The 264,412-nt window shown below is 41.6% G+C and overlaps 2 protein-coding genes across 2 annotated transcripts; both read right to left on the bottom strand.

The window, feature by feature from the left end:
* Window positions 1-21,255: 21,255 nt before the first annotated feature.
* LOC134351209 (deleted in malignant brain tumors 1 protein-like) lies at window positions 21,256-199,374 on the bottom strand. Its single transcript, XM_063057318.1, has 22 exons — window positions 199,002-199,374; window positions 197,225-197,539; window positions 195,088-195,213; window positions 194,631-194,705; window positions 187,923-188,234; window positions 187,773-187,808; window positions 186,070-186,186; window positions 183,591-183,701; window positions 108,105-108,137; window positions 107,174-107,473; window positions 101,065-101,364; window positions 77,206-77,520; window positions 75,717-76,031; window positions 56,147-56,464; window positions 54,329-54,646; window positions 54,175-54,240; window positions 53,766-54,077; window positions 53,611-53,646; window positions 48,268-48,375; window positions 33,321-33,428; window positions 32,769-32,888; window positions 21,256-21,293 (listed from the first exon to the last, which is right to left on the bottom strand). The coding sequence occupies exons 1-22, from the start codon at window positions 199,372-199,374 to the stop codon at window positions 21,256-21,258; spliced, it is 4,152 nt and encodes a 1,383-aa protein (XP_062913388.1).
* A 4,116-nt stretch (window positions 199,375-203,490) lies between these two features.
* On the bottom strand, window positions 203,491-232,650 carry LOC134351208 (scavenger receptor cysteine-rich type 1 protein M130-like). The gene is made up of 6 exons (XM_063057317.1): window positions 232,523-232,650; window positions 230,042-230,166; window positions 217,726-217,758; window positions 216,585-216,899; window positions 208,552-208,863; window positions 203,491-203,831 (listed from the first exon to the last, which is right to left on the bottom strand). The coding sequence occupies exons 1-6, from the start codon at window positions 232,648-232,650 to the stop codon at window positions 203,491-203,493; spliced, it is 1,254 nt and encodes a 417-aa protein (XP_062913387.1).
* Between the last annotated feature and the right edge of the window lie 31,762 nt (window positions 232,651-264,412).

Here is a 264,412-nt window from a genome sequence, read left to right as displayed (position 1 = left end):
ATGACCCTTGGTCTGGATAAATGCCGAATATTAACATTTATTTAGGAGCAATAGAGCTAATAGAACACAATGCAGAGCAGCAGAATACAGTACAACTGAGAGATGAATTTGAAACATATGATATCCGAGATATCAAGAAGCAATGAAAATAAATCAGAGTCTGATAAAGGAAAAGACTTTGACAATTTATTTCAGGACTTAATGAAATCAGCTAAGCAGAGCTCAACAGTAATGATATTACAAAGACAATAAATACTTCCCCTATACCTACTCTATATTAACATATTTTTTGGGTATAATATCTTGGTCTGAAACGAAAAATACGAACTGAAATGATGAATTTCAGGAAACATTATGTACACTCGAATGTTCATAGATTAACACTACCGAGGAGAGGAAGAGGAATAGTAGAAATTAAAAATCTACACAACAGTCATATTAAACCTCTAAGGCTATTTTAATCAACGGAAACTGGATTCTGCACTCCATGTGAGCAAATGCAATTCTGATAAGTGTATAGTTCTAAAGTTAAATGAGAACACTACCCAGAAAAATGAAGAAACTATCACTATTGAAGGAAACATTCAGCAATGGAAGAGCATGACACTCCACGAAGACACCCCACAATTTGAGCAGACTGGATGTTGACAAGGAAGCATAGAATGCCTGGCTCAGAGTTGGAGACCTCTTCCCAGGGACAGAAGGTTCCTTGTGGTACTACAGGACCAGGTAGCACAAAAAATTCAAAAATGCAGAATAAAGACCAACAAATTCAAGATGATCAATGCAGAAAATTGCCTTATGCCCGATTGATTATTACAGATAGGACAAATCATAAAAAGCATCTGGAAATAATAAATTAGGATAAACTAGCAAAGCAATTTATTTACTAGATATACCCACTGCAAGCATCCATTACTTATAGAAATCAGTAAGTGAAAAGCACGAGAAATATGCTGAAGTAAAAGATGAATTTGAAAGCCTTTGGAACATGAGCAGGGTATGCATTGTCAAAATGTAATACTACAACTGCTATCATCCCAAAAGCAGTACACAACAGTATTAAGCAATTAGGGTGACACAGGAATCCTCTGTAAATCTTCAGAAACCACAATCCTAAACATCGATAGAATACTGCAAAATGTACCTGCAATTAAAAAATGAGTGTGCTTGGTTATCTCTGCAATTCAGGTTTTTATCAGATTAAGCTGAGAAAAATATGTAACAATAATAGTTGTTAATAATATCAGATATCAACAGGGAAGCACTGAACACCTGTTGGATACTTCCTCCCAGAAACAAGAGTAGTTCAGTGTGGCAATACAGGACTAGGTAGTTAACACAAAAAATATCAAAAATACATACTAAAAGTAGAACAAATTCAAGATGATAAATGCAGAAAATACCAAGAGAAAACAGGAACAATCCAACACATTACAGGATCCTGCAACAGCTACATGGGGACAATCAAGAGGTAAAAATCATTTACCAGAATCTTGTTTTAAAATACTAACTCAGAAAAGGCACCCTACCTTACGATAAATACAAACTCAGGAAACGACAACCTATCTTATTGTAAATACAAACTTGACCCAGTTTTAGAGGCAGAGTCCTACAAATTATATTACGAACAATCCATTATTGCAGATTAAATAATAACCATCCAGATAAACTGTCACAAGATAAACAAGTAAAAGCAACTTACTTAATAGATATAGCCATTCCAAATTTACAACATATAGAAAGCAACAGGTGAAAAACACCAGAAATAGGCTGAATTATAAGAGAAAATTGAAGGATTTTGGAACATGAACAGGGTAAACATTGTCCCGATAGTATTATATAGAACTGGCATCATCGCAAAGGCACTGCACAATAGCATTAAACAATTAAGGCTATACAGCAATATTTATATAAACGTTTAGAAAGCCACAAACCTAAACACCACTACAATAGACCAGAAGTTCCACACAATTGGGAAATTAGTGCTTTTCACTCTGCCCGTACCTCAGGTTTTACCAGCTTGAGCAGAAAGTAAAGAAAACGAAAAATAAATAAAAATAAATATGTAAATAAATAATTTAGCAATACATATTGAGAACATGAGATGAAGAGATGAAGAGACATCAAATGTAACTCCACAGGTTTTGGAAACTATTCAGTGACTTGGTGAGTGAACTTGAATGAAGTTATCCCCTCTGGTTCAAGAGCCTTATGGCTGAGGGGTAATAACTATTCCTGAACCTGGTCTTTCAGGTTCTGAGGCTCCTGTACCTTCTTCCTGGTGGCATCAGTGTGAAGGCTGCAGGGCCTAGATGGTGGCAGTCCTTGATGATGGATGCTGCTTTCCTGCGATGGTGATACATACAGATATGTTGAATGGTGATGAGGGCTTTACCCTTGATGGAAAGGGCCATACCGACTACAGTTCATAGGTTTTTTAATATGTGCATTGATGTTTCCATACCAGACCATGATGATACCCGTCACTGTACTCTCTGCCTCCGAGACTCCATCCACTGAGTCATTCAGGGCTCTGTGAGTTCATGAAAGTGCCTCCATTTCTGATGGACAAAGCAAGCATAGCAGGTATTAAGTTCATCTAGGAGCGCAGCCTTGCTGTCACCCACAGTGTGTCACTTGGTTTCACTTTGTCGGAAGGGACAGCATTCAGGCCCTGTCAGAAATTCCATGGCAGTCTCTAATAGATGCACAGCAGAAAGTTAATCCCACTCGTCTCCATTTCCTCTCACCCTACAGTGAATCATGTACATGCAGCTTGTGTAAGAGGAAAGATACTTTGTTAATGTTTTGAGGATATTCCGAAATTCTTGGTGTTGTTGAAATTGAAAGTCTAATCTTTTCTTATAGAATGGTATGAGTTACCTGGTAATATTGGCATAAGAATTGTTCGGATTGACTGATACATTTTGTGAGGTTCAATGACATTGAAACACATTAATTGTCAGGAAATAGGAACTATGGAGGTACAAAGGGATCTTGGTTTGAATTTCCAATGTCTTGAAATTCGCAGTAGAGCTGGAAGTTTGTTTACAGTCTGGTACCACACAGTGGGAAGAATATAAATGCACTGGAGGGAATGAAGATGAGCCTCACCATGATGTTACATGGGTTGGAGTATTTCTGTTGTAACAGAGGGTATACAGGCGGTACTTGTTTTGCTTGCAGCACAGCTTTGTCAGAGGGAACATGAGGGAATTGTCATTAATATGAGTCTTATTGATGAGATCTTCTATCCATGGCAACCGGAGCTTCCGCAAATTCTGTTAACACTCTGCAACCATGGAACGTACGATCAATGTGATAGGTCCTGAGGAACAGTTGTATCATCTGGAACGCATGTATTGAACTAGTACAATGTGGGGCTGGGAAGGCTGTGCCATCACAGCACATATTTTAGTTTAATATAACATCTTCTGGAAGAATAAATCTTTGCTTCAGACCATGTTATCAGCACTGTATTCACGGCTCACATCTGCCCTCCAGTTGTCAGCATTGGAATAGCAGTTGGATCCCAAAGGTATGATTTTCAAGAAATTACTATCAATTTTTCCAAATGAGCAAATTGGGATAGTGATTTGAATGAATTTCTAAATGCCTGTACAAGTGAAAAAAAAGTAAAATGAGCAGTACTGTTTACATCCATTGAGATGTCTCAATTTGTCATCCCAAGAAATTTTTGTGAGTTGTAGAATGTGATTAAATCATTTCCCCTGATTTTCTTCATGAGGATTGCATTGAGGATGAATCAGAACATTGTCAGGAACAACAGTAGTATTGAATTGTGGAGCTGAAACTACTTTATAATTTGATTGGTTAATAGTTCATAAAAGACATGCCCAGTTACATGAAATCTCAAGGGAGATATATTTTTCAATCTGTTACAGATTTGCACATACTAATCTTTAGTCCCTGTCTTCTGCTTACTCAATCTGTTGCAGTAGAGATCATTGCTTCTAGTTTTCCCATGAAATATAACAGGTGATCTCCTCCTTGCTTCCCGCACTCTTACCAGAACAACATGTCTTGTCTCTCAATTATTCCTGTAGTATTTTGTTGAATCTGCTCTGCATTCTGTCAAAGGCCTACCCATAATAACATATAAATAAAATGACAGCTGTTGTATTTCATAAATAGATAACAGTTTTTAAAAAAATTAATGACACTACCTTGTACACGTTGCTTATCCCTTGAATTCATCTACATCACAAATGTCACAGATATTTTCTGCACATTTTGTATCTCCTAAAATGACAGATTCACAATGTAATGCAAACTCCATCATGTCATCTTCAAAGCGCATCAACAGAATGCTCAATGATTTAAAATACAACTTTCCATTTTACCCAGATTGCCAACTATGCCGTTACTTATAAGAGGACAAGAGACCACTGTTTCCATGGAGGAACCCTTTGGGACCAGTGACCATTGTTCTCTTAATTCTAAATTAGTTCTGGATATTGAAAGAACTGGTCCACACTCAGAAGTTCTATGCTGTGGCAAAGCAAATTTAGGCAGTACGAGAGTGAAAAGTAGAAAGCCTGGTTGGGATATGCTGTTTGCAGGCAGCAGGACATCTGGCAAATTGGAAGATTTTAAGAATAATATATCAAGGGTTCCGCATCAAGGTGTCCTGCTAGAGTGAAATAAAGAATAGTGAATGTACGAAACATTGAATGATGAGAGGGATTGAGACTCTTTTCAGGAACAACAAGGAGAAGCGGGCAAAACGTGTCTAGGAAATATATCGGATCATAAGACATCAGAACAGAATTAGGCCATTTGGCAATTCAGTTCTGTTCCATCATTCCTTCATGGTTAATTTATTATCCCCATCATCCCCATCATCCCCATTCTCCTGCCTTTCCCCATAACCTTTGACTTCCCTTCTAATCAAGAATCTATCAACCTCTGAATAATGGGCTTGCAGGAGTATACTCAGGAAGAAAATTGGATAGGCAATAAGATTGCATGAGGTAGATTTGGCAGAGAAGATTTTGCATAATTAGGAGAGATTTTAGAACTATTTCAATGTTAAAAATAGCAATAAGGGAGAGTGTAATGTCACTCAGAGACCAAAGTGTATATACTCGTGCAGACTCACAGAGATGGGCAACATCCTCAGTGCATCTTCCTCCTTTGATTTTACCAAAAAGAAAAAAAAGAACACATCCAATCCAGACAAAGTTACCGGGGCAGTTTTGCAGATTGTCCACATTAAGGGAGAGGAGGTATTAAATGTCTTAAAGTATACAAAGGTCGATAACTCAGCTGAATTCAAAATCATTTGGGGAAGCTGGAGAAAAATTGAAGGAGTTCAGGCTCTTCGATATAACTCATCATTATGATGGCTGAAATTCTGGAAGACTGCAGTCTGGCTAATGCGGTGGCTTCATTTAAAACATGTTGTCATGGAAACACTAACCAAGAACACCGAGAGTGGCTTCGAGTTTTGTTTTAAGAGTTTATTAACATGATATCATGGACAGAATGCAGCAGTCTCCACCGCCACCAGAATTTGATTTTTAGGTTATACCGAACTCATATTTATACAACTTCACATAACTTTGTTTGGCATCTCATGATCAGTAGATGATCAACTGTTTAAAAGACTGAACAATTATCTCTCAGCGCAAGTCTAACACTTCTTCCTGCTTCCTGCTATCAGAATTCATAATTTACCCCCCGACGCATCCACCCTCCAGGTTCCTGCAGCCAAGTATCTTATTTATTGGAGTTTCTGGTACTGCCCTTATCAGTCAAGGTTATTCTTGACACACATCAGCCATCATAAGCCCAGCTGTTCCAGAATGGTCAACTACCCCATCATACACTCGTTTTAACCATTTCTACCACACACTTAGAAAAGAAAACCCTGAGAATTATACATCAAAATGCCTATTATGCTTGGCAGATAAGTTACTAGAATGACTCTAAGGCAAAAGATATGCAAGCATTTCACAACAGAGAAGTTGATTACAGATAGGCAGCAACGCTTTGTTTTTGTGGAGGATCATGTCTCATGATTTTGACTGAGTTTTTTCTTGAAGTAGCAGTGAACAAAATGGCACAAGGCAGGACAGTAGATAGGATTCCACATGGTAGACTGCTATTGAAATCTAGACTGCAGGGAGTCAGGAAGAGCTACCTAATCGGATAGAGAATTAGCTTGATGGTAGGAAGCAAAGGTTGCTTGTGGAAGTTTGCACTTTGGACTGGAGCTCCATGTAAACTGTTATTCACTGGGGCTTGGTGCTGAGTTTATTGCTATTTGTCATCAATATCAAATATTTGGATGAGAATGTGCAAGGCATCTTTCGTAAATCTGCAGATGACACTAAAATGGTTAATGATAAGCCAGTGATTTGGTACAAATGTAGACAGAGCAAAGAGGTAAATTGTACCACAGAGACAATCTTCAAAAGGATGAAGAATGCAGGATTGAAGGTGCTGTATTTAAATGCACAGAGCATTCAGAATAAGGTGGAGAAACTGGTGGTGCAATTAGGGATTGGTCAGTATGATGTTGTGGGCTGAAAGAAGGATATAGTTTGGAGCTTTAACTTCAAAGGATATACTTTGTTTCAAAAGGAAAGGCAGAAAGGCGTAGGCTGTGGCGTGGCTCTGTCAGTAAGAGATGAAAGGCGGGAGGAGAGAGAACAGCGCGCTGCGCGTGCGCAGCCCTCCAGTGAAAAATGATATCGTATCCATTAAATAGGGGCCGTGGACAATTCTGATTTGATGGAGACAGACGTGAAAGCACAGAGGAGCATCTGGAGAAATTTCTGAAACACTCGTTCGCTGATGTCGTTACTGCGCGGTCGGGAATCTTCCGGAGGGAAGGCCTCAAAATCCCCGGCTTTGTCTGCTGTTGGCGAACAAGATTGAGGTCCAATCATTCGGACAGAGATGGCGCTCAGTACTCGATGTCGGAAAGCTGATTCAGAGGCTCAAAGTATTCGGATGACTCAGAGACGGATTGTGGTCGGGAACGGCAGGGAGAGCTTTTCTTCCTTCTCCCGTCTGCGTGAGATGTGGGACATTTGAGAGACTTTGAACTTTTTACTGTGCTCATGGACTTCTTCATCAAGTTATGGTATTGTTGCACTGTTGTAACTATATGTTATAATTATGTGGTTGTGACAGTTTTTTCAGTCTTGGTCTGTCCTGTGTTTTGTGACATCACACCGGAGGAAATATTATATCATTTCTTAATGCATGCATTACTAAATGACAATAAAAGAGGACTGCGTGTCTTCATAATCTACCTAATTAAATTTTCATAAAGAGATGACAAAGGGTCAGAGAATGTTGAATCATTGTGGGTGGAGTTGGGAAATTGTAAGTGTTTATAAAAAATCATTCTGGAAACATATATTGGCCAAGATGTGCAGTTGAGATTGCAAAGGAATCTGGAAAAGGCATTTATTAAGGGGAATGTCACAATTATAATTCCGACTTCAATATCGTAGGGTATTGGAAAAATCAGGTTGCTGTTGGATCCCAAGAGAGGGAATTCATTGAATGCCTTCAAGACGGCTTTTCAGATCAGCTTGTGATTGAGCCTACTCGGAGAAAGGCTGCCATACATTAGTCCATAAGACCGTAAGATACAGGAGCAGAAGTAGGCCATTCGGCCTATCAAGTCTGTTCCGCCATTCAATCATGGGCTGTTCCAGTTCTTCCAGTCATCCTCACTCCCGTGCTTTCACTCCATACCCTATCATGCCCTGGCTAATCAAGAACCTATCTAACTCTGCCTTAAATACATCCAATGACTTGGCCCCCACAGCTGCTCTTAGCAACAAATTCCACAGATTTACTACCCTCTGACGAAAGTAATTTCTCCACATCCAGTTTGAAAAGGATGTCCTTCAAGCCTGAAGTCGTGCCCTTTTGTCTTAGGGTTTCCTAACATGGGAAATAACTTTGCAATATCACATTTGTTCAGGCCTTTAACATTCCGAATGTTTCTACGATATCCCCACCCCACCCCCATTCTGCTGAAATCCAGGGAATGCAGTCCAGGAGCTGCCAGACGTTCCTCATATGGTAAGCTTTTCATTCCTGGATTCATTCTCACGAAACTTCTCTGAAACCTCTCCAGTGTCAGTATATCCTTCCTTACATAAGGAGCCTAAAATTGCAAAAAATACTCCAAGGGTGGTCTCACGAGTGCCTTTACAGCCTCAAAATCACATCCCTGCTCTTATATTCTGTACCTTTTGAAATGAATGCCAACATTGCATTCACCTTCTTCACAACCAGCTCAAGCTGGAGGTTAACATTTTGGGTGTCTTGCACAAGGACTCCCAAGCGCATCTCTGCATTTGGAATTTTCTCCCCATCTAAATAATAGTCTGTCTGTTTATTTCTTCCACCTCAGTGCATGACCACACATTTTCCCACATTGTATTTCATTTGCCAATTCTTTGCTCATTCCCCTGAACTATCTTACTTTCTCTGCTGGCTCTGCGTTTCCTCAACACTACCCACTCCTCCACCTATCTTTATATCGTCGGCAATTTTAGCCATAAAACCAATAATACCGTAGTCCAAATCATTGACATACATCGTGAAAAGCAGCAGTCCCAACTCCAACCCATATAAAATACACTGGTAACCATCAGTTAGTCAGAATAGGATCCCATTATTCCCACTATCTGCTTTCTGCCAACCAGCCAATGCTCCACCCAAGCAAGTAACTTCCCTGTAATTCCATGGGTTCTTATTTAGCTAAGCAGCCTCATGTGTGGCAGCTTGTCAAATCATCATCATCATCATCAGGTGCCATGCCCAGTTTGAGCTTTGACTGCCATGGCCTGTTTTGGGTCAAGTGGATCAATTCATTAGTATTCATTTCCAGTTCTCTGGCTGCTGTCTCCATCATCATTTGTCTGTCTTCCTCTTGCTTTTTTTTCCCTTCAATCTTTCCCATAATTACCGTACATTCTAACTCCTCTTTCCAAATCACGTCTAATGAAGTTACTTTGCCTTTTCCTGATCTCATGCATTGTTTCTCTTTCTGTGTTTGCTCTATTCATGACATCCTCGTTAGATATTTCTTTTGTCTATGATATTCTTTGCTTCATCCTCAAAAACTACATCTCTGCTGCTGCAATTTGTTTCCTCATGTTACTTATTATTGTCCAACATTCTAAGCCATATAACATAACTGGATAAACATAACATTTCAGTACTGAGGCAGGTTATCATGCCTAGTTTAGTATTGGTCAGAAAACTCTTCATTCTCGTAAAGTAGTCTCTTGCTTTCCCTATTCTTCTTTTGATGTCAATGTCGCACCTGCCATCTGATGTCACCCAGCTTCTTAAGTAGCAAAAGTTCTGCACTTGTTTTGTGTCTTCCCCGTTTACTCTCAGCCTGCAGATAGGATTCTCCTTCTTTTTGGACATCACCATACATTCTGACTTTTTGCAATTGATAGATAGACTAATTTTTGTATTTTCTTCAACAATTATATCAATTACGTTTTGTAGTTCTTGCTGGGTACTTGCAATTAACACAATCTGCATATCTGAAATTATTGATGTTTTCACCGCCAAATTTGATTCCCAAGATTTCTCTTATTTTTTGTAATATTTTTGCACTGTACACACTAAATAAATCAGGGGAGAAAACACACCCTTGTCTAATGCCTTTCTTGATCTTCATAAACTGACTCACTTCTCCATCTATTCTTACAGCGGCAGATTGTTCCCAGTACAGAGGCCTTCTGAAAATCCAAGTACTCAGAATTGCTCTGATGAATAAAGGCCAGCATACCAAATGCTTTCTTCACCACCCTATCCACATGAGATTCCACCTGCAGGGAACTGTTCACCATTATTCCTAGATCCCTCTGTTCCACTGCATTCTTCAATGCCCTACGATTTACTATATATGTCCTATTTTGATTAGTCCGACCAAAATGCAGCACCTCACATTTATCAGCATTAAACTTCCTCTGCTATCTTTCAGCCCACTCTTCTCAGTGGTCTAAATCTGTCTGCAAGCTTTGAAAACCTACTTCATTATCCACAACTCCACCTATCTTAGTATCATCTGCATATTTACGAATCCAATTTACCAGCCTGTCATCGAGATCATTAATATATATGACAAACAACATTGGACCCAGTACAGATCCCTGAGGCACACCAGTAGACACTGTCCTCCAATCTGACACACAGTTATCCACCACAACTCTCTGGCATCTCCCATCCAGCCACTGCTGAATCCATTTTACTACTTCGATATTAAAACCTAATGATTGAACCTTCCAAATTAACCTTCCGTGTGGAACCTTGTCAAAGGCCTTACTGAAGTCCATAAAGACAACATCCACTACTTCACCCTCGTCAACTTTCCCAGTAACCTCATCAAAAAATACAATAACATTTGTCAAACATGGCCTTCCACGCACAAATTCATGTTGATTGTTCCTAATCACACCCTGTCTATACAGATAATTATATATACCACCTCTAAGAATACTTTCCATCAATTTACCCACCACTGACATCAAACTCACAGGCCGATAATTGCTAGGTTTACTCTTAGAACCCTTTTTCAAGTGGTGTAGTGTAGTGGAGAGATTATTGTCTGGATGGTACCTTTGCCTGGTATGGAAACACCATTGCCTTTGAATGCAAAACACCACAAGAGGATATGGATTCAGCCCAGTACATCATGGGTAAAAATCATCCATCCATTTGCACATGTACACAAAATGTTGTCAGAAGAATGCAGCATCTATCATCCGAGATCCCCAGAACTCATATCATGGTCTATTGTCACTGCTGCAATCAGGTAGAAGGGGTACCTACCTCAGTTTCAACAACCGTTTCCACACCTCAACCATCAGGCTCTTGAACTAAAGGGGAATACTACACTCACTTGCCCCATCACTTCAATGTCCCTACCACCAAAGATCTCACTTTCAGGCTGTTTATCTCATTATATCATGTTCTTTTTCCCTCCACTACATTGACGACTGCATTCGCACAACCTCATGCACCCATGCTGAGCTTGTCAATCTGAACAACTTTGCCTCCAACTTCAATCCTGTCATTAAATTCAATTGGTGCACCTGTCTAAATTTTTCTTAAATGTTAAAAGTGAGCCCGCATTCACCACTACTTCTGGCAGCTCATTCCACACTCCCACCACTCTCTGTGTGAAGAAGCCCCCACCTAATGTTCCCTTAAACTTTTCCCACTTAACCCTTAACCCATGTCCTCTGTCTTTTTTTCTCCCCCAGCCTCAGTGGAAAAAGCCTGCTTGCATTCACTCTATCTATACCCATCATAATTTTATATACCTCTATCAAATCTCCCCTCATTCTCCTAAGCTCCAGCCAATAAACTCCTAACCTATTCAACGTTTCTCTGTAACTCAGTTTCTCAAGTCCCGGTAACATCATTGTGAACCTTCTCTGTGCTCTTTAAACCTTATTAATATCCTTCTTGTAATTTGTTGACTAAAACCACACACAATACCCCAAATTCGGCCTCACCAATGTCTTATACAACCTCATCATATCGTTCCAACTCTTATACTCAATACTTCGATTTCTGAAGGCCAATGTACCAAAAGCTCTCTTTACAACCCTATCTACCTGTGATGCCACTTTTAGGGAATTTTGTATCTGTATTCCCAGATCCCTCTGTTCTACTGCATTCCTCAGTGCCCTACCATTTACCTTCTATGTTCCACATTGGTTTGTCCTTCCAAAGTGCAATACCTCACAGTTGTCTGGATGGAATTCCATCTACCATTTTTAGCCCATTTTCCCAACTGGTCCAAATCCCTCTGCAACTTTTGAAAACATTCCTCACTGTCCACTACACCTACAATCTTTGTATCATCAGCAAATTTGCTGATCCAATTTGGATGATTTGAATTCATATGCTCCACAGTAAAGTTAATGCAATTAATTCAAATACTGGAACTACTTTCGAAAGAGAAAGATGAACTTTGGACAGGATAAATGCAGAACATTCAACATAAAGAAAGATGCAATAAAGCTAATAGAATCAAAGTAAAACTGAACAGCACGATACAATGGAACTGTTGGATGAATATGAAACATAAGTATCTGGGATATAAAGAAGAAATTAGATCATAGAATAGTGTGATAAAGGAAAATCTTCTGAAAGAATTCACTTCAAGGTAAGAAAATCTGCCAAGCAGAGCTCATCAATAAAATTACAGCAAAGGCAATAAACACTTTCACTGTAAGTATATTAATGTATCATCTCCGTGGATTGTCACCTTGTCGTGGTGGAGAAGCTTTTGTGGTCCTACGATCCCGAGAGCAATGCAGGCTGCAGCTGTGCTCCTGGGAGGGTCACCTGTGGCGGTAAGGTCGAGGGTGAGGTCCCTGACAAAGAACAATCCAACCAAGACCTTAACTTTGGAAGAGGCGGACGAAGTTACTTCGAACTCAATGGCTGTGAAGGCAGATGAAGGCAGCAACAAATCCATCAGCTCCAATCATCGTGGTTTCCATGCTACCAGAATCAGTTGGTTGATTTGTAAAGTATTGTGTGCTTCTTGTAGTGCAAAATCAAGTACACGTTAAACAAATACATGCACAGGCGTCTTCACTCTGTGGGCCACTTCTTCAAAATGAAAACCATCATTCTCAACCTCGAGGGATAGCCAGAACAACGATAACCAGTTGGCGGAAATGGTTCTCACACTTGATAACTTCTCTTTTGCCTATTCCCACTTTCTTCAGACTAAAGGTGTAGCTATGGCAACTCGCATGGGCCCCAGCTATGCCTGCCTCTTCGTTGGTAATGTGGAACAATCTGTGCTCCAAACCTATTCTTGTACTGCTCACCAACTTTTCCTTTTGTACATTGACAACTACATTGGTGCTGCCTTCTGCACCCATGCTGAGCTCGTCAATTTCATCGATTTTACTTCAAACATCCACCCAGCCCTCAAATTCACTTGGTCTATCTCAGACTCTTCTCTCCCCTTTCTCGATCACTCGGTCTCCATCTCTGGAGACAGACTGTCCACTGACATTTTCTACAAGCCCACTGACTCTCATAACTACCTCAACTATACCTCTTCCCACCCCGCCACATGGAAAAATGCCATTCCCTATTCCTAGTTCCTAAGTCTCTGCAGCATCTGCTCCCAGGATGAGGTTTTCTGTTCCAGGACGTCTCAAATGTTCTCTTTCTTTAAGGACCGTGGTTTCCCTTCTGCCATCATCAATGATGCCATCTCCCGCATCTCCTCCATTTCCCGCTCTTTGGCCCTCACCCCATACCCACGCCACCACAACAGGGACAGAATTCCCTTTGTCCTCACCTACCACCCCACCAGCTTCCGGAACCAGCACATTATCCTCCACAACTTCCACCACCTTCAACAGGATCCCACCATTAAGCACATCTTTCCCTCTCCAGCCCTCTCCACTTTCCACAGGGAATGGTCCCTCCGCGACTCCCTGATCCACACATCCCTCCCCACGGATCTCCCACTCCACAGTTATCCCTGTAAGTGTAAGTGCTACACCTGTCCCTACACCTGCTCTCTTGCTTCCATTCAGGGCCTCAAACAATTGCTGCAGGTGAGGCAACACTTCAGTTGCGAGTCTATTGGGGTCATCGACTGCATCCAGTGCTCCCGTTGTGGCCTCCCCTACATCGATGAAACTCGACGCAGATTGGGGGACCGCTTTGTCGAACACCTCCGCTCCGTCCGCCACAACAGACAGGATCTGCCAGTTGCCATCCACTTCAACTCTGCTTCCCATTCCCATTCAGACATGTCCATACATGGCCTCCTCTACTGCCATGATGAGGCTAAACTCAGGTTGGAGGAGCAACACCTCATATACCATCTAGGTTGTCTCCAGCCCGTTGGTATTAATATAGAATTCTCCAACTTCCGGTAATTCCCTCCCCCCCCACCCCCCGCCTTGCTCTATCCCTATTTCACTCAGTCCCCTCCCCCAGCTGCCTATCACCTCCCTCATGGTTCCACCTCCTTCTACTACCCATTGTGTTTTCCCCTATTCCTTTTTCACCTTTCCTGCCTATCCCATCCCCCACCCCTTTATCTTTCCCCTCACTGGTTTTTCACCTGGAACCTCCCAGCCTTCTCCTTCCCACCCTCCCCCCACCTTCTTTATAGGGCCTCTGCCCCTTCCCTCTTCAGTCCTGATGAAAGGTTCTGGCCTGAAACGTCGACTCATCGTTCCGACGGATGCTGCCTGACCTGCTGAGTTCCTCCAACGTGTTGCAGAGGAACCCAGCATCCGCAGAGTATTTTGTGTTTACGATCTTTAGGCGACACCGTGGCTTTGAGGCCCAGTCCACTCCCCGACGCCCGCCAGATAAATGCGTGGCTTTGAGGCCCAGTCCTCGCATACATTAGCACATACAGAATTTTAGTAAAAACACAATCAGACAACAGTCCAGTCCCTTCAGTCCATTTTAAACCTTCAGTCGCTTCAACCGCGTCCCACCCCTCCCTGACGCCTCACCTTCGGTAGCTGAAAGCAAGCGACATCGCAGCTTGAGGCCCGTTTCGATTGAATGCCTCTAAATTACCTGCAGTTGGCCACAACAGAGATTGCCTTCTGCCAAACGAAACCTGAGGACCGCAACGGCACTTCCATCCGGCCCCGCTCGCATCCAATAAATCAGCGAATCGAACTTGCGGCGGACCAGATAAATAATGTTCAAATGGTTCTTGCGATCACAAGAAAAGCGAACGAGTCGGCCACTCGCTGTTCGACTGTAAGCCTCCATCGACTGAGGCGACAGCACGTTGCGCAGCCCCTTCATGATCTCCGGCAGCGAACAACTCGCTGATGGTGGAGACCTGCAGTCCTTTGTGTTCTTCATGTACAGCAGGATCTTACCATCGTTACATGTATTGTTTTTAAGTACTACAGCAGCACTTCTTCTGACCCCATAGAAGCTGCTGCGACGAGTTGCGCCGCCATCAAATCAGAAGGAAGAAGAAGAAAATGCCGAAAAAACACAGAAACAAACCAACTTATTTCAGGATATTTACACGGGCGCAATCAAGTGTCAAATATTATTCATCAAATCTTGCTTCAAAATACTAATTTATGAAGGAAATCACAGCTTACTACAAATACAAGCCAGATACAGTTTTAGAGTCAGAATATCACATTATATTATGACTGTTCAGTTATTACGGGTAGGACAATCCTTAATGACCGAGCGAATATAATGACACCGGATAAACAAGCGAGAGCATCTTAGTTGATAGATATAACCATTCCAAACGCACATAACCGAGATATAAATCAATGAAAAGCACGAAAAATGTGCTGAATTAAAGAGGAAATTGATATACTTTGGAACTTGAACAAGATATACGTTGGCCTGATAGTAATATCTGCGACTGGTGTCACACCAAAGGCTCTCCACAACAGCATTAAATAATTAGGGCAACACAGCGATATCCGTGTCAATGTTCTGAAAGCTACAATACTAAACACCAATTGAATAGTCAAAAGTTCCTACCAATTGACAAATGAGCGTGCTTGGCTATACCCGTCACTCAGGTTTTACCAGCCTGAACTGAGAAAAAAAAAACGAGAGAAACCAGACGCAATCCAACGCATTGCAGGAACCTGGAGCAGTTTAACACAATGTGATTACCTGAACTTACACAGACACCATCAAGTGGCAAACATCAGTCAACAAAATCTTGCTTTAAAATACAAATTCATAAATGGACCCACACCTTACTCGAAATACAAAGGATAATAAAACATGGACAATTTATTTAATAGGTATCACCATTCCAAACACACACAACTTTCAGAAATCAATAAATGAGAATACTGCAGGAATATGCTGAATTAAAAGAGGGAAATGATGCACTTTGTAACATGAACAATGTATATATTGTCTATGTAGTAATAACTACAGCTGTTGTCATCCCAAAGGCACTACACAATTGCATTAAATAATCTGGGCTATAACTAATATCTTTGTAAATCTACATAAAGCCACAATACTATACACGACTGGAATAATCCGAAAATTCCTAGCAATAGACAAACGTGTCTGCTTGGTTATGCTTGTACCTCAGGTTTTATCAGCTTAAGCGGAGAGAGAGAAAAAAATAAAGTTAACCAAAAGAAACGAGTATGCCCTCCATGAAAGATATCCCCACAATCTGAGCAGACCAGATATTGACATGGAAGTGTCGTTCACCTGGGTCGGAGTTGGAGACTTATTCCCAAAGATGGAAGGGTTCCTTGTGGCAATACAGGACCAGGAGGTTAACACAAAAATAACAAAAATCATAATAAAATTCCAACAAATTCAAGATGATAAATATAGAAAATGTCAAGGGACATGATACACGATCCAACAGATTGCAGTTACTGCATACTGCTATTGCAGTTTAACGCAATCTGGTCACTTACATGGGCACAATCAACTGGAAAACACCATTCACCTAAATCTTGCTTCAAAATACAAACTCATAAAATAAATCATCTGGTCCTAGAAATACAAGTCTGATCCAGTTTTAGAGTCAGAACACCACAGATTATATTTCCTCAAATACAATATAACAGATATTACAACATAAAACAAACATCCGGAGATAATAACATGGGATAAGCAAACAAGAAAAACTTACTTAATGGATTTAGCCATTCCAAACACACATAACTTACAAAATCAATAAGTGAAAAACATCACCAATATGCTGAATTTAAAAAAAAAGAAATTGAAAGGCTTTGGAACATGAACAGGCAATACATTTTCCTGAAAGTACAGCTAGTCACATTTCAAGTCAAAGCACTGAACATTAGAGCTACACAACAATGTCTATGAACTTGTTTTAGAAAACTGCAATAATAATCACCACTACAATAGTCTGAAGATTTCCAGAAGCTGGGAAATCAGTGTGTTTGGCGATGCACATTCTTCAGGTTTCACAAGCTTGGGCTGAGAACAAAACTAAATTGCAATAATCGTAAAGTAACAATGGAAAAATACCGAGAACATGAGATAAAGTGTTCTTGAAACCCTTCTGCTCCAATATGAAGACATGGAAAATACTGCAGAGAAGATTCAGCAGAATGACACAAACCAGAAAACCCGCAGATGCTGGAAATCCAAGCAACATACACAAGATGCTGGAGGAACTTAGCAGGCCAGGCAGCATCTATGAAAAGAGTACAGTCGACGGTTTGGGCCCTGGCAGTTCAGCAGGACTAGAGAGAAAAGATGGGGAGTCAGGGTTAGAAGGTGGGTAGAGGGGAGCAAGAAACACAAGATGATTTGTGAATTCGGGAAGGGGGTATAATCGTGAAGTCATGAGTTGGGAATTTGTTTGGTGAAAGAGCAAATGGCTGGAGAAGGGGGATTCTAATATGAGAAGAAAGAAGGAAGAAAGAAAAGTGGGAGGAGCACCAGAGGAGGCGCAGGCAAGGAGATCGGGTGAGAGAGGAAAGGGATATGGGAAATTGTGAAAGAAGGACACGAGCAGATTTCGAGAAACCAGTGTTCATGTTATCAGCTTGGAGGTTACCCAGACAGAATATAAGATGTTGCACCTCCAATCTGAGTGTGACCTCATTGCAACAGTAGAGGACCACTGGATGGATATGTCAGAATAGGAACTGTTCTGTTTTGAGTACCATAATCCAGGGTATAATTAACCCTCCAAGATCATTCGTGGAATGAAAATGGGACGTTATTCCCACTGCAGAAGATCATTTAGTGTCGGATGGAGACTAAAATAATTAGCAGAAAAACAATAAGGGGGTGAGATCATGTGTACACTTTGAAAGATGCGGTGATGGAGTGAGTGATTTGGAAAGGAGTCGATCCGGGAGAGTTACGATACCCGGACACTGAACCCGGGTGGGTGGGTGGGTGGATCGCTCCAAGCGCAAAGCCGATCTGGTGGGATGCAGAACGTCTCCCGGCTGCGCGGCCTGAACGTACCGGGAAACCGGGATCCATGTCCTCCAACGTGGCACTACTCGGACTTTGGACAATTGAAACACGCACAACACGCAATAGGAACTCAACAGGTCAGGTAGCATCCGTGGATACGAACATTCAACGTTTCGGGCTGAGATTCTTCGTCGGGACTGAAGAGGGAAGGGGCAGTGTCCCTAAAAAGTAGGGTATACAGTATCAATAAAGTATACTGTATCACCCCGCCCCCCCCCCTTTGAAAGTTTTCAGGTCTTGTAGTTTTACAACATTGAATCATAATCGACTTAATTTGGCTTTTTTTTTGACGCGGATCAATAAGAAAAGTCTCTTTCGTGTCAGTGTGAAAACATATCTCTACAAAATGATCTATAATAGTTACAAATAGAAAACACAAAATAATTGTTTGCAGAAGTATTCACTGCTGTCAAGTCAGTATTTAGTAGAAACACTTTTCACAATTATAGCCTTGAATCTGTGTGGATGGGTCTCTATCAGCTTTGCATATCTGGATATTGCATTTTCCCTTTACTTCTTTCCAAAACTGCTCAAGCTGTCGGATTGTATGGAGACCGTGAGTAACAAGCCCTTTTCAAGTCCAGCGGCAAATTCTCAATTGGATTGAGGTCTGGACTTTGGCTTGGCCACTGTACGACATTAACTTTATTGTTTTTAAACCACTGCTGTGTAGCTTTGGCTTTATGCTTCGGGTCATTATCTTGCTGGAAAACAAAACCTCTCCGGAGTCACAGTTCTTTTGACGCAGACCATAGCACCTTCTTTCCGCTGAGTTCAAACTTCTGGCAGACACTAGCCATTTTTTTTTAACATTGGCTTTCTCTTTAACACTCTCCCCATAAAATCTCCCCACTAGTTAAGAACACGTGCAACAGTTGTTGGATGAGCAGCCACTGAAGCTTGTAACTCATCCTAAGTTGTCGTAGGTCTCTTGGTGGTCTCCCTCACTAGACTGCTTCTTGCACAGTCACTCAGGTGTTCAGGCTGGCCTGCTCTATGCTGTTTTACAGCTGTGCCATATTCTTTCCATTACTTGAGGATTGACTTAATTGTTCTCCAAGGGGGATTCAGTGACTTGGAAATGTACTTGTATCCATCTCGTGATTGCGCTTTTCAATACCTTTTCACTGAGTTCCTTGGAATGATCTTTTGTTTCCATAGTGTAATTTTTGCCGGGATACTGATTCACCAGCATCGGGGCTTTCCAGGTACAGGTGCACTTTTACGACACTCAATTGAAACACGTTAACTGCAGACACGTCTCCGAAAGCAGATCTCCCTTTAATTAATTATTTGACTTCTTAAAGCAATTGACTGCTTCACTAATCGGTGTGTCAGTTTAAAGTTTGGGGCGGGGAGAGGGAAGGTGAATACTTCTGCAATCAATTATTTTGTGTATTATATTTGTAATTAATTTGGATTCACTTTGTAGAGATCGGTTTCACTTTCATACAAAAGGGATTTTTATTTTGGTTGACCAGTGTTAGAAAAGACAAATTAATTCTACTGCGATTCAATGTTGTAAAACAAAAAAAAACATGAGAACTTCCAAGGGTTTGGTGGTGGTGGTGGTGGGGGAGGGGGAGTGAATACTTTTATAGGCACTGTGGGTAACCAGTTTCAGGAAATGTGTAAATATAATAGAGTTGTTAGTATCTGGGATTTTAACTTGCCTAAGGGCCTCGACAAGTCTTTGGCAAGTTGGTTTAAGGTGAATCCCAAGGTTTTCTATCCATGAGAGCAAGAGCATAACTGCAGAGAGGTAGGGCAGTTCGATGAAGACGGGATAGTAGAATTTGATGCGGTGAATGTGAGTGCGGGCAATGCTGAGTAGATTACTTCAGTATTTAGTGTGGAGATGTCTATTATCCTAAGCTGCAGTCGTCGGGAAAACACAAAGACAGTCCAGAGTCGAGAGGACGGTGGCCGTAGCTGCCACTGCTCCCAACACTGTGAATTCTGGTGTCACGCTGAAGGCGAAGATTTCCTGGAGTTCGAACTGACGAGAGGTGAATGCTCATCTGTACTTTGAGGCAGTAGGGAATTTTCTGGACATGGGAACTGTCTGGCGACTCAACATACCTCAGCAGAATTGAGCCAGTCCTTGCCCGCAGCAGCTCTGTATGGTCGGGCAGATTCTGCAGCAGACATCAGTTTTGTGAATTAAGATTGAGAATCTGCAGAGGACCTTTGTTTCAGAATCATCAAATCTCCTCACATGCCTCTGATCCAAGGGTACACTTGGCTGACCCAGCACTACCTCTCTGTGAACTAGAAGGAAGGAAGGATCATTGCAAGTTCACGTCTTTGCAAGAGGCGATGTTTTCAACTTGGTGTTCCCACCCCAGACTTTCCCGAGACCAGCAGCCAACGGGGAGACAGCTTGTTAGTTCGTGTGTAACTCAAAGCCTTCGAAAAATGAAAGCTGCTTCCAACGGAAGACAAGCCGAATCTGATATTTGATGTGACGGCTGAAGATTTAGAGTCGATTTGCCCTCTTGTTTCAATTAAAGACTCGTCTGAACCAATAGGGTTCTGACTCTGAGGTGTGCCGAAACACCCCCACGACGGAAGGAGCCCAGGGAGTCATCCTCAGCGAAAGGTCGGGCCTAGTTGCAACACCCAAGCTGGTCGAAATTCTTTCCATCCACGAAGATTTGGAAGTTGGCTTTAATAAGCGAAATGTCTCAATTCTTCCTCCACACCGACACTATGACTGTGCTATACTGGGACTTCTCCTCTGCCGGACAATTAACGTGCGCCCGGGCCCAGAGAGAAGTTTTGTGGAGGAGTGTATCAAGGAAGCTCTTACCATGGGATTCATTCGGTCCTCTACCTTAACAACCGGTGCAAACTCGTACATCTAAAGGGTAGGAGCCTGAGGCCGTGCATTGATTGTAGAAGGCTACTTTGCATAAGGGCTAGAATTCGTTCCACGCATTAACACCGCCTTCGATTTACTTCAAGAGCAGGAGTTTTCCTAGAGCTAGGTTTGCGTAAAATGTGGTCCACATAAAGGAGCGTGACGTGTGGAAAACTGTATTCAACACACTGATAGGGTTCATGGAGGATCTGGTCATGCTCGTCAGCCTTGCGAATGCTCTAGCAGTTTTCCAAACGATATCCTATATATTTCTCGGTCCGCGGAGCAGCACGGTGCTCACTTTGGGTTATCTCAGAGGCTTGCAGACGATGGACTTAAAGTCATGCTGGAGTAATCCAATTGTAACGCAACCAACATTTTTTTTTTTAAATTTTCTTTTCTAATGACAATCTCTCGCTGGACCCTATTAAGAAAAAGGCAATAAGAGATTGGGTACAATCATCCAACATGAAACAAGTCCGACGATTCTTGGGATATGCCGACTTTTCCAAGAAACTTCTTGGGAACTTTAACTCATGGACAGCTCCACTGACATTATTAACGAAGAGATCCACGGGCCATTTTGTTTGGATTACTGAAGCAGGGACTTCTTTTGCAGAGCTCGAAGAGCGGTTCACGAGAGCTCCCATTTTTGTTTCACCTAAACCAATCCTCCCTTCATGGTGAACGTGGATGCCTCGGACATCGGACTGTGTGCAGTGATGTCTCAACACCTTCGAACACAAACTACACCCCTGTGTGTCGTCCTTCAGGCGACTGTACCCGGCAAGGTGAACTACATCATCGAAAATAGTGAGCTGCTCTCGGTGAAGTTCACTTTGGAGGAATGGCATCACTGGTTTAAGACGGCCAATACCCCTTTTAAGGTAAGTTCCGGGCACAGGAACCCAGCTTATATTCAGGAGGCTAAAATTCCGGACAGTTCAGGTGTTATGTTTTCTTTAAACATTTCAATTTTTCCAGCCCTATCGTCCAGGGTTGAAGAATCAAAAAAAAAAAGCCTTGTCTCTTCAGTTCGACGAACCTCAGTAAGGAGGCAGCTTACTACCATTTTGCTCAAAGTTATGGCGATGGCGGCCATTCGTTCGGGAAGATAGACAATTATTCTCAAGCCCTAAGCGCAGAATTCACCCAAATCGCTCTGTGCCATTGTGCGCACGGACCTCCAGTTCGAATGCCAATTTGGGCATTCTCCACCAAACTTCTCTGCGCAGGAGGTAGAAGTTGGGGCCGGAAGTTTAGCTCAACGTTACAAAGAGAAATGAACTAAAGGGAGGGAGTTTTGTTGCCCTCTACCCAGAAGGTTTAAATAAAGCCGATCCGCAAGAGGAGGCAGGGACCAGCATTGCAGCCTCCGCAACAGGTTGATTGTTTAATCAGGATTTTTTCTGTCCGGTCGGAATCTAGAAAGTTGGCGGCCAATTCCATTGGACAGCCTCACAGCTCTCCAGGACACCCAAGATCAACCCCACCTTCCAAATTTCTGAATTAAAACCTGCAAACACCAGTCCTTTACTCCCACTACCGTCTGGCTTGCCGCCACCAAGCTTTGTTCATAGGGAACAGCTGTGCACCGTTAAAAGAGTTCTGTTCTTACCAATAGTTCATGGTGTTCGGTGGTCTTTCGTGGGTTAGGAAGGATTGGAATCGAAGTAACGCTGCGGAAAGAGACATCTTGAATCCGGCTCTCATCCATGACTATCATCATCATCTCTCAGTTTAACCAGAGCCGTCAGGAGTCGGCCGGAGGGAGGCGGATCCTCGGCTGACACTCCGTCGACCGCGCTGGCCTCCGGGGTTTAGACGCTCTAACTCCTTGAATATGGATAGCTTTGAATATGGAGAGCTGGCGAATCCCCTCTCAAGATTCAGGGCCACACTGCCAAGTTGCGCCATGATATGGTGACAGAATTTTAATGATTGAAGAGCATTTGAAGTGAGGTTTGGTGCTCAATCGTCAGCTCATCGTTGCATTCTCTTCTAGCATCTAGTTTAGAGGTTTGTCTTCATTTCAGTCTCGTGTCGCGTCTCTATTCTTTCTCGGATACTACAGCACTTAGGCCCTAACCATCCTTGTCTCGATCTTTCATCACAAATATCTTTTCAAGTTTATCAGTCCGCCTGATATGACAAGGTTATGTAACTGTGTTTTGCGTTAATTCATGCACAACTAAAAATTAATTGTTCTTAATGTGTTCAGGAGTTCATTACGTCGTCTGTCAGCCTGACGGAAGCTGATTGCACAGTAATTTTATGAATCGAATTGTCATCCTCATACATGGTGATTTACTGCAAGAAACGTTTGGATCAGCACTGAGAATTATTGGATTAACCTGCATCTGAAAATGGGGCATAGGCCTATGTTGATACGTCCAGAACGGAGTCAGCAACACTTGACAGCGACGTCTGTCTTCTTGATACAGTTTGATGCGTTGAACGGTGTGTCAGCGAGGAAGGCCGCACTCCCCCACCCCACCCCCATCGCGAAGCGGACACTCTGTTTGGCCACGGCTGATGTTAGAAAGACCTTAGTCATTGTCAACACAGGTAAAGCTGACGGGCCTGTCAACGTCCCTTATCGGATGTTGAGGGACTGTGCGGCCCAGCTGGCAGATGTCCTGACTACAGCTTTCACATCTCTCTGAAACAGTCCACTATACCTGCACACTTAAAGGCCCAACTATAATCCCAGATGCCGCCAGAAAGCTGTTTTACCGACTATCATCCAGTTGCACTGAACTAAATATTAATGAAGTGCTATAAGCAGCTGGTCACGAGCTGCATGAAATCCTGTCTTCTCACTGTATTGGACATCTACGGGTTTACATATCGCCCGAATCAGGACAGCAATGATACAACAGCCTCTGACCTCGACTATCTCCTGTCCCACCTGGAGAACAGGGCCTCATGCGTCAGAGTGCTGTTGACCGAATTCCGTTCAGTAATCAATCGATCAATCCGAAAACACTGCTGGGGGAACTTTCGCCATTTGGTCTCCTAAGCTCCTCCTGTGACAGATTTATCGCATCCAGGCATTTTACTGTCTACAAGTCTTAGACGAGAGGAGGAAGATAAAATTACCTACTATCACCACCTTGCTTTTCTTGCAACTGTCTGCTATTTCTCTACAAATACGCCGCTCTAAATCTCACTGACATCTGGAAAATCGAGAAAATAATCACACTAACCCGGTCATACCTTTTTAAAATTATTTCTCAGTTGCACACATATACCCTTCGTTGACGAGCCCTCCCAGCACTGCTGTGTGAACGCTACCATGGTATTTTCCCAGTCGAATGATGCCGAACCTCCCCCTTTAATACGTCACCTTTCGTCATATCTAAAACAACGGAACAACAGAATACCTAACGTCGACTTTTCCCACAACAACAGCACCAACTGTCCCAGCGCTGTCTCGCCCAACATACTGCAATTCTAATTTGAATCTCCCGGGGCATCACCAGCAAAAAATTTCAGTAATATTATTGGTCCCGCACCAGTTTAGTTGCAAACTGTACCGTTTCCATAAATCCCACCACCCCTAGAAGAAAGTGAAATGGGCTTGACTGGCTTAGGGAGATACAGATGTCAGTCACACAGAAATTTCCAGACTTAACAGTCGATTTGTAACAAGGTGGATGAATTAAAAATGCAGATTGTTATTAATGAATATGATACAGTTGGGATCACAGAGACATGGCTCCAGGGTGACCAAGGATGGGAGCTGAACATTCAGGGATATTCAATATTCAGGAGGGATAGACATGAAAGAGAAGGAGGTGGGGTGGCGTTGCTGGTTAGAGAGGAGATTAACACAATAAAAAGGAAGGACATAAGCCATGAGGATGTGGAATCGATATGGGTAGAGCTGCATAACACAAAGGGGCAGAAAACGCTGGTGGGAGTTGAGTACAGGCCACCTAACAGTAGTAGTGAGGTTGGGGATGGGTTTAAACAGGAAATTAGAAATGTGTGCAAGAAAAGAACAGCAGTTATAATGGGTGACTTCAATCTACATGTGGATTGGTTGACCAAATTGGTAAGGCTGCTGAGGAAGAGGATTTCTTGGAATGTATGCAGGATGGTTTTTTGAACCAACATGTCGAGGGACCAACTAGACAGCAGGCTATTCCAGACTGGATATTGAGCAATGAGGATGGGTTAATTAGCAATCATGTCGTGAGAGGCCCCTTGGGTAAGAGTGACCATAATATGGTGGAATTCTTCATTAACATGGAGAGTGACATAGTTAATTCAGAAACAAAGGTTCTGAACTTAAAGAAGAGTAACTTTGAAGGTATGAGACGTGAATTAGCTAAGATAGACTGGCAAATGACACGTAAAGGGTTGACGGTGGATATGCAATGGCAAGCATTTAAAGATTGCATGGATGAACTACACCAATTGTTCATCCCAGTTTTGCAAAAGAATAAATCAAGGAAGGTAGTGCACCCGTGGCTGACAAGTGAAATTAGGGATAGTATCAATTCCAAAGAAGAAGCATACAAATTAGCCAGAAAAAGTGGCTCAGCTGAGGACTGGGAGAAATTCAGAGTTCAGCAGAGGAGGACAAAGAGCTTAATTAGGAAGGGGAAAAAAGATTATGAGAGAAAACTGGCAGGGAACGTAAAAACTGACTGTAAAAGCTTTTATAGATATGTGAAAAGAAAAAGATTGGTTAAGACAAATGTTAGTCCCCTACAAATAGAAACAGGTGAATTGATTATGGGGAGCAAATACATGGCAGACCAATTGAATAATTACTTTGGTCCTGTCTTCACTAAGGAGGACATAAATAATCTTCCAGAAATAGTAGGGGACAGAGGGTCCAGTGAGTTGGAGGAACTGAGGGAAATACATGTTAGGGAAGTGGTGTTAGGGAAGTGGTGTGATGTAAATTCAAGGGATTAAAGACGGATAAATCCCCAGGGCCAGATGGTCTGCATCCCAGAGTGCTTAAGGAAGTAACCCAAGAAATAGTGGATGCATTAGTGATAATTTTTCAAAACTCTTTAGATTCTGGACTAGTTCCTGAGGATTGGAGGGTGGCTAATGTAACCCCTCTTTTTAAATTAAGGAGGGAAAGAGAAACCAGGGAATTATAGACAGGATAGCCTAACATTGGTGGTGGGGAAACTGAAGAGTCAGTTATCAAAGATGTCGTAACAGCACATTTGGAAAACGGTGAAATCACTGGACAAAGTCAGCATGGATTTATGAAAGGAAAATCATGTCTGGCCAATCTCATAGAATTTTTTGAGGATGCAACTAGTAGAGTGGATAGGGGAGAACCAGTGGATGTGGTATATTTGGATTTTCAAAAGGCTTTTGACAAGGTCCCACACAGGAGATTAGTGTGCAAACTTAAAGCACACGGTATTGGGGGTAAGGTATTGATGTGGGTAGAGAATTGGTTAGCAGACAGGAAGCAAAGAGTGGGAATGAACGTGACCTTTTCAGAATGGCAGGCAGTGACTAGTGGGGTACCGCAAGGCTCAGTGCTGGGACCCCAGTTGTTTACAATATATATTAATGACTTGGATGAGGGAATTAAATGCAGCGTCTCCAAGTTTGCGGATGACACAAAGCTGGGCGGCAGTGTTAGCTGTGAGGAGGATGCTAAGAGGATGCACGGTGACTTGGATCGGTTAGGTGAGTGGGCAAATTCATGGCAGATGCAATTTAATGTGGATAAATGTGAAGTTATCCACACTGGTGGCAAAAACAGGAAAACAGATTATTATCTGAATGGTGACTGATTAGGAAAAGGGGAGCTGCAACGAGACCTGGGTGTCATTATACACCAGTTATTGAAAGTGGGCATGCAGGTACAGCAGGCGGTGAAAAAGGCGAATGGTATGCTGGCATTTATAGCGAGAGGATTCGAGTACAGGAGCAGGGAGGTACTACTGCAGTTGTACAAGGCCTTGCTGAGACCACACCTGGAGTATTGTGTGCAGTTTTGGTCTCCTAATCTGAGGAAAGATATCCTTGCCATAGAGGGAGTGCAAAGAAGGTTCACCAGATTGATTCCTGGGATGGCAGGACTTTCATATGATGAAAGACTGGATGATCTAGGCTTATACTCATTGGAATTTAGAAGATTGAGGGGGGATCTGATTGAAACGGATAAAATCCTAAAGGGATTGGACAGGCTAGATGCAGGAAGATTGTTCCCGATGTTGGGGAAGTTCAGAACGAGGGGTCACAGTTTGAGGATAAAGGGGAAGCCTTTTAGGACCGAGATTAGGAAAAACTTCTTCACACAGAGAGTGGTGAATGTGTGGAATTCTCTGCCACAGGAAACAGTTGAGGCCAGTTCATTGGCTATACTTAAGAGGGAGTTAGATATGTCCCTTGTGGCTAAAGGGATCAGGGGGTATGGAGGGAAAGCTGGTACAGGGTTCTGAGTTGGATGATCAGCTGTGATCATACTGAATGGCAGTGCAGGCTCGAAGGGCCGAATGGCCTACTCCTGCACCTATTTTCTAATTGACAAGATGTAAAGTAATAGTCTAAAGGGCCCCTTTTCTGGTTGGCTGCCAGTGACTACAGGCGTTCCACAGTGGTCTATATGGGGCCACTGCTTTTTTACATTATACGTCAATTGCAAGAAGGTATTGATGGTTCTGCTGCCAACATTTCGTACGATATGAAGATGGGTGAAGCGGAGGTAGAGCTGAGCATACTGAGACGCTACAGAAGGATTTAAACAGACCAGGAGAATGGGCAAATTAATGGCTGATGGAATACAGTGTCAGAAAAAGTATGGTCATACACTTTGATCGAGGGAAAAAAGCACAAAGAATATTTGCTAAATGGAAAGAAAACAAAAATCTGAGGTACACTGTAAATTCTGAGTCCTCATGCAGGATTCCTGAAAGGTCAATTCACAGGGCGTGTCGGTGATGATAAAGACAAATACAATGTTATCATTCATTGACAAAGGGCTGGAATATAAAAACAGGGACCTGATATTCAGGCTCTAGAAGGCACTGGTAAGGCCTCACTTGGAATATCGTGAACATTCCTGGGCACTCTTTCTGACAAAAGACGTACTGACATTAGAGGGGTTTCAAAGGTGATTTACAAAATTCATTCTGGGATGGAAAGACTCATCTTATGGGGACTGTTTGACGGCCTGTGCTCATTGGCTTCTCCTCTCTCTCTCTCCCCTCCCCCTTCCTCACTCTCTCCCCTCTCTCTCCATTCCTCCCTTCTCTTCTTAATCCCCTCTCTATCTCTTTCATGCCAATGATGTGTGTTCTCAGACTTGTTGATTTCACTTATTTTTCCCTTAACCTGCTGATGGCAACTTTATTTTTCACTTTCACTCGACCGTGCCAGATGGCAACTTGCCGGAACTTTTGGCGAAACTTAAGGTGGACTATGATAGTAGTATGTACCTCTTGATCATATTATAATTCTCGAGGAAACAGTGTGGTGTTCTTTCAATGTCCCTGATTTGGCTTGCATTTCGGACAAAAAGTGAACACATTAATAAGATGATATATGTATTTAATTTGCTTGAAACTTCGCGGAATAATGCAAAATGAAACACCGACTGCCAACAACCATAACAAAATAAAGCGTGATAGAGCCATAAATCCATTCATCTGAACACCTGGGAAATCTTTAACAACCGTTAGGGATACTGGGAAGGCTAACACAGGGAAATTGCTTTTAATAATAATCGATAAAAATGGCCGTGATCTTTCTTTTCCAGGGATATTCTGACATTTTCCCCCATTTCTTCAGATGTATTTACATTCAATTAAACAAAGATGGTTTCTTCCAAGTAATAGAACAAGAGTCAAGCTAATTATACACAAAATAAGTCAATATTTCTTCAACTGGTAATCATGCAAGAGAAGAAAACAAGATGAATATCTGCATGCTCATCTTCCTTGACAGATGAAAGGATAGCTAATCGATACAAGTCAGAACACTTCCATTCTCTTCAAGACTCGTATTAGCATATGGGATCGTGGAGGTTATGCTAACTACCTGCGAATGAAAACAAAGTTGACATATTATGCCGGCTGAGAGTCGACTGGAAATAAATAACATTTGAAATATAGAAGAAAGAAACCATAGAAAAACTACAGCACAGAAACAGGCCTTTTGGCCCTTCTTGGCTGTGCCGAACCATGTTCAGCCTAGTCCCACTGACCTGCACACGGACCATATCCCTCCATACACCTCCCATCCATGTATCTGTCCAATTTATTCTTAAATGTTAAAAAAGAACCTGCATTTACCACCTCGTCTGGCAGCTCATTCCATACTCCCACCACTCTCTGTGTGAAGAAGCCCCCGCTAACGTCCCTTTTAAACTTTTCCCCCCTCACCCTTAACCCATGTCCTCTGGTTTATTTCTCCCCTTGCCTCACTGGATAAAGCCTGCTTGCATTCACTCTATCTATACCCATCATAATTTTATATACCTCTATCAAATCTCCTCTCATTCTTCTACGCTCAGGGAATAAAGTCCTAACCTACTCAACCTTTCTCTGTAACTGAGTTTCTCAAGTCCCGGCAACATCCTTGTAAACCTTCTCTGCACTCTTTCAACTTTATTTATATCCTTCCTGTAATTTGGTGACCAAAACTTAACACAATACTCCAGATTCGGCCTCACCAATGCGTTATACACCCTCATCATAACATTCCAGCTCTTATACCCAATACTTTGATTAATAAAGCCCAATGAACCAAAAGCTCTCTTTACGACCCTATCTACCTGTGACGCCACTTTTAGGGAATTTTGTATCTGTATTCCCAAATCCCTCTGTTCCACTGCACTCTTCAGCGCCTTACCATTAACCCTGTATGTTCTACCTTGGTTTGTCCTTCCAACGTGCAATACTTCACACTTGTCTGTATTAAACTCCATCTGCCATTTTTCAGCCCATTTTCCCAGCTGGTCCAAGTCCCTCTGCAGTCTCTGAAAACCTTCCTCACCGTCTACTACACCTCCAATCTTTGTATTACCAGCTAATTTGCTGATCCAATTTACCACATTATCATCCAGATCATTGATATAGATGACAAATAACAATGGACCCAACACTGATCCCTGTGGCACACCACTAGTCACAGGCCTCCACTCGGAGAAGCAATTCTCTAATACCACTCTTTGGCTTCTTCCATTGAGCCAAGGTCTAATCCAATTTATCACCTCTCCATGTATACCTAGCGACTGAATTTTCCTAACTAACCTCCCATGCAGGACCTTGTCAAAGGCCTTACTGAAGTCCATGTGGACAATATCCACTGCCCTCCCTTCATCCACTTTCTAGGTAACCTCTTCGAAAAACTCCAATAGATTGATCAAACATGACCTATCACGCACAAAGCCATGTTGACTCTCCCTAATAAGTCACTGTCTATCCAAATGCTTGTAGATTCTTTCTCTTAGTGCTCCCTCCAATAACTTGCCAACTACCGACGTCAAACTTACTGGCCTATGATTTCCCGGATTACTTTTCGATCCTTTTTGAAACAACGGAACAACATGAGCCACTCTCCTATCCTCCGGCACCTCACCTGTAGCCAGCGACATTTTAAATATTTCTGCCGGGGCCCCTGCAATTTCAACCCTCGTCTCTCTCAAGGCCCGAGGGAACTCCGTCAGGTCCCGGGGATTTATCCACTTTAATTTTCCTCAAGACAGCAAGGACCTCCTACTTTTCAATCTGTACAGTTTCCATGATCTCACTACTTGTTTCCCTTAATTCCATAGACTTCATGCCAGTTTCCTCAGTAAATACAGACGCAAATAAACTATTTAAGATCTCCCCCATTTCCTTTAGTTCCGCACATAGCTGACCACTCTGATCTTCAAGAGGACCAATTTTATCCCTTACAATCCTCTTGCTCTTAATATACCCGTAAAAGCTCTTTGGATTATCCTTCACTTCAACTGCCAAGGCAACCTCACGTCTTCTTTTAGCCCTCCTGATTTCTTTCTGAAGTATTTTCTTGCACTTCTTATACTCCTCAAGCACCTTATTTACACCCGGTTTCCTATTCATGTCAAACAACTCCCTCTTCTTCTTTATCAGAGTTGCAATATCTGTTGGGAACCAAGGTTCCTTATTCCTATTCACTTTGCCTTTAATCCTGTCAGGAAAATACAAACTCTGCACTCTCAAAATTTCTCCTTTGAAGGCTTCCCACCTACCGATCACATCTTTGCCAGAGAACAACCTGTCCCAATCGACGCTTTTGAGATCCTTTCTCATTTCTTCAAATTCGTTCTTGTTCCAGTTCAGAACCTCAACCCTAGGACCAGATCTGTCCTTGTTCATGATCAAGCTGAAACTAATGGTGTTTTGATCACTGGAACCAAAGTGCTCCGCTACACAGACTTCCATCACTTGTCCTAACTCGTTTCCTAACAGGAGATCCAATATTGCATCCCCTCTAGTTGGTTCCTCTATATATTGATTTAGAAAACTTTCCTGAACACATTTTACAAACTCTACACCATCTTGACCCCTAACAGTATGGGAGTCCCAATCAATATATGGAAAATTAAAATCCCCTAGCACCACAACTTTATGTTTCCTGCAGTTGCCTGCTATCTCTCTGCAGATTTGCTCTTCCAATCCTCGTTGACTATTGGGTGGTCTGTAATACAATCTCACTAATGTGGCCATACCTTTCCTATTTCTCAGCTCCACCCATAAGGACTCAGTAGACAAGCCCTCTAATCTGCCCTGCTTGAGCACTGCTGTAATATCTTCCTAACAAGCAATGCTACTCCCCCACTTTTCATTCCTCTGCCTCGATCACATCTGAAACATCGGAACCCTGGAATATTAAGCTGCCAGTCCTGCACCTCCTGTAGCCAAGTTTCACTAATTGCTATAATGTCATAATTCCACGTGTCAAGCCACACACTCAACTCATCCACCTTCCCCGCAATACTCCTAGCATTGAAATATATACACCTCAGAAGATTTTTACCACCACTCACCACCCTTCTATTAGTGGATTTGCTTGAACTTTTAACATCATTTATTTTCACCCCAGCCACACTGTCAGCTCTGGCACTCTGGTTCCCAACCCCCTGCAAATCTACATTAAAGCCTCCCCAAAAGGATATTGGTCCCCCTGTAGTACAAGTGTAACCCGTCTCTCTTGTACAGGACCCACCTGCCCCAGAAGAGGTCCCAATGATCCTGAAATCTGAAACCCTACCCCCTATACCGGTTCCTCAGCCAGTTATTCATCCTCAAAGCATCCTATTCTTACCCTCACTGGCACGTAGCACAGGTAGCAATCCTGAGATTACCACCATTGAGGTCCTGATTTTCAACTTCCTACCAAGCTCTCTATACTCACTCTCCAGGACCTCCTTATTACTTGGCCTTTTCTATTTCATTGACAAAATTGTAAAGTATTGCCTATTCTCTGTGAAAGGATTGGTCTTCACAAACTAAACAGGCATAATATTTAAAATGAAAACCACCAAATGAAATGCACAAGTGAGAAATTCACATGGCGAGGACAAACTTTTGAAGTTCAATGGCAGTGATTTAATCAGCAGCACGGATTTAATGTATCTCATCTGTATAGGAGGAACAGTTGCTGGGGAGAGATGAACGGAAACAGTTTCAATCACTGGAAATATATTGTATGCAGAGAAACAGGCGTGGATGACACAAAATAATAGAGTCACGTCTTTCAAATAAGACTCCGGGATGGCAAGTTTGCTGCGTGAGAACAAAACTGCTCGTGAACCACCTTCCCAGGACGTGAATTTTTAAGAAACACAAATAAAGATTGTGTTTGTCAAAATCGTAAGCAGGTGAATAATTTGTTGACCTAAAGTTTTGGTTGCTATGGATATGAAGGAGACTGAATTTACCTTCATTTTCATGGACATCGTGGGAAACTGTGAGCATCATCAGATTGTCGGTATCGCTGGCCATCCGGACCAGAGCATCAGGATAATCAATTGTATTATTTTCAGCGCCGGGAACCAGATCTAGAAGGAAAAATAAATGAAATCGATATCTCTGAAACCACATGCTGAACAGCGCACCCTGATGAATGAGAGATATTCTTTTTGTTCTGTGTGTGATGGACATTTCAATGCAGAATGGGTGTTTATCTGTGCTCTGGCTATGAACAATGTATTACGCACGAACACTACGCTCTTATTATTCCTCAAAACCTCCACATGGAAATTAGAAAAACGCAAGGAACAATGAAATAACATTTCATTCAATTACACACCTGGCTACAGAAGAGTTTTTTTTTGTTATACACTTCAATTATCACAAATCTCTCACAGAAGTACCAGATCTCAGATCAAATAACGCCCTGCATGCCTGTATAACTTCCTTGGTAAGTTTATATTCGCCATCAGCATGAGATAGAGGTAGAAAATAAAAACAGAAACAAAACATGTACCAACCGGGATCACAGGGGTTTCCTTCACTACATTCTAGTCCATGAACGGTGCCGTTAAACGGGTCGCTGGTGTAATAGTCGATTTGATTGAGGGAGTCAATTGAACCAGAACCTGGAAGTCAATGAAAAGGATAGCTGATGGAAAGATTTATTTTACATTTGGAACAGAATTCGTAAACTGTTCCTCTTCTCACTGACCGTACCATAGAGTATGGTGGACGTTTAAAAGCAGATGCGGTCACTGCTACCAGCAACTTCAGTTCTCCATTGTAGCAAAACCAGCATCAGTTTTCTGTCCATCACTCTCATTTCTTTGCCCGGATCATAACCGTCGATATAGAAACAGGAAATGTCTGCTAGATGATGAAATCGAATGCACACTTTCCTTGTCAGCTTAGACCACACCCTCAGCAAATTCTGAGTGAAAAAAAATCTTCGTGTTCTCCTTAAACAGTTCATCGTTTACACTTACCACATTAACTTTAGTTCTCGTCTCAAACAACCTCAATGGAAACAGCCTTATCGCATTTACGCTATACACTAGTCTTAATTTAGTATCATCAAGTTCCTCATCATCATTATCGTCATTTTCTACCGTGTTGAATGACGTGGGCGATGATGGTCTTATTCATTCCCACAACTGTTCTTGGCAATTTTTCTTTTTCTGATGTGTTTTGCCTTTGCCTTTTTCTGCACTGTCTCTTTATAAGAAGGTTCACCCTAGCCATTATCAATACTCTTCAGGGATTTTCTGCCTGGCATCAGTGGCAGAATATAACCTGGGCTTGTGATATGCAGCTGCTGTTTATACAACCATCCACTACCTGCTCCCAAGGCTTCTCGTTACTCACATCGGGGTGTGGGGGTGCGGGACAGGGTGGAATCCAATAGGTAGGTGCTGCACTTTTCCCAAGGGAGACTTCTATGCAATCAGAGGGACGGAATGCCTTACACCTTCTTTGTTGGAGACATATCTCTATCCTTTCATACCTCTGTCAAATCTCCCTCATTCTTAAACACTCCAGAAAATGAAGAGCTAACTTGTTTAACCTTATCCTATACCTCAAGTCCAAAAACATACTTGTATTTTTTTCTGCACTCTTTCCCATCTTTCGTGAATGTTGGTGAAGAAACCTGCACATGATACCCCGAATTAGGACTCAATAACTGCATATATAATTTCAACACATCATCCCCTCTCCTGTACAGAGTACTTTGATTTATGAAGTCCAGTGTGTCACAAGCTTTCTTTTCGACCTAATCTACCGGTGACGCCTATTTCAAAGAATAATGCATCTGTTTTCCCGGATCCCGCTGCCATAATGCACTGCTCGATGATCCACCACTCACGGTGTAAGTCCTACCAAAGTGCATCTCCTTCCATTTGTCTGTATCATTCAATATACCATTTACAGCCCATTTGTCCATCTGCTCCAGGAACTGCTATAAGCTTTGAAAGAGTTCCTCGCAGTTCACTACACACCAATCTTGCAGTAATCCAAATATTTGCGAATCCATTTGACCAAACTATCATCGAGATCGTCGATATCGATGACGAACAGCAACGCACCCTACAGCGACCTATGTGGCACACCACAAGTCAGAGAAGTAATCATCTATGACCAGTTCATGGCTTTTCCCATGAAGTCAATGCTTATTCAAAAAAAAACAACTCATCTTGAATGCCAAGATATCTCAGGGAAGAGCCTGACAGAGCTACGGAATTTATTGACTCTAAGTTGACTCAAGGCAGCAAACGAGTGCTGCTATGTAATGCAAGACCAACAGTCTGCTTAGTTTAATATCTGCAAAATCCTTCCATGTCTGGAGTAAATACTGATGCAAAAAAAAAAAAAAAACATTAAGGACATCCACCATCTCTCTTGGCTCCATGTGAACACTCTGATATATTTTGTCCCTCACTATACCCTTGATCTTAGCACACCTGTAGAAGTCTTTGGATTCGCTTTCAACTTTTCTACGTGAGTAACCTCGTGCCTTCTGTTAGCCCTCCTGATTTCCTTCTTGTGTGCTCTCTCATATATCTTATATGTCTCAAGTACCTCACTTGCTCTATCCTGATTATTCCTGTCATGCATGTCTTTCTTCTTAACCAGGGCCTCAATTCCTCTGAAAACAAAGTTTCCTAAACTTTTTATTTCCGCCTTTTATTCTGACAGCAACATACAAACGCTATACTCCTCAGCATTTCACTTTTGAAGGCTTTCCACTTACCAACTGCACCTCTGCCAGGAAACAGCTTGACCCATTCCACACTTGTCCGATCCTTTCTGATACCATAAAATTTGGTCCTTCTCCAATTTAGAATCTGAACTGGAGGACCAGTTCTATCCTTCTCCACAATTATCTTGAAACTCGTGTCATAATGCCACTTACACTGTCTGATTCCTTAACAGGAGATTTAGTATCGTGCTCTTTCCGGCCTGGACTTCAATGTACTGATTATGGAAGCTCTCATGAACATACAGTATGGCAATCTCAGTCAATATGTGGAAAGAATAAATTACCTGTCATCACTCCTTATGTTGCATGCAACAGCCTGTGATTTATTTAGAAATGTGCCCCTCTAAATCCTGCAATTAGGTAGTCTGTACAATTGTACTTCAAGTCGTCATTCATTTCTTATTCCACAGTTCTACACATAACACCTCAGCAGATGTCCTCTGCAGTCCGACATTGTCCTTGTGAGTAATGGCTCACGCTCAATTATGTTCAAGACAACGGAACCCTGGAACTTGAGCTGGCAGTCCTGTCCCTACATTTTTTTTTAAAGAACAATGGCAAATTGCAGATCGGATGCGTGAGAAGACAAAGTTCACTCAGCTTGGCATCAGGTATCGAGTCGTGCAGTTATGTGCTTCGAAAAGCGGTTGGGATTGATCGGCCCACCTAATTAAAATAAGGCAGATATGCTTTAGCCTTCGACAATGTCAGAAAACAAAAGGCCGAGCACAGTCTGACTATTTCTCTGAATTGTGCATATTTCAATGCAAGAAGTATCGTAGGAAAGGCAGATTAGCTCACGCAATGGATTGGAACATGCTATGATGGTATTGTAGCCATTCGTTAGACTTAGTTGAAGGGGGCAGGACTGTGGTTCCATAAAACGGGTTGGAGCGGGAACGATTAGAAGAGGAGGGCTGGCTTTACTAGTCAGAGAAAATATTACGGTCGTGCTGTCATGACAGATTGGAGAACCCGTCTCGTGAGGTGTCCTTGATGGAACTGAGAAGTAGAAAATGTATGACTATGTTATAGACTACCTGACTGGACTTAAAGGATCAAAATAGTACAGACATTGGAAAATACCGCAGGAAACATCAGGTCGTTAAAGTAGGTGATTCTAACTCTCCACAGATTAACCAGGATTCCCATACTTTAAAATGACCAAAAGAGATAGAGATTGTCAATTACGTTCAGGAAAATTTCCTTAATCAGTACTTCGAAGTCCCAGTGATAGAGTGTGTGATACATTATCTTTTGTTAAAGAAAGGAACATGGCAGCTCACGGAAGTTTGTGTATCAGAAAGGACCTGGCCAGTATTGACTGCGAAAAGATGTTTTCTGGCAAAGATGTACTTGGTCACTAGAAAGATGTCAAAAATGAAATTTTGAGAATACAAAGTTTGTCTGTGCATGGCAGAATAAAGGAACTCGGGAACCGACCCTTTCAAGGGATATTTAGGCCATTACTAAGGGATATTAAAACAAAAAGTGGTGCTTCACAGGAAATTGGAGATAACAACAAATTAAGTACTTATGGTGTGTAAGAAATGCAAGAGAACACTGAATAATGAAAAATAAAGACATGCTGAAAGAAGGCATGAAGTTGCCCAAGCAGACTAAGGTGAAAGATCATCGGCAGGAATTTAACAGATATATTAAGAAAAAAAGAAGATTGCAAGTGACAAAATTGGCCCTCTGGAAGATAAGATTGTTAATCCTGCGTAACGTCAAAGGAGATCGTGGAGATGTAAGCAACACACATCAAAGTTGCTGGTGAACGCAGCAGGCCAGCCAGCATCTCTAGGAAGGGGTACAGTCGACGTTTCAGGACGAGACCTTTTGTCAGGACGAACTGAAGGAAGAGTTAGTAAGAGATTTGAAAGTGGGAGTGTGAGGGGGAGATCCAAAATGATAGGAGAAGACAGGAGGGGGAGGGATGGAGCCAAGAGCTGGACAGGTGATTGGCAAAGGGGACACAAGAGGATCATGGGACAGGAGGTCTGGGGAGAAAGACGGGGGACGGAACCCAGGGGAAGGGCAAGGGGTATAGTCAGAGGGACAGAGGGAGAGAGAGTGAGAGAAAGAATGTGTGCATAAAAATAAACAACGGATGGGGTATGATGGTGGGGGGGCGCTAGCTGAAGCCAGAGAAGTCGATGTTCATGCCATCAGGTTGGAGGCTACCCAGACGGAATATAAGGTGTTGTTCCTCCAACCTGTGTGTGGCTTCATCTTTACAGTAGAGGAGGCCGTGGATAGACATGTCAGAATGGGAATGGGATGTGGAATTAAAATGTGTGGCCACTGGGAGATCCTGCTTTCTCTGGCGGACCGAGCCTAGGTGTTCAGCAAAACGGTCTCCCAGTCTGCATCGGATCTCGCCAACTTATAGAAGGCCACATCGGGAGAACCGGACGCAGTATATCACCCCAGCCGACTCACAGGTGAAGTGTCTCCTCACCTGGAAGGACTGTCTGGGGCCCTGAATGGTGTTAAGGGAGGAAGTGTAAGGGCATGTGTAGCACTTGATCCGTTGACAAGGATAAGTGCCAGGAGGGAGATCAGTGGGGAGGGATGGGGGTGATGAATGGACAAGGGAGTCGCGTAGGGAACGATCCCTGCGGAAAGCAGAGACGGGCGGGGGGGGGAAGATGTGCTTAGTGGTGGGATCCCTTTGGAGGTGGCGGAAGTTACGGAGATTAATATGTTGGACCCGGAGGTTGGTAGGGTGGTAGGTGAGGACCACGGGGACCCTATTCCTAGTGGGGTGGTGGGAGGATGGAGTGAGAGCAGATGTACGTGAAATGGGGGAAATGCGTTTGACAGCAGAGTTGATAGTGGAGGAAGGGAAGCCCCTTTCTTTAAAAAACGGAGGACATCTCCCTCGTCCTGGAATGAAAAGCCTCATCCTGAGAGCAGATGCGGCGGAGTTGGAGGAATTGCGAGAAGGGGATGCCAGTTTTGCAAGAGACAGGGTGAGAAGAGGAATAGTCCAGATAGCTGTGAGAGTCAGTAGGCTTATAGTAGACATTAGTGGATAAGCTGTCTCCAGAGACAGAGACAGAAAGATCTAGAAAGGGGAGGGAGGTGTCGGAAATTGACCAGGTAAACTTGAGGGCAGGGTGTAAGTTGGAGGCAAAGTTAATAAAGTCAACGGGCTCAGCATGCGTGCAGGAAGCAGAGCCAATGCAGTCGTCGATGTAGCGAAGGAAAAGTGGGGGACAGATACCAGAATAGGCACGGAACATAGATTGTTCCACAAAGCCAACAAAAAGATAGGGATAGATAGGACCTATACGGGTGCACATAGCTACACCTTTAGTTTGGAGGAAGAGGGTGGAGTCAAAGGAGAAATTATTAAGAGTAAGGACTAATTCCGCTAGACGGAGCAGAGTGGTGGTAGAGGGGAACTGATTGGGTCTGGAATCCAAAAAGAAGCGGAGAGCTTTGTGACCTTCCTGATGAGGGATGGAAGTATATAGGGACTGGACATCCCTGGTGAATATAAAGCTGTGGGGGCCCGGGGACTTACAATCATCGAAAAGTTTAAGAGCGTGAGAAGTGTCACGAACATAGGTAGGAAGGGATTGAACAAGGGGGGATAAAACTGTGTCGAGGTATGCACTCGGTGGGGCAGAAGCAAGCTGAGACAATAGGTCTGCCAGGACAGGCAGGTTTGTGGATCTTGGGTAGGAGGTAGAAACGGGAAGTGCGAGGTGTGGTAACTATAAGGTTGGTAGCAGTGGATGGGAGGTCTCCTGAGCGGATAAAGTCCGTGATGGTGTGGGAGACAATGGCCTGGTTCTCCTTAGTGGGGTCACGATCAAGGGGTAAATAAGAGGAGGTATCCACGAGTTGTCGCTGTGCCTCGGCAAGGTAGAGGTCAGTACGCCAGAGTACAACAGCACCCCCCTTATCGGCGGGTTTAATAATAAGGTTAGGATTAGTGCGGAGGGAGTGGAGAGCAGAGCATTCCAAAGGAGTGAGGTTGGAATGGGAACAAGGCGCGATGAAGACGAGATGGTTGATGTCCCGTCGGCAGTTAGCGATAAGGAGATCCAGAGCAGGCAGGAAACCAGAGCGGGGTGTCCATGAAGAAGTGGAGGGTTGAAGACGGGAGAAGGGGTCATCGGTGGGGATGGAAGAGTCCTTGCCGAAGAAGTAGGCTCGGAGACGGACACAGCGGAAGAAGAGTTCCGCATCGTGGCGAACACGGAACTCGCTGAGGTGTGAGTGAAGGGGGACAAAGGTGTGGCCCCTACTGCCCCTACTGAGGACAGAGCGTTCTGCCTCAGACAGTTGAAGGTCGGAGGGGATGGTAAAGATCCGGCACGGATGAGAGCTGGGATTAGAGGGGGGGGGGCGTAGGCTGGGGGTGTCAATGGTGAGAGGAAGGTTGGGGTGAGAGGAAGATGGAGCCTCTGAGGACCCAGGAACTGACGATGGGATCTGAAGGAGACGGGATTGCAGAGTATTGATGGGGGTAGGGGAGACGGGAGTCACAATAGCTGCACATAAAGACCCGGCCTGGAGTTCAAGGCTGGAGTCGCAGTTCGTGGTTGTGCAATCGCTTTGAAGGTGTCCATGGTCGTTGCTGGAAACCGGGTTTTGAATCTGCCCTGAGGTGTTGGAGCCGGTAAGATCAATGGCAGAGGCCGCAATCTGAAGTTCAAGCCTGCTAGTTTCATGGCCAGCAGGTTCTGGAGTCCGTAGATGTAGGATCTTGCGATCTTCTCCTAACATGACAAAGTCAAAAAAACGGCGATTGCAGGCGTGAATCCGACGGAGGATGAAATAACGGGTAGGACCATTACAGACGGCGAAGTAAGTGTCCCGAAGGTGTGGAAGGATCTGGGATAGGGACACCAAATACCTCCTCATGGCGGAGAGGGTCGTCTTCAGAGTTTGACGGAAGGCAGCGTCAATAAAATGTGAGTACCTGGGATGCTCAGAAGGTCCAAATTGAGAGGCTCGGAAACGAATCCTAAAGCCAACTGAAGTAAGCTGGCGACGGACGCACGTTCCAGGAAAGGATATATGGCTGTGATAGCGAGTCTGAGTCAAAATGTGGTCGAAAAGTTGAAGAGCCAAAGAAATTACAGATGGGGAGCAGTGAGAGCTGGTTTCACTGAACTCCCGAAGAGAGGATCTAAACTTCTTCGGTGGAGGCATCACCGGAAGAGGCTTCGCAGTAGTGAAATTTAAAAACGCAAACAACAGGAATTCTGCAGATGCTGGAAATTCAAGCAACACACATCAAAGTTGCTGGTGAATGCAGCAGGCCAGGCAGCATTTCTAGGAAGAGGTACAGTGGACGTTTCAGGCCGAGACCCTTCGTCAGGACTAACTGAAGGAAGAGTTAGTAAGAGATTTGAAAGTGGGAGGGGGAGGGGGAGATCCAAAATGATAGGAGAATACAGGAGGGGGAGGGATGGAGCCAAGAGCTGGTAAGGTGATTGGCAAAAGGGATATCAGAGGATCATGGGACAGGAGATCCGGGGAAAAAGATGGTGGGGGAGGGGAAGCCAGAGGATGGGCAAGGGGTATAGTCAGAGGGACAGAGGGAGAAAAAGGAGAGTGACAGAAAGAATGTGTGCATAAAAATAAACAATGGATGGGGTACAAGGGGGGTGAGGCACTAGCGGAAGCCAGGGAATTCGATGTTCATGCCATCAGGTTGGAGGCTACCCAGACGGAATATAAGGTGTTGTTCCTCCAACCTGAGTGTGGCTTCATCTTTACAGTAGAGAGGCCGTGGATAGACATGTCAGAATGGGAATCTGATGTGGAATTAAAATGTGTGGCCACTGGGAGATCCTTCTTTCTCTAGCGGACAGAGCGTAGGTGTTCAGCAAAGTGGTCTCCCAGTTTGTGTTGGGTCTCGCCAACATATAGAAGGCCACATCGGGAGCACCGGACGCAGTATATCACCCCAGCCGACTCACAGGTGAAGTGTCTCCTCACCTGGAAGGACTGCCTGGGGCCCTGAATGGTGGTAAGGGAGGAAGTGTAAGGGCATTTGTGGCACTTGATCCGCTGACAAGGATAAGTGCCAGGAGGGAAATTAGTGGGGAGGGATGGGGGGGGGCGAACGGACAAGGGAGTCGTGTAGGGAGCGATCCCTGCGGAAGGCAGAGAGTGGGGGGAGGGAAAGATGTGCTTAGTGGTGGGATCCCTTTGGAGATGGCGGAAGTTACGGAAAATAATATGTTGGACCCGGAGGCTGTTGGGGTGGTAGGTGAGGACCAGCGGGACCCTATTCCTAGTGGGGTGGCGGGAGGATGGAATGAGAGCAGATGTAAGTGAAATGGGGAAGATGCGTTTGACAGCAAAGTTGATAGTGGAGGAAGGGAAGCCCCTTTCTTTAAAAATGGAGGACATCTTCCTCGTCCTGGAATGAAAAGCCTCATCCTGAGACCAGATGCGGCGGAGACGGTGGAATTGCGAGAAGGGGATGGGACGGAGGAATTGCGAGAAGGGGATGGGATGGAGGAATTGCGAGAAGGGGATGTAATTTGACTTTTATCATCTTTATTTACAAAGGAGACGAACACAGAGTCTATAGAAGTGAGGAAAGTAGCATCGATTTTGTGGAAGATATACAGATTACAAAGGAGGGGTTATAGACAATAGACAATAGGTGCAGAAGTAGACCAAGCCTGCACCGCCATTCTGAGATCATGGTTGATCATCTACTATCAATACCAGGTTCCTGCCTTGTCCCCATAACGCTTGATTCCCCTATCCATAAGATACCTATGTAGCTCCTTCTTGAAAGCATCCAGAGAATTAGCCTCCACTGCTTTCTGAGGCAGCGCGTTCCACACCTCCACAACTCTCTGGGAGAAGACGTTCCTCCTCAACTCTGTCCTAAATGACCTACCCCTTATTCTTAAACCATGCCCTCTGGTACTGGACTCTTCCAGCATCTCGAACATATTTCCTGCCTCTATCTTGTCCAATCCCATAATAATCTTATATGTCTCAATCAGATCCCCCCTCAATCTCCTTAATTCCAGCTTGTACAAGCCCAGTCTCTCTAACCTCTCTGCGTAAGACAGTCCGGACATCCCAGGAATTAACCTAGTGAACCTACGCTGCACCTCCTCCACAGCCAGGATGTCCTTCCTTAACCCTGGAGACCAAAACTGCACACAATACTCCAAGTGTGGTCTCACCAGAACCCTGTACAAATGCAAAAGGATTTCCTTGCTCTTGTACTCAATTCCCTTTGTAATAAAGGCCAACATTCCATTAGCTTTCTGCACTACCTGCTGCACTTGCTCATTCACCTTCAGAGACTGATGAACAAGCACTCCTAGATCTCTTTGTATTTTTCCCTTACCTAACTCCACACCGTTCAGATAATAATCTGCCTTCCTGTTCTTGCTCTCAAAGTGAATAACCTCACACTTATTCACATTAAACACCATCTGCCAAATTTCTACCAACTCACCCAGCCTATCCAAGTCACCTTGAATTCTCCTAACATCCTCATCACATGTCACACTGCCACCCAGCTTAGTATGATCAGCAAACTTGCTGATGTTATTCACAATGCCTTCCTCTAAATCACTGACGTAAATTGTAAACAGCTGTGGTCCCAATACCGAGCACTGTGGCACCCCACTAGTCACAGCCTGCCATTCCGAGAAACACCCATTCACTGCTACCCTTTGCTTTCTATCTGCCAACCAGTTTTCTATCCATGTCAATATCCTCCCCCCAATGCCATGAGCTCTGATTTTACCCACCAATCTCCTATGTGGTACCTTATCAAATGCCTTCTGAAAGTCAAGGTACACCCCATCCACTGGATCTTCCACGTCTATCTTCCTGGTTACATCCTCGAAAAACTCCAATAGATTAGTCAAGCATGATTTGCCCTTGGTAAATCCATGCTGGCTCGGCCCAATCTTATCACTGCTATCAAGATATGCCGCTATTTCATCTTTAATAATGGACTCTAGCATCTTCCCCAGTACTGATGTTAGGCTAACGGGGCGATAGTTCTGTTTTCTCTCTCCCTCCCTCCTTTCTTAAAAAGTGGGATAACATTAGCCATTCGCCAATCCTCAGGAACTGATCCTGAATCTAAGGAACATTGGAAAATGATCACCAATACATCCGCAATTTCCAGAGCCACCTCCTTTAGTACGCTAGGAAGCAGACCATCTGGACCTGGGGATTTGTTAGCCTTCAGTCCCATCAGTCTACTCATCACTGTTTCCTTCCAATGTCAATCTGTTTCAGTTCCTCTGTTACCCAATGTCCTTGGCCCATCCATACATCTGGGAGTATGCTTGTGTCTTCCCTAGTGAAGACAGAGCCAAAGTACTTATTAAATTCGTCTGCCATTTCTCTGTTTCCCATAACAGTTTCTCCCAATTCATTCTTCAAGGGCCCAGCATTGTTCTTAACTATCTTCCTTCCCTTCACATACCTAAAAAAATCTTTTTCTATCCTCCTTTATATTCCTAGCTAGCTTGCGTTGGGTTATTTGATACCTTGAGGCAAATTAGCATGAATTCACCCTTGAGCCTAACAAGATGTTCCCTCAGACACTATGGGAGGCAAATTGAGGTGAAGGAACCTTTAGAAGGCAGTGATCATAACATGATTGAGTTCACTGTGAAATGTGAAAAAGAGAACCCGAAATCTGATGTGTCGGTATTTCAGTAGAGTAAAGGAAATTACAGTGGCATGAAAGACAAACTGGCCAAAGTTGACTGGAAAGTCACACTGGCGGGAAAGACGGCAGAGCAGCAGTGGTTGGAGTTTATGTGAGAAGTGAGGAAGGTGCAAGACAGGTATATTCCATTAAAGAATAAATTTTTGAATGGAAAATGGATGCAACCGTGGTTGACAGGAGAAGTCAAAGCCAAAGTTAAGTCAAAGGAGAGGGCATACAAGGAAGCAAAAATTAGTGGGAAGACAGAGGACTGGGATGTCTTTAAAAGCTTACAAAAGGAAACTAAGAAGATAATTAAAGGGAAAAGATTGACTATGAAAGGAAGCTGGCAAATAATATCAAAAAGGATACTGAAAGCTTTTTCAAGTACATAAAGAGTAAAAGACAGGTGAGAGTAGATATAGGACCGGTGGAAAATGATGCTGGAGAAATTGTAATGGGAGACAAGGAGATGGTGGAGGAACTGAATGAGTATTTTGCATCAGTCTTCACTGAGGAAGATATCAGCAGTATACCAGACACTCAAGAGTGGCAGGGAAGAGAAGTGTGAGCGGTCACAATTACGACACAGAAAGTACTCAGGCAGCTTAATAGTCTAAAGGTAGATAAATCTCCCGGACCAGTCAGAATGCACCCTCGTGTTCTGAAGGAAGCAGCTGTGGAGATTGCGGAGGCATTTGCGATAATCTTTCAAAAGTCGATAGATTCTGGCATGATTCCGGAGGACCGGAAGATTGCAGATGTCACTCCGCTTTTTAAGAAGTGGGCAAGGAAGCAAAAAGGAAATTATAGACCTGTTAGCTTGACATCGGTGGCTGGGAAGCTGTTAGAGTCGATTGTCAAGGACGAGGTTACAGAGTACCTGAAGGCATATGACAAGATAGGCATAACTCAGCATGATTCCTTAAAGGAAAATCCTGCCTGACTAACCTATTACAATTTTTTAAGGAAATTACAAGCAGGCTAGACAAGGGAGATGCAGTGGATGTTGTATATTTCCATTTTCAAAAGGCCTTTGACAAGGTACCACGCATGAGGCTACTTAACAAGATAAGAGCCCATGGAATTACGGGAAAGTTACATACGTGGATAGAGTGTTGGTTGATTAGCAGAATACAGAGATTGGGAATAAAGGGATCCTATTCTGGTTGGCTGCCGGTTACCAGTGGTGTTCCACAGAGGACCGTGTTGGGGCCGCTTTTTTTTACATTGCACATCAACGATTTGGATTATAGAATAGAGGGCTTTGTGTCTAAGTTTGCTGCCGATACGAAGATAGGTGGAGGGGCCGGTAGTCCTGAAGAAACAGAGAGTCTACAGAGAGACTTGGATAGATTGGAAGAATGGGCAAAGAAGTGGCAAATGAAATACAGTGTTGGAAAGTGTATGGTTATGCACTTCGGCAGAATAAATAAATGGGCAAACAATTATTTAAATGGGGAAAATATTCAAAGTTCTGAGATGCAGCGGGACTTGGGAGTCCTCATAAAGGATACCCTTAAGGTTAACCTCCAGGTTGAGTCGGTGGTGAAGAAGGCGAATGCAATGTTGGCATTCATTTCTAGAGGAATAGAGTATAGGAGCAGGGATGTGATGTTGACGCTCTATAAGGCGCTGGTGAGACCTCACTTGGAGTACTGTGGGCAGTTTTGGTCTCCTTGTTTAAGTAAGGATGTGCTGACGTTGGAGAGAGTCCAGAGAAGATTCACTGGAATGATTCTGGGAATGAGAGGGTTAACATATGAGGAAAGTTTGTCCGCTCTTGGACTGTTTTCATTGGAGTTTAGACAAATGAGGGGAGACCTCATAGAAACATTTCAAATGTTGAAAGACATGGGGAGAGTGGATGTGTCAAAGTTGTTTCCCACGATGGCGGAGTCTAGTACCGAGAGGGCATGACTTAAGGATTGAAGGACGTGTATTCAGAACAGAAATGCGAAGACATTTTTTAGTCAGAGGGTGGTGAATCTATGGAATTTGGTACCACGGGCAGCAGTGGAAGCTAAGTCTTTGAGTGTAGTTAAGGCAGAGATTGATAGGTATCTGAGTAGCCAGGGCATCAAAGGTTATGGTGAGAAGGCGGGGGAGTGCACTAAATGACAGAATGGATCAGCTCATTATAAGATGGCGGAGCAGACCCGATGGTCCAAATGGCCGACTTCTGCTCCTTTGTCTTATGGTCTTAAGAAATTGCAGGAGCCCAGCAGAGATATTTAAATAGACAGGTGAGGTACCGGGTTAGAAGATAGCTACTATTTATCCTCTGCTAAGAAAAGCTCTAAAGATTAACCAGAAAATTATAGGCCAGCGAGCTTCACATCAGTATTGAAAGTTATTGGAAGGTATTCTAAGGGACCTGATATATGAGCATAGGCATGGGCAGATTAGGGATAGTCTTCATGGCTTTGTGCGTGGAGAGACCAGTCTGACCTACCTTAAAGAGATTTTCGAAGAAGTTAACCGGAAACTCAATGAAGGCAAGGCAGTGAACGATTTAGAAAGTCACTTGGCAAGGTCCCACAGAGGAGTTTGGTCCAGATGGTTCAGTCGCACGACATTCAAGAGAAGGTGGTAAATTGGCTTTGTGGGAGAAGCCAGAGTGGCCGAAGGTGGTTGGCTGTCAGACTGGAGGTCTGTTACGGGTAAAGTGCCTCATGGATCAGTGCTGGATCTGTTCTTATTTGTAACCTCTCTCAATGATCTGTATGAAAATGTGCTTAACTGCATCAGGAAATTTGCAGTTGACAAGATTGGGGTGCAGCAGCAGCGAGGAAGGCTATCAGAAATTTCAGCGAGATCTGGCCCAGCTGGAAAAATGGGATGCCAAATGGCAGATTGAATTCAAATGCAGATGTGCGAGGTGTTGAACTTCGGTAGGAACAACCAGAGCATATCTTACACAGTGAACGGTAGAGTATAAAGGAGTGCTGTAGAACAAAGGCATCTGGGAATACAGGTAGAAAATTCATTGAAAGTGGCGTCACAGGTGGATACGGTTGGACAGATAGCTTTTGGCACATAGGCCATCATAAATCAAAGTATTGTGTACAGTACATGGGCAGATATGTAGAAGGTGCATAAGACTTTGATGAGACCTAAATTGAAGTATGGTGTGCAGTTGTGGTCACCTACTACAGGAAATATGTAAATAAGATTGAATGGATACAGAGAAATTTACAAGGATATTGGCGGGACCGGAGGCCCTGCGTTGTAAGGCAAACTTGGATAGGTTAGGACGTCTCGCTTGGAATGTAAAATATTGAGTGGACTTTTAATAGACTTGTACAGTATTGTGAGTGTATAGAGAGGGTAAATGTAAATAGGTCTTTCCACATAGTTTGGGACTTCAACCAGAGGGCCAGGGTTAAGTTTGTAAGGTAAAATATGTAAGGGGAATATGAAGGAAACGTCTTCACTCAGAGGATCCTGAATGTGTGAAATGATCTGTCAGGGCAAGTGATGAACACATGCACGATTTCAGCATTTAAGATAAGATTGGATATGTATGCGGATGGTAAGGTTATAGAGGGTTACGTCTCTGTGCAGATAGATGGGAAAAGACAGTTTAAACGGTTCGGCATGAACTAGATGGGCTGAGGGGCTGATTCTCTGCTGTACCTTTCTATGACAATGACTGCTGCAACCACATCTCCCTGATGTCTACAATGTCACCATCCCAGATGCTCACCCATGATCAAAGCTCTTACGCCTTTCCTGCAACGATTCTTGCATTTAAGTGTATGCGACTGAGAATATTAGTTTCACCATGCTCAATTTTCCGATTTGCCGACTTTGCATGTTGGCTTCACAACTTCTACCTGCAACCACTCCACGATCTGCATGTGTGCCGTTGTTCCCATTCCCCTGTCACTGTGGTTTAAACCGCAACCACCAACAGCTGTCCCCGCCCCTCCGTGCAGGGAAAGCAAACGTTCCATGAACATGCGACGGATGGATGGAAGAAATGTACAGTATATCGCTTGAGAAGTCAATGACAATTTCTAAAACATACCTGAATCTCCTGTATTATCCAACTTTTTGACGTGTGGAATAGTCTCAATCTCTTCATAAATTGCTTGGTAAAAGATATCGGCTGAGCCTCCGCCTTTTAACACTGCACCTGTTGAATTGCACGTTCAGAATATCAAGTTCGTTTACAAGTTTCTAATTGAAGAATAAACTATTTGCCATTTAAATTAAAAATGGGAAATAAATTATATACTACTGTTAGTGAACGAGAGCTCAGACGATCCCTTGACACTGTTCATATCTGCAAACATGGGCAGATTATAGTAAAATCAGAAAGATTGAATACAGGGTACATCTGCATGTATAGAAATAATTCCTGATTGTCATTCCCCTGCCGTTATTATTACAATTGAACGGATGACAGGTTTATCATTCCGAGATAGCTGTGGATATAATCTGTATGGTAACCAATAATAACGGGGACTTGGGAAAAAGAGCAGTCATTGCTCATACCAAGATATGCAACGTTATTCTGAAAAATAATAAAGCACAAGGATTGATTCTCACCTCTTCTTGCTGACTGTTTCTTTATTATCAGCTTCAGGGCAAAAAACTCAGCCACGAGGATGATCCCAAGGGTAATGCAGACAGTAACGAACACTTAAATGCAAATTTAGTAGATAAGTTTAAAACTGGACCTACGTTTTTTTAGGTCCTGACATTTACAAAGTGTAACAGTTAAATTTAAGCTCTGAGATAATGCCAAATAAACTGTAGACTATGAAGTGCAGACAGATGATAAATGTTTTGTGGAAAGCTCCAGAGGTGAATAATAATATGGGTTGTTATGACGTTGGAGAAAATACAAGTGGCTGCATTTTCCTGTCATCCGGTGCGGATATGCCCCAAGTGTGGAATGAGAGACGCTGAAGCAGGTCGATCATTCGCAAATTTTAATGCAAACAATGTTTGAAGGGAAAATAAAACAATAAATGCCAGGCCAAACAGGGCTGACAACTAAACACTCAAATGAAAAATGGGGGCGACACTGCGGCTGAAAAGAACAATAAGAATAAAATGAACACCGCGAGTCTTCAGAGACATTTGATTCGACAGTCCAATTTCTCAGGCTAGGGGGAATGTAGATTATGAAGCACAGCTATGTTCCAGGTTCTAGTCTTGACAAAAAGTACCACGGAGCAATGGATATAAATACTATCACAATGAAATAATTAGCTGGCACGTGCATATTCACGAGCGCAGTTGCCGAATCTGTGCGCTTCCGACTCCGTGCTTGTGACATTTCCATTGTAATAAGAAATAAAAGCAAACAAAACGTCCAAGGATGTTTTGAGAGAAAAATACCTTATTTTTGTAAAAGAGGAAGTTATTCCTGAAAGAATATGCACCGATCCAAGTTTGCCCATGATTTTCTATTTTTCATAACTATCCCAATCTCCCTCCACCCACAACAACCATCCTTTGTTGCAACTGGACATGCACTGAAAGTACGGAAAGCAACATAATGGACTTGCAAAAGTAAGCTTCAATGGAAAACACACCATATGGGCCAGAAGAATTTCCACTTTTTCCTCATCTGATCGACTATCGTGTGCCCCTCCTGCAAGTTATGGGACGGTTGGCATGCTGTTTGCAAGCATGTGGTTTTGGCAACCTGAGCTTCCAAACTATGTTGAAAGCTGGTCTAAAATCGTTCCAGCTATCTCCATCTGTGTTATCAGGGCGCATCTTATTTTTCTCCTAATTAAAGTAAGTGGCAAAAAGATGTCCTTTGTCAGTCGCCCAATTTCATAATAATCTCCTAAAGTCATGTGCATTCTATCCTGGCAAATGCAAATCACAGCCCATCAGGGTAAACATGCTGGAAGCAAACTCAAGGTGAATTCCACGATGCATTGCTGTGTAATCCGGGATTTCAACTCTTCAAAATATCTCTGAGACAAGCAAGTATTGCAAAAAGTCTCAATGACTTCAAGGATCAACAGCAACCTCTCGCCATTGCGCCATTGTGTCTGAAGTACCCATACAGTATGTGCAAGATTTCCAGTTATTCAAGGGAAAAAGATACGAATGGCATATTGCTCGGAATAGCATTCCTACTTAAATTATGTTGCTGGGTTTTTCACGGTGCTTAACAAAGTATATTCCATTTAAAAGCAAGGCTAGGAAGGGTAGGGAGAGCCTGCCTTGGATAATGAAAAAAAAGAAGGCAACAAATTGAAAGCTTGTACATATAAAGTAGCCAAGAGTAGTGGGAAACTGGAAACTGGAAGATTGGGAACCACTGATTGCGCAATAAAGAAAGGGAAGCTAGGTTATGAAAATAAACTACCACAAAATATATAAACGGATAGTAAAAGAAATTATAATTATAAAAAGCGGAAAAACATGGCTAAACTGAACGCAGTTCCCTTGGAGGGCGAGAAGGGGAAATTGATATTGGGTAATGAGGAAATGGCTGACACTGAGAATGACTAAATTTTGTCGGTCTTCACGATGGAGGACATATCTAACATGCCAAAGAGAGAAGTTACGGATGCGTTTGGAGGTGAGGTCCTCGATATAATAGCTATCACTAAGGAGGTAGTGCTGAGAAGACTTGTGGTCCCGAAGATAGATAAGACCGCTTGTCCTGATGGAATGCATCCTGGAAATGGCAGAAGTTACACTAGAAGTTTTGGTGATAATTTACCAAAATTATCTGGACTCCCAGCAGGTGCCGGTGGATTGTAAGACGACAGACGTAACGCCACTGTTCAATACAGGATGTAGGCTAAAGGCAGGTAATTATCGGCCAGTTAATTGAACAGCTGTAGTTTGGAAAATGCTTGAAGCAATCATTTCGAAGAAACAACAAGGCATCTGGAAAGAAATGGATCCATCAAGCAGAAACAGAATGGCTTCATCAGAGGCAGGTCCTGCTGGGAAACTTACTGAGGATATAACGGCAGCAGTGGATGGACGGGAACAGATGGACGCTATTTAGTTGGATCTCCAGAAGGCGTTCGATAAGGTGCCTAGAGTTGGAGGTGATTCTTTTGTATGGATAGAGGATTAGTTAACAAATAGAATGCAGACACATGGGAGACGTGTGTTACTGTGAATGGCAAACAGTAATGAACGGCGTGTTGCAGGGATCGGTGATTGGCCCACAAATTTTCACGATATACATTACGAACTGGAAGAGAGGACTGAGTGTAGTGTATCGATATTGGCTGTTGATACTAAATTGAGTTAAAAAGCAAATTGTGCAGAAGATACGGTGAGTCTGCAGAGAGATATAGATAGGTTAAGTGAGTGGGCAAGGTTCTGGCAGATGGAATGCAATGTTGGTAAGTTGCAAAGCCATCCACATTGGAAAGAAAAAAATGAAAGAGCAGATTATTATAAGTGGAATAAATGCAGCATGCTGCTGTGCAGAGGGACTTGGCAGGGCTTGTGCATGGATCAGTATTAGTTTGTGTGCAGGTGTGAGACACTGTGAACAGGGCAAATGGAATGTGAGGCTTCATCGCTAGTGGGATTCAATTTAGGAATATAGAGGTTATGCTGCAACCAGAGAGTGGTGAATCTGTGGAATTATCTGCCGAATAAACAGTGGAGGCTACCACAGTAAATATATTTCAAACAAGGTTTAATAGCATTTATCATAGCAGGGAAATTAAGGGTTTGGTGAAAATGCAGGTAGGTGGAGATGAGTCCGTGGCCAAGTCAGCCATGATCTTATTAAACGGCGGAGCAGGGTCCATGGGCCAGATGACTTATTCCTGCTCCTATTTCGTATGTTCTTATGTCCTTATGTTTGCTGTTTCTGCGTAAGTACTGTACTGCAGTTTTGTGGGCAAAGGTACATTGTGAAAACAATGACATTCTTCACCATGTTGTATGGAATGGGGAGAAAGCAGAAGATACCTGTAAGATCTAGATTCACCACCAATGTCAACCGACAAAAAGCAGCAAAAACAGCACGTTTGGGTAATATGCTTGCAACACAGTCAGACCGCACACCGTATTTGCCAGAAAAATTAAAATCAGAGTAAATATTAGGAGATGGAAAGATATAAAACAAATATTCAGTTCCTCCTGCACAGGCGCAGGCTGACGAAAAAGTGAACATTATGGAGCTCGAATTCTAATTGTTTTATTGTTGTCACATGTACCGACATGCAGTACATTGATAATTGTGTTTTGCACATTGCGCATACAGCTCACGTCATTAGATGGCGAGGGCAACAAACAAATACAATAATAGAATGCAGAAAAAACTGTAACAGCTACAGAGAAAATGCGAGTAATAAACAATAGAGGGCAAGATCTTAACAAAGTAAAATGTAGGGTCAAGAGTACATCGTGTTGTTTTGGGGATCTTTTTCAAATAGTGTTCTACAATTTCATGAGGAAATAGAGGCATTGTTCATCTTTCTGAGATGTGGTGTCCACATGATTGGACCAGGGTACACTGCTGTTGATGTTTGCTGCTTGGAACTCAAAGCTTTCACCGGCTCATGCTCAGTATTGATGATGTAAACAGGAATGTGCGCAATGGTGGAAAAGTTTGCTGCATATACACGATGCCAGCTAACGTCCTTTTCTCCTTCCTGTATATCGACTCACTGTTATCATGATATGGCCTACTAAGATCATATCATCCACAGCCTTGTGCGGAATCTTGTCACGCAGACCTTGAATTTTAAAGGAAAAGTATAGGGGCAGAGGACCCAATCTTGTGGAGTATCGGTGGTTAGATTGCAGTCTGTTGATCGGCAGGTCACGGATCAAGCCGCAGAGGGAGGGATTATACAATTGTCTCCGGAATATGGTGATGAGTTTGCATGGAATTACAACACTGATACACAAGATAAACCATATGTGACTCATCTATATGACACCGATACTAACTTCCAAAGCTGAACATGTTTCCGCATTGACATATCAATGAACTGACAGCTTATATTTATTCTTCAAATCAGAGATAATATTAGTTTGCAGCACATCATGTGAATCAATTATTACTACTTGATCAAAGATCAGCAATCTTCCATCAAATGTGTAATCGTAACTCTTCAAAGTTTCAATACTAACACCTTTTCACAGTCCTTTCTGAATTGTTAATTATGGGACAATGACCCCAATGACCACATCCGCTAATCTCCTCAAAACATTTAACTAAAGTTGGATATATTATTTTTAAGCATTTTGCAACATCCTGGTTCAAATAATTGATGAAGCAATAAGGATTACAGCCATATATGAAACACTCAATGCGGCCTTTGTAATTAACAAATTGTAACAAAGGAACAACATTGCTATCACTCTAAATTAAAACTGGAATAATAATTTAAAAAATTGCTTTAAAATCAAATACCTGAATCGGTGGAAATAGCGGAACGACTGGCCATTTCTGTGAAGACAATTATTGGACACATTTTTAGGATTTTATTTTTCAGTGGTTCGTAATTCCGAAATCCTAATTCAACAGATCAGTTGAATAGAACATAAAATTTGCACAATAATACCTACCAGCACAAACAACAAAGACATCTTCCTTGTGATCACAGTCATGTTGACCGAGTGGAGAGGAAGGACAACTGGACAAATGAGATTCACTCCCTTTGCATTTCACTTCATCCAGCCAGATATCACCCTCACTCTGAATAATTTCATCCGGCGCTTGTGTCCAAAGGGCAGAGCCACAGCCCAAATGCCTGCAGACAACACTGGCATCGGCCAGATCCCAGGAATCATCACATACAGTTCCCCAGGTATTGTTGAACAGTATCTCCAACCTTCCTGAACAATTGGCAGTGCTGCCAAAAAGACGCAACTGCAATTCTTAGTGAAATAAGAAAACAATTATAATGTATCGCTCACAACTTTGAAACGAACTTTACACTGATAATGCAACTTGTAGCATGGAACAGCTGCTAACCTTGAGAAACAGGTACATTTCGTGAATCGCAGGACTTTACGCTACAACTCTCTGGTATTCCAGCTTCTGATGAGAAGAGAGAAAATAATACCGGTTTATTTTTAACACCTGCCTTTAAAATGCAAATCATCAGGTAATGGATTTCTTCTGTTACCTTCACATACGAGTCCTGCATCCTCCCTGTGGTCACAGTTGTGTTTCCCCCACGGATTAGCACGACACTGCCAAAAGGTCGACTCGTACGAAGAACATTTTAACTCGTCCAGCCATATTAGACCAGATCCTTTTCCATATGTATTGGCGTCATGTTTAATAGATGTCAGGGGCCCACATTTCATTTGTTTACAGATCAAATTCGCAGCATTTTTATCCAGTGTCTCGGAACAAACTGTTCCCCACGTCCCATTGTACCGCACTTCCACTCTGCCTTCACATCGCCGATCTCCGTTCATCAGGCATATTTCTTTGTGTTCTGAGAACAAGGCAGTTAAAGCAAAAGTCATCACAATGATCCCATACAGCAACAAATTTAAATTACTTTTGTAAAACGGAAAATTAAATGCGATATATATCAGCAATACATAAAAAAAATATAAATCCCGGGAAACACTCATAACAGAATTGAACGTATGGAAGGATAATCAAATCAGGAATAAGATAGAGAAGTATTCCAATAAAATTGCGGAATATGGAGAAGGACAAGTGTTCTGTTGGTTATATTGTGTGAGGTTTTCGGGGAATTGTGAAGGATCATGCACTGAATCCGGGTACTGTTTCCCTGGAAGAAGAGGAAGAAGATTTTGTTTGAGCATGATAAGGTAAGTGAGGCGAGAGCTAGAAATAAATGGACGAAAATAAACAATAAAGGTCCATTGAGAAGTTTATAAATAACGATCAACGGTACAGCTTTTCCTCGGATCGCCCCCTCAGTGTATCATCTGTCCATTCCCCAGACCCCATGTATTAAATTGCAGACCGCTTTGTAATGCAAGGCATGAGATGTGACTACTATCGTCCCTCCTTCATGGACTCAAACAGTCTCCTAATTTTAAGCAAAGGTTCTGCTACACTTCTTCGAATCTGTATATCTTGCAGATATTATTGTGTGTGTTCACTATTTGGTCTCACGTTAGCAGCTTGTTCGCTCTGATCAGCATCTGCATTCAATTCGCAAAACTGTCGCTGAGGTGAGCTTTTGGTTCCTTATTAACAACGCCGATCTGCTCCTACTCTTTTTTTGGACCCCGTGCCGTCCTTTAGTTCAACAATCAAATGCAACAGAAGATGGAGAAACAATGCCTTAACTTTATTCGATATTTCATTTATTGTTCAAGAATCAACATCGTAGTGTCCAGAGATAGGTACTTACATGTTGGCATCTAACTGTATAAGAACTGATCCTTCATCTTTCCTATTTTTGCTTCATTTTTAAAATTTAACACCGGAGCTATTAGCTTAATGCTTTTTTTCAGAACCAGCCAACCATAATCAATACCGCCGCTGTCTCTGAGGATTTTGTACGTTCTCCTCGTGACCACCTGCTTTGCTGTGGCTGCCCCAAATTCGCTCCACATTACAGGGCATAATAAATACTTGCCGAATGTCTATAACTCACAATCTTACTATAAGTAACACATCGGGTAAAAGAACATGGCATAATCCGATCTGGTTACTCGAACTGTTGTATTAATTTATACGTCTTCACGCTATCAGTGGGTTGCCATTGCTCCAAACACCAACCCCTCTATCTTCTTTGCTACTCAAAACTGTATGTTCCTTCTCTTTTGTAGCCCCGATGAAGGTACTTGGACGCAAAATATTAATTGTTTTACTACCTAGTTGCAGAAGGAAACATTACACAGACAATCCTTTGCTAATACTCCATCTGGGTTCCAAAATTGTTTCCCACATTTTCAAACTGAAAACTGACATACCACACGGCAGAAGATCAGCAAAGTGGAAGTAGCCTTACCAGAACACTTAATTGTCACATCTTCTTTATGGGTGCAGTCATGTTGGCCCCATGGAGCTGAAGGACATTCCCAGAGATGCGATTCATTACCCGAACAATTTACTTCATCCAACCAAACTATTCCAGTACTTTGACCACAGTAATCAAGAATTGTTTTATCCTCCAAAGCATATCCACAACCCAATTGCTTGCAGACCACATTAGCATCAACCAGGTCCCAGGAGTCATCACAAACTGTTCCCCAGGATCCGTCATAATAAATCTCCAATCTTCCAGCACATGCATCATCACTTCCAGACAGCCTTAATTGCAAGTGGCCTGTTGAACAGAAATGTATGAGATTATTCTTTCCATAATAAATTGATCTAGTCACATCTTTCGAATTTCTGCAAGTTTTTCAGAAATTATATTTTGAAAATAGTTGTACAATAATATCAGCAATTATTTAATGCTACCGATATGCAAGTACCATTTTTAAAGACAAAAGCAACAAAAAGGTTGGAAGAATCAAATATGTCATACAGCGCGGTACTGAGTTTTCCACAAAGGCAGGAAACCAGACAATGATTTATATCTGAAGCAGGTAATTGCAGTCCACCTTTGTGCCTAACAGAAAATAAAGGTGGTCATTGAATCTGCCAGGTGCTGTTTTCTTTGGCAACGGCATTGTTTTCAGGACTATACATCAATCATGTTATCAAGTATTCGCCATTGTGCTCTGGAGTTTCATATCTTTTTGCTGGATATTTTCACTGTGTGTCGCATATTCACCTACTCAAAGGATTCCTTGCAGTTTTAAGGGTTTTGTCCCCTTCCTGAGTAGTGGAAAGATCAGTGGATCAGATGGTAGGAGAGTGATTTTCTTACACTGTCGCTCGAGTCGAAAAACCTCCGGCTGCCCAATTAGAATGAATTTCGGGACAATGTGAAATTGTGGGATAATCCATTTGGCCCTATTGCCAGCATCTGATAAGAAATTGATGAACATGTACATGTCCCTTCCGATGTATGTCATCCTCACTGTCACACGAGTTTCGTCCTTATTTAAAATGCGACAATATAATCTTGTGGATGGTGATGCATTTTTGTCGCCTGCATTTTTCTACCAGCCTGTCTCATTAAACGTACTGATATGGTATTGGTTTAAAACCCACTGATTAATGAATGCGAATGGTTGACATTACCAGTGAAGAGAATTGACATCAAGCAACAGAGCAACAGTAACATATGGATATTGGGTGTTATGAAATGCCGTTAGATTGTCAGACGTTAAGCTGTAGATCACATTTCCGCAGAAATGGACTGGGAAATGAATGTCACGTTTGAATGACCAAATCATCACAAACTACTTCACCTGACTCTTCCTCTGATGCAGTATTTATTTATAATGGGAACAACGGTTAAACATAATTATCGTTCCCAACGACTAGCGCGCACAATTGTGTTCACATTCTATGGAAATCTCAATATTTCTATCAGTTACACTGAGACTTCACCAAGCTGCAGTTGGAAATATTTTGCAGAATTATTATTTTTTTTTATCTGCAAAATAGTATGAAATATAGTTCTAAGTTTCAATATTACACCATTCCCCCTGCCCCCCTCCCCCAACTATTCTGTCGTCACCTCTGTTCATATTCTGGACTGGACAATGTCAAATTACTGTACTGCCATGTATTCATGAATTTCCAAGGATTCTGGTTTAAATGTTGCAACAAGAATCCATTCAAAACAAATCTACGCTTCGACAGTACAGGGATGTTTCATTAGCACGGAAAGCATCGTACATCTTTCTCACTGAAGACCAGAAATCGTGAGTTCAGCATGATACGTTCAGATATATGGATGTGTTTTTGTTTATTTCTTCATCATGGGGTGATAAGCACTGTGATGATACAAAATGGAAAATTGCCATTCATCCTGCCATGTCTGTGCTCACAGAAACCAATCCACCTGCACTCACCCCAACTCTCACTCCTTTTTCCGTCTCACATTGCCATTAACTTGACCTCCATTCTACTCTTGCTAATTTTCACGGTGGTCAGATTATAAAGTGTGAATTAATCTGTCTATCTGGATGCCATTGATATGTATTGCACAGAACAGCAAGAACAGTACCCTGTAAAGACCGGGTGGAAGCAGGGAATACATGGAAATTCTACCAAACAAGGACTCTTTCAGTTTAAGTCCTTTACTTTAATTGCCATCATCCTTCATATTTAAAATATGCAAAATAAATGTAGGATGCACTGATTTAAGATGCCCATATTTTCTCTATTCTGTCATCAGTTTTTTTAAATTCAAATTTATATTATTATTTATTCTTATTTTACAAAGCTGCTCAGCATATTACAGAGCAGATACAGAACAGCATATTTACAAAGCCATCCCATGACAGGAAAATAAATAAAACTTAGAGACAGAAAGAAATTCTAATTTAAATTTAAATTAGATGGCGATGGCGTCCAGATGGCGGCGCATCGCAGCTTGCAGCAGCCACTTCGGTGAATGATATCTGTTATCCATCAAGTAGGGTGCGGTGCACGATCCTGATTTGATGGAGACAGACGTGAGATTACGGAGCAACGTCCGTGAAATTTCTGAAATGCCTGCTTCGCTGCCGCTGCTACCGTGTGATCCAGAATCTTCGGAGGGGAAGGCCCCGAGTCCTCGGCTTTGCTTGTAGCTCGGCGGCCGGGGCGGAGTCGAAGCGCTCGGCAGAGATGGAGCTCAGTGCTCGGTGTCGGAGGGCTGGACGGAGGCTCGAGGTTGTAGGATGGACTCAGAGTCCGCTGCGGTCGGGTGCCTCCAATGCACCAGCAAGTTTTGCGGCGCTTGGAGTTCATGGCAGGGATTGTTTCTCCCTTCTACCGTCTGCGTGAGATGATGGTGTTATCGGGACTTGACACTTCTTTTTCCGTGCCCATGGTCTGATCTTTATCAGATTACGGTATTGCTCTGCACTGTTGTAACTATATGTTATAATTATGTGGTTCTGTCAATTTTAGTCTTGGTTTGTCCTGTGATTCTGTGATATCTTTCTGGAGGAACATTGTATCATTTTTAATGCATGCATTTCTAAATGGCACTAGATGAGGACTGAGTGTCCTCATAATCTATTCCAATCTAATCTAATTAACATACAACCAAAATTGGTCCCACGCATCTTGCACTTTTCCCTCACTGTTAATTCTTCCCAACATGTGTTCATATGATGAAATCTTAATCATTTCCTCAGTCCATTCTTCACAGTGGGACATCTGGTTTTTTTTTCAGTTTTGCAATATAATTCTTGCAACTGTGATGACACTTACATTTAAAATAGTAAATTTGTCATTCTTTACATGAGGTATCATTGTCCTATCACTCAAGAGACAAAGCTGTGGGAATACTGTCATCATTAATTAAGTCTAATAAGAACACAACGTCCAATTAAAGAGGCGTAAAATTATTTCACCATGCACCTTAAGACTGTTCCTCTACAAAACACAATTATGGGTCATCTATACAAGCCGCAACACCTTTTCTATTCCTGTTCTCTTTAACCCTCAATTCAAACATCCAATTACCTCCACATAAAACATTTATGTACTTCACGATAAATATGTAAGACCATAAGACCACAAGATAAAGGAACAGAAGTCGTCCATTCAGCCCATCGAGTCTGCTCTGCCATTTCATCATGAGCTGATCCATTCTCCCATTCAGTCCCACTCCACGCCTTCTCCCCATAACCTTTGATGCCCTGGCTACTCAGATACCTATGAAACTCTGCCTTAAATACACCCAATGACTTGACCTCCACTGCCGCCCGTGGCAACAAATTCCATAGATTTACCACCCTCTGGCTAAAAAAAAATCTTCGCGTCTCTGTTCTGAATAGGCGCCCTTCAATCCTTAATTCATGCCCTCTTGTACTAGACTGCACCATCATGGGAAACAACTTTGCCACACCCACTCTGTCCATGCCTTTCAACATTCGAAATGTTTCTATGAGCTGACCCCTCATTCTTCCAAACTACAAGAAATACAGTCCAAGAGCAGGCAAACGTTCCTCATATGTTAACCCTCTCATTCCCGGAATCATTCCAGTGAATCTTCTCTGTACCCTCTCCAATGTCAGCACATCCTTTCTTAAATAAGGAGACCAAAACTGCCTGCAGTACTCCATGTGATGTCTCACCAGCCTCTTATCGAGCCTCAACATCACATCCCTGCTCCTATATTCTATTCCTCTAGAAATGAAGGCCAACATTGCATTCGCCTTCTTCACCACCGACACAACCTGGAGGTTAACCTTAAGAGAATCTTGTACGAGGACTCCCAAGTCCCGTTGCATCTGAGAACTTTGAATTCTCTCCCCATTTATATAATAGTCTGCCCGTTTATTTTTTGTTCTGCCAAAGTGCATAACCATACATTTTCCAACATTGTATTTCACTCGCCACTTCTTTGCCCATTCTTCCAATCTATCCAAGTCTCTCTGCAGAATCTGTTCCCTCAGCACTAGCGGCCCCTCCACCTGTTTTCGTATCCTCAGCAAACCTAACCACAAAGCCATTTATTCCATAATCCAATTCGTTGATGTACAATGTCAAAATAAGCGGCCCCAAAACGAACCCCTTTGGAACACCACTGGTTACCGGCAGCCAACCAGAATAGGATACCTTTATCCCCACTCTCTGTTTCCTGCCAATCAGCCAACGCTCTATCCACGTATGTAAGTTTTCCGTAATTCCATGGGCTCTTATCTTGTTAAGTAGCCTCATGTGTGGCACCTTGTCAAAGGCCTTCTGAAAATACAAATATACCACATCCATTGCATTTCCCTTGTCTAGCCTATTTGTAATTCCCTCAAGAAACTGTAATAGGTTTGTCAGGCAGGATTTTCCTTTCAAGGAATCCATGCTGAGTTCTGCCTATCTTGTCACATGCCTCCAGGTACTCTGTAACCTCATCCCTGACAATCGACTCCAACAACTTCCCAGCCACCAATGTCAAGCTAACAACTCAATAATTTCCTTTTTGCTTCCTTGCCCCCTTCTTAAATAGCGGAGTGAATTTTGCAATCTTCCAGTCCTCCAGAACCATGCCAGAATCTATTGACTTTTGAAAGATCATCGCTAATGCCTCCGCAATCTCCACAGTTATTTTCTTCAGAACACGAGGGTGCATTCCATCTGGTCCGGGAGATTTATCTAACTTTAGTCTATTCAGCTTCCTGAGTACTTTCTCTGTCGTACTTGTGACTGCGCACACTTCTCTTCTCTGCCACCGCTGAGTGTCCGGTATACTGCTGATATCTTCCTCAGTGAAGACTGATGCAAAATACTCGTTCAGTTCCTCCACCATCTCCTTATCTCCCATTACAATTTCTCCAGCATCATTTTATATCAGTCCTATATCTACTTTCATCTGTCATTTATTTTTTATACACGTGAAGAGGATTTTAGTATCCTCTTTGATATTATTTGCTAGCTTCCTTTCATAGTTAAGCTTTTCCCTGTTAATGAACTTCTTCGTTTCCTTTTGTGAGCTTTTAAAAACTTCCCACTACTCTGTCTTCTCATTAATTTTTGCTTCCTTGTATGTCCTCTCCTTTGCTTTAACTTTGGCTTTGACTTCTCTTGTCAGCCACAGTTGCATCCATTTTCCATTTGAAAAATTCTTCTTTTTTGGAATATACCTGTGTTGCACCTTTCTCACTTCTCATAAAAACTGCAGCCACTGCTGCTTTGCCGTGCTTCCCGCCAGTGTCACTTTCCAATCAACTTTGGCCAGTTCCTCTCTCATGCCACTATAATTCCCTTTACTCCACTGAAATATCGACGCATCAGATTTCGGCTTCACTCTTTCAAATTTCACAGTGAACTCAATCATGCAATGATCACTGTCTCCTAAGGGTTCCTTCACCTCAATCTCCCTAGTCACCTCCGGTTCATTACACAATACGCAATTCAGTACCGCCCATCCCTGAATTGGCTCAACAACAAGCTGTTCTAAAAAGCCATCTCGCAGACATTCTACAAATTATCTCTCTTTAGATCCAGCTCCGACCTGATTTTCCCAATCCACTCGCATGTTAAAATCCCCCACAATTATCATAACACTGCCTTTCAGACAAACCTTTTCTATTACATGTTGTAATTGGTAGTCTACATCACTGCAGCTGTTTGGAGGCCTCTATATAACTGCCACCAGGGTCTTTTTACCCCTGTGATTTCGTAGCTCAACGCATAAAGATTCTACACCTTCCGATTCTATGTCACCTCTTTCTAATGATTTAATTCCATTTCTTACGAATAAAGCCACGCTTCCGCCTCTGCCTACCTTCCTATCCTTCCGATACACCGTGTATCCTTGGACGTTCAGCTCCCAGAGACATGTATCCTTTAGTCACGTCTCATTGATGGCCACAACATCATACCTGCCAATCTGTAGCTGTATGACAAGATCATCCGCCTTATTCCTTATGCTGCGTGCATTTAAGTATAACAGCTTAAGACCACTATTTGGTACTTTTCTCTTTGATTTCACTGCAACTTTATCGCAGTGTAACTCATCCCAATGGCTACAAATTTGCCCCATCACCCGCCTGTCTTTCCTGACATCTTTACTGCTCACTATCTTAGATTTATTTCTGTTTTCCCTTCCTCCGCTCTATCATTCGGGTTCCCATCCCCCTGCCAAATTAGTTTAAACCCTCCCTAACAGCTCTATTAAACCTTACCCCCAGGATATTGGTCCCCTTCGGGTTCAGGTGCAACTTGCTCTTTTTGAACAGGTCATACATCCCCCAGAAGAGATCCCAATAATTCAAGAGTACGAAGCCCTGCCCCCTGCACCAGTCGCTCAGCCACGCATTCAACTGCCTGATCCCACAATTATTGCCCTCCGTAGCAGGTGGCCCAGGTAGCAATCCCGTGATTACTACCTTGGAGGTCCTGCTTCTCAGCTTCCTTCCTAACTCGCAGAAATCTCTCTTCAGGACCTCCTCCCTTATCCTGTCTATGTCATTGGTACCAGCATGTAGCAAGACAACTGGCTGCTCGTCCTCTCCCTTCAGAATATTCTGGAGCCGATTCGAGACACCCCGTACCCTGGCACCTGGGAGGCAACACACCATGCGGGTATCTCTATCAGGCTCACAGAATCTCCTGTCTGCTCCCCTGACTATGGAATCCCCTATGACTACCACATTCCTCTTCTCACTCCTTCCCTTCTGCACCACAGCCCCAGGCTTAGCGTCAGAGACCCGGTTACCGTGGGAGTCCCCTGTCAGGTCATCCCCCTGCATAGCATCCAGAACAAGATTTTTTTTTTCTGACAGGGACCGCCACAGCTGTGCTCTCCGCTATCTGGTCATTTTCCTTCCCTCCCCTGACAGTCAGGATGTATTCTGACCCCTGTAGCCTAGGGATGAGTACCTCTATGTAGCTCCTATCAGTCACCTCTTCACTTTCTCTGATTAGCAGTAGGTCATCAAGCTGCAGCTCCAGATCCCTAACACGGTCTCCGAGGAGCTTCATCTCGGTGCACTTGGCGCAGATGTGACCATCAGGGAGGCTGCAGCTCTCCCGGGATTCCCACATCTGACACCCTGAACAAAGCACTAATACTGCAGGCATGCTATCTAATTCGACAGCAATCAAACAGTAAAAATACGTCTTCTCACCCACTTACCTCGCCAAACAGACGGAGTTTTAAAACTGTTCGCTGTGTGAGCCCTGATGTTTCTGTCTGTCCGGACCGATTCGCCAAGGGCGGGAAAGAGATTGTGTCTCGCTCTCGCCTCTTCCCGTTATCTAATCACATTGATTCCTTCAGCCTGTGTATCCGTGAAATCCAGGCATTACTACCTTATTATAGAAAAATTTATCTGAGCCTAGAAATAATTCACTGATCCATATCTTTTAGCCATGTACACTGATCTATGATTCTTATCAGTGAAAATTAAACTACAATGACCGTGGTTGGCTCCCACTGGATATTCTATGTTTGCATAAGTCACGGCATTTTGCATCTCCAAGAAAATTTCAATCAGTACAGCCAGTTTGTACAGATTGTTATTGGACCACTCAGGAAAAGAGATAATGCAGATTTATTCCACTGTTATGAAGAAGTTGTTGAAATATAAATTTTAAGCTGCCGCCTTTTCAGTCACTAGTTCAAATAAGCAAACTTTACAGAGTGTAAATTGTAGAAATCTGACTCTTTTATGGAGGGCTTCTTATTGTTCCCCGAGGAACAATGATGTCTACGTTCTAAGTTCTGACGCAATTTGCATACTCTGTCCGATCTATTATGGAATGAAAGGCTCATGGAGATTCGTAGCATAGAATAAGGCTCTTCGGCCCATCTAATAGTGGCCTAACTATTATTTTCTGAGGTCACATCGAATTGTATTCGGACTATTTCCCTCCATACCCCTCCCATCCACATATATATTCAAATATCTCTTAAATGCTAAAATCAATCCACAATAAACCATGGGCAGTTCTTTTAACAGTGTCAGTCCCTTCTGCGAAGATACCCCTCCGTGTCTACTTACACATTTCTCCGTTTTATCGTTAAACTCTTGCATATAGTTTTAGTCTCACACAATTTCACTGTGAACATACTGCTTTCATTTAGGCTATCTATAATCGTCATAAATTTGTTTGGTTTTACAAAATCTTTTGCCGTTGTCCAGAGCTCCAGATCCTGAAGTTCTAACGTATTCAACGTTTCCCTAAAACTCTTCAAGTTCTGATAACATTATTGTAAATTTTCTCTGCACTCTTACAGTCTTATTAATATGTTTCCTGTAAGCAGGTGAGCAGAAAAAGACATAATACTGCAAATCATTACTCATAAATGTCTTAACTCATCAACATCTGATCACCTGATCACCATCCTAGCTAATGAGTTAGGATGAATATCGAGATCCTAACCGGCCTCAACGACCTGTTGCAATCTTCAGCGTGGAGATGCTCGGGCACCGGCCTGCAGACCTGGTCCAATGCGCTATCCAGTGCTTCATTCGACTGTCGGAGAAGGAGGGGCAGGCAGAGAAACGGCAGCCCGGCGATGCTGATGCCTGTGCTATGCAGACCGAGATCAATGGAAAATAACGGTGACACCGAAACCAGGAGTAAGTCGGACTTTGAAGAACTGGTTGTTCAGATATTGATCAGAAGAGTGTAATAGATACATGGAAACATAAAAGTCGCAGGACATTGCAAACCTTTTGGCCCACAATGTTGTGCCGACCATGAAACCGATTCTGGAAACTGCCAAGAATTTCTTAACTCATAGCGCTCTATTTCGTGAAGCTTCATGTACCTGTCTAAGAGTCTCTTAAAAGACGCTATTATATCCGCCTCTACCAGTATTACTAGGAATTCATTCCACACATTCACCACTGTCTGTGTGAAACATTACCTCTGCCATCCCCCTTCTACCTACTTCCAAGCACCGTAAAACTATACATTCACATGTCGCCATTTCAGCCCTGGGAAAAAGCCTCTGGCTATCCACACGATGAATGCTTCTCATTATCTCATTACCTCATACGCCTCTATGAGATCATTTGAAATCCTCCGTCGGTCCAAGGAGAAAAGGATTCAAAAGGATTCAAAAAACTTTATTGTCATTCTAACCATACATGAGTTCTGCAGGGCAGAATGAGACAGCGTTTCTCAGGGGAAGTGCAATCATAACACAATCATAACAATCATAACAATGCCAACCCTAAATAATAAACATAGCAATATATAGTAAAGCACAACAGCCACATGTCAGTTAAATCAGTTATAAGTGTCCAGTGCAAGTTAAAAGTGTCCAAAGCAGAGTCAGGTGGAGCAGCTATTTAGCAGCCTGACTGCCTGTGGGAGGAAGCTGTTTAGTAGCCTTGTGGTTTTAGTTTTGATGCTCCTGTAACGTTTGCCTGATGGCAGAAGAACAAACAGATCATGGAGAGGGTGTGAGGGGTCTTTAATGATGCACCGTGTCTTCTGGAGGCATCGACTCTGAAAGAGGTCTTGGACAGAAGGTAGGGAGACCCCAATAACCTTCTCTGCTCCCCTAATCACCCTCTGCAAGGCTTTTTTGTCGGCAGCACTGCAGCTGGAGTACCAGGTTGTGATACAAAAGGTCAGAACACTCTCAACCACGCCTCTGTAGAATGTAGTTAAGATGTTAGTGGGGAGTGATGCTTGTTTAAGCTTTCTCAGAAAGTGTAATTTCTGCTGGATCCGTTTCACATTCCCAGTGGTGTTCCTGGACCAGCTGAGGTTGTCCGAGATCTGCACCCCAAGGAACTTGATGCTTTCCACCCTCTTCACCGTGGAGCCGCTGATGCTGAGGGGTGTGTGCTCAGTCTGAGACCGTCTGAAATCGACGATCATCTCCTTGGTTTTCGTGATATTAAGCATCAAGTGGTTAACCCTGCACCAGCTCTCCAGGTGTTTGACCTCTTTCTTGTACATAGATTCATCATTTTTGCTGATGAGCCCCACCACTGTGGCATAGTCTGCAAATTTAATGATCAGGTTCTCCTTGAATCTGGCTGCACGGTCATGTGTTAGCAGTGTAAACAGCAATGGGCTGAGCACACAGCCTTGCGGGGATCCAGTGCTCAGTGTGATGGAGTCCGAGATGTTCCTGCCAAAACGGACTGACTGTGGTCTCTCTGTCAAGAAATCCAGAATCCATCGACAAATGGCTGTGCTAAGGCCAAACAGCGACAGTTTCTCCACTTGTCTCTGCGGGATGATGGTATTGAACGCTGAACTGAAATCAATGTACAGGATTCTGGCATAAGTGTCTTTGTTGTCCAAGTGAGAGAGAACTGCGTGCAGTGTGGTGGATATTGCGTCCTCCGTAGAGCGATTTAGACGATAAGCAAACTGTAGATTATCCAGTGATGAGGGGAGGCTGGCTGTGATATGAGGCTTGACAAGCCGTTCAAAACATTTCATCACTATGGAGCTCAGGGCAATGGGACGGTAAAAGGCTCCTTCATTCAATTTATTCTCATAAGGCAAGATCTCCAATCCAGGCAAAATTCTTGTAAATTCCCGCTGCACACTCTCGAAAGTATGAATATCCTTCCTATAATGAGGTGACGAGAACTGAACACAGTAGTCTAAGTTCTTACATATCTGTAACATTACCTCACGGCTTTTGAATTCAATCTCACGGTCGCTGAGGGCAGCACACCATAGGATGTCTAAACAGCACTGTCCACCTGCGTAACAGCTTTGAATGTCCCACCTCTGATCCTCCATACTGCCAATAGTCTTATCATTAATACTATATTCTGTCTTCAAATTTGACCATCCAAAATGAACTACTTCAAGCTTATCTGGGTTGAAGTCCATCCGTCATTTCTCAGCCCTGTTATGCATCATATTTATGTCAAGCTGTAACCTCTGACAACCTCCCAGACTATCCACAACACTCCCAACTTGTGTGTCGTCAGCAAACCTTCCAACTCACCCTTCTAATTCCTCAACTAGGTCATTTATGAAAATCACAAAGGGGAGGGGTCCCAGAACAGATTACTGCGGAACACCACTGGCACTGTCCTCCATGCAGAAAACGAACCATCTACAACCACTCTTTGCCTTCTCTGGGCAAGCCTTTTCTTGATCCACAAATAAATATCCCCTTGGATCCCATGCCTCATTACATTCTGAATGAGTCTCACATGGAGAAGCTTATCAAATGCCTCACTAAATCCATATGCACAACACCCATTGCTCGACCTTCATCAGTCTGTATTGTTACATCCACATTCAATCAGGTTCGTAAGACATGACCTGTCCTTGACAAAGCCAAGGTGACTATCCTTAATCAGATTATGTCTCTCCACGTGCTCATAAATTTGTCTCTCAGGATCTTCTCCAATAACTTACCTACACTGACGTAAGACTCACTTGTCTATAATTTCCTGGGTTATCTCTGCCACCTTTCTTACACAAGGGAACAACGATTGTAACCTCCAATCATCTGGTTCTTCTCCGGTCCCTATTGATGATTCAATGATCATCGCCAGAGGCTTAATCACTGCTGTATGAAGTAGCCTAGGTATTATCTCGTTCGGTGCATAAGACCATAAGACATACGAAAAGAATCCTGGGTGATCATAGTTTTCTCCTCCTCAACCCTAGTTCCTGGCCTTCTCCTCGTAACAGTTGATTCCATGTCAAATCATGAATCAATCTCCATCAAGCTCTGCCTGAAATGCAATGAGCGACCTGGCCTCCACAGCAGCATGTGGCAACAAATTCCACAAATTCACATCCCTTTGGCTAAACAAACGTTTCCATATCTCTGTTTTGAATACCCCCCACCCCCCTATCCTAAGGCTGTGCCCTCCTGTCCTAGACTCTCCCACCATGGGAAAGATCCTTTCCACATCTACTCTGTCTTGGCCTTTCCAGATTCGAAAGGTTTCAATGAGATCCCCCCTCATCCTTCTGAATTCAAGCGAGTACAGACGGAAAGCCATCAAACGGTCCTCGTATGATAAATCTTTCATTCCTGAAATCATAATTGTGAACATCCTCTGGACCCTCCACAATGCCGGCACATTTTTGAAAGATGAAGGACCCAATACTATTCACAATACTCAAGGTTAGGCCTCACCAGTGTCTTATGAAGCCTCAGCAAAACATCCTTGCTCTTGTATTCTAGACAGCTTGAAATGAATGCTATCATGGCATTTGGCTTCCTTATCACCGATGCAAGAGTACCTTCAGGCTGTTCTGTGCAATGTCTCCCAAGTCCCTCTACATCTCAGATTCCGGGATTTTCTGCCTATTTAGAACATAGTCCACACATTGATTTCTACTATCAATATGCTGGGTCATGCATTTTCCAGCATTGTATTTCATTTGCCACTTTCTTGCCCATTCTCGTTATCTGTCTAAGTCCTTCTGCATCCTATCTGTTTCCCCACCACTACCTGCCCCTCGCCAATCTTTGCATCATCTGCAAACTTGGCAACCGAGCGATCTATTCCCTCATCTAAATTATTTATATACAGCATAAAAATAAGTGGTGCCAACACCGACTCCTGCAGAACACCACTAGTCATTGGCAACCAAACAGAAAAGGATCCTGCTATTCCCATTCGCTGCCTCCTATCAATCAGCCAATGCTCTAACCATGTTAGTAAATTTCCTGTAATACTATGGGGTTCTTAACTTAGTAAGAAGCCTCATCTGTGGCACATTGCCAAAGGCCTTCTGAAAGTCCAAATAAAGAACGTCCACTGCATCACCTTTATCTATCCCACTTACAATCTCCTGAAAGAATTCCAGCAGGTTCGTCAGATAGTATTGTCCCTGAAGGAAACCATTCACCTTTGTAATATCTTATCATCTGTCACCAAGTACCACATCACCTTATCCGTAACAATTGTCTCTAACATCTTCCCAAACACTGAGGTCAGGATAACTGGTCTATAATTTCCTTTCTGCTGCCTTCCTCCTTTGTTAAAGTGTGGAGTGACATTTGCAGTTTTCCAGTCCTCTGGCACCATGCCAGTGACCAATGATTTCTGAAAGATTATTTCTAATGCCACCACAATATCTAACGCTACCGCTTTCAGAACACTTGGATGCAGTTCATCTGCTCCGGGTGACTTATGCACTTTTGCATATTTCGGCTTTTTGAGCACCTTCTGTCTTGTAATAGTAATTACACCCACTTCTCTTCCTTCACACATTACAACGGCAGGCATACTGCTAGTGTCCTGCACAATGAAGAGTGATGCAAAATACTCATTTAGGTCATTAGCCATCACCTTGCCCCCCGCTATTATTACCCCTGCCTCATTTTCTGCGGTCTTATATCCATTCTCATTTATTTTATTTTCAACATACTTGAAAAACCGTTTACTATCCACTTTGATATTATTTGCGAGCTTGATTTCACATTTTCTCTATTCCCTTCTCATGGTTTTTAGTTGCACTTTGCAGGTTTTTAAATGCATCTCAATCCTGTATCTTCCCAGTAATTTGTGCTTTGTTGTATGGCCTTTCTTTTGCTTTTACAATAACTTTGACTTCCCTTGTTAGCCGTGGTTGTACTATTTCATATGAGTATTTCTTCACTTTTGGAATGCATGTGCCCTGCACCTTCTCATTTTCCCCAGAGTTCTTTTACATTTAGCTTTATAATCGAAATGTTTCACTATCGCTTTTGATTGGTCCTATTTTTACACGGCTCATACCCTTGCTTTTCACATTCTTGTGGAACACATGGGGGTTTCCCTTAAACCTGCTCGGAAAGGGCTTCTCATCCCCGCTTCTAGCTCTCCTAATTTCATTCTTGAGCTTCTTCTTGGCACCTTGCAATTTTTTACAGTTCTAACAGTCCCCAATATTGTCTTAAGGGGGCGCTGGTGGCGGACCCAAATGCAAGACACAGACACTGAAGTACTATGAAACGGATTAGGAGTGTGAAGAAGACAAGGGAAGTCAGGTGGAAACGATGCTCGACATGGACACAGACACTGGACGAGACAAGGTCACCGGGACTGGGCTAGGACTTGACTGGGAGCGTAGGACCTGGGCAAGGAACTTGAAACTTGGAACCAGGAGCTGAACTCCGAGCCAGAGACTGGACAGGGACCCGGAACATGGGTCTTGACTCGGGCTCGGAATCCGGATCCAGGCGAGGACTATGCACTAGGAACAGACGAGACACAAAAATAGTACAGGGAATACGAAGCCATGACATGGACTGGACGAGGCTTGGACAAGGAGAGGTTCTTGGGCGTGACAAAGGACTCCAGGACGGGACGAGAAATTCCCAGCACAGGACAAGGTACTCCAGCACTGGGCTGGGCGTGGAACTCCGGACTCGGTGGGCTCGGCTCTTGACTCTTGGACTGGACGAGGTACTCCTGGATGGTACGTGGCTTCAGGACCCGGCTTGGCTTGGCTCTTGGTTACTTAGCCGGGCTTAGCCCTTTGACAGGACTTGGCTCGGCTCTTGGATACCTGCGTAGGTTTGGCCCTTGGTCTGGGCTCTGGCTGGGCTCTAGGATACTTGGTTGGGCTCTGCAATTGGACTGGACTTAGCTGGCTATAGGGTACTTGGCGGGGCTCGGAGCCGGGAATCCTTCTTGGGGCTCGGGGCTGGGACACCTTCTTGGGGCTAGGAGACTCCGCAATCCTTCCAGGACGCGGGACCGGACGCTTTTCAGGACGCGGGGCTGCACTCTTTCCAGGACGCGGGCCCGGACCCTTTCCAGGACGCAGGGCCGGACCCTTTTCAGGACGCCGGGCCGGGGTGGCCGCCGAGGGGACTTGCCCTGTTAACAGCCGAGGGGACTTGCCGTGGTAACCGCCGAGGGGACTTGCCTTGGTAATGCCGAGCTAAATGCCGAGGTAACTTGCCGTGGCAAATGTCAGCGATACAGAAGGAAGGGAACGGAGGGGAACAGTCCAACAGCGAAAGGCTGAATCCTGAAGCTATTTATGAAGTCTGCCCAAACGAGAAATAGCTGCCTCAACAGAAACTGGGAAAACCGGAAAAACTGGAATAAGGACCGCTGGACAGTACCATGAACCGGAATACGGCTTCACGGACCGCAGCATGACAAACTTCTTGAAACTTTCGTAAGCTCTTCTTTTTTTCTTAACTAGATTTTCTACATCCTTTATAGACCATAGTTGTTTTTTTTTTACCTTATCATCCTTTCCGTGCCTCAATGGAACATAACAATGCAGAAAGCCATGCAAAAATTCCCTGAACATCTGTTACATGTCTTCCGTGCATTTCCTTGAGACCATCTCCTCCCAATTTATTTTACCAAGTTCCTGCCTAAGAGCATCATACTTCCTCCTTCCCCAATTAAATGTTTTCCCAAGTTGTCTATCCCTATTCTTCTCTAGCATCACGGTAAAAGGAAATCGAGCTGTGAACACTACCTCCAAAATAGTCTCCCACCGAGAGATCGGACATTTCACCATGTTCATTTCCCAGTACCGGATCAGGAACATCCTCTCCTCCAGTGGAGTATCTATATAGTTCGTCAGAAAACCTTCCTGAACACAGCTAACAAACTCGATCCTGTCTGAACCCCTTGTGCTCAGGAGGTGCTAGTCAATATCAGGAGATTTAAAATCACCATTCGCAGCAACCCTATTATTACTGTACCATTCTATTAACTACCTCTCTATCTGCTCCTCGATGTTTCCGTTACTACTGGGGGAGTTGTATAAAAAATAAACACCCAGTAGAGTTATTAATCCCCTCCTGTTTCTGTCTACCACCCACAATGACTCATGGGGCAATCTCTCCATGACTTCTCCTTTTCTGCAGTCGTGCTACTATCCTTGATTGGTAGTACCTCTCTCCTAACTATTTTGTCCCCCTCCCTGTCTTTTTCTAAAAAAAAAACATCTAAAATATGGCACACTCAGCAGCCATTTCTGCACCTGGAACATCCAAGTTTCTCTCATGTCCACAACATCATAGTTCCACATATTGATCCACGCTCTACGTTCGTCCGCCTTGCATTAAAATTGAATCATCTCGAACCACTTACATGAATATTTCTTTACTCTGTCACCTGCCTATCCATTCTCATAAACTCACTACATGCTGTCACTATCTGTGCACCAACAGCCTCATCCTCTGCCTCTTCACTTCGGTTCCCATCCCCTTGCCTGAGTTTACAGTTTGTGCGAAAGCATTTAATCCAGATGTAGACGATGAGGATGATATGGAACTCAGGGTGATTTATCCAAAAACAGTGATCAGCGATCCATATTACAGGAAACCTGCAAGGGTATTAGTCTGTATTCAAATATCGTGGCTGTGGTAGAAAGAATCGGGGAGTGGTAGACTCCAAAGATGCATTGAAAATAAATCTACTTTCAAACTTCCAATCCTTTTTATCCGATGTTAATATAACATTGCAACCGCCAAAATCATTTATGAAAGGCACAGTGCCCAAATCTCACTTTATGACCCTATGTGACTCTGACACCACTTTCAAGAAATTCCGGATCTGTATTCCCAAATGACTCGTTCTAAGGCACTCCTCGTCGTCCCGCGTTCACTATGCTAGTCCTACCCTGGTTTTCCTACAAACGTTTAACACTTCAAACCATTCTGCAATAAATTCCATCTGTCATTGTCCGTCCATTTTTTCCAGCTGCTCTAGATTCCTCCGCAAGTTTCGATGGCTTCCTTCAATATCCGCTGATCCTCAATCCGTAAATTTGCAAATCGAATTACTACATTATTATTCAGATTGTTGATTTATATACGGCAAGCAACAGCGATTCCACCCCTGATTCCTGCGGCGCAACACTAACCGCAGGCCTCCAGTCAGAGAGACAACAACCTATTGTCATTTTCTGCCTTCTCTCTCGAACATAATGACACATTCAATTTATGACCTCACCCCAAATGTCGAGAGAATCAACTACCTTGATGAACTCACATGCAAATTTTATCAATTGTCTTGCTAAAGTCCCTGTAGCACACATTCACTGGCATGCTCTCATCAACTTTCCTGGTAACCTCTCACTTTGGTTACACAAGACCTGCCCCGCAGACAGAGATGTTGACTACTAAACAGGCCAGGTCTATTCAATTATTTATATATCTGGTCCCTTGGAGCACCTTTCAATAATTTAGACAGTACTTACGTCAGACTGAACGGTTTAAAATTTGCTGGCTTTTTCTCATAGCCATTTTCAAACCAAGGAGCAAAATTAACTGTGAATGATTGAACATATCTTTACTGCAGTTGAGCATAAATGCTGTTTTCAATTTCGTTGTTCAATCGGCAGTTTTCATTTCACGTCCTCAATGGGTGTCACACTATATATGAATTCAAGGGAAATATCAATAGGACAGCTGCATTCAGTATGAAGCCTGGACTTACTGATCAAGCCAGATAGGCATCAGGTGCTGGTATAAAATGAAGTTGTATGTTTTCAATTGTATTTTATTTTGTCTTGTTCTTTCTGTACCTCTCACACCCTGCGTACTGCACTGGAATAAAGCTGCTGTTGCGGGGATATACCAATGTCGTTTAAGTAGGTGTGAGAAAGAAAAATAGATTGCATTTGGGAAGACAATTGCAGCTGATTTTCCCTGTCAATTTGACATTTGTACATAGTTCACATTCTCTTATAATACACTTTTATATTCAACATATTTATGCACCCAACTGTACTTTTTATTTTAAATAACAACAATTTCTTCTGCATTCAAGTCGCCAATGACCTTTCCTGCACTACAATAAGACTTTATGTCCAGAGAAACCTTCAGAATTTATCAAAAAACTCATTTTGATTCAGGATCAATACGACAATGCGAATTCGTTCCCACATCCCCTGTGATACACACTGATGCACTAACAAAAAAGTTAATTTGAAAACATCAGTGCACACGGACACAGATAACCTAAACTCACTGAGGTACTTAGCCGTCAGATCCACCAACAATTAATGGATAAAGTGTGATAACGCTTAGCATCGCATTTGCCCCTTTATCTGATTATCTCATCCATTATATATCAGATCGCAAATGATCCAGTGCCTCAGTAGCACCGCATTATGCTGCTCCTTACTCGGAACATCTGATTTTGAAACGCATTTGCTTTACTTACTTGTCTGACTTCAATATCCGAGTTTTCTTTTCCTTCCCTTCCAGTTGTGCAATTTCTTCACTCAGCATTTCCCCTGCATCAGTCTGAAATGTGGCCGACTCCCTAGTATTGACAACTCATCAGAGATTTACCGTGCTTCAGTATTTTAAAAAAAGTCATATTTTGACATATTCCAGCGAGCTCCAACATGCATTCTCCTGACTTTGATACTTCAGCAGTCGTAATTGTGATTAATCAACAGTTCTCTAAAGTTCACAATATCTTGCTCCTCGCACCACCACTTTGCAAGCTCTCATTCCCTGAATTACTCCAGTGCTTACTTAGATGCTTGACATCCGATTTCAATTTCAAGGTGTGTTTCCTATTATTAGATATCGCAAAATAACACCTTGCTTGAAAGCTCTGCGAAAGATCAGATAAATGTCGTAGCAATGGCTGATTCAATCTATCGTAAGGGATTAATCAAGTTTCCCTCATTCTGTCGCACTGCAGGGCACACACGTTCGGCACACAGTCCAGTGGTGAATGAAAATGTGAAATCGTGCACTCAGCATCGGAAGCTGATACTCACAAATCCAGTGAAGCAGATTCAATGCCAAATCTGTACGAATTTTGCATTTTCTTGCCCGAAAGTTGTGACTTTCATCTCTACTTAGGACTTTATTCACCTCCCAAAGTTGTGTATTGTAAAAACCCTCTGATATCCAAATAAATTGTAGAGACAGCGCGGCGGTGCTCCAGATACATTTGTGTGGGTGTGTAGTGAGGTGTAGTTGTAGTACAAATTGGAAATCCTGAAAAAGGGGAGTTGATTGTCACTGCCCACATGACCAGTTATCCAAATACATATTTGTATGACGCAATGACTCTGCATTTCTCCATTTATTATTAATCGCGACACCAGTTTAGATATTTCCATAGCCACCTTTTAACAACCTTTACCTGAACACAGGACTCCAACGCCTGGGATGTCAGAGGAGGACCTTTTCGACACGGAGCTCTTGCAGTTTCGGAGGTGCGACTCGTTTCCTTCACATTGAACTTCGGTCACCAACACGGGCCGTTCATTCTCTCTATAGTTTGAGAAGTTGTAGGCAGATATCGCGGAGCCGCAATGCAGTTGTCTGCAGACAACATTTGTTTCATTTATTGTCCAAAATTTATCATGCACTCTACGCCAGGTACCATTATCATACACCTCTACTCGGCCATCGCACCGGCTTCCCCCATCATTCAGTCTCAAGGACCAATTTTCATCTACCATATCGAAAAAAAGGTAAGAAAAAGTTAACAACAATCCAAAGGATTCTACACATTTTTAGCCATTAACTGGAAAGTATGTTTTATAGATGAATTTCCCGCATTTTACTTAGAATGCGAGAGATATCAGAAACGCCATCGGTCAAAATTAGAGCTATAAGAACTATTTATGTAGTTTATGGCAGAAAAATATACTGAAGACATGTGACAGAGTGGTTAAACTTTGAATGCACTGATAAACTCCGAATGTATTAGGTATTCAAAGAACTTACCGACTCTTCTCTGTTGACGAGGGAGGGTCTTTCGGAAGCTTATTTAGTTTTTGTTACCTAAGAGCAAAGCCAAGCATCCCAGAAGGGATTTGCTACTTCTCCCTGTGTTGTGTTAGGTTGGGGTGGGGTGTAAGGAAAAATCACTCAGATAAAACTTTGCCGCGAATTTTCTCTTTGAAAGGAAGCGGTATAAGATGTGAATTGATGGATGTGTACGGGATGGCAAGAGCGTTCTGTCGTGCCGATAGACAGAGAATTTTCACAATGGACGAAATAACGAATAAAAGCAGGGCGAATTTTAATGTAATTGAATAAACGCATAGCGGGACTGAGGAAGTTAAATCCTTGACACACAGAGTGGCGTGTGCGTGTGTGTGGAACGGCCGGCTACCCGTGTTGATAGAGGCCGATACTCAGGGACATTTAAGAAACTCTTAGATAGCCACATGGATGATAGAAAAATAAACGTACGTTCGTACAGCAAGGAACGATTGTACTAATTTTAGAGTAGGTTAAAAGAAGTCGGGAAATATCGTGGGCCGAAGGGAGTGTGCCGTGCCGCACTGTTCTATGTTCTACGAAATAATATCGGATTTTCTTCTTACTTAGCTTGTTTAAAAGCGGTCCTCCCTTTTGCATTACCTGTCATCACCCTTTCAAACATAATCCGGAAAAAAAAATCACTCTGTTCTAAAGTTTTGTCTATTTGTAATACAACGGAAATAGCCTCATGGACTATCATTAGGAAACAAGGAAACGCCAATCATCTTAATCGAATCACAGTCATGCATGGTCGCCACTAAACGACAGATATGTTAAATTGGTTAAAAGTTCACCGTTGTGAATATCTCGACGACCAAAGAAAAATTTGTTTCAGTCATACATTCATTGTGACTTACCAGTGCAGATAAGACTGGCGTCATTCCCAAGTGAGCAGCTAATCTGACCCCAGGCTGAGACTGGACAATCTGCTAATCGGGATTCGTTTCCCTGACAGCGGTAGTTGTCCTTCCACATCGGCCCTTTTCCTTCGCCAAAGTAAGCACTCTTGGGAATTGCTTTTACTGCACCGCACTGTAACTGTTCACAGACCACGCTTGCATCTTCCAGACTGAAGTACTCATCACAAAGTGTCCCCCACTGGTCTCCATGCTGGACTTCCACACGGCCAGAGCATCTGTTCTCCCCGCCAACAAGTCGTGGTCCATCCTTCCCTGTTTTAGTAATAATTGAAGACAGTAAATTACTCCCAATAACAAAGCAGGGGAAACTAATACAACAAAGCAAGTGCTTCATGTTTGACCATCTGCAGGGCTGGACCGCCTTCCAACTGTGACCGTGCAGTATAAGTGAACGAAAGGTAATGCACTGAATGCAGCCATGATTTTCACCTCGTTGGCTCTGGATCATCTATTCCCAATACATGAAGTTTAATTAAAAGTTTAAATATAGTATAGCTCTTCAATTGCTAAACTATATTTGCGATAGTAGTAATTTCCTGATATTTGAGAATTGCGCTTCTGGAAGTTTAGTGGTGTGTCAGTTTTATTTGAATCGCATATGCTAGCTTGACGTCCTGAATCGTGTTTCCTTGATGCATATATATTCTCAGAAGTGTTAGCTGACTGTTCTGTATTTTTAAGTCTGTTATTCATCTTCCTCCTTGTACTTTGAAGTGTTAAGTTCGTATGTATTAAAATTCATTTTTTCTCAAAAGGTGAATGTTTTTCGCCACTTGATTGTGCCTGTATAAGTAATCAGATTGAGTTAAACTGCTGCAGAATCCTGTTACATTTTGTAATACCTCTGGTTTCTGAAGTCATTTTCTTCGTTTATCGTCTTGAATTTGTTGGTGTTTTATCATGCATGCATGCTTGATGATACTTTGTGTAGCAACCTGGTCCTGCATTGCTACAATATTATTAATAAGAATTATACTTATTTTTCTCAGCTGAATATGGTAAGCCTGAGGTACCAGCTTAATCAAACAGGTTCATTTGTCAATTGTTGGGAACTTCTGGACAATTCCAATGGGCATGTGGCTTTCTGAATATTTACATACATATTCTTCTCTAGCCTTAATTGTTGAATTCTATTGTGCAGTGTCTTTGGGATGACACCAGTTGCAGATATTACTATCAGGACAATCTGTACCTTCCTCATGTTCCAAAGATATTCAATTGCCTCATTTACTTCAGCGTATTTCTGGTATTTTACTTTTAAAAAAAACTGTTTGGAATGGTTGTACCTTAAATATTTTTGTTTGTTTATCCTGTATTATTATATCCAGAAGGATATCATGGATTGTCCTAGCGGTAACAGCTGATTGGTCATAATGTACTTCGTGGTATTCTGACTCTAAAACTAAATCAGGATGGGATATGTACTAAGGTGTGATTTTATTAATAAAATGCATTTTGAAGCAAGATTTTGATAAACGATATTTGCTACTTGATTGTGACTGTGTAAGTAATCAGTCTGTGTTAAATAGCTACAGGATCCTGTCATGTGTTAGATCATGCCTGTTTTTTTTTCCAGGCACTTTCTACATTTGCTATGTTATATCCGTTGGTCGATTATTATGTTTTTTTGTTTTGTTTTTTTTATAAACACCTGATCCTGTCTTGCCACAAGAAACCCTTCTGATCCTGGAAATAGGTCTCGAACTCTGAGCCAGGCTTTCGACATCTAATTGGGTCAGTTTGTGGGGATTTTTTCCATGCAGGATCATGCTCTATCATTGGGTAATTTTTTCTTCAATAGTGATAATGTCTTCATTTCTTGGGGTAGAGTCTTATTTACTTTAAATTTTAAAAGTGAACTTCAATGTTCATGTATTTCCCAAGAATCACCTGCTTTGGTTCCCTTTCTGAAGCAATTTTTGTTGATGGTGTATGTGAAGTTGCTTCTTAGGAATGACTGCGACAATCCCAGAGTGAATCAGATGTTCTGCAATTTGTTTATTTGTTAGAAGCCTGTTCGATCCATATTGCTGTAATATTATATTGTGCTTCCTTCATTCTGTGATGCCAGCAAGCTCCTCTGTGGGCCATTGCAAATAGTCTAAGTATTAAATGCAATATATTCTCCCCAAGCCTCTTCCCAAGTGGTAGACATGTGCATAAACATCATATACTGACTTATCAGTCAAAGAGTTAAATTGTACCACATATGCAAAATTCAAAAAGGGTGAAGAATGAAGGACTGAATGTGCTGTATATAAACGCATGCAGTGTTTGGAGAAGCTGGATGAATTTCTGGCACACTTACAGATTTGTTGGTATGGCGTTGTGGGTATCACTGAGCTGAAGATGAAAGAAGGTTGAAGTTGGAAGCTTAATATCCAACGATATACTCTATATCAAAAAGACAGGTAGGAATGCATAAGTGGCTTTGCAAGGAGATGTAATTACATCGTAAGAAAGATGTGACATAGGGTCAAATAATGTTGCATCTCTGTGGGTGGATTTTTAGAAAATGCAAGGGTAAAAGACAGACATTATGGAATCATATATAGGCCTCAGAATAGTTACAAGGATGTGGGGTTGAGATTTCAAATGGAGCAGGAATAGAAATGTAATAAGTGCAATGCCCAATTGTAATTGGGAACTTCAGTATGAAATGGGATTGGGAAAATTAGGTTGGTGTCAGATCACAAGAAAGGGAGTTTGTTGAATCCCTACGAGATGGTTATTTTGAGCGGATTGTGTTTGGGCCTACTGAGGGAAAGGCGATCTTAGATTCGGTGTTGTGCAATAATCCACATTTTATTGGGGAGCTTATGGTAAATTAACCCAAAGGACGCGGTGATGATAATATGACTGAATGCATACTGCAATTTGAGCGGGAGAACCATAGTTCACACGTATCAGTATCGCAATGTAATAAAGGGAATTACAGATACATGAGAGAGGAGCTTACCCAAATAGATTGGAGAGAGTTACTGGTGGGGATGACGGCAGAGTAGACAAGTTTCTGGAAATAGTTCACAAGGCGCAGGATGGCTATGTCCCACAAAGGAAGTTCTCAAATGGCAGTGGTATCCAAGCGTGGCTGACAAGGGAAGCTAAGGACTGCATTAAACCCAAGGAAATGGGATTTAATGTAGCAAAAGTGAGTGGGAAGTTGGATGATTGAGAAGTTTTCAAAATCCAACAAAAGGCCATAGGAAATCCAACAGAAGGTCATATAACCCATAAGAAGGGAAAAAGGTGAAATATGAAGGCAAACTATCTAATAATATAAAGCGGTATACTATCTTATTCAGTTATATGCAGAGCAAGTGGGAGGTGAGAGTTAATTTTGGACCACTGGTAAATTATGCTGGTGAGATGGTAATGGTGGACAATGAAATGCAGATGGACTTAAAGGTTACTTTGCAGCAGTCTTCACTGTGGAATACACCAGCAGTGTGCCAGAGGTCTGTGAATATCAGGGAGCAGGATTGAATTCCATTGCTCTTTCAAAGGCAAATGTGTGAGACAAACTGAAAGGTCTTCAAGTACATAAGTCACCTGGACTAGATGGACTCCATGCCAAAGTTCTGAAAGAGCTTGTTCCTGCCCAGATGAACTCATATCTGCTCAGCCTGTTTCTGCCCCATATCTGCATACTTCGACTCTGTTTATACCCACAGTTCAGTCCCTTCCTGTCGATATCCATGATACTTCACACGCTCTCAAACTTTTTAATAATTTTAAATTCCCTGTCCTGCATCAACTTATTTTCACTCGTATTTTCCAGTCCCTATACACCTCTATACCCTACCAGGAAGGCCTCAAAGATCTCCATTACCTTCTGCGCCCGAAGCCCAACCGGTTCCACTTCACCACCACTCTCCTCCGTCTGGCGAAACTTGTCCTCACACTTAATAATTCTCCTTTGGCTCCTCCCACTTCCTTCATACAAAGGATGAAGCGGTGGGCACTCCCATGTGTCCCAGCTATGCCTGCCTTGTTGTCGGCTACGTTCAACAGTTTATGCTACAAGCCTGCACTTCTCCCGGTCCCCCACTTTTCCTATGCTACATCGACGACTGCATTTGTGCTCCTTCCTGCACACATGCAGAGCTCGTCGACTTCATCAAAATTCCAACTTCCACCCTGCCCTCGAAATTACGTGTTCCACTTCCAACACCTCCATTTCCTTTCTCGATTTTACTCTCTCTCTCTCTCTCTCTCTCTCTCTCTCTCTGGAGGTAGCGCATCTACTGATGTCTATTATAAGCCGACGGACTTTGACAGCTGACTGGACTATACCCCTTCCAACCCCGTTACTTGTCAAAACACCATCTCCTTCTCTCAATTCCACTGTCTCCACCGCATCTACTCTTGGGATTAGTATTTTAATTCTAGAATTATGGAGATGTCCTCATTTTTTTTCTAGAAATGGGCTTCTCTTCCTCCACCTCAACTACGGTTCTTCCATTGCACGCAAATCTGCTCATAATCTATCCTCCCGCCACCCTACTAGGGAGCGGGTTCTTCTTGTCTTCACCTACCATCCCAATAGCTCCGAGTCCAGCACATAATTTTCCGGAACTTCTGCCATCCCCAACGAGATCCCACCACCAAGTACATTTGTCCGTCCACTCAACCCCTCCCCCACACTTTCTGCTTTCTACAAGGATCGCTCCAATACGAATCCCTTTTCTATTGACCCACACCACTCATTTCTCACCTGGCACTTATTTTTTGCAAGCGGAACAAGTGCTAGCCCTTCCCCTACACCTCCTCCCTCAACACCATTCAGGGTAAAGCAGTTCTCCCAGGTGAGGTGACATTTCACCTGTTACTCTGTTGCGAATAGACACTGCCTGTTGCTCCAAATGATGCCCCCTGTTTATTGGTGCGATCCGACGTAGATTATGAGACCGCTTCTTTGAGCAACTTTGCTACATCCGCCAGAAGAAGCCCGATCTGCCATTTTAATTCCACTTCTCATTCCCATTGTGATATAGGAATCCATGGGCGCCTCTACTTTTGGCATGTGAGTTTAGAGGAACAACAATTTATATTCCATCTGGGAAGCTTCCAACCTGATGGCATGAACATCGATTTCTCGAACTTTCAGAAATGGCCACCAATAATTCAGCATTTTAATTCCCCTTTTCCCTCTCTCACCATACCTCCTTTCCTGTGCATCGCCTCCCGCTGTTGCTCTTTCTTCCTTTTATTTCCTCCATAGACATTTGTCGTCTCCAGTCAGATTCTCCATTTTCCAGATCCTGTGCCTCCTTCACCATTCAACTTCCCAGATCTATACTTCATCCCTCCCCCTCCCAGGTTCACATATCACATTGTTTTTCTGTCTTCCTTCTACACCTTTTTACTACTTTCTACTCCTTGTTTTCTTTTCTCCAGTCTTGCCAAAGGGGTTTGGCCCAAAACGTCGACTGCACTTTTTTTCCGTAGATAATGGGTGGCCTTCTGTGCTCCTTCAGCATCTTGTGTGTGTTCTGAAAGAGGGTTCTAAATAGATAGCATAATTCCGGAGGACTGGAAAACTGTGTATGTCACTCCACTCTTTAAGTAGAGATGAATATTAAAAAAAATGGACATTATCGGCCAGTTAGCCTAACCTCAGTGGTGGGAAAGGGTTGGTATCCATTATTAAGACCAGATTTTCGTGGTACCTGGAGACTAATAATAAAATATGTCAAAGTCAGCGTGTTTCTGTGAAGGGAAATTTTCCCTGACAGATATGTTAGATTTCTTCGAGGAAGTATCGAGCATGGTGGATAAAGGAGAGCCAGTGTATGTCTTTTACTTGAATATTCAGAAGGCAGTTTTTAAGTGCCACATATGAGGCTGCTTAAGACAATCACATCGAATGGTATGCAAGAAAGAGACTGGCACAAATACAAGACTGTCTCACAGGCAGAAGGGAGCGAGTGGGAATAAAGGATGCCTTTTCTGGTTGGCTGCCGGTGACTAGTGGTGTTCATCAAGAGTCAGTATCGGGATTGCCATTTTTCACGTTGATTGTCAATCATTCAGATAAAAGAATTGATGGCTTTGTGGCAAAAAATGAAGTTGATACGAAGATAGGTGGAGTGGTAAGTCGTGCTGAGGAAACAATGCGATTGCAGATGGACTTAGACACATTGGAAGAATGTACAAAAAGTAGCAGATGGAAAACAGTGCTGGGAAATGTATGATCTTGCATTTTGGGGAAAAAGGAAAGGAACAGAAGTGTAGAAGTGCAGCGGTGCGAAGCGGCTTAGGGGTCCTCGAGGAAGACCCTAAGAAGGTTAATTTACAGGTTGAGTCTGTGGTAAAGAAGGCAAATGCAATGTTGGCATTTATTTCAGGGGTAAAACAAAGAGTCTGCTATAGGACACCAGTCAGGCCACACTTGGAGTATTGTCACAGGTTTGTGCCCCGTATCTCAGAAAGGATGTCTTGTCACTGGAGAGAGTCCAGAGGAGCTTAACGAGGATGATTCCGGGAACAAGCGGTTAATATATGAGGAGCTTTTTCCAGTGCCTGTACTCACCAGAATTTAGAAGAATGCCGTGGAGCCGGGGGGGGGGGGCGGGGGGCAGGGGGGCCGGGACGGTGCTCTCGTTGAAACTTACCGACTATTGAAAGGACTCGTTAAGGTGGTCATGAAGAGAATGTTTCCTCCGGCGGGAGTGTCCAGCCCGAAAGGGCACGGCCTCAAAATTGAAAGTTGACCCTTTAGGACAGAGGTAAGGAGGAGTTCTTTTTTTTAAGTCAGGGAGCAGTGAATCTGTGGAATGCTCTGCCGCTGAAAACGGTGGAAGCCACAGTTTTATTTATATTTAAAGCGAAAAATTGTTAGTTTCTTGATAGGTCATGACCACCAAGATTATGGCGAGAGGGCAAGGTATATGTATTTGAGTGTGCCCAGTATCAGGCCTCATGGAATGTCAGTGCAAACTCGATGGAATAAATGGCCTATTTCTGTTCATATTCTTTTGGTCTTATCAAATATAACATCAATTAGAACAATGAGCGGAGTTCAATTTTGAAAGCTTACGGAAAGGTAAAATGGAGCTAGGACAAAACAAAACCACATAGCAAGATATAACACAACCGATGGATGAATATGAGACTTATCAGTTTCTGGTCTATCAAGAAGCGAAGGAAATATATCATATTGCGATGAAGGGGAAAGTTTCAATAGAATTTACTTCAAGAATCCTATAGATTAATTGTTAATATGATGAGCATCTTGACTGAATATATTAATTAATATATTGAACGGTTCCCAGCATTAGCAAATGGTCCCTTTCAAACAAAACTTAGCTAAATTAAATGTGCATACTTGTAGGTAACAGAAATGCTGCTGATACTTCTTAAATGTGTAAAGAACGCATTTTTCTCATTATTTTTTTTCCCGGAGAATATGGGCTTATTCTGTTTTGTTGTAATATATTTGGATGTTCATTAAAATTTCCAATGATAATTGCATTTTTTCCTGTTCGAATGTATTTATTGGTTGTCCGATTGATTGATTGATTGATAGAATTACCTAATGACCTCTGTTTATTAATTTATCCTAGCACAGAAAGCTTTCTCACAGCCTCTTTAATGAAAAATTGGCAATGATAAAACTATCCACACACCGTTATTTTCCAACTACTTCCCTTACGTCGATCAACTTTGAATATAGGTTTCGGATATTAAGCGATCATATTCCATACTAAAAGGAGAAAATACATACTGTACGTGGTTTGAGTTTTGATCTATTTTGGTAGACACAGCACTTATTCAGATTTTGTTTTTTACTGTCGCCACTTTATTGCAAATTAATTTGCAGGTGATTTGTCTTTGCAGGACTTTTGCATTTTCTTGATTTTTTTCTATGGCGTATTTCCACGTGCATTTCCTTGTCTGCCAACTCGCTTCTTCGATTCGCATGCCCGTTTCAGGTGTTTCGAATGTTTTGCAATGAAATCAGCGAAGTATCCCGCCCTGGACTTAATCTACAGAGAATTAACAGGCCATCTCTTGTTCGCGTATTGACTATGTCACTTATTTCGTTTTCTAAGCCACTTTGTTTCATCATTGTAGACGGCATTATGCTTAAGTCTGCAGCACGAGATTCCGATTGCAATGCCACAGTATGTCTCGACGTGATAAATCCTCTACACTAGAGTGGGTAGATAGTTGATTTTTTTCCCCCAAACCAAGGCTATCCTTTTCTCCCTCAATTTTCTCTTGTGTGGTTCCCAAAGACGGCCAAAGTTATCCAACGTTATTCAAACATCAATGCATTCATTGGCATACAAAATGAATATACATGTATTCGCTGGCACCAGCACTGAAGAAAGGCAACGGGGTTACTTTTTAAATCACTTTCTCTGGAAGCATTACGAAGTCTGCTGAATACTTCAGCATTAAGCCTATTTTACAGCTGTTGTCGGCGGTTTATCAAACTTTTCGGTCAGTAGTGATCTTCCAACTGTTATTTTGTTTACTTCATTTTGTCATTATATACTCTCTGACATAATTAGAATAATGTTCTCTAAAGATGTTCGCCATCTGTTTCTCGTCCAGTGCATTACAATTTCTGATGTACAAGCATTGGTTAACATCCTACAATTCTCTTATGCTGATTCTCTGTGGTTTGTTTCTCATTTATGATAGTGTTGCAGGATTGATATTGCTTTCCATAAACCTATAAACCCAGAATATACTTTTATTTCCATTTTTTTTAATTTTACGTATTTACATTCACTCATTTATATAAATTTTACTGATAATAATATCATCTATCATTTCTGCTGATTTGTGTATGTCGCCCAAATCTCTCAGTCATGCACTCATGCTTGTTTCCTTTCTTCTTTTTTCAGGCAAATTCCCAATGATTATAGAAATTTGGTGTCCTGATGCTCATATAATTTGCTAATATACCAACTTCCATTATTGTAAGCTATCGTAATTTATGAGTCGGGCTCTGATGGGTGAAACCTGCTTCATCGCAACGAAGTTTCTAAATATCGGCATTGTTAAATTTCTCCTTCAAGACTCCACATGGAACTCAATCATTAATGTTGAACAATGGGAAATTCTTCACGTCCACCTGCAATCCCCAATCCCCAATTATTACCACATCAATATCACAATGAACGTCCTTAATAAGAAGAACGATTGTTAACTGACTTTTGATTTACAAGTGCCATCAATATTTCATTCTGATTTGTCCTGAAACCTGGTACTCACCAGAACAGATTAGACTGACATCATTCGTATGGTTGCAACCATGATTCCTTGAAGAAAATGGACAGTCCAGAACGCCTGATTCGTTACCCCGACAGTTAAGTACTCTGCTCTGTACAGATCCATTTCCCGCTCCAAAATGGGCTCCACCGAGCACAGAGACAGCGACTCCGCATTGAAGCTGATGACACACTACATTGGCATCTTTCATGTCCCAGTGCAGGTCACACACCGTTTCCCAGGTTTTACCAAACTGCATCTCCAGTCTTCCCGAACATTCATCATGCCCGGACAATAATTTTGGAAATCTGTGACCTGAAAAAAAATGGTTACAGTCATGATCGGAATTATTCTAGAATCAGAGTTATTTCTATCATAAGTGCATTCAGTTGGTTTGCACACTTGCTGACTTTACCGACTTTCACATCAGGACATGTGTTCTCAGTCGGCAGCCGCATTTCTGTTTTTCCAAATTAATTAACGCCAGTTAATGATCCTTAAACAAGCCAGTTCGCTTGCAGTACGTCAGATCCTCTGCTATCCCACGAGTCGGGCCCCGGCCAGAGTGAATATGCGTGTTCCTGATTAAAGTTCAATGAATCCCTTTCCGACGATATACGCCGCTCTGTAATACAAGGAAACACTCCCTGAGTTGCTCCACCAGTTCTGCTCAGATTGTAACACCATATCATATCTTTGTATCCAAAATATCGCTAATTCTTCTCCGTACTCCCTACAGACTAAGACCTTGGTCCTTTAGCATGGAGATCGCTAATGCACACGACACTAAACTGTAATTCTAACAACAGCGCAGAGCAGTAATCTGGTGACCTACAACTGTTTACAAACCCTCTGCCGATGAAGATAAATACGTCACATGGCTTCTTTATAACCCTGTATATTTGTGTTGCCACTTCCAGTGAATTAAGTCCCTGAATCCTCGCTCTGTCTGCTCAGCAGCTCCCCTCAAGATCGACTGAATAATTATGTGTATATATATTATGCTATATATATTACACATCCAGCCTATCTAAGTTAAATTTCAACTACCATTCCATTGCTCACCTTTGCTTTTGATATAGATCCTGGTGTGACCGTGGACAACTTTCTCAACAATCCACCATACGTTCAATTTTGCTGTCATACGTAAACTCATGAATCATGGCACCTGGTTTGTTATCCATGTCGCTAATATATCTGATAGACACAAGGGAAATAGTGCCTCTATTCAGAAAATTGAATGAACAACTTTCCATCACCACCTTCTCTGTCCTATAGCCAATTAAAATCTGGACCACATAGCTATCTCTCTCTTTAACCTCCTGGAGCATCCTGTCACGCAGATCATTGCCCAAGACTTATGTAAATTCCAGGAAGAATACTCTTACCGCTTTGCACTTGTCAATCGTTTTAATTAGCTTTTCCGAAAAAAAATCAATCAATTGCATGGCACACAGATTTCCAACGGACAAAGACAATCTGATTATCTCAAAAGCACATAGTTGTTGTCTCTGAATCCTCTCCTAGTAACGCAGCTCTCGTTAATGTTATGATCACCCTCGTTAATGTTATGATCACCAGTTAGGATGTTAGGAATCCTTGGCTTAACCTTGAGTCCTTTGTAATAAAGGGGCATTATTGGACACCGTGCAATCTTCTGCTGCCGCACAAGAGGGAAACGAAGGTACACAAATATTTCCCAGGAATTTGCAATTTCTTCACGTTACCCACAACGGGCAGGCGAAACGTTCGAAAACTTACGAAACATGCTTTTATAACAAATCATATCAGGAGTAGAGGACAGCCATCTTCCTCGGAAGTTGCGCGGGGTATTAATGCTGTAAAGCAGAAAATCCGTTGGATTCTAACATTTGTCTTTTCTAACATGTTTATAATGTCGGCAACACCCTGTCAGGGCAAGTTTATTCTCATATCCATTTTAATTTCAATACTATCTATGTGTCCTTGAGAGAATTAGAAAATCGAACTGGATTGTCCTTACTAATTTTGTAAATTTCTATCGAGTCACATGTATCCGTTGTATGATTTGGGGTGAAAGAATTTAAACTTTCAATTCTTTCTCCTTAAATATAATCCTCCTTTGCAGAAAAAAAAATGCTCATCTATTCTGCTCCTCCTCGTGCAAAGTCATATACTGCTTATAAAATGTCTGCAAAATTGCACTGTTTGCCGCAAGTATGGCCTAACCAGTGCGGATAGTTTTATCACAATACGCCAACTCTTCTGTGCTTTATTTTGCACTCTAATGGCAACAATGCCACCTGATCTCTGCCATTCCATCTGAACCTCCGGTTCCATTTCATCGAAATATGAAGCTCTGGATCTCAAATTCTTTTTTTACTGAAAAGCATTCCATCTTCCATTAAGCTCTGTCTCCTGCCGCGCAGCATATGATCGATGCAATTAGCTAGCTCTCCTTGGAACCTATATGTCTGCCTGTTCGGAAATTCTGCAATGCACAGTCTTGTAAAAAAAAACACTGCCAAGGTTTACTACTCTGTCTTCAGCAATAATCCACTCCCTCCTCGAATGCCCAAAGTAGTGACACGGGTTACCCCACACAAAGCCATGCTGAGAATCCGTAATCAGAATCTGACTTTCTAACTATATATTTTTTTTCTGGTTGAATGTAAATACCATCCGCCCAAAGTCTCTCCCTTTGTGGACTGTGACAAAGTATAGGGATGGATTCAGTGCATGGTTTCCCACCAAACTCAATGATATTAACGGCATTAGTAAAATGTGTTTCATATTTCGGAACCAGGTAAATAATTAATATAGGCTAATTAACATCGAACACATACAATAACACATCGGTTAACTTAGAGAAAGGCCAATTTCGATGGTATCAGAAGGATCTGGCAGGTGTCGATGGGTTAGACAGGTTTCTGACAAAGATGCACTAGGTAAGTGTTTGGTTTTCAGAAATGAAATTTTGAAAGTGCAAAACTTGTGTTTGTGAAAATAAAAGGTAGAGATAACAGGCTTAGCGAAAAGGAAATATCTGCAGATGCCGGAAAGCCAAGAAACACACACACACAAAGCTAGAGGGAATTAGCAGGCCAGATAGCATCAATGGAAACAAAATGCAATCAACTTTTCGGAACGACACATTTTACAGGGTATTGAGACCTGGAAAAGACAAAGAAGTGCTGCATAGCATGGTCAGGCCGATATGAACAAATGAAGTTGTTACGGGACGTAAGAGATGCAGGACAACGCTTCAGAGAAAAAAAAAACATGAAAACGGAACAAAATCACGAGTTTTCCCTAGAAGACAAGGTGAGAGAGAATCCTAAGGCATTCTACAGATAAGTTCAGAACAAACGAATTGCAAGGCAGAACACTGGACTCGTGGAAGTTCAGAATGGTAATCAATGCGTGGAACCAAACGAGATGGGGGAGATCCCTATTTAGAAGACTGAAACAGAGTCTACAGATACAAATCAAATTGGATTTAATGAACCCTATACAGATTACAGAAGATAATTGTTTGCTGATCTGCGGCAGATCTCCAAGTTGTTTCCTCTGACCCTCTGTGCGGCAAGTAAATAATTTGCAAGGCCCTAACAGAGACATTTGCATAGAAACATAGAAAGCCTATAGCACAATACAGGCCGTTCAGCCCACAAAGCGCTGCCGAACACGTCCTTACTATAGAAATTACCTAGGGTTAACCATAGGCCCCTATTTTTTTCCATGTACTTATCCAGGAGTCTCATAAAGGATCCTATCATAGAACATAGAACACAGAAAGCCTACGGTACACTAAAGGCCCTTCGGCCCACAAAGCTCTGCAGAACATGTCCTTACCTGAGAAATTACCTCAGCGCACCCATAGTCCTCTATTTTCAGAGCTCAACGTACCTATCCAGGAGTCTCTAAAAGGACCTTATCGTTTCCGCCTGCACCACCGTAGCTGGGAGGCCAACCCACGCACTCACCACACCCTGTGGAAAAGAACTTACTCCTAACATCTCCTTTGTTCCTACTTCCAAGCACCTTAAAACATTGCCCTCCCGTGTTAGCCATTGTAGCCCTGGAAAAGCGTCCTGACTATCCACATGATCAATGCTTCTAATCATATTATACACCTCTATCAGGTTACCTCTCATCCTCCGTCGCTCCATGGAGAGAAGATTTAGTTCACTCAACCTATTCTCATAATGCATGCTCCCCAATCCAGCAAACATCATTGTGAATCTTCTCGTCACCCTTTCTATGGTTTCCACATCCTTCCTGTAGTGAGGCGATCAGGACTGAGCAGAGTACTCGAAGTGGGATCTGACAAGGGTCCTATATAGCTGCAACATTACCTCTCGGCTCCTAAACTCAATCCCATGTTTGATGAAGGCTAATGCACCCTGTGCCTTCTTAACCACAGAGTCAAGCTGCGTAGACGGTTTGAGTGTCCAGTGGACTCGGACCCCAGCATCCTTCTGATCCACCACACTGCCAAGAGCATTACCATTAATACTATATTCTGCCTTCATATTTGACCTACCAGATCGAACCACCTCACACTAATCTGTAGAGATCTCCATCTGCCACTTCTCAGGCCTATTTTGCATCCTATCAATGTCCCACTGTAACCTGTGACAGCCCTCCGGACTATCCACAACACCCCCAGCCTTTGTGTCATCAGTAAATTTACTAAACAATTCCTCCACTTCCTCATCCAGGTTATTTATAAAATTCACGAAGATTAAGAGTCCCAGTCCAGATCCCTGAGGCACACCACTGGTCACCGACCTCTTTGCATAATATGACCCTTCTACATCCACGCATTTCCTTCTGTGAGCAAGCCAATTCTGGATCCGGAAAGCAATGTCGCTTTGGATTCCATGCCTCCTTACTTGCTCAATAAGCCTTGCATAAGTCACCTTCTCAAATGCCTTGCTGAAATCCATATACCCTACATCTACTGGTCTACCCTCATCAATGTGTTTAGTGTCATCCTCAAAAAATTCAATCAGGCTCGTAAGGCACGACTGTCCTTTGGCAAAGCCATACTGACTATTTCTAATCATATTATGCCTCTCCAAATGTTCATGAATCCTGCCGATTAGGATCTTTTCCATCACCCTACCAACCCCTGAATTAGGATTCACTGATCTATAATTTCCTGGGCTATCTCTATAAACCCTTTCTTTAATAAGAGAAAACATCTGCAACCCTCCAATCCTCCGGAACCTCTGTTTTCCCCAACGATGAGCAAACTTCACCCCCAAAGGCTCAACAATCTCCTCCCTTGCCTCCCACAGTAGCCTGCGGTACATCTCGTCTAGTCCTGGTGACTTATCCAACATGATGCTTTACAAAAGCTCCAGCACATCCTTTTTCTTAACATCTATATACTCAAGTTTTTCAGTCCGCCCTGAGTCATCGCTGCAATCGCCAAGTTCGTTTTCCGTACTGAATACTGAAGCAAAGTATTCATTAAGTACCTCTGCTATATCTTCTGGTTCTAAGCATAATTTTTCCCTGTCACACTTTACTGGTCTTATTTTGACCATAAGACCATAAGATAAAGGAGCAGAAGTCGGTCATTCTGCTCATCGCGTCTTGTCCGCCATTTCAACATGAGCTGATCCATTCTCCCATTTAGTCCCACTCCCCCGCCTTCTCAGCATAACCTTCGATGCCCTGGCTACTCAGATACCTCAACCTCTGCCTTAAATACACCCAATGACTTTGTCTCCACTGCCGCCTGTGGCAACAAATCCCATAGATTCACCTCCCTCGGGCTAAAAAACAATTCCTCGCATCTCTGTTCTGAATGGGCGCCCTTCAATCCTTAAGTCATGCCCTCTCGTACTAGACTCCACCATCATTGGAAACTACTTTGCCACATCCACTCTGTCTATGCACATTCACATCTTATCTTTTTGCTCTTCACTTCCTTGTCGAGTGCCTTGGGTTTTTCCTTAATCCTGGCCGTTACGGCCTTCTCACGGCCCCTACTGGCTCTCCTAATTTCATTCTTAAGCTACTTCCTGCTCGCCTAATAATGTTCCAGATAAACATATAACCAATTGCAGAACGGAAGCAGGCCATCTCGGCCCTTCTAGTCCGTGTCGAACTCTTACTTTCACCTAGTCCCACCGATCTGCATGCAACATGAGGAGCGCCTAACTCTGCATTCCTTTCCTGCCCATATAGCTGTCCAATTTAACTTTAAACGACAGCATCGAACCTGCCTCAACCACTTCTGCCGGAAGCTCGTTCCACACAGCTACCACTCTCTGAGTAAAGAAGTTCCCATCATGTTACGCCTAAAACCTTTGCCTTTAATTCTCAACTCATGTCCTCTTGTTTGAATCTCCCCCACTCTCAATGGAAAAAAAAAACTGTACGCGTCAACTCTATTTGGCCGGCAGATCCGCCTTTAAGACTGATAAAACCCTGACGTTCACACAGTGGCACCCACCCAATGTCATGATAATGTATCCAATATAAATGCAAATCTGATCTAACCCCTGATCTCTGGCAATACATCTCAGGCAGTGATGGACATGCGGGCTGCAGAAGTTCAATTTATTTTTATACAAAACCTCATGTTGCAGCAGGAACACAGCGAAAAAACAGAAGGAAAGTAGTTTATAAAGAAGGTGGAGCTAAGTAGTTGTTAATACTGCTTCTCGCGATACAGTTACTGCTCAAGTTAAGCGTTAATTGGACTATTTAAATGCCTTATTTCATATTTTCAGCATCTGATTTTTGGAAGTTTCAATTCCCTATTTCCAAATTTGGTTTAGCTGGCTGTATTTCAATTTGGAGACAGGGGGGACATATGTGATTTATACAGCAGCGTGAATCATGAGAATACACACAGCTATTTGTAAGAATTAAAAAGAAATTAGAAAACCTACGCCACAATACAGGCCCTTCGCCCCACAGAACTTTGCCGAATATATTCTTACTGAGAAATTACCTGGAGTTACCGATAGCCCTCTATTTTTCAAAGCTCCGTGTACCCACCCAGGAATCTCTTAAAAGCCTCTATCGTTTCCGCCTCCACCACCGCCGCCGGCAGCCCATTCCACGCACTTACCGCTCTCTGCGTGAAAAAAATATTACCCCTAACATCTCCTCTGTACCTACTTCCAAGTATTTTAAAACTATATCCACTCGTGCTAGTCACTTCAGCCCTGAGAAAAATCCTCTGACTATCCACACGATCAATGCCTCTCATCATCTTGCACATCTCTATCAGGTCACCTCTCATCCACCGTCGCTCCAGGGAAAAATGGCCGAGTTCACTCCAGCTATTCTCATAAGGCTTGCTCTCCAATCCAGGCAACTTCCGTGTAAATCACCTCTGCACCTTTTCTAATGTTTCCAGAACCTTGCTGTAGTGAGGCGACCAGAAATGTGCACAATTCTCCAAGTGAGGTCTGAACACGGTCCTATGTAGCTGCAACATTACCTCTCGGCTCCTAAAGACGATCCCACATTGATGAAGGCGAGTGCATTGCATGGCTTCTTAACAACGGAGTCAACCTGCGCAGCAGATTGAGTGTCCTATGGATTCGGACCCCAAGATCCCTCTGATCCTCCACACTGCCAAAGGTCTTACCATTAATGGTATATTCTACCACCGTATTTGACTTACTAAAATAAACCACCTCACTCTTATCTGGGTTGAATTCTATCTGCCACTTCTCAGCCCAGTTTTGCATCCTATCAATGTCCCTCTGACAGCCCTCCACACTATCCACAACACCCCCAACATTTGTTTCAACAGAAAATTTACTAACTCATTCGTCCACTTCATCATCCAGGTCATTTATAGAAATCACAATGAGTAGAGGTCCCAGAACAGATCCCTGAGGCACAGCACTAATCACCGACCTCCATGCAGAATAGGAACCTACTGCAACCACTCTTTGCCCTCTGTGGGAAAGCCAGTTGTGGATCCACAAAGCAATATCACCTTGGATTCCATGTCTCCTTATTTTCTCATTAAGCCTTCGATGGGGTACCTTAACAAATGCCTTGCTGAAATCCATCTACACTAGATCTACGCCTCTACTTTTATCAATGTGTTTAATCACATCTTCAGAAAAATACAACCAGCATCGTAGGGCACGACTTGCCTTTGACAATGTTATGCTGACTATTCCTAATCATATTATGTTTCTCCAAATATTCATAAATCCTGCCTCTCAGGATCTTCTCCATCAATTTACTAACCACTGAAGAACGACTCACTGGTCTATAATTTCCTGGGCTATCTCTACTTCCTTACTTGAATATGGGAACAACATCCGCAATCGTTGAATCCTACGGAACCTCTCCAGTCGTTATTGATGAGGCAGAGGCTTAGCAATCCCCTCCCTCGCGTCCCACAATAGCCTGGGGTACATCCCGTTCGGTCCCTGTGACTTACCGAACTTAATGCTTTCCTAAAGCTCCTGCACACATCTTCTTGGTTAGCATCTACGTGCTCAAGCTTTTCAGTACGTTGTAAGTCATCCCTATAATCGCCAAGTTCGTTTTCCGTAATGCATACTGAAGAAAAGTATTCAATAAGTACCTCTGCTATCTCCTCCGGTTCCATACACACTTTTCTACTGCCACACTTGATTGGTCCTCTTCTCTCACATCTTATCCTCTTGCTCTTCACGTACCTGCAGAATGCCTTAGGGTTTTCCTTAATCCTGTCCACCAATGCCTTCTCATGGCCCCTTCTGGCTTCTTAATTTCATTCTTAAGCTCCTTCCTGCTAGACTTATAATCTTCTAGATCTTTATCATTACCTCGTTTTTTGAACCTTTCGTAAGATCTTTTTTTTCTTGACGATATTTACAACGGCCTTTGTACAGCTCGGTTTCAGTACCTCACCATCCTTTCCCTGTCTCATTGAAACGCACCTATGCAGAATTCCAAGCAAATATCCCCTGAACATTTTCCAAATTTCTTCTGTACGTTTCCTTGGGAACATTTGTTTCCAATTTATGCTTCCAAGGTCCTGCCTGATAGCCTCATGTTTTCCCTTTCTTCAATTATACCTTTCCCAACATGTCTGTTCCTATTCCTGTACAGTGCTGTGGTAATGGAGATAGAATTGTGATTGCCATCTCCATAATGCTCTCTCATTCAGAGAACTGATACCTGACCAGGTTCATTTCCCAATACCAGATCTAGTGCAGACTCTTCTCTTGTAGGATTATCTGCCTATTGAATCAAAAAATCTTCCTGAGCACACCTAACAAACTCCACTCAATATAAACCCCTCAATCCCGTCATGACTATCCCTCGAGGTCGAGGATGATCGTCTTCGTTCTGTTTATCAAGTGGCCCAGAGAGCGAAGACGCTGTGCGTGTATTTGTTTAACGTGTACTTGATGTGGCACTCCAAGAAGCACACGATACTTGACAAATCAACCAAATGATTCTCATGGCATGGAAACCACGACGGTTGAGCTGGTGGATTTGTTGCAGCCTTCACCCGCCTTCACAGCCGTTGAGTTCGAAGTACCTTCGTCAGCCTGTTCCACAGTTGGAGTCTTGGTTCGATTGTTCTTTGTCAGGGACCTCACCCTCTACCTTACTGCCATGGGTTACACTGCCGGGAACATAGCGCCAGACGGCATCGCTCACTGGACCTCAGGACCACACAAGCTTCTCCACCGCGACAAAGTGACAATCCACGGAGAAGACCCCTCAGTCTAGGGAGATGCCAATCAAGATTTGGGAATTTAATATCTCACACTACAACAACCCTATTATTATTGCTCCTCTCCTGTTCTGTCTCGCTATCTGCTCCTCGATGTCCCTGTAACTATTGGGTGGTCTGAAAAAACCACTCAGCACAGTTATTGATCCCTTCCTATTCCTAATATCCACCCACAGAGACACCATAGACGACCCCTCCATAACTTCCTCTTTTCTGCAGCCTTGACACTATCTCTGTTCAACAATGCCACTCCCCTAACCCTTTTGTCTCCCTCCCTGTCCTTTCTGAAACATCTAAAGCCTTGGAATTGAAGTAGCCATTACTGCCTGTGCACCATTGAAATCTCTGTAATGGCCGCAACATCATAGCTCCAAGTTCTTATCCACGCACTAAGCTCTTCCGTTTTGTTCACAATACTCCTTTCATTAAAATAGGCACATCTCAGAACATCAATCTGTGCGCGTCCCTTCTCGATCGCCTACCTATCCTCCCTCTTGCACTGTCTCCAAGTTTTCTCTATTTGTGAGCCAACCCCCCCTAACTGCGTCACTTCAGTTCGGTTCCTACCCCGCAGTTATTCTAGTTTAAATTCTCCTCAGTAGCTTTTGCAAACCTCTCTGCCAGGATATTGCTCCCCTTGGGATTTAAGTAAAGCCGGTTATTTTTGTATAGGTCCGACCTGCCCCAAAAGAGTTTCCAATGATCCAGAAATATGGATCCTTCCCCCCGCTCCAATCCCTCAGCCATGGATTTATCCTCCACCTCATTCTGTCCCTATACTCACTGTCACGTGGTACAGGCAAAAATCCCGAGACGCAATCCAAAACAGCCCGGACCTAGGCACCTGGGAGGCAAACTACCATCTGCGTGTCTTTCCTGGGTCCACAGAATCAGCTATCTGACCCCTTAACTACTGCGTCCCCAATCACTGCTGCCATTCTCTTCCATTGCCTACTCTTCTGAGCTACAGGGCCAAACTCTGTACATTTTTTAAGGGGGCAGCCACTGGTGCACTCTCTAGCATCTGCCTCTTGCCCTTCCCTCTCCTGACTGTTTTTACCACAAAGGAAAAACAATTAAAAAAAAACTGTTGTGGTTCAAAACAAGAAGGTGAAACATTTCAAAGCACACGATGGGTCTCTTTGACGGTACGTGCATGTGTGACCTGCCGCAGGAAGTGTTTGAGGTAGGTCAATGGAAAACAACTGAAAGTTCTTTGGACAGTGTTTACATAGAGAATATGGTTATAGGTATATGGAACCAAATGTAAAGAAATGGAATACAGTAAACGGACATTTTCATCTTGGTCAGCCTTGATGAATTGGGAGAAGAGGACTGCTGTCATCGGCCATTGTTGCAGTATTCGGAGTGGCGTTGGCTCACCTGGCTTGGGTGATGTTGAGTATCTGGTACGTTTCTCTTCCTGTTCTTAATTCTTTATTACACGGATGTTAGGGCATAGTAGTGCAGTCAGAATGGTTCCAGGGAACATGTTTTGTACTGCGTGTGAAATGTGCGAATTCTGGGAGACTACCAGTCTAACATACAAACAAAATTGCAAATGGTACACTGCGCTGCAGCTACTGAGAGCACTTATTAAGGAACTGGAGCATCTGCTCGATTATCTTTGGATCATAGAGCAAAGTAAGGAGGTGAAAGAAAGCAGTTGCAGGGATGTGAGTACCCCTAGGTTTCAGGAGAGGGGTAACTTGGTGACTGTCAGGAGAAAGCCGGGAAAATGTACAGCCAGTGTACCTGCCAGAGAGATACCGTTGTAATTGGTCGTCTGGCGCTGCGTCCGGTGCTGTTCCTTAGAAGAGAGGAGAGATGGAGAGAAATGCAGTGCTGATTGGATATTCGTCCATGGGACATTGCATCGAAAAGACAGGCATATCGACACAGGTGGTGGGGTGGTTCTGCTGGTCTTGAATATTTGTGGGTAGGTCTAAGGAATTGCAAGGGTAAAAAGCCTTTGCTGGCAGTGAGACTCAGACTCCAAAATAATTCTAACTGTACGGTCTACAAATGAAAACGGGAGATACAAAATAGAAGGATAGAAAGGTGCAATGCACAAACAGGTCCTTCGGTCCATCTAGTCAAAGCCAAAATTATTAAAACTGCCTACTCAAAACTGGGAGTAGGGACCAAAACTGCACTGGGACCAAATCCCGGCGATGCCACATTGAGCAAACTATTGACCTGTATTCCCAGATCCCTCTGTACTACCATACTCGTCAGTGTCTTACCATTTACTGTATAAGATCTATCCTGGCTGGTCCTAAAGAAGGGCAAAATCTCGCACTTGCCTTTTTTGTTCAACGTACCAAATTCAGCTCTTTTTTTTTCAGCTGAGGCAGATCTCTCTGCATTCCATGACCCTTCTTCGTTGTACATTACACCCACGAACTTGGTGTCATCTGCAAATTTGCTGATACAGTTAACCACATTATCATCTAGATTATTGATACAGATGATAAACAACAAACAACACAATACCGATCCCTGTCGCACACAACTAGTCGCAGGAATTGAGTAAGAGAGAGAGCCCTCGACTTCGTTGTCTACTATCACTCTCTGACTTCTCCCAAAAAGGCAATGCCTTCTCACATTTGATACCTCAATTTGAATGCCGAGCAATTAAACCTTTTTTGACCAGCTTCCCATGTGTCACCTTATCAAATGTTTTACTAAAGTGCTTGTGGACATTATCAACTGCTGTGCCTTCAACTACTCCCCTGGTAACATCCTCCAAACACTCTCTGGGATTGCATCAACATAACCTACCACGAACGAAACCATGATGGCTATCCTTAATCATGCCTATCCAAATATTTATGTATCAGGTCCATAATAATAACTCCCAATGACATTTCCACAGTTGATGTCATGCTCAACGACTTATAATTTCCTGGTTTATCTTTAGACCCTTTTTAAACAGCGGTGTAATGTTGACTACCCTTCAATCCGCTGATACCTCTCCTGTCGATCTGGATGACTTAAATATCTCTGTTATTTCTGCACTCGCTTCACGTAAGGTCGGAGCGAACACATTGTCAGGCCCTTGTGATTTATTGATACGGATTCTCCTCAGGAGAGTAAACACCTCCTATACTGAAAAGGTAACAACCTGACGTCCAAATGGAAAGTGGAGTCCTTTGAGTTATTTTGCAGGTTTCCCTGAAGTTTTCTTTGCAGGTTGAGTCCATGGGGACGAAGGGAAATGTAATGTTAGCATTCATTTCAAGAGGACTAGAATCTCAAAGATGTAAGGTGAGGCATTATAGAACACTGGCGTGGCCTCATTATTTTGAGCTGTTTTCGGGTCTTTATCTCAGAACGGATGTGAATGCATTGGAGAAAGTTCAAGGGGGCTTCACGAAATTGACTTCGGGGTTCAGATACTTGTGATATGTATAACGTCTGATGGTCAGGGCATGCACTCACTTGAATTCAGAAGAACGAGAGGGCGTTCTCGTTTAAAAATATCGAATGTTGAAATGCCTCTACAGAGCTTATGTGGAGAGGATAATTCCTATGGTGGGGAAGTCTTAGGCTATAGACGCAGCACCAATGTAGATGTGCGTCTTTTTTGACCGGACATGAGAGGAACTTATTTAGCCAGGGAGTGATGAATGAGTGGACTTCGTTGTCGTAGGCTACTGTGGAGACAGGCATTTCGTATAATGTTAAAAGTCGAGGTCGATAGATTCCTGATTTCGCGTCAGTACTGACACGGATCTGGCTGTGACTCATTGATAATTCCGCTTCCACGACAGATGATATACGTACATTATATTGAGTTCACAATAGCTCCTTTGTAATTGCTCCGACTTCCATTATTTGCATTGATACGGTCATGTAGTTATTTTGCACGCAAAGAGTCCATGAGACGGGGAGAAGGCAGAAGACTGGGGATGAGAGAAAAAAAAATGGACCAGTCATGATGAAGTGGCCAAATACCCTATCCTGCTACTAAACCTTTTGGTCTTATAGACTCTTTGCGTCCAATATAAATACATGACTCTAACGATGCCAATAATGGAAGTCGGAACAATTACAAAGAATCTATGATGAACTCAACATGATGTACATACATCATCTGTGCTGGAAAAGGAATTATCAGTAATTGAAACTCAGATGCGTGCCAGTACTGACGATGAAATTTCTCTTCAACCTCAGACGCTGCTTGACCACTCAGCCTCTCCAATAGCTGTGCCCATTTTCGAGTACTATGTATGATGTTGACTATTTTCTAGATGCAGAAAAAATACAAATAAAAATGAGATGCAAAGGAACATAGGAGTCATTGTACAGGATTCCTTAAAGTTTAATTTGCAGATTGAGTCTGTGGTGAGAAAGGCAAAGACAATGCTAGCGCTTATTTCAAAAGGACCAGAATATAAAAATAAGGGCGTGATGTTGAAACTTTGGTGAGGCCATACTTGGAGTGTTGGAAGCAGGTTTCAGACACTTATGCTAGAAATGATGTGATGAAACTAGAGATGGTTCAAAGGAGGATCATGAAAATGATTACAGAATTGAATAGCTTGCATTATGAATATTACATGATGGGTCAGTGCCTATCTTCATGAGAATTCAGAAGAATGAGGGCTGAACTCATTGAAACATCTCGAGTGGTGGACAGCCTTAACAGAGTGACTGTGGAGAGGATGTTCCCTATGGTTAGAGAATCGATGGCCAGCGGGCACAACCTCGGAATAGATTAGGGATCTATGTAATTTCGACACAACCCCGATTTAGTTTCACATCAGCGGCAGAGTGCTGTTGGTCCAGATTATTTTACAATCGGACATGAGAGAGTCATGAAATCAGCGGGACTGATGAGTCAAAATTGGGACTTTTACCTGCGCAGATAACACCAACTTCCCGGGAGTCAGAGTAGGCAATTGATTTAACTTGACATTCCCGCAGAGAGGTCACGCTTCCATGACAATGCAAGTACACATAGGGTCGCTTAACTCCCCCGAAATGGATATTCAGCGGTGCATCCAGCGCGTCGCCACAGCCCAGCTCCTGGCACACGATAGTCGCGTACCGCTCTTGCCAACCATAAACATACGCAGTCCACCAGTATCCATTGTAATGAATCTCCAGTCTCCCAGCACATCGATCGCGCCCATTCACCAGATTCGACTTCAGGATATCTGGAAAATATCAGAAAATGAAAACTCAGACTTCACCGCTAATTTAAGATTGCGGTCAGCCGGTGCTCAGCACACGGTTACCCCTACCCAACCCCTCCTAAACATTTAAACCCCGCATGTATGGCGTGATCATCAACCGAAAAAGTCAGGCAACGATTGAATTGTTTAATGTGCAAAATCAAGGCACTGATCATCCGGAGAACCTAGAGTCACTTCGCCGTTCCTGGGAACAAGGTGGCTTCCAGGGAAATCAGGTAAGGTTCACGTTTGTTTTCCATTTTCTGAGACGGGCTGGAGACTCGCTGCACGAAGCCCTCATCAATTCAGTAACAGAACCATAGTTGGTTGCAGGTGGGGAGGCATTCCCGGAACTAGAGGCCAAATGAGAAAGACTGAAAATCAGACTTAACGTGATTTCAGCCTCAACACGCAAAAGTGGAATGAAGAGTGGGAACACCTTTAAACTCTGGGACACTGCCAGAGTAGTAATTTATCTGCTGAATCCCTACAGCCAGCTTAAACATTTTCGCTCCGCGTGAAGAGAGCAGTCACCTATCAGCTTGATCCTCAGTGACAACCCGACCCAGCAAAACGCGCAATGAAAATTAAGCAAGATTACCTGATGCGTTAAGCTGACTATCCCCGGGAACACCTAAAACAAGAATTGTATTATTAGAGTTGGTTGTATGCGGCGTGCGGAGCGGTAGCGTTGTGTTTTAGAAACGGGTGGTGTACAGGGGAGGCGTGACATTAAATTTATAAAACTGTAAGCCGGGAATTTCCAAACAGTAATGTACGGCGGTGTAAAACAAACTGTTGTAGAAAAGTAGTTTCACTTTCACATCTGTTTGTTTTAACTGACAGTATAATCACGAGTTAATTCATATTTGTTGCTCTTGTGGTGAAAATACTTTTTAATTTCAGCTGACATCTGGGCACAGAGATTTTCGCACTTGCGGTCACAGCACTTTAGTCCTCTATGAACCTTGTCGATAGTGAACGATGGGTCCGCCTCTACGATTGTACGGTCCAGATAACTGGGCTTTTCGGACTATGTCGTCCGCCGTAGCCAATGAGTCAACCTTCATGACTCATTGAATGTTCGTGATAAAGTCAGTCTGAACAAATTAACTGACTTTACCAGGAACATTCAATGAGTCATGGAGCACTGCCGCACAGAAACAGGCACTTCAGCCTATCTAGTCCGTGCCGACCGAACTCTCTGACTGGTGCCATCTCTCCGCACTCGAATCACAACCCTTCATAACCCTCCCATTCATAAACCTATTAAGACCTCTTTTAAATGTTGCAATTAAACCTGCATCCACCACTTCAGCTCACTCTCCTTTCCAAACTCAAAGCTTCTTCTGAGTAGAAAGCTTTCCCACTGATTCCCAGTAAATATATCATCCTTCACTCAAAACCTATTATCTGTATATATATACTCACCCTACCTCAGGAAAAAAAAATATTTACCCTATTTATTCCATGCAAAATTTGTGTATCCCTCATCATCTCTATGCAAACATGCTTCACAGAATAAACCACTAGTCTTTCCCTATAACTAAAATCCACAAGTCCTGGTATCACATTTATAAATTTTCTCTGCACTATTTCAAGCTTATTGATATCTTCGGTGTATGAAGCTGAACAAAACTGCAATCAATATTCCAATTTCGGCCTCACCAAAATCTTCAACATGACATAATGTCCTGTACGCTGGCTCTGTTATTATCCCTCCCCCTCTTGTCTTCTCCTATCATTTTGGATCTCCCACTCCCCCTCCAACTTTCAAATCCCTTACTCACTCTTCCTTCAGTTAGTCCTGACGAAGGGTCTCGGCCTGAAACGTCGACTGCACCTCTTCCTATAGATGCTGCTTGGCCTGCTGCGTTCACCAGCAACTTTGATGTATGTTGTTATTCTAAGTTATACCTTTTTCTATATCCGTTCATTATATTACACTGTTCGCTGGACCTTGTGTCACTTATTCAGTTGAAATAACGTGATGATATTCCCTCCGCTGGAAATGCATAACACTTCCCTCTCCCAACATTTCCCACTGCGTAAAAGTCAATTGATCTGATACCAGATGCTCTCGCTGAAAATTGTATGATTCCGTCGATAGACGAGAACATTACAGAAGCTAGAACACTAAGCAACACGCGTAAGATACTGGAGGAACTCAACAGGCCAAGCAGAATGTATGGAAGAGTACAGTGTCCAGTTCTGGTCGCCTCACTATAGGAAGGATGCGGAAGCATTGGAAAGGGTACAGAGGAGATTTACAAGGATGCTGCCTGGTTTAGAGAGTTTGCTTTATGATCAGAGATTAAGGGAGCTAGGACTTTACTCTTTGGAGAGAAAGAGGATGGAAGGAGACATGATAGAGGTGTACAAGATAATAAGAAGAATAGATCGAGTAGATAGCCAGCGCCTCTTCCCCAGGGCACTACCGCTCAATACAAGAGGACATGGCTTTAAGGTAAGGGGTGGGAAATTCAAGGGGAATTTTAGAAGAAGGTTTTTCACTCAGACAGTGGTTGGTGCGTGGAATGCACTGCCTGAGTCAGTGGTGGAGGCAGATATACTAGTGAAATTGAAGAGACTACTAGACAGGTATATGGAGCAATTTACGGTGGAGGCTTATATGGGAGACAGGGTTTGAGGGTCGTTACAACATTGTGGGCCGAAGGGCTTGTACTGTGCTGTACTATTTTATTTTCAATGTTCTGTGTTCTATAATTTGAACAAATTGAAGTAAACAGGATGCGTTGCAAGGGAAAAAGCAGACACAATCATAAACGGTGAGTACAGAACAGAAATGCTATATTTGAATGTGAGCAGTATACGAAATGAGTTAGATGAATTTGTAGCATAGTTAGAATTAGGCACGTATGACGTTATTGAAATCATCGCATCGTTAGAGAAAGATGATCATAGCTGGGAGCTGAACTTCCATGGACGTTGCATCGAAAAGACAAGCCTACCGAAACAGGTGGTGCGGTGGTGCTGTTAGGGAAAATGAAAATCAAATTAAGAGAAAACGGTGATATCGGATTGTTAGGTCTTGAATCTCTGTAGGTAGGGCTAAGGAACTGCGAGTGGAAAAAGACCCTTCTGGGAGTTAGAGACAGACACCAAAGCAATACTAAATGTCTGGTCTACAAACGGGCGATACAAAATAGAGGGATAGAAAGATACAATGCATAAACATGTCCTTCAGTCCATTTAGTCGAAGCCAAAAATATTAAAACTGCCTAATCAAAACTGGAAGTAGGGACCAAAACCGCACTGGAACCAACTCCCGGTGATGCCATATTCAGCAAACTATTGTCTGTAGTCCCAGATCGCTTGGGTCTACCATACTTCTCAGTGTCTTACTGTTTACTGTATAAGATCTATCCTGGCTCGTCCTGACGAAGAGCAAAATCTTGCACTTGCCTGCCTTGTTCAACTTAGCAAATTCATCTCACGTTTTCAGCTGATGCAGATCTCTCTGCACTGCTTGAAAACCTTCTTCCTTGTATACTACACCCCAAACTTGGCGCCATCTACAAATTTGCTGATACAGTTAACCACATTATCATCTAGGTTATTGGTACGGATGAAAAACAACAAACAACACAGTACCAATCCCTGTCACACACCACTAGTCACAGGACTCCAGTCAGAGACAGAGCCCTCGACTTGGTTGTCTACTATCATTCTCTGATTTCCCCTATAAAGGCAATCCCTAATCACATTTGATCCCTCATTTTGAATGCCGAGCAACTGAACCTTTTTGACGAGATTCCCATGTGTCACCTTTTAAAATGCTTTACTAAAGTACTTGTGGACATTTTCAACTGCAATGCCTTTCCTGGTAACATCCTCCAAACACTCTATGGGATTGGTTAGACATAACCTAAATGCACGAAGTCACGATGGCTATCCTTAATCATACCTATCCAAACATTTATGTATCAGGTTCTTTTTAATAACTTATGGTAACATTTCCACTGTTGCTGCCATGCTCACCGACTTGTAATTTGCTGCTTTATCTTTAAAGCCTTTTTAAACAGTGGTGTAACATTGTCTACCCTTCCAATCCATTGCTGCCTCTCCTGTCGCTAAGGATGACTTAAACATTTCTGCTATTTCTGCACTCGCTTCACGTAAGGTCCGAGCGAACATATTACAGGCCCTGGTGATTTATAGACTCTGATTTTCCTCAGGATAGCAAACACCTCCTGTTCTGAAAAGTTAACAAACTGACGTCCGAAGGGAATGGGAGTCTTTTGAGTTATTTTGCAGGTTTTCCTAAAGTTTTCTTTGCAGGCTGATTCCATGCTGATGAATGCAAATGTGATGTTAGCATTCATTTCAAGAAGACTAGAATAGCAAAGATTTAAGGTTGAGGCATTATATGACATTGGCGAGGCCTCACTATTGTCAGCAGCTTTCGAGTGTTTATCTAAGAACGGATGTGAATGCATTTTAGATAATTAAAGTGAAGTTCAAAAAACTGATTTCGGGGTTGAGAAACTTGTCATATGGATAACATTTGATGGCCAGGACATGTACACACTGGTATTCAGAAGGTCGACAGGGCGTTCTCGTTAAAACATGTCAAATGTTGAAATGCCTCGATAGAGCTGAAGTGGAGAGGATGATTCCCATGCTGGGGAAATCTTAGATTATGGACGCAGCACCAATATAGAGGTGTGTCATTTTTCACCGGACATGAGAAGAATTTCTTTAGTCAGGGGGTGATGAATGAGGTAATTTTGTTGTCACAGTTGACTGCGGAGACCGGCATTTGGTATATTGTTAATTCGAGGTCGATAGACGGGAATAAGAAGGGAAGAAGGCAGGAGATTAGGGATGACAGAAAAAAATCGATCAGCCATGATTAAATGACCAAATGCCTGTTACAATTTCAGATGCTCTTATAGATTCTTTGCGTCCTATATAAATACTTGACTCTATCGATGCAGATAATGTAAGTCGGAGGAATTACAAATAAGCTATGGTGAACGCAACATAATATACATACATCATCTGTGCTGGAAGAGGAATTATCAATAGTTCAGACCCATTTCCGTGCAAGTACTGACGATGAAATTTTGTCTTCAACCACAGACGCTGCTTGACCGGTCAGCCTCTCCAATAGCTGTGCCAATTTTCGAGTACTATGTATCATGTTGACTGTTTTCGAATTGTAGAGAAAATACAAAGAAAAATGATGTGCAAAGGCGCATAGCAAAACTTGTACAGGATTCCTTAAAGATTCATTTGCAGGTTGAGTCTGTGGTGAGAAAGGCAAAGGCAATGTTGGCGTTCATTTCAAAAGGACTAGAATATAAAAGTATGAGCGTGATGTTGAAACATTCGTGAGGCCCTACTCGGAGTATTCGAAGCATGTTTGATACACTTATGTTAGAAATGATGTGATGAAACTTGAGAGGGTTCAAAGGAGGTTCAGGAAAATGATACCAGGATGGAATGGCTAGCATTATGTAGATCAATGATGGGTCAGTGCCTGACTTCATAAGAATTCAGAAGAATGACGGCTGAACTCATTGAATCCTCTCGAGTGGTGGAAGGCCTTAATAGAGCGGCTGTGGAGATGATGTTCCCTGTGGTTAGACAGGCTAAGACCAGAGAACACAAACTCTGAATAGGTTAGGGGACTGGTGTAAGTTCGACAGAACCTCAGTGTAGTTTCACATCATCGGCAGAGTGCTGTTGGTCCCGATTATTTTACAATCGGACATAAAATAATCACCAAACTATGGAAATGACGAGTCAAAATTCTGACTTTTACCTGCGCAGATAACACCAACTTCCCGGGAGTCAGAGTAAGAAGATGATTTAATTTGACATTCCCGCAGAGAGGTCACACTTCCATGGCAATGCAAGTTCAAATAGGGTTTCTTATTTCCCCCAAAAAGGACATTCAGCGGTGCATCCAGCGCATCGCCGCAGCCCAGCTCCTGGCACACGATGGACCCGTACCGCTCTTGCCAACCATAAACATACGCAGTCCACCAAGATCCATCGTAGTGAATCTCCAGTCTCCCAGCGCATCGACTGCGCCCTGCCGCCAATCTCGATTTCAGGCTTTCTGGAAAATATCAGGAAATGGAAATCAAACTTCACCGCTGATTTAAGATGGCGGTCAGCCGGTGCTCAGCACACAGCTACCCCTACCTACGTACTCCTAAATATTTAAACTCAGCATGTATGGCGTGATCATCAATCGAAAAAGTCAGGCTATTTTGGAAAACGGTTGAATTATTTAATGTTACAAAATCAAGGCACTGAGCGGGAGATCATCCGGAAAACATTGTTGTTCCTGGGAACAAAGTGGCTTCCAGGAAAACCAGGTAAGGTGTTCGTTTGCTTTCAATTTTCTGAGAGCGGCTAGTGACTCGCTGCACAGAGCCCTCATCAATTCAATATCAGAACCCAAGTCATTTGGAGGAACTAGAGGCCAAATCCCCGGATCTAGAGGCTAAATGAGAAAGACTGGAAATCAGACTTAACGTGATTTCAGCCTCAACACGCAAAAGTGGAATGAACAGTGGGAACACCTTTAAGCTGCGGGACAACGCCTACGGAGTAATTTCTCTGCTAATCCTCTACAGCCAGTTTGTAGGTTTTCGCTCCGTGTGATGTCAGCAGTCACCTATGAGCTTGATCTACAGTGACACTCAGACCCAGACCAACGCGCAATGGAAATTATGTAAGATTACCTGATGTGTCAAGCTGACAATCCCCGGGACGATCTGAAACAAGAATTGCATTATTAGAGTTAGTTGTTAGCGGCGTGCGGAGCGGTAGCGTTGTGTTGTAGAAACTGGTGGTACACAAGGGAGGCGGGACATCAAATTTATAAGACTGTCAGCCGGGAAATTCTAGGCAACAAAGTAAGTCGATGTACAGCAATCTGTTGCAGAAAAGTAGTTTCTCTTTCACATCTATTTGCTTTAACTGACAATATAATCACGAGTTAATTCATATTTGGTGTGCCATGTATGAACCAGCAGAAATGGGAAACACTCAGGAGTTCAGTATTGCTATTAACTAATGGTATTTCTTCGTAACTACGCAACACAGTAATATAAAATGAGATATATAAAACAGAGTAGCAATGATTAGATATGAATACGTGTGGAGATATATGAAAACCAAGCTCCTTCAATTCTAGGGGTAAATAAATAGTCTTACGATGATGAGTAATGTTCAGTTCTGTTCGTGGTATTGAGTTGAGTAGTGATGGAGAGAGAGAGAGAGAGAGAGAGAGAGAGAGAGAGAAGTTTGAGTCTTCAGGTGAGTTGACGTCGTCGATCTTCCCCTTGTCCTCCGTAATACTTTAGAAGTCAGGCATGTGACCACAACAAAGGGGACCGTTCTTCAGTGGTGGAATTATCAATCCAGGACACTCAAATTGCTCCCCACAGGTCACACCCTTTTCATTCTGCGAGAGCCACTAATCAATCCGCCTGATCGACCCTCCAAGAAAACACTTTTTCTGTGGGCATAACAAAGCTCATTCAGTGTCTAAAACCATGGGTCTGTCAGTCTATTAGCTGACCTTCTATTTATTTCACCGAGCTGAACAGCAGCTGACCATCAAGTAGCTCCTCCCTTCTCACTCTGTAAGAACAAAGAAGCGGACAATGTCCTTGCAAAAGTGTAAGCATGCTTCAGAGAAACCATAACACCATCTCAAAGCAGTCTCTCTCTGACGTAATAACAGGGTGTTTCTGTTGTGCAACTCTCTCTCTCTTTTAAAGGTATAGTCCATAAAAAGACTATGTCCCCTAGGGGTACACAACAGGTGCTCTTGTGGTGAAAATTATGTTTTTCATTTCTGCTGACATCTGCACATAGACATTTTCACACCAGCGGTCACAGAAGTTTAGTTCTCTATGAAACCTGTGGATAGTGGACGATGTGTCCACCTCTACGATTGTACAGTGAAGTTAACTCAGATAATTAGGCGTTTCGGACTACATTGTCTGCCCTAGCCAATGAGTCATGGAGCACTGCAGCACAGAAACAGGTACTTCAGCGCATCTAGTCCGTGCCGACGGAGCTTTCTGCCTGGTGCCATCTATCCGCACCCGAATCACAACCCTTCATAACCCTCCCATCTATGTACCTATTCAAACCTCTTTTAAATGTTGCAGTTGAACCGGCATCCACAAATTCAGCTCAGTGCCCCTTCCAAACCATACCTTCTTCTGAGTGTAGAGCTTTCCCACTGATTCCCAGTAAATATTTCTTCCCTCACTCTAAATCTATTATCTGTATGTCTAGCCTCACCCTACTTCAGGAAAAAAAAATCTATATATGTACACTACCTATACCTTGCAATTTTTTTGAATCCCTCTTCATCTCTCCCCAAACACGCTACACAGAATAAACCACTAACCTTTCCTTATAACTCAAATCCACAAGTCCCAGTACCATACTTGTAAATTTTCTCTGCACTATTTCAAGCTTATTGATATATTTCCTGGAGGAAGCTAAACTAAACTGCAAACAATATTCCAAATTCGTCCTCAACAAAGTCTTCAACTTGACATAACATTCTGTACTCTGGCTCTGTATTATTACGGCCAATATTCCACAATGTCTCTTTACAATCATTGCTACCTATAATGCCACTTTCAGGCAAGTTTGAATCTTTATTTCCTGATTACTTTGTTCCCCTGTTTCACATCATACCTCTGTCGTAAACAGTGATTTTTTATGATGCACGTATTGAAAAGCCAAAGTTATTGAAAGTTATACTTTTTTTTTAAGATTCGTGCATTTTATTACCCTGTTCGCTGGAACTCAGGATACTTATTTAGTGGAAATGACGTGGTGATATTCCCTCCGCAGGAACTGCATAGCACTTCCCTCTCCCAAATTCCACCCCCCTTCGTAAAAGACTTTAATCTGATACCAGATGCTCTCGCTGAAAATTGCATGTTTTTCGTTGAAAGACGAGAAAATTGTAGAAGCTACAACACTAAGCAGCACCCGCAGAATACTGGAAGAACTCAACAGGCCAGGCAGCAGTATAGAAGAGAGTAAACAGCCAAAGTTTCGGGCCAGGACCATTGATCAGTCCAGTTTACAACGTTCCATAGATGCTGCCTGGCCTGCTGATTTCCAGTAGAAGTTAGTATGGAATGTTTTCCATTATCTCAACTTAGATCCTTTCTAGATAGGCCGAAAGGTTTGTTTCTGTGCAGTAGCTTACGTCTCTATGACAGCACGGGGGTTGGAATCGAACCGCACTATCACAAATGGATTGCGGCAGCAAGACCCTAATTGCCTAAAAGATATTTATGTTACCTTTAACTCAGACAGCAGTGCATTCAGGAACCAGTGATCTGGGTTCAATCATGTCCTCTAGTGCTGTCTGTATGGCGTATGGACATTATGATTATGACATTCTAGCTTTGCCCATTTCACAAAGACGAGCGGTCTAAGTGAAATGACCACTGTAAGTTTGCACGTTGATGTGGGTGAATGGTACAATCTACGAGTGCAGATCGAGAAAGTAGGAAATAGTAAACAGGATTAAAAGTTTTGTTGCTGATTGGCGCAGACTCGGTGAGCGAACGGGGATCTTTGCATGCTGCCATGATCATATAACTATTTTCGGACAGTGGGATTAAATCATCATTATTTGCAACGGGAAATACCACCGGAGAAAATGTCGCCAATTAACGTGGCAGGAGGGAATACATTTAAACGCAGAAAGAATTGAAATCCATTAATACTGATTTCACTAAGATGTTAACTTAATTCGAACTTCTGAACAATAATTAAAGTGTTTTTTGGAGTGTGCAATTTCGACTAATGTTTCGCGCATTAAATTAGAATTTTATTGTATAATGATTTGCATGAGTTATCCTTTAACACAGGGAATTAGAAAGATATTGTAATCCCAAGGAGAAAGTATTTATGGTTAAAAACTTTATAAATACCGTGTTAGTGTCCTTGTTCCTAAGTGTGAAATATTTGTGAAACAGACCGGCGATTAAAATCTGATATGCGTCTTGCGTCTTTTTGAAAAGAAGCAGCTAACGAAAGAAGTACTCAATAAAGGAGTTAAAAGTAAAACAAAAACACCAGACAAATTTATATTTCAAAATCAGATTGATACATAATGTGACATAATTGAGCACAACTGAATACGAATTAAAATCCATCACTGTATGGACATTTCAGTGTTACCATCCTTCGAGTTATTTACGAATAATAACAACATTAATATTAAGTGTTCTCTGTATCACAAAATGATTTAGTGATGTATTTTAGGAAAAAAGCCTGTCCAAAACCTGAATCTAAATACATTGTTCAAGCACATTTGATTCACTGTGCCACATGATGGTAGAAAGAGCTGTAACTGCTAATTAACTCTAACAGGAATGGTTCAGTGCGTTCCGCTAGGATCAGTTCCAGCGCTGGCTGCCGTTCACATTAATACGTTATGGAAATTGTTTCCGCTGTGCTATTTCCTAACAGTAATTACTCTCCAGTTCTGAAAAGCTCCGATTCATTTTTTTTTTTTTTTGGAGTACTGTTTCAGTTCACCTTCTATTTGCGGATGGGGGTGGGGGTGGTGGTGGTTATGAGTCTAAGAAATGAACTTCATCGTTTAGGTGCTAGCTCACGGTGAACAGTTTAACAGAAATTTTAAGGGAAGTTCAGAAGAGCAATGTCTGCCTTAATATTATTCCCTTGATGTAGGTGTAGTCCTAAAGGTTCCCATTACATGACAGACAAAGAGGAAAGATTGAACATAAAGGTTCTGAAAGGAGATAAAATTAAAATCGCATTTTCCCACAGAATTCTACAGCGAAAGTTTTACCGGGACGGAGGGAATAAGAATGTGGCGAAAAGTTTAAGATCATGACATTTGTGATTCTTCACATCCATAGATCGGAACTTGGGAAACTGCACTGAGGGAACAGTATATTTGTTTGTATTTTTCCGGGCGCACAAAAGTGAGAAATTAAAAATCAGTATAAACTAATTAAACTCCATAGCTGCTCGGAAGTATAAGTGTTTGCGATTTTCAAATACTGCAGTGAAGAATAATAGCAACTGTGTTAATTTTAACAGTTTTCGCTAGGTACCAGAATGATTTGTTAAAGATTATCAGTGTAAACAGCCTTTTGAAAGCCTAATTATAAATACGTTCTTTAAACTCCTTCACTTCAAGGTGTCACATGCTGGTGGAGAGCTGTGTAACACATAATATTCAGAGATAGGATTGTACGCGACGTTCAGGCTGCAATGGCGGCACCGATGACTGTTGTTCAAAGTCAATTAATTATACACACAGGACTCCGATGTGCTGTAGCCCAACGGTGCTTAATCGCCAGTTCTGATGAACTCAGACTAATAATCGATTTCGATCGTCATTTCACAAGTGCCGCTGATGGACTGTTTTTGAGGAACTCAGCCACGGACGGTCCCCAGGGCGTAATGTAAGGTGAAGGATTGAGCATAGGGCTAGTAATTTAATCCCGTAGAAACCCAATGCTAGAGAAACACCAACAGAAAATGTAAAAAAAAAACTCATCTGGGTTCCAGGCCTCTGGCGAGCTGCTATTGGCAGCGTATGCCCCAGTAGGTGTGATGGGCTTAAGTAAATAAGCTGGTATTTGAGACACTGAGGAATACAACTACGTTATTCAGATGCTATTTCACTGTTGAATTTTGATATAAATCTCAATGGAAGTCCATGCGATCTATTGGAAACACATAAGGTGCCAAATATATATGAAGTATTGCTAACAAAATAGAATGTGGGGGAGAAAAAAACTCTTTGCAAGATAACTATTTAATTTTATTGCAAGTTTAATAATAAATTTCAGTTTTTAGTTGTTATTGTTATGAATTAGAAATATATCAGCCCGTTTCCTGGATTCTTTTGTCATTTGTTTCAAATTATGAAATCACATTAAGATTTGATTAGTACAGGTGAGTAATTAGCAGGAGAAAGCTATTTTCTACGATTTTAGTTATACACATTATAGTTGTTTATGAAATAAATATTCCTCAAGTATTGCTACCAGAGTGATAAAATTAAACAATTTTACTGTAGACTTTAATAATAACGAACATGCCAATTAATAATGGAAAACTTTCGATGTTCTCAATAAACTCACATTTCCAGATCGTCAACAGCACCAGTCCCAAAAAGCACGACGTCATTCTTCTGGGAGTCAGAGATAGCGAGGACTTCAAAACTTTAATCGATCAGGAACTGCAGACATAGATTGCTCTTCCTAACACCTTCTAACACTCCAATTGATCTGAAAGCTAACTCTTTGACACTGCTTTCTAAGAGTATCTTCTGTGTTTCCTGAAACAACCAGCACCTTCTCACTAAATTTAGGCATGAACTGCAGTTTGCAGAAACGCTCCAATGAGAAAGAACCTTCCCTTTATGGACTTTTCAAACCCAATGAACTGAGAACATATGAAAATTATTCAACCGGATATTTGCACTCTAAAAAACTCGTGTAACTTTGCCGTCCCAGAAGACATTATTCAGCCAATTACGACGACTGTGTTTTATCAGCAACCGCTTGAAAACACCTCTCCTTCCTGAATGCCGCAGTATTCATGTTTTTTTTCCCATGAGGTCAATCAACAAAAAAAGTCATCTTGTCATCGCTCTTTATCTATGTATATTTCTCGATGTCATACCAAATGTTCTGTTATTTCCTTACCACATGCCTGAAGAAAAACCTAATACTCCATATCGATCTCCCAGACGGGAAGAATATTATCCAGACTTTGTATGCCCTACCAGTACGCATTACGTCTATCATTGTGAGTCGCCGGCATCTCTTCATCGCGACCATTGTCTTCCAGTCTACGTAATGTGTTTATTTCACTGACACTCTCGGTCACTCTGACACGTACCCTTGGTAAAGATTTTAATATGCTCCCACTTCACTAAGATCTCCTTTTGTGTTCTTTTTTGAGTGAGTATCGAGATTCTACCACACTAGGTTATTTTTTTTTTCAAAATGGCCGGCTCTGCATGAATGAAACTCCAGCTGCAGGGAGGCAGATGCTCGAAAGCAATGCAGAGCGATGAGTGACAGAACAAGTGCCGCGGAGTGAAGGAGCAAAGCCCACTTGAACGTTTTGTTTTTGCCCGTAAGTCTTGCTATGCAGCGATAGTGATGACATTATGGTGGGAGTACACCATAATGGTATTTTAAAACTACCAGGCTCCTGTGAACATACCGAACAAGAGCAATATAAGCACAAGGTAATTAGTTTGCTCTTCCTAAATGCACTAGATTGTTTTTGTTGGATGGGAAATAATGCCAGTCAGTGGAATGATGTGCTTTGGTTCACCGTATCCCTGCAAACATTGTAGCATTTTGATAATAATGATAAGGCGCTAGGAGTCGTGGTTCATTTTGCAGCGAAGACAGAGGCAGAAAGACAGCTGTGGTTCTGCAAACACAATTTAAAAAGTTAGGTAGGAACTATAAAGCAGAGTTCTCATCATAGGGTTACTACTCTGTACTAATGCGGAAAGAAATTGAGAGAGAGAGAGAGTGCAGTTAATACAAGGTTATGTAGTTTGTAGGATCTGAGTCACTTCCGATATGTGGGTATTAGGGCGTTCTTCTCGGCCAGCTGTAACGGTACAGGAGGCAGGAGTTGCATCTAAACAGGAAAGCTACTAATAGCATTACATGGAAGTTCATTTGTTGTACTTGGGAAGGTTTAAACCAGAGAGGTATTTGTTGGATTCTGAACTTTCATTTCAGAAGTTGCACGGATTGATCGAGAAATTGATAATTAAATCGGAAAGGAAGAACAGACAGGGAGATGTTCATGAGTATTTTGGAACTTAAGGGCTGAAATGTGTACATTTCAAATTAAAGAGGACTAATTTTCAGATGGTTGAATATTGAGCATGGATTAATGTATTGTCTATTATGTTGTGTCATTGTGGCGAGAATTATGTTTGTGAACGTTACTGGACTTGCAGCCCAACTTTCTAAGATTTCAATATTGCACAAGTGATAGGGAGGGGATTAAAAACATAGTTACAAAAAAAAAGACACACACACATTACGTTACTGATGAGGGAGCATGCTGCCGCTGCCCTGATAGTGGACGTACTGGAGGGCTTTTTCACTGAGGTAATACAAGTAGTGATGCAAACTTGGAAAGATGCAGTCACTGTGATTGGAATTTTTTATTGCCATTCTAATAGCCAGTACGAGACGCAGGGACTGACTTGGAGGCAGAGCATGAAAATACATACCGAATAACTCAATGATATTTCAGTGAATGACTTTAAGTTATCCCATATTGATGGGCACTGCATTAGTGGAAGAGGCCAAAACAGAGCTAAATGTATCAGGTGTGCCAAAGCTGTTTCTTGAAACAACATGTGGATTATCCAGATCGGAAAGTGCCCAGAAAAAAACATTACATTGGGGGTTGAACAAACTGGACATGAATTAGACTTGACAAATTAGATTAAAAATAATCCAAAACCATTTCCATTACAAATTCAATTTGAAAGGTACAAGTGAGTGGTTACGATTGCAAATCCATAAGAGAGACAATTTATGCTTGGAGATAGAGATCGTTGGGAAAGTACTAAACGGATATTTTGCATCTCAATTCACTAATGAAGAGTGTGAGATCAGTTTGACCTACTCTAATAAACTAGGGCATGTTGAGATCAAGAAGTTGATGGTGCAGAGTATTTTGAAGGGCATTCATATGAATAAATCCGCGGGATCTGATGAGATTCATCGCAGTTTAGGGAGAAAAGCGAAAGGGGGGATGGTTATGGCTTAGATGAAAATCGTCTCTACTGCCAAACAAGCTGCCGAGGGAACTAGACATCAGCAAATGCTTGTATATGCATCTGAACTGGGATATCCGAGAACTTCTGCTCAAGTGCGCCTCACCGCTGTGGTCGTTAAACGTTTGTGGAAGATTCTGAGTAATAGGATTCATTGGACAGCAGTTTTAAAAATAGTAGGAATGAATGGCAGTTCACATGATTTTTTGAGGCAGGCCATCAACTTACCAACTGCACAAACGTTTTCAGAAAGTGACCGAGAATATTATTGACGGTAGACCAGTGGATGTTGTTTACATGGACTTTAATAAGCTGTTTAAACGAGCACGATGGTGAGTTCATCAGGAAAATTAAGTTGAACGAACGCAGTTATTCCATCATTTGGATTCACAATTGACTTGCCCAATAATGACCGAGGGTTGTGACTGAAACATAATCGTCTATCAGGGAGGATGTACCATGTGGTGTTCCGCACCGTTTGGTGCTGGGAGCTCCGTTTTAACGTGGTGTAATTGATGGGTTGATGTGCAAGTTTATCTATGATACAGTTATCGATACAGTGTGGAGGGTGAAGACAGTTACCAAACTAAAATACACGATGAAGATGATTTCCACTTCTCAGTGGAGAAAGGGCAAATCAGATGTAATCTGTGCGAGTGTAGGGTTTGCATTTTGGGAGGTAAATGCAGGGTGACATACTGGAGAGGAAAGCATATGGCATCCCGGCTCTAAATGCTGGGGGCATCCAGTATAGGATACACGAATTCATGATACATTTGTACAAGAGCTTTGCATGGCCGCACATGAAGTGCTAAGTCCCATTATAGTCGACAAGTTTAAGAAGATGCGGAGTTTTTAAACAGGGTGCACAGGACTTTTACCGCTAAACTGCCTGTGTTAGATTGCATTACCATTAAAGGGAGGTCAGACTGATGTGAATTAATTTGCCTTATGTGACGGAGGCTGTGGCGAGACCTGATTGGAATGCATTCAATTGTAAGAGACAGCCAGAATATGTCTTATATGGCATTCATATCAACTTTTAGAAAATGTACAGCAGCTTGAAGGTGAGGAGAGGGGCAGTTTAATGTGAATGTACCGCGCAATTTGTTTCGGGAGAGCAGTGGGGGCCTGGAATGCGCTGACAGGTTTGCAAGTGGAAGTATATACTGTAGCCGTTTTCAGTGGATCTTAAGATGAGAGATGAACCTGCAGATTTCGGAAGTATTATGAAATGTACTGGCAGAAGGGATTAGTTTAATTTGGTGCCGTGTTCAGCACAGACATCGTCAGAACAGACGCCTAACCCTGTACTGTTTCGTAGTCTATTTTCTCTGGCTAAACCAGTCGCTGTTTTTATTTCCTATGTCTTCTGTATCTTCTATGTCTTAATCATTGTGTTGTTGTTGTTGTTATCGGACATGCAAACAGGCTAATGTTCCAAGACTGATTACTTTCTTTTCAATTGTGCCTACCACTCGTGGTATTTAAGAGTTCTCCGTAGTATAGTGCAGGGGTGCTGAAATTTTATGAGAGTGCGTGTCCGTATTGACGAATGTTCTCTCGCACGCCATGGTATTTTATAGCAGTGATTATAGTTGCATAATGAAATAATAACAATAAATACGGACTTTATATTAAAAAGATAGGTCGTGTTGCTTATGTGCGTGTATTCAACGTTTTATACAAATGAAAGAATAACTTAGACAGATTGAAAATAAATTAATCAGTTTAGAAAACTTGTTCCTAAGTTACTAATATTAATTTTTGAAAAGAAACTGGAGAATACAAGCAGTTCTAAATCATATTGTTATTGCAGCCATTTAATATCCAAATACTAATGTGCAAACCAGCCCCGCGAGGTTTCCAAAAGTATCATCCAACATCACATGTTCTCAGAAACATCTATCTGGTGCCACGCCATCGAGAGACACTTCCTGTTGGAACATCACAGTACACTGGGGTGATGCCTTTGCTTATTTACTGCTTTATTTGGTCATAAAAAATGAACGGAATGCCACTTTTTCGTACAGGTCCGGGTTTAAAAACTAGAGGTACAGTACTACATGTCGCTGACATAATTTTCCACGTGATATTTTGGTCAGGCATGCCAGAAATTTGCAACCCCTGATGGCAATTCCTCTCTAGAGGGTGGTAGAGCATCATTATTCCTCTGGATATTGGGAATGAGTGATATGTAGCCACGCTGCCAGCAGCAGTCTCAAGTGAATAATTGAAAAGAGGGATCTGTAGAGCCTAACTGAAATTCATTGCAACTAAAAGGGAGAAAAAAATGATCTGAAAAATTCAGCAGCATTTTTCACCTGACTTTAAACATGCAATACACGAACGGATAGATGAGGTGCAGATCCTTGTCCTTCCAGAGATCTTTTCAATTTAAGGAGCATATAGGGGCATATAGCATATAATTATTCAGATTAAATATCCTGATGTGCAGTATTATCCTTTTAGGAAATAGTGAGGGTCATATGCTGTGTAAAATGAAATGGTACTGGGCCCCAGCATGGAAGTTAAATTTGCATCCAATTATGGCAATAACCTCTGATATTCTGCACCAGAATCACTTGATAATGCTTCTGCTAAATGTGCATCCCATTGTTTAACTTTCATTAACTTAACCACATTGATACAACGGATTCCTATTGACTTATAAGTTGCATTGATTGGATCATGTTATTAAAATTAATTGAGAATTATGCACATAACATGTTTGACAAAGGCCTTGGAAGCTTCCAGCATTTCACAAAATGAACTATCCTTCAGACGGACAACATCCCCATGTCATGTGCCAAATCCTAAGATGTTTCTTATCTACACATTCCACGTCGCCACTGATTATAATGAAATTTGCCACTCGACTGCATTTCTAAAACACAAGGCGTAATTTTATTTTCAATGTGTTAATATCATACATTCTCTTATCGAACAAACGACTGGATCCAACTCGCGCAACAACCAATGACCCAGAACTCAAATGCTGTCACACCGCTTTTTTTTTTGTTTGTTTTAATGATACTTCAGCATGAAACAAGCATGTTCTGTTAATTTAAGTCAATAAGACCGTATGATATAGTAGCAGAATTAGGCCATTCGGCCCAACGAGTCTGTTCCGCCATTCAATCATGGGCTGATCCAATTCCCCCAGTCATCCCCACTTCCCTGATTTCACCCCATACCCTTTGATGTCCTGGTAAATCAAGAACTTATCTATCTCTGTCTTACATACATCCAATACTGGGCCTCCACAGTCGGTCATGGCAACAAATTCTTCAATTTGTGCCTCAAGTAGTTTCTCCGTATCTCAGTTCTAAATGGACGTCCTTCAATCCTGAAGTCGTGCCCTCTTTTCTCCTACGATAGGAAATAACGATAAAATGAGTAATAACGAGAGGTTAGATAAATGGGTTGTTTTCTCCGAAGCGGCGGAAGCTGAGTGGAGATCTGACAGAGGTTTCTTCAGAGGCATAAATAGAGTAGACCGGGCGTATTTGTTCCCCTGTGTTGAAATGTCTAATATATAGGGCATTCGGGGAGGATGGATAGGTTCAAAGAGGAATTTTGGGGTATTTTTTTTTTACTCAGAGTGTGGTGAATGTATGGAATTCGCTGACTGGGAGTGTGGAAAATGTAAGTACATTAGAGGCTTTTAAGAGACGTTTAGATAGGCACATGAATGTGAGGAAGCCGGAAGAATATGGACACTGTATGCGAAGGGATTTGTTTTTTCTGTGTTTTTGATTTGCTTTTTAGCCGGTTCAACAGAATATTATGGGGCTAAGGGCCTGTTGCATTTTCTGCGTTAACCTTCTAGAATATTCTGCTCCATTTATCCACTTGGAGTAATACATTTGTCATCGTCAGGTTTGATACTCGAGTTTATTGTGTTTGGTGGTGGTAGATATTACGTTGACTCTGCAAATTTGCATTGCATTTGTTTTTACCTTAACGTTGACTCTCGGAAACATTTCAGAACAGCAAACCAAATATGGTCTATTTGAATACTCATGGAATCTAGCGAGATATTTCAGGAAATATAAACACTCTCCTCATGTATTGTAACTTTTCATACTCAGTGAGTTGTATCTTTTTTCTTACAAACAATAAGAAAAAGATACTGGAACAGTGGCCATTAAGCGCTATTTAATAGTTTATTCCTTGTATATATGAAGTTCTTGCCACATTCCACATCAATACAAGAAGGTCGCAGCAAAACTTGCTTCCTTGTTGAACTAACAGGAAATACCTGCCATCATGGCATATACTGAAAATATCATTTCTTTATCATTTCATCTGAAGTAATGATATGCCAGCTCTGTATTTCGCAGCTGACTGTGATCGGCCTAAGAGGTTTATGGGTTTAATATCTATCCAGAAATTAAACCCAAAAAGCCAATATTTTAATTTTAAGTTCTGTGTGAAAATAAAAAAAGCTGGAATGTAAATTGTAACAAGCTGCAAATGCTAAACTAAACGAAAGGTACTAATGTGTCCAGACAAAAATTTTCACTTGATCAATATAACCAAATCATATTGAGACCTTTCAAGCATTCTGAATAATATTTACTCAGCTGGCGTTGCTTCATCATCGGAGATAGGAATAGTCCAGAACGGAGGGCCAACCATTTACAATCCATGCGTCATTTTTTTTTATACAAGAGTTCAGATGCACCATACAAGTCCTGTACCCCCACTACTCTTGTAAAAATATGTTAATATTGAACTCGTAAGTGAAAAAGAAAATGACGCATGGAATGTAAAAGGTTGGCCACACCAGGTTCAGACTTTAAAATATTTCTGTTCTTAAAAGGTTAACTCATTCCCAGCCTTATTCTTCAATTGGTTAAATTGTTCGACTGCTGTCCAATGCCTAGAAGATTGTTTCAAAGCCTTTCCCTGCAGATGGGATATTATAAATGGGGCAAATCATGTGAGAGCTGCTAGATGCGCTCATTAGGCCAGATAACAATTGCTCACTCAAAGATAATGTTCATTTTCCTTGCGACTTTCTGTTTGTACAGAAAAAAAAATGACTAATGTAGAAAAATTTCCAAATAAGGGCAAATATAAAACAAATGTAAAATGAAAAGGGAAGAGTTAACTTAAGTTCAGGAGTGTGGAAAAAGAAGGCAGAGCAGAAGATATTGTATTAATAATATCGTCTTTGATCTGAAAGATTGAGCTGCATTTGCCACCTAAAACTTTGGAATTTAGTGTTGATTTATGTGCCCAAAGAGTAGGCCAGGTGCTAATTTTCCAACTTCCGAAAACCTTTTCAATGAAAGAAGCTTATATGAGCGATGGAAAATTGTATGGAAATTATATATCCTGATGTGCAGGACTATCTGTTCGGAAATATAGAGGGTAGTACGCAGGGCAAACAATAAATCGAGGTGGTACTGTTCCCAGAATGGAAGTTGAATGTGGATCCATTTATGGGAATAGCCTCTGACTTCACTCCACCACAGTCACTGGATAAGGCATCTGGTAAATGTGCTTCCCATTGTCCTACTGTCATTAGTAGAACACGTCGATATAAACGATGGCTACTGACTTACCAGTGACCTTGATTGGCCTACGTTATTAAAATCAACTGAGAATTATGCACGCACGATATTTGACAAAGGCCCTGAGAACTTCCACCCATTCCACAAATGAAACTTTCCTTTGACACAGAAGACTTCCCCATTTCATGTGCCAAATCGTAACATGTCTCATATCCACAAACTCGACATCACTGCAGTTTAGAATGAAGATTACCCCACAAACTCTGGAACACCTTGTGTAATATTATTTTGAATTTATGAATCAAAATCATTCTTGCATCAGCCAAGTCTCTGGATCTATCTCGGACAAACACAAATAACCCAACATTCAAAATGATGTCACAACGTTTTTATTGCGTACATGATGCTTCAACATGAAACAGCATTTTCTGTTAATTGAAAATGAGACATCAAAACAGACTGGATAAATAAGCTGTTTTCTCTAAGGCTGAGCTCTGACAGACGTTTTTCGTTGATAAGAGGCATAGATATAGAAAGTGAGTATTTTTCCCCCGGGCTGATATGTCTCATACCAGTGGGCATTCATCGAAGGCCAGAGTGGGTAGGTTCAAAAGGCTGGTCAGGAGTAAGCATTTCACTCAGACATTGTTAAATGCTTGAAATAAGCTGCCTAGTCTGGTGTTAGAGGCAAACAACTTAGAGACTTTTACGAGTCGTTTAGATAGGTGCATAAATGTGTAGTAGACAGTTCTGTTAGGGTGCTTATAATTTGAATTTTAGCTGGTTCAACAAAATATTTTAGGCCAAAGGCCTGTCGTACGTTTAATCCAAACATTCCAGTCAGTTCTGCTGCATGTATCCACTAGATGTAAACTCTTCATTCATCGTGAGGTTTTATATTCAAGATTTCTGTTTTCAGGCTGGTTGCAGATATTCTCTGGAGCCTGCAATTTTCCACTCCAATTCTTTTGACGAATGTTGACTCTTGAAACTCCTCTCTGGCAGGGAAGGGGTGCGCTCAGAATGATGGTTTGAGATGTGTGTATTTCCATGCAAGAAACATCATGAACAAAGAGGATGAGCTTAGAGAGTGGAACATACTTGGAGTTATGATGTTGTGGCTATTACAGACTTGGATGGCTCAAGGTCAGGAAAGGTTATCTAGTGTGCCAGGCTTTAAATGTTTCAGAAGGGACAGGGAGGGAGCAAAAGTGGTGGGTCGTGGCACTGTAGATCAGGGATATGTCACGGTTGCAGAAAAGGTGGAAGTCATAGGGGGATCATCTACTGAGTCTCTATGGATAGAAGTTAGGAACAGGAAAGGGTCAATAAATCTCTTAGGTAAGGTCTATAGACTTCCTAATAGTAACAGGGACATCGTGGATCATAGAGGGAGACAGATTCTGGAAAGGAGTAATAATAACAGGTTCGTCGTGGTGGGAGATTTTAATTTCCCGAATAGTGATAGGCATCTTCCTAGAATACGGAGTTTAGATGGGGTGGAGTTTGATAGCGGTGTTCAGGAAGGTTTCCTGACACAATATGTAGTTAAGCCTACAAGAGGAGATACTGTACTTGACCTGGTATTGGGAACTGAACCTGATCAGGTGGCAGGTTTCTCAGTGTGACAGCATTTAGGAGATAGTGATCACAATTCTACCTCCTTTACCATTGCATTGGAGAGGAATAGGAACAGATAAGTTAGCAAACTGTTTAATTGGAGTGAGGGGAAATATGAAACTATCCGGCAGGTACTTGGAAGTATAAACTGGGAACAGATGTTCTCAGGGAATTGTACTGCACAAATGTGGCAAATGTTCAGGGAATATATGCGTGATGTTCTGCATAGGTACGTTCCAATGAGATAGGAGAGGACGGTAGGTTACAGGCAATGTGGTGTACCAAGGCTGTTGAAAATCTAGTGAAGAAGGAAAGGAAAGCTTACGAAGCGTTCAAATAACTAGGCAATGATAGGACCAATCATGTGTGACAGTGGAAAAGTGTTTATGGAGCCAGAGGAGATAGCAGACGTATTTGCTTCAGTATTCACTACGTGAAAGGAACTTGGCGATTGTAGGGATGACTTAGAGTGGACTGAAAAGCTTGAGCATATGAACAGTAAGAAAGAGGTTGCTCTGGAGATTTTCGAAAGCATGAAGTTGGATAATTAACCGGAACCGGCCGAGCTATAACACTGCCTACTGTGCAAGGTATGGCAGGAGACTGATGATCCTCTGGAAATAATCTTTGCATCATCAGTGCGGTTGGAAGAGGCCCTGGAGGATTTGATAGTTGCAGGTGATTTCCCTTATTCAATGAAGGGCATAGAGATAGTCCAGGAAATTATAGACCAGTGAGTCTTACTTCAGTGTTTGGGATGTTGATAGTGAAAATCGTGAGAGGTAGGATTTATGAACATTTGGTGAGGCATAATATGACGAGTAATAGTCAGCATGGCTTTTTCAAAGGCAGGTCGTGCCTTACGAGCCTGGTTGAATTTTTTGAGGCTGTGACTAAACGCATTGATGAAGGTAGAGCAGTAGATGTCGTGTAAATGCATTTCAACAAGGCATTCGATAAGATACCACCTGCATGGCTTATTGAGTAGGGAGATATGGGATCCAATGGGCCTTGCTTATTTTTATCAAGAATATGCTTGCCCACAGAAGGGAAAGTGTGGTTGTAGATGCGTCACATTCTGAATGGATGTCGGTGACCACTGTTGTGCCTCAGGGATCTGTTCTGGGGTCCTTTCTCTTCGTGATTTTTATAAATGACATACATGAGGAAGTGGAGGGATGGGTTAGTAAACTTGCTGATAATATAAATGTTGGGGGTGTTGTGGATAGTGTGGACGGCTGTCAGAGGGTACAGCGGGACATCGATAGGATGTAAAACTGGGCTGAGGAGTGGCAGATGGAGATCAACCCAGGTAAGTGTGAGGATTTTCATTTGGTAGAACAAGTATGATGGCAAAATATATTATTAACGGTAATACTCCTGGCAGTGTGAAGGATTAGAGGGATCTTGGGTCCATGTCCATAGGGCATTCAAATCTGCAGTTTGACTGTGTGGTTAAGATGGCATACAATACATTGGTCTCCCTCAACTGTGGGATTGAGTTTAAGAGCCGAGAGTTAATTTTACAGTTTAATAGGACCCTGGGCACTCCCTACTTGGAGTACTGTGCTCAGTTCTGGTCATCTCACTGCAAGAACGATATGGAAGCTGTAGAAACAGTGCAGAGGAGATTTACAATGATGTTGCCTGGATTGGGGATCATGTCCTATGATAATAGGTTGAGTGAACTTGGCCTTCTCACCTTGGAGTGACGGAGCTTGAGAGGTGACCTGATAGAGGTGTAGGAGATGAGGCTGAGTACAGGGCTACGGTAGGAAACTTTGTCACATGGTGTGAGCAGAAATATCTGCAGCTTAATGTGAAACAGACTAAGGAGCTGGTGGTAGACCTGAGGAGAGCTAAGGTACTGCTGACCCCTGTTTCCATCCAGGGGTCAGTGTGGACATGGCGGAGGATTACAAATACCTGGGGATACAAATTGAGAATAAACTGGACTGGTCTAAGAACACTGAGGCTGTCTACAAGAAGGGTCAGAGCCGTCTCTATTTCCTGAGGAGACTGAGGTCCTTTAACATCTGCCAGACGATGCTGAGGATGTTCTAGGAGTCTGTGGTGGCCAGTGCTATCATGTTTGCTGTTGTGTGCTGGGGCAGCAGGCTGAGGGTAGCAGACACCAACAGAATTAACAAACTCATTCGTAATCTGGAGATGGAACTGGACTCTTTCACAGTGGTGTGTGAAAAGAGGATGCTGTCCAAGTTGCATGCCATCTTGGTCAATGTCTCCCATCCACTACATAATGTACTGGGTGGGCACAGGAGTACATTCAACCAGAGACTCATTCCTCCGAGATGCAGCACAGAGCGTCATAGGAAGTCATTCCTGCCTGTGGCCATCAAACTTTACAACTCCTCCCTTGGAGGGTCAGATACCCTGAACCGATAGGCTGGTCCTGGAGTTATTTCATAATTTACTGGCATAATTTACATATTACTATTTAACTATTTATTACTATTTTTCTATTACTATTCTATTACTATTTATTATTTCCATGACTATTACTATTTACTATTTACTAATAGCAGTATTACTATTACTATTTCTATTACTATTTATTATTTATGGTGCAACTGTAACGAAAACCAATTTCCCCCGGAATCAATAATATATGACTGTGACTATGACTATAAGATGATTTGAGGAATTGATCATGTGGATAGTCAGAATTTTTCACTAGGGCGGAAATGGCTAACACGAGAGGGCACAGTTTTAAGGTGCTTGAAAGTAGGTATGAGTGGATGTCAGGGGCAAGTTTTTTTTTTTCCGTAGAGGGTAGTGAGTGCGTGGAATTGTCTCACGGCGATAGTAGTCGAGGCACATACGATAGGGTCTTTTAAGAGACTCTTGTATACAGGGAACTTAGAAAAATGGAGGGCTATGTGTAACCCAGGTAATTTCTATAATATGAATAAGTTCAACACGGCATCGTGGGCCGAAGGGCCGGTATTGTGTGGTAGGCTTTATATGTTTCTATCAACAAGCCAGATATGGTCTTTTCTGAGAATTCATAGCATCTTCCCAGGGATTTTTGAAAATATATACACTCACCCCATGTACTGCAGCTTTTCCACCTCAGTGAGCTGCTTGTTGTTTTCTAGTAAACAATAAGAAAGGAGATTTTGAAACAATGAACATTAAACGATGTTTAATTTTTTATTGCTTGTATATATGAAGTTCTTGCCACGTTGCTGCATCGATACAAGAAGGCATCAGCAAAACTTGGTTTTCTGTTGAGCAGGCAGGAAACACCTGCTTTCATAGCGAAAACTCAAAATATAATTTATTTATCATTTCCTCTGAAGTATTGATATGCCAGCTACATACTACGCAGCTGAATGTGCACTGGCTAAGAGGTTTATGGGTAAATTTTGTATTCCAGATACTAAATCCAAAATGCCAATGGTGGAATGTTAAGATTGGTGTGAAAAGAATTGTGGAATATAAATAGCGATAAGCTTCAAATCATAACCAAAAAAAATATACCTCACCTTCCTTAATATTGATGAGACACCTTCACTACCCCTCCAGTATGATTTCAGAACAGAATATATACTCATGTGTTCAGGCGGAATTTCGCACTTGATTAATATAAAAAAATTATATTGAGTCCTAACAGCTTTCCTGAGCAGCATGTTGGTGAACCTGCAAGAAAAAATACTATCTTAGATCTAGTCCTGCGCAATGGGACAGGTAAGATTAATGATCTTGTAGTCAAGGATCTTCTTGGAAAGAATATCAGAGTATGATTGAATTTCGCATTCAGAATGAGGATGAAATCGTTAGATTCAAAACTAGTGGTTACGTTTGAACAATGGAGACTACAATGGGATGAGGGAGGAGTTGGCTAATATGGATTAGAAGCACAGGCGATTTGGTAAAACAGTTGACGGACAGTCCAATACGTTCAAAGAGATTTTTCACAGTGCTCAAAAAAAGCGTATTCCAGTCAAAAGTACGGACAACAAGTATGGGGAGAACCAGCCTCAGTAAACTAAGGAAATAAAACATAGTATCAAATTAAAAGCTTATGTGTACAATGTCCAAAGAGTCGTGGGAGACGGGAGGATTCGGAAAGCTTTAAACAGCAACAGAGAACAACTGAACAAGAGACAGGGAAAGGGAAGATAGTGTATGAAAGTAAATTAGCACAAAATATAAAAACAGATAGCAAAACGTTTTATAAGTATATGAAGCGGAAGCGGGTGGCAAACGTCAACGTAGGTCTTGGACGACGAGAAGGGGAAACAGATATTGGGTGCTAAGGAAATAGCTGAGGCATTGAAAAACTATTTCGTTTCGGCCTTCACGGTGGAGGACACGTCTAATATGCCAAAGAAAGATGTTATGGACGAAATGGGAGGTGAGGGCCCAGTTAAAATCATTGTCAGTAAAGAAATAGTGATGAGCAAACTCGAGGGCCTGAAGGTAGATAAGCCCCCTGGACCTGATGGGATGCATCCCAGGGTGCTGAAAGAATTGGCGGATGTTATAGTAGTTGCGTTGGTAATCATTTATCAAAACTCTCTGGACTCTGGGCAGGTCTCGTCGGATTGGAAGACAGCAAATATCACGCCACTTTATTTTAAAAAAGGATGTCGGCAAAGGACGGGCAACTATAGGCCAGTTAGCTTACATCTGTAGTCGGGGAAATGCTTGAAGCTGTCATTAAGGAAGAAATTGCGAAACATTTAGGAAGAAGTGGTTCCAGGGGACAAGGGCACATTGCCTCAAGATTCAGGGGAGACGATTTAGGACAGAGATGAGGAGAAACCTTTTAGCCAGAGAGTGTCTAATATGTGCATTTCTATGCCTAGAGAAGCAATTGAGGCTTCATCACTAGATATATTTAAGATACAGTTAGATAGTTTTTTTCTATAGGCATCTGTTAGTCTCGTGAAACCATGGATTTGCGCCTTGGAAGGTTTTCAGGGCGCAGGCCTTGACTAGGTTGTACGGAACACTGGCAGTTGCACATGCTACAAGTCTCCCCTCTCCACACCACCATTGTTGTCCAAGGAAAGGACACTAAGGCCGATACAGCTTGACACCGGTATTGTCGTAGAGCAATGTGTGGTTAAGTGTCTTGCTGAAGGACACAACGAGCTGCCTCAGCTGAGGCTAGAACTAGCGATTTTTTAGATCACTAGACCAACGCCTTAACCATTTGATCACGCCAAGTACGGGAATTAAGGCTTTGGGGAGAAGGCATGTAGATGGAGCTGAGTTCACGGACATATCCGGCATGATCTTATTGAATGCCGTGGCAGGCTCGATGAGCCGGTTGGCCTGCTCCTGCTCCGATTTCTTATGTTGTTATGCTCTTATGAGACTTTTCAGGCATTCAGGAGTGAGCTTCTGAGCTGGAATTGCTACTTCATAAAATATGGGAATAGACCAGAATGAGAACTGTTTCTATTCTTGAAAGGGTAAATCATTCGCAGCCTTATTCTTAAATTGTTTAAATTGTTAATCTGTTGTTCACATGCCTAGATAAATATTGAATATTCTTTCATAGCCTAACCCTGCAGCTCCACTATTGCAATTCAAGAAACCATATAAACATGGCATGAAACCTTTGATACAGCAATAAGAATTTTGAATCTACAAACCTGGTGCACCAAACCAACTGATTCAATGATACACAGAATGCAGATGTGGCCTGCTCTTCTCAGAATTCCCTCCTTACAGTGCAATGCAACTTTCAGTGCAATAACTAATAAGGGTGTAAAATTAAACTATAACTTTGTCAATATGTTGAGATACTTTGCACCAAGAAACATAGCTGGATTTGACTGAGTACTATTATCCCATAACCAGGATCTTAATGGAGGGAGATATTAAAGCAATGCCCTGAGCCAATGCTTCTTCATAGCCATCGCAATCGGGAACTCCCATTTTCAGGCAATTGTACCTCCTGTTCCAATGTCCACATTGACCAATGTGCACTCGGCCTCCTCCACTGTCAGGGTGACGCAAAATTAAAACTAGAAGAACATCATCCCACGTTGCCCCAGGTATTCTGCAAGTAGACGCTATGGAACGTGAATCCTGCCGTTTCAGGTAATCCTGCTCCAGTGTATTTTCCTTCCAATCTAGTCAATTCTTATACGCAAAAATCGGTTATTCCACAGATCCTACCCCTCATCTGTCCAGCACCCACATACTCCATCCACGAGGTACCCACTCCTCCAACTCCGATGTGTGCATTCTAACTTCCTGATCCAGCAATTCTTAAGCTTTGGATTGTGCACACAATTCACCGCAAGAACATTGACATCCATTTCTCACAAAGGTTTATTTTTCCATCATCTGCCCACAACCCACATACTTCTCCCACCAGGTGTCCTCTCCTACTCTCACCATGTGTAATCTCTAATTACATTACACAGCAGCCTTTAAACTTTGGATTATACAAATAATTCACCACAAGTACAGTAAGATCCACGTCTTGCATGTTGTTCAGTGTGCCAACTCAAAACGTTGACATCTAAGTGAATTTCAGTTGCATATCATGAACTGACATTTGAGTAGCATTTTTTTCCAAATTTTGTTTAGCAATAGGGCGCGAGATAGGCCCTTCTGGCTCTTCGAGCCACACTGATTAACATACTGTGACAAACCCGGGTGAATCCTAACCAAAACACAGGGCAACTTACAAGGACCAATTAACCTACCCTCCAGAGAAACCTGGAGGACCTTGAAAAACCTATGCATTCCATGGGGCAAACAGGAAGACTGAGATTGAACTCGAACTCAGACATCCCGAGCTGTAACCACACGACACAATGGCATCGTTTTGGAGTTCTGAGCAGAAATGCTTGCTTCCCTTTATTAGTAATAAAGAAAAATACAAAGAATGAATATTTCTCCAAACACTTGAACACATTCTTAATCTCAATGTATGTTTCTGCATGAACAAGTGTCTTCATTATCTCAGGACCTGCAGCACGGCTAGTATAGCTATAATAGATTAAATATTATTTGATAAACACTACGAATATTTCTATATATTTTTTTGGGATGAAAGCCAGCTACAACAATGTTAAGTTTTCCACAAACCAAGAGCAAAATGTCATATTTTTTATTGTGCTGCTTCTATGGATATCCCGTGTCTCTATTACTTTTACATTCATGGAAACATATTTATATTTGGTAGTAATCAGAATATCGAACATTACACCAGAGGAACAGACCCTACCGCCCATGACTATCCTCATGGACTCTATGTCCGGGCCAAACATAAAGCCATACAAATTGTTTGGAATTTTCTGCACACGGTTCATTTCCTGCATTCTATGCATGTACAGGATTAATTTCAGCATGTACTCATCAGTCTTCAACCATACGTTCTGGCAGCATGTTGCAGGCACCTACAACCTTCTGTGTAAGGCAACAATACAAGATATTTGCCTAGTGAATCAACTTTCTGCTTTCTTCCTGGCACTTTAAACCTCTGAATTCCAGTGCTAGATATTTCATTTTGATCATCTTCTCTGTTCAAGTCTCTCATTATGTTATATCAGGTCGCCTGCTAGTCACCCATGCTCAAATGAAAGCAATTTGATAATCCCGGTCAATTGAAGACAGAATAAAATTAATCAAGGTAACATAACAGCGAAATCTACACTTCCTGTCTCTTTAAAAACAATTGACTGTCTCAGTAAGTGCACGATGCAATGCATGATTGTTTTATAGATACAGTCAATCCAAACAACCACAGTTTACAAAATCATTAAGCGAAAAACACCAGGATTGGAAATTAAAAGAGGAAATTGGAAGTCCGAAAGTTCCTAGCAATTGATAAATGAACCTGCTTGGCCATGCCCGCATCTCAGGTTTTACTACCACGAGCTGAGAAGAAATGCGTTTTATAATAATAATAATGATTATTTGATATTAGTTGGTTCTTTTGGCATACTATATTGGCCTGAAACTGATCTGGAAAATTTGCAAAGCAGAACAATAACTAATATGACAAATTTCAGAAAACATTATGTACACTCGAATGCGTTTAGGTTGACACTACCTGGGACAGAAGAGTTAAGAGGAATAACAGAAATTAAACATCTGCGCGAGAGTCAGTTCAAAATTCTAAGGCTATATTTTCACTAAAGCAAACAGGATTCAGCTCTCTACATGAGCATATGCAATTCTAATCAGAAGTATACACCAGTAAAATTAAATGAGAACACAAACCTGAAAATAAAGAAATTATCACTATTGAAGATAATGTTAACTAATGGAACATCATGACCCTGCATGGAAGAATCCGCAGATTCTGAGCATACTCGATGTGGACAAGGAGGCGGTGAATGTCTGGCTCAGATTTGGAGACATATTCTCAGAAACAGAAGTGCTCCTTATGTCAATGCGGGACCAGGTGGTTGTAATATAGAATATAGAAATCTACAGCACATTACAAACCATTTGGCCCAAAATGTTCTGTGACCATGTGACCTACAACAGAAACTGCCTAAAATGTCCTTACCTTTATTTTTCGAGGCTGCATGTACCTATCTAAGATTCTCTTAAAATACCTATTTGTACCCCTCTCCACCAACTTTTCTGGTAGTGCATTCCATGTACCTAACACACTCTGTGTGAAAAAATACCTCTGACATCGCCTTTGTACCTACTTCCAAGCACCTTAAATCTATGCCTCCTCGTGTTAGCCATTTTATCCCTGGGGTGATAGAAACTTCTGATCATCCATACTGTCAATGCCTTGCTTCATAGTATACACCTCAATCAGGTCACCTCCCATCCTCCGTAGCTCCGACGAGAGAAGGACAAGTTCAGTCAACCTACTCTCATAAAGCTTGCTCTCCAGTCCAATCCAGTTCATAGCCTAGAAAGTTTCCACAGCATTCTCTCTGCATTATCCACATTCTTTCTGTACTGAGGAGACCAGAACCGAACACAGTACTCCAAGCTGTGTCTAACTAAGGTGTTTATAGCAGTCACATTTCTTCATGGCTGTTGAACTAAACCCCACGATACAGTTGATAAGGCCAACACACCATACCCCTTACTCACAGAGCTGTCCACCTGCGCAGCAGCTTTGAGTGTGCTGTGAATAGGGACCCCAATACAGCGATGATCCTCCGAACTGCCAAGAGTTTTACCATTAATACTGTATTCTGTCTTCAAATTTGACCTACCGAAATTAACCACTTCACATTCATCGAGTTTGAATTCCAAATAATGTGTTTATTCCGATCCTCACAACTTTCTGAATGATCATTGCCTGGGTAACCTTATCAAATGCCTTACTGAAATCCGTTTACTGTACGTTGACTACTCTGCCTTCAGCAATGTGTCTTATTACATCTTCCAAGAAATCAATCAGGTTCTTAAGGCATGACATGCTTTGATAAAGCAATGCTGGTAATCCCTAATCATATTATTCCTCTCCAAATGGTCATAAAGTCTGACTCTGGGTATCTTCTCCAACAACTTGCACACCACTGAAGTAAGACTCATTTGTCTACAATTTCCTGGGTTATCTCTACAGCCTTTCTTTAACAAGGCAATAACGTTTGCAACCTTCCAATCTTCTTGAGCCACTCCCGTTCCTATTGATGATGGAAAAAATCATTCCCAGAGGCTCAGCAATCTCCTCCCTCCCGTCCTACAGTAACCTGGGGTATAAATCGTGCCGTCCCGGTGACCTATCTAAATTAATACCTTTCCAAAGCTCCAGCAAATCCTCTTTCTTAACGTCTATGCACTAAGGCGTTTTCGGCCGCTGTAACTCGTCCGCACAATTTCCAAAGTCCTAGTCGCTGTTGATTACTGAAGGAAAGTATTCAGTAAGTACCTCCGCTACCTCCTCCGGTTCCATGCACATGTTTCCACTCTCACTCCTGATTGGTCCTATTCTCACAGGGCTCATGGTCTCCTTCCTCAGATACCTATAGAATGCCTTGGGGTTTCCATAATCCTGCTCACCAAGGCCTTCTGACGGGCCCTCATAGCTCCTCTAATTTCATTTCTGGCATCCTTATAATGTTCTCGAGTTCTAACAGTATCTAGCTTCTTGAACATTTCATAAGCTGTTCTTTTCTTCTTAACTAGATTTTCGTCATCGTGGTTTGGTACATTTTGTGCATCGTGATTATTTTCCCCTACCATGCTTCTGTGCTTCAGTGGTGAACATTTGCTGCATTTCTGCCGTGCATTTCCCTGAGAACGTCTGCTTCCAATTTATGTTCCAAAATTCCTGCATCACGGTATCATATTGCCCCCTACAACTTTAAAATGTTTGCTCTTTTCCAAATTGTCTTCTCCTATCCCTGTCCAGCGCCATTGTAAAGGAGATTGAGTTGTGATAACTACATCTAAAATACTCTGCCATCGAGAGATGTGCCAGATGACCAGTTTCATTTCCCAATGCCAGATCAAGTGCAGCCTCTTCGCTAGTTCGGTTATCATAGTGCGTCAGGGTTCCTTCTTGAACACACCTACCGAACTCCACATCATCTAGACTTCTTGCTTTAAAAAGATGCCCGTCAATATTAGGAAAGTTAAAACCACTCATCACAACAGCCCTATTAATATTGAACAGTTTGAGAATCTGCCTCCCTCTATGCTCTCCGGTGTCTCTATTGCATTTCGAGGGTCCATAAAATAGTCCAGTAGAGTTAATGTTCTCTTCCTTTTTCTGTCGCCTACCCACAATAACTCAGTAGACTATCCCTCCATGTCTTCCTCCTTATCTGCAGCCCTGATGCTATATCTGATTATCAGTGCTACTCCCCATCTCTTTTACCTAACTCTCTGTACTTTTTGAAACCTCTAAAACCCGGCATACTCGGTAGCCATTTCTGCCCCTGAGACATCCAAGTCTCTGTGATGGCAACAACATCATACCTCCACATACTGATCCACGCACTAAGTTCATCCGCCTTTCTGATGATAATCCTTGAATTAAAATAGACAAATCTCAAAACATCTGACTGACTGCTTCTTTGCTCTATCATCTACCCAACCTTCATTGTCAACTCCGTACAAGCTGTCACTACCTGCGTGCCAACCCGCCCAACCTCTGCCTCTTAACTTCGGTTCCCACCCACCTGTAAATCTCGTTATAACAGTTCCCAATAGCATCAGCAATCCTCCCTCCCAGGGTATTGGTTTCCTTCCAGTTCAGATGCAACCCATCCCACTTATATAGATCACCCCTTCCCCAGAAGACTTTCCAATGATTCAAGAACTTGAAACCCTGCCCTCTGCACCATCTCCTCAGCCACTCATTAATTGCGCTATCATCCTGTTCTGACCTTCACTAAATCGACACTGGGAGATTAATTGGGCGATTAATGCACTGGAGGTCTTACTTTCAACCTCCTTCCTAACCCCGTAAATTTACTGTGCAGGAACTGTACCCCTATGCTGCCTGTTTCTTTGGCACCAACATGTCCACGACCTCCAGCTGCTCACCCTCCAGAATATTCTAGAGCAGCTCAGATATATCCTGGACCCTAGCACGTGGCAGCGAACATACTACCCTGGCGTCTCTGTTGCTGCCGCGGAATCTCCTATCGAACGCCTAACTATCAAGTCCCCTATGACTATTGTTCCGCCTGACTTCACCCTACACTTCTGAGGCACAGATCCGGCTACAGTGCTATTAGACTGGCTGCTGCTGCCTTGTTCAGATAGGTCATACCACTCACAGTATCCAAAGAGGTATACCTGTTGCTGAGGGGATTGGCCACATTAGGACCCTGCACTGACTCCCTTCTCCTTTTACCTCGCTCGGTGTTAACCCATCTACACCCCGAGTTCGGCATTCTTGATATAACCACTGCTCAAATATCGTATCTATCAATTTCTGTGACTTTCGATTATCCTAATTAATCCAACTCCAGCTCAGGCTGCTGAATGCAGTATTTCATCATCTGGGGTTGGCTTTGTTCCCGCAGGTGTAGTCATCTGGCAGACTATCAGGTTCCATGAATTCCCACATCCTATAGGAGGAGCATTCTACTGCAATATCTGGCATCCTGCTTGCACTGTGCAATCTGCACACTAGAACAAATCTTATCATCTATATCTTTCGCCGCAGCCTATTCTTGTCGAAGACTTTTGAGACAAAGTCTGACACTCACCGCATGCCTATTCCCACAACAGCCGCTCCACTTGGTCCTTCTATACTTTGATTTAATTCGCAGTGCTCTGCTGTCGTAGCTGATTGGACCACTGTAGTGTCCGTATGCCCGTGAAGCTACGCTTTAATTCAAACTTCGCCGAGCTGAGAGTAACCTCTTCGAAGTGCTCTGCTCCCGATGCTGATTGGACCTCTGGAATATCCGAAAACCCACGAAGCTATCCTTTATCAAAATACAGTGGTTAAATCAAAATACCAAATACACACAATAATAGCCCAACACATTCAAGGTGATAAATGTAGAAATTTGCAAGAAAAAAACAGGAACAATCCAAAATATTCAAGGATCCTCCAGCAGTTTGATTACTTATATGGACACAATAAAGTGTCCAACATCCCTCACCAATCTCTTGCTTTATATTGCATACTCATAAATCAAATCTCACCTTTCTATAAATACAAGGCTGATCCAGTGTTAGAGTCAGAATATCACAAATTATCTCATGAAAGATCCGTTGTTTCAAATTGGGCCATCTATATTAAGAGTCTGGAAATAATAATTCTGTACTAACAAGTAAGAACAACTTACTTAATGGAAATAACAATTCCAAGCACTCATAACTTACAGGGGGAAAAAAAAGCAAAAAACAGGAATATGTTGACTAAAACGTTAAAATTGAAAAACGTTGAAACATGGACAGGGTATGCACTGTACCAATGGCGTCATCTACAACTGTTATCACCCTGAAGGCGCTACGCGATAGCATTAGACAATTATGGCTACACAGCGATACCTATGTAAACATTCAGAAAGCCACAATTCTAAATACTACGAAAATATTCTGAAAGTCCTTCGCAATTTAGAAATGAACGTACTTGGCTCTGTCCCCATCTCAGGTTTTTATCAGCTTGACCTGAGAAAAAAATTGTTTCAAATAATAATAATAATAATAACAATAACAACAACAGTAGTTGTCAATAAAAATAGACGCCGACAAGAAAGCATTAAACAAATGGCTAAGAGTTGTAGAATTCTCCTTGAAATAGAACGGACCCTAATGACAATACAGCACCGGGTTGAGAACACAACACATTTTCAAAGAAATGCATAATAAACGACCAACAAACTCAACGTGATAAATGCAGAAAATGTCAAGAGAAGCAAGGAACAAACCCATCACATGACAAAATCTTGCAGCATTTTCTCTCACTGTGATTACGTAGACAGGCAAAAACAAGTGGAAAATGCCATTCACCAAAATCTGACTTGAAATTAGAAACTCTTAAAGGACAACTTATCTGCTTATAAATACAAACATGATCAAATTTTAGAGTCAGAGACCTACAGATTATATTATGTCCGATCCACTGTTACAGGTAGGATAATCCATAATAATCGCCCGGATATAATATCACGCAACAAACAAGCAATAATATAATGGATGTATCAATTTTAAACACAAACAACATACAGAAATCAATAAGGAAAAATAATCAACAGAAAATGCTGAATTAGAAGAGGAAATTGTAAGGCTACGGAGCATGAACAGATATACACTACCCATGACTATTATCATCAACTTGTATCATCCCAAAGTCACTGCACAACAGCATTAAACAATTAGACCAACACAGCAATGTTATTGTCACTCCCCAGAAAGCCACACTACTAAACACCTCTAGAATAGTGAGTAAGTTCATAGCAATTGAGAAATTATTGTGTTTGGCTCTCCCGTTCCTTAGGATTTACCAGCTTCTCCCCTCTATTTCCAGAGCACAATGGATTCGGGTTGATAACTGTTCATGAACTTGGCGGTGCAAGTCCTGAAGCTTCTGTACCTTCTTGCTGATGGCCATACTGAAGAGAGATTATCGGCTAAATGGTGTGGTCCTTGATAATGGACGCTGTTTTCCTGTAACGGCGCTGCATATAGATGTACTCATTGATGGGAAGGATTTTACCTCTGATGGTCTGGTTGACCTCCATTACTTTTGGTAGTCTTTTCCATGCAAAGCATCAGTGCTTCCATAAAAGACCGGGATATGAGCAGTAAATACACTCTCAAGCATACATTTGTATATGGTTGTCAAAATGTTTATTGACATGCCAGAGTTTCGCAAAGCTCCAAGAAAGTAGCGACACTGCCGTGCTTCCTTCATAATTGCATTTACGTGCTGGATCCGGGATAGATCCTCTGGAAAGATAATAACGAGGAATCTAACGTTGTACATTCGACTTGTTGACTCTGAGTAAGCGGTTATTGTTGTGGTGCCCTCAAAGCCTCATTTTCAATTTTCTTCCTATTGTTGATTTGTCTCCACCTTTGAGTGAACCTAAGTAGACTCCTTGGCAAATTACTTATGGCTTCTGAGCCGTGCTATAGCCTCATAGTCGAGAATATAAAGCAGATAGAACAGGGGGCTAAGCACAAAGCCGTGTAGTGCAGCTGTAGCAGAGGGAGATTGTGGAAGAATAGTTTTCAATCTGAACCATCTGGGGACTGAAAGTGAGGAAACTGGGGAATCAATTGAACAAGGAGATATTGAGTCTGAGGACATGAAGCTTATCAGTTGATTTTATGGAGATAATTGTATTGAATTTTGAGCTACAGTTAATGAAGAAAATTCTGATGCATGTATCTTCGCTGTACAGATGTTCCAGGATTGTATGAAGAGCCGATGAAATTGCATCTGCCGCTGGCCTATTCTGGTAATAGGCAAACTGGCGTGGGTCCAAGTCGCTTCTTGTTCAAGAATTAATACTGTATGTTTCATGATCAGCATTGTATAGCACTTCATCTTAGTGGATGATATACATACTGGACGAGAGTCTCTGAGGTAGCCTAGCACGTTCTTCTTAGGCAACGATATAATTAAAGCCTACACGAAGTAGGTGAGTATCTCAGACTGCCAAAGCAAGAGGGTAAAGACGGTGAAAATTCCAGCTAGTTGATCAGCCCAGCTTTTTTTAGTCGACTAGGTAACCCATTCGGGACACATAGTTTCCTTAGGTGTACCCGCCTCTCACATCAGCCTCAGAGACTTAGTTCAGAGCTATCGGTGTTCGCGAAAGTGCCTCCATTTTTGATCGGCAGCGTAAGCATAGAAGATATTGAGTTCATTTGGGAGCAAGCATTTTTTTATCACCAATGTCACCTTGTTTTAACTTTGTAGGAGTTGTCAGCATTCAACCCTTGCCACTGCAGTATTTTTTTTATTTTTTTTAGATTATGTGAACACTCAGTCTTCATTTATTGTCATTTAGAAATGTATGCATGTATTCAGAAATGATACAATGTTTCTCCAGAGTGATATCACAGAAAAACAGGACAAACCAAAGACTAACACTGACAGAACCACATCATTAGAACATATAGTTACAGCAGTGCAAAGCAATACCACAATTTGGTGAGGAACAAACCATGGATACGGTAAAAAAAAATAAGTCTCAAAGTGTCGAGTCGATCGACTCCCATTCCCCGATATCAGGCGGGAAAATGTAGAAACTCCACGCTATAAACCTCCAGGCACCGTCAACTTGCCGATGCCTTGGAAGCAGCCGACCACAGCCAACACTGTGTCCATCCATCCGAAAACTTCGGGCCTCCGACCTGCCTCTCCGATGCAGCCTCCCGAGCGCCATCCTCTTCCTAGCGCCCTAGAACTCGCCCCGGACTCTAAAACAAGCAAAACGAGGATTCGGGGCCTTCCGCTCCGGAGATGCGGGTTACCACACAGTAGCAGCGGCAGCGAAGCGGGCATTTCAGAAGTTTCTCCAGATGTTCCTTCGTACTCTCACGTCTGTCTCCATCAAATCAGAATTGTGCACGATTCCCTACTTGACAGATTACAGATATCATTCACCGGAGAGGCCGCACGCGCTGCCGTCGTACTGCCATCTTCTTCTATTTAATAGATATGCAGAAAAATGTTAAATCCTTGTTCAACACCTATCTCCATTTCCACTCCCCTAAGCTTAAACATGTGCATGCAGCATATACAACATGTAAGATGTTCATAAGTTTTCTTTTGAACGTCCTGTTATTGTTGAAATTGATGAGCATATATTTGCTTACAGAAAGATATTGATCACATCATAAGATTGGCATGAGAATTTCAACCTAATTTCAGTCCTGATAAAAATAAATTGAAAAAAATTGTGAGGTAAAAACAGCACAGTTGTCAGGCAACACATTATTTGCCATGCACTGGGAAATGTGGAGGAACAAAGGTACCATGTTATTGAACTTCCAAGGTCCTAAACGTTGGTAGCAGAGCTGTAAATTTGTTTAGAGTCTGGTACCAAACATTGGGAAGAATATGATGGCACTGGTGACGATGAAGATGAGACAAACCATGATTTTACCTGGGTTATAGTCTTTCCGTTGTAGGAGGCGTGCAGAGGCGACATTTCTTTTCCTTGAAGCACAGCCGTGTCAGAGGGAACATGATAGAATTGTACTGAATTATGAGTGTGTTTGATCAAAAGTTCATTCCACGGCAACCAGAGTTTCTGAAGATTTGGTAAAGTGCCTGCAACCAGACAGTGCATGATCAAAAGTGATGAGTATGTGGTTTGTAGTTGTACTGAGGAAGAATTTTATTACCTAGAGGGCATGGAATTAATAAGCTGGCTGTGCGGCTTGGGGAGGCAGTGCGATCACAAAACTTATATTATGGTTGAATATAACTTCTTCAAGAAAAATAAACCTTTGTTGAACATCATGATAGCAGCAGCCTCCTGACAACTCTATTCACTCCCCTCTGCCCTCCAGTTGTCAGCATTGGAATAACAGTTCTATTTCCAAAGGCAGTTCCCAGCCACAGAACTTGACGAGCAATTTCCCAAATAAACAAAACTAGAGAATTATTTTGAAGAAGATCAAAATATATATAAAAATGGAAAAAAAAAACATATAATAAGTGGTATTCCTTAAACCCATCTGCGACGCCACAATTTGTCATGTGGAATGTTTTGTGAGCTGTAGAGAGAGAGAAAATAATTTGTTCTCACTTTGTCATGAGTGTTACATTGAGAGCGATTCAGAATTATTTTCCCATACACACAAAAAAAATTCCATTGTGCAGCTGTAACGACTTGGATAATTTGACTGGATTATAGTTCGTATCTAACGCACCTAATTACCTGACGGCTCATAACTAACACATTTCCGATTGCTATTGGCTAACCGCTTCTCCTCATTAATCTCTGACCCTGTTGCAGTCGGGATAGTTGTCTTTACTTATGGTATGAACTCGAAAAGTATATCTTAACCTTTGCTTCCAGTACTCTTACCAGAACAACTTGCCTTGTGTATGGGTCATTTTTGCGTTGAATGTCCTCGGCATTTTTTCAAGGGCCCTTCCATTATAAAATGGAAAAAAACCGCAACCTGTTATATTTAATAAATTGACAACTGTTTTTTGCAGGTATTTTCAATATCTTGTACCAATTACCTATCCCTTGAATTTAACAGTCCACTGAGCAGGAAAGGCTCTGACAGAACACAGGAATTTATTCATATCTACCATCAGCGACCAATCCGGAAAATAGAAGTTTGAGAGGAAGAGATTTCGCGCAGGTCGACTGCCCGAACAGAAAAATTTGAATGTTTCAACTTTTCGTAGGAATCGCTCCCTCTGTGTATCAACTGTCCATTATTCAAAGACCGCCTGTTAAATCCCAAGTCGCTTTCTGATGCAAGTTCTTTAGATGTGACTATTTTGTTCCCTCTATACGCGACTCAAGCAGTCTTCAAAGTTACAGGAAAGACTCTCCTGCACTTCTTCGATTCCATGTATCTTGCAGATATTATTTTCCGTGTTTGGAATTAAGTCCCTTTAGCGGCTTCATGGCTCTGGCCAGCATCTGCATCCATTTGGCAAAACTGTCGCTCAGATGGGCTTCTGGTTCCCTATTAACTAATTTTGCCAATCTGTTCCTAGTCGTTTCTTCCACCTCGTCCCGTCCTTCATTTGAGAAAATCAAATGCAACAGAAGCTTGAGAAACAATGCTTTATTCTTCTTCAAATTTTATTTATGCTTCAAGAATCATTATCGTATTATCCAGAGTCAGGTATTTGGCTACACAAGGAAAATACTTTTCTGTTTGTCATTTTTTTTTTCATGTTTATTTCGGTAGCGCAGCCGTTAGCATCCAGACACCCAGGATCAATACCACCGCTCTCTGTAAGGCGTTCATATGTTCTGCCCTTGAAGACGAGGTTTATTCTAGCTGCGCCAGTCTCCTTCCACATTCCAGGACGTACTTTGGAGGCTAAGCAGTTACTTATTTTTTTGTAACTGAATGGTATAATACAGCAGTCTACCTCTAAATAAAAATAATATATATTAGCCGACTGTTAATTGCCCACAATCTTAATAAGCAACATATCAGCAATAGAACATGGCATAAGCTGATCTGGTTGCTCTAACTATCACATTAATTAATACATTTTCACGGTGTTAGTTGGCCTGCCATTATTCTACACATCTACCACCTATCCCCTTTGCTCTCAAAACTGTATGCATTTCATCTTTTGCAGTCCTGACAAAGGTACTCACACCCAAAATGTTCAATGGTTGAGTTCCGAAATGCTGAAATGCTGGGTGAAAACATTAAACAGACAATCCGTTGCTAATAGTCCTACTGTGTACAATTTGTTTCCCTACTGGGTATAGGTTTAGCTAATAATGCTTTGCAGCATCCATCGCTTTAGGAAGTGAATTTTCCGTTTGGAACTGTGATTTAAACGTTAATATACAGTATATCTTTGTATGTGCATTGGTTCATATTGTTATTACTTTGCTCTTGTTTCTAATGGATATCGAAAGGGTTTTCTGCCTATGAATATTCGCGTACCACATACCTTTCGAATTTTCTTTTTTTTGTGTGTGTGACTGTATCTGATGTTTCGTTTCAATATTATTAATTACCGTTAAATTCGTTGATATCATGTGTGAAATTGAGCACATTTCTTCATACTTTCGTTCTGATAATACAAATAAATTTTCTTCTTTATTATTTGAAGTAGTCATGAAAGGTGGTTTTCTTTTTAAGCTATATTCATCTTGGCGTGCGGTCAACATAGTTAATAACGAGCGAGCTTAGATTAATTAGGAGTCTTATAGTGAATTTCCAAACCACGTTCCGTTGCCGAACGATCAACGGATAAATGAATGATTTGACCAATATTGAAATGCACTGTGGGAAACTGCAGAAAACATGCACAGCACTGTTATCTACTACGAGTGAGAGAAGAGCTGGGGGGGGGGGGGGGGATGTCGAAAGGTTTGCTTTCATTTTAAGAGGGTGACAAAGAAAAAAACTGAGAGTTATCTAAAAAACGGCCAATAATCATGAATGAGTTCAAAGGACAATTACGAGTTTATTGCCGGGATTCAGGCAATCTGGTAATAGAGAGAAATTGAGCAGATTAGGACATTATATTAAAGCAGAAGAATTTGAGGGACAATGAAACATATGTTTATAAAGTTACGAAGGACAAGATAAGACAATCATTACCAATTTTTTCCCACAAATGAGGAATCAAGAAGTAGAAGGCAGAGGGTTAACGTATGGTTAACAAGCAGAGTGAACGTTTAACGTGAACATGGGGGGAAAGTTACTGCACGTAAAGGGTCGCGCGAGTGTGGAGCAAGCTGCTAGCACAAGATGTGCAGGCAAGCTCGATTTTAATGCTTAAGAAAACTTGGATAGATATATTGATGATAGTGGTATATTGGACTATGGTCTGGAAGCAACTTGATGGGAGATGGTGGCTTTATTGCTTCGGAACGACCAGATGGTCCAAAGACCTGTGTCTGTGCGTGCGGTTTTCTATTTCTCTATAACTCTATGACAGATACTTCGATTAGAAATGTTTAGAGGGATATGAGATAAACGCGAGTTTGTGGGACTGTGTTAAAGGTAATATTGCCCGAAAGTGTCCGTTATGAAGGAAAGACCCGAGATAGGTGAATCCAAAATTGGAGCGCTCCGTAACCGTTATTTGATCTCTACAAAATCAGTCTCAGTTTAGGTAGTCCAAACAAGAGAGCCCGTAGATCGTTTATTTAGGGCTGTTAACGGAGTGCCCATTAAGCTGAAGTTCCTGATGAAGTCTGGTTAACTGTCGGCAATTCCCAGGATCCCCTGGACTTGTATCCTATTGGGTGACTGTAGCCATTCTGTGACTCTCTGTGCCTTAATGGAGTCCATTTTCATATCGCCGTTGGAAATGATAAAATAACAAAAAATCAAGTGCTAGGAATATGCCATGCGGATATCTCCAGCTTCATAAAACGTCAAGGATATACAAGCCTGTTTAGCGGTAGACTAATCGATTTGCAGAGAGACAGAGAGAGAGAGAGAGAGAGCTTTTTGCATAGATCGGGAAGCAGAATTGAAAGAAATAGATCGTTTCGCGGGGTTGGCGCATCAGCGGAAGACCAAATTACTCACAGAAAGAGAAACAGCTTTGCACAGGTCGGGGGAGAAGAGCTTAAAAAAAGGGTGTTTCACTGGGTTCTGCACATTTGTAAACGACCAATCGATTTGTGATTCATTAACAGCAACAAATAAAAATAAAGCCGGATCAAACCGGAGTGACCATTGTGTGAGAGCGCCAGTGTAGGAGTGGAACCCGAGGCTTTGGTTCAAGAGGTTCCGGCAAGCTGACACAAGAGACTGTCGGGTAAGGCTTTTGTAATGGTTGAAGAAAAAGTCACTAAATTACAGCTAATTACATAAAGTAGGAATGATGCAGCATCAGGGGATGTGCAGTAGCTGGATGATCTGGGAGTGCTGCACCCCATTGCGGCTCCTAGTGCCCACATATTCAGCAAGATTTGGCTGCTCAAGGAAATCAGGCTCAAATTTGAAGAGTTTGAATCTGAGCTACGAACACTAATGTACATCAAGTGGGGTGGGGAGAATTATCTGGACGCTCTCTTTCAGGAGGTAGTCACATCAAATTATAATAACTGCTTCAAATTTGGTCTGTAGTCTGCGACAAGATGTGAGTGAGCCGGTTAGTTGGATTGAAGAGACAGGCCAGGAGGAACCTTAGTTCTTGTGATTGACAGAGATAGCTGTCGCGAGGATTTAGCAATCCGAAGGCTGTTTTACCTGCCTTGTGCCCAGTATCGGGACATTTTATCTGACCTGCAGTGGCATTTGTATTGGAGGGGTAAGTTTTGGATACTGTTGTCTATATGACATAGGTAGAACGAGGAAAGAGGTTCTGCAGAGGGAATTTGAGCAGCTGGGCATTAAATTTAAAAGCAGACCCAAAAATGTGGTAATCTCTGTATTTCTAGTGTATGGCACGTCGAACATGCCAATGAGAGATGCTGTGGATGCGAAGGGTAGTGGCGACGTCGGTACAATAAATATCACTGAAGAGTTAGTTCTGAGCAAACTTTTGGTCTGAAGATAGGTATTTCCCCTTCTCCTGATGGAATGCATCCCACGGTACTGAAATAATTGCCAGAAGTTTTTGCTGATGGTGTTCCAACATTCTCTAGACTGTGGGCAGATTCCGGCTGATAAAAAGCAGTTCAATGTAACGCCACTGGTCAAAATAGAATGTCAGCAGAAGTGGAGTAACTGTAGGCCAGTTGTCTTCCTATGTGCAGTTGGGAAAATGCCTGGAACTATTATGAAAGTAGGAATAGCAAAACAGATGGAAAGAAATAGATCCATCAGGCAGTGGGAGCATGGCTTCAGCAAAGGCAGTTCTTGTTTGACAAACGTACTGGAGTTCTTTGAGGATATGACGAGCGTAGTGGATAGAGGGGAACAGATGGATGATACTTACTTGGCTTTCCAGAAGGCGCTCAATAAATTGCCACATGAAAGCTTTCTCCATTATATAAGGAGGAATAGAGTTGGGGGAATACGTGATGTGTTAGCGTCGATAAAGGATCGTTTAATCAATAGAAAACAGCGAGTCGGGATACATGGATGTGACTATGGTTGGCAATCAGTGGTGAGCGGTGTGCTGAAGGGGTCGGTGATGGACCGCGACTGTTGTCGATATACAATAACGATCTCGAAGAGGGGACCGAGACTAAGATAGCTGTTGGCAGCAGATTGAGTGGAAAAAAAATGTGCAGGAAATACAGAGCATCTGCATGAAGCTATAGAAAGCTTAAGCGAGTGGACTGATGTCTGTCATATTAATTACAATGTAGGCAAATACGAGTTCATCCCCTTTTAAGAGCATGAAAGAGCCGATTATTTTTTAAATAGCAAAAAAAAAGCAGCATGCTGCTATGCAGAGGAAATTGGGAATGCTAGTGTATGAATCATAAAATGTTAGTTTGCATATCTAGCAGGTTATAAAGAAGGCAAATGGAATGTTGGCTTCCATTGCTAGAGGGATTGAATTTAAGAGCAGGATTATGCTGCAACTATACAGGGTACTGGTCTGGCAGTAACTGGAGTACTGCGTGCATTTCTAGTCTCCTTACTGACGGAACGATATATTAGCTTTGGAGGTGGTGCAGAGGAGGTACCTCAGGTTGATTCTAGAGAGACAGGATTATACAGTGAGGAGAGATGGAGTCACCTGTGACGGTGCTCGCTAGAATTCAGAAGAATGAGTGGAGGTCTTATTGATACATATAAAATTATGAAATGTATAGATGAGATAGAGACAAGCAATTTGTTTCCACTGTCAAGTGGCACAGGAACTGAGGACATACACTCGAGATTCTTGGGGGAGGTGCGGGGGTTGATAGAACGTAGATCAGGAGGAACTGACTTTTTTTCAACCCCAGAGAGTGGAGAATCTCTGCACAATGAAGCAGTGGAAGCTACATCAGTTAATATGTTTATGACAAGGTTTGTATATTTTTCACATAGTAGGGGAATTAACGGTTATGGAGAAAATACAGGTAAGTGGAGCTTAATCCATGGCCAGATGAGCCAAGATTTTTATTGAAGATGGGGCAAGCTCGTCGTGCCAGACGGCGTACTGCTGTTCTATCTCTTATGGTCTTATGTTTCCTTTATGGTATCTTTGACGTAAGTGACGTACTCTTCGAAGGACTTCAAGAACATCAGGTTATCATCCAAGCAGATGAAGGTGTACATTTGGAGAGGAAACCGGAGCACATATTTTCAAATGTCTCGAAAACTGCTGGCTTATTCGCGAGGTGGAGCGCATGACTAGCTACTCACAGTGTGGTGATGGTGTCTTGAATGTAGTCTTCCACTAGTCGCTCACTATTATAAACTTAAATTCAATAACCTCATCACAAACAGTTCTTTATTTTATCCTTTTCATCAGTTTTTTTGTTCAAGCTCAGCCGGCGAGAAGTTCGGAGCCAAGCATCAGAGAGACATATTTCCTCTCCCTCTGGCGGCTCGTGACTAACCTTGTCTAACATGCAGAAACGTTACAATTTATAGAACTAACGAAATAAAGTTCAGAATATCAACAGATATTCCCGCAAACTCAGTTAGAGCAAAACTTAATTACTTAGATAAGAGAGACCACGAAAGCAAAATTTAAATTACAAACAAATGTCCATTCTTTGTCCTTATCAGTGAGTTCTACCGTTTTCCCTAAACAAACAAAGGAACTTAGATCAGTGGTGCGAAACCGTAAGGCATTGTGTGTGCGACATATGTGAACCTAACCCCCATATCGTTCTCAAGAGATATCTGTGAGACGTTAATCTAAACAGGCTAAACCAGATTCCACAGTGAAGGGGAAAAAAACACTATCCAGAACAGCACACATAAGTTCGCACTTAATTTTAACCCATTATTTATAAGAGTACAAATAATCATTTCTTTTATCCGAATAAGCTTAAAACTTCATCATTTTCACCGGACTAGGTTGTTATAATGCCTTACAAGGCGCGAAACGAAAGACTGTGTGGCGCGCAACTCCTCACACAGACAGCAGGTGGCAGTTGAATCACAAAGAGTTCATCCGCTCTTTGGCAGGTTTTGTTTTTAGTCCTGCTGGGTGCCTACACACCCTCCTTCCTGGTTAACCGAAGTGGACCAGGGGGTGTGCCGGTTGAGTCGCCGACAACCCGACCCGAGACAGGTAGTACTGGGCTACGTGGTATCAGTAGCAAGGCAAGGCCCTGTCTTGTCCTGACCATTCTCACGTACGGATGTGAGACGTGGACACTCACCAAGACGACGCGAAAGTCTCTAGATGGTTGCTATACCCGAATGCTCCGGATGGCTCTTGATTTGAGTTGGCAACATCACATGACGAACGTTGAGGTTTATAACAATCTACCGATGCTCTCCACTAAAATCGAGACCAGACGACTGCAACTAGCGGGGAACTGTCTACGCCACCCCGAGCTACCTGCCAGTCTAGTCATCATATGGGAGCCCAAGCACGGGAGGATGAACCCTGGGCGCCCTCCCAAGACTATGGTCAACACGCTCCTAGAAGGCAGCGGCGTGGCTAATGTAGGTGAACTGAACACACTTATGAGGGAGAGGGGAGAAGTGGAGAGTGCCCGACGCCGGCCTCCTAGGCCTGAGTCGACGTAGTAGTAGTACGAGAATGCTATTGCCATTTAGCAATCTCGACGACAGTGTATAATTGCGGAACGGGATAACGAATCCCGGACGTCTTTCGATTCGTCTCTCCATAATCAATTCATGACAGTGGCCCCCATACTTCTTATGCTTGAAGGAGAAGACTGCGCTGCCTGGCTAGATGGAGGACAGAATTAATCCCTAGGGGAGATCGTCCTTTATTTCCTCCTCCATAACGCTTCTCTTCGGTTCTTAGCGTGTGGAGGACAAATACCAGGCGGTAGATCTATAGCACAATCATAGGTTCGGTGCAATGAAAAATCCTAGGCTTTTTTTCTTAGGTGGATAAGACAGAGGAGCAGAATTAGGCCATGTTGCGATTGAGTCCGCTGGATCCCATGCAACCCATATACCTGTTACGTCTCCATATCCCTCGATTCTCTGAAAAGTGAGATATCTATCAAATTCTGTTTTATTTGGCAGAACAATCCACAGGGTCACCAAACTTTAAAATAAAAGAACATAAAATAAATGTCCTTTCCTCTGTTCTAAAAATTCGGCCCTCAATTTTGAGGCTGTATACTGCGGTACTGAATATCCCCACCGGAAGTTTCATCCTCTCTACTTCCACATTTTCTAGTCCTTTCAGTGTGAGGTATGTTTCAATAAGATCGGCACGCTTCCTTCAAGATTCCAGTGAGTAGAGACACAAAGCTACCAATCGTTCCTCGTATGTTAATCCACTTCCTGCCAGGAATCATCCTTTTGAACCTCCTCTGCTCTCTCTCCAAATACAATACATCCTTTCTGTGACAAGGAGTCCAGAACCGTTGTCAGTAATGCAATTGCAGCCTGACTGGCGCCTGCTAAACCTTCAGCATTATATTCATGTTCTATATTCTATTCCCCTTGAAATAAAATGACAACCTTGCATTTGTCTTCTTTCCCAAGACTCAGTCTAGAACCATAGAACCGTAGAACACTACAGCACAGAAAACAGACCATTTGGCTTTTCTGGTCTATGTCTAAACTTTATTCTGTTAGCCCCAATAACCTGTACCCAGTCCACAATCCTCCAGCCCTCTCCCATCCAAGTATCTATCCAATTTATTCTTAAAACTTAAGAGTGAGCACGCATTTACCACGTCAGATGGCAGTTCCTTCGACACTCCCACTACTCTGAATGAAGAAGTTACCCGTAATGTTCCCCCTAAACCTTTCCCCTTTAACCCTAAAGCCTTGTCCTGTCGTATTTATCTTTCCTAATCTAAGTGCAAAAAGCCTACTCGCATTTACTCTGTTGATACCCCTCATAATTTTGTAAACCTCTATCAATTCAGCCCTCGTTATACTACGATTCATGGAAGAGTCATAGTCATAGTCATATTTTATTGATCCCGGGGGGGACTGGTTTTCGTTACAGTTGCACCATAAATAATAAATAGTAATAAAACTCTAAATAGTTAAATAGCAATGTGTAAATTAAGCCAGGAAATAAGTCCAGGACCAGCCTATTATCTCAGGGTGTCTGACCCTCCAAGGGAGGAGTTGTAAAGTTTGATGGCCACAGGTAGGAATGACTTCCTATGACGCTCTGTGTTGCATCTCGGTGGAATGAGTCTCTGGCTGAATGTACTCCTGCACCCATCCAGTACATTAAGTTCTAACCTGCTCAATCTTTCCCTGTAACTCAACTCCTGTAGACCCCGCAGGATCCTAATAAATCTTCTCCGCACTCTTTCAATCTTACTGCTAACTTTCCTATATATAGGTGACCAGAACTGCACACCGTACTCCATATTTGGCCACGCCAATGTCTTATTCAACCTCACCATAACATCCCAACGCCTATACTCAGTACTTTGATTTATGAATGCCAGGATCTGATTTGAAAAAGGGAAATACCCGATTATTTTGTTTGATTTGTCCGTTGGTGGTATTCGGCAACAATGAATATTGACAACTTTCTGGCAGCGCCAGACCCGGAGGTATTAGCGAAGACGAAAAAGGGTACTGTATCCTAGATTGCTAAAAGGTTGGACCTTAAAGAGATATCGAAGGTTACAACAAAGCTCGTAATTCAGAGGAAAATAGCAGATGAATATATAAATCTGGTTATTTTAATGAAGATGTGTTAGATGTTATTCCCATGAATAAACTGGAGATGCAGATACATGTCGAACAAATAAAGTTAGAACAATTTAAAACGGAGGTGGCGGCTAGAGAAGCAGATACACAGAAGGAATTTTGAGTTTTTCGAGGAGGTTACCAGGAAAGTGGATGAAGGGAAGGCAGTGGATATTGTCTACATGGACTTCAGTCAGGCCTTTGACAAGGTCCCGCATGGGAGGTTAGTTAGGAAAATTGAGTCGCTAGGTATACATGGAGAGGTGGTAAATTGGATTGGACATTGGCTCAATGGAAGAAGCCAAAGAGTGGTGGTAGAGAATTGCTTCTCCGAGTGGAGGCCTGTGACTAGTGGTGTGCCACAGGAATCAGTGCTGGGTAATCCATTGTTATTTGTCATCTATATCAATGATCTGGATGATAATGTGGTAAATTGGATCAGCAAATTTGCTGATGATCCAAAGATTGGAGGTATAGTAGACAGCGAGGAAGTTTTTCAGACCCTGCAGAGGGACTTGGACCAGCCAGAAAAATGGGCTGAGAAATGGCAGATGGAGTTTAATACAGACAAGTGTGAGGTATTGCACTTTGAAAGGACAAACCAAGGTAGAACATATCGGGTTAATAGTAAGGCACTGAGGAGCGCAGTAGAATAGAGGGATCTGGGAATACAGATACAAAATTCCCTAAAGTGGCGTCACAGGTAGATAGGGTCGTAAAGAGAGCTTTGGGTACATTGGCCTTTATTAATCAAAGTATTGAGTATAAGAGCTGGAATGTTATGATAAGGTTGTATAAGGCATTGGTGAGGCCGAATCTGGAGTATTTTGTTCAGCTTTGGTCACTAAACTACAGGAAAGATATAAATAAGGTTGAACGAGTGCAGAGAAGGTCTACAAGGATGTTGCCGGGAGTTGAAAAACTCACTTACAGAGAAAGGTTGAATAGGTTAGGACTTTATTCCCTGGAGCGTAGAAGAATGAGGGGAGATTTGATGGAGGTATATAAAATTATGATGGGTATAGATAGAGTGAATGCAAGCAGGCTTTTTCCACAGAGGCCAGGGGAGAAAAAAAAACAGAGGACATAGGTTAAGGGTGAGGGGGGGAAAGTTTAAAGGGAACATGGGGGGGGGGGTTCTTCACACAGAGTGTGGTGGGAGTATGGAATGAGCTGCCAGACGAGGTGGTAAATGTAGGTTCTTTTTTTAACAATTAACAACAAATTGGAGAGATACATCGATGGGGGGTGTATGGAGGGATATGGTCTGTGTGCAGGTCAGTGGGTCTAGGCAGAAAATGATTCGGCACAGCCAAGAGGGGCCAAAAGGTCTATTTCTGTGCTGTAGTTTTTCTATGGTTTCTAACGATGGAGAAATTGAAGTCCGAGAATGAGGCGTCTGGTTCCAGGAAACTGTTTACTGTTAGGCAGAAAACTAAATTAGTTCTTCCATTTGATGAGGCAGAAGTAGATAAATATTTCCAGCATTTTGAAAATTTTGCTCTGATTTCAGAGTGGCCTCAAGTTAAATGACCAGTGCTGTTACAAAGTGTAATTGGACGTAAAGCACAACAAGGTTATACAGCTTTAACTGCTGAGCAAGCACTTGATTATGATATTGTGAAGCAGCCTATACTGAAAGCGTATAAACAGGTTCTGAAAGCTTACAGAGAAAGATTCAGAAATTTGAAGAACTCCGTGGGAAGAAAAAACTTACGTATAGTTTACTTATGATAAATCTGTGTGTTTTGAGCGACAAGTTTCCACTAAAAATGTGAATGGGGAGTATGATAACTTAAAAGAGTTGATTTTAATGGAGGAATTTAAAAGGTGCATCCCTGTTGACGTAAGAATATACGTAAATGAGAGAGACTGTGCTACATTGCAGGAGTCTGCTAAATTAGCAGATGAGTATGCTTTAACCCATAAGAATAAATTTCCTCCGGGTAGATCTTTTAAAAAGAAAAATAGCATGGATAGTCAAGGTAAATCAGCAGTTAGAGAGAAAGGTAAGGATAAAGAGAGACATGTAAAGGAAAGACATTCTGGTCCTAATTGCAACTATTGTAAGAAATCTGGTCACTTGATAGGTAACTGTTTCCGACTGAAGAAGAAGGAGAAGGAAGCAGTCCGAGATGCCTGTGTGGAACATATTGAGAGGCCTGTAAATCCACAGGGTTGGATGAATACGAAAGAATCTCTGTTAGGGTATGACCAAGTTAAGAGGGGATATGATCATTATTACCGAATGATATGTATCCTTGAAAGAGGAGTCCACTCCAGTAAAAATCCTTAGGGATACTGGAGATTCTAAGTCACTTATATTAGACAGTGCTCTAATGTTTAGCGATTAGACTGACATTAGTGAGATAAACTGTATACGAGCTGTTGGGAGTGCCCTTATGCCTGTCCATTTGTATAGAGTAAATTTAAGGTCAGGGTTAGTTACAGGACCTGTTAAAGTAGAACTACAACTCAGTTTAACCGTGAATAATGTTTCTCTATCGTTAGGGAATGACTTTGCAGATGAACACGTTTTCCTGAACTGCATTTGACGATTAGGCCCATCTCTAATCGACCAAAGATGGACTCCTCCTGTATTGTAACCCGCGATATGGACAACAAGATTGCAGAGTTGAATGTGTCTGCGCAGGATGAAGCTGCTACCCATAACTGCTCAACTGGGTATTCAAATTTTGAGGATATGTCAGAAGGTTTCTTACCTTCATAGTTTGATCAAGATTCTTGTAGTAGGTCTGACCATGAAGATTTGTCTCTGTCTCGGAAGGAGATAATAGCAGAGCAGAGTAGAGACCCGGGGATATTCAAGTTAAAAGAGCAAGCTCTCCCAGATAGTGAAAATAAGAAGGTGCCAGTAGCATATTATTTTGAGAAGGGAGTATTAATGAGGAAGTGGAGATCACGTACAATTCCTGCAAGTGAGGAATGGTAGGTTATTCACCAGGTACTAGTTTCTAAAGTTCATCGGAAATAGATTTTCATTTTGGCTCATTGCCTGCACTTGGGTGGTCATCAAGGTGTGAAGAAAACTGCGAACAAGGTTTTTCCAACATTTTTACTGGCCTGCTTTAAGAAAAGATGTGGCTACATTTTGCCAAACTTGTCATATTTGTCAGATTGTGGGTAAACCTAATCAAGTTACTCCAGTGGCCCTACTGCAACCTACTCCAGCATTTGGTGAACGTTTTCCAAAATTATTGTAGGCCCATTGCCAAAAACTAAAACTGGCCGTCAATATTTGCTGACCATCATGTGAACAGCGTGTAGATTTCCAGAGGCAGTAGCACACAGGAATAAAACGGTTAAAACTGTAATAAAACCTCTGACAAACTTATTTACTTATTTTGGCTTGCCTGAGGAAATACAATCTCATCAGGGTAGTATTTTTATGTCTGGAATGTTCCAGCAGATTGTTTTTAAACTGGGAGCCAAGCAGCTGACCTCGTCTGCATAACATCTAGAATCGCAAGAAGCCTTGGAGAGGTAACATTCTACCCTCAAAACTATGATTAGGACGTATTGTGTGCAAAACGAAAAGGATTTGGACGTGGGCGTACATTTACTTTTATTTGCAGTACGGGAGCCAGTGCAGGAGTCCTTAGGTTTTAGTCCTTTTGAACTTGTGTTTGTGCATAGAGTTAGAGGACCTTTGGCCTTGTTAAAAGAACAGTGGGTTAATAAAGAGTTGCATACTAATTTGCTGGATTATGTTTTAAAATTTAAGGAAAGATTGCATAAAGGTTGTAGCTTAGCCAGGGAAAATTTAAAATTGCGTCAAGAGAAAATGAAAACTTGGTAATGAAGCAACAATGAGGTCATTTAAGCCTGGAGATAAAGTGTTGTTTCTTTACCCGGTGCAAACGAGCCCTTTACAAGCTAAATTCCATGGTCCTTATGAGATTATATCTAAAGTTAATGATGTGAATTACGTGATAAAAACACCGGATCGAAGAAGGCCGGTACAATGACTGTTGTGTTCAATAATAGTGAGTCTGATCTCACTGGGAACTTATTGGATGATTCATCTGAAACATATTTTAAACCCAACATATTTCTGCCAGATTACCAAACTGAACAATTCTGGAAAATATTGATGAGAAATTAACTCATTTACAGCCAGAGCAGAGGCACCAGATGAAGCAGTTACTTTAGAAATATAGGTAAGTTAGCTCCGATTCAGGCAAAAGTGCAGGCAATTTTAGACGTACCAACTCCAACTGCTGCAAGGACTCTCAGAAGATTTTTGGGAATGGCAGGATATTACCGAATATTTATTAACAATTTTGCTGACTTTGCCCTTCAATTAACTAACCTCTTGAAGAAAAATGAAACGTTTGTTTGGACAGAGTGGTGTCAGGAGAGATTTAATAAATTGAAAGCTATCCTATGTGACAGCCTTGTGCTCAAATCACCTGACTTTGAAGAACCATTTTCATTAGCTGAAGATGCTAGTGATGAGGTTGCAGGAGAAGTGTTACTCCAAAGGGGTGATGATGGTAAGTTTAATGAACATCAACGATATTATTCAACGATAGAAGAGGAATTATTTTCTCTTGTTTTGGCTTAACAATATTTTTATGTGCATGTGGTACAACTCAGGAACCACTCATAGTTTACACCGATCATAATCCGTTAGTACTGTTGAGTAAAATGAAAAACAAAAATAGGTTACTGAATTGGAGTTTGACGCTACAGGAGTATAATAATTTGATAACATACATTGAAGGTAAAGATAATGTGATTGCTGACTGTCTATTTAGATGTTGAATGTACCATGTAATTTTTTGATGGAGTGGTATTTTAACATTTGTAACACTCCTACAGTATATCAGTTTGTGCGGTGCCCTATGATAATACTGTGTATATTGTGTATATTGTAGATTTCATACTTTTTTTTGTAAATAGTTGTTAAAATTTTGCTCATAACAGAACAAAATTTTTCTTTCTTTTTGCAAGGAGGTGTTACATGCCTCGTGCGTATCTTCTGACTCTTATGACCATGATGTAATTGTCTTGTGATAATGGGGTGATGTAATTTTCCCGCCTGTATGAGGTCACATGATGTAATTTTCCCGGCAGTGTGAAGTCACGTGATGGCATGTTCCAACAGGTATATAAGGGGACACCCCTGTTGCCACGCAGTTAGTTCATCAGTTAGTGCGTCAGTTGTTTTTGCTGCATATTCGTCTCATGACGCAGTTTTGTTTTAATGCGGAGTTTTACTTTGTATTTTAAGGCGGAAAGGTTGCTTTCAGCAGTTTCGCCAACTGCTGTCAGTTCCTGTTTGTCACAGTCTAGTATTGGTGGGTGAAGATCATACCAAAGTTCCCGAACCCGAAGGATTGAGTAAAGTTTATGTCGTTCGACGGTTTTATAAAGGATCGACCTTATTGAATCTTCGTTCAGGAATAGTGGCCTGCATCTGAGATAGCCCTTGCAAGATCAGGAAGGTTTGTACAGTGTTCTCCCTCCAGCAAAAGGTCAGTTCCTTTAAATCGTTTTATTTCCTTCGTGGCGAATCCTTTGGGCAAGGCTCCTCTCGGCTGGGATCAGCAGTAACTTCACGTCTTCAAATAAATCAGTTTTCAGGGGACGTCCCTTCTTACTGACTGTGTAAAACACTTGGACCTCCGAATTTTCCACTTTAAGACCGTGTTCAAATTTATCACTTTAACAACTGTTCCAGAGTTCGGCTGTTTGTTAAATTGTCGTATAGCAGTTAACTTCCGGTTCAGTTAGTCGTTTGTTTCCTTTTCAATACTGTTGAGCAGAGTTTAATAAATGTTTATGTTTGTTTATAAAACCTGACTCAATTCTATAGTCATTGTTGCCGATCAGATAACAACTACCACTCTCTGTCCTCTCTCACACAGCCAATTTCGAATCCAGTTTAAAACCTCTCCATGCGTACCTGGTGTCTGAACCTTCTGAACTAAACTCCCATGTGGGACCTTGTCAAAGGCCTTACTAAAGTACATGTAGATAACATCCACAGCCGTTCCTTCATCTACTTTCTTGGTAACCTCCTCGAAGAATTCTACAAGATTCATTAAACACGATCTACCACGCACAGAGCCATGCTGACTATCCTGAATCAGCCCTTAGTTGTCCAAATACGTGTATATCCGATCTCTCATAACACCTTCCAATAATTTACCGACTACTGATGTCAGGCTCACCGGCCTGTAATTACCTGGTTTACTTTTGGAGCCTGTTTTAAACAACGGAACAACATGAGCTACCCTCCAATCCTCGAGCACGGCACCCGTGGCAAAGGACATTTTAAATGTTTCTGCCAGGGCCCCTGCAATTTCTACACTGGTCTCTCTCAAGGTCCGAGGAAATATCATGTCAGAGCCGGGAGATTTATCTACCTTTATTTGCTGTATGGCAGCAAGCACATCCTCCTCTTTAATCTCTATAAGATCCATGACACTACTGCTTATTTCCCTTCCGTCCATATACGCTATACCAGCTTCCTGAGTAAATACTAATGCAAAAAAAAAAGAACTGTTTATGTTCTCCCCATCTCGTGAGGCTCCACAAATAGACAACCGCTCTGATATTCTAGGGGACTAATTTTGACTCTTACTATCCTTTTATTCTTAATATACATGCAGAAACTCTTCTGGTTTACTTTCACAGTATCTGCAAAAGCAACCTCATGTCATCTTTTTGCCTTCCTGATTTCCTTCTTTAGTATTTTCTTACTATTTCTATACAAGTATCTCATTTGGTCCTTGTTGACATTCCTGATATAAACATCTCTCTTTTTCATAACCATATAGCTAATATCCTTTGAACAACAAGGCTCCCTCTGCCTGTTGACTTTGTCTTTAATCTTGGCAGGAACGTGCAAAGTCTGCACTCTCAAAATTTCGCCTTTGAAGGCCTTCCACTTAGTGAACACATCCTTGGCAAAAAATAACTTATCCCAATCCACTCTTCCTGGATCTTTTCTCATTTCCACACAATTGGCCCCTATCCAACTTTGAACCTCAACTCGAGGACCACACTTATCCTTATACATAAATAACTTGAAACTAATGACATCATGGTCACTGGACCCAAAATGTTCGCCTACACATACGTCTGTCACCTGATCTGTCTGGTTCCCCTAATCGGAGATCAAGTATTGCATCCTCTCTTGTTTGTACCTCTATATGTTGAATTAGAAAACTTTCCTGAACACATTTAACAAAGTCTAAGCCATCTAACCCTTTCACAGTGTGGGAGTCCCAGTCCCAGTCAATCTGTGGAATGTTAAAATCCCCTACCATTACAACTTTCTGTTTCTTACATCGGTCTGCTATCTCTCTACAGAATTGCTCCTCCAATTCTCTCTGACTATTGGGTGGTCTATAATACAACCCTATTAGTATGGTCACAACTTGCACTTTCCTCAGCTCCACCCATGTGGCATCTGAAGACAAGCCCTCCGGACTGCCCTGCCTACACACAGCTGTGATATTTCCCCTGGTCAGTAATGCCACTCTCCTCCCCCTTTCATCCCTCCCCCTCTGTCAGGTCTGAAACAACAGATCCCCGGAACATTAAGCTGCCAGTCCTGCCCCTCTTGCAACCAAGTCTCACTAGTAGCAATAATGTAATCCCACTTGCCAATCCACGCCCTAAGCTCATCTGCCTTACCTACAATATTCTTTGCATTGAAATACATGCACCTGAGAGCATTTCTATCACGTATAAACCTTTGATTTTTGTCTGTACATGCAGTCCTCGCATGACCTTTATTCTCCTCTACCCTTCTATCTGCTCTAACACTCTGGTTCCCACCCCCCTGAAACCCCCTGGAGCAGCACTAACAAACCTACCCGCAAAGATGTTAGTACCCCTCCAGCTCAGGTGAAAACCATCCCGTCGGAACAGTTCTCACCTTCCCTGGCACAATGCCCATTTGTACAGAAACATGAAGCCCTCCCTCCTGCACCATCTTCCTAGGCACGTATTTAGCTGCATTATTTCTCGCCTCACTAGCACGTGGCACGGGTAGCAATCCTGAGAATGCAACCTTGGAGGTCCTATCCTACAAATTTCACCTAACTCCCAAAACTCTCTTTGCAGGACCTCCTTTTCCTTCCTATCGACGGCATTGGTCCCTACAAGGACCACGATAATTGGCTGTACACTCTCCCTCCTGAGAATACCGAGAACTCGATCCGTGATACACCGGACCCTAGCACCAGGGAGGCAACACCCATCCGAAACTCTCAATCTCTCCCGCAGAACCTCTTATCTCTACCCATAACTATCGAATCCCCTATCACTACTACTCTCATCTTTTCCCTCCTTCCATTCTGAGCTGTGAGTCCATTCTCGGTGCCAGAGACGCGGCCACAGCAACGTGTCCCTGGTAGGTCGTCCCCACCAACAATATCCAAAACGGTATACTTATTGTTGTTGGGACGGCCACAGGGGTGCTCAGCTCTTTCTGTCTATTCTCCTTCCCTCTTCTGACAGTCACCCAGCTACCTGCCTCCTGAATTTTAGGGGTGGCTATATCCCTGAAACTCCTGTCTATGTCTGCCTCTGCCTTACGAATGATTCGAAGTTCATCCAGCTCCAGATCCAAGTTCCAAACTCGGTTTGTCAGGAGCTGCAGCTAGATGCACCTTTTACAGGTGTAGTCATTGGGGCAATTGTGTTGTCCCTGATTTCCCACATACTGCATACAGAGCACTCGACTGCCCTAACAGCTGCCTACATTACCTACCCCTAACTTAATTAAATTAGTTTAGGGAACTTATCTGGCCTTACCTCACTGGGAGCAAGCTCGTCCGCAGCCTCTGCTCGCCGTAATTTCTCCAGCCAAAGCCTCAAAGCTCCACTCCTACCCTGAGCCACTCACAAACTGGCCGCTCCTCACTGCCACTCATCTACAGTTACCCCTTATTTCATTTGTTCCTGCCAATTATCTCAAGTACTCATTCCCTATAATCAACTAATCAACACTCTTTTTAACCCTTCAGTTGCGCTCCACGCTCCTTTTAAAGCACACTCACCTCAGCTGCTTCCCATTACTCAACGCTCTGCCGAGCCCACGGTCCTCTTCCTGCTGCAACTGTACCGCGATCGCACTGTCCCGAGTCCCCGCTCCCCGCTCCTTTTAAATCACACTCACCTCAGCTCCTCAGCTGCTTCCCAGCATTCAGCGCTCTCTTGAGCGCCTCGCTCCTCCTTCTGCTGCAACGGTCCCGCGATGACACTGTGAATTGCTGGCAGTCCTTTACGAGGGCTCCAAATTCCCTTTACATCTCTGGTGTTTGAATTTTATTTAACCTCAAATAATAGTCTGCAGTATTAATCCTTTTACCAAAATGCATTATCTTATATTTCCCAACTCTGTATTCTGTCTATCCCATTTTTCCCTGCCTTCCAATTTGTCTAAGTCCTGCTGCAATCCATTGTTTCCTCAGTAGCACCTACCCTTCTAACTACCATAATGTCATCTGCAAACTTTGCGACACAGCCATTAATTCCACTATCTAGAACATAGAGAGTTAGTGCAAAAATTACGGGTCCCAATACTGACCTCTGAGGACCCATTCAGAAAAGACCCCATTTATTTCCATTCGCCTCTTCCTGCATGGCAGCCTTTACTCTATGCTTGCCAGTAAATTTCCTGCAACACCATAGGATGTAAGCTTGTTAAACAGCCTCATGAGAGGCACCTTACCAAATGCTTTCTGGAAAATCCAAGTAAATGAAATCCACTGCGTCTCCATTGTCCACACTGCTCGTTACTTCTTTGCAGAACTCCAAACAGATTAGACAGGCAAGATTTCTCTTCACAGAAACCATGCTGACATTGATTTATTTGATCATTAGTCGCCAGAGCATCGGGAAAACTCGTCCCCAATAATGGACTCTAACACTTTACCAACCACTGAGGTTAAGCTAGCTGATCTACAATTTATTTATTTTGTCTCCTGCCTACTTAATGAGTAGAGTGGCATTTGCAATTTTAACGTCTTCCAGTACCATGCTAGAATCAAGTGATTCACGAAATATCATCACCAATGTATCTGTTGTTATTCAGCTAACGTTTTCTGGTCAGTAGGATGTAGTCCAGCTGGTCCCGGTCACGTAGCCTCCTTAATACCTTTCAGGCTGCCAAGCACTTTTTTTTTCTTTTGTAGTAGCAATGACACTTACTCCAGCCCACCCACCTCCCAACCACAACACACACGAACCTCTGGCACGCAGCTAGTGTCTTCCACAGAAAAAAACTGAAACGAGATACTTATTCAGTTCGTCTGTCATCTATCTGTCACGTATTACTACCTCAAAAGAATCATTTTCTAGTAGCCCAATATGAAGTCTCACCATCCATTTATTCTTTATATAACCAGGGAACAATTAGTATTCTTCGTGTATTACCAGCTAATTTGCCCTCACATTTAACATTTTTCCGTATAGATTTTACTTGCCTTTAGATGTTCTCTGCTTTGTTGTTGAATAATAACTACCCAATCATCCAACTCCCAACTCACATTTGCTCCAATATAAGAGCATAAGACAAAGGAGCAGAAGTCGGCCATTCGGCCCATCGAGCTTGCGCCGCCATTTTATCATGAGCTGATCCATTTTCCCAATTTAGTCCCCCCCCCCCCCAACCGTCTTCTCACCATCACCTTCGACGCCCTGGCTACTCAGTTACGTATCAATCTCTGTCTTAAATACACCCAATAACTTGGCCTCCACTGCTGCCCGTGGAAACAAATTCCAAAGATCACCACCCTCTGACTAAAAAAATTTCTTCTCATTTCTGTTCTGAATGGGCGCCCTTCAATCCTCAATTCATGCCCTCTCGTAATAGACTCCTCCATTATGAGAAACAACTTTGAACATCCACTCTGTCCATGCTTTTCAACATTCGAAATGTTTCTATGAGGTCTCCCCTCATTCTTCTGAACTCCAAGGAATACAGTCCAAGAGCGGACAAACGTTCTTCATTTGTTAACCCTCTAATTCCCGGAATCATTCTAGTGAATCTTCTCTGTACCCTCTCCAACGTCAGCACATCCTTTCTTAAATAAGGAGACTAGAACTGCCCACAGTACTCCAAGTGAGGTCTCACCAGCGCCTTATAGAGCCTCAACATCACATCCCTGCTCCTATACTCTATTACTCTAGAAATGAATACCAACATTGCAATCGCCTTCTTCACTACCGACTCAACCTGGAGGTTAACCTTAAGGGTATCCTGTACGAGAACTCAAAGTCCCGTAGCATCTCAGAACTTTGAATTATTTGCACATTTAAATAATAGTCTGCCCGTTTATTTCTTCTGCCAAAGTGCATAACCACACATTTTCCAACAGTGTATTTCATTTGCCACTTCTTTGCCCATTCTTCCAATCTATCCAAGACTCTATGCAGACTCGCCGTTTCCTCAGCACTACCGGACCCTCCACCTACCTTCGTATCGTCAGCAAACTTAGCCACAAAGCCATCTATTGCATAATCCAAATCTTTGATGTACAATGTAAAAAGAAGCGGCCTCAACACGAACCCCTGTGGAACACCACTGGTAACCTGCAGCCAACCAGAACAGGATCCCTTTATTCCCACTCTCTGTTTCCTGCCAATCAGCCAACGCTCTATCCACGTAGGTTTCTTTTAGTAATTCCATGGGCTCTTATCTTGTTAAGTAGCCTCATGTGTAGCACCTTGTTAAAGGCCTTCTGAAAATCCAAATATACAACATCCACCGCATCTCCCTTGTGTAGCCTAGTGGGAATTTCCTCAAAAAATTGTAATAGGTTTTTCAGGCCGGATTTTCCTTTAAGTAATCCATGCTGAGTTCCGCCTATCTTGTCATATGCCTCCAGGTACTCTGTAACCTCATCCTTGACAATCGAGTCCAATAACTTCCCAACCACCGATGTCAAGCTAACAGGTCTATAATTTCCTTTTTGCTTCCTTACCCCCTTCTTAAATAGCGGAGTGACATTTGCAATCTTCCAGTCCCCCGGAACCATGCCAGAATCAATCGACTTTTGAAAGATAATCGCTAATGCCTCCGCCATCTCTACAGCTACTTCCTTCAGAACACGCGGGTGCATTCCATCTGGTCCGGGAGATTTATCTACCTTCAGATTATTCAGCTTCCTGAGTACTTCCTCTGTCGTAATGGTGACTGTGCACACTTCTCTTCCCTGCTGCCTTTCAGTGTCCGGTATACTGCCGATGTCTTCCTCTGTGAAGACTGATGCAAAATACTCTTTCAGTTCCTCTGCCATCTCCTTATCTCCAATTACAATCTCTCCAGCATCATTTTCTATCTGTCGTTTATCTACTCTCACCTGTCTTTTATTCTATATATACTTGAAAAAGCTTTTAGTATCCTCTTTGATATTATTTGCTAGCTTCCTTTCATAGTTAATCTTTTCCCTCTTAATGACCTTCTTAGTTTACTTGTGTAAGCTTTTAAAAAATTCCCAATCCTCTGTCTTCCCACTAATTTTTGCTTCCTTGTATGCCCTCCACTTTGCTTTAATTTTGGCTTTGACTTCTCTTGTCAACCACGGTTGCATCCTTTTTTCCATTCGAAAATGTTTTCTTTTTTGCGATATACCTGCCTTGCGCCTTCCTTACTTCTCGCGTAAACTCCAGCCACTTCTGCTCTGCCGTCCTTCCCGCCAGTGTCCCTTTCCACTCAACTTTGGTCAGTTCCTTCTCCCGTGCCACTGTAATTTCCTTTACTCCACTGAAATACGGACACATCAGATATCGGCTTCTCTTCTTCAAATTTCACAGCGAACTGAATCATGTTATGATCACTGCCTCCTAAGGGTTCCTTCACCTCAATCTCTCTAATCAGCTCCGGTTCGTTACACACTACCCAATCCAGTGCAGCCGATCCCCTAGTGGGCTAAACAGCAAACTGTTCTAAAAAAACATCTCCCTGGCATTCTACAAATTCTCTCTCTTGAGATCCAGTGCCGACCTGATTTTCCCAATCCTCTCGCATGTTAAAATCCCCCAGAATTATCATAACACTGCCCTTCTGACAAGCCTTTTCTATTTCCTGTTGTAATTTGTAGTCCACATCACTGCAGCTGCTTGGAGGCCTATAAATAACTGCCATCAGGGTCCTTTTACCCCTGCGATTTCTTAGCTCAACTTATAAAGATTCTGCATCTTCCAATCGTATATCAACGCTTTCTAATGATTTAACATCATTTCTTACCAATAAAGCCACTCCTGCCCCTCTGCCTACCTTCCTATCCTTTCGATACACCGTGTGTCCTTGGACATTCAGCTTCCAGAGGCATGCATCCTTTAGCCACGTCTCATATATGTCCTTTCCTTTGTTTTGTAAGTCGTCCTTAACTTCCCTTCAGCCAGCCCTGAATTTGGCAACTTATTTTTATGTCAGACATATCTATCCTGCGCCCTGTTAACTAATCCCAGAAACTTCAGCCACATCTGTTCTGCCAGTATTCCCACCAGTATCGCTCTCTCATCCGTTAAGGTCAAGCACTGCTCTCATGCTTCTCTAATTCCCTTTGTCCGATTGCGGTACTGATACCCGTGCCTTAAGCATCACTCTCTCAAATTGCAGTATGAAATCGATCATATTATGATCATTGTTCCACAGGGTATCGTTACTTTATGGTCCCTAATATGATTTGGGTTCATGCACAACAGCCAATCTAAAATATAATCTACTCCCGAGAAGATTCCAACAGAAGCTCGAAGCCATCCAATAAATTCTCTTTCTTGCGATCGGACATCAACATGATTTTCCCCAATCACAGCCTCCGATTGAAGTCCCCCATTACAATTGTGAGCCTACCTTACTAGATGTCCTTTCGAGCTCCATTTGCAATCTCAAACCCTATTTTCTCGATCTATTTGGTATCCCATATACGATTCCCAGAATGTATTTCTCCCTTCCTGATTCTGGGCAGCGAAACACATCAACAAGTTCGGTGAACGCCCTCCTTCATACCCTTCCGCTTAACGCTCCACGTTTCGTCTTCAAACTACTGAAACGACTCAGATATGAATTCACAAAGCATTTGGCAATTTTACTATTGACATGGAATTAGGGGACATGTTCGTTGTGAAGCAAGTCATTGTTATGAATTTTGAAGACATCATAATCCATTTGTGAGATAATCTGATCATCGAATTTACGAGGAGGGTTATTTTTTGAGTTTTATATGTCGTTGCTGGGAACGAACTTGGGGTAATACGTTTACATTTGTTCTACCTGTTAAAAGGAAGACCTTGTCAACTTGAGGGTGTGCAAAACAGATTTAAGAGGACGTTGCCGGGACGAAAGTGTCAGAGTGATAGGGCGAGGGAGGCTACACCTGAGTATTCCTTGCACTTTAGGTCATGTTTATAAAGTCATAAGTGATAAGGAGAACTTGGATTATAGTAGTCTTTCCCGCGTTGTTGAGGCGACGAATCCAGAGGGTGCAGTTAGAGGTTATCAGTATAGATATATAAGAGACCAGAACAGTGACTTACTTACGTAGTCAGTCGTGATTGCGTGGAATGAGTTGTCAGATGAAATAGACAATGTGGGTACAATTGCAGCATAGTATATGGAAGAGAAAGTCCTGGACGAATTTGGGCCGTATGTAGGCAATGCGAGCAGCAAAGAAGATGCTTTCAGCATCGAAAGATATGCTTCCGTGATGTGCTGCACCTATTTATATGGCCACAACGATGATGAACGAGAATTAAGCTATGTTGTCTCCAAACCGAGCGGATGCACGGCCGGCTTCGCGGTAAATGACGCGTTCCCACGCACCTCGCATTTGCTGCTGCGTTGATGGCATTCTCTTTTATTTATTGTTAATGTAATTGTGAAATTATGTTAACATAATAAGTATGATGATATAATTTTTCAAATTTGTTACATATAATTGTGAAATAGCTTGCAATGAAACAATATATATAATACTTATTTGTTTCTAAATGCTAACCGAACCAGAAAATCTGGAGCATTTCAGAGCTTCAGCATATTTATAGCGTCAGTTTATTTTTCCTCCCCGGCTGCAGCACTGATAGAAATTGTAACAATAAATGCAGTTTAAAAGTTGGTTAACTCTTTGTTAATAAACCTCTTGTCTGCTGAATGCCATTTCTATCTAAGTTTAAACTTTTACGATTTTTGAAAAACTTTCTTTGCTTTACTGTATTTGATTATGCTCTTCAATTAATTGATCAAATCAAAATTATGTGGTACTTCCCAATTTTCATTCCAAATATTCCTAAATATCCCAAATATCCGTGAAACACAGTTTCCAGTTTGTAAATGAATACCTTCCTGATCAGAGCAATAGTTGGTCCGTGTCTGTTAATGTTAAAAACATAGAGGGGAATTTGGAATTAAGGATACTTCCTGACTTGTACAAGTGAATTGCCGTCATATGTATGAGTCGTTTATTTGCCACTTTGTGTAAGTTTACTTCTTCAATTATGTCCAGTCAAAAATTCCATAGTCCCATGGCTACCCTGTTGTCCACATGATAATAAAATTACACCAGCATTGGGCATGGCACTTTAAAAATACAACGTCCCATTTTTTCAGGTACTGCCATCCAGGAAGTTAAATCTATTACGTCATACTGTCCGATTGAAGAAACGGCAGAAAGACACTTTGGAAACAGTCACCTGAGTTTTATTACTTATATATGCACTGTGGAAATGGTTAGATCAGCTCCAAACTTAACGTTCTTATTTGAGGTAAAGCGAATTTCAATGACATTAGGCAGGAACTTGAAAAGTTGAAAAAAAGTAGCATGTTTTACGCAAAAGAAGGTCTACAGTTTAGAGTCTTTCAGAAGTGAGTATCAATAGTTTCATACCTGCATGCCACTTTTGGAATGAAAAGCAAAGCCACCAGGAGAAAGGAAAGCTGGATAGCAAGGCATAGTGGCACTCTGGTCAGACAAATGAAGTAAGCCTATAGCAGCTGGATCAACTTAAAGCAAAGAAGAGTATATAAATGGTCAGAGGATATTCAATAAAGAAGAACAAAGACGAAAATTGGACACAGAGTATCTTTAGCAAGTAAATAAAATTCCAGCAGACTCGTTTAGCAACATACCAGATGCAGCATTGCTTAATTTCCAGAATGTTTTATTTTATTTGTTTGTTTGTTTTTGTCGACACTTGGATATTAGGGGAATTACATAAGAAGTGACGATCCTCTGTTTCACCATGTTAAATTAATGAACAAGATAAATTAATCTCAGGACTCAGTAAAGATTATCCACCAAGACTGTATACATTTAGAGACAATTTGGAAGTGCCGCGTTGAGAAGTATGCATCGTCACCGGTGAGCAATAAAAGGCCGGAGGGTGGCAAGGGAAAAACACGCAACTACAGACATTTAAACGATTGTCTATGGAAGGTACGTCATTGGAGAGAGTACTGAGAGATAAGACGTCAATGTTTAAAATTACAAAGTTTATTTATTATAAAATAATGTATAAATTATAAAACCTTTAGACGTATTTTCTGAACAGGCGAGTACAATGTAAGAAACACGAATAAAAACAATTAAATAAAGACGAACGCCCGGTGCGCAGAGAAAGGGGCAAAAAAAATAAAAAAGGCAAACAATAGTAGCCAGCAAAGGCATTCCAATCTTAAATGAGCCCTTAGATAGAAAAAACAAGAGAAGTTTATTATAAGCCCCAGAACCTCTTTCTGCAAAGTGAGTATTTCAGTAACGTAACAGACAAATCATTATGGTTGCGAGATCATGTCTTACTAGATGATGTTTTTAATAAACCATAAATAGACTCCAATATGTCATTCAATAAATTTCTATTTGGTCACCCGCTCTGGACAGATAACTTGCATGAAATCCAGGGAGTGTTGACTAATTGGATATACTTTGTCTCGATGGAAGTAAGTAAATATTCCAGAATATGGAATGTTGTTCCTTGGACTGGAGGGTCTGCTGATTTTCTGCTGATGAACGTTAGGGGGACTAAGTTGAAGCATTTTTCCCCAGTAATATCAACGTTTCTTGTAATAAGAAGTTACAGTGCCATTTAGTAAGTTTTTAGATTACACAATAGTTAAAAGGGAGAGTGAAGGAGATAATGAATATTATAGGAGGGTCCCAATGAGCCGACAAAAAATTGCCGAAGTTTGAAAACTCAGCGCACTCCATCATGGGCACATGTCCCTCCACCCTCGAGGACGTTTATAAAGTGCGGTGCCTCATGAAGGCAGCATCTACGATTACAGACATGCATTTCTCTCAATACTATAATCGGGGAGAACATAGAGGAAGTTGAAGGCACACTGTCAACGCTACCGTAGCAGTTATTTTCTCCCCGACATCAGATTTATTTTTTTTTATTTGGATAAGGTATTACACAAACTTTTGTACATGTAATGACCTTTTCCATTTTTATATATGTATAAATGGGTATATAGTTACACATTCACAAGTACACATTTATATTTGCTCCTACCCACAGATATGCTTATCCAATCCCTGTGTACTTATTTACTTCATTTCACTTCATTTCATCATTTTCCAAAATATTTTTCTTTTCTTGTACTAATACCACGTTTTCCAGAAATAAAACAGTGGATATTCGAAACAAGGCAGCTTACGTTAACAATATTACTATATTGATGAGGAAAGCAGTATGAACCTTTAGGAGAGTCATCTAAAGTCAGATCGCATTGGGGCTATAAATTCAATCCATTTATTCCAAATTTGAAGATTTTTTTCTTCTTCTTGAATTCTCAGAGAGTAAGTGATCTTTTACATTTTAAATATTTCCAAAATAATTTCATGCCAGTCTTCTAATTTAGGTGATGTTGGATTTAGCCACTTTCTGGCGATTGATTTCTTAGTTGCCGCTAAAAAGACCTGCCGTAGCTTTATATTTCTCTTCTGTTCCAAAAACAATACATGCCCCCAAACAGAGAGTCTCCAGGTTCATAGGTATCTGTGTCTTAAATTATGCTCTGTGAATATCTTTGCAATATAAACTTAATTTAGGGCAATCCCCAAAAAATAAGGAAATGATTTGCCTCCTTGGAACCACACCTTCTCCAATATGCCATGTTTCTGTCTTTATATTCTTCCTGGTATGGGGTCTTGATGTATCTTATAATATTTTTCCAACAATGTTCTCTCCAAATCAAAGAGTTAGTTGAAGACCACTGAAAATCGCATATTTCCCCCCAAGCCTCCTCTGAAAGTACTAACCACATTCCCCCCACCCCCTCTTCTCTTTAATATACAATGTGTTTTCATTTTTGGCATGAAATAGGGCACTATATAATCGAGAAATTGATTTACTTGGTGTTGAACTTTAATCCGATTTCAGAATCTTGAACAATTCTAATTCTGCTGTTGATAAGTCTACGTATCTACAACTCTGGTTAAAGTACTGTAGTACTTAAAGGTACCGAAAAATAAAAAAAAAACATTGTGTTCTAGGCCGTATTTATCCTGCAGGGATTGGATTTTTTTAATATACTTTTATGTGTGAATGAGAGGTAGGTTGTAAGACCTTTCTTTATCCATAGTTCATATCTTTTATCTCCTCTGCTGGGAAGGAATTCTGTATCATAAGCACACCATCTGAAATGTTTTAACATGTTGTCGATTCCACATGAAATAACCACTTTCTACTATACTTTCAGTGTGAGATTTATCCAGCTGTATTTAATCTTTTCCAATTGGGCCATCAATCCTTTGTCCGCAATTGAGAGCTGTAGTGCAAAACTGTCAATCAATTCAACTTCTATTCCCTTCCATCTAGGCATGCATTCCCCATTACTCCAATATAACAGAGGGGTTATCTGTGTAGCATAAAAATAGTTTCTCAAACAAGGAAGTACCATACCTCCTCCTTCCATTCCTAACTGTAAAGTATTAAACCGGATTCTAGGTTTCTTTCCTTGCCATATAAAGCGAGAAATCCATTTATCCCATTCCCTGAATTAATTATCGTATACCTCCACAGGTAAAGTCCGGAAAAAGTAAAGTAACCGAGGGAGAATATTCATTTTCTGGTATTTATCCCTGAATTTTTACTTAAAACGGGGACAACATTCCATTTATGTATATATGCTTTTATCTCTGAAATTAATGGCCCATAATTTACTTGTGACATCGTTGAAAGCTCTTTTGGCAGGGTTATCCTTAAATATTTCAATGATTTAGCTTCCCACTTAAGATCATATGTGTCCTGCAGCTTTTTGGATGCTGTATAATTTAGAGACATAACCTGCGTCTCCTTTACATTAATTTTATAACCTAATATTTTCCCCATCTCATCCAACAGTGTATACAATCCTATGAATGATTTTTCTGGTTCACTCAAATAGACTAGGACGGCTTCTGCGAACAGCGCCACCTTCTGTTTAATCCCTGTCACCTTTAAATCTTTTACAATTTCCCTCAGTCTTATTAATTGGGCAGAGATTCAATATATAGTGCAAAGATAAGAGGGGAAATTGGGCATCCCTGTCTAGCTCCTCTCTGTAAAACAAAAGAGTCAGAGATGTCCCTGTTTATCTTATTTAGAGATGTAGAGCTGTCAAATAACGTCTGGATTACTTTAATAAGCTTTTCTTGAAAGCCAAATTATCCTAACAGTTTATATAAGAATAACCATCTAAATTAACCAAAAGTTTTCCCGGCATCTAATCCCACTACCATTGTCTCTGTTCCGTTTTTTGTAACATGTTCTAGTATGTGGAAGGTTCTCCTTATGTTGTCCTGAGTTTATCTTTGCTGTATAAATCCAGCCTGGCCACAGTGGATGTGTCAAGATCCGGTCCGTGGACTCAGGGCTCCGGGTCTTCCAGCTGTCCCTTGTTTTGTTTGAGTAAATCATAGGCACCTGATTCCCATCTTGGGGCTTGGAATATAGGTAGCCTTGGGGTTGAGTGTGGGCTGCTGGTTTGTCTTGTCAAGATTCCCTCGGAACAACCTGCTGGTGGAAGGCTACAGCGGCCTCTTTCCATCTTTAGGCCACGTTAGAGAACCATCGCTTCATCAAGCCTTGCTGTCGACAGTTGGAGCCGTGTTTGAAGTATGGTTTCGGCTGTTTCCGGGTCCAGCTGAGTAGCTGTCCGCTGTCCTGCATGGGGATCTGTCTTGTCTTGTCCTCGCCTCTGTTGGGTAAGTCCGGCCGTTCTGCCGTTACCCAACAGAGGGACCTGTCCCACCTTGGTGTGGAGATGAAGTTGAGCCCCGGCTTGTCTAGGGATAAGTCCCGGCTCTATGTCTATGTTCTTTGCAGTCTCATGTTTGTGTCGTGTTAAAGATGAGTCCTGGCTCTATGTTGATGTACAGTTCCCAGTCTGTCTCCGAGCTCCGGGCTCCGAGTTATCAGCCTCCGCATTTCAAGACCCGAGACCCCAGCCTGCAAGGCTCAAGATCCAAGACCCCAGACAACGGCCTCAAGAACCAAAACCCCAGCCTCAAGCCTCAAGAACCAACACCACAGCCTCAGGCCTCAAGAGCCAAGAACCCAACCTCAGGCCTTAAGGGACAAGACTCCAGCCTCAGGCCTCAAGAGGCAATACCCCAGCCCCATGCCTCAAGAGCCAAGACTCCAGCCTCAAGCCTCAAAGCCAAGACCCCAGCCTGTCTCCAAGCTCAAGCCTCTAGACCTCAGCGATGTACAGTCCTGAAGCCATGACATGTCCTTGCCTGGTTCTGGGGTCCGAGCCCGAGGCAAGACCCAGGTTCTGGGTCCTTATCCAGTCTCTAGCTCGGAGTCTAAGCCTTATCTCCTAGTCCATGGTTTCGAATCCCGGTCCCGCTCTCCCTAGCCCAGGCTCCTAGTTATTAGTTCGTTGTCTAGGTTTCCTGTCTAGTCGTTGTCCTAGCCCAAGTCTGCGTTCTTGTCCCAGCTCCTTGTCTGCTTGTCCCTACTCTAGTCAGGTCCTGTTCCTTGTACTTCAGTGTCTGTGTCTTGCATTTGGGTCCGCTTCCAACGCCCCTACTGTGACAGGATGAGGCCAAGTAGAAGCTTTTTCACTTTACGAGCTGATATAGATGTAAATTATTTATAATTCAAATTAAGGACACTGATTGGCCGGTATTTACCGCATTCTAGTTTATCTTCATTCTCTTTAGGAATAACAGAGAAAATCGCCTTTCTCCAAGAAAGTGGAATTTCTCCTCTCTGTAAGATCCAAATAAAGCTGTTAAGTTATAATGGAGCTAACGGTGACTTCAGCGATTCGTTCCTCTCTGAGCTAAACCCATCAGAACCTGGATTCTTTCCGGTCATTAATCTAAAGATGGCCACGTTCAATTATTTAGCAGTTACTGGTTCTAATAGGCATTCATTTTGTAAATCTGTGAGGTTGGGTAGTTGTAAAGAATTCAGAAAAGTGTCTACATGGGACTCATTGGAGGCCCGGGGTTGAGAGTACATCTATCGATAATATGTTTCAAAACTCTCTTGAATTTTCCCTATTGTACTCACAACAAGCTTTGTTTTTGGATTCTTTATTTTATGAATTGTATTGCCTGCTTTTTGTTCACGTAACTTATATGCTAATAACCTAGCTGATTTTCCTCCTACCTCGTAATTCTTTTGTCTCAGGTAAAGAAATTTCTTGGAGTTTCCAATGTGTAAGTTTAATCAATTTCACTTCGCAATTCTTAATTTCCTGTTTAAAATTACAATTAATTTTGTTTCTATCTGCTACTTGAAGTTGTCTTAATTTTGCTTGAAGGTCTGCTAATTGTTGTGCTTTAATAGTTTTTTCATGTGAGTAGTAATAGAAATATTTTTTCCTCTCAGTACAGCTTTCAATGTATCCCATAAGATCACTGGAAATGGTTCTCCCGTGTCATTCCGGTTTAGGTATTCTTTGACTTTCCCCTTAATCTCTCCATTACTTTCGGGTCATTGAGTATTTGTGAATTTAACCTCCATAGTATTTTCCTCGTCTTTCTTTCCACAATTAGAGATGCAGAGACTGGGGTATGGTCCGACAAACCAATTGTTGCAACGTTACACTCTTTCATCCTGAATCTATCTACGTTAAATATATACATATATTTAAATACATTATCCTTGAATAAGATGAATGAGGGGAGGAGTACTATGTATAGTCTTCACTAGTGGTGTGTCAATCAGTTGCTGAAGAATCTAATGCAGGGTTTAATCTAATGTTAAAATACTCACTGCAGATTACTACCCCTTGAGAGCTGGTCATTATAACATAGAACATAGAATAATACAGCATATTACAGGCCTTTCGGCCCACAATGTTGTGCAGACCCTCAAATCCTGCCTCCCATATAACCCCCCAACTTAAATTCCTCCATATACCTGTCTAGTATTCTCTTAAACTGCACTAGTGTATCTGCCTCCACCACTGACTCAGGCAGTGCACTACACACACCAACCACTCTCTGAGTAAAAAAAAAAAACTACCTCTAATATCACCCTTGAACTTCCCACCCCTTACCTTAAAGCCATGTCCCCTTGTATTGAGCAGTGGTGCCTTGGGGAAGAGGCGCTGGCTATCCAATCTAACTATTCCTCTTATTATCTTGTACACACCTATGATGTCTCCTCTCATCATCCTTCTCTCTAAAGAGTAAAGCCCTAGCTCCCTTAATCTCTGACCATAATGCATACTCTCTAAACCAGGCAGCATCCTGGTAAATCTCCTCTGTACCCTTTCCAATGCTTCTACATCCTTCCTATAGTGAGGTGACCAGAACTGGACACAGTACTCCAAGCGTGTCCTAACTAGAGTTTTATAGAGCTGCATCATTACATTGCGACTCTTAAACTATATCCCTCAACTTATGAAAGCTAACACCCCATAATCTTTCTTAAACACCCTATCTACCTGTGAGGCAACATTTAGGGATCTGTGGACATGTACCCCAAGATCCCTCTGCTCCTCCACACTACCAAGTATCCTGTCATTTACTTTGTACTCTGCCTGGAGTTTGTCCTTCCAAAGTGTACAACCTCACACTTCTCCGGTTTGAAATCCATCTGCCACTTTTCAGCCCACTTCTGCATCCTATCAATGTCTCTCTGCAATCTTCGACAATTCTCTACACTATTTACAACACCACCAACCTTTGTGTCGTGTGCAAACTTGCCAACCCACCCTTCTACCCCCACATCCAGGTCATTAATAAAAACCCCGAGAAGTAGAGGTCCCAGAACCAATGCTTTTGGGACACCACTAGTCATAATCCTCCCATCTGAATAGACTCCCTCCACCACGACCCTCTGCCTTCTGCAGGCCAGCCAGTTCTGAATCCACCTGGCCAAATTTCCCTGGATCCCATGCCTTCTGACTTTTTGAATAAGCCAACTGTGTGGAACCTTGTCAAAAAATAGGTCAAAATGTGTCTATAGAATGACCATCATTACCTGATGGAGCATAAACATACAGCAATGTTATTTCAGTACCTTCTATTCTTTCTGTAATCTTTGCAAATCGTCCATCCTTGTCTTTAGTCTCTGAAATATGTTCATAGTTAAAAGCACTTTATATTAAAGCAGCTACTCATCTTTTGTGGCTCAGTTTATCTGATGAGTAAAATACATGCTGAAAAACATTTTTTTTAAAATTTTGCATGTTCGGATTGGCTCATGTGCGTTTCCTGAAGGAAAGCTATGTGTGCCCTCTCTTTATTTTTCAATTTAGACAGAATCTTATTTCGCTTAATTGGATTCAAAACCCCATTAACATTATAGGAAATGTTTTTTACAGGTTCATTTTGCATTTTTGAACGTAGAACATTTGAAAATTTTCCCCGACTTCCAATAGTGAGGCCTGAGCACTGACCTGCCTCAGCTCAGATAGATAACCTTTATCTTCAACTTGTATTAGAGGGCCCTCCGCAGTGTGAATAATCATGGAGAATTCCCTCCTTTTTATGTCTCGAACATATTGTTATCATTCAAGTTATGCTGTCTAGTTTATTTTCAGTTACCAGCTTTAATTTTACCTTTTAGAAACATAGAAACATAGAAACATAGAAAATAGGTGCAGGAGTAGGCCATTCGGCCCTTCGAGCCTGCACCGCCATTTATTATGATCATGGCTGATCATCCAACTCAGAACCCAGCCTTCCCTCCATACCCCCTGACCCCTGTAGCCACAAGGGCCATATCTAACTTCCTTTTAAACATAGCTAATGAACTGGCCTCAACAGTTTGCTGTGGCAGAGAATTCCACAGATTCACCACTCTCTGTGTGAAGAAGTTTTTCCTAACCTCGGTCCTAAAAGGCTTCCCCTCTATCCTCAAACTGTGACCCCTCGTTCTAGACCTCCCCAACATCGGGAACAATCTTCCTGCATCTAGCCTGTCCAATCCCTTTAGGATCTTATACGTTTCAATCAGATCCCCCCTCAATCTTCTAAATTCCAACGAGTACAAGCCCAGTTCATCCAGTCTTTCTTCATATGAAAGACCTGCCATCCCAGGAATCAATCTGGTGAACCTTCTTTGTACTCCCTCTATGGCAAAGATGTCTTTCCTCAGATTAGGGGACCAAAACTGCACACAATACTCCAGGTGTGGTCTCACCAAGGCCTTGTACAACTGCAGTAGTACCTCCCTGCTCCTGTACTCGAATCCTCTCGCTATAAATGCCAGCATACCGTTCGCCTTTTTCACCGCCTGCTGTACCTGCATGCCCACTTTCAATGACTGGTGTATAATGACACCCAGGTCTCGTTGCACCTCCCCTTTTCCTAATCGGCCACCATTCAGATAATAATCTGTTTTCCTATTTTTGCCACCAAAGTGGATAACTTCACATTTATCCACATTAAATTGCATCTGCCATGAGTTTGCCCACTCACCCAACCTATCCAAGTCACCCTGCATCCTCTTAGCATCCTCCTCACTGCTAACACTGCCACCCAGCTTCGTGTCATCCGCAAACTTGGAGATGCTGCATTTAATTCCCTCATCCAAGTCATTAATATATATTGTAAACAACTGGGGTCCCAGCACTGAGCCTTGCGGTACCCCACTAGTCACCGCCTGCCATTCTGAAAAGGTCCCGTTTATTCCCACTCTTTGCTTCCTGTCTGCTAACCAATTCTCCACCCACACCAATACCTTACCCCCAATACCGTGTGCTTTAAGTTTGCACACTAATCTCCTATGTGGGACCTTGTCAAAAGCCTTTTGAAAATCCAAATATACCACATCCACTGGTTCTCCCCTATCCACTCTACTAGTTTAAGATAGATTTACTGTTTTCAGTCATTTATTTTAATCAATCTGTACTCTCTGTACGTTCACATCTGAATACTTGCAGCTTATCCTTGTAGCTTGATACTCTGGCTCGAGTGAAGCGTCCTCGCCGCACTGGCTGCCATGACGACCGCCGAATCTTCTCCACTAACGACTCCGATTGGCTGATAACTTTTAGGGTAGTCCTCGGTCCGCCAGGTCCGACGTTGCCTCCTCCACTGTAGCGTAGTATTTAGTCCATTCGTCGTAGAAGACTCTTAGCCGGGCTGGATGCAGGGTCTGGAACTGATGTCGTTTTCCTTTAGGACCCTCTTTGCCTCTGCGTATTCCTTCCGTCTGGCAAGGATCCCTGGTGTGTAATCGTGGTTAAAGCTGATTTTACAATTGCTCCACATAAAGCCTTTATTTTGCCATGGCAGTTTAAGAACTTCTTCCTTTGTACTGTAGCTCAGAAATCTGACTAGAATAGATCTGGTTTCCAATCACATTAGATTAAACTTAAAAACGAACCTCAAAATGTTTGCTCTATTTTTACATTACGTGTTTATTTTAGTATATATTTATAAATGCTTCAAGACATGTGTAAATGAGTATCTAATACTGAGATATTTATGTTTCAGGATGTAAGCAAAGAGCTGTGCCGACGGTTTATTCTGTCTTTTTCATCTCCTAAGCGTGGTGCGGTTTCCCCGGCTCCTAAAATTAACTTACGACGTTTGTCTGTATCTAGCAATGCAACTGACGTTTTGTTTAAAACAGTTTTGCGAAGTAATGGGCAATCGTAACATCTAGCCCAAGAATGGACACGCATTTATAGCGATGATAATGAAAATTTATAATCTTCCTGGCTGTCAAATTTCGAATCGCAGCATGGCCACAAATTTCCACTTAGAATATCTTGTTTAAATTTTGATATTGTCAACGACCCCTTGGGCATGGTTTCTATTCTTTTTTTTTTGTTTGTTTGTTTTTGAGAGCCACAAATTAAAAGAAAAACACCTTAATATAGAATTTCATCGAAAATATTTATTACTTTATTGATATTTATATTGAATGATGCAAGAATGAAACAATTCGCGCGCCCCTACCCAAAGCAAAGCAAAACGTAAAGATATCACTGTTTAACCATTTAAACACACTTCCAAACTGCGCCCCCGGCCAAGGATATTTTGAGCATCTGCGAAAGTCTAAAAAAAAACGAAACTGCACTCAGGTAAAACATTAACGAATTAAATAATCTTCATGATATCACTTCCAGTGGCATAACGTGGTATGTACTCTTCTATCTTCACCGACCATTAAGAGAATAAAAATGTTATTTCGCAAGTTACAGGACAAAAATCAACATGCTCTTTCAACACATCAATATATTTTTCAGAGATAATACAGGAAGGAAAACGAAACAAAGATGTGAAACTTTCTTTCCAGACAGATTAAATGAAAATGCTACAACGCGTGATAAAATATATTTATCATGAAGTCAATATATTCACTTGAAGAAGTGGTTGTGCACTTTTCGTTAATTTTACTTGAGAGTCCAAACAACTTGTTTTTTTTTCGATAATAAGGACTGGAATTCAATATCAATATCGCTGACAATATTATTGTATTAATAAATTTCGGTTTTGTAGTTTATTGTGCATAATAGGATATTATATTACACCTTTAATTTTTAGTATAATACCACATAATGCACTTTATTAGTCTCTCTGAAACATATTACAGTCATCACGAAAGAATGCAAATCAATAGAAAACTAAATTTATCTTCAACACAAATATATGGAAGTGTACTCCTTGATAATGCTAGTTCCATTCATTATCGCTAATATTTGAACACAGTACACTTGTCCTGCAATTTAAATAATTCTCCAAACCTCCATTCACAGATGATAGGATACAGACAGTGGAAGCAAACGAGGGAACATCGTTCTTACTACTTCTTTGTAACGATGTACATTATGGGAATAAACCATCCACGCATTCAAGTGCAGAAAGACTTGGAACTCTGCATGTGTTGTAGTTCAGTTTGTCATTGGCGTCAGTTGAATAGAGATTTGAGAAATTAGGGTGCATGTGAATCTGCTGCCTCGATTCTGAGAGTGCAAAAACGAATGATGCAATTTGAAAGCAAAAATGACGGTTTCGCACTGACATAGAAACTATTTAAAGATGAACATCCTCCTTGAAATAATAATCAGTACAGCTTCAATGCATTTCTTTTTGACGAATGCGCCCGTTGTCGTCGACAGGTGATCTGAAGTGTATTCGATATTCTCGGATTTGGCAACTACTCATTGGACGCCGACACGGACACGATGTCTTTTTGGAAACGGTGTTCTAAGCATACAAGAAACGAATACGTAGTAAAAGACAACACGATCAATGGTTTCCTGAATATATTTCTGGTAGTGCGGGTATTGTAGACTGAAAGTTGAGAGCAATGTCGGCACATTGGGTATCAGAATATCACTGGAGCTACGGTTAGTCACGTTCGCAAAACACAAGGAATGAGTACTTTCTTTCACAATGTCATTGCAGACGCCAGGAACCATATATAGGAACAAATATAAATACAAACAATGTTCCCGATAATAGCGATGTTCAGCAAACGTCAGGGGACTCTGAACTACCGAGTTACTCTTGAAGCTTACGAATCCATATCACATTAAGGCTTGCTATTCAAAGTGAAGTGAAGGGGGAACTGAAAACTTTATTTAATGCAAGATTTGACTGCAGAAGATAGACCTATATCAATTTGATCACAGGCCTATTGTACTTTATTTCATGAAAAATAAAACATGCAGTTACATTGTCACATCATGATGTGAACTGCAAGCTTTTTTTTGTCAGGTCATGATCACAGATAGAAAGAAGTTTGTACATTGGTTGTTTTCTAGAGCTGTATGTCATTCATTCCTTCTTTGATAAACGCAGTGATTCTCACAGCTACCTGGACAATATGTCCGCCGACCCTGTCACTTGTGAAAATGCTACTCCTTCTCTCATTTCCTCCGCTCTGGCCGCATCTGTCCTCAGGATGAGGGCTTTCAATACAGAAGTAGTGAGATATCCTCCTTATTCTAAGAAAGGGGCTTGGCTTCCTCTACCACCAACACTGCCCTCAACCGCATCTAGTGCAGGTCAGCTCTCACTCCGTCAGTTCACCGCCACACCAGGTACTGCCTACTCTTGTTCTCTCCTTCTACTCCACTGCCGCCGCGTCCGGCACTTAATTTTACGTAACGTCCGCCACTAATCAAAACTCTCCCTCCCTACCCCACACGCTCCGCTTTACAGAGTGATTGCTTTTAACGTGACGACCTTGTCGAGACATCCCTCACTGCTCATTTCTCTCGTGATACTTCTCCTTGCAAGCGGAACAAGTAGAACAACTGCGATGACAGGTCGTCGTCACTGTAATTCTTGGCGGGCAGCTGTCCTTCTATGTGATGGGACACTTCATCTGCACGTCTGTTGGGTATTCTACCATATCCCGTGATTACGGTGTGTCCTCTTCTATCGCGTTCCCCCACCCACCTTCATCTCCTTATCACTTTCATCAATCAGCTCCGCAGTTCATTAGGCCATCTTGCCCCAAAACCCAGTTTCACTTATCACCTACCACTGTATACATGTTCCTCCAATACCGCCCCCCCCCCCCCATATATTTTCAGTCCTGTTGAATACCTCGGCTTTCCAGCATATGCAAATTTTCTTGTGCTTCATTGATTCTACAGTAATTTCCCTATTTACTATATATGCCCGCAAGTAAACAAATCGCACTGTTGTATATGTTGCCATTTATGCACGAGGAGTTAAAAAAATACTTTGAACTTTGAACTAAAGATGGAAACATTGAGAAAAAGAATGGGTACCAACCGCAAATACTGGAAGAGTTTTCTTCAGGACCTTCTGTGGTATGACACTCCCCATTAATATTATCGCTAGTATAATATTCGATTTGATGGATGCAATCAATGGATCCAGTGACTAAAGGTGAATGGAAAAGATAGCTGTTGGAGATGTTTGTTTTATTTATTTTTTTCTGTGAAGGAATTTATCAAACCATCATCATCCTAATGATAGTAATATATGTACTCATAAGTCATCATTGCTGAATACATTTCAGTAAAACAATAGACACCCTCACAAGGAAGGTATGGCACAGTGAACTGCACGTCAAACAATCTGCATGTGTACGACACATCAGTTATCTTACTATTCTTATTTCCAGTGTTTTGAGCAGAGGGGATGGGCATTGGGTGGATAAGTAGTGGGCCACGTTCGTATCACTACAGTTTTTCACCATAATTCTTGGAATTGGGTCTATACATTAGCAATAAATAAATTAATGAAATTGCTTGGAAATATCATATGGCCAGGTAGAAAATATTGAGAAGATGAAGAAATTTTCAAAGGGAAGAAGGACAGCACCGTGGCTGACAAATGAAGTCAGAGCCAATGTAAAAGCAAAATAGAGGGCACTAAAGGAAGCCAAAGCTGTGGGAAGATAAAGGATTGGGAACTTTTAAAAAACTTGCAGAAGGAAACCAAAAAGGTCATTCGGAAGGAGAAGATGAGTTTTAAGAGGAAACTGCCGACTAATACAAAGGAAAACACTAAAAACTGTTTTAAGTATACAAAGGTTAAAAGTGTGTCGAGTGTAGCTATAGGACCGATAACAAGCAACACACATCAAAGTTGCTGGTGAATTTATCAGGCCAGGCAGCATCTCCAAGAAGAGGTACAGTCGAAGTTTCAGGCCGACTGTACCTCTTCCTAGAGATGCTGCCTGGCCTGCTGAGTTCACCAGCAACTTTGATGTGGGTTGCTTGAATTTCCAGCATCTGCAGAATTCCTCGTGGGACCGATAACAATGACGCTGGAGATATTGTAATGAGAGATGAAGAGATGGCAGAGGAACTGAATTCGTATTTTGCATCAGTCTTCACAGTGCAATTCGCCTGCAGTATACCGACCATTCAAGCGTGTCAGGGAAGTGAAGTCTGTGCAGTGAAAGTTATGACTGAATAGGTAGTCAGGAAGATGAACGGTCTGAGGATGGATAAATCGCTGCTGATGGAATGCATCCACGAGTTCTGAAGGAATTAGCTGGAGAGATTGCAGAGATATTAACTATGATCTTTCAAGAATCGATAGATGATGGAATTGTATCTGATGACTGGAAAATTGCAAATGTTACTCTGCTATTTAAGAAGGGTGGGAGGAAATTATAGACCTGTTAGCCTGACTTCAGTGGTTGGGAAGTTTTTGGAATCGATTGTTAGGAATGAGATTACAGAGTACCAGGGGACGCATGTAAAGATAGGCCAAAGTCGGCAGGGTTTCCGGAAAAGAAAATCCTGTCTGAGAAGCCTGCTGCAATCCTTTGAGGAAACTACAAGCAGGGTAGACAACGGAGATGCAGTAGACGTGGTGCGCTTGGATTTTGAAAAGGCTTTTGACAAGGTGCCGCACGTGAGGCTGCTTAGCAAGATAAGAGCCAATGGAATTACTAGGAAGTTACTAGCGTGTTCGGAGCATTGGCTGATTGGCAGAAAATAGTGAGTGTTAATAAAGGGATCCTATTCTGGTTGGCTGGCTGCTAGTTAACAGTGGAGTTCCACAGGGGACGTTGTAGGGACCGCTACTTTTGTACGATGTATGTTAATGATTCGGACTACGGTATTGATGGATTCGTGGCTAAATTTGCCGATGATACAAAGATAGGTTAGAGGAGCGGGTAGTGTTGAGGAAACAGAGGGTCTGCAGAAAGACTTATACAGTATAGGAGAATGGGCAAAGAAGTAGCAAATGAAATACAATGTTGGAAAGTGTATGGTCATGCACTTTGGTGGAAGAAATATACAGGCAGACTATTATTTAGATGGAATACAATTCAAAATGCAGATATACAAAGGTACTTGGTAGTCCTTATGCAAGATATCCTAAAGGTTAAAGTCCAGATTGAGTCGGTTGTGACGAAGCCGCAGGCAATGTTGGCACTCATTTCTAGAAGTATAGAATATCAGAGCAGGGATGTGATATTGAGGCTCTATAACACACTTTTGAGTCCATTCTTAGAATATCGTGTGCAGTTTGGCATCCTTATCTTAGAAAGGAGAGGGTTGAGCAAAAATCACGAGAATTATTCCATAAATGAAAGGTTTACCGTATAAGGAACGTCTGGCAGCACGTGGGCTGTATTCCCTGGAGTTCAGGAAAATGAGCGGGAACCTCAGTGAAACATTCCGAATGTTAAAAGCCCTGAGCAGATTAGGCCTCCCGTTCCATGATCCTCTCATATCCCTTTTGCCAATCAACTTTCCAGCTCTTAGATCCACCCCTCCCCCTCCTGTCTTCTCCTATCATTTCGGATCTCCCCCTCCCACTCCCACTTTCAAATCTCTTACTATCTCTTCGTTCAGTTAGTCCTGACGAAGGGTCTCGGCCCGAAATGTCGACTGTACCTCTTCCTATAGATGCTGCCTGTTCATCTACGTTCACCAGCAATTTTTATGTGTGTTGCTAGATATGGCAAAGTTATTTTCCATGGTAGGGATTTCTGGGACAAGAGGGCACGACTGAAGGATTGAAGGACGTCCTTTTAGGACTGAGATGCAAATAAATTACTTTAGGCAGAGGGTGGTAAATCTGAAGAAGTTGTTGCCACAAGCGGCTGCGGAGGCCATTTTGTTGGATGTCCATAAGGTAGAAATAGATAGGTACTTGATTAGCCAGAGCCTCAAATCGTATGGGGTGAAAGCAAGGTAGTGGGGATGACTGGAAGAACTGGATCAACCTTGATTGAATGGCGAAGCATACTGGAGTTCCAGATGGCCTACTACTTCTTCTATATCTTATGGTCTTTTGGTGTTATGACTTATCTTTGCATGTCTAGTTTCTTTGTTCAAGAAATACAACGGTAATATACCTCGGAACTATAAAAGAGCGTGTCGCATGCATTTCTGGGCAAAATAAGGAGTGGATTTTTAAAGGTGGTATTTACCTTGTAGCCCACTTTCTGAGTATTGTGTTTATGTCGGGTCATCCTAGGAAAGGAAGGATGAAGAAATTTTGATAGTATGCAGAGATTTACGAAGCTGCTGTCTGGACTATAGGATATGACATGGAGATATGCAGATTATTTTCCCAGTGCATAATTAGCTATTTCAATGGGGGAATAATCTTAATGCTACGAGAGGAACATGTCACAGAGGAGGAGGCAGGACTGTGAAAAGTAACTTCTTTCCCAGAGAGAGCTGGGTATGCGAAACACCCTTTCAAGGCTAACACAGGCAAATACGTTAGGACCATTTAACAATCTTTTCAGCAGGCATAGTAATGATAGACAAATTCACGGCTGTGCTGCAGTACAGTCTTAGATTGGCATTGGAGTTCATTAAATGATTGGCACAACATCGTGGCATAAGTGATTGCATTTTCCAGTAATGCTCAGGGCATTCGATGTTCTAATTTCCTCCGTTCTTCGCAGAAGTGTTGAGATTGAAGCGTGCTTGAAATTGCAGAGAAAAGTTTTGATTGAATGAGAAAATAGAATGTCAACAATTTCTGAGGGACATGGGGATTGAAAGGACTATGGTATTTCGACCCCTTTTAGGAGAGATGTCGTCTGGATATCTCTATCCTTCTCAATGCACAACAATTTCAAATATATCGGAGTCTCTAATTCTTCAAGAGTTGACGGAAGATAAAGCAAAACTTTGTTCTACTCTGGAACTACAATATTTCATCCTTTTCAGCCTTCTTCCTCATTCACAAATCGCCACCCAGCCTCTTACTTTATTCTCTTCTGCCACGAAGCTTCTTTCCCCATCACATCCTCTCCACTTGCCTTCCTTTCCCATGTCTCCAACTCCTATTTTAGCTTCTGTCTGCTTCTTTGCAATCCTGTGGAAGCGTTTGGGTGCAAAATATCGAGTGATTATTCGTGTCCATAAGTGCCGCCTAACCTGCTGTGTGCCCTCAGCATTTTGCTTGTATTGCTCAAGATTTTCAGCATCCGCAGAATATCTTGAGATTATTATCTGCATTCCTATTTATTTTGTTTTCATTTCAGTTTGGAAGTATATACTATTTCATATGTCTTGATTTTATAGCGATATTGGAATGCCGAGGACAATATCAATCGGTAACAGAAGTGGATTGCAAATGCAACACACACACCTGAATCTTGTGCTTTAGTGAAGCTCTTCCCCTGTGAAATACTTTCAATCTCGTCATAAATTGCTTGATAAAAGCCAAAAGGTGAATCCCTGCCACTCGCCAGTGGACCTGCTGAAGAGAGAGGTGATATTAACATATTAATCCAGTAAATTTTAATAAAACATTTAAGCCATTGTGATTAAATTAGAAAGGAAAAAGGGATGTAAATCAAGGCAATGAGTTGGTGAACGTGGTCGCTGAATGGTCCCACTGCAAATACGAACAAATCATTATCGCATCATAACGATCAAATATAGGTTGCATCAAGTTGAATATATTCCCAGCTTTCCTTCCATCATAGATACATAACTCAGTTCAATTGATGGGAAGTTGACTACCATTACTAGATAGGCGCAGTGCCAACAATTATACCGGTAGATGAAGACAGGCTGTAAGCTCTGCGGGCTTGTCACCTTCGCACATGCAATAGAAAGGTTTAGTTTTGTTGAACAATTGTAAAGAAACGGAAAGTAAGTATTCCATGATGAAGAAATGTGGGAAAACGCCTCGACTTAATATGATATCAAATCATAATTTTTGAGTTACTGTAGCAGAACCTAGAAAAGAATAAACAACAGATATCCAATGAATCGAGATATAACACTAAGATGAACAGTAAAGCAGCACTTCCCAAACTACAATGCCAATATAAAGTATTCACCCCCACACAGCTGATGATTTCATGTGTTATCGTCCCACAATATTGAAATGCATTGGAGTTAATTTGACTCTTTCTCATTGATTAAAAGAAAATTTCTCTTTCGCACAAAGTGAAAATAGATCTCTACAAAGTAATCCACGTTAATAACATATAAAATAAAACACATGCATTTACACCCCCCCCCACACACGCACAATATGACTCACCAAATCATCACTGAGACAACCAGCTATTCTTTTAAGTCACATAAGTAGTTAAATGGAGATCTGTTTTTGGAAGGTTGTGTGCAGTTATGGTGTTTCAATTGACTGCATTGAATATACACATATATTTGGAAGCTGCAACTGCTGGTGGGTCTGTATCCAGGCAAAAACTGAAGCATGAAAGCAAAATAACTCTCTGAGCAACTCCGAGAAAAGGTTATTGAATAGCACAATTCAGGAGATGGTTACAAGAAGATTTCCAAGTCATTCAATATCCCTTAGAGTACAGTATTTCAATCATCAAGAAATGGAAATAATATGGCTCAGCTGTAAATCTACCTACAGCAGGCCGTCCTCAAAAACTGAGTGACCGAGCAAGAAGGGGTCTAGTAAGAAAGGCTACCCAGGGACTAGTAACAACTCTAGAGGAGCTAAAATCTTCAGTGCCTGAGATGGGGAGACAACGCATACAACAATTGTTGCCCGTGTGCTTCACCAGTTGCACTTTTATTGGAGAGTACAAAGAGAAAGCTACCAGTTAAAATAATACTTACATATAATCTTGGCAAGAGTTTGGCGTTATGCATGTGGGGAATTATAAATTCAGATGGTACCGTTCTATCGTTTCCTGAATCAAAAATCATATTTTTGTACAATCACAGGACATCATCAAAAATACACCATCCCTTCTGTGAAGCATGGGTGTGGCTGCATCATGCTCTGGGGATGCTTTACTAAAACCCGCCCCGGAAGGCGTATGAAGGTAGAGAGTAAAATAAATGTAGTGAAATACAGAGCGATTCTTCAAGGGAAACCTGATGCAGTCTGCAATAGCACTGCGACTTAGGAGAAAATGTGTTTTCGAACAAGACAATAAACCTATGTATAAACCCAAAGCTAAACAGGAATCCCTTAAAACAACAATGTCCTGGAATGGTCAGGTCAGAGTCCAGACCTCAATTTAATTGGGTCTTGGTGGCTGGACTTGAAAAGAGCTATTCTCAAACGAACTCCATGTAATATGACAGAGTTTGAGCTGTTTTGTAAAGAAAAATGGGGAAATTTGCAGTGTCCAGATATTTAATGATGATAGAGACGTATCTAGACTGCTCAAGGCTGTAGTTGCTGCCAAAGGTGCATCTGCTAAATACTAAATTGAAACGGGTGAGAACTTATGCAATCAATTATTTTGTGTCTTATATTTATAATTAATTTATCACTTTTTAGGGATCTGATTTCATTTTGATACGAAATTTCATTTTTCACCTGTCAACAACGCCAAATTAAATCCACTGTAGGGTAATGTTCAAGTAGAATGAAACATGAAAACGTCCAGGGGATGTGAATTCTTTTTATATGCACTGCAAATTTCGCTTTCTGCTACGTTCGAAAAATTATCATGGAACCTTGTGCTTTGATGGGCAGTAATTCTCCGTTTAAAGTATCTCACTGAATGCAGCTCAACATCTCAACATACGAGGTAAAGCATTACTTAAGTTTACATATAAACACACAAAACTGAACTTCCAAAAGTGCAGCAAATCAAATCATTTGGAGTAGTAATTTTGATCCTAACCACTTGTTGCTGACCCTCTGCGTGCTATCGTTATCAGAACGAATAACTCAGCGACGAAGATGATTCCAAGGGTTATGCAGACAATAGCCATAATCGAGGGGGTCCCGGTTCCAAATCCTTTAAATAAATATTAATGGTAAAATTAAAAACAAGCGTTGTAGAGGCAAAGTCAACATACTGAAGCTAGTTTAAATGATTTTAATTACAGGTTGTGTTTCGTGAACTGTCGTGAGTTTTCTCGATTATCTTCCTATGCATTTTAAAAGAGGAACATCTCAATGAATCCTTTGATATTAAGTGTACTTCTGCAAATCACTAGCATTGACTCCAGATCACATAATATCACAGGAGGATAAACTCGCCTGAAACAACTTCCTAATTTCCGTAATACTCTGGAACTGGAACGGGGGTGGTTTGGGGAGGGTAGATGGGGATGAGGGGTGAGGTAGAGGTGGAATGCCGGTGTGGTATGGGATTACTTTGAAGAAAACAACTCCAGGAATAAAATATACCGAGATTTCTGCCATTGTATGTTTCACTGTCCGCATCTGATAACCGCAGAGTGGCTTTGGTTTGGGATGGCTCAATTTTGAAGCAACCCAAATGGAATGCAATAATCCCCGAAATTGTCGCGAAGATGCCGATTAATATCAATGACGTCCTGTATGTAACCAGCAACTGCAAAATTTTATTCATCATAGAGAATGCATTTGCAGCCTAGGCCCACACAAGGTTTCTAGTTATTATGAAACCAGATGAAATTACAGGAAGTAGAACCGCAAATTCTAAGTAAATATTGATGGCCTGCAGGACAAATTTGCACTGTTACGAAACTTCTCCAAATTACAAATGTTATATTGATTTCAGACGTGATACAACTTCTTCAATATTATGATGGATCCCCAAAGTGCAGGTAATCGGTGTCCAACATCAAGGACCCTCGCCATCCGGGCATGCACTGCTCGCGCTATTGCAGTCATAAATGAGACACCCAACCCTTAAGTTCAAAAGCAGAAGGTTCGGGAATAGTTATTACTCGCAAACATCAAGCCCACAAGAAAAGGTTGAATAACTTCACTCACCCCAACTCAGAACTGAACCTACAATCCAGAAACGCACTTTTAAGGACTCTACAACTGATGCTCTCAATATGCACGTATGTATTTTGTTATTCATTCATGCATTTGTTAATTTATTCATTTATGTGTTTATGTTTTACTCATTTATTTATTTATTTGCTGGTTTGTGTGTCTGTTTATTTGTTTTGTTTTTTTTTTCACATTTGCACTTTCTTGTCTTTCACGCTTTGTTTGCTCGAGTGTATTTGTGGATAAAGTCTTCACTGGTTCCATGTGGTATTTCTCTTTTCTGCGAATACCAGCAAGGAAATCAAACTCAGGTTTATGTAAGTAAAGTATATTTCCTTTAAAAATAAATTTAATTTGAACTTCTATTACTGGTAGGGTACCAACACTTTTTCCAGAGTATCAGGACAGTAATAGCACAGAGAAATCTGTCTGGAGTTGGAGATCATACTTTTACTGGAAGTCCTACGTAAGCCACTTGTGAAGCGAATTAATATGACAGATAAATTGTAAAAAGTTTATCATAATCTTATCATTTGGTATATTACTATAATCATATATCAGTATCTACATCAGAGACTCGAACTCTAACGTTAAAATGTCATTAATAGTACATACCTGTGATATTGCTGTCAGTGGGAATCAAACCGGAATCTGTGGACATATTACACAGAATTTACTGCAAAATCATCTCTTCAGTTTCTGTTCTAGTTATGAGACGAAAAAATCTATTTGGAAAGAATGAAGAATATGTACAACAACGCCTACCAGAGCAAACAACGATGACATCTTCCTTGTGATCACAATCGTGATGGCCGGGTATTGAGGAAAGACAGCTGGAAAAAGAAGATTCATCTCCCGTGCATTTTACTTCATCCAGCCAAATATCACCGTATGCCTGGGTAATTATAGGTATATCTGGAGCCCAGCCAGCACGGCCACAGTCCAGCTGTCTGCAGACTACATGGGAATCGGCCAGACCCCAGGAGTCATCGCACACCGTGCCCCAGGTATTATTGTACTGTACCTCCAATCGCCCGGCGCATCTATGACTGCCAGCGAAAAGACGCAGTGGGAGACCTGGATACAGTACAACAAAATAGACATTTTAACACCAGAAGACCGGAAGACATACTAGCAGAATTAAGACATTTCCCCCATCGAATCTGCTCCACACTAGCTTATAGCTGATCATTTTTCCCCCTGAACTCACACCCACTACCCGGCCTTTCTCTTGTCCAGTGCCCTGTCCAATCAGGAAAATATCGATCACTGCATTAAATATACCCAAAGACCTGGACTCCACAGCTGCCTGTAGTAACAAGCTTAACAAATTTACTACACTCTGGCCATCGACTTTTTTCCACATCTCTGTTTTAAATGACAACTCTTTATTCCAAGGCTCTGCCGATTTGTCCTTCACTCTCACACCGTGGGATACATCATTCCACATCAATTCTGCCTAGGCCTTCAAATCGTGAAAGGTTTTAGTGGGATCCCCCTCCATCGTTCTTAATCCGAACGTGTCCGGACACAGAGCCATCAAACTATCCTCATATTAAACATTTTTATTCCCGGAATCATCCTGCTGAACCATCTCCAATGTCAGCAGATCTTATCTGAGATGTGGAACCCAAAACTGTACACAATACTCACGCTCAGAACTCGCCAGTACTTATCATGACTCCGCATGTACTTTCTAACATTGAATTTCATTTGCCACTTTCATCCCTATTCCCACAATCTGTCTAAATCCTTCTGCAGCCTACCTGTATCTTGAACACGATCTACACCTCCATCAATCGTCATTGTGTAACGTTGGTAACAAAGCCAACTGTTCTACTGTCTGAATAATTATAATACAGCATAAAGAGAAGCAGACCTAACACCGCCCACTGCGATCATCAGCAGTCATTGGCAAACAAGCAGAAATTCTCCAACAATCTCATCAGGCACATTATCCCTTCAGAAACTATGCTGACTTGGTTGTATCTTGTCAGGTGTCCCCAATTACTTCATAACCTCATTTTTCACAATTTACTCCAGCAACTTCCCAACCACTCATGTCAGGCTAACTCATTTCCTTTCTGCTGCCTTCACCCTTTCTTAAAGAGCGGAGGGACATTTCAATTTTCCTGCCTTCTGTCACCAAGCCAGAATCCAATCCTTTTTGCTAGAACATTAGTAATGAGAGCACGATATTTACAAGTACCACTTTCAGTACCCGAGGATTCAATTCGTCTGATTCGGATGACATATTCACCTTCTCCCTTGTAATGGCAACTACGCTTACGTCTTTTCCCTCATACCATTGAACACCTGGCACACTGCTAGTGCCTTTCACAGTGAAGAATTATGCAACATATAATTATTTTACTCATTTTGTTCATTTGCCATCTCCTTGTCTTCCGATATTATTTCTCTGAGCTTATTTCTTAGCGGCACTATGTCCACACCCATCTCCCCTTTATTTTTTTTTACATACTTGTAAAAGCTTTTAATATCCACTGTAATATTGTTTGCTAGATTGATTTCATATTTCATCTGTTCTCTTCTTATGATTTTTCTAGTCCATCTCTGTAGGTTTTTGAGAACCTTCCTTATGCTCTATTTTACCGCTAATTTTTGGTTTTGCTTTATGCTCCTGCTTTTGCTTGTAACTTACTTTTGCCATCGATTGTCGGCCTTGCTTTCACTATTTTGCCATTAGAGTATTTATTTGTTTTTGAAATACAACTGTCCTACACCTTGCTCATTTTCCCAGGAGCTCATGCCATTTCTGCACTACTGTTATCCCTCCCAGTATTTTCTCCCAAATTATTTGGCCAACTCCTCTCTGATACCAGTGTAATTTCCTTTACTCCACGTAGCGCTGCTACGTCAGATCTTTTTTTCTCCGTATCAAATTCAATTTGTAAACTATCATATAGTGATCACGGCCTCCTAATTGGTTCTTTTAACTTCCGGCCCTAATCGCCTCCAGTTCGTTAAATAAATGCCCAATCAAATATGGCTGATTCCGTAGTATGCCCAATGACAAACTCCTACAAAAAAAAAATGCTCAACGGCGTAGAGCGAACTCACTCTCTTGAGATCCATTGTCAACCTATGTTTTTTTTTCCAATAGGCCTGCATGATAAAATCCCCCATTGCCCTTTTGTCACGCCGTTTCTATTTCCCTTTGTAATCAATGCTTAACATCCCATCTATTATTGTAAAGCTTGTATAAAACTTCCATCAGGGTCCCTTTACTCTTGTATTTTTTTTAACTCAACGCACAATGATTCAACATTTCCCGATCCTATGTTGCAACTTTCAACGTATTTGCTGCCATTCTTTATCATCAAAGCCACACAACTCACTTTTGCGTACCTTCCTATCACCCCGATAAAACTTGGTCATTTGTATTCAAACTACAACCATACTTCTCCCCTGATTCATCTGTGACCACAAAATCATACCTGGCAATCAGTAATTCTGCAGCAAGATCATCCGCCTTATTTCTTATTCAGTGTGCATTGAGATCTAATACTTTGAGTACTGTATGTGTTACTCTTTTTGATTATGTATCCCTAATACACTGATACTCACCTTACTGGCTACAATTTTGTCCTATCATCTGACCGCCCTTCCCGATAATCTGACGCCCACGCTATTTTAGTTTTATTTAAACATCCGTCCCATCCTAAATCATATCAATATTGTTTCAACCAGCTACCTAATCAGGTTAAACCCACCCCAGCTGCTCAAACAAGCATACACGCCAGAATATTGTTCTCCAGAGGTTTCAGTTGCAACCCGTCATTTTTGTAGAGATGATACCTTCCGCCAATCGAGTTCCTAATTAACCAAGAACCTGAAGCGCAGTCCGCAGCACTAGCTTCTGAGCCACTCATTTATCTGCAAATTATCATGTTTCTCTCCTTACTGGATCATGGCACAGTTAGCAATCCAAGGATTACTGCACTAGAGATCCTACTTGCCAGCTTTCTGCCAAGCTCTATAAATTCTTTCTTCAGGATCTCTTTGATTTCACTTCCTATGTCACTGGTAGCGATATGTATTAAGGCATATGGTTGCTCTCCCTTCTCCTGAAAGATGCTGTCGACGATCAGAATGTTCTTGACCCTGGCACTTGGGTGGTAATATACCATTCAAATGTCACTTTGAGGTCTACAAAAACATCGGTCTGTTCCATTGGACAATAAGTTCTCCATTACTACCTGTCCCCTCGTCTTTCTCTTTCCTTTCTGCACCATGGACCCTTGTTCGTTGCCAGTAAAATTCTCTCCGTGGAATTCCCTTGGGGTGCCATCCACCAAAATACTATTCAAAACGTTAAATTTATTACTGAGGGAAATGGCAATAAGTGTGCTTTGCGCTAACTGCTATTGACATTTCCATTTCTACTGACAGTCACCCAGCTGCTCGCCTTCTACGAAGTAGGGCTGACTATCTCCTTGTAACTCTGATCGAGTAGCTGCTCACTCTCCGGTACAAGCCAAAGGTCAGCAGCTTTTGCCCCAGATCCCAAACACTGTCTTCAAGGAGATAAACTTCACGCAGATGTGTACCCTTGGGAGACTACGACTTTGAAAATTAATGTTGTTTTGTCAAAACAAAACTCTACGATGGACCGGAAGTACAGGTACTTCGTTCCATGATGTCTGTATCAAACACGATGCCAAATAAAACTATCTCTGTTCTGTCGGGCATGACCCATAACTCTCCATTCTTTACTAATTTCTGCCCATAGGAAAGTCATTTAAGCACTACGATTTTATATAGCGTACTTCCACCATTACATATGGCAGTGCGTTCCAAAAATCTATGTTTCTCCCTTTATTTAAGAAACTAACTTGTCCCTGACGACTACTTCATGTTTTCTTCTCCGACCTGATATGTTCCACTCGTATTTGATTCGTATTTTTGACTATTGAATCTGACTTTGTATCTTACTTATGCCTCTCATAATTTCATAAATTTCTATGAAGACTTACTGCAAGTGCACAAGATACAACCCAACTATTTCCACCCTTTCCAGCAAGCATATATCTTCCCAACCAGGCAGATTCCGAATAAGTTTCTTCTTCAGCATCCACATTGTTCCTGAATGCGAGAGCAAACTTGTAAGATATGTCAAGCCATAGTTTTGCAGCATATAATAAAATATCGGAAAGGACGAGTAACACCGACACTGATATCGTGATATCATCCATGTCCTTATCCACAGCAAATACCAATGTATAGAAACATAGAAACATAGAAAATAGGTGCAGGAGTAGGCCATTCGGCCCTTCGAGCCTGCACCGCCATTTATTATGATCATGGCTGATCATCCAACTCAGAACCCCGCCCCAGCCTTCCCTCCATTCCCCCGATCCCCGTAGCCACAAGGGCCATATCTAACTCCCTCTTAAATATAGCCAATGAACCGGCCTCAACCGTTTCCTGTTGCAGAGAATTCCACAGATTCACCACTTTCTGTGTGAAGAAGTTTTTCCTAATCTCGGTCCTAAAAGGCTTCCCCTTTATCCTCAAACTGTGACCCCTCGTTCTAGACTTCCCCAACATCGGGAACAATCTTCCTGCATCTAGCCTGTCCAATCCCTTTAGGATTTTATAAGTTTCAAGCAGATCCCCCCTCAATCTTCTAAATTCCAACGAGTACAAGCCCAGTTCATCCAGTCTTTCTTCATATGAAAGTCCTGCCATCCCAGGAATCAATCTGGTGAACCTTCTTTGTACACCCTCTACGGCAAGGATGTCTTTCCTCAGATTAGGGGACCAAAACTGCACACAATACTCCAGGTGTGATCTCACCAAGGCCTTGTACAACTGTGGTTGTACCTCCCTGCTCCTGTACTCGAATCCTCTTGCTATAAATGCCAGCATACCATTCGCCTTTTTAACCGCCTGCTGTACCTGCATGCCCACTTTCAATGACTGGTGTATAATGACACCCAGGTCTCGTTGCACCTCCCCTTTTCCTAATCGGCCACCATTCAGATAATAATCTGTTTTCCTATTTTTGCCACCAAAGTGGATAACTTCACATTTATCCACATTAAATTGCATCTGCCATGAAATTGCCCACTCACCCAACCTATCCAAGTCACTCTGCATCCTCTTAGCATCTTCCTCACTGCTAACACTGCCACCCAGCTTCGTGTCATCCGCAAATTTGGAGATGCTGCATTTAATTCCCTCATCCAAGTCATTAATATATATTGTATTAATATATTGTATAATATATAATTTTTGAACTAATGCACTTCTGTCAATTCCAAGCATAAATTCCAGCTTTCTCCTTTCGTGATTTTATGCTTTCCAAGATATTAGATTAGATTAGATTCATCTTTATTGTCATTGTGCCGAGCACAGATACAAAGCTAATGAAATGCAGTTAGTATCCAACCAGAAATACCAAGAATAGTGTTATTTATAAAGTAACTGCAAATAAAAAGTAAGTGCTATGGCACACAAATATAAAATTACTGAGACAGTACAATATGGGTGCAATATGGCTTAGCGCTGTGATGTGAGGTTCATCAGCATCACAGCCTCAGGGAAGAAGCTCTTCCTGTGCCTGCTGGTGTGGGAGCGGAGGCTCCTGTAGTGCCTACCGGTTGGGAGGAGAGTACAAAATCCATAGTTAGGGAGAGATGCATCCTTGATAATGATTTTCGCCTGCCCAGGCAGCGTTTATGGTAGATGTTCTCAATGGAGTGCAATTGGGTGCCGATAATCCACTGGGCAGTTTTCACCACACGCTGGAGTATTGTGTGGTCCGATACGGGAAAATTGCCATGCCACACTGAGATGCCGTTTTTGAGTATGCTGCCAATGGTAGAGCGGTATAAGTCCGTCAGTATCCTGGGACATATCTAATTATGTTTGTCTTTAAGGTAAGCATGAAATAGTTTGGTGTTTTCTCTTTTTTTCAAAAGCGTTCCTTGGATTATTTTGTCTCCCTAAAGCTTTTGCTCATAGCTTTTCTTGATTTCTTCATATTTCCCAACAGCCCCGTAGGATTTATGATTCTTGCCAATAATGTACGGTTTCTTAATTTTGTTTTTCACTCAACCAACAAAGTCTATCTCCATTCGAGATTCACATACGTCGCATTCTGTATTTTCTCTGTTTTCTCCTGACTCGAACACATCGGTTCGAACCGGTGATCAGCTAGTCTTCAGACAACTGCCACAGTTGAGTTGTGGCCTTGTCGGATAACAGCTGATCTCGATTAATTCCTATTAACTACCTGCACTATCTGTGAAGCAATGGAATTTTCTTGCCAATCTGCATCCCCCTGGCTGTGCCAATAAGCAGGGGAAACTCGACTCTAATTCTTGCTGCCACATTTTAATGGTGGGCTAATGAAACGAAATTTAACCTACCATGCAACTCTAAAACCACAACATTAATCTGTCTTCTCGCTCTAAATCAGGAATAACAATATGTTGCATTACTCACCTGTTAAAGTGCCGATGGGCGAATCATTCACTTGTTCGCAGACTTTATCATTGTTTCGTGAAGAAATACTTCCATCTGTTGACAAAAAAAGTCTCCAATTTTACAGATCATATGTTACAATATTAATGAACAGACTTTTCATTGGTGCCTTCCGTCATTTCGTCTTCTGTTAACAGAGGGAATATATCGTCGATTATGTTTATCAAGCTATAAAATGTAAAGATATATATATATATATATATATATATAATTATTTATTAAGTACCTTGACATTTAACACCTGCATCATAAGAATGGTCACAGCTGTGTTTTCCCCACGGTTGTGAATGACACTGCCAAAGGGTCGACTCGTGTGAAGTACATTCGATCTCATCTAACAATATGGGCCCAAGTCCTATTCCGTATTGATAGGAGCCAGGATAAATAGATTTCATGGGTCCACATTTCATTTGTTTACAGATCACTTCCGCAGACTTGGCATCAAATTTCGTGGAGCAGACTGTTCCCCAGGTCCCATTGTACCAGACCTCTACTCTCCCCTCACATGGATTCTTGCCGTCCTCTAGGCGCATTTGCTTATACTCTGAAAAGAAACATCCGATACAAAAGCCGTTGGAACATTTCCTTGCAACAGCAAACGACTCTTTCTCAGAACACAAAACGTCCGGCGATACACAACATAAAAAAGAAATGCATATATCATTGCAACCCCTCGGTAGGGAGCAGTAGATGAGCAGGGATAAGCACACTCGGAAACGCAAAGTAGATATTCTATTGAATTTCTGAAAACAGGGCAGAAAGTGATGGGAGCAAATTGTGCTGTAGAAAAATATATACCTAAATCTGCAATCTTGTTGCGGTTCACGAAAATACAATGGTAAATGACTGAATGCGAGGCTTAGTGCTATCAATGATGTGGAGCAAGGAAACAATGTTATTCCTCTGACCTTGAGCAGAAATGTGAACATTGCTGCAGATAATAAATGGACGGATATAAACGGTGATCTCTTCTGCATTCGATCAATGAGAAGCAATTGCCTTTCAGCGATTTTATGGGGATCGCTTGTCCATGGTTGCTGGTCTATTATTGAGACCCAACCGAATAAATATGGGCTGATGGTACTATATGGCACAAATAAATGAGAGACTACAGTATTACTTTAAGCTATTCTATCAGCCTAATCGTAACATATTATTTCCAGTTGGGTTACATCTTTACTTACGTTCTTGATTCAAATATATTGCAGGATTTATTGTAGGCTTTCCAATGCTGAAATCCATAAAATGCTTGACAGCACAAAGGATATCTGTATTCTGATTTTGCCAAGGTTGATATCAAACGAGATTCCAGCTTCAAGGAAATTTCATTCCCTATACTATGCCTAGTCTGCCTTTAGTTAAGTGATTTTTTTTTCCTCTGGGCACACTAAATATTGCAGAGTGAATCTTCTATTTTCTATCGTTAGCTATTTTTGTTATTCTGTCTGCCTGTATCAGACTTTAACGGTTCTGTCTCTTAATATGTTCAGAATTTTGCTGCGTTTTATGTTTCTTTTTTATTTGTTTAATGTGGCCGTGTCTCCATGACTTGGGGTCGACAATGAACAGCATATTTTGCTAACATGGCAGTTTATTCTGATCATCGATAATACTCGAAATACAGAACAAAGCCCTATCACAATTAGCCACTTTGTTCGGCAAATCCCACATCCTCTTGAGTTGCGACTAAAATCTTGCTAATTTCCTGTTGTCCGTGTCTTTTCGAATGATTAAGTTATGTTGGGTTGCAAGAGTAATTTCACCTGATTGTTTTCAAAGCACTTTGTTCAATCAGGTAGGGAGTTGCGGAGACATTTCACAAAAGAAAATTCAAGATGGAAAGGAGAACATAATTCAACATAATTAAGTATAATTCATTCCGGAATAAACTTGACTTTATTTTCGTACGGACGATTGATCCTTCGGGTTTGATATGTAACATTATTTAGAGTTACGTCAAAAATCGAGGCGGTGAACGTTCGAACACTAGTAACGGGAAAAATAGAAGAATTGTTTGAGGTGATAATGCTGCAAGTCGGAGATTGCAAATTTCAATCCGTGTTTATTTTAACACGAAAAGTAGAGATGAGCTGTTGTTATCGGAAACCTGTAATGAAAGTTTATGCAAATCGTGAGTTATATATAAAAAAAAGGGCCAGTGCCGTTCCCTGAAAGAAACGAGTTTAAATTTGAGGGAATACAATCGATACAATACGAAGATATTTGAATCATATGGAGCAGAATGTGCTTCTCCTGTTTATTGGCTTTTCAACTAAATGTTACGAAAGTAAGCGAGTCACTGTGCAGCAAAACCATGAGTTTTCCAAGATATGTTTCAGGAAATTTGGACAACATCCATAAATCTGTAAAATCGATTGGGGCGCCATGGGTAGATATTCACATGGAATGAGCCTGTTGTTGTTGAGTTGGTGAACACTTATGCAGTTTACACAGATCATTTGTGCCCAATTATCTCCTTCGGTGCTTCAAATATTTTATTACATCTCTGCGACCACTGATTACAGCATATAATCAAAAATTGAAATTACCCTTACCAGAACACGTAACTGTCACATCTTCTTTATGACTGCAATCAGTTTTGCCCCATGGTGCTGAGGGACAGTCCCAGAGATATGTCTCGTTACCCGAACATCTCAGTTCATCCAGCCAAACTGGAGCAGTTCTTTCTCCGCAATAACGGCGAGTTTTATCCTCCAAAGCATATCCGCAACTTAGTTGCCTGCAGACAACGTTAGCGTCATCCAGATCCCAGGAGTCATCACAAACCGTGCCCCAAGTGCCATTGTAATAAAACTCAAGACGACCCGCACACGGATCTTCACTTCCGGACAGTCGAATTTGCAAATGGCCTGAGGATCAATAATATCGGAAGTTAATCACTCAGTTCAGACAAAATGCAACACACAGTTATCATTTCTGCTGTTGCCCTTGAAATTATACTTTTAAAATATCTGTCGAATGATGTCGTCGAAATTCTGAAGTTGCTATTCTTTCAAGAAACCAAAACTACTGAATAAACGCCACGAGTCTTGAAGTCTGTTTCCAGCTGAGGAATCATAGTAGTGTCTGGTGTACATTTGAACGCTGGTCTGTCATTCCATCTTTATGCCTGTCATGGACACAGGTACGTCTGGTGCCTTCCATGATGGGATGTGCTGGAAGCATAATTCTTTGGCCATGGGATGCCCGCCAGGATCACATTGTCAAACACAGTTTCTCATCTGAGAAGTAGGTTCCTAGGTTTGTCTGAGTTCTGGCCGCCTCAATATGGAGCACTTTGCCGCGATTAAATACTGGATCACTCCTTTATCATGACAAACACACTAAAGGCTGCACAAAATGGAAAGGAAGAGTACATTCTTTGTGGCTTGAGGCCCATCTTCTGCCAATAGGCCACGTATAGGTTTCGATAGAGATCTGAGATTAGTGTGACCCACACCAACTAATCCTAACTCAGCTGGATTTGCACATTCGATGTAGGCTCTGTAGTCCTCTTCAGAACTTAGCCCAATTCAAATCAAATCATCTGTGTTGGTCACATAGTTAATTAATGTGTTGTGCGAACTTTGCATACTTGCTGAATACTGCTATCTTATAGGCTTGATTGCTTTAGTGACATATTGATATGTAAAAATGTACTCAGACATGGACTTGTCTAAACAGGAATTTTAACAATCGCAAGTTGCACCACATGTTGTGGAATTAACATTTATTTATTTATTTGTTTGTTTGTTTGTTTGTTTATTTATTTATTTAATTTGACTATATCCCCTTCCTCTAATCAGCTCCTCGTAAATTACTCTTCACAGATTATGTTCCTTCCTCACTTAAATGCTCGATTTCCTCCTTCCACTCCAATGTGTGATTTTTGTTTTCATTTCCTCATCCTATAATGAAAATCATTTGAAAAGTGTGCCATAAAATAAGATGTTTAAATGGGTTTGTCGCCACGCTGGACGTTTGCAATAAATGGAAATCACCTTGCTTTAGTAGCTATGTGAAGGAGAGATGAGTAGACATGGTATTCCTCTGTATTCATCTTTTCAGTCACCTCCCCTACATAGGAAAAGTGGCAGATGAATTGCGGACTGTAAATTCCATTGGTATCAGAATAAGTTGTAGAGTCTCCGAGACAGAGCTGCGGAACCATGGGATGAGTGTAGCTTAATATGAAAATCCTGCCAAAGGGGCTTTGATTATCAGATATCAATTTGCATGTGTCAGTGACTCTAAATTACTCGATACACGACAAAACAACGATGGTCATGCCAGTTTACAAATTCCCATTTCAACCTTTTTAACATTATTCACCTGAGCACAGAACACCAACGCCGGTGATGTCAGAAAAAGACCGGTTCATCATCGACTTTCTGCAATTGCGGAGGTGCAACTCGCTTCCTTCACATTGAACGTCAATAACCTTCACGGGCCATACGCTGTCTATCAGTTTGGAGGAGTTGTAGGCGAATGTAGCGTTGCCACAACGCAGTTGTCTGCAGACAACATTTGCGTCATTAATGTTCCATACTTTATCCTGCATTATGTTCCAGGTACCGCCATCATAAACCTCCACACGGCCGTCGCATCGGCTTAACCCATCGGTTAATCTCAGAGACAATACTTCATCTATAACATAGAATAAGTTTGGTAACCGGTTATTAGGAGGCCAAAATATAGCATGCATTTTCAGCAATTAGCTGAAATGGTTGATTGGTACATTAATTTCCCACATGCTACTTAGGAGACAAGCAATTTAGTATGTTTTATCATAAATATTACAGTTAAATGAGCAAATTCTGAGCCTCGTCTCAGTAACGTAGACGGTAAATATGAGGCGTATAGATAAAGTTTTATTTTCAGCTATTGGAAGTATTGATCAAACCTCTATGTATCATAGACCCTTACACCTGGCTAGCGCCAATCTGGAAGTCCGAAACGGGAACGAGGCAATAACACTACTGGGTGTTTACCGAGAGTAACTGGGATATCGATGGGAAGCTGTGGAGGCCGATTATGCAACGGTGCAATAATAATAATAGGGTTGTTGTGATGGGAGATTTTATCTTTCCAAATATTGATAGGCATCTCGATATCAGAAGGTGCTCAGATAGGGTACAGTTTATCGGGTGTGTTCGGTAAGGTTTTTCGGTAGGATATGTAGATAACATTATTTAGAGGCTGTACTTAATATGATATTGGGAATGAAACCTGATCAGGAGTCAGCTCTCTCGGTGTGAGAGCAATTTGGAGGTAGTGACCACAATATATCTCCTTCACCATAGGTCTGGAGAGGGATAGGAGCAGACAATTTTGGGAAATATTCAGTTCAGGTAGCGGGAAATGTAAAGCTGTTAGGTATGAACTTGTGAGGATAAATTAGGAGCAGATGTTCTGAGGGAAATGCTAGGAAGAAAAGAAGACATTTGCTTGGAGTTCTGCATAGGTATGCTGCATTCGTTGAGGGAAGGAAAGTAAGTTTGAAGAATTTTGGAATACAAAAGGATGTAGAAAATACAATAAAAAAAGAGAAAATAACCTACGAAAGCTTCAAGAAACAAGGTATCCATCAGGGTTCAAGAACATTACAAGGTGGCAAGGAGGGAGATTATGAATGGAATTAGGAGAGCCAGAAAGGGTGAACAGGATTAAGGAAAACCTCAATGCATTCAAGTATGTGAAGAGCAAGTGAGTGAGCCGTGTGAGAATAGGACAACTCAGGTGCGATAATGGAAACGTGCGCATCGACTCAAAGGAGGTAGCTAAGGTACTTAATGAAAGCTTTGCTTCAGCATTCACCGGGGAAAAAAAATGGTAGTTGTTGGGATGACGTACAGCACACTGGAACGTTGGATCATATAGGTATTAAGAACGAGGGTGTGCTGGACTTTTGAAAAACATTAAGTTAGATGGAACGGATTGGATATACTTAGGCTACTGTGGGAACCTGGGGAGGAAAATGCTGAGCCACTTTGCGTCACCAATAGGGACGAGAGAAGTGCCAGTGCATTTCAGGTTTTAAAACGTTGTTCCCTTGTTCAACAAAGGGAGAAGAGAGAACCAAGGAATTATTGACCAATGAATCCTACTTCAATTGTGGAGAAGTTTTGGAGAAGATCATGAGAAGCGGGATTTACGAGCACGTGGAGAAAACATAATCTGATTAGGGGTGATTAGCATAGCTTTGTCAAGGGTATTTCGTGCCTTCTGAATCTACTGAATTCCTTGAGGATATAAGAAAACACATTGATGAAGGTAGAGCAGTGGATGTAATGTCTATGGATTTCAGTGTCAAAGTCCGGTCCGTGAAGTCCGTATTCCGGTTCACGGTCCGGTCCATCGACCCTTGCTCCAGGTTTTCCTATCTACCCTGTTTCTGTCGTTGTTGAGCTAATTGAGGCGGCTGATGCTAGTTGGGGCTGGCTGCATAAATACCTCCAGAGACCAGGGCGTGGTTGCTGGATTGTTCTTGTCCTTACTCCTTGTGTCCCTTCCCCTGCCTTCTGTTCCTCGCCAGAATCCCTGTCTCGTCTTGCCTTGCTTTGCCAGTAACCTTGCCTTGTCTTGCTGTCTGGTCCTGGAGCCACCATGTGCCTAGCTCCTTTCCTGTCCCTTGCCTCCGCCCAGTTAAGCCACGCCGTCTTGCCGTTACCTGGGGTTGGTTCTGACCTTCCTGTCCTTTGACTAAGCCCAGGTAAGCCAGGCCGTCTTGTCGTTACCTGGGGTTGGTTCTGTCTCTTCCTGTCCCTTGCCTCTGTCGGGTGGTGATCCGTGCCCTGCCCAGGTGATCCGGGACCTGCCCAGGAGGAGCCAAGCCTCGCCTCAAGGCTCAAGTCTCCTGTTTCCAGCCTTGCATCGTCTCAAGACTCCTGCTTCCAGCCTCCAGCCTCGCCTCGCCTCAAGTCTCCAGCCTCTAGCCTCGCCTCGCCTCAAATATCCAGCCTCCAGCCTCGCCTCGCCTCATGTCTCCAGTCTCGCCACGTCTCCAGTCTCCAGTCTCCAGTCTCCAGCTTCCAGCCTCTAGCCTCGCCTCAAGTCTGAAGCCTCCAGCCTCGCCTCTAGTCTCAAGTCTCAAGTCTCCAGCCTCATGCCAAGCCTCGCCTCGCCTCTTGCCTAGCATCGAATCTGTAGACTCCAGTCTCTAGCCTCGAGCCTCCTGCCAAGCCAAGCCAAGTCTCTAGCCTCTAGCTTCTAGCCTGAAGACTCCAGCCTCGTCCTGCCTGCCTGTCAAGCCTCGTCCTTGCGTAGTTCTGAGGTCCGAGCCAGAGGCAAGACCCAGGTACTGGGTCCTTGTCAAGTCTCTGGCTCGGAGTCCAAGCCCGGGCTCCTAGCTCTTATGTCCAGTATTGTTCCGGTTCCTGGTTTTCCTGTCTATGTCCTTGCCATCGCCCTGTATCCTAATCCTGTCCCTAGTACTTCAGCGTCTGTGTCTTGTACTTGGGTCCGTTGCCAGCCACCGCCCTTATGGCATTCAGTGAGGCATTTGATGTGGATTTCGGTGACAAGTGGTGTTCGCAGGGATATATTCTGCGACCCGTCCTCTTTGTGATTTTTATGAATGACCTAGATGAAGAAGCAGAAGGGTAGGTTCGTGAGTTTGCTAATGATACAAACGTTAGGGGTTTTGTAGGTAATCTGGACGGTTGTCAGGGGGTACAGTGGGAGATCGATAAAATACAAAACAGGGCTGAGAAACGGCAGATGGAGTTCAACCGAGATAAGTGTGAAGTGGTTCATTTTAGTTGGTCAAAATTGAAGGAGAATGTAATATTAATGGTAAAAACCTTGGTTGTGTGGACGGTCTAAAAGATCTTGGGGTCCGTTTCCATAGGAACCTGAATGCTGCTGCGGAGTTTTACAGTCTGCTAAGAAGGCGTATGGTGTGTTTCCGTTCATAAACCGTGGGATTAAGAGCCGTGACGTAATATCACAGCCATATGAGAACTTGGTCAGATTTCATTTGACGTAGCATGATCAGCGCGGGTCACCTCTCAAAAGGAGGTATTGTGGATACTATTGAGATAGTGCAGAGTAGGTTTACAACGATGTTGTCTGGATTGGAGGGCGTACTATATGAGAACTTGGCCTTTTTCTCCTTGGAGCGACGGGGGACTTGAGGGGACCTGATAGAGGTGTATAAGGTGCTGAAGGGCATTGATCCTATGGAAAGCCAAGGGCTTTTTCCTTGGCTCAGTTTGCTTACACAAGAGGGCATAGTTTTAAGGTGCTTGGAAATAGGTACTGATGGGCTATCAGCAGTACTTTTTGTGCACACAGAGTGTGGTGGGTGCATGGAATTCAGCGCCGCCGGCGTAGGTGGAAGCGGAATCAATAGGGTCTTTTAAGAGCTTTTTTAGATTGGTACATGAAGCTTAGAAAAAAAGATAGAGGCAATGCGCTAGGGAAATCCTAGGCTGTTTCGAGAGTAGTTTACATGTTCGGCACAACGTTGTGGGCTTGGGGTCTTGTGATGTGCTGTAGATTTCTATGCTCTAAGTTGGCACAAACGGGACCATTCGGAAGTCTCTCTTTACTTTCTTTCATATATCGAAATAGGAGGGTTTTACCATCATGTGGAAAGAATTTGTTATCTCGCTTTCGCCAGTAACAGCAAAAAGAAACACAGAATAATGCCAAATATTAGCCTTGCATATCCAATTTAATATGAGGTCCTTAATTTCATATTACCTTTTATAATCTTTTACAATCCATAACACGAGTCATTAGTGGCAAATATAATATCGCTAAGTCTGAAGATTAAAGCGTCTTGCCGTAACAGTCTACGGTCAAATATTAGTTTCTTTCAATTCCACATTATTTGCGACTCACCAGTGCAGCGGAGCCCAGCGTCATTTCCATGAGAACAGCTATTCTGACCCCAGGCTGAGACCGGACAGTCAGCTAATCGGGACTCTTTTCCCAGACAGCGGTAGTTGTCCTTCCACATCGGCCCGTTTCCTTTGCCAAAGTGAGCACCGATAGGAGTGTCATTTACAGCACCGCACTGCAGCTGTTCACAGACAACGGCTGCGTCTTCCAGGTTGAAGTATTCATCGCAAAGTGTACCCCACTGGTCGCCGTGTAGAACTTCCACACGGCCAGAGCATCTGCTCTCCCCGCCAACAAGTCGTGGTCCGTCCTTCCCTGTTTTAATAATAATTGAAGGCAGTTAATTACTTTCATTAACACCAGAGTAAACTGATAAACAGGATAAGTTGTTTGAGTATTCACCTTCTTTCAATTGTATCTGTTTAGTAGCGTTCTGCGAAAGATAACACGTTGAAAAGTGCAATGCGGCCATGCTGTCAGCCTGGAAAGCCGCGAACATTTGTCTTCAATACATACATTTTAAGCGTTGTGAAAATGTGCTGAGATCCAGATTAGAATCTGGTGATTTAGTCAATACAAAATAAAAAAAAATGACCATTTCATTTTTTTTTCGGCGGCAACTGCTACAGGAGCATATGTCGTATCCGAGCTCTACGGAGATCGGGAAAAAGGATAGCATTCGCAGATTCGTGCAAGGAATCATTTTGCATTTCAGTGGCGCTGAATATGTTGATGCAAGAGGTATATCCTCAGCGGTAAAGAAATGAAAGGTCAGCTCACGCGATGCGGCCATTGTCGGAGTTGTCTGTCAACAGTTTCGAGGCATTGGCTCAAAAAAGCGTTTGCTTGCACTAGCGGAAGCAGAGGTAAGAAGAGGTAAGATTTTTTTATTTTATTTTTTTCTCGTACTTAGAGGTGAGGATGGAATACTCCTCTTGACAGATGTGGGAATTCAGGATAACCGACTTTTTACCTGATGACTACATTTGGGGAAAGTGTACCCAACTTCAAAGCCTGACTGGCCGAGTGAAGCAGTTGGAATTGCAATTGTATGCACTCAGGCTGAAGAAATTATGGACGATATTTTTGGAGAGATGGTCTCGCAGAGACTACAGGCGCCGCACAATAGAAGGACGACGAAAAGAAGAGGTGAGGGGAATAAGAAGTCAGGGCTGGGTCCCTTGTGATTGTTCCCATCAGGCACATGTTACCACTTTTCGATACTGATAGGTGGTATAACCCGTCATATTTTGTCACAGTGGCCGGCTCTGAGCTCGACAGCGAAGGGTATAGTCAGGCAGTCTGGTAGTTATAGGGAATTCGATAATTAGTGAGACAGAAATTAGATTTTGTGGCGGCAAAAAAGACACCATAATAGGGCATTGCCTCCCAACTTCTAGGGCTCCTGATGTATCAGAACAGATGAAGTACGTTCCCATGCAGGGGAAGGGGGTAGTAAGAGCATATTGTCACCAATGACATAGACAGAAAAGAGGAAGTGGCCCTATGCAGAGAGATTAAAAAGTTAGGACAGAAGTGACGGATCTCCAAAGTTCTAATCACTGGATTACTCCCTGCGCCATTGCTAGTGGAGTTACGAATGGGATAGTAACACAGCTGAATGATTGGTTGCGGAGAAGGTGCAGGGGGCAGGATTTCAATTTCGTGTATCATTGAACCTTTCATAGGGAAGATGAGATCTGTACAAGAGAGACGATTTGCAGCTAATCTGAATGGGAGATTTGCCGATTCTACTCGGCAGAGTTTAAACTAGTTTTGATGGGGACTAGGAACCAGAGTCCCAGGTCAGCTATTGAAAGTTGAGAAATGAAGGTCGATGTCTGAAGTATTGAAGGACAAACTCAAAATAACGGGTTTGCTGAGTCAGATAGTTTGGTGGGTATATTTTAATTCAGGGACTATTATAGGTAAGAGTGATGAACTTTGATATGTATATGGAACTGCGATGGTACATTACACAGCAATATTTATGTTCATTCCTACTGAAACAGAACATCTCATGTCCAGCATCATATTTCAACGGCAATGTTGTTACCTATTCATTAACCGCTAGTAGTGCTCAGGAACTTCACTGGACGCACCACACTGGTTTGGTGCAATAGCAAAGATTGGAAAAATTGCCTTTAGTTCATTTTCTGAAGCAATGATTGTGGAGGGTGTCATAATTGGCTCTCAGGCACGACTATTGTGATGCTTTATTAGAACGGCTGCCAATAGAAGAGTGAACCAAACGTATATTCCTCTATATGTACACTTTTAGTTATCTTCTTCATCCGTGTCTGTCTATTATTTTCAGATTCATCAGTTCTAAGATGTCAGCAAGATGATGAAGGGTGCCGGCCCGAAATGTCAACTCATCGTTTCCACGGATGCTGCCCGACCTGCTGAGTTCCTCAAGCGTGTTGTGTGCGTTGCCAAGACCGTCCATGCGTCTTTATCATAACGTTTTCATTAGCTTAAATATACTTTTATCATCTATCACCATTCTTCCATTCTACTGACATACCCAAATCCGCAAAGTTCTTACATCAACTTATCAAGTGTGCCGTTACTTTGAACAGCTTAAAGTGACTCTGCTCATTATTCTCCAAGTGTTTCACGTTACATACTGCTATAGATACCATTGTCCGTCCATCTTTGCTCTCTTTTCTCTTGGCTCCCAGTCCTAAAGAGGTAATCATATTCACTACACCACCTTCTCCTAACAAACAAAGCTATTGTTTTATTGGAATGTTATACAGGCGTATCCACTGACTTCGACACCAGCTACTCAATGTGCATCGATATCTCTATTGAAAATACGTGTACTCAGGACCATGTCTTCTAGAGTGTTACTTTGGAATATAATGTTACTTGCACATTATCAATGTTGATTATTCGGTATTCTAGAAATTATGCTTTTTTGTAGCATGACATGAATTTAAGATAAGACCATCGACCACGAGCTCCCATGCTTTCATGTGCCCCTAACCCGGGGGAGGGTGGGGTGGTGGTGAGGGTAGTGGCGGATAATCACATTCTACGTCTTGCCCAACGGTGAAACACAAGTTAGTTGAGAGAAAAACGTCCTACATCGCATTTGCTAAAGATATATCTCCACCCCATTGCCCTGCATTCAGTAGACTTCTCTTTTTTTTCGCTTTATTCCGCATGAATTTGCTATTGAATTGACAAACAAAAGAAAATCTGCAGATACTAGAAAACCAAGCAACACACACAAATTGTTGGAATCAACAGGCCATACAGCATCTATGTGAAATATTACAGTCGACGTTTCCAGCCGAATCCCTTCAGTAATTTGCAAATGATATTTGTTTGCAAAGCCTATTTATATTTTTGCCTCGTTTCTCAAATTTATTGCCACGTTTCATTCCTTTGCGATGATTTCTTTGCTCTCAGGCTCTTTGTTCTGGCTTAATGTTTCGCAAACTAACCATCAATATGTTTCGTCCTGATCCGAATCTGCGGGGAATACACAAGCTCGCATTCGTTTGTTTAATATCGATATCAGTAACTCATTATTCTTCGCCTCTGTTCGGGATCAACGTTGACACTCATTATCATTTCGGCAGTCGGAAATTCCGATGGTGATGCTACAGAGCAACTTGACCTAATTACTTTCCTCTATGGATTGGTGCTTGGAAACTGTGTGGCATAAACAATAAGTTCAATTTACCAATATACTTCTGGATATATTCTCTTTTGTAATTACTTTTTGAAGCAATCTGAAATGTGTCCAACATTATACAAACATCTATAAATTAAGTGATAACCGAAATGAACTATATTTTCAACCACCGTCTCAGTGTTGATGAAAGGCAACAAAGTTACGAGCTAAATCACTTTATCTTAAGATAAATACTACCCCTGCTGAACACTTCATCATTTGGCAACGCTCACGAAATGCTGGAGGAACTCAGCAGACCAGGCAGCAGCTATGGAAGAAAAAATTAGAGTCGACGTTTCCAGCCGTGATAATTCTACTAAAGATCCGGGTCGCTCGAAGAGTCTCTGCCGGAAATCTGATTGTACATGTTTTTCGATAGATGCTGCCTAGCCTGCTGAGTTCCTTTAGTATTTTGTGTGTGTTTCCTGGATTTCCGACATCTGCAGATTTCCTCTCGTTTGCGACTTCAGCATTTAGTCCGCTTTATAGCTGAAGTAGGCGACGGATTACACATTTGGATAATTAGATTTATTGAAACATTCACGTTGTTTTTCTTTCGTTTCTGTTACGATATAGTATCTGACCGCAGTTGAATGATTTTCTCTGAAATCATCGGCTTGTACTTCCCGGGTATTTTACCGCAAACTCCGAAGCAAATTAACGACTCAATGTCTTCTTAATCCTCTTATTTTCCATTGTATCAACTTAAAAAAATATATTCAATAGTGCTAACTGACCAACATTCTTTCCCACAAATCTGTAAAGTCACACCATGTTTTAGAGTATTTGTCTCCATCTGTTTTTCTTTGCATCCTGTGAGAAATGTTCATCGTGTTGTAACATATTCTACCATATTGTCCGTCAAAAGATCTGTTGGGACATTTGCCTTTGTCTCGCTTATTTCTTCAGTCACCCTGAATGCATTTCTTGTGCTGTTACATCCCTAGCCATTAAGGAAATCGGCGTTTGATGCTAAAATGCATTGTTAATATAGGAGTGCTTTTTTTTTAGGAAATCATAATTGATCAGCACATTAGTGAATTTTGATTGGTAACCCTTCAATCATGGCGCAGAAGTTTCCAGATATATATGTTCTTATTTTCGTTCTTCAGCACCCCATGCTGAACTCTATCATTAATACTGACCAACGGTAAATTCGTCACGTAATACCCACCCCCTCTTCACCCACACATAAACCGCCGGTCAATCTCTCATCACAATAACATCAAAGATACTCTACTGAAGAAATTTATAGGACCCTAATAGGAAGATTTATTTCTAACTGACCACTGCCTTCAAAATGAAATCAAATTTTAATATTGATTTGTTCTGAAACGCGGAACTCACCGGAACAGTTGAGACTGACGTCATTCTTGTGGGTGCAATTATCAGTCCTTGAACCAACTGAGCAGTCGCTTAGGCTCGACTCATTACCTTGACAACGTAGGACATTATTCGATATTGGTCCTGTTCCTTCTCCAAAATACGCTCCGCCCAGCACAGAAACAGCGACTCCACATTGAAGCTGATTGCACACCACGTTGCTATTACTCCAATCCCAGTGCTGGTCACACATCGTGCCCCAGATTTCAGCAAACTCCACCTCCACTCTTCCCGAGCATTCGTCATTTCCAGCCTCTAATTTTACAGCTCTGTGATCTGAGAACAATATAAAGACAAAGCATGACAATTTCAGCTGTAACAATATGCAATCATACCGTACTGTTTACAGTATGTATCAGGTTCTGAAATCATCGCCTTTCTAATCTGGATTCCAGCATGGTTTTCCTCCATCAGCATGCACCGTATTTATTCACTTCTGGAGGATTAATTATAACTGAAATTTTTGCATTCCCATGTCGCAAGCGAATTTTCCCGCTGAACCAGTGTGCCGGTAGAATTCGGATCCGGAATATTCTAAAGTGAATAATAAACAACCTTTCTATCACAAGTGCATACTGTAGTTTCGACTTTTCACTGACATTTTCCAATTTCACATTAGGATGTCAGAACTCCACAGAAAGCTCGCTACCCCACTTCCTCATAAATTGAGGCCTGCGAATTATCTTTCACTAAACTAGATACTTTATCTTTATTAATATGCTTTTTCTGCCCCGCTGCCCCGTCCATAGTACTTGACATGCAAGATCCAAAATTAACATTTACTGACTCCCTGTCCCATGTTCACACCCGCTCTGTCAAAATATCACACAAATCCCCCTCTCTTGTTAAAGTAATTTTCCTCAGATTCACCACCTCTCCAATTGATTTTTTTTATGTCCACCAATTCCCTCTCTCTGCTACAAAGGCAAATCTTTGGTGAAAAGACGCCTATCTAAGTCATATGGAATTATAATTTCCCCTCCTCTTTAACTTTCTGTTTAGACCCGCGAGCACCATAACATTATTTTCTAACTTTGGCTCTCACTCTACATGTTGTTGCGATTCGACTGAGAGAAAGAAGTGACCTAATCAATTATTTGACTCTCTGGGACATACGAACACACACTCTCCCCTTTCATTCAATCATTTTCTCTTTAAAATATTGTTCTCAATATTTGCTGCAGCCTGAATCTAGAATATTCCGAAAGGCAAACAATCTCTCGATTATCTCACATTCAATCGGCTCATCCTTTCGGAGATGCCATCAATTTTCACAACAGATTACTAGAGCTATGCAGAATGCCTGTCTTCACTCATTCTTCGTCATGTAAGGCCAGATCATAGATAGCTAACTGGAACAATAAAACGTTAATTCTGATTTCTGTAGTGTTGTTGATTCTATCACTTTGAATGTTCTTGGCAGATTTTTATAGATGTGGTATGTCATTGCCTTCTTCTTGGTATTGTATTGCCACGATGTGTAACAGCAAACACCATACAACTTTGCAAAGTTTGGCCTTCAAGCTATAGGAGCAGGGTACGCCTCCTCTTATAGGGATGTACTTCCATCCGGCAAACATTCTTAGATATACAATGTATAAGAGTGGGATCATATTATTCTTCTTATTGCATATTCTGGAACTAAAACATAATTCCTATTTGCGAAAAAAATCGTGCTGTTGCTATTGGTTACATTTATGCTGAACTTTCGATTGTATGTCCACCTGCGGCGATATTATGCCGCCATTTCCAGATGGAATTCAGGGAAAAGGATATAGTCGAAGCAAAATACCAGTAAATACTTTGTGAGATAGTAAATGCAATAAATATTAAATATGGCGAAATAAACTTACAAATTGCATTTAAAGAGAATATATTTTAATAGAACACATTGGAAGAAGCTCTGTCCATAATAAACAAGTACTGAAAATGCAAACTAAAAACAGTTTTCAAAATTTCTATTTCACAAAGAGAGAATACATGTTGCTACACATTTTATAGGAAGGAAATTTTAAAAATTGGAAAAAAAAAGCAGTGACATCCCGAGTTCGAATCCGAGTCGGGTTACCCTCCCCACCCACCCCCCAGCCCCTCGAGCACGCTTAACATCCGTGCTGGGCTGATTGTAGAGTTAGCCACTCGACCTCGTAAAAAAAAACGAGTGTCGAGTCAGGAACGTTCATATCGTGACCAAGTTAATCCGAAGAGGAGACCAAACCTGACACTGTGCGCCAGACAAGAGTGGCTGTCTGTCTGATGCGGCACGCCAGGAAGGAAGGTAATACTACAGTAACTTTTAGTAAGTACATTCACATCTTAGTCAGTGCAGTCATATCAGTGTGGTGGAAAAACGTCTTTCCACGCAACCACGCGTAACTAATGCTAAAAAAAACACATACTTTTGTATTCTAACTTCGAATAACGAGGTCACCTGGAAGAAACATTAACACTGGAAAATTTGATCTGAGATGTTATACACTCTGCCTCTGGGCAACTTATATTCCGGATAATAATATAATGAGAGCAGAAGTTTCATATAACAGACGGCAACTTCTGTTAGACCAGTGTGTCTGTTTTTTTCTGCTAAAAAGGGGAAATCAATTGAACACCCATTTATTCCTTCTGCCATGAGAAGTCTTGGGCGTGACGACAGTCTTCCAGTAATGAAGTCACCAGATACAGGATTTTTTTTTGAAGGCAGGCAAAGATGTCTTCATGGACGAGACAGGAAATTGAAAAACACACGGATACGTATACAACCTTTCAACACTTACGTCCAGTGAGCCTTATCTGCTCCCCAGAGTCAGGACCAGCTATCATAAATGTTTTGGCTACAATTTCTGATTCGCCTTTGGGGAGCACCACGGTCATGCAGCAGTTAGCGCAAAGTTGTTATAGTTTGGGACGGCAGAAAACAATTCACGCTCCCCGTGTAAGGAGTATTTAGGTCTTCACCTTGAACGGATAGGTTTCCTCCACATTCCAATGACATAGTGATTAATATTTTAACTGGACATTATAAATTTTCCTGTGATTAGACTCGGGTCAAAATCGTGGGTTGCAGGGTCCGTGGACTTAAACTAAAATAACCAAATAAATAAATAAATAATTGTTACAGTTGATTCCATGGCACCATTCTTTCACCGGAATGTCAAAACGCATGAATATCTGTCAATACCTCTATCGATGCCTCTGATAATATTAAAAAAAAACTTAAGATTTTTTGGATCAAGTTAACTCAGCTGTCTGACTCCATATCCAAAATATTAACCATTCCTTTCACCATGTTATGAAGTGAATTTCACTATCGCCGTTACAGTTGATAGCAGTAGGCATCCTCGAACAACTACATTGAAACTTGTTCAGCAAGAGTTTGAGGACATCTCCATTCGGTTCACAGGTAAGGAAATATCATGAGGGAACAGCATCAGCTCCGCCCCAAAGGCCAATTTATACCAGTGCGTCAAATCGACGCCGTAGGTACGGCGTGGCCGCGTAACCTACACCATACCCCACGCCGTATCATACGCCGTAGCCTGAAGTGCACCTCCCGAAAAATGTAACTACCCATCGCGACGATGCACACCGCAACAACTGTGATTGGTCCCATTGGTAGCATCGCATTTCCTCCTACGCTGCAATTGGGCGACTGAATAGCAGGGAAGGAACTCTGGCTGCGATGCTTTCCATAAAGCTTTACAGACCTCCGAAATTATGGAGGACCCTGTGCTTGAAGCCACTTTGTAGCTAGCTGCTACAGCCTGTTGGCTTCCACCTGAAGCTAAAACTCGAATGGTGATTGTCAGTCTCTGAGTATGCTGTGCATACACTGATGCGAAAGAAATCGTTGGAGACGATGAGCCAACTTTTCAAATCAACCTGCCGACATCCAAAAATATTTGAAATGCATTTTCCTCGTCCAGTCTCAGTGGCCGGACAAGCACAGAGAATTCACCCTCCTTCAGTTTCAGTCGCCATTGTTTGAAGTTTGAGTTTCTTCTTGTTGAATTTCAACACGAAGAGACTCAACACAGTGGCATAGAATCCCCATTCAGTGAATTGCAGAGCGACACAGACACACCGACGCACAAGTATAAATACGCACAACGGCGTAGCCCATTTGCGTAGGCTACGGTGTAAGCTATTACGGACGAGTATAAATCAGCCCTTACTCAGATGCCACCCTGACGTGCAAATATCTGTTTTGTTCACATTATCGTCACTCTTCAGAAATCCCGTAAAAATATTAGTGACGGTGACGCTCTGGTTTAGCAGTTTGTGAAAGGAAACTGAAGAATATCATCGTCGAGCTTGTGAAAAATTGCTGAAGACTTTCACGTGGTGTCTGCTAACCAGTGTCATGCTTCTAGTGTCCCGTCCGCATATTACTCCAACCCGTAGATAGTACAATTTTGGTTTCAATATCAATTTGTTGGAAGTATTCCAGATGTCAGCCGGGACTATAGGAGGGAGTGCAGAATTACTGATTATATATTGTTCAAAATTTTACAGAGGCAGTGAGAATTAAACCAGCGAAACAGGCCGTACCATTTAAATAGCCTACCCTCATCGACTTACACCTGAACCGTAACCCTTCAAAACTGTACCATTCATTAATCTATCCAAAGTTTTCTCAAATCGGGCTTGCATGCATCACTTGTTCACTACGATCATTCCACACTCTCCCGTCCCTCTGAGAGAAATGCTTTCTGCTTATGTTCAGTTAACCATTTCACGTTTCACACTTATCGAATGGTCTCTAATTGGAGTCCCACATAACATCAGTGAAAATAAAACCTACGTGCAATCACACAATTTTGTATGCGTCTATCAAATCTCACCTCCGCCTTCTACGTGACACAGAATAGACCTATTCAATCTTTCCTTATTACTCAGGGCATCCAATCCCGGCAACTATCTTGTAAATTTTCTGTGTCCTCCATCAAATTTATATACATATTTCCTGTAGGAGCGTGCAAAACTCCACATTAGGCTTCTGCAATGTCTTAAGCAACTTCAATATTATATCTCAGCTCCTGTACAGAATACACAATTTTACGAAAGCGAATATGCCAACGGATTTCTTTACGAACATATCTATCTGTATTGTACTTTCAATGAATTATGGAACAGTTCTCTGCATAAGACCTTCAATGGTAGGTACCACCGAAGAGCAACACCTTAACCGTGTGTGCATTAAGTTCCATCTGCCATAATTCAGCTCATGTTTGCAGCCTGTCCATATTACGCTGTAATGAGCTGAATTATGGCAGACTTTTTGTTTTTTTTTATTTCCACTGTACCTCCGCATGTGCATTATTCGCAGATTTGCTGATGCAGTTAACTACAATACCATCCTGATCATCGATGTAGCTGACACATAGTAACAACCCAAAACAGATACTTCAGGCACTGCAGTAGTTACAAGCCTCCATTCAGACAGGCAACCATCTGCTATCACTCTCTGATTTCTCTCACAAAGCCAATGTCTAGCCCAATTTAGGTATTTATTTTGAATGCAGAGCCATCTAACCTTGGTGACCAAACTCCCATAAGGGTCCTTGTCAAATGCATTGCTAAAGATAATAAAGAAAATAGCTACTGCCTTGTTTCGGAAACATTGCCGGGCACCTCGTACAAAAATCTCTATTTGATTTAGCAACTTCAACATTACGTCCCATCTTCTGTACCAAACACGTTACTTTAGGAAGGACAATGTACCAAAGTGCATCTTTTAACAAACTTGTGTACCTGCACCTTACGTTCAACGAAGTATGTAACTTTATTTCCAGTGCCATTTTTTTCTACGGCACTCCTCAGTGCCCCAAGCAAAATGCCTTGCTGGCTATCCATAATCAGTGTGTGTCTATCCAAATACTCACATATCCAGTATCTGGGAATACCTTCCGATAATTTTTCCACAACTAATATTATGCACGTTAGCCTATAAATTCATTGTTTATTTGCAAAGCCTTTCTTAAACAGCGGACCAACCTGATCAATCCTTTAACGCTTCAGCACTTCATATGTCGCTAATGATAATTTAAATATCTCTGCTAGACCTCATACAAATACTGCCCTTGCTTCCCATGGAGTCCGAGGGAAAATCTTGTCATCTCCTGGGAATTTATCAACTCTAATTGAACTTAAGGCAGCAAACATTCTCGCCTGTCTAATCTGTATTGAGGCCACGGCCTCGTTGTCGGTTTGTCTCTCTTCTGTGAACTACGTGTCCATCCACTGAATAAATACAAATCTAAAAATAAAAGCTATTTCAGATGTATCCCGTCTCTTTTGGCTCCACGCATAGAATAGCATTCTGATCTTCCAAAGATCAGTGTTGTTGCTCTTAATATCTTTGAAACTCCCTTAGGAATCACTTTCACTTTGACTGCTAGAGTAACTTAATGACTTACTTTCGCCCGAGAGTTTTGTTTTGGGTGTAGAATTGCTTTCCCTACTCTAGATAAGTAACTCATATGTTCCTACCAGCATAAGCCTGACAAACGCTCTGTTTTTCCTTAACCAGGGGCTCAATATTTGTGGAAAAACATGGACCCTAAATATTACATTTTTTTTTTTTGCTTTTATTTAGACAGCTGTATACGCGCTGACTATTCTCAGAATTTTACTTTTGTTCGCTTCCCACTTATCAAGTATACTTTTGCCGAAGTTGACCAGCCCTATTGCATGTTTTCTAGAACCTTTCTGACACCATCAACATTGCCTATTCCCCAGTTTCGAATCTCAACTCATGGAGCAGACTTGTTTTTTATAATCCCTTTGAAACGAATGCGATTATTTCCACTGGAACCAAAATTGTCCCTACAAAATCTTCTGTAATCTGTCTTGTCTAATTCCCGAATATCAGATCAAATATCGCATACTCGCTCATGGAGACCTTTGTTATTAAAGAAACATCCTGAAAACATCTGATAACCTTTATGTTATTGGAGACTTAGTCAATGTGTGGAAATATAGAATTACCAATTGTTACACTGTTCCAGCATGCTCAAACATTCTGGACTTTGTCTGATGTCTTAACAACATTCTTTCTACAAATTCTCCACAGTCTGTTCCAGCCTCTACTAATGTCACTCTCGTTTTTTCATTAATAGAATATGATATTATTTTACATTTAGGGACAACTCTACGTTGCTCGCCGTCATGCCAAAGTCACAACTACTGCATAACTGGTAGCTCTTCTATGATTATGGAGACACAAGGGCTGCGTGTTCTTAGGGAAGTGTGGCAAATTCTTCACACAGAAAATAATATATGGAAAGACAATGCCAGAGGAAGTCATCGAGGAAGGTAAGATAACAATATTTGAAAAGTATTTTGCTAGATAAACGAAAAGGAAATATGTTGGAGCGTATGGGAACCCGTCTGGTCAAATTAATGTAGATTAGAATGTTCGTCATCCTGCATGAGTGGGGTGGGGTGGGAGAGTAATGCTTCCGTGCTGTATTGATTAACGGTCGGAAACGCTGGTATTTGGAGCAAATAAAAAGGATCTCTGGAGGTGCTGGGGGTATGCGATTCATCTGTGATGGAGGAGGAAATCACTACTTTTGTGTCCGTATCAGTGCAGTTCTAACAAATACATTTCATCGACCATTGTTAGATTAGATTGGATCCTCCAAGTGTTCTGCTAACTGACGGTTGTTTATACACTGGTTGCGGGCGTATAATTAACATAGAATAGTACAGCACAGTAAGGCCCTTCAGCCCACAATGTTGTGCCAACCCTCAAACCCTGCCTCCCATATAAGCCCCCACCTTAAATTCCTCCATAAACCTATCTAGTAGTCTCATCACAATAATGGTTTGACGGCATGACTCATAATTCCAACATGACGGGGTAAATCCTGTAAACAAATCGGATATCTATGACAACACAGGCGAAGGGCGTTCGGCCTCAAATATTTTACATCTGAGACTCGCCCGAAGATATCAACACCGTGGTATCGCAATGACTAAAGCTTGATTCTTACCTTGGCAGATAACACCGGCATCCCAATCGTGGCGGTAGCCAATATCTCCCCATGGAGGTGATTTGCAATCCTTAAAAGCGGATTCCTTCCCGTGGCACTTAACATTGCTCGTCAAAACGGGTCCGGATCCTTTCCCAAACTTAGCATTTTTTAGGGCTTTCAGTGCAGCGCCGCAGCCCAGCTCCCTGCACACCACTGTCGCATCGGGCAAGTCCCAGTCATCATGATCCACAGTCCCCCAGTTTCCGTTGTATCGAATCTCCACTCTCCCGGCACACCGACTTCCCCCATTCACCAACCTTAAATACACGCTTTCTGGAAAATAACATTTAAAAATGTCGAAGGTCAGTACCGATTTCAGCCAAGGAACAGCCGGCGCTCGGAGCATCGTACACTCTGCCTAATGCTGACTCAAATAATTAAACTCGTCAAGCACATTGTGATGATTAACGGGGAAGCGGTGAAAACCCGACTGAACTGCTTAATGAGAGAGGAGAAGAAAACGAAGCGGGCAATGAGTTGGCGAACGATTGGACAACCGGGAGTCAGCCGTCGTTTCTGGGAAAGAAATGTATGGCTCTCAGGAAGACAAGTTGATGCCGTCCATTATTTTGTTTTCTTTTACACAGTTTCCCAGACCAATCATCGCTCTGATAAGGAAATTTTACATGGCCTGGAAATTGCATTTTAAAAGGCTAAATGTGCGTGAGTATTTCAGTTACTGATTGGCCGCCCTCCAGCAGAGCTCAAAATGACTGTAGTTCATTTTCCTTTTCCGGAGATAGCGGATGGGCTGCTCTGTCAGAGCCCCTCTGTACTCAGTCCTCGTCAGTCAGGTAATCGAACCCAACATTTTTTGCAGGTGTACAAACTTTCCTGAAACTGAATACTATACGATAAAGAGCCAGTCGGAGCCTTCACGGTAAATCCAACTCAGCACTAAAATGCGGGAATAAAAATAAATCGAATTTATTTGAGTTTAGGGATAATGTCAGATGAGGATGTTTCTCTGCTAACTGTCCACGCTGGAGTTTAGTGATTGTCGATCCATGAGCAAAGCAGTCACCTCTCAGCTACATCTTCGATAACAATTATTTTCAATCACCCAGCCCGCTGTTCAGTGAAAATTTTCACAAGTTACCTGACGGCTCGGGCTGACCATCCACCGGGAGGCCTGAAATGAGAAATAGAGAAATAAGTGTGATAGTGAAGCTGAGGGGTGGAATACGGGAAGCTGCAAGTTCATGGTAGGCGGGATATCAAATTATTATATCTACGGGAAAAAGTTTCATCGATAAAACTGAGGTGGAATAGAGTAAACTGTTACAGAGTGTGAATTTATTTTTTCATCTATTTTTATGATCTTTAAATATATCACAGCAGCTGGTAATTCGCATCGCTCATTCCAGAAACCAAAAACAGAAATATTTTCAGATTGCCTGTTTCGTGGGGACATACACTACTTTTCAGCTCTATGGTCGCGACAGGTGTCTTATCGGTTAATGTTATCTATGGGAACTGCAGGTGGCTGGTGATGGTTCTTCTGCTTTTAGATAGTTGGAATGTTATACCAAAGTCAACGATGCTTACAGGGAAATCTTGTTCCTCTCAGTTGAGGACAACTTAATTTATATTTTGCACGTAGCACAGGAATTGTTTGTTTGTCTTTTTTTTTGTATGCATCTAATCTGTTGAATACATCTGATGATGTATTCCAGTGAAAGGAATTCAATGGTGAAGACTCGCGCCACACATCTCCCGTCTACAACCCTACCTTCAAAGCTTCGAGCTCTTTGTCTCGCTTCATTCGTTGTGTTTGTGACCCTGAAGTCGCCGACTCCATTTCTCCTAATAAACTTAAATTTCGAAGGCGACACAAAACGATATCATCACGTTTTCAGACTCGTCCATCTTAACTCAGTGCTCATATATTTCCTGATATTACAAATGACGAGTAATCTGCAGAACACACTCCTTGCTCAACATAGCCTTCTGCGTCAAATACAACTTCAATGCAGATTAATTACGTTACTCTGCTCTAAATGAACCTGCTTTTCAGTCCCTTCATTCAGGCGCGGCAGCGTTATTTTATGTCTTCATGTTGTTGTGGATACTGATAAAATGATATTCTAACGATCATAGTTGGGCTTGCTGATACACAGGGCTATGCGGCAACAATGGATTATAATGTGCTCTGATCAACTTTGCTCCAGGGTCAAACTCTACATTCCACAGTTTGTTTCCACCTACATTCTCCAGTTTATTTCAACTGTTGATAAGAAAGAAGTTCAAGAGCCCTGAAATAATGTTACAGCTATAAAAGTCCTTGGTCAGACCCCCGCCCCACTTCGAGAACTGTGTTCATTTCTGGTCACCTCACTACAGGAAAGATGTGGATATTATAGAGCGAGTGTAGTGGAGACTTACAAGGACGTTGCCTGAAATACAGAGCGTACCTTATGAGAATAGGTTGTGTGTAGTTGGCCTTTTCTCCTTGGAGCGACGGAGGATGAGAGGTGACCGGATGGAGGTGAATAAAATGATGAGAGGCATTGATCGTGTGGATAGTCAGGGGCTTTTTCCCAGGGCTGAAATGGCTAACACGAGGGGCATAGTTTTAAAGTGCTTGAAGAGCCTCTTAGATGGCTGCATGGAGATTAGAGAAGTAGAGGGTTATGCACGAGGGAAATTCTAGGCTGTCTCTAGAGTCGGTTACGTGGTTGGTAATGGCCAACCATAAGGGCCTGTCAATTTCTATGTTGTATGTTTTGTTATGTACATGCGTCATATAGGTAAAGTTAATATTTTCTTCGTCTTTTTAGCGAAGGTTGAAATAATAGCCAGCCAGTTCATAATGTTCTTTAAACCTCTTTGTTGTCTATTGAGGAAAAGTAAGCTCCAGGTGCATGCCTTCATAAAGCAACACTCCAATACAAGAATGAATAAATACCTACACAAAAATATTGAAGAAAGACAGCTATATAAGGAATACAGAAAACATAGCACTAAACATACGGATAGTATTATCCGTAGGGCATATGAAAATATAAGTGGTATATCGAGGAAAGTTAGAATTGCTAAAAGGCAGATTGAGAATGATATTGCTGATAATGCCATCACGTTCCCAAGAGACTTTTCAAACCTATAGTAGGGCATGAAAATGCAAGAAGGTACGTAAATGCATTCTGGAAAAGCGTGGGTTATCTAATTATGCAGGGAAACCCGGCATATATGTATAACTCATTGCTTATTTACTAAAGTATTCACTTGTGAAGATGTAAGCACAGAGAAAATAAGGTCATTTTAAGTGACTTCGAAATCATAGAAAGAGACTCCTATTTCAGCTGAAAAGTCTCAAATTGAATATATCCCCTGGGCCATACAACATATATCCAAGGGTACTTAAAGGTGTATGTACAATCACATAAGATGTTTTTTTTTAAGTCATTAAAGACTGGTGAAATACTTAAAAATTGGAAATGGAATGAATTTGTCCTGGTATATAACAAGGGTAACCACGCTGACCCTGGTAACTATAGACTAGTAATTTACGTGTACCATTGAAACGTTGATGTAAAAAATAACATAGAATAAGATAGAAAAGCGGATAGCAAGCACAGAAATTTGAGTTGAAAGTGAGTATGGTTTCAGCAGGGGAAAGCACGTTATACTAATATGCTGGAACTCCATGGAGAGGGGACTTTTTTATAGGCATCGGTTAGTCTTATGAGACCATGGATTTGCGCCTTGGAGGGTTTCCAGGGCGAAGGCCTGGGCAAGGTTGTATGGAAGACCAGCAGTTTCCCATGCTGCAAGTCTCCCCTCTCCATGCTACCGATATTGCCCAAGGAAATGGCATTAGGACACATACAGCTTGGCACCGATGTCGTCGCAGAGCAATGTGTGGTTAGGTACCTTGGTCAAGGACACACACGCTGCCTCAGCCAAGGCTCGAACTAGCGACCTTCAAATCACTAGACGAACGTCTTAACCAGTTGGCCACGAACCAACAAAGAGGGAACTAAAATTTATGACAACAATGTGCAAGTTAATATAATTTGTTTGGCCTTTAGGAAAACTTCTGAAAAGGTACTTTAAAAGTGAGTAATAATCAAAGAAAACGAGGTAGAGACTCAGGGTAAGGTGTGCGAATGGATGAAGAATTGTCTCAAAAACAGCAACCAACGAGTTATGGTGAGGGGATCTTTTTCAGCTCTCAAAAATGTTAAAAGTGGGGATCCGCAAGGATCATTTTGGGGACGCAAATGTTCTTAATTTGCCTTCATGATTTGTATAAGCACATACGAATCACCTCGCCAATGACAAACCATTAGGGACACGGGCTGATAAAATTCGGGCAGCAGAATCACGAGTCATACCTAAACAAAATCCAGATGAGAGCGGATAAATGGCAGAGGTAATTTAATGAGAGTAAATGTAAAATGTTATGTAGAAATATTAGATATAAATTTGAAATTGGTGGCTTGAGTTAAAGAGTGCACTATATGAGAAGTATTTGGTAGACTCGGCAGTTTCAACATCGGCACAGAAGCGACAAACAATGCTGATGGAATGTTGGGCTATATAATGCGGTAGGTGTAGTTCAAGTCTGAAAACGTTCTCCAGAAGAATTATAATGCATTTGTGAGCCACACGTTGAGTACACTGATCAATTTTGGTCTCCATATTCTGTGAGGGATGTGAAAGCACTAGAAAGAGGACAGTTAAGGGTGACTAGGTTCATTCGACGTCTGAAGAAATATTGAAGGAACTAAATATTTTAGCCGAAGTAGCCGCAGAATGACAAGATACTTGATAGAGGTGTTCAGAAACAGTGAAAGTGTAGGTAATGTGGATTTGAACTGGTACTGCAAAATTAATCCATCATTAAGGACACGGGGCCACAGGTGGTGACTGGTTAAAGGAAAATTTCAGACGAACATGAAGAAGCATTTTTTTGCACAACGAAATGTGGACGCATGGAGCAAACTATATTGTTGTGCAGTTGAGAGTAGTACTTTAGGGACTTTCAAATCTAACCGTAATAGTTCTTTAAATGGCCAATGCGAATAGGAATTTTGGAATATTTAATTGGCAGATTGTGCTCTACTTGTCAATAATTTTCAAATGTGTTAATATTCTAAAATCTTAGCTACCGATAAGATAGGTACTATTCAGTACCTAGAAGAAACGTCTGTTTCTGAATAACAAGATTGATAGTTCAATTCTTCATGTCCTTATTTGCCATCATCCGCGCTTGTTAAAGCTCACAAATGCCGATCAATTGTACTTTGTAAGAATTGTTTGATTCGGTAAGCAATTCATTGTAACCTCCAATTAACCTACCAACTAGCATTCCATGGTTTGTTGGAAGAAACCAGAGTACTAGGGAGAACTAGGCGAGATCACCGGGACTACGTAAACTAATATCTTACAGACTAAACCAGGGGTTAGAATCAATATGAGGTGTCTACCATTGAACTATTGTAGGACTACGCATTATTGTGAAAAATAACTACTTCCAGTTCGTTCCAATAATAGTGTTGCTCGGCAGAGACTCAGTGGTGGAAATGGCTCAACGCATGTTGTTTGCATGAGTGACTGAACAGCTGTATTTCCGAGACCGAAATCAAGACATTGGCATTTCCATGAAATAACATGGAATGAAGCGTTTCAATTTAAAACATTACAGTAGAAAGTGCACTTAAATACTAACATACTATGAACGTAAGAAAATTTTATCAATATTCAGTTGACATGGATGTTAACTTAATTAGAAATCTTGAACAATAATGTAGTTTTAATTGGAATCCAAATCCACCAAGGATTCATGAATAAATGTATCCAGTAGTCATTATCTGGTTCGCAGGATATAACAGTAAATAAATGAATCTAGGATAAAACCCTTAATGGGATCGCAAGTAACGTGGACCCCAGGGAAAGATTCATGGTAAATGTCTTTACAATCCTCACTGCTTATCGCCGTTCCCCTGCGATGGAAACATCTGCGAATAAAATCTGATGTATTCTTACACTCATTTTTTTTTCTTTAAAGAGATAGCAAGTAAGTATCAGCAAAGGAGATAAAAGTAACCACACAGCAGATTAGGCTGCATCTGCGTGAAGGGAAAGATAGACATAATTTGTTTTCTTCTTTTCACAAATACTGCACATTCTCCTTAATATTAACTCTTCGTTCACTTGATGCTGCAGTTATCTTGGTGTTTCCCGCTGAACGACAGTCAAACATTGAAACATGTTCAAAAATTCCGTGGAAGGATATAAATGAAATATTTGCCACTAAAGTCTGCACATCAGAAGTTTAACAAGACAAGGAAACGGAACGTAGATTTAAAAAAAAACGTCTGTTTTCTTTACTCTGGGCGCACCTGTATTACAAGAGGATATCCATGATGTAAAATGCGAAAACAATTTCTAAAGCCAGAGTCTCAGTACATTAGTCAATTAGTTTCGCTCGACTATGCGTACCCCATGTTACTAGAAAGAGCTGTAACTGCTGATTGCCCGTGATGGCAATGTGTAAAAACATACAACCAAAAACAGCTGCAGCTTTGGCTCAAACAACAGGAATTCTGCAGATGCTGGAAATTCAAGCAACATACATCAAAGTTGCTGGTGAACGCAGCAGGCCAAGCAGCATCTGTAGGAAGAGGCGCAGTCGACGTTTCAGGCCGAGACCCTGGGCTCCGGGCAATCAGCAGTTACAGCTCTTTCCAGTAACATGGGGTACGCATAGTCGAGCGAAACTAATTGACTAATGTACTTAGACTCTGGCTTTAGAAATTGTTTTCGCATTTTACATCATGGATATCCTCTTGTAATACAGGTGCGCCCAGAGTAAAGAAAACAGACGTTTTTTCTTAAGTCTACGTTCCGTTTCCTTGTCTTGTTAAACTTCTGATGTGCAGACTTTAGTGGCAAATATTTCATTTATATCCTTCCACGGAATTTTTGAACATGTTTCAATGTTTGACTGTCGTTCAGCGGGACTGCGACTGAGCCTCTTCCTATAGATGCTGCTTGGTCTGCTGCGTTCACCAGCAACTTTGATGTATGTTGCAGCTTTGGCTTTTGCTCGCATTCACTGGCGTATGCAGTTTGGATTCCGATTGCTGGTTCCCGACGTGATTACTTTCCAGAAAATCATTGGGAAGAGCATACGATTAAGATAAACACTTATGTCGTCAGTAATAGCAAATTAGGCTTACTAACACAAGAGAAACGAACGCAGTTAATGAAACTGCAAAATAAATCCCAAATGTCAACGCCACATTTCCATCAACATCTACTGGAAACAAATGTGCCTTCTCCCTGATTGATTCAAACCACTGTGCTCTAAATATAGAAGGACATTACCCATTGATTTTGACATGCAATTCTCAGGAGAAAGATAGTTACACCTTTTAGTATTTCAAAATTGGGTTATCACAAAGTTAAAAACGAGAGAAGCACATTATTTTCCATTGGACTCAATTTTCAGTAATAATGCTATCAAGTTATACGAATGTAAACATTAATGATAATAAGCATGTCAATTCGTTGTTGGATGCTTTCAATATTGTCAACAAACTTACAGTTCCAGTTCTGCAGCACCATCAGTGCAAAGAAAAAATGCAGCATTCTCTCGGTAGCGATTGAGAGCGATCGTTGCAGCATGTTATACGAGCAGGCACGGCAGACAAAGAATAGCATCTCCGAAATATTCTGATGCCTCAATCGATCTGAAGGAAAATTATTTGACAACTTTTTTTGAGCATGTAAAGTTCTTCTATCACCGTCCTATAGATTTTCACTCAATTGACGCTTGAATTGCAATTTGCTGAAAAGCACCAATAGGAGATAACTTACCCATTAATGGACTTGATGGAGTCATCATCTTTCATTGGCCTTCTCTTGAGAAAATAATCAGCTACGAGAATCTGCAAAGGCAATGAGTCACCCTCCCGTTAATTGCAATTTATAATATGTTCAGTCATAGAATCTGACCATGCTAGGAGAGATTATTCAGATCATTGTGAAGACTTTTTTCTGATCTTGTAGGCTTTTCTGAAACCACGTTTCTCACCTTCCTCATTTCCACCATCATGCATTTGGTCACCTGGTCGTTTGCTAAGGGTTCCTGTCATGTCTCCCAATATAATCAAAAATAACCCAAATAATGCATTTTACGTCCGTCCTAATCCGTCTATACGTCGCGTTGTCACACTGAATGTTTTAAGTTACTTTTGTCCAAAAAGTATGAGCAAATAAAAAAGTGGATATTAAATCTTCCAATGTTTCTCAGCACCTGTTTTAATTTTTCGTTGGCCTTAAAATGCATGTTAGTTCCATTATTCTGGCCTCTCAGCATCAATCCTCTTCTTTTGCTGGATTAGCTACTTCCCAGATGTATTTATTTCAATTATATTCTCTGTCGCTCACTCTGGAATTCACCCTAGATAAAGTTTATTATGGACCACAGTTCACAGATTTGGTCCTTGTTTCGATTTTTGTTTGACATCCGGCAACCAAGTGTATATAAGAAAAGAAACAAATTCCTAACAATTCCTGCAGTGCGGTAAAGAAGAGGCAAAGACCATCCAACTTAATGTAGAAAGTTGACTGAGAGAGAAAATACAGCAGATGTGAGGAGAGAACCACTTGGATGTTTGCTCCTCAGCAAGGAGTGCTTGTAGCGAAGAAAATGGAAGGTCCGCAGTATTACTGCAGTTATTTTCATCCTGACGAAATTGTAGTTGACGTACGGTTGGGAAGTTAAACTGCGGGCTTTGAACGGACAAGACTTCAGCAAACAGGACGAGAAAAGTCAAAGTAACCGCAAGTTACTTTGCAAAGTTTCTTTCAAGGAGAGACTCACGGCTGCGATTAGGATAGGATTGACTGCTCAAATTTACAAGGTTTCAATATGCTTAAAATGATCGAAAATTAATTAAAATTGATAGGGTCGTTCTGTGACTAATCAAGTGCGGTCTAATCACCAATGGTGGAAGAGTGATATTATGTTTCGACATTGGTTTTATGCTATGAATTCCTTTGTTTTCGATATAGCTGATGCGTTGTTTTCAATTTAGTAGATGACGCAAAATTGTGAAGTTGTGAAGAGAGAAAACAAAATCATCAAAGGATGCAACAAGCTATAGAGCCTTTACACCTATGGCTGGAAAATTTGTAATCGAGAGCAACCTGGGCAAAGTGGGGTATTGCGGGCAGGCAGGTAAGTAATACGTGTAAAGTACCTCGTTGATAACAGGTGCTTATGTGCATTACTTTGGGAGCGATCTTGGGTCCATCCGTTATTTAAAGTTGTAATGTTATTTCAGAGAATGCAGTGGTCACCAATGGAACCCACATCAGAATCGCTGTGGGCAACTAGTGCAAGAGTCAGTATTACATGTATTGTACAGGTGTAGCTGTAGAAAACGTTTGTTTGCTGGCAGCGGGAGGAAAATATTCACTTAAGGTCACCCATTTTAGAAACACGTTAAAGTTTCTTTTTTACATAGTGTAAAAGAGTTTCATCAGGGAGTCGCCAGGATTATAATGAATTCCCTATCAGGACATGATAGATAAACTTCTATTATTCCAAGAAGAGGCCTGCTAAAATTCATAAACATGGTGGGGGGGGGGGGGGGGAACATAGATTAATCCAATAGCCAGAGCCTCGTAGACATGTTAGAGAGATTAAATATAAGGCTACATAGTTTTAAGTTGAGGGGAGGGATTGTTTAAAAAGACTGTGCAGGTTAAGTTGTTTACACAACCAGGATAGCAACCTTCAGCACTTTGCCACAGCTGGCAGTGCAAGTAGATATGCTAGATGTTCATGAGAGTCTTTCAGATAGGTACATGAACATGAACGGGTTGGAGTGAATAACAATTGAAAGCAGAAGGGAGTATCATAATTTGATGTGGTGCTCGGAACTGACATGATGATCGTAAGGATCCGTTCCTCTTATGTAAAGTTGATGTTGCATTTTCCAATGACTATACAATTGCTATTCTCTTCAAAGTTCAAAGTTCAAAGAAAATAATATTCAAAGTCTATCCATTTCACCAGATAGAACTGTGTGATTCGTTTTCTTCTGCTCATACACAGTAATCCAAAAAAAAAAACACATTGGAATCAGTGAGAGACTCCGCCAACAGGACTGTGAAGCTGTTGATCTGCAAAGTACAACAAATTGCAAGGATGCAAAAATACTTGATAATAATAAATTAATAAGCAATAAACATCAAGACCATGAGATGATGTAGTGAATTCATAAGTTGTGGTAATAGTTTAGCGATGAGGCTAGTGAAGTTGACAGAGGTTATTCCCTCTGATTAAAGAACCGGGATGCTAAGCGGTAGAAACCTCTTGATTGGTCTTGAGGTGCCAGCAGTTTATTTATTAATGACAACTTCGTGATGGGAGCACGGCTAGGATGGTGGAGTTCCTTGATAATGGCTTCTGGTGGCTCTCAGGGTCGTGGAGAACTTTACGAATGATGAACTAGGCAGTATCCACTACTTTTTGAAGGACCTCCCGTTCAAGCCCTTTGTTGCTTCCATAACAGGTCACAATGCAAACAGTCAATTTCTCCAAACATCTGTAGGAGATGGTTAAACTGTTAAATGTCATGACAAATCTTAACAAACTTCTAAGAAAGCAGGGACTCTTCGGTACTTTCATCATACTTACATGTTGGGCGAAGGACGGAAATTGTAGCACAGAGGAAGTTAAAGTTGCTGGCTCTAACCACCTCTGATCGCCCGAAGAGGTTTAGCTCGGTTTCTCACTCTGAAGCCTATAACCGCCTTGTTGGTACTGCTGACATTGAGTAATAGGTTGTTTTTATCGCACCACTGAGTCAGCTTGAAGAACTATATCAGAAATATGGGAATCATATGCAGGTATCCGAGCAGTAGCTAAGATGTGTGATTTAGATTGTAAACGGATCTGGAGAAGAGATGTAATGAGCGTGATGTCACAATTGTAATTTACGGAATTAAATGTACAAGGGCTTCGAAAAATCAGGTTGGTGTCAAATCAGAAGACAGGAAATTTGATGAATGCCTACGAGATGGCTGTTTAGTAGCTTGTGCTTGAGACAAATAAGGAAAAGCTATCTTAGATTGAGTGTTGTGTAACAGCACAACATTCTGTCAGAACAGATCTATTTAGGGAGCTTAACGTTAAGCAAGCCTATGAGGCTGCAATGATAGTATGACTGAATTCATACTACAATATGGGAGGGAGAAGCAAAACTCACATGTATCAGTATCGCAATGGATTAAAGGGAGTTACAGAAGCATGAGAGAGGAACATGTACTGATAGGCTGGAGGAGGATACCGGCGGGGGTGCCGGCAGAACAGAGATGGCCGAAATTTCTTTCAAAAGTTCGTAAGGCGCGGGGCAGATATGTCCCACAGAAGAAGTGGTCCTCGAATGGAAGGGGTAGACAACTTCCTGATAAGGGAAGTTTAAGATTTGATTTTTAAAAAAAGCAAATATGGAAAGTGAAGCAAATGTGAATGAGAATTTGGATAGTTGGGAAGCATTTAAAATCCAACAAAAACAACTAAAACACTAAAAGAAGGGAAATGAGGGCACACCTATCCAATGACATCAAGTAGGATACGAACAGTTACTTTTTTCAGCAATATAAGTAGTAAGAAGGAAGTGAGTTCTGATTTTTGATCACTGGAAAATGATGCTGGTGAGGTAGTTATGGGGGCAAAGAAATGACAGATGAACCTAATGAGTTTTACATCTGTATTCCCTGTGGAAAACAAGAAAAGTGAGACAGAGGACGGTGAGTTTCAGGGAGTCTTATATTGTTTGTCAATAATCTAGATACTGGAATTGATGATTTTGTGGGAAAAAAGATTGTGTGTGATAAGAAGATAGGTGGAGCAGTGGGTAGTGCTGAGGGAGCAATGAGTTTACAGTAGTATTTCGACAATTTGGAATAATGGGGAAAAAAGTAGCCGATGGAATATAATATAGGAAATATGTGATAATGGTTTTTAGCAAAAGGAGTAATAGTGCAGACTGGCATCTAAATGGGGAAGAAAATTCAAACATCAGCGATGCAAAGGGACTAGGGAATCATCCTGCAAGGCTCTGAAAGGTATAATTTATAGGTTGAGTCTGTGTTAAAGAAGACAGATGAAATGTTGGGCTTTACTTCAAGGGGAACAGAATATAAAATCAAAGAAATAATGCTGAAGATTTATATGACGCCGATCGGGTCGCACTTGGAGCACTCTCAAGAGTTTTGTTCAAAAATAATAGAAAGATTGTGTTGTCGCTTGAGAAAGTCCACAGGAGGTTTACGAGGATCATTCTGGGAATGAAGTGGTTAACAATTTCGAAGTGTTTGGCAAGTTGGGCCCGTAGTCATTAGTATTTAGAAGAATGCGGGGGGCGGGGGTGTTGGGGCGGTTATTACCAGAACTAGAGATAACAGCCTCAAAACTGAAAGGCGACTTTTTAGAACAGAGTTAAGGAGGATTTTTTTTTTCGCCAAATTGTAGTGAATCTGTAGAATGTTCTGCCAGGCTGCGGTAGAGGCCTAGTCCGTGGGTATACTTAAAGTGGAAGATTATGGTTTCCTGATTGTTCAGGTCATCAAAGGATATCGACAGAATGCACGTGTATGGCGTTGAGTATGATCCAATATCTGCCATAATAACGTGGCAGAACAGGCTCGATTGACTTAATGGCCTAATTCCGCTCATCTCTTATGGTCTTATAGTCTTATGGGACACAATGACAGACACGTCTCCCAAGCATGTTTCCTTTCTCGTTGAGTGTGACTTTACCTTATTATACTTCAAAGCATTCTGAAGAGTATAGTGCAAAATACTTCTCTTTAGGTATTTAACCTTCATCTTATCTCTGGAAATTAGAAGTGGCTAACATGGTCACATTACTACAAGCAATCTCATAATAACGAGTGCAAGATAAAAGTTGAACAAATTCACTGTGCAATATTATAATCACTGAACAGATCATTTATATACCCAGGCGCCGGACGGCTTCCAAAATATGTCACGAAGATGGAAGACTCCAAGTAATAATTTAAAATGGAAATAGTAATTGAAGAGTTCCGAGGAGTTTGGAAATATGGAAGACAATTCTGAAACTACAGTATAATGCCATCATCTTTTATCTAAAAATTTGAGCTGTGTTTACAGACTAAACTTTCCGAACTCAATTTGAGTGAAAGAGGAAAACAAACAGAACGTGTAATAACAACTGAAAAATTGAAAAGTAAAGATTCACACTGAAAGTCAGTGTGGAATGGCGATAAAATTGAGAATAGAAGTAATGAGTTTTTAAATACAGAAAAGTGCCATTGGAAAATAAAATTAGGTAAATATAGACCCCAAGAATTTTTGTGGTCAGAATGGGAGATTAATTTATATCCATTCCTGGGCACTGCCTCACCCTGTGCCTCTTCTTTGTGTGATTGAACCCGTGATAATGCTTCTGTCAAATCTATATCGTATTGCTCTACTTCCTTCAATACAACAACATTAACATATAATTCAGCTTCCTGAATTACAAGTTCCCTTCAGAATAATTAAAATCAACTGAGATCTATGTCCACAAAATATTTTTACAATGGCCCAGAATACATCCACCCTCTTAGAAACTTCAACCTCCCCTCCTCATGTGCAACCTTTCAACAAACCTCATTAAGCTCACAACGATGCTTTGTCGCTGTTTTATTGTATCAATCTTCACATCAAAAACGTGATTTTATAATTTTCTTTCTGTTCATTTAAAATCAGCAGACGGACAGTTTTGTACAATGTACCTATTAGGAATAAACTGTTCTTTTGTCAGAATTTATACCTGGTTATGCTCTGATCTGCCCAATAGCAAAGACCAGTGAGCCTTACGTCTGTGGTGGGAAAGCTGTTGGAAAATATTCTTAGAGATAGGATCTATAGGCATTTAGAGAATCATGGTCTGATCAGGGACAGTCAGCATTGCTTTGGGAAGGGCAGATCCTGTCTAACAAGCCTGATAGATTTCTTTGAGGAGGTGACCAGGCATACAGATGAGGGTAGCGTAGTGGATGTGATCTAAATGGATTTTAGTAAGGCATTTGACAAGGTTCCACACGGTAGGCTTATTCAGAAAGTCAGAAAGCATGGGTTCCAGGGAGGGTTGGCCAGGTGGATTCAGAATTGGCTTGCCTGCAGAAAGCAGAGGGTCTTGGTGGAGGGAGTACATTCGGATTGGAGGGTTGTGACTAGTGGTGTCCCACAAGGATCCGTTCTGGGACGTCTACTTTTCGTGATTTTTATTAACGACCTGGATATGAGGGTAGAAGTTTGGGTTGGCAAGTTTGAAGACGACACAAAGGTTGGTGGTGTTGTGGATAGTTTAGAGGATTGTCGCAGATTGCACGAGATACATTGATAAGATGCAGAAGTGGGCTGAGAAGTGGCAGATGGTTTTCAGCCCGGAGAAGTGTGAGGTGGTACACTTTGGAAGGACAAACGCAAAGGCGGAGTACAAAGTAAACGGCAGGATGCTTGGAAGTGTGGAGGAGCAGAAGGATCTGGGGGTACATGTATACAGATCCCTGAAAGTTGCCTCACAGGTAGACAGGGTAGTTAAGAAAGCTTATGGAGTGTTAGCTTTCATAAGTCGAGGGATAGTGTTTAAGAGTCGAGGGGTAATGATGCAGCTTTATAAAACTCTGGTTAGACCACACATGGAGTACTGTGTCCAGTTCGGGTCGCCTAACTATAGGAAGGATGTGGAGGTATTGGAAAGGGTACAGAGGAAATTTACCAGGATGCTACCTGGTTTAGAGAGTATGCATTATGATGAGAGATTAAGGAAGCTAGGGCTTTACTCTCTGGCGGGAAGGAGAACGAGAGGAGAAATGATAGAGGTATACAAGATATTAAGGTAAATAGATACAGTGGTCAGCCAGTGCCTCTTCCTCAGTGCACCACTGCTCAATACAAGAGGACATGGCTTTAAGGTAAGGGGTTGGAAGTTCATGGAGGATATTAGAGGAAGGTTTTTTACTCAGAGTGTGGTTGGTACGTGGAATGCACTACCTGAGTCAGTGGTAGAAGAACAGGCAGTAGTGAAATTTAAAAGACTACTCAACAGGTATATGTAGTAATTTAAGGTGGGGGTTATTTGGGAGGCAGGGTTTAAGGGTCGGCACAACATTGTGGGCCGAAGGGCCTCTACTGTGCTGTACTGTTCTATGTTCTATGTTCTATGTTCACTGGTTGTTAAACCATAATTCCCTTTCTAATTGTTAGCTTGTTTTTTTTTCCCCAGTGGGCTGGCTTGTAGAGCTGCTTTGGAAAAGACGAATGTAATCAGTTTGAGATTCCATGGCAATTTGCAACGTATTTCAAAAATGTACTCAACCAGATTCCCGTTTTGTAGTAATTGACCATTTTTAGCTTGGTAGGCTGCTTTACAAACTATTTTCAAGGAAATATTGAGCAGTAATAATTCAGAATTGTGACTAATATGCATGTATTTAATTCTCTGTCTATAGAAACTGCTTGCAACCTTCTGCAGCAGCATATCAAAGTCTCTGCAAAATTATTTTTCACTGAGCTGGCAGGAACCACCTGTTATAGTGGAATTTGCCGCACGTATCTTTTATCTTCTGCTCTTAAATTTTGAAAAGCCTAATCTATGTTTGTAAAACATGCTGTGTTCTGAAACGATAAATTCATGGGTGCAAGATCTGATGCAGATACTTAACCCAAGAAGACATTATCAAAATGTAAGTATAATTGTAAACAGTATTATAAAAAAAAACACCCCTTGTAATAATCATCAGTGAGTCACAGAGCGAATCCGTATTTACGGACAAGTAAAACTTATTGTCTCAGGTAAAATCACCTGGGTTCACAAAAGAACTACCTGCGTGCTTACCTGATAAAATTTCCAGATTCTCCATGAAGAGTTAATGACGAGAAATGGTGTAACCCGCGAAAGGAATCCAAGCTGGCCAGACGTTCCTCGTGATCCTGATCTGCAAGTGGCGGTACTGCTCTCGTCATCTCCGATAGTTGGTCCCTTATTGCTGGAGAGTGATGTGTTTGCAGCTCCTGTTTCATACGGTGTTCTACATCAGTTGAACTGATGGATCTCCATTCCATTGGCTGAATGTCACCTCACTAACATCAGTCACATTTTGACTAGATCCAGTGAGGGGCACAACTAACGTATTTTTATGTCTCTGCTCCCGACGCCTTGTATACTTGTACCTCCAGCGCTGCCTGGTTCGAACCAGTTATACTAGGCTGCCCAGACACTGTATAGCGAGATTTCAGATTGCTTCTTTGGTGGATATACCAGTATACATAATAAATAGGTAATCATCAGAGAATAGTGTTACGTACCCCGTAACTGGGTTGCCAAACCAGCAGAAATGGATCACTCAGTTGGAGCCTGGATTACTCGAACTAAGAAAGTTTTATTAAAGAAACAAGCAACACAGTAATCGGAAGGATAATAAATGCAACAGTTCAGCAATGATAACCACACATGTGCACAGAATTAAGATCACAGCATCAATCAAGCTCTATCGTTGTCTAGGGGTAAATGACCAAATTTCAAAGTGACTCAAAGTTCAGTCCAGTTTAGTAGTTCAGTTCGCAGTAATCGTTGCCATGGCGATGGACAACGTGGGGGGAGAAAGAGAGAGAACAGGAACAACTATTCATACACGGCTTCACTCACAGACCGGCGATAATTGCTCACAAGCAACTTTTGGGCGGGTCCTTGGTGATGTCACCTGAGGTCACCGACTGTGACCCCTCCTCCAGATGCGGTCGATCCTCTGCAGTGAACCCGGCACCCAGGCAAGGGCGGTCACACACCGGGTTCCCGCTGATCCTACCTTTCCACCCTGGTCGTTGTCTGATACTTCTCACCCACTCGTGAGAGGCGCACCGCTTCCAGGGTCTCGTTACCTCGGGTGGCATGTGTCTGCCTTAGCGAACCGGTCCCTTTTTATCCCCCTGCTGGGGCATCGCCTGTCCACCACTTCAAACAGTTCAGGGTTCAAAGGGGGAGCCGCTCCAGACAGCTCTCTCGCCCCCGTTCCTTCATTACACATCTCCAGACGCTACTCCATTGTTCCTTATCTCTCCTTCCCCTGAGGGCAGGTGGCAGACCACTTGCTGATGTCACTGATGCTAACCTAGGCCAGCAAACATCTTAATTTTATGTGTATTCTCGTCACAATAGACTCAGAATTAGCAGGTCATTACCAGAATCTCTCTGTGCCAAACTTCAATCGCTCTGATAAGATATCACAGAGCAATAATCAGTATTTAGATCATAAATTGTCAGAAAGAAAGACCATTGGTTTGTCTGCATTACTTGTCAATAATTCATCAGTATTCTCTAATGTGTAGACTGTATTTACTTTTGTTTAGTCACGCTGTTCTTCACTCATTCGAATCCACTAATATATAGATTGCAGTTCCTTCTTGCCAAAATTTCCCTCGTCTTGAACTAAAGCCATTTATAGTAGGATAATTATCATCCTATTATTCAGTGGGCTGCTCGAAAGACTACCATTGAACCCCAACAGATATGCAACACGTACATTCTATAAATAATACTCACATTTACATGCTAACCGCACAGACCTTATACAGAAAATTGTCTCTGTTGTTTTTATCAACGCATTATCCTCTATATGTTGCATTATTTCAGTCATCCACCTTTCCAATTCTTATATATTAAGCATTTCAATTATCAGTGTATATAATATAGGCATGTGATACTATTCTCACCCACTGATGTATTTGGTTGCAGTTCCTTCTGGCCAACAATAGAATGATGTGTCGTAAATACTGACAAGCTTCATATAAAAAAAACTGAATAATAACCTTCACCATCACTAATTTGCACTCCTTAATATTAATATATAAATCGGCTGGAATGACTTAACAGTAAAAGGAATTGATATTCAAGTGACATGAGTTACATTGACACTTCATCAATATTATCCTGATAACTTCCAGTTTTCTTGTGTAGAAATTGCTGAGCTGGCATTGCTACCTCGCAATTAATATAGGCAATCTAGAGCCTGAAATGTTACTATACTTTTGAAGTGCTCATTGCCGACTATGTTGCCTCGGCACTCATATCTCTTGGATCGTGCTCACAGAACTGGATATTACATTATATTCCCATTGGTGTAGCTTGACAATTTTGAGCCAGGTTATGCAATGAAGGTAGCAGGCAAATATAGACTCAGTTATGAAATTTCTTCAGCTAAAGCACTGTTAGTGAAATCTATATGATTCAGTTGTGTCTAAAATCCATTATTTATTTTTTCCGTTTTCTTGTCTGAAATTCTTCGATTTGAAGTTTAGTCCTCAATGCAATAACCAAAAATTGTTGAGCAAATAAATTGATAAAGGGGGCATTCATCTTCTTTTAATCCAAAATTAAACATCTATACAAATTGTTTTTTTTTCAGAAAAAAATACCGATTTGATCTTACTCACCCAATTTAAATGCGGACCTTCATTTCATATTGCCTCTCAATAACTCGTCAATAAAATCTATAATGCCAGTATTCTCTGCCAAATGATATATCTGTATATTTGCGGACCTTTACATCGTGAAAAAAGCTACTATCTAGCTATATCAATTGCTATCATCCTCCACCCTTGCATACAATTATTCTCCAAAATTCCGATTTTTCACTCCATGCTGAAGATCGGTCTATCTATATTGTCACGAAAATGGTACCATGGCTTTTCGTTGAGAAAGGAAGTCGCAGTAATACACGTTCGGCAGTAAACGACCGATTCGTTCACTTGCTTAAAACGTCACAATTGTGATTATATTACGACCAAAGACAAGTTTGTTTCAAACCCAATTTTTTTGTGACTCGGCAGTACAGATGAGACCGCCTTCATTCCCACGTGAACAGCTAATCTGATCCCAGGCTGAGACTGGACAATCGGCTATTTTAAACTCGTTCCCCAGACAACCGTAATTATCCTTCCACATCGGCCCGTTTCCTTCGCCAAAGTAAGGAGTTTTGTTGAATGCATTTACTGCACCGCACTGTAGCTGTTCACAGACCACGGTCTCATCTTCCAGGCTGAAGTATTCATCACAAATCGTCCCCCACTTGTCTCCGTGGAGGACTTCCACGCGACCAGAGCATTTGTTCTCCCCATCAACCAGTCGTGGTCCATGTTTCCCTGTTTCCGTTGCAATTAAAAGCAATTAATCCTTCTCAATAACAAAAGAGTGGGAACTAATAAAACGGGAAATGGTTTCATGTTTCACCTTTCACGTGATTGGACAGCTTTCGTAATTTGCCTGTGAAGCATGGATTAACGAAAATTAATGCAGTCTGTAGTACACTGCAGCCTTGCACTTTATTTGTTTGGATCCTGAGCATCTGTTTCCAAAATGTGCATATTAATGGATCTCAAAATCTGCTTTGATCCCGTCTGGAATCTGGTCCTTTGGAAGTTTTGGAAGACGACCATTGCTTCAAACATGAGGCCACACACGTAACAAACATGAGGCCAAGCAGGTGACAAGAACGCCTCTTTATTTGTATGTTATATGTACACTTCAACTAATTGTTGGTCCCTAACTTCATGATCTTCAATAATCATACTCTTTCCTATTGAAGTATTAAATCTCACTGATCAACGCCATTACCTAAGGGCAATGTTTTTGACAATTAGGTAGACAGCATGTAATGTTCAAAAACGTGTTTTGCATTCCCACGCTACAAAAGGTAGTGGATACAGCCCAGCCCATAATGATTATAGTACTCCCCACGATTGAGCATGGACACTGGACACTGCCGCAGGACAGTAGCATCCATCATCAAGCACCCCTTCTTCATGCTATGCTCTGTTCTAGCGGCTGCTATCAAGAAGGAGATACGGGAGCCAGAACCTGACCAACAGAATCAGGAACAGTTATTACGCCTAAATCATCAGGCTTTTGAAACAAAGGGGACATTTAATTTCACTCACCCAATCACCGAAATGTTCCCACAACATTTGGATTCGCTTTCAATTACCTTTCCTCTCATGTCCTCGATATTTATTGCTTATTTATTATTATTTATTTTTCTCAGCTCATGCTGGTAGCAGCTGAGACAAGAACACTCATTTTAGAATTGCTAGGAACTTTAGGACTATTCTAATTGTTTTTAGTATTGTGCCTTTCTGGATATTTATATAAATGTGTCTGTGTAGGTCGAATTGATTGCTGCTACTTTGTAGTGAACTTGGGATGATATCAATTTTGGACGTTATTGTTGGGACAATGTATAGCCTGTCCATGTTCCAAATTATTTCAATTTCCTCTTTTAATTCAGCATATTTCAGTTGTTTCCCACTTAATGGTTTCTGGATGTGATGTGTTTGGAACGTCTGTGTCTATTCAGTAATTTGTTCTTGCATGTTTGCCTTGTAATATTATATCCGGACGATTATGGAATGTAATATATGTAATAATGGATATTTCGTAATATAATGTCTCGGACACTGCCTCTAAAACTGGATCAGGCTTTTATTTATGGTAAAATATATATTTTAAAGGAAGATTTTCTATGAATGATGTTTGCCACTTGATTGTGCCTGTGTATGTAATAGGGTTGCAGCTGCATCATGTAATGTCTGGATTATTTTTGGTTTCTCTGAAAATATTCTGCATTTGTCATCTTGAATTTAAAGTTCTTTTATTGCGTATTTTTAATTTTTCCGTGTTTTCTGTCTACAATCGCCGCGAGGAACAGCTGTCTTTCCGGGAAGAGGTCTCCAAATCTGAGCCAGGAGTTCGACACTTCCTTGTAAACATATAGTCTGCTCAGATATATTCCACGGACGGTTATATTATTCCATTGGTTAGCTTTTCCTCCAATAGTGATAATTTCTTCATATATGTGGTTGTGATTTTATTTGAGTTTATTGTTGTATACTGCGTGTCAGAATTGTATATGCTCGAGTGGAGTATTGAATCTTATTCTATTGGTGAAAATATATCCGTGGAAGTTTTGTCTGATTGTTGAGTATTTTTATGTCTGTTATTCCTCTTCCTCCTCTGATCCCAGGTCGTGTTAATCTCCACTCGTTCGAGTGTGCAGCGTTTTCATTTTTTTCAAATATTTGGCATCTTAGTACTTAATTTTCTTTGTAAATTTTCCAGAGCAGTTTCCTACCAAGATATTATGCCAAAAAATATGGATGTAGCGGAAGTTTTTTTAAAAATTGATTTTGATATATTTGAATGTTGAGCTCGCTTTAGAAGAATTTCTTAAGCTTTGAAGTATACTACTTCGAACCTTTTCCCTTTATGGAACTATGATCTATTGTACTAGCTCCGTCGCACCTTTCTTTACGTTCAATTTTCTGCACTTATCTCGTCCAAAGTTCACGTTTATATCTTTAGAAAATGGTTATACTATGTGTTAAAATTCCATTAGCCTTATCATGAAAGAACGTATATTTTCAAATCGTCCATATATAGAAGGATGTATATTTTCTTTTTTTGTTTTTTTTTCCTCTCTGCACAAGGCGTTAAAACCTGAGGTACGGGTACAGCCAAGTGCACTCATTTCTCAGCTGCTGGAATCTCTTGGACTATTCTAATGTTGTTTCGTATTTTAACCGTCTGAAGACTTAGTTAGATATTGTAGTGTAGGACGGATTGTTTAATGCTATTGTGTGGTGACCTTGGAATGATGACAGCGTTAGATATTATTATTGTTGCGACAATGTATACCATCGTCGTGTTCCATAGTCTTTCCATTTCTTCTTCTAATTCGGCATATTTCTGGTGCTTTTTTTCACACACTGCGTTTCATATGCTCTGTGTGGTTGGAATGATTACAAAAATTAAGTAATTTTTTCTTGCTTCCTAATCCTGTATTTTTATAGTCTGATGGTCATTATGGATTATCTTCTCTGTAATAATAGATCTGTTGTAATATAATTTGTTGGAATCTGATTATAACAAAGGATCAAGCATGTATTTATAGTAAGTTATGGTGTATTCTTGAGTTTGCATATTAAGGTATAATTTGGTGACTTTGGTGAATAATGTTTGCCACTTGCCAATGATTGTGTGTATAATCAGATTGTTAAACTGCAGCACGATCCTGTTGTGGGTTGGATTGTTTCTGTTTTCTGTCTGCCACGTTCTGCATTTACTGTCTTGAATTTCTTGGTATTTTATTATGTTGGGGGTGTGTGTGTGTGTGTGTGTGTGTGTGTGTGTGTGTCTGTCTGTCTGTCTGTGTTAACCACCTGGTCCTGTACAGTCACAATGAAACACTTCATTTCTTGGAAGAGTTCTCCAACTGGGAGAGCTCTTCTCAACTCGGATCAGGGCTCGACACTTCTTTGTCGGTATTATCCTTCCCAAATTTATTGGGATACTGGGCGGAGTGAGCCTTTCCAGCACATCAGTATGCGTGTTACCTTGGATTGCCAGCAGCTGTAGATTTTCTCTTGTCCGCTATCTATTCATGCCCTAATCATTGGCCAATTCGCCGTCAGACCGGTGTGTTTGGGCTGTGGGAGGAAACCAGAGCACATGACGGAAACCCACGCGGTTACGGAGAGCACTTATAAACTCCTTTCCTGCAGCAGTTGGAATTGAACGTGAGTCACCTGTGCTGTAAAGTGTTGTGCTGACCTCTATTCTACCGTGCCGACCATACCGGGGGATGTATTCCCTGGAGGGTAATGATCTTTTATTCGATGTCTGCCGCTGCTACAATGAAAAATTTCCTTCTTTTTTTTCTGAGTTGTACTTGAATTTAAGTTTTGTCGTGTGCATTTCATATTAGAATTACATATGTTCGCATAGAGTGCTGATGCTGTTTTCGTTGATAAAATATTTCTTTAGACTCTTGTGTATTTTATTGTGTCTGATGTTCGTCTTCCTCCTTCTGTCCCTGGTAGAATTAATCTAAAAGGGGCGTATCGTTATTACTATCTATATGTACTGTGAATGCCAGCAAGAAACTAAATCGCTGGATTGTAATGGTGACATATATGTACTTTGGTAATACAGTTACTTAGAATTTTGAACTTTGAACTTTTACGATCATGTGGTCGCCAAGACTTCAATGGTCCTTTTCGTTCCCCTCTCGGCAACGATGATTATGGTAGGTGACGCTTGACAACCATTGCCAATCTTAGAATGAATTAGAATAGGAAATAAAATTAATTTTGATCCCTTGCCGCAGCATTGATGAAAAGTAACGGGTTCTCTTGTTAAATGGCTTTCTCCCAAAAGTGTCACGAAATCTTCCGTTTTTTTTTTCTGCTGATGGTGTTTTCTCAGACTTTTCGGTTGGCAGTTTTCATTGAACTATTATATTGTTATTTCATTTTGTCATGGTTCTTTGATTTCATTTGACTAATGTTCTATGAAGTTATCGGGTTCTGTTTCCTGCTACAATTTTTCATCCAAAGCAATAGTTCCACATATTTGCAATATTCTTAGTTTGTGTTCCAGTTTTTTTTTTGTCGTTTATAATACTGCTGCAGGATTAACAATTATTTCCCACGAACCAGTCGAATCACTTCAGATTTTTGCCTATATAACTTCATGTATTTTACTTGAATGCCTTTCTATCCGTTTCCCTACAGTAATATCGTGTACCATCTCGCCTGAGGATAACGGTTGCTGATTTGCATTTGTCGGCCTTATCTCTTCAGCCGTCCACCAATATTTCTGTTTTAGCAGCTCAGTCTCCTAGGAATCAGGAAATTCTGTCTTTCGAAGCCGAAATAATTTTTTAATATACCAAGTCTTATTACTCTGCATGGGGAGCGTATTCCTCTGCATCCCAACTTGGCTGTACAGAGGAACTTTAGTTAATAGAGGTTCGGCACCTTCCTTGCTCTAATGAGCGCTATATAAGTTCATTCTTACGCTCGGCCATTTGGCTCTATAGCAGCGGAAGGGATGGTCCCCTCTGTTCGACTGTTTGAGGAGGTTATTGCCTTATTCTTTCTTACTTATTTTCTAATGTTTGATAATCTGTGCGCTTGTTATGCTACTGTGATACCGTAATTTCCGTTGGGATCCGTAAAATATCTGTCTATCTATTTACTTATGAGCATATTAGGCAGTATTAGATGAGTGATGCTTGTTTTAATGCATCGAAGGTTCCAAACAGAAGCATTCTCTAATTCCTACTTCAGACACCCACATAAAACTCAATCATTAATGTTGACAAATAACGGAATTCATGAGGCGCCTCTCCCCGAAAATGTCAGTCAATATTACTGCAACTTTTAAGCCACTAACAGGAAGAACTGTTAATAACTGACCTTTGATTTCTAAGCGCCATCAAGGTTTAACATTGATTTCCTCTGAAACTTGGTACTCACCAGAACAGATCAGAATGACAACATTTGTGTGGTTGCAATTATGCGTCTTTGAAGAAATTGGACAGTCCGAAAGAGTCGACTCATTTCCCTGACATTCAAATCTAACGCTCCGCGAAAGTCCATTTCCCTCTCCAAAATGGACTCCATGCAGCACCGAAACAGCAACTCCGCATTGAAGCTGACTGCACACAACATTGGGATCTTCCATATCCCACTACGTGTCACACACTGTTTCCCAGGTTTTACCAAATTGCACCTCCAGTCTTCCCGAACATTCGTCATAACCGGACACCAATCTTGGAGCTCTGTGATCTGAAAAAAAAAACGCAGTTTTCATAATGACCATGATAACGATGTGTATTCAAATCCATTGGATTTCAGTTCATTTTAGATTCCGAAATCATTGGGGGTCAAATTCCGTCTCAGACAGAAGGCCAGCTTTTCCTCTTCCCTCGTTCTGGATTCATTTTGGCACCAGAACGAACAGTTTTCACTCACATGTTACAAGTTAATGCTGAATATGCACAACAAACTCGCTGCAGTCCGGATCGAGAATATTCTACAACCCGAGTTAAACACCGACTTTACTGATTTTCACATCATGATATCAGTACTGTGTAGCAATCTTCCTTCCTCTATTTCGACATTAATTAAGGCTAGACAGCTGTATTTAAAAAAACACAGTTCGTTTATGTTATCTGTATCAATATGACGAAGATAATCCCTGCCTTGCTGCACTAAATTTGCTCAAATTCACCATCGTTTTAGTTGATTTAGAAACAAAGATTTCCCTTCAACGCCTACGATTCAGTATATCTTCAAGAAGGTATGGACTTCTGAGCTGCACTCGGGTTGAATTAATCGTTTGGGGAATTATTAATGATAGGACGCCTGTCTGAAGTTATCTAAAATGCTTTGCTCTGTTCGTTTCATCTTCTTTGATTGCTGAATTATTAGAATCAAGAGCAAGAACACAAGTTTTTTTTTCGGCGGTCTTCTCTCTGTCCACCGAGAAGCCTATCTGGTCTAATCCATTTGTATACTTTTGCTCCCTATTCCACTAAACATTTGTTTATCAGGCACCTCCTGATTGGCATTCAAGTGTTTGATTTCTACTTGACTCTATCATTTCCACAGACAGCTGGTATCAGATGTCCACCAACCCTTGCGTGAAAAGCTTGCCTTTAACTGCTTCCATTTTCTCCTGATACATGAGCACTATATTTGTAGACTCCCATATCCTTTGGAAAAATATTCTGATGTTATGGCCTTACAATACAGTTAGTGATTTCACAACTGTTATAAGCTAACCTGTCAGCCATCCTCACTAAAAAAAATATCCCCACCTTGTCCAACGTCTCTTATACTCCTGATTTTTCTCCGCACCCTCTCCAGCTCAAGACCGTCTTTCCCGCAGAGTGGAGATCAGAACTTCACACAACACTAAAAGTGCATTAGGACCAACGTCGCACACATCGGTAACCTGACGACCCACAATTGTGCTCAAATCCCTGGCCGACGATGGAGGGTATACTAGACGGCTTTATTAAACTCTATTTGGCTTGTCACTTTCGTTTAATCAATTACTTGCGCTTTGGATCTCACTGTTCAATAACACCCTTTAAGATCTATCGATTCACTATGTATGCGTTACGCTGGTTCTCGGTTCTCAGAACTCAATGAGCAACCCTCCATCGCTACCCTCCCTGGCACCAATAAAATTTATATCCAAACAGCGACTTCAGCCTTTAGCCTCTTGGACTAAACTGCCATGCGGGTCCTTGTCAAAGTCCATGGAGAAAATATTTACTGCCTTGCACTCGTCAATCGACTTGATTAGCTTTGCAAGAAAAAGAACCTCAAACAAATTCATTGAACGTGGATTTGCCCCAGAAAAAGGTGGATCTGGTTATCCCAAATGCCCAGATTTATCGTTACATACTCATTTCCGAAGAGAAAACTAAATTTTGCTGGTGTAAAGATCATCAGTACTTACTTCCTTGGCTTATTCCTGCTTCCTTTGTAATAACCAGGCATTATTGGCCAGGCTGCAATCTTCTGCTGCCTCCGACGTGACTGACAAATATACAAATATATTTGCAACTTTTTCACGTTACTCACAATGGGAAAGGATAGCGTTCAAGAACTTACAAAACATGTTTTTTTTTAACGAAGCAGATCGGGGTTGTGGAAAGTCATCTTCATTGGCAGTGACGCGAGCTATCAATGCAGCAAGGCAGAAATCCCGTTGGAATCCAACAGTTAAGAGCAGCACTCACCTGAAGGAGATATGAACATTGGAACATTCCAGATGTCCTTCACTCTCTGTCAGGGCAACATTATCTTCATATCCATTCTAATTTAATTATGTGTTTTTTTAATGTTCTTGATTGATTTCTGAAAACCTGATAATCTTTTCCTCACATTTTCGTACACTTCTATTAGGTCACATTTCGCCCTCGTTCACTTTGTGGAAAACTAATTCAGTCTACCCAGTCTTTTCTCCAGAATTGAAATCCTCAGTTTCAAGAAATGATCATGTTCATCTCTTCTGTTCCTCCTCAAGCAAAATCATACGGAAAGTTCCTTAGAAAAGGGCTTGGATCTGCAGTTAGTGTACCAAGTGAGACCTAAGTTGTCTTTTACATTTTTTATCACGATGACCCAACTATTTAATGCTTTATTTTCATCTCTGATGACAAATATTCTATATGATCTCTGAACTCCTTCATCCTCCTGCATTGCCACTTTTATCGGTCTACGAAGCAACGGACTGCAAGGTCGTTCTATTTATCAAAATTCTTCAACATTACTTCTGACCGTACTCCTTACTATACATCATGTCAGTGTTTGCTATACTAAGCTGCATTGCCTTGTATTTATCGAGAAAAATCTGCCGAAGTTCCACCCAGTGTTCAATTTTATCAATTTTATCTATATGGAGCTGCCGTTTAAGATAATATCTTTTTAGCTATCAATCTGTTTCGTCTCATCAAATTCTCTAAAACCTGTGTGATCGAGAATATGCTAACAAGAACCCGAATCAAAAGCCAGGAGGTTCGTAGACTACTGATAGCTAGATTGGTGGCATTCAGATCTGGTGCCCAGGACTATACTAGAAGACCAGGTAGACTTACGGAGGGCTTTCACACTTATTGGCTCTTCATGCTGCCTTGGCTCACTTGGACAAAACTAATATTTATATTAGAATGCTGCTTTTTGATCTCAGTTCAGTGCTTAACACAAACATTTTAACCATTCGGATCGAAGGTCCAAACCTGGGCATTTTGTACCGCCCTCTGCAACTGGATCCCTGACTTCCTCACCTGAAGATCACAGTCTGTGCTGATCGGAAATAACGTCTCCATCTCTCTTATTATCAACACTAGCGCGCCTCAAGGATGTGTGCTTTGCCCACTGCTTTGATCTCTCTACACCATGGTTGTGTGGTTAGGCACAGCTCAAATCCCATATGTAAATTCGCTGACGACACCATAATAGATAGAGGAATTTTATAAGGTAACGAAAAGGCATAGAGATACGAGATATATAAGGCAGTTGAGTGGTGTCACAGCAAAAAACCTTGCGTTGAACGTCAGTAAAACCAAAGAATTGATTCTGAACTTCAGAAAGGTTAAGGCGGAGGTACATACCCCAGTCCACAGAGAGGGATCAAAAGTGGAAAGAGTTAGCAATTTCAAGCTCCTGGGTGTTAATATCTCCTAGAATATGTCTTGGGTACCATATATCGATGCAGTTACATAGGATGTACGATGGCAAATGTATTTTATTTCAGTTTCATGAGATTTGGTATGACACCAAAGACACTCGCAAGTTTCTATGGCTGTACCGTGGAGAGCATAACAACAGGATTCATTGCAGTCTTTTTAGGGGGTGGGGGTGGAGGGGTGGCGCTACAGCGCAGGATTTAAAGAAGCTATAGACATTTGTGAACTTAGTCAGCTTCATCATGGGCAATAGTCTACGAAGTATTTTCTGTATATCTCGTAAGCAGATGAATTTCATCGCTGCTTTTTACATTTGCCCCCATTTTCGGTGCAGGTATGCAAAGCCTAAATATTAATCAAGTATGTGCTCATACTTGGAGCACTGTGTTTATACTGGACATGTATCAAGAATAGAAGTGAAGTTCACATCATATCTCCACGACATTTTAGAAATTATATATCACATCATCTGTAACATCGCTGTCAAACATGAACAGAACCTGAACTAGACGGGACCCACAAATGCTACGGTGAAAACACTTATATAGTCTTTAATTATCAGGCAGCAAATGCCTCATTTGATTCTACCCAAATATCATGTTATGATTGAGGAGACAAAACTCAGGAAGGTCAGGCAATGCTAACATTCGATCATCTCCCATAATACTCAAACTATTTGATATCATTCAGAACAAAGTAACTCATTATAGTTCATTTCCAACATCTTAACTATTCTTTCTACCACGATGGGCACTCATTTTCTCCATTACCGGCACATAACAGTATTCCGTCTCGACCAACTGCATTGCACTTATTTTACACGTTATTAAAGACAGTTATTAACCAAACAAATAGAAGTACCATGAGGGAACTGCACTTGACGCGCAGATCTGCCATTAAGTTTCATGCTACCCTAACACTCAGACAGTGTCATGTCAGTATTCACTGACACCCAGCCAGTGTCGTGTCAACATAAAATAAACGCGGATGCAATAAATCTGATCTTAAAACAAAAACTCTGGAAATATATCTCAGGTCGGGCAGCATTTTTAGGGAGGGAGTAGGAGTTACTGTGTTTATTTTTAATCCGTGACCTCATGTTGCAACAGAAAATACAAAAGGAAAAAAAAATGCAGAGACGGTTGTACAAACGCGTTATCTCTGCTTTCCGCATCGCACTTGGTGCACGAGATAGCATTGCTTGCAACATTTATTAACGTTATTTCACATTTCCAGCATCTGACTTTTGGAAAGTTGTTATTCTACATTCACAAATGCTGTCTGTCTAGCTGCAGTATAAGCGTGGAGACACCAGGACCTAAATCTTGATTCAGTTGCGTAAATCATGAGCGGAATACACACAGCTTTCCCCAATGGACAAACAACTCCATAATTCTATATTTGCTAAGACTGAAAAATGGTACAACTGAAAAGAAACTATGGAGAGACTCAGCGAAAAGTGCATTATTTTTTTTGTGGAATAATTCTCGCTGTTTCTGATCCGGATCAGTGTCAGTCCTGACAACACTTTATCTTGCACATCAAAGCCTGCTTGACCGCTGAGCTCCTTCAAACTTGTGTCGTGTCGAGTTCTATGTACAAAATGTATGTGTTTAATTAATATCGGTGCCTACGTTCAGTAAAGCAAATCGCCATCACAACATGACGGGAATACTTTCGACATAACCCCGTTTTAGTTTCATATCATTGGTGGTGGGCTATGAGCATTATTTTATAGTCCGGAACTCATGGAGTCATCATTCCGGCGGGTCCGAAGGGACAAAATCCTGATTTTTACCTTAGCAGATGACGGAAGCATCCTCAGAGCGTTGATGCGTATAATAATCCCAAGAGTTAGATACATTCCCTCAGAGCTGCTTCGCTGCCGTCGCACAGAATGTACAAGGTCACTACGGGTCCGGAACCCCTTCCGAAGTAAGCATTGCGCGGGGCTTCCAGCGTGTCGCGGCAGCCCATCTCCCGACAGACCACAGCCGCGTCCTTCAGGTCCCAACCACGATGATTAACAATCCCCCAGTTTCCCCTGTAGTGAACCTGCAGTCTCCCGGCGCATCTACTGCCTCCGTTCATCAACCTCAACTTCACGCTTTCTGGAAACTATCAGCAAAGGAAAGATCAATCTTTAACGTTAGTTTATGATCGAAGCTAGTCGGTGCTGAGCAGACAGCTCCCCCTGCCCACCCAACCCAAGCATTCAAACTGCCAATGTACCGTGTGATGATGAACCGAACAATCAGGCTGTAGTAGAAAACGAACGAAATCTTGCAATGAATATAAGCTCGTTATATTCTGGAGAAAAGGGAGTCTTCCGGCCGTTCTGAGGAACAAGGCGGTTTTCAGGGGGGAAAAAAAAGCAGTTGCTGGTTCCTTTTTCTTTTTGGGGAACGACTGGCGGACTGTTCGGGTCAATGTTCAGCTGGACGCAGCCTTTATCAATTCAGTGATAGAACCCACACTTGGTTGGACGTGAGGAGGCCAATGGAAAAAGAGTAGAAATAAGTCTTAACTTGATTTCAGCCTGAACACTCGAAGACTGATTAAACTGTGGGAATCACTGCAGTGAGCTTGGAGATTTTCGTTCCACGTGAAATCTCAGTAACCTCTCAGCTAGATCTTCAGTGACAATCAGACCCACACCCAACCCTACGCGTAATGAAAATTAAGCAAGATTACCTGACCGGTCAGGCTGACAATCCATTGGACGCCCTAAAACAAGAAATGCAAAATTAGATTTAGTTATAGAGCGGTGGCGCTGGGACGTAGAAGCGGAGATTTCATGAGGGGTGGGTTTTCAAACCGATTAAGCTATCTGCGAGAAATGTCTTAACAATAATGTGAGGTTCTGTGTACCAAACTGTTACAAAAGAGTGGCTTCACTTTCTTATCTATTTATTTTAATTACACCATAATCACAAGTCGATAGCTGTTAATTCACATGTGTTCTTGCATTGTAAATTATTTTCAGTTCCCTGACATCTGGACACGTCCTCTCATTTTGAGGTTAGAGATCGTATCTGTTTAATTCTCCTTTATGAAACCTATGGATGGCTGACAATGGATGTGCCTCTACTTGTGTAAGGCAAATAAGACACAGAAAAGTAGTTTTTTTTTTCAGGAGAACGGTGACAACACTAGCCCAATTGTCACATCTCAAATTAGGCCAAATTTACTGGGTTTAACATATTAAAAAATCACACTCATAGGGCATTACAGCACAAAAACAAGCCCTTCAACCCCATTAGTCCGTGCCGACCGGGTGTACTGCCATCTACCAGCACCAGAATCATAGCTCTTCGAGGCTCTCCGACCTATGTACTTATTCAAACTTCTTTCCAATGCCGCCATTGAAACCGCATCCACCACTTCAGTTCACAGTTCTTTGCACACTCGCACCACCTTCTGAGCGCGCAAAAGTCTACATCGGATTCCCCGTAAACATTTCATCTTCTACTCTAACCAATCACCTCTATTTCTAGACTCACCAAACCTGGCGGAAAAATCCTGCATGTATTTACTCTATCTATAATCAAACTAATTCCTGTGGACTGATGAACAGTCAAGTCTTTAGAAACGCTCGTGTAGCCTTTTTCGGCTTTAGGCACCTCTACAAACTTCTTCTATGTTCCGCCAAACGTTTTAATTGAAATAGGGTGCACATAAACTGTTCTTTCTGCAGAAAAGCTGACTTTGTGTGTCTAGTTTACGGGACAGGGCACCTCTACAACCCACACCTCCACTGTCATGTCATTGAATGGAACATCTGTTTACAAACAGCTTTTGTAGAATGCTTTACCCCAGAGGTTTGTATACGTTTTCCAACATGCAATATTTGGTACTGTTTCTTAATAAATAACTGAACAAGGATAATATTATTTACTTAACTGGGTTCGCATTACCTTGATCACATTTTAGGTTAAATATATATATACACACACACACATATATACATACACACACACACACACACACACACACACACACACACACACACACACACACACACACACACACACATATTTATATATATGTGTGTGTGTGTGTGTGTGTGTGTGTGTGTGTGTGTGCATTTAGAACAGCTGGGTGCCAGACTCGATTCTGAAATGTTTCCCTTGCGGGATTTGGGAAGATGGAGAGGCCTCCAGTATTTCTGACGGCTGCACCTGCAAGAAGTTCATCCGGCTGCAGCTTCTGAGAGACATTTTTGAAAAGTTGGAGTTGGAACTGGATGAACTCCGGATAATCCGGGAAGATGAGGGGTTGATAGACAGGGCATACAGAGTAATATGCACGGTGCAGGACAGGGGTACCTGGCTGAAAGTCAGGAGAGGAAAAGGAAACAGGCAACCAGTGCAGGGTGACACTGTAACTGGTCCCCTCAACAACAGGTATACTGCTTTGGATACATTTTGGGGGTGGGGGGACTTAACAGAAGAGAGCCACAACGGTCTGGTCTCTGGAGTTGAGGCTGGCTCTATGGCTCAAAATGGAAGGGGAATAAAAGGCGAGCTATGGCCATAGGTGCTTCCATGGTTAAGTGAACAAAAATAAAGTTCTATGGTCAAAAACGATATCTTTGAATGGATATTTGGCTGTCGGGTGCCAGGTCAGAGATATCTCTTGCGAGTCCACAACATTCTTCATTGGCAGAGTGAGCAGCAGAGTTTAGATCCACATCTGTCGTAATGACATGAATAGGATGGGTGACCAGGTCCTGCAAAGTGAGTTCAGGGAGTTAGGGGCTAAGTTAAACGACAGGAGCCCAAGGGGTAGGATCTCTTTATTGCTATCCATGCCACGTGCTGGTGAGGTCAGAAACAGGAAGGTCATAAGATTTAACATGTCGCTAAGCAGAAGATGTTGGAGGGAAGCTTTAGCATTTTTGGATCATTGAGCTCGCTTCTGTAGATGTTGGGATCTGAACAGGAGGGCTGGTTTCCATCTGAATTAAAGGAGGATTAATATCCGAGTGGGAAGGTTGGCTGGTGCTGTACAAGGTAGTGAGGGGTGCGGTGGGTAGTGGTTGTGCAATTTAAGCTAGAGATGCAGTAAGGTGGGAATCAGCGTGCTAGAAAAGATAGTGGAGTTGGTCTGGAGAATGATTTTCATCTGCACAAAAGTTCGGGAATTAATAAATTTAGAAGGGTGTGTCTAATGCAGTATATTTCAATTCAAGGAATGTTGAAGGAAAGGCTGAGAAGTTGGTGCATGGATGAGCACGTGGAATTGTGACATAAAACCTATTAGTAAGACTTGATTGCAGGAGGACTGGCAGCTCATTGTTCTGTGGGTTGGTTTCGACGTGATAGTGCGAGAGGGATAATAGGGGGAGTGATGGTTTTACTAGTCAGTGAAAATGTCACGCAAGTGCTCAGTCAGAACAATTTGGATATCTCGCCTTGTGAAGATTGATGGATAGAACTGAAGAATATGAAAGTGATACCATTTTAATGAGATTATCTTATAGATCACGTGATTACGTGATCACGTGGTCCACGTGATTTAGAGGAGTAGACTTCTGGAGAGATCACAGTTTATTGAAGGAAGCATAAGGTTATGGTTGTAGGTGATCTTAACTTTCCTCATATTGATTGAGACTCCCATATTATAAAAGGGCTGAGTGAGACTGAGGCTGCCAAAGTTTTGATAGAATATTCCTAAATCTGTACATAGAAATCCCAAATAGAGAGATTGCGATGCCAGTTCACATATTGGGAAAGGAGACAGGACAGGTGACAGCCACACTTTGTAAAGCAACACTTTGCATCCAATTATCATAATGCCATTAGATTCAAGGTCATTTTCAAAACAAAAGATGGGTCTTGTCATCGAGGTGCGATCTTAAATTGGAGAAAGGCCAAATTCTATGGTATCAGAAAAGCTCTGGCTATACGTTGGTATACGACTGGGATACGTTGTTTTCTGGAAAGGTGTACTTGGTAAAAATGAGCTATTTAAAACTGAAAGTGAAAAAAATTACAGTTTATATATTTCTGCCAGAATAAACGGCAAGGATAACAGGATTAATGCAATGAGAGGTATTTGGGACTCTGGTTAACTAAGAGACGCAGCCGCACAGCAGATATACGCGGGCTGGAACAAATGAAGTACTTGAAGAGAATAAAAATGCGGAGAAAACTTAATAAGGACATCAGGAAGGCTTAAAGAAGACATGATACTTCTTTATTGCAGACAAGGTGAGGGAAAATCTTAGGTGCTACTATAAATATATTAAGAGCAAAAGGATAGCAATGGACAGAATCTGTCCCGTAGAAGATCAGAATTGTAATCTATGCGAGGAGCCGAAAGAGATGGGGGAGATATTAAACTGATTTTTGCTCCTGAATTTACCAGGGTGACGGAAAAAAAGATTTTATAGATTTGAAACAATGCAGCAGCGTGATCATGAGCCCTAAACAAGGTACAATGATTGCTCTGTTGATTAGATAAATCCCCGGGTCATGACAAGTTGTTCACACAAAACTTGTGCAAGAATTGTGCAGAAATGCAGGAACCATAGCAGAGATATTTAAGAGATACTTAGCCACGTGTGAAGTATCGCAGGATATATACGCCAAAAAAAATTATAGGCTGGTGAGCCTAACGTCAGTAGTGGGGAAGTTTTTGTCAAGTTTACTAAGAGACCAAATATACGAGAGGTGTTTAATGTGCTCGTGGGCTAAGGTAGAAGGAGTCAATTTTAGAAAACCTAGCGCATTTATTTTTCAACATAGTCCCGTCCTACATTCTCACACTTAGTCCAGCGGTCGTGGAGCATACGGATCTTGGACCTCCAAAAGGTGTCCACAGATGGGCGATTCATAAGTCCGTGGCCTAAGGTAGAAGGAAATGAGTTATACAGCTCTCGTTACATGTACATGCAGGTCAACTCTTTGAGTGATTATGCAGAAAGTTTGAAGTTAATAACTCATCTCCTTCTACCTTACGCCACGAACTTATCACCCCTGTTGTTGTCACTTTCTGGAGGTCCAAGATCCATATACTACACGACCGCTGGACTGTGTGTGTGAATGTAGTGTGACGAAAAAATAACAAGTTATCAGAAGATTGATGCTGATGAGAGAGATAAGGGGGACAATGGAGAAACATTCAAAGTGCTAATAAGAGAGAAGAGAGAGATTAACAAGCAAGAAACACATTTCAGATATTGACAGACCGATTTCTTTGAACCTCAACTGTTTGAAGTTTGATGGACAGGCGATACCCCAGCAGGGGGATAAAAAGAACAGGTTCGCTAAGGCACGACACACACCACGAGATCACGAGATAACGAGACCATGGAAGAGCGGTGTGTCCCCACAAGTTGGTGACTGTTTGGAGGTCTGGTCGCGGGAACCGACCATAGACGCACAGGGTGAAAGGGTACCATCGGCGGGAACCTGGTGTGTTTGTCCGCCCTTACCTGGGTGCCGGGTTCACCGCGGAAGAACGGTCGTATCCGGAGCGGAGGGGTCACACTCGGTGTCCACAGAAGACATAAAAAGGGTCCACCCTAAAGGGTCCGCTCTAAAACCAACTGCGAAGAACGTCAAAGGTCTGCTGAATCAGATTTGCACCTCTCTCTCTCTCTCTCTCTCTCTCTCTCTCTCTCTCTCTCTTTCCAACGGCACAACAGCGATTACTGCGAACTGTACTAAGCTGAACTGAACTCTGCGTCAGTTGAGACTGATCATTTTACTCCTGGACTGCGGTAGACCTTGGATGATTCCTATTACCCTAGTTCTGTGTACATGTGTGTTTTATTATTGCTAACCTGTTGCATTTATATCCTTACGATTAGAGTACTGTGTTACTTATTTCTTTAATAAAACTTTATTAGCTTCTGTTAAACCAGACTCCAACTAAGTGGTCCATTTCTGCTGGTTTGGCAACCCAGTTGCGGGGTACGTAACAGTAGGAATTGACGATGTTGAAAAATAAATGTGCTAGATTTTCTAAAATTGACTCCTTCTACTTTAGGCCACGAACTTATCAATCACCCCTGGTATAAGTGTTTGGATAGACAGAGATTGATTACAGATAGCCAAAACTTGTTTGTTCGTGGTACGGCGTGGCTAACCAGTCTTACAGATCTGTTCAAATACCTTCCGAAAAAAAATGTGATGAAGGGAAAATGGTGCATGTTGTCTACATTGACTTTAGCAAAGCCTTTGGCAAAGTTCCGGACGGAACATTTGCCAAGATTATTCAGTCGCTTGGCAGTCAAACTGAGATAATAAATTGGATTGTACATTGATTTTGCAGAAGGAACCAGGGTGAGGATGTCGATGATTGCCTCTCACACCGGAGGCCTCTGACTTATGGCATGCCACAGCGATCGGCACTATGTACTTTGGTGTTTGTGATCTATCAACAATTTGAATGATAATGTGGGAAACTAGTTTAGCAAATCTGAAGATGACAGCAAATTTGAGGGTGTAGCGAGCAGCGAGGAAGTCACTCAAAACCTGCAGCGTGATCCGAAACAAAGTAGGCTCAAAAAGGTAGATGGAATTTAATGCAGACAAGTGTGAGGTGTTGCACTTTAAGAAGGCTAACCAGATTAGATATTACATGGTGAACGATAGCGCAGAAAAGTGTGCTGTCGACGAGAGGGGTCTGATAATTCAGATCTTTCGTTCCGTTTAAGTGACATCACAGCCGTAAAGAAAGACTTTGGAAATTGAACTTCAACATACTCAGTATAGTAGTTGGAGTTCTATAAAACGTTGATGAGGCTCAATTTAGAAAACTGTGTGCAGTTTTGGACGATAAAACATAGGAGCAGAATTACGCCATTCAGCCCATTGAGGTTGCTCCGCCATTGAATCATTGAATCCCACTCAACCTTATCAACACACATGGCCGGCCAGGCAGCATCGATGATAAACAGTACAGTCGACGATTCGGGCCAAGACCCTTCGGCAGAACCTCTACTATACTATATTCCATAGATGTTGCCTGGCCTGCTGAGTTCCGCCAGCATTATGAATGTGTGTTGCTTGGATTTCCAGTATCTGCAGATTTTCGCTTGTTTCCCACTCAGGCTCATAGACCTGCCTTCTCGCTGTATCCTTTGATGCCCTGGCAGATCGGGAAAAGATCAATCTCCTCCTTAAATATAAGCACGGACGAGGTTTATGATAAGATAAGTGACCACCGTAAGTGATCTCTTTTATGTGGTTTGCGGCTGTATATTGAGAAGAAAAGATTGAAAAAAAAAGGATTGACTTATGAAGGGGTTGTTGCCGAACGGCTCAGGCTCGGTAAGCGGAGGGGGATCTTTGCATACAGCTTGTTTGTATGACTATATAACTGTATTTTCGAACGGTAAATTTAAGTCATCTTTATTTGCAGTGGGAAATATAACGCAACAAAATCCTGCCATTTGAAATTCCGCAAGAGCTCATGTATTTAAAAGCTAACATATATTACAAAGTATGGAGAATCTATTAACTTTGGATTTACTTAGATGTTAACTTAATGAGAAATTCTCAGCAATAATTGCTGTGCGCATTAGTGACAGTTAGGGTCCAATTTAAAAAAAAATCACTCACGGAGGAAATAGTCATGTGCATTAGTTATCCTTAAATACGGGGATCTAGGATCCCCTAGGATATTACAATCCCAAGGAAGAAGTATTCCTGGTCAAAATGTTTGTTGTATGTGTGATGTGTGTGTGTGTGTGTGTGTGTGTGTGTGTGTGTGTGTGTGTGTGTGTGTGTGTGTGTGTCCTATTCCTCGAAGTGGAACGTTTGTGAAACACGTCTGCGATTAAAGTATTATGGATGGCATGCATCTATTTGAAAAGAAGGAGTCAACGACAGAAGTGTGCAACAAAAAAGCTAAAAATTTAATTTTTTTTTTAAAAAACTCGACAAATTAGACTGTATCTTCGGAAAAAGAGAGGTGTATTTTATTCATTTTCCTTCTATACATGTTGCGCAGTCAACTTAATGTTAGCACAATTTCTCGATTCGTCGATGGTGCTGTACTCAAGAGGGCTCTCGTTATTTGACAGTCAAGCAATAAACATTTCAAATAAAGTACTAGAAAGGAATAAAGGAATAGAGTTGCGTGTTTCTTTTACTAAAATATGCACTGTTACTTTAACTTCGACAGAGGAAAACGGAAAGTGAAATAAAGTTCAACAGCTCAAGAACTGCAATTTCCCGCATGCATAAAATGGGCATGAGGAAGAGCATTGCGAAAAAGTTTGGCTACCTTTCTCGGATCACATATAAGTACAAGCTTTATATTTAAAAATCATATTGATATATAACCACGCGTAATTGAAGATAACTCGTAATTAATTAAAGTCTATCACTGTATGGAATTTTCAGTGTTACCATCCTTCGAATAACTTAAGAACAATGACAGAAGCATTATTCCGTGTACACACAAAAATGCTGGAAGAACTCAGCAGGCCAGGCGTCAACGATCGAAAAGAACAACCAGTCGACGCCTCGGGCCGAGTCCCTTCATCAGGACATTTTGTGTTGCTTTGCATTGCTTTGATTTCCAGTAGATACAGATCATATCTTGTTCTTAATATTAAGTGTCCTCGGTATAACAGACACGATTTAGTGATGAAAAGCGTGCCCAAAACCTGAACCTAAAAACATTGTTCAAGCTCGTTCGCTTCACTCGGTAACGGATAATTACCCGTGATAGGAATGCGTGCGAGCGTCAGCCAGGAACAGTTCCAACAATGGCTGCAGCTCCCATTCACTGAGTTAAACACAACGCACTCCCGTGTGTTGTTTTTCAACAGTGACTACATTTCGGTTCTGAAAAACACCGATTAATATTCAATTTGTAATATCGGTTCAGATCACCTGCCAGTTTGCCGATGGGGGTTTATAAGACTAAGAAATACACTTCCTTGTTAAAGTGCAATTTCACGGTGAACTGTTTAACAGAAAACTCAATGGGAAGTTCAAACCAGCAATGTCTGCCTGAATCGTGTATCTTTTGCTCATTCCTTTGATGTAGTTGTTCTCCTGAAGGTTCCCGTTGTATGATATTCTAACACTAAACATCCAATATAAAGTACTAAAAGGAGATAAAGAATACAGTTGCAATTTTCCACAAAATTCTGCACGGTAAATTTAACCCGGACGGAAGGAAACCAAATATCCCGGAGAGTTCAATATCTTAACATCTGCGAGTCTTCATGTCCGTAGATTTATGTTTTTATTATTAAGTGCAATCGTGAACAATAGCCAGATTAGTAATGCTGATAGGCCAATCATATGGTTCACTGCTGCTCAGCAATATAGTACAAAAATAACATGTATACAATTAAAAAAACATTTAAGAATAGTAGAAATACTGGAGTCATGATGATCGTAATGAGGTCTACTGGACAGAGATATTTATACACGTGCTGTCCTCCATAATTCAAAGAGATTGAAGGATAAGGTTGCAGGGTGACAAAACGTGGCAGAAGCACTTGGAACTAAAAACTAATCCCTACCGGGAGAAAACCGCACCTGTTCTTTCCGCACTGTTCTCCAGCAGTTTAAGGACTAAGTCCAGCCGAAACATAACTCACAAGTGCTCTTGAAAGTCCAGTATTAACCCTACCTACCAACAACCAAGCGCTGCCATCCTGGTCCCTTTCATAATAACTTATGAAGAAGCATGAGGCTTCCCTCCCAGAGATGACAGGTGATTTTGCACTCGACTCTTGAAGGCTTGGACGCCATCGTCGCAGATGTTTCCAACCACAGCATCTGGACAGTGATAGCACAGTGAAGGAAGCTTCTATCCAGTGTGTAACTTCTCGCATCAGGCATAGAAACAGCATGTTCAGACATAGATAAACTCGATCGTGTGGTGCGCCCTTTCTCATAGGATGATGGCAGTACGGCGCGAAGGTCTGCAGGGCTGTGGCTGGTGTTCATTTTGTATAGCACAGTAGCTACAGCAACCTGTCGTCTGTGGTGTAAGTTACTGATAGCTAGCTTCTCATAAGCTGTGGCTTCATCTACACCTATAAACCTGAGAGCCTTTCTTTTAATGGAATCAAGCTGGCTGAGGACACTCTATGAGGCATTCCTCCATGATAAGCAGGCATACTTCATGTTACTCCGTACCTGGGCTTTGTAAAACGTGGCTCTGCCCACTTTGATAGTTTGCATGCTACTTTCCGTAGTGCTCCAAGACTTTGTCCATCCTTGTTTGAAATAGTGTAAAGGTGTTTATTCCATACCAACTTGTTGTCAGTATTAACACCAAGGATCACTATTTAACGTTATAGTCTGTCCCGAGCCTTGTGGCCCATCAGGCCGGTGCTTACATCGGTTTCTAAGGACTACTCGCTCGTTCTTTAAATCCAGCTTGCAGTTCCCAAAATACAGGCGGGGTTAGATGGATTCCACTTCGTAAACATCACTATTGCCTTTCACTTAGTAGGCTCAAAGGTGATATTCCAGTCGTCTGCCGAGGCTTTCATCCTTTCAAGATCCCTGTTCAGGCTTGCTACACTGTATTACTCTCTCCTGCTCTAATTGGTGCAAATACTGTGGAGTCGTCAGCGTACAGGTATAGCTCGTTACTGCATGCATCAACCGAGTCGTCAATGAAGACGGGAAACAGAAGTGGCCCAAGTATTGAACCCTGGTGGAACAGACGCATTGATGGTTGAAGAATCAGAAGCCTGATCAGAGTTAACAACTTTAATGGTCCGTCCATGAATGTAGCTCTGCAGCCATCTAAGCAGTTTACCAGATATTCCTTTGCATCTCAGCTTAACACAGAGTCCATTATGCCAGACCTTATCAAATGCTCCCTTGATATCCAGGGCTATGACACACACTTCTCCACCTTTGTCTAAGAAGGTGTTCCACGTTTGAGATAAGGTGGTGAGGAGATCGGCTGTACTGTGATCAGGTCCAAGTCCATACTGCCTACTTGAAATTAAGATAATACGGAGTAGGTAGCTCTGAACTTGTTTGTGGTCTGCTGCTTCCATAGCCTTGCTGATAACACTAAGTAAGGATATGTGGCGGTAATTTGTAGGATCAGTTCTGGAATCCCTCTTGTGTACTGGTGTAACTGATGCTATTTTCCATTGTTCTGGGAGCTCTGAAAAGCGCACAAAAATAAACAATGTGTTTTCTTGTTCGGGGGTAGAAAAGTGCAGATTTAAAATGCAGAATTAAATAATATCGCATATTTGAAGACCATTTGAACTACAAGGCTCCCTGAAAGTTTCATTGTTACCATCTTTCAATTGTTGTATTTAAGAATAATACCAACAGTGTTAAATTAAACAGTGTTCTCTGTATAACATGATAAGTGTGAAAAGCCTTTTCAAAACCTGGAAGTAAATGCATTTTATAATCCCTTACTTCGTGGGTTTACATATTTGTCGAGAGTGGTGTAATTCATAATTTCCCGTGATAGGAATGTATGCGAGCGTTCAGGCTGTAACTGCTACAGTCTCGGCTGGTGTTCTAACTCCGTAAACTATATACACTGACTCTGCTGCGCTGTGTCCCAACAGAGCATAGTCACCTGTTTTGATAAACTCAGATTAATAATCGATTTAAAATATGAATTCATAAATGCTGCGGATGTGGTGTTTATGGGAAACTCCCATATGAATGGTCCCAAGCTGGGCAACGATAGGAGGAGAGTTGGGCCTGGGGTTAGTAGACCAATCCCGTAGAAACCCAGTGCTACAGAAACAACCACCGAAGCTCCAGAAACCTCATTCCTGGATCCAGAACTCCAGCGAGATGCTTCAGCGGCCTATGCCCCAATACATCTCATGGCTTTAAATAAGTGTTTGCCACATTGAGGTATACAACGGCGTAGTTTAGGTGCAATTCCACTATTCATTGTTTGATAGAAATCTTCAATGGAAGTTGAAAAGTTGAAGTCCATGGTTTAATCAAAACACTTATAATCGGACAAAGAGATATGAAACCGTGGTAGCAAAAGAGAAGGAGAGGTAAAAAAAAAACAACTTTCAAAATAAGTATTCAATTCAACTACAAAATTAATACCAAATTTCAGTGTTGCATTTCTATCATCATGAAATAGAAATAAATTCTGATCTTCTTTGTCATTTGCCTCCAAATATGAAATCACATTAAGATTTGATTTAGATAGGCCAGTAATTCGCAGGAGAAAGACATTTTCCACCGTTTTAATATATCCACATTATTTCATCAGAATGTAAAACTTGAGAGAGAATCACGATTATTTGTGAATTCCATACTCCTGGACTATTGGTAACAGAGCGATAAAATTACGCAATTATATCATAGACATTAATAATAAACAACACGTCAATAATCTAATAATTTCAATATTCTCAATTAACTCACAGTTGCAGATCAGCAACATAAGCAGTGCGAAAAATGACCACAGCATTCTCCTCGTAGTCAGTGATAGGGGTGGCTCCTGAGTTTAAACGAACAAATCTTCTGAAACCTTGTAACATTCCAATTGATCTGAAAGCTAACGGTTTTACAACTACATTTTTATGGTTAAAACAAAACAGCCAATAGATTTGCACAAACAGTAGGCATGAACGGCACTTTACTGGAACGCGCTAATGAGGAAGGACCTGTCCTTTAATAGACTTCTCTGATCTATTTTCACCTTCTCCTAAGAAATCACAGTACTGAGAAGTCGTTGATCCGATATTTGCGCTCTAAAAGCACTTGGTCATCTACATTTACCGGCATCGAGAGGAATATTCATCCCATTGCAAAGACTGTGTTTTAGGGTAGGTGGTCGTCGTCTATGATCACATTTCTCATTTCTTACATTCCAACGGCATAATTTCCCACTTTAACAAATGATTATGTGATCCCGCCTCGACCCATACTATCAGCAGACGCTTGAAGACGCCTCTCTGTGCTGAATGCCCTTTATTTTTTTTTCCTGGGTGACCTATATCCATGGGACCAAAGAACAAAGACATTACATCTTATCATCCATCTTTATGCATCTCCGTCTTTTGATGTCACAGAAATATTATATGTTATTTCCACACGACATGTCTAAAGAAATATTGATGTCCCTTTCCTAGGTAATAAAAGTCGCTTTGCAGAAATTTCTGAACCGCCTAGAAGGGAACAATATTCTCAAGCTCCCATGATCATTTTGGTGTGCCTTAAAATGTACGTTATCTCTATTATTTTCAGCTCTCAGCATCTCTACGTATATTTTGCTTGGATGATTATCTCCTAGTCTGCGTGATACATTTATTTTACTGATACGTTTTCTCATTCACTTTATGCATACCCTGGATTAAGGACTCTGATACGCCACGCTTCACCGAGACCTTTATCTTATTATTTTTTATCTGAGTGACGAAATTCTACCACAATCGTTTGTAATTTCAAAATATCCTAATATGCACGGATAGACCTAAGAAGTACTAAAGTTTCAGTCACTCTGGTTTGGATTATATTGCTGGCCTCCCAAAAGCCAGTGGGACACTCAGAAACATATGCAGGCAGAGTAAGGCATATGACCCAGCATTGTTTCAGTAGATGTCCTCTACTTACCCAGAATTGATGGGTATTGCATTAGTGGAAGGCTCAACAAGGGACGCGTTATAAGGTGCCTCCAAGATTGTTTCTTGAAACAATCTGTGAATAATCCACAAACAAATGAAATTCTGCAGATGCTGGAAATAGGAACAAATACAGAAATGCTGGAGGAACTCAGCAGGCTAGGCAGCATCTATGGGAAAAATACCGTCATCGTTTCAGGCCGAAACTCTTTGGCAGGAACTTTTCTTTCCTCTCCCGTCCTGCCGAGGGGTTTCGGCACGAAACGTCAATGGTACATTTTTCCATAGATGGTGCCTGGCCTGCTGAGTTCCTCCAGCATTGTGTGTGCCTTGTGGGTAATCCAGATGGGAGAGGGGTCATACTGGACATTGTATTGGTGGGCGAGTAGGTAAAGTGGAAGTGAAAAGAACTTGCTAAAATGGATTAATCACCATCCAAATCTGTTTCATATTATAAATTTATATGAGGGGGCAACTAAGGCGAGGTTACAAATGCAAAATAAAAAGGGAGATGATTTATGTTCTGTAGCAGAGATTGTTGTGAATGTACTAAATGAGTATTTTGCATCTCTGTTCACTAATGGGGAATGCATAGAGGAAAGTAGGATCAGTTTCAGCTACTCCAATACGTTAGGGCACTTTTAGGTCAAGAAGGAGATAATGTTCAGTATTTTGAAGAGCATTTCATATGGATCCTCAGAGTCTGATGTGACTTATACCAGTTCAAGGAGAGGGGCAAAAGGGAACATTGTTACGGATTTAATGAACATCTTCTCGATTAACATGCAAGCTGTCAGGAATAGGAGAGAAGTAAATGTTTTCCCTTGTTTTACAATGCATAGATGTAGTCCATGAATTTATAGGCTGGTGAGCCTGTCATCTGTGGTTGTGAAACTTTTTAAAATTCCATTTCCAAGGAATGGAATTAATTTGATGGTATTAAAAAATAAAATTATATGATATGAGTAGCAGTATGCATGGTTATCTATGGGGAAAGTCACCTTTTACCAAATGCAGAGACTTTCAGAATGTGAACAATGTTGATTTTTTTTTCTTATCAAATCTTCTAATTATTATTATCCAAAATTAACAAAAATACATCGAAATAAGCAGTACTTACAATGTCTCAAGAAATAAAAGCATTATTTTAAAGATTGAAATAAAAATGGTGAGAGAAAAAGGGGGAATATAAACCTAATAAGCAAGAAAAATGAGAATAAAAATTGGTATTCAACCCCGGAGCCATGCGTCATACAAAAAGCTTCTCAGGGTAAACATCAAACCGCCAGCAAGAAAAAAATGTACCAAGTACTTACAATTAGATCGTGGAGGAAATCTATCAATTAACTTAAATGATAATAACGAGCAAATGAACCCCATTTTTACTCAAAATCAAACATAGGTTCAAAGGTTCGACTTCTAATTTTCACCAAACTAAGACATAGCATCACTTGAGAGAACAATTGTGACGAAGTGGGAGCCGATGTATTTTTCCACTTGAACAAAATGGCCCTCCTCGCTATCAATTTAACAAATGCAATAACATGTTGGTCATAAAAAGAGATATCACGGATATTTTGAGGAATTATTCCCAAAAGCACAGTTAATTTGTGAGGTTGTAAAATCATTTTAAATCCTTTAGAAATTATCAGAAAAAAACTGACTTCCAGAACTGTTCCTTTCTAGAGCAAGACCAAAACATTTGCGTTAGTGTAGCTGTCTCAGTTTTACATCTATCACAATAACTATCAACATTCGAGAATGTTTTAGAGAATCTCTCCTTCGAAATAGTAATGATGTACAATTTTAAATTGAATTACTAATTCTTGTTTTTTTTATTATTCCAAATAAAAGATAAAAGAATAGAATCAATCCGATGAAAAAACTTCTTAGTCAAACAAATAGGGATATTCTGAAATAAATATAAAAATCTTAGTAAAATCATAATTTTGACTATATGGATGCGACCAACAAGTGAAAATGTAAGTAGAGTCCATCTACTAAATAAATACTTCCTAGAATCTACCAAGGGAGCAACATTAACTTTGTAAAGATCCTTATATTTTTTAGTGATTATATCACCTAAATATCTAAAACAATCTGTGACTTTGAAAGGAGTATTATCATATCTAGAAAAAGATCCATTTAAAGGAAACAGTTCAATTTACTAAAATGTATTTCATATCCTGAAAAATCTTCAAATTTATTAATTAACTTTAATAAGGCAGGAATAGATTCCTCGGGATTGGATGCATAAATCAGTAAATCGTCAGCGTAAAGAGAAATCTTATGAATGGTCTCATTTTCAGAAATCCCATAAGTATCTTTAGCTTCAAGAAGAGCAATAGCAAGGGGTTCTAATATTACCAGTAAATAACAAAGGATTTAATGGACAACCTTGTTTTGTTCCCCGTGAAAGCTGAAAAAAATGAGACCTACAGTTATAAGCAATAATAGGAATTTTATATATCATTCTAATCCAATTATTCAAATTAACACCAAAGCCACATTTCTATAAAATATTAAATAAGTATTTCCATTCCGCTCGATCGTACACTTTTTCAGCATTCAAAGAGACGACGCATTGTGGATTTTAAAAGAGGACGAATAATAATGGACCAAGGTTGTTGATGACAGTAGAATAGTGGATGTTGTCTCCATGGACTTCAGTAACCTGTCAAAAGGGTCTTATGGTAGAAGATGCACAAAATTGACAGTAATTTCATTGTTTGGATTCAGAATCACCTTGCCCTTAATGGCAGAGAGTTGTGATTGAAGGAGCACAGTCTCGCTGAAATAATGTATCCAGTGGTGTCCGAAGCAATTAGTGATGGCACCTCTGTTGTATGTTGTAAGACAAATGGGTTCATTTGCAATCTGTGCATCTCACAGATATCGATGAAGTGTGGAGAATGGAGAAGGTCATCAACGAGTAGAGTACAATATTGATGATTTACACTTACTGGTGGAGAAATGGAAAATTGGGTTTCATCTGTGCAAGTGTGGGGTTTGCATCTTCGGAGGTCAAGCAGGAGGAAAGTACACAGATCATGAAGATTAAGTTGACTTATTTTAAGGAAGTATTTGCGGTCAAAGTCCATTCCTTTTTGAAAGTGGCAATTCAGGGTGGTATACTGGGAAGGAAAGCACATTACATCCATGCCTTTAATGACTCAGGAAGTCATGATGCAGTTATGTAAAACATTGGCTTTTAACCTGCGGCAGTAGGTTCCATTATGGTTGACCACTCTATGTAGATGGGAAAATTTTAAACTGGGTGTAGAAGAGTTTTACCAGATTTACGTACGTGTTACATTGTGTTAGCTCTTAAAGGAGGTTAGATAAATGTGAATTGCTTTCGCTGTTGTGTCAGAGGTTGTGGGAGACCTGATTGAAATATATACAACTGTAGTAGGCATAAATGAAATCGGCAGCCACAATATTTATTTTGTGGTATAAATGTGAAATACTAGAAATTGTAGCTTGAAAGTGAGGGGAGGGGTAGTTTAAAGGAAATGCACCAGGCAAGTTGTTTATACAGAGAGTGGGAGGTTCCTAGGAGACGTGACATGGCTGCTACTGGTGCTTGCATCATGATATGGCAGAGTGACCTCGATGGTCCAACTGGCTTAATACTGCTCATATATCTTATGGTCTAGTGCAGCCATTCGCAAGATTGTGATGAAACAGTATACAGGGGAGAGCTGGAAAATTTGGCTGAGTGGTGTAATAACAAAAGCCTCTCATTCAATGTCAATAAGACCAAGGAACTATATTCCAAAGAGCGAAGCCAGCGGTCTATGAAACAGGAATCATCGGAGTATCAGACGTGATGAGTGTGACTAACTTTAAATTCCTGGATGACACAATCTCAGAGGACCTCTCCTGGAACCATCATGTAAATATAAATGCTAAAAAAGCACGAAGCAACTTCTTCCCAGGAGTCTGCAGAGATTCGGCATATCACCAATATCCCCGGAAAACATCAATAGATTTGTCATGGAAAATGTACTGACTGGCTTCATTATGGACTGGTATAGGACTACCTGACCCTTTTAGCACAAAATACTGCAAAAGGTAACATATTCAGCCAGTACGTGACATACAAATAAGTTCCAACCATTGAGCC

The sequence above is a fragment of the Mobula hypostoma genome, chromosome 8, assembly GCF_963921235.1.
Source record: "Mobula hypostoma chromosome 8, sMobHyp1.1, whole genome shotgun sequence".
NCBI lineage: Eukaryota > Metazoa > Chordata > Chondrichthyes > Myliobatiformes > Myliobatidae > Mobula > Mobula hypostoma.
This window is presented reverse-complemented; position numbering and strand designations above follow the sequence as displayed.

Excerpts from the sequence above, each read along its gene's own strand:
- LOC134351209 (XM_063057318.1), bottom strand. The coding sequence starts at position 199,374 with ATGCATGCTATATTTTGGCCTCCTAATAACCGGTTACCAAACTTATTC. Across the intron at positions 32,889-33,320 it reads AGGAAACCCCTGTGATCCCG|ATCTGGTTCCCGGCGCTGAA; the intron begins GTTGGTACATGT and ends TTTTCCTTCTAG. Across the intron at positions 21,294-32,768 it reads CGATGTCCATGAAAATGAAG|GGTCCAGCGAGAGATTGTCA; the intron begins GTAAATTCAGTC and ends TTTTCTTAATAG.
- LOC134351208 (XM_063057317.1), bottom strand. The coding sequence starts at position 232,650 with ATGACGAGAGCAGTACCGCCACTTGCAGATCAGGATCACGAGGAACGT. Across the intron at positions 230,167-232,522 it reads GAATCTGGAAATTTTATCAG|GGAACTTGTAATTCAGGAAG; the intron begins GTAAGCACGCAG and ends ATTATTCTGAAG. Across the intron at positions 217,759-230,041 it reads ACACAAAGAAGAGGCACAGG|GCCTCCCGGTGGATGGTCAG; the intron begins GTGAGGCAGTGC and ends TTCTCATTTCAG.